At 33.1% G+C, this 288,358-nt stretch overlaps 2 protein-coding genes across 2 annotated transcripts; both read left to right on the top strand.

Moving 5' to 3' along the window:
- The first annotated feature begins 47,155 nt into the window (after positions 1-47,155).
- On the top strand, positions 47,156-47,970 carry LOC147071791 (transmembrane protein 208-like). Its single transcript, XM_085946739.1, has one exon. The coding sequence runs from the start codon at positions 47,425-47,427 to the stop codon at positions 47,932-47,934; it is 510 nt and encodes a 169-aa protein (XP_085802865.1). The 5' UTR covers positions 47,156-47,424; the 3' UTR covers positions 47,935-47,970.
- A 65,224-nt stretch (positions 47,971-113,194) lies between these two features.
- On the top strand, positions 113,195-227,524 carry LOC147071790 (uncharacterized). The gene is made up of 5 exons (XM_085946399.1): positions 113,195-113,304; positions 128,674-129,020; positions 193,410-193,641; positions 225,748-225,975; positions 227,296-227,524. The coding sequence occupies exons 1-5, from the start codon at positions 113,195-113,197 to the stop codon at positions 227,522-227,524; spliced, it is 1,146 nt and encodes a 381-aa protein (XP_085802525.1).
- The last annotated feature ends 60,834 nt before the right edge of the window (positions 227,525-288,358 follow it).

The following is a 288,358-nucleotide window of genomic DNA, read 5'->3' as shown; positions in this document are numbered from 1 at the left end:
TGCAAAGTTATGAAACGTATAATACTCTACTCACTAAGGCCACGACGGTAGCTAATGATCTTTAAGGACAAGATTTTAATAATCTAAATTGTAATGTGCAAAAAATTTAAAAATACTTATACAAATAAATTAATATTTATAATGCGAATAGATACCGGTGATTCAAAATTTTAGATGTAATAATTAAAGTACTGATTCAAATATCTATTTATTTTATAAATGGGTTTATAGGTTTACGAGAACAAATAATTTTATTTAGATTAGTAAGTTGCATAGAGTATTTATTACATTGTTTATAAAACATGATCAATCACATTTTACTATTCCTAATGTTCGCAAATTATTTTTTTGCCGATTTTCGCAAACTCTAAAACCTTTGAATACCACGCAACAGGTGTTTGCTACATCCTTAGTTAACTATGATGACCAAGCTTCGGGGTTCAGGTAATCCTAGAACTATTAATAATATTTCAAAGCAAAACAACAATAATCATAAAATAATGCCGACGATTTTTTTCTGATCTGAATATCGATCGGAAAGTCTTTCATGCGAACACATATTTAATAGTTTTATACTATGTTTTATATCACCGCGAATTTGGGGTCCTAAAAATTAATGATGCTATTTTTTGCAGTGGTTCATAACCAGAGCAGAATGAACCATTTGGGAGCAATGTCAATATACATTTAAACAATTTTTAACTATCATAAAATGGCTCGAAACCACGCATTTGTCTTAAATTTACATTATTAATTAAACTGTCGTTTACGTGGTAGAACTCCATTGAAATTGATTGTAAGTCTTTTACATTTTCTACGATAATTTTTTAGTTATTTATGTTACCAGTTATTTTGGGCTATGAACTTATATAATTATAGAACAACAATAAGATATGTAACTAATTTATAAACATAAACCTGAAATTATTAGATCCCAATACATGGCAGAAGTAGGTAAATTTTTACTCTTTATTCACTAGTAGAGTCTGCATTTATTTTAATTAATTTACTTTTAATACCATTTATTTTCCTAGAAAGATTTTATTTCACGGACTTATTTTGGGAGTTAAAACAATTTTAATATAGGAACGTCCATATATGAATGACCCAATTAATGGATGTTTCTCAATGATCGATTGTTGTGGTAATTCGACTACATTATTAATATAAATTAAAGAAAGGCAATATTATACTTTTCATACATTTTTGCGAAGAATTTGGTTGTTTTTGTTCAAGATATTTTTAATTTTAGGTGCCGTGCCAGCCCGAGGCCCTACACCTGCGCGCACCCAGACTGCTGATAAATCCGTCCCTGTTCATGACCAACCAATATCTACAAAACGCTTAAAAATATATAATATATTATGAAGAATTCACTCATTGTAGTCGTCACTGACGCCTTGGGTCACGGTTGTTGAATGTTGTTCTTCAATGTGTGTTTGATCGTGAGCAATGAGACATCATTTTTGTATCTATTTTTAAAAGATATTCAAAGACGCAGCATATTTTTGTGTCTCTGTCTAACCTAACGTAACCTAACCTAACCTTACATAGCTTGAAATTTCGTTAATCAATTATGAAATTTCGTAAGGCGAAACCGGTCATGGGTTTATATAAAATGTCGTAAAAGTTACTAAAATAAAACTATTTTGCAGACAATGTTAAATTTTGTAGTTATTTTAATTCAACCAAGAAATGGGTAACGATAAATAAAATGAATAATGGAAATGGTTCCCTATCACTGAGAACTATCAATAGGTTCTCCGACAATAATGCGACACCCGCAGTGCTTGGAATATACTCTTAACAGCCATTTGTATTATATTCAAATGGAAGAAAAGTATGTATACAAAAATTATATTATTTCAATCATTTTATTCGGTAGGCCTTTGTGATGAAAAAAGTTTCCTACTATTAATTAGATTAGGTATCACATTGGATAACATTTTTAAATGATATTTCTGATAATGTGTTTTTGGTAGGTAGGTGCTTAATTTAATACTTTTTCATATTTAACAACTACGAGGAAAATGATAGATTTATTTGAAGGTTTTAGTTTGCATTATGGATTGTTTACTGAGGTTTAGAGTGTGCGAAATGTGCATTATTGAGAGTGCAATGAGATTCTATTACCGCATCCCGCTCGCTGGACACAATTATGGGAGCGGTATAGTACCTACCCCGTCCCGTTTAGACGTGCATAGATTTACTGTGCACAGTAAGAAAATGTATGAGGATACATTGTGCTGATTTATAACGCGCAAGTAAGATTTGCGACTGCGCAGTAGAACGATAATGGCGAACCTGCCTGTAAGAAAACGAACTACTCATTTGAGGTTAACCAATTTTCAATACGTCCTGTCAAATAGTAGTATAAAATGACAACATCGCGTCTCGCTTACTCTTGAAGAATGAGATTGGAGAGACAGTCAGTACTTTTACGTGTAAACAGTAAAGTTATTGTCAAGATACTTTAAAATAAGCACTATTGCTGACAGTAATTCCATGCACGTGTACAGGCGCTAGTATGCTCGAATGCATGAACTGTTTTTAGATGAGTCAAAGCGTTGCCAACAAACGGTCATAATATCATGACATAAATTTAATAGAAACTTAGCCAAAACCATCAGACAAAATTAAATATGTAATACTTACTTCACATAATTCAATAATCATCAGCACCGGTTATGTTCACTTCAATGGGACATTGCCAACTGAGTCATTAAATCGGATGAAATTGGCCTTGATGATTGTATTTAATTATGTTGATTGCGTACCTACCTACTAGGTACATATTGGGTTTTATTTTAATTACAATAGTGAGTAGAACCTCGTTTAATCGGATTAATTAAGAATGAAAATAGTCAGGATAGCGATAATTTTATTCCAAATAATCGAAAAATTATAAAATTTCATTTTTACTCCCAGAATAAACTATTTTATTAGAAATTTGTAAAAAAAAACGGTTTTAATTCCATATTTTAAATTGTACGCTTTTCTCATAATTATATGAAAATAGTGAACAAAAAGAAATCCGGATAATCAAGGTCCGAATAACTGAGGTTCTACTGTAATACAATGCCTTTCCACAAAGAAATGACAATTATTAAAACCATTAAATTAGTTATATAACATTCAGGTGCATTGTGGATTACACAACTTTCCCTCTCTGTCCAGTAGGTCACATTCAACCTCTATGAGTCCCTCTTGACGTTATCCGCCCATCTCCTTCAAGGGCGGTCTAGGTGCCGAGTGGCATTTACGAGTATGTAGATCTCTATAATCTAGATCCATTACATCTAATAAAGTACCCGGCCCATCTGAGGCTTAGCCCCCTCGAGACATTGAATTAATTGGGCTTAAATTATACGCAGAGTTCCGCAACATTCGTACAGATGCGCCACCTTTGCTTTTCTTTAATGCAGCGTAAACACACATGGCGAATAATCACAGAACGAATAATGTTCACCGAGCCACTCAGAAAGAATTTTCCGGGGCGTGACTGTTCAAGTATTTTTGTTTTCGAATACTTGGATAGCCTTCTCTTGTTTCTCCGTTAGGCTCCAGGTTTCATACCCATACAGGGCGATTGGTTTCACGGTCATGTTGTATACCCGGAATTTCATATTTTGGTTAGTAGGTTGGATCTGAACCATGGCCCCGACATCCTAAAACGGGCACCCAGGCTAAAATCTTTGGTGGCCCCCTTACCTTTCGCTAATGTTAAAGGCAATGTGACACTATACAAGCATTTTCCAAATGGTGTTCGAGGTAAAATTATTTAACGATTTTCGTATTTTTTAAAACATCGAGGTACTATTTCCATACTAACTACTAGAATTATGGAGTTGTCGAGTATTGACACACAATAATCAAAAATTATATCGCGTAACCACATATTTTAAAATGTTAATACCATTGAAGTAAAATAGCGTAGCATGTGACTTTTTTTACTATTATAGCGAATTTTTAAAGTACGTTTATCTCACTTATCTGGTCGATCCATCACGCCGGGCCCCTCCTAAGCTCAGACCCCCAGGCCAGAGCCCTATCAGCCTCCCCTTGTGGGGGCCATCAACTGAATAGACTCTTCAGTCTGAATAACATCATTAAAGATACTATGCAAATAGCAGCGCTCGGAATGAAATAAATTATGAACCGGATTACTCGATAATTTTTCATAAATACTAAAACGTATTAGATTTTTTTAAAATATAGCTACAAAATGTAATAAACTTCTGACATGCATATCTACTGAAGATTATTGTAGGCAAAGTCTCTCAGTGCCTCAGGCAAAACATTATAATTTCAACGAAATATAGGTACTACCGAATTTTATTATATTTTCGTCCGTTATCTTACTACCATAAGCACTGCACGTCTATATATCCCTACGGGATGTCACTGTAGTATACATACTTATAAATAATGTATTATTTTCGATCACTTAAATAGTTAATTTAGCAATGACACACAAAACATATTTCCGCTGACTCTAAATTATCGAAAAGTAAAACACAATTCGTAATGCATCAGAACACATTATTTTATTTTCTATGAGACGGAGCGCTTGTCTTGAGAATTTTCCGGTACGCTCCGGTTCATTTCAAACGCTGGAAAATAATCAAAATGTATATCAAAAGGCAAATACTTAGAAATCACATGCAGGCACTTTAACTTAATTATTTTTAATATCGTGTTCTAGGTATCGTCACTATCCTCTTGCAATAAAAACTGTCATAATATACCAAGGATAATATTTTTTTTAAAACAATTAATTATAAATGAACGTGGTAAAATTACATTTAACTGTCGTTCGCAAATTGGGGTGTATTTTTCACACGGTAACGAGCAACCTATTTGGTACAGCGTTTATTTATTATCATCGTAACTACTCATTGCCCCAGGCAATTTTTTGTAACAGTTGGTAAACAGTGCAATTTTTAAATTATAATATCTTTACGTTATTTTAATTTTATGTAAATAACGGAACGAACGTGTACCTATTTAAACAAACCGCATGAATGTTGATATAAATTAGATGTGTATGTGTGTCACTTCTAAATTTAAATAATTTTTATAAAACATTAAGTGATTTATTTTCTTTATCTTCAAGTGAGGAGCCTGAGGCCTGATTTGGCTGTCTGACCACTGGCGGGTTTAGGTACTTGGAAGCCTGAGGCACTGACTGATGTTGGTCCCTCCACATTAAAAAATTAAATAAACACCATCAATCTCAATTACCAATGTATACTTATGGTATGACTCGATTGAACCGTTTTGAGGCCCCTTTTCAACTTCCGACGAATTGATTGCGTTATCTGCGTTAAAAAAATTACCACCGGCAGAAGATTGAAAAGATAAATGACATATTTAAATTTACTTTCAAACTTTGGCGAGCAATTAATATTATACATTACACGTCGATAGACAACGAGAGTATCATGCATTTAGGTACTGTGCATGTTTTTTATTGCCTAAGGACAATGACATTAATATGGACGAATCATCTGGAAAAGAAAATGACACTCACTTTATTGTCGGGTCTGCCGAATGGCATAATCTGTTCTAACGCCATTACAATAAAGGTGATATTGATATAAATTCCTGATGCTTTTTGTTGGGTCTGCCGAATGGTTCGGTTCGAACGGGTTCGCTCAAATGAACATTGACATTAGAAACACTGCTCTAACGCCATTACAATAAAGGTCATATTGCTATAAATTCCCGATGCGTGATATCGCATAATGGAAATTGCGTTTCGTCTACCTATACATGCGAATGCGCGAATTTACTTGCTAGCTACTGTATTGAGTGCGTCGTCCATTAATAATGTCATTGCCTAAGGATCAATCGTGTGAAGTCGGCTTAAGATAAAGGCACAACACTGAAAGCATTAAGTATCTAATATTGTTTGTAGTAAAGTATTTCCTCTGAATTTATATGACAAGCTTTTGAAATCTTTTTGACTTAGTCATCGATTATTATCATTGCACCATCGTTAGATAGATATTATTCTTTCGATGCATAGTGTGATAAGGTTTATTATGGTAATATTATAATGTTCATATCTTTACAATCATCAAAAATTCAAATGACACAAAAATTCATGCCCTACTGTTTTAACGACCTGTATCCGGTGTTGTCGTTTTTAAATGCAGCTTTCGTAGTAGGTAAATTGGTTGCGTGACTAAATGAGTGCGCGCGCAACCAAGCCGACCACTTCCTGCGCCATAGAAGTCCTGGACAGGAAACCACAAGGAAGGTCGCCGCGAGGATCAGCGCACTGCGCTGGTTGACATGATTGCGTTAGAATGGGCGGTATTTTGCATATGGCGATGTTGCATGGCAGTGGCGAAGGGTGCCTGTTGAAGGTAAGTAGGCTGTGGTAGATAACTAAAAAGTCCTAAGACAGCCATATTTACAAAAGGTACCTAGTTGAATTAGAATTTTAGAAAACAATTAGAAAATGTTAAGTATATTTTTTTATCTTTTTAATACATTGGACGCTAAAGACGGGCCCGGCGCGTAACGATTAAGGTGGCCATTCGATATAATTAGCATGATATTTAAATGTGGTATCTAATTAAAAAGTAATTATCTAGTCGGTAGTCAAAGTGTTAATATATATATTACACGATAAAACAACAAAAGGCGTTAAAATAGGTAATGAATAAAGATTTCGCGATTCGAACTCTGGTTTGTATATTATTGTGCTGTCACGGCAGTCGGGTGTTTAGACAGCGAGACAGTTTCGATATCAGTCCAGTGCGAGGAAATGAATATACCTATATATTTACAAAAAAATAAATCGGTGTATGGACCGGAGGCACCGTTAAGCTTAAATACTTACAGCCTCGGGTCACGTGATAATATGACACTGGTTTTGACATAGTGTGTTTTTTACAATACGCGTATTATCGTACGTATTTGTGAAATCTACCAAATTAGTTGAAGCATTTGTTGTGTTGGTGTAATAGCTGCATACGTTTCAGTGCCAATAGCTACATGTCCGGCAGTCCATAATTTCGGCTCACATGGTGCAGTGCGTAAGTGCACTGGCCTTCCATCCCGGTGTTCTGGGTTCGATTCCCAGTGAGGTCAAAATATATTTACATATTCTAATATGTAAATTCCTCAAGCCTGGGAGTTTTACCACTATTTTGGGTTTCACGGCTTGTTGTGGTGTTTAATAAAGAAACAAATAAAAAATAATAATTATAATACATACCTACAGACAGATGTCGTTGGAAAATGATATTATTTTTGTAGAATATAGAATAATCAAGTTATTAAATTCAAAATATTTTTATATCAATTTCGAAACATCTTTCTTAAGAAGGTAAGCTTTAAATGATCTCCTAGTATGGAGTCTTCGCCTCTGTTGCATGGATAGAACATGGTAGTTATAGGTAAATCATTCTACAGTGGTAGGACCACGAGTACTGTAAAAGCGATTTGAAATAAATTGTAGTGGTATTGTTTGATATCATTGTAGCAGACAATGTCGAAACACCTGCGAATCGCCTATGGTGACAATGTAGACTAATTTAATCTTACTTTGGGTGTGGCATTTTAGTCGTAGATGAGAAGGTATATTAAAAAAATAACATAGATAAACTTATATGTATAAATAAAACACAGTAAAATAGATGACATATAACAATAACAATAAAATACACATTACAGTCAGGTAAAATTAGAGAAAAAAAAGAAAAAGCATATAATAATATGAAAAACAAGTTGGATAGGTACGCAACAGAAAGAAAAAAACATTTATTGCAGTGTATGAATGCCTAAATGGATGTATTGAACATGCCGATAGAAGAATTATTAGGAGGAGAAGGGATCCTTATAATGAATAGATACGTTGGCACTAAAAAGGTCAAAAGTGGGGACACGAAACTGGATGACGCTCAATAGGTTCTTCTGTCTGTACAATAAATAGCTTTCCGATTCGCATGTTACCTTTATGACAAAATATTTTCTGCCCTCTCGTAGAATAATTGTTCTTAAAAGGGCTTTTTCTTTGATATTTGAGAACCTATGCATACTTTGGGAATCCTTTCGCTAAAGGTGGACCATTGTTTCAATCCCGGCCGGGCCCACTCGGTTTATTTTTATTTTCATTTTATTTCCAAACATTATTGCCTCATTGAATATTTTGACAAATTTTAAAACACGTTATACGGGCAACACACTATCTTTACGTCTAGACATTGCATCGTATGCAAAGGCGGTACGTGATTAAAACAAATCATTTACTTTCCTTATTATAAATTGAAGTCAATTTAGATACACAAACAACACTACATAATTTATCAGATGCAAACATGTTGCAAAATGAGAGCTTCCATAATGCTTGCAATGCTGGATAAAGGCCTCTCCTAGGTCCTTCCATTCTCCTCGGTAACTAGTTGTTTGCTACCACGTACATCTACTGACCTTTATGAGTTCGTCTATCCAACGAGTTTTAGGACGTATTTGGGGTAATTTAGTGTCACTTGGATATCATTGTATGACGGAATTTGTCCAGCTGATGTCCACTGTCCGAATGACATGTCCAGCCTGTTACCATTTAATCTGCTTTGTTATCTTTATCACATCGCCTACTCTTCTTTACTTTATTTATTGGTTTCTTTTGTGGTCTTTCTGCGTTTTGTCCAACAAGCACATTTACATGCTACGTTGCGCTGCTCGTGATCTTTTATTTATTTTACAAAGAGGGTCTGTTTCACATGAATACGTGAGCCCTGGCAGGTCTCATCGGCCGAACACTTTACGCTCAATACCTAACAGGCGCGCACACAGAAAAATGGTTTGGGGAGGGAAAGCAGATGCCACTGACTTCCACATTTACTACTACGTATAGCTTCTCGTCGCTTCAACCGCGAAATAACAAACTTTCCCAGACATTCCCCATATCCAGATACTCCGAACTTTGAGTTGTTTGAGATACCTGGCTTACAGGTATAGTTAAGCAAACATTGGATGCTCCAGATAGTTGCATCAATTATTTGTGTCGCTACATTTCAAAATCAGCCAAGTCCACCTTTAGATATTTTTGACTTTTTGTGAATTGCTGAAGAACTACTGAATCTGAACCAAAATGTGGAATTTATTAATTTTAAATATTCTTTACTCGAAATAATATAAACTCTCACCCTTGTGACTGTGTATTTGAGAAAACAAAAAGCTGTTTTTCTCCTATTAGACACATTTATGAGTGCCTCGGGTTTTCCAGTCAGCCAAATCATCCGAGTCATGATCCTCAGTCATGCGCTCAAGATGAAGAACGAGAAGAACGAATATTCTATTTATCGAATGACATTTTGGTTTTATATATTATATTATATTATAATTTTTATTTAGAAAAAAAGTTTTAATCGAGTTGGTGTATTCTAAAATAAGCGCGCCGCTGTTGCATACGGTTAAGATAAGAGCAACACCTCAGCTACAAGTTGTAGATAAATGGAAACGATTAATCAAGCAGGTATTGGCTATACCTGTCGCCCACGGCAGGTCCGCATCAGATATTGCTAATTGCCACATTACCCTCACCTAATAACGCCTCAGTTAGGCACTATCGATCCGGACAATCTTATTCTGTCATACTTTATATTGTTTGGCGGAGAAAGTTGAAGGGTCAATAAAGGATTGTTCATACTGAAGTATGGATTTTATCTCAATACTTCACCGTTTCCATGACAATATAACAAACTTTCATAGTAGATACCAATGCAGTGTTTTATGTAACATGTCTTTTATGAGTATTTAATAGATACAGCATTAAAGCTACTTATCCTTTGTTATTATAACAATTCCTGAAACTTATTTTTTAAACTTTAACAGAAATAAACATTAAAAAAACGATAATAATGTCGGCAAATCATTAATTCGTCAATTCAAAAACATTGGAAGTATCCACGTCTGCTAAGTATAACCATTGATTTATATTTTATAACCTGGATACAGCATAATATGAAAATTAATTGCGGCTTTATAAACTACCCCACTCATAAACATTACATGCTACAGCAGGGGAGGGCAAACTGCGGCCCGCGGGCCGCATGTGGCCCCCCGGGTATTTTTTTGCGGCCCCCGATCATTAATTGTACTTCTGATTACGAATACCTTTTTTATAATTCTTTAAAAAATATTGACAATAGATTAAAATTTGAAGAATTTGTTGTTTCGTAAATGTATTATCTCAGGACGTCTTCCTTGCGTCTTGTCTTACACTATGTAACCACTATTTTCTACGTTGAACATCGTGACACATTTAAATACTTTTAACTCCGCGTTGCAAGGAAAAAAAATATATGCCCATGATAAGGTAAAAAGTTTGAATGGATTTCAATTAAAACACAAGTTATTCCTTCGACAAATATCGAATTCTTCGAAACTTTCCAACTTTGAAGTTGCTGAATATACCAGAATATAAATTTGAAGAGTATGGTAAAATTATTAAAGCTCTGAATGACGATTTTTCACAAAGATTTGGTGACTTCCGAAACATTGAGACAAGTTTAGCAATAGTACGCGATTCATTCTCAATAGATATTGATAGTGTACCGACAGAGCTACAATTTGAGATTATTGATCTGCAGTGTGACACTGATTTAAGAGAATTGCATCGTCGTGAAAAAATCTCCAAATTTCACAATGCCCTTAATTCAGACAAATTCGACCAACTTAAAGATTATGCAAAAAAAAGTTCGTTATTTTTGGATCTACCTATATCTATATGTGAATAAAATTTTTCGATCATGAACCTCAACAAAATTCTTTATTCTCAAAATAGTGTATAAATCTAAAAATGGTATTTTACTTGCGGCCCGCCGCTCATTTCGAATTCTTGAATTTAGCCCTCCATCCAAAAAGTTTGCCCCCCCCCTGTGCTACAGGTACATTGATATATTTACAAATGAATTCTACCATTACTTTGCGTATATTACAATAAAGGTTGATATTGAAAATTCGCATTCCTATTATATTTACAGCATTGTTATCACAATGTGCGAATTCGACGTATTTGTGTAAATATTTCCAAATGCAATATTTGATATTGTATAATACCATTAAAATAGTAAATCTACTTATATTGCAATGAAAATATATATTTTCAATTCGCCAAATCGGCCACATAAATATTAAAAGTGTGTGTATTATATTACTATGTCCAAGTACCTAATTAGTGTATGACAATATAATATGAAACATCCACTTTTATCATTTTCTAAATCGTCATAATATTATTGCACCTTAATTTTCATTCAGTGCAATGGGTCTTTCCACTATCATCCTTTAGGGTGCTGCAGGCTGCACTGTTCTAATCCAGCTGGGTTACATTTCCGAAAACGACAGTTCCAACTTCCCGTTTTGCTGATGGAAGATCGTGAGGCTTTTTACATGTTTGTTGTCTCAAATTTAGCAAATATTTCTTCTTCTGACCATGTCTGATCCTAATAGGATCATATGGGCCTCCACAGAGTGGAGGTTTGCATTAACAGATTTTGTTTTCACGAGAAATGGATGTCAGCCACTTGCTCAACCTATTAGGTCCATACTCTGACTCACACACAACTTGAAAAAAAATGTGTGTACTTGCCAGACCCAGGATTCGAAACTGAGACCCACGGCACTATAAGCCGACTCTTAAGCCACGTGGCCAACAAGCAATTCTTTCATATTTTTGCTTGGTGGAAAATTCATTCGTTAGGTTTAGTTGTAAATTATTTTATTAATTGTATATATTGATTAAGGACATAGGTCTGACTGAAGGGATCTAGGTATATTATGTTACAGCTTAATTATTATATACCTATTTTTTCATTTATATACTTATATTTATTGCTAATAATTTATTACTTTGTAAGACTTTTGTCGAAGTATATCCTACAATCTACATACATACAATTCAATAAAATAAAACTAAATAATTCATAATCAGCATCATAGTATTCATTAGATAATACATTTAACTGTGGTTTGCTATTTGGTGTTCATATTTTGTAGGTCTAACTGTATTTTAAATGTTTGATGGATTACTTACAATTCGTTCCAAAAATTTCACTGACAGATAAATAATTTATTATTCATATTATTGTCACTAAGAATTAGCATTAATGTATTTATTTTGTAATAATTTATTATACAGTATATTTTTAATAGATAAATTAGAAAACAGAAGGATCTGTTGTATTAAGTAATCGATTATTTGATATTTTTATCGTTGTCGTCGATCAAGATTGACAAACACAAAAATTTAAATAAGAATAAACATTTTTTAAATCAACACACGTTTTTGACAATATGAATTTTATTATTGTCATTCAATAGCAGATATTTTATCATAACAACGCCATTTATAAAACTATGCTTATTAATTTAAAATATTTCGAACGTGGTGTTGTCATTGGAATAAAATAAGAATAAAATAAAATTAAAACAAAGGGTTATACCACAGCCCACGTGGTGTTTTGTATCAATTTTTTCGACTGGTCGCACTGATATGAGATGATTTGAAACGCCTGGGTAAAGAACCGCTGTTTTAACTTAAGATAAGTAGAAAATGTCATATTAATTGGCATGTACATATTTATACAATATCGTCACAACAGAAAATTATAACGGTCATAAAATTATTAATGTAGGTATTATTTCGATCCATAAACGTTTCGCAAATGGTAACACTGAATAATTTAATTGTGCATTTAACCGATAATATTTTTTCAATTGGCTCTACAATCTGGTATGGATATTCATTCTATGGATCCAAAACACACGTTGAAAAAGAAATGGGATTCAAACCCGCGACCTCCGTTTTAAGAAACGTACATCGAACTACTCGACTAAGCCAAGTGCGATAATAATAATAGAATAAAAAAAAGAATAATCAATAATCTATTAGTTAGATACTATTTCTGCGTGCCTACTGTTGGAAATGAGTGATCATTCGATCAAACTGTGAAAAGCTGGTCTAATAAAGATATTTTTTGAAGGTCATATCACTATAGTGGCATTTTATTCGACTTGGTCTACGAATACTATGCACCAGACCTTGTCAATCCTTGTTAATCTCCAGTTCTCCGGCATTTCCATTTAGTTCCAATATTCTCTAATGTAGTTGGGCCATTGTTGGGTTGTAAACTATCGCTGGGATACATAGTTTGTATTTCACTGAATTTTTTATCCAATAATGCTCCAGTATGTATTACCCAATCAGAAGTCTATTATAAATTTGAGCCCCTAAAAAAATACTTAAATAACACGTCATGTAAACAATTGTTTCTTACGTAAAGTTTGAAACTTATCACATGTAAAGAAAGCTGTCATAGCCTCTCCATTGGCTCGTAATATATCAATTAATTGAGTTAGCATTTACTTGGTAGAATTCCATTTTACAAGAAATGAAAATATAATTAATATTAAATTCTACAGGTTTCCTGTAGAAACCTGTAGAATTTAATATTAATTATATTTTCATTTCTTGTCCTAATATATCGTTGATGATACAGTTGGATATGACCATCATATCGTGTTTCGTTGATTTCTCTACGTGTGTCGAAATGTGGCTGTATTTGCAGTTTGTCTGTCTTACTTACTAGACCGTAAGTTGTACGTACAGTCAAGACACAATATACATGTACCAACTTACCTTTAAATAATACCTATATTTACTGACTTCATAGGGTTTGACTCTAGTTCTTTCATGACGTAAAAGTTGTCGCCACCTTTCGCCACAAAATTAATAGAATCGTTCAAGATGAACACAAAAAGTCAATTTGATACACAGGTCAGGACACGAAGACAGGAATGAAGAGACGCGGCCGGGGCAGGGGAGAGCGACACGCCTTTAATTGGGATCCTCCGCCAAGATAAGGTGAAATGAAGACCTTAAACTCGGTGACAGGGAGACAGCAATACGGTGATATATTTATTGATAATATAATTTATAATGAACTGGATTTGGATTAAATGTTTGTTGGTAATATTATTTTTTCAATGTGTATTTGACCCAGAACTGAAAATAAGAGCATAGGTATTAGGTTAAGTGAAAAGCTACTAAATAAAATCTGGTAATATAACCTCAATTATTGTTTTATATGTTCCATTAATTGGTTCTACAGTGATATGTGGTTCTGGGTCGCCTGACGAAGATTTTTCTTAATAACAGATTTTCGATTTACTAGAAACTTGCTCAACCTATTCAATATCCACACTCTGGTTCCAAACACTCGTTGAAAAACAACATGTAAATTTTTGCCCGGGACTCACCACATTACAAAGGTAGCCGCTCAGCCATCGTGAGTATATTATGCTCCAATTAATTGGTAGAGAATTTTGTAGTTGATTTGTCTTTTTTACGTTATATAGTATTATATTAAGTATAGCTTATAATTATGTCGCATATAAAAATACTTGAATGATGAATGGCGACTGCTGGAAAGGAGCGAAGTTCTGATGTCATGTTGTGTATTCAATGAATGGTTGGACCAAGAACATGGATTTGAAAGGTTGAAAGTATAGTTAACAATCCCTTTTGTAAAGCCTTTTAGGAAACCTCTTCCGGAGGCGGCTAATATCCTGACCGAACTGTGGCATCAATGGTGTAAATAAATACGTATTAATTAAATTAAAAGATACTGTATTCATTTTTAAATATTCACAGCCATTAAATATTATTATCGTTTGTAACACTGATGAAACGTGTGTTTACGTAAGCAAGTAGTCCATAGACTAGACATGTTCAATTTCTAAATATTACCTTTTGTTGCATGGTATAATTGATACCTATCAAAAAGGATAATATTGTAGAGGAGAAATTACATCAACCAAGAAAGTTTTGATAACACAATTATGACAATAATGGTTAGATCTTTAAAAATGTTAATCATTTATTAGAACTCAGTATTTAGAAAAAAATCTTTGGAGAGATTCTTGAATAACATAAAACTAATATTTATATTAAATGTCAATCATCTACTAAGTATCACAATGTCTCAACGATGAAACTATTATTTTATTATTAGAAGTTGAAATTGATCACGGATTCAGATCTGCAGTATATTAAATGTATTTAGAAATTAAATAAAGGTGATCTGATCTCCATAATATGTTTTTTGGAGAGTCCTGCAGGTAAAGGAAAGTCCTATTAGGGACGTGGGTAGACGTCACTTTAGAAAGGCTTAAGGCAGCAATATACTGTTATCACGTCATACAGTCGCGAGGGGTGGATGTAGGCTGTTAAGATCCGATATGAATAGTGCACACTAAACTTTGTCAGTCTTACTTATTTGTTTTCCTAGGACTAAGAATATAAATAATTGAAGATGGTACTGGTTAGTTTTTAAGAACTAGTAAAACTCTACATAAGCCAAATCATAATAGTTTAAGTATGCTATGGACGATCCAAAAAAAATAGTGCACGCTTTTTCAATCATACTTGTTTTCATTGAATTAAGAATACATATTATTACAGAATGGTGTCGGTTAGTTTTTTTTAAATTCATTAAGCCATGCTCAAACCAAACCATAATATCTTTTATTTTGTTAACTGTCTGTCTGTCTGTTTTGTTAAGTTGAAAATGTCCCGCTGAGGCGGAGGAAACCGGTCCTAATCTATTGATTAAAAGTGGAATAAGTACTACAAAAAAAATGCGTTTTATTAAATAAAAACAACAAACCATAATAGATAAAAAATATTCTAATATCTAAAAATAATTACAAGATAAAAAGAACTTTTTATATACCACGTTTTTAAATTTTCTATTGAATCATATAAATTTGACAATTCTATGTATTAATAATTTAGGGCAAATGAGGCAATTGTCAACAAATCATTTTTTTTTCTATTTTGCAACAAACAAACAAATATAGAATACCGAAATGTCATTTTGATTTCCATAGTAACGCACGTATATATTAATAATTTAGTTGCTAGGACCACCCCCTTAGCAACCAATAATAGTAGATTTGATTACGGATTTCTTCCGAAATAACTTTTCATACAAAACAGAATTAACTGAAAAGAATTCAATTTTACTTAAAGATGGCTAAAAATTAAAAATCGATTGCAAGATTTTTACTGGATAAACAACCACCAGACAAACAAGAATACGAGCTAAGAAAAACGTGGTAATAATATCTAAAATTACGTATGGCTTTAATGGCATACTTTTAGATATTTAATAGACAGATGAATATTTTTTGACTATTATCTATTATGGTTTGGTTGCGAAGGGCTTAATTCAATTTAAAAACTAACCCATAATATCTGCAATTTGTAGTCTTAGTTGAATGAAAACAAATACGTATGACTGGCAAAGTACTACCTCCACCTTTCGCCACTGACGTCATGTGAGCACACGTTCGTCCACGTATTATCGCGTGATGGGTAAAAACTATACAATGTCGTTGTAATTGGTTTCTAAATGTATCATAACTATACTAAACCCATCTCACGCGTTTCACGTCACACCACAAACCTCACGTGTGATAGAACGTTATTTTAGTTTTCTGTAAATTTACGTAGTTTTGACTCACGTAATTTTGTTTTTTAGTGTTTCGCTATTAGCTGTTTACGTTTGAAAATTTGTGAGACTTTAATTCCAAATCGGTAAATTAAAGTCAAGAATATCTTAATGGTGACCGACCTACGACAGGAAATAACACAGGAAAATGAACTCCAGAAAAAGCCATATGTGTATCACCAGGGAAAGATAATCAATTCAATATATTCATCTTTATTATTTAAGGCTTGATGACTTCAATTGTGTATCGATTGAATTGGAATTATGTACAAGTGGAGTGACTAGGTATTCATCCTACAAGTACGAGTGTTAGTAGATATCTATGGACAAGCGAAAACTCCGCGTCCGGTCATTCTGATAAGATAACAGACAATTTACATGGACGGGCGCGCGGCCGGACAGGGGGCTATGTGCGGGTCACTAGCTCATTTACCCACGTAAACTGTTTTTTCAATCAAGCCGTCCACGGAAATTAATAAAGAATTTCTGATTTTTTTTCTATATTCTGAATCTCGTTATAAATACTTTCTAAATAATTTTATTTCACGTCGATATTGAATGTTTATATATTGTTATTTAATTACAATACAAGTAAAATTTTCTGTTTGAACGAAGTAGTAGAAATATAACCATTAAAAAATTAGCATCGTCGTCATTATTTTATTCTTACAAAACAAACACAATTGTACAGTGACATATAGTGGAAACATTTAACCTTATCAAAGAGTTTATAAAACTGATCAGCGCTGTCAACTTATCTGATCATGCATTTTTGCGAAAGTTTTTTGGTCGATGCTCCATTATTATACGACGTATAAATGAGAACTCTGCCATTCTGGGCAGTGTTGACCTGTGTGTCCCTGATAACTATCTTAGAAATAGAGGACATCAGTTGTTTATTCTCCCAAGGTGCAGAACCAACCTGCCACTGGTAATGCCAATTGGGAGGGCGATAACTATGTTCAACGAAATTGCTTCGGGTGTTGATATATTTCACCTACGTGAGGATGAGTATAGGTGGACGTTGTTTTATAAATTCTTAAAATAGGGTCTGCTTAACTCATCCGGTGTACTTCCTTGTAGGTACCTATCTAATTAATATTTTTTTGTATGTACATATTTCTACTGTTTAATAACATACTATCTATCTCTATAATACTGATTTATCTCTTTTTTATGTAATACTGTTTTAAATTTCTTTGTTTCTAAATATCATGTTGTGAACGTCTTAAACTTATAATTTGTAATGTCCACAATATGTTAAAAATAAATAAATTGAAATTGAATTAAAATTACTCGACTTACTCTTAAAAGCTTAAAAGCTCAGATTTTTCACTTAAAGCTTAAAAAATATACTTACTTAACTTTTTCATTGATATTTTTTACAACAACAAACGATAATATGAATCATTGTTTTACTTTTCATAAAATCTTGCTTTCTTTCTGTCAAATATGTAGCTTATTTTCATATTACATAATATTTTCGTCAACGAGTGTTGGGAATATTGGAGCTCATGCTTGAGTGAGGTTGTCACTACTGTCCAACAAGAAGATTTAGACAATAGCAGGAAATTGCTGTCGTCGACTAAACAGAAGGAGCTTGTTAGTTCACAGTTTTAACACGTGGATAACTCGTCGCTATAATCGAAGTGCGGTTAAAAATGGGAGGAGCTTGTTAGTTCACAGTTTTAACACGTAGCCAAGAAGATCTTGACGTACAGTAGACGCTATCATCGTAGGAATAGGTACGAAAAATTAGGTATGTGTATTTTTTGAAATTAAAAAGATTTTTTTAAATTCAAAATCATATATAAATAGCATTGGCAATAAACACTACTAATAATATTATAGGTACACTTGAGCTTACGAAAATAATATATAAACTATTGTGTTAGGTAGGTAATATAAAGAATATATTATGATATGTGATGAATTTCAAAAAAAGTAATTTTTAAGAGGTTACGGGTTTCTTCTATAATATTAAAATACCAGAAAACCCATCTAAGGATGAACAAAATAATTTATAAACGTTTGTTAATTAATTTTGTGTTCTGGCATCTATAATTTAGGAATGTGCATAATGAAAAATAACAGAAAAAGATTGCTTAAAGTCTCCTAAAGCCAGCATCTGATAACATCATCATTTTTTAACCACTGACAAGGAAAATGTCTTGCGTATCTATACGCAAGTATTATTTCCATTATTAATTAATGTAGTCATCCAAACGGTCAGAATGTCATCTAAAATCATCCAATAAATGCTTTGCAAAAGTTCACATAATAATGACTATTTTTCATTGCATAGGTAACGTGACTGATAGCAACAGTATTTTAATATGTTTTGTCCATCTGGCATTTCATAATTTGAGTACAAATTTAAAACTGATAAGTCTTCTGAAAACCTGTGTGCATTTCGGGTTAGAAACTTTGACTATGTAAAGTATATATAAGATAAGATTATTGTTGGCCCAGGTGAGTGAGGTATAGACGAAATATAAAAGAACGGGTGGACGGACACGTTCCAGACCCAGTTTTGGTTCCTTCTTATCGCCAAGTCAATAGAGCAGTGCTTTTGACAGTTTTGTCAATAATTGGACCCAAAGATTTTCAATAAAAGAGATACAATATTATTTCACTACGCCATTACTTTTCAACACAATTTAACTTATAGTGCAGATTATTTTATTTGATAACTTTTCTGGCCTTATAAAATAGGTGGAACCGGACTGAATCATAATTTTGGGTCCATGGTGGTACGAGGTTGGTAATCATTTACAAAACCCCACATTTTAAAATTATGGGTCATGGTGGTATGTTTTGTTACTACAACTAGAATTCAGGATATACCTACTCCAGCAATAGGTGAATGATGAACTTCTTGAAGTTTTAATAATAGATGAAACAATGCGAAGAAAATATAGATGACATCAATAAAATTGGCTAATCTAAAAATAGCTTTGTATTGGAATTTCAATTTATAAAAAAAACTAGTTTTAAATAAAACAAGTCTAACTTTGTATGAAATCTAAAGTTCACGAATCATGCCAGACATTTTGGCACGTCGTTTTTGTAAAGCTTTCATTTCACGATGATGTCATTGTCACGCGTGCTCTTTATTTCTCAAACTTACGTTACCAATAAAATAAATATACAAGAAACAACGAAAATATTTGTGAACTTTAATACGAATATGTGCGGACATATTTTAGAACCACTGGTCACAGGAGAGTGGGTTTGTAATTTGACATTTTCATTCATAAGATTTAGAATGAATGAATTTAATGATTTTAGTGGGCACACAACGACCTGAACATTTAGATAATATAATCAATGATGACAATTTGAAACAGTCATCAAATGTATTATTACTTTAGTGTAGGAATCTAACGCCATGTTAGAGGGGAATATCTTTATACATACAAAAGGTTCAATACCTATAAGCTGTCCCCACTTGGTACAGACAGATAGGCATATTATGATACAGACCTAACTATTGAAAGTAACACAAGTTTTATATTTTTCACATTCGAGAATTATACCTTCTTACAGTCTCATCAAGAAGGTAATCCAATAATTCCTTTATTGTTATATTAACTGAGTAGTTAATATGCATTAACGCTTTCGCTGCTGAAGAGATAATGAGATTTTAATTGCCCCCTTTAAAATGCAGGTTAATTACATCGATCGGCCGCCTGGTCATTACGCACCGTGTGCGTCTTCCGCGTCCAAAGTATTAATTCGTTGTATTTATGCCTGGAAGATACACCTTATCGCCAAGAAAAAGAACAAACGAGAGTAATCTCTTTAACCAAGAACCAAGAATTATGCTGTTATTTCTTCTCGTTATGGCCGACATTCCCTCACAAGTGTTGCCAACTGTCATTCACAAAAATATGCCAGATAAGGAGAGAAAATATGCTAGATTTTCTCAAATTCAAAGTGCCTAGATTTCTAGAAACTAGAATTTAAAACACTATGTGATAATAATTATTAACATTGTGTTTACATGAACAAAGGTCGAAGAAGAATTTCGTATGATACAACATAAGACATAGAATTAAAAATGGGTAAGTACATAAATATTCAGTCATCATTTTATATGTAACATTAATTTAATTTTTGGATATTGTAGGATAACGTACCAAAATGTTGATTTGTAAACAAATCTGGTACTTATAATATTTTAGCTTGAAGCTTTTTGTGGTGTCGAAAAACGCTAGATTTAACTCCATATCCCAGATGGAAATTTTGCAAGCCAGATCTAGCAAGAATAATGCTAGGTTGGCAACGCTGTTCCTCACCTGGCGAAACCCTCACGACGAAAGACCGAGGGAAGTTGCTCGACCTTTATGCTTGTGCTATTCTCCGATACTGAAACATAAAGAGCAGAACCAATTAATTGTTAGTCAATTCTTTTAACAATCATGATGATTTTTCATAAAAAAATAATAACAGGAAATAAAATAATATAATATCAAGTTGTCTAATATCTTTTTACGAGCATATTTCCAAATTATGCATAGTCAATAAAGAATGCCACACTCTGGAATACTGTGAATTATTCATTGAATAAAAAAGCGTAATGTATACATATTGTTATTGATATTTAATCGGATACTACATCTAACTTTAAATAACAACTTCAATACGATATTAATTAAGTAGGTAACTCGTTTGACTTAATAATAATACGATTCATATAATATAGGCCGATGATATTAAAATATGATATGGAAATACATCACACCTTGCGCTATCTTTTATTAAAAAAAGTCCGTCGATTGGTCCGAATGAATGAAACCCGTCCGGCCGGCGTCAACAGAAAATCGTTACAATGATAATAATAAAAAAAGTTCTGAGACAAAATGACCAGGAGAGGACGGTTGGGTCCTTTTTAATGGGGTGTAATTGACCGCGGTGGGTTGGGTTAGGTTGGATCAGCTTGGCGCCAACAATCCATCTCGTCCAGCAATGACTTTAACACATTTCGGTTTATTGATACAGTGGTGAGAAACATCTACATATTATATAATTTTATCGAAATGTAATAAAACTGGTGTACTGGACATAGCTCACAGAAAATTAACTTATAATGTTAGATCCCTAATTTAGAAGGAATGGTTGATATACATTTGGTCCTGCATCGGTTGAAATGAATAGTGAATGACAATAGCTATTCTAAATCCGTCATAGTTTGGCTTAATTACGAACATAATTGTATGTATGTAAAGTTCCTATAACCAAATTAATAATATTATATAAATATATGTCAATGATAATAAAAATATATTATAAGTATTTAAAAACGTGTTTCATTGGGAATTTTTCTCCACACTAATGACAACATTTGACTATTTTTTACACCGACATCCAGTTTACGTCATTATATACGAGGGTGGGTCAATAATTCCTTAGAAAAAAGCATTAAAACAGTTTTTTTTTTGTATTTTTTTTTATTTCTCAACATAATCTCCTTGGAGCTCAATACACTTGGTTAGACGTTTCTCAATTTTTTTTAAACTGTCAGAAAAATAAGTTTTCGGAAGGTCCTCAAAATAAGCATTTGTCCGATCGATGACTTCTTCATTTGAAAAAAAAACGTTGTCCACTTAGCCATTTTTTTAAGTTTGGGAAAAGGAAAAAGTCACTGGGGGCTAAATCTGGCGAATACGGTGGGTGGTCGACCAATTCGAACTTCAATTCTTCAATGTTAGCCATTGATCGTAAACATGTGTGAACACGGGCATTGTCCTGATGAAAGAGGATTTTTTTCCTGTTTAAATAAGGCCGTTTTTCTTCAATTTTGTTTTTTAGCTGGTCCAATAAAGATGCATAATAATCCCCTGTTATTGTTTTTCCTTTTTCCAAATAGTCAACGAAAATAATTCCACGTGCATCCCAAAATACAGTAGCCATAACCTTACCAGCTGATTTGATTCGGCCATTCGGGATTTCGTCCGGCACCCAGTACCTAAGTAGTTTATCAATCAAACTACTGAAACATTTATACTTAGCAGATAACATACCTAATATTTTGATTGTAATTTCATACTATCTTAAAATACGCATTTATGCATAATAATATACATGTTTAAGCTTTATTATAATATTAAGTCGATAAAACGCTGAAATATAATGTAATTTTCATTCTAACATCTAACATTATTTTTAATATTTGTTGTAAATATAAATAAGTACCCATGTATACACAATAAATTAATTGATTATGCACATCTTTAAGTTTTAGCGAGGGAAGAATTGTTTTCTTTTAATAAACATCATAAGGCATAATAATCATTCTCAATCTATATTAAAAATGTGTCAAGCGCGAAATGTATAAGGTACAACTACTGAGAAGATAGAAGCATATTAAATTGACTTGCTTATTTACTCCAACAAATCGTAACGTACGTCTATTCCTTTGCGCATTTAATTCAACTGTGCGGCGCCCAATCCTCCCGGAGGCCAATTGGGTCGGCGTCGAATTGGGTCGGCGTCCAATTGGGCCGGCGTCCGATTGTACCGGCGGCCAATTACCGGAGGCCAATCGGCGGAGGCCAGTTGGCGGTGCCAAATCGTCCCATTCCCTCGCCTTTCGCAATCCACTGCTTTGACTGTTCTTTTGTCTCGGGAGTATAGTGGTGTATCCATGTTTCATCTACAGTCACAAAGCGACGAAAAAATTCATCCGGATTGCGTTGCATGAGCGACATCAGGGCTTTAGAGGCCACCACCCTATTGCGTTTATTGTCGACTGTGAGCAAACGCGGCACCCATCTTGCAGAAACTTTTTTCATGCCCAATTTGTCATGTAAAATAGAAATGACGCTACCTTTTGAGATCCCTGTAACCTCAATTATCTCACTCAACTTTAATCTTCGGTCACTTAACACCATATCGTGGATTTTATTGATCATTTCTGGTGTAGTCACCTCTACAGGACGTCCTGAGCGTGGTTCATCCTTTGTTGATGTACGACCACGCTTAAATTCATTTAACCAGTTATAAATAGTTGCAAGTGAAGGAGCAGATATGCCGTGAACTAAATCCAACTCATTTTTTATTTCCTTTGCTGTTAACCCTTTTATATTAAAATGTTTAATAACAGCTCTAAACTCAATTTTCTCCATTTTTGTAAACAAGCAATTTTTTTTTTAAATGTACGAAAATAAAAAACAACAACCCGACCAATCTGATTGAAACTTCGCAGCATACTGAATCGGTAGTGCCGCTGCATGAAAACAAACCGCTTACAGTACTAGTCGCGCCACCTGTCGGCTTTTCTAAGGACTTATTGACCCACCCTCGTACCTAGTAGTCGATTAATAGGTATCTGAATTTGTCAGTCGAGGAGTTCGAATCGAACCTGTGCTCTAAGCCATCTCGTACATTAAAACTCATCCGTCTGCAACGTGTCGAATACGTCGATGTGACGTCATCGTTATCCACAAAACACACGTTGCCAAATGGAGCTTCGCAGATTGGTCGAATGCAACTTTGTAGTTTGAAAAAAAAAAAATTGTGCTACTATCAACAAATCGCATGAATTTCGGGCTGCGAGTCGAAGACGCTAGAACGCATACGCACACATACGAATTCATTCCTATACCAGCTCGCTGGTCACCGCATCCAAATATATAAACGTTTCGAGAGGTTGCGTACGACTGTCGCTAGGTAGATGTGCGCGGTCTTCATATGAAATATCGGATCGACGTTCCTAGAAGGTTTGATTTATGGCTGTGTGGCAGACGAAGTGAGTTTAGATGTGAGAGCCAGCTTATTGTTAATTACTATATTGTTAATATTTATTTATATCTGCAAAACCCAGTTGTCTTGACGTCTATTATTTAATGATTATGTTTAATTTGTTATATTCGTCTTATTAAAAATACACGTTTAAGTAAATGAGGCGGTATCCCATAAACAATAGCTGCTAACACTGATTATGCTATTTTTCGCCAATAATAATAATAGGTATTACCTGAAATCAGAAATATGGCCAAAATGTTTTTAATTCTTGACATTATTATAATGTACCTACTTGGTGGACTTATTTGGCCGCTGATTAACATATTTTTATTGAACGCTTTCCTATGGTTGTCAACTACTGCGATGGAAGGTCGATCATTTTTATTTTATTTTTTAGCAAGACCACAATAATTGATGGTGTACGCTTTTAATAAAATGATCTTCTGATATCTTTCCTCTGCTACATGAGATGTGTTTAGAGTTTGGACAATCGGATCATTCTGATGTTACAGAGGCTGCAGTCTATGCTACAATGATGTTGTAGAATCGCTTTCTTCCACAGCCTATGTGGATACTACAGTGCATTATATAAGTGACAACCAATGAAATATATTATTAAAGCTAATGATTAAATTATCTTCACGGAATTTTATTTTGCAGATTTATTTACCGGAACCGCATTCAGATAGGTATACATAACATGCATGCCCCCCACAAGGGAGTCTAACAGGGCGCTAGCCTAGGGGCCCGGGCTCAGGGGGGCCAGCGAGGCAGGTCGACCAGATAGGTAAATGGGATAAACACACATCTTAAATTTTCTCTAAAAGTAAAAAAGTAACTTGTGGCGCTATTTTACTTAGGAGTTATGTATTACCTTTTTAAAATATTATAATATGGTTGTACGATGTAACTTTTGGTTGATGTGAGTTGATACACAACAACTCCATAATTCGATGTGTTAAAAAATCGCTAAAAAATACACTGAATTTTATTTGACCTCGAACACCATTTGGAAAAGGTCTCTGTAGAGAGAGCGTCAGACTGCCTTTAATCTTAGCGATAGGTAGGGGGCCCGGCAAAGATCCTGGCCTGGAGGCCCGCTTCAGGATATGGGGGACATGATGACATACATTAGTGTAACAAGTTTTATAAGTTTTGTTATATAATGGACCACCATTAATTAGATTTTTTAAATAGGTGCCTAGGTATACACAAATCACAATAGCAGTATGAAAGTAAAGTTCTATTCGAACACTAATTCAAACATTCTTACTCCTAAATCAATAAAATGTGGAATTCATACTTTATTAATTTAGGAATAACGGATTCCAAGACCTATATCCAGATAAAAACTGTCAAATCCAAATGTACCGTTTCTGAACGGGAACTTTGGCGACCGAACCTACTATATAGATTATAGGGCTATATAGAGGACAGTAATGATATCTTGGGTTACGGTGCCAGTGCGAGCCGCGCGTCAAGTTATAGTTGTCATATTACACGATGCTACTCAAAGGCAAGGAGGCGGACTTTTATATTATTACGTCGCCTCCCCGCCTAGATGGTGAACAACTATTCAAAATGAAGCAAACATTGCGCACGCGCAACGGGTGTTAAGTTTACTTGCAATTTAGATAACCGAATTATAGAATTATTCCAGAAGTTATCTTGGATCAAGAGAAATAATAAAAAGATGTTACGGAGTTAACTAATTGGAATAGCCCTGATGGTTGTGGATCTAACATACCTAGAATAATATACCTATTTAATATTTTATTTGGTTGCTACGTAACGAATGTATGATGTTTTGTATAAATAAGTATTGAAGCGACACCACACTATTAGAAAATAAAAGAAACATGGCAGAGACAAAGTGATCCTGATGGGAAGAAAGTGTATAGGTAAGAAATCTCATATCCGGATTCGAACAAGCTTACTAATTGACCCTTTTTAACAACCGCCATAACTTTTAGATTCGTTGTATAAGTTTTTTTTTGCTTTGTTTGCGTTTGTCTTCATTCAAGTCTTTGGATGTCATGTGCAAAGAACCAATGGTGAATGAGATATTTATATTCATTCAATCGTTGCTATGATGATAGCCTAGAGGTACCTACTATACTGCTTAATTATTAATTGTAACATTAATTAAGATTTATTTATAAAGAAATCGGTGTGTGTATTATGTATGCGCGTTAGAAGTTATACTTCTTTGGCGTAACAAAACTTGTGATAACCTAGATTCTTCGACTATTCTTATCTTGTTAAATTAGACACTCAAGAAAAAGGACCGCTTGTTGGAACGCCGTTGGTTTATTTCTATACACTTTAACTTATATTACTAAATTACTTATATGATTATTTATCGTTGTTTTTATTTTTAAAGTAACAACTGCCACTATGGCGTTTAATAGTTTGTTTACGTAAGGAATTGCAAATGAACGACAATAATAAATTCGCTGCCTAGGCAACGGAACAATTCTATACTTTAATATTATACTGTATAATCGTCACGATTGGAGTATCATACTGTGGCGTAATGTTAGTGCGTTCGGCTGATAACCGAACAATCGGTGTTTCGAAACCAATCGAGTGCGTTTATTTTTGTGTTAAAAAATAAATTATATGTTACATGTCACACGCCAAAAATACACTCTGATCTGATTTTCCAAACGCGCCTAAAGAAGTATAACTTCAAAAAACATAGCCATTACCAATATTTTATAGTATGCAAGAGAGCTATTAAGATAATTTCAATACATTGTAATACATTTGGTAATTTAAAAAAAAGTTAAACAAGATTACCTATCTACTAATTAATGCTTTTATTTATAGTAAACTAATTATGAACGTTTTTTTAATCTGTGAAAGTGGGAAAGATAAATAAATGACCAATATAGGAACGCTTGCATGCGTACAAGGGGGGACGTGCGCCGCGTAGGTCAAAATGAAGATTTTATGCTATTTTCAAAGCATGATCCTGGATATTTCTTAAGCGTTGTAGATAATTTATTTATATAATTTTGAAGCCTTATTATTCTTTATATTTATTATAATCATTTGATGACTGCATAAAGTATTTTTGTTACATAAAATTGTATTTTTTTAAACCTCTCGATCTAATATTTTAGAAAATAGTCATATTTCAGTACATTTCAGTACATACCGTTTAAAAAAAAAATAATCGGTTAGGTACATGTTCAAACACGCTCGTTAACATTATCTTGCTCCCTACTTTATTTATCGTTTGTCAATTTATGTGCGACGGCCGTATGTTGTAGCTTAACCACTGGGGAATGCCAATAGAAATGGCGTATTTGAAAAAAATACTACCTTATTCTTAGGTTAATAATTATTATAAAGCAAACATTATTCGTAGAATTTTTATCACATTTGAATGGTCAAAAACATAGCTTATAATCAGTATCTTTAAATGTGTAAATCTAATTCTTGTCAAATTTGGGATCACAGAGATTATCAATATATTTTTTTATCGTAAATATTTCACTATAATAATGTTGACATAAATTTTACTAATGGTTTTATAAATGCTTTTAAAAATTAATAAATATAAAAAATCTTAACACCACTGCACATGGATGTACTGAAATATGACTATACTCTTAAACATTAGAGCGAGAGGTTTAAAAGAATACTCTTTTATGTAATAAAAATACTTTATGCAGTCATCAACTGTTTAAAATAAATATAAAGGATAATAAGGCTTCAAAATTATATAAATAGATTATCTATAATGTTTAAGGAATGTCTAGGATCATGCTTTGAAAATAGCATAAAAGCTCCATTTTTACCTACGCTGAGCAATTGGGCCCTTAAGTTAGTGCTACAGACCCAATACCATTAATCAGGCCTTGGCACAAACTATGAATTTCAATCCTAGTGATAATTTTTGGTTATATACTTCTAATGCAATATGGTACCTACATTTTTTATAAAAATCGATGATTTTTTTAAATACGTTAATTAATACGAAGGATATATGCAATCGAAAGTCATTAAATTATATTGATTGGTATCAAATATCCAATAATAACATTTTCCATTATTATATTGGGTATTAGGTACGACTTGATACTTACGAGCACCTACTTGCTAACCTACTACCACAGAATTGGGTCTCCTTAGCAAACTCGGTGTACTTCTTTGAACTTATTATAGATGTATAATAATTGTATTTTCACTGCTTTTGTATGTTCACATTATGTTCTCTTTTTATATTTTTATTTTTATCGTTTTTATTACTTTTATTCTTTATAATAATGTTTCATGTCATGTTGTGAACGTCGTAAACTTATAATTTGTAATGTCCACAATATGTTAAAAAAATAAATTGAAATTTAATTGAAAAACATGTGATTTTTGCCTGTTTTTAGATTTGATCTCTTAAATTCACATTGTGTAAGTATCAGACGGTAAAAAAAAATGTTTGTGCAAAATTTCTCAATCCTATCCCAGGATTGAAAATATAGGTACAAATCCCGTAAAGTAATCCAAGTATTGAAAATTAGGGATTGAAATCCCCATAAGACGTCCGTAGATTAAATACTTAAGAATGAGAAAAAGGTTTTGTGGTTTTATTGTTTTCGATTTCTTATGAGGCTAATAAACGTCGTTAGAACAAAACAGTTATCTCGGTCGCGACAAATTTGTCGGTGCCTAATGGGTTGGCCGGCGTTAGAGGGTCAAAGGACGCTAATTGACAAGACAACACCTTCGGGACCGACCTCATCGCCTACATAAATTAATACAGCATCATTAAAATAAGCCGTTGACTTGGCTTTAGAATAATTAATTAATAGAAATCGATTAGGTACTTTGAATAAATTTAATGGTTGATTTATTACCTGAAAACTATTGACACCGATAAAATAAATATTTTTATTATTTATTTTTAAAATGTAAATACTTGTACATTTTTTTATGTGTTTTCAAATATCTTTTAGGTACGCGGTATAGGTACCTACACTATTATTTGAACTCTGCCATTCATATTATTATATGTTCATGTGTCTCAATAATATCGGGAGCTTTTTTATTGTCCCAATGTGCAGACCTAAGTTATTATTGGAAATGCCATTTTTCATGACAAGAACTGCTTTCAACCAAATCACTTCGAATATTAATAAAATCCACCTATTTACTTATCGTCGTGGTAAATGCAATAGGTCATATGTCAAAGATACCAAACTTTTCAGGAGAGACAAAAAACTATCCCATCTTAACTCCAATGCACCGATTTTTTTCACAAATTTATTTACTTAGTTGAATTTGTTCCCTGTTAAGACTGTTATCATCATTTTGATGTAAGATGAATAATAAGAAAGTTAGGTTGACATACAACTATTTGATCGTCAATGTTGGCCACTTTTGTTGACATAAGTCCAATTTTTATGTAAACATACCTAAATTGAAAACACTAAAATTAGGTATTTATAATGAAACAAAATATAATATTATATTAATATAGACATATTATTATACACTTGTACATAAACGTTTAAAAAGTAAGCTTAAACTAATGAAAAAGTTTTTTTTTTATTATAAATCTCTGTTTAATTAGGCACTTGTATAAAAACGATTTCAATGTTTAAAAGAAAAGATTAAAAGTTAATATTCAAAATAACACACAATAATTTTTAAAAAGATTTATTTAAAAATATCATAGTTTAATTATGTATTTGCATAAAACAGAGCAGGCAAATACCTACTTAAAAGAAAAAAGAACAGTTTTAAAAGAATACTTTTTTATTTAAACGGTAGGTAGTATTATTTTGTTTTCTTCCAAAAATTTGTGAATAGCAAGCTGCGTTGTTCATCACTGATTGTATCGCACTTAAAGGCTGTTTTTGGCCCACCCTTTTGAGCATGTCACTATGCCCACCACAACGTGGACCTATGGTCATAGATTCTTTTTTAGACGTCTGTCTATACTTGCCGCCCTTGCCGGACTCTTCATACTTCTCAAAACCCGCATAAGACTTGCCTAGCAATCGCAGTTGAGCTGATTGAGTTGAGTTGAGCAGTTGAGATGTATCTATAGTCTAAGCAGTTGAGAGTTTTTTTTTGCCTCTTCCACTGTTTACAATTATTGCTTTGCCCTTTTCGTTTTCTTTGATTGACTTGCTCAGTAGGTTCGTCACCATGGGTGTCAGACTGCATAGCAAACTCCTTTAAGTCTTCTGATGAGCTTGATTGATTTGATTCAGGTTGATACAGAGCTTCAGAGTCACTACTGATATCAGATAGTAAATGTTCAGGGCCACTTAGATGTTCAGTCATCGTCATATCACAATCTATATTTTATCTCAGGGCTGATTGTGTTGATACAATGTTCTCTGCTATCTTTATGTCCGAAAGTTGCCTCAGCAATGATTCTGCTTGTTCTAAAATTGGAGTTTCGATAGTCAAAGTATTATTAACTAACAGCGAAATTGAGTTCTATTTCTGAACAAATATTTTGAAAAGTGACTTCAAATGGATGCTCTAAGACTAAGAGTTCAAGTTCCGCTGCATTCCCAGGTTCAACTTTTAACGCCATATCGTCAGTGGTTCTTACGACTTCACAGGTTATTTGAGGTCCTGAAGAAAATAATCATTTTTAAATTTGATAATCGTTAATGCATCTCAGAAAAATATCATCTCCACTCCACATCCTATTGTTATGTGGCGACATAATCTTATTTATTCTTACCATTAGTATCCGGTGAAGTAATGTTGCTGACTGCTAAAGATACCAAATACCCCCCACAACTTCCATTAATCATTTTAATAGCTTTTTACTAAATAATTTTTAACTAAATAAACAGTGTCTTATTAAAACTGTCAATCGTGATTGGTGAACAAATAATTACTTTGGCAATAAATAAATGAGACAAAAAGTCATCATCATCATCAGGGGCACGACAACCCGGTGTGGGTCTTGGCCTCCTCCAACAGCTCCCTCCACCTGTCCCTATACAGTGTGGCCGCTTTCCAATTTGGTACCCCTAGAACACGGCAGTCATTGGCAGCTCCATCCAACCAGCGAATCTTTGGCCTGCCTCTTCTTCTACGCCCGATTGGATTGCCGGACATCATACGTACGTACATTCATACGGTGCACATGACCTAGCCATCGCAGTCCCCCAATCTTAATTGATTGAACTGCGCTGCAATCTTCCTATAGCCCGTAGAGCTCAGCAATATTTCTCCTCCAATTGGTGCCGTCCCTGATCGGTCCATATATACGGCGAAGAATTTTTCTTTAGTTTGAGACAAAAAGTAATGTTAGATTATCTGTAGAAAGAATCTTGAAAATTTTACTAAATCTGACAACAATAATGTAATTATAAAGTAGATTTTAAAAAACAGTGATTGGTAAATTACTTACATCGTATTATTTGACGAATTCTTTAGTATAAAGTCAAGAACGAGGAATAAAAACAAACAAAAACATTACTATCATTATGATGAGCTCTGACATACGACTGTTTGGCGTGACCAATATCAATGACGTGTCGGTTCGTCTTTTTGCAAGTGTTGGGATAGTCGACTTCTTATTGGTCTAACGACATAAGACCTATTGGAGACGGTGTAGATGACTGGGCTGGTCACTATGGTGCAATAAAACAAAATTGAAATTTTTTTGACATACGACCTATTGCATTTACCACGACGTTATGCTGTTTTTTGTTGAAATATTCTAATTGATTTAAGTTTTTTACAATTCCATTTAAGTCATTTTTGCGACCCGGGTCACGCCTATCGGCATCTTTAGTCAATCATTTAGAATTTAAATTCAAATTCCATTAAGTACCCCCTCGGTAGATAGTATTCATTTGTAATAGTGTTACTTATTTTTTTAATTCTTGCATGTCATTTTGTGAATGAATAATATGTTAAATACCTAAATAAATTCTTCACATTCTGTACCTACTTCTTGTAGGGTAGATATGTACATAGTAAATTGTCAATTGCTACTGGCGAGCAGTAGCGAAGAGTGGAGGTAGGCTGTTAAGATCTGCCATGAATAGTGCACATTAAACTTTATTAGCCATACGTATTTATTTTAATTGAACTAAGACTTCAGTTTAAAGATGCTGTTAGTTAGTTTTTAAAAATCAATTAAACCCTGCCTAACCCAAACCATAATAGTTTTGGTATATTCTTGGCGATACGACAAAGTTGTGCACACTTTTTCATACATACTTATCTGTTTTCGTTGAATTAAGAATACATATTACACAATATATTGTTGATTCATTTTTTTCCCTGCCTAAACCAAACTATAATAAATAAAAAAATATCATTCTATCTATAAAATATCTTAAATTATGTTTGATTTAATTGCATAATTTTAGATATTTTATATATAGACGAGTATTTTTTGACTATTATCCATTATGGCTTGGTTTCGCAGGGTTTAATTGAACTTTAAAAAACTCACCAACACCATATTCTGTAAATTGTAGTCTCATTTCAATGAAAACAAATACGTATGACTGACAAAGTGTAGTGTCCACTACTTATGGCAAACCTTAACAGCCTACCTCCACCCTTCGCCACTGCTGGCGAGTTGGCAACTGATGGTACCTAATAATGAATGTGAATTTTCAATAAAAAATGGATGAGAGTTTTATACTTTTTATTCCATATGAATAAGTCGACCCGGGATTGACATTTCATTATTTTTTTTCAGTAGTACCAATCCCCACTTATAATAAAATATAAGACGTGTACATTGATATTCATCCTTATGGTGAATTGGTAACAGTGTAGATGTCTTTAGAGCCACCTGAGTGTAGCAGACAATATATATATTTTTAACGTGTGTTTGATCCTGACCAAACCTTATAAACCTGAGCATTATGTTTTACTAGGAAGCATACAAAAGTATGTGATGTGATAGAGGTCGCTAAGCAGTTGATATGGCATCGCACTGACAACCGCTTGACAAATGCCGAAATAGAGTGGTACCTAAGGGGCAGTAAAATACTACAAGGATGCCTTAAAACCCGGTGGATAGATGAACTTGAGGCAGCGAAGAGCTAGGAGCTTAGAAGAGTGGAAGGAGCTAAGGGAGGCCTTCATCCAGCAGTAGATCGATCCCGGCTGATGATGATCAATCTCTACTTGAAAGGGGAATTCATCTGCTAAAAATCACATGAGAGGAAAATCATTGGAAACTATCATTAATCCTAAAAAATCTGTTATTTTTATCTTCAATCTGAGAAGGTTTATATACTACTGAGGTTAGCAGTAAAGCAGTTAATAATTACTTAGGTATTTTTATACAGATTATATTTTTATTTATATATTTTAAAAAATCGGTGTGTGTACTTATGTACGCGTGTTAGAAGTTATACTTCTTTGGCGTAACAAAACTTGTGATAAACTAGATTCTTCGACTAGCTCTTATTATCTTGTTAAATTACACACACAAGAAAAACGACCGCTTATTGGAACGTCGTTGGTTTATTTCTATACACTTTAACTTATATTAAGTACTAAATTATATAATTATTTATCGTTGTTTTTATTTTTAAAGTAACAACTGCCACTAGGACGTTTAATAGTTTGTTTACGTAAGGAATTGCAAATGGCCGACATTAATAAATTCGTTTCCTAGGCAACGGAACAATTCTTCGTACATATAATAATAAATTCGCTGCCTAGGTAACGGAACAATTCAAAACTAGAATATTATACTGTATAATCGTCACGATTACATTATCATACTGTGGCGTAAAGGCAGTGCATTCGACTGATAACCGAACAATCGTGGTTCGAATCCACTCGAGTGCGATTTTTTTCTTGTTAAAAAATAAATTATGTGTTACATGTCACACGCCAAAAATACACTCTGATATGATTTTCCAAATGCGCCTAAGAAGTATGACTTCGAAATAAATATTGTCATAAATGAGTGTTAATAATGTCTAATCAAAATAAATCAATATAATACTCTGAATGATAAATTGCTTTATTAAAATTTAATACCATGATGGTAGAGTTGTATGGATTTATCAAACTGATTGTCGATTTGATAAAGTGAATCTCACACCTTTTATAAAGAAAATCCAATAATATATGGATAATCAGATAAATAAATTCTTGTTGATTCGGTTAGATCCGCATTTTTCTTCATTGTCTTCTTGCCACACCTTTACAACCGGTGTCTTCGTGCTTCCTAGATCAGGGAAACTAAACTCGAACCTGCTGACAGAAAAGTCTTCAGAAATTTCGAAAGATGAGTTATTTATTACCTTTATATAATAATATATTAAGTAAATCAATGTTCTACAGTGTTTCCCAACTTTATTTGTGCCATGCCCCTACTTCAACGCTTCAAAATCTCCAGCCCCCTATCAAAATTTAATAGTTTACTAACAAAGTCTGTAAAAAATGAATTGCTGCAAATAAAAAATGCAAATAGGCTATACTATTTTTAATTTAACTTTCGTAAGTATGTACCTATGTATATTATTTATAGTAGTGCGATCTTTTTGCTTGCTGTGAGCTGCAAAGAATTGTTATGTGATGTAATAATTTTGACAATTTTAATCTTAAATCTCCACAGTTTGTGATATGAAAACGATTACCCTTTTTCAGTAACAAATCATTTACAGCGCTAAAGTGGCGAATTCAACTAAATATTACGATGGGAAGGCAACAGTAATTTTCTCGGAAAGTCATGGTTGCAATATCAAAGAAATTCTTTCGAAAATGCGTTTTTTAACAACAACAAAAATGTCCTAAATATTAATGATTTGCACATTGCCCCCCCCCCCAAAATTCTAACTACCGGTGTGGCGTTCGCACCACCTTGGGAAACACTGCTCTACACTCTACAGTCTACACTACACTCACTATTAGGGAATCCAATCCCGAGCCAAAATTCTGATCCCGGGATTTCGGGATTACAATTTGACAATCCCGGGATCCCGGGACTGGTCCCGGGATTGGCATTTTTTCCATTGTTAATATAAAATTTTTATATTTACAAATAACATTGATAAAATCGGTCAAAAATAAATCTAGTATAATTTATACTATTTAAAACATTTATTGTTAATATTGTATACGTTCAATCTAGGAAATACATAAGTTTAATGGAGTAAATAATATTGTAATATAAATAATAATGTGAATTTAATATGAGATTGCTGTTTCTGATAGTAAAGACATAATGAATGGATTAGCGAGATTTAAAATAGTAAAGCAAATAATCATGGCGTACTTATGGCCTTTCCGCTTCATAAATCTAATTAGTCAGCCAAATATGAAACTGCCGTAAAACGTATGATATCATGGTGGAATTACTTTGTTAAAAGTGCGAAGCATTGTTTTTTTCCAATCTTTCTCATTTTTAATAATTTATGTGAAAAAATAAAATGCATCGGCAACCTACACATGGGTATAAATCAAACTTCATTCAAACTCAGTTTATTTCTAATGTAGTTATTTTTTATTAAAAGTATTTTTTCTGTTATATTTTCGCTTTTATTTTATTTTCCATAAAAATTGATAAAAAAATCAATCCCGAAATCCCGGGATTATGTTTATCAATCCCGGGATTCATAGGTATTGAAAATAGCTCGGGATCCCGGGATCCCGGGATTCGGGATCCCGGGATTGGAATCCCTACTCACTATGTTGTTATGAGGGAGGTTTAATGGGAAGGATGGCAAAATCCTTATAATATAACGTAAGTGCTGTCCGACAACAAGAAATCGGCGATAACGGGAAGTCTCTGTTGTTGCACATAGAAAACTTCTCATTGACGTACCTGTCATGGCGGCGTGTTTAAATAATGTATCGGCTAACATTTACCATACGACTCATTTTTTTTACTAATAATAATTCTAACAGCATTCCTTATCGTTTTAGACCTGTTTTTTATTATAAAAACTTCAAACTACGTAAATTATTGATCCATACACCACGGGAGTGTAAAATAACATGATAAAATTGGGGGTGTTCCTCATTTGAAAACGGAAGTGCAATTGGATGCACTGGATGGGATTGTATCTATAAGAACGCCAGTCGCCATATACCTAGACATACCTATACTTTGTCGGAAGTTTTGGTTTATGACTTTAGAATTAATCGGGGACAAGCCATTAAACGCATTAAAATACAGTCTCTTGAATGTCCTATGTTTCCAAAATTGACTGCGCGTTCCGTTACGTGATAAAATTTAATGCATATAATGAAACGTATTTATTGAATATAATATATTATTTAATACGTGCTTAAATTAATCTGAATTTTCTTCACACTAGAGAAAAGCAATGCACTTCCGATTACTTTTGTGTTTCCTGATTGCCACATATTTAAATGTAGGTATACTATGTGTTCGCATCAAGGCCCACTATATTCAAATGCAGCATGAAACTGTGAAATTCCATCGTAGTGCTAGTCATTGCTTATACTTCGAATGATGACAATTTCATATTGTAAAGAAAATGTTAATTACCTACGTTTTATATGAATGAAAATAGGTACATATGTAATCGAAAATATTCATTTATTGCGAACACGTTACCGCTTTGCATTCGACTGACAATACCATTGAATATCGTTATTTAGTAGAATTGCCACTTCATAACTTTGCACTCCGACTTTAGGATGAAAATGATGTAATATATATTTATTTTTTTACATTTATATTACCTATCTATTTTTATTTATTTATTACCACATAATTGTAATAATAAAGTGAATATCATTTAATCTAATTTTATGCAAGGTAATCAGGCAAAGTGTAGTGTAGTAAAAAATGCATATTAATAAAGTATAAATTAATAATATACTCTACTGCTACTGTGGCCTGACATGCATATTAAACCTAAAGCTCGGTACAGACTTTCAAGGTATCGACATACTGCATATATCCATATTGTGTATTATTTATTGGCCGAATAGGAGGATATTTAAAAATAGAACACAATTTGAGATCTGCACATTAATTTACCGGATGAAAAACATACCATCAACAATAAAAAAAGTCTGCGGTATTTTGACCAAACAAACCTAATGTTTTTATACTATGAAGGTACCTATTATCCATTGATTTATATTTATTTTATTTTAATGTTTCCGGTAAATAAAATATATAATATACATAATTTATAGATATTATGTAAGTGATAAAAAAAATGTAATTTTAACCTCTGAGCGATTGCTTGACCACCTCCTACTCATAATAGATTTACGAAGACCCGGCCTGATCATCGCAGCACGACCTCGCCGTCTCTTTCTCTCTCTATTCCCTCTCTAGTACCTCTCGCGCCTCTCATCTCCCGCCATAACTCACGATCGATATCTTTACACGGAGAATCAATTATCGAAAGCCCGCCGCGGCCAAAATCGACATCTTTTCCCCACAATAATAATTTACGACGCTTTGTTTCGGTTATTTGCGTGTTTTGTTATCGCATGTAAATTACACTTTATGAGGATGATTCATGAGGAGGCTCCGGCGCATGGAATGTTTAGAGGACTTTGGCAATAATGTAGGTAAAGAAAAATTCTGAAATGCTTGTTGCCTACTTTTGTGACACATATTTTTATAGACAAAAATTTCATATCATATCATTCATCATTCATAACATAATTTTGATATCATATTATAATAATGTAGTTAATAATCAAAACTGGACATGTCCCATATAATATACTTAATAACAAAACATGAGTAGTTATTAAGGGGGATGCTTATACCACCAGAGGCACCTAGCGGAAAAATACGAAGCTTGGAATTTGTTACATATTTATGTCCACAGTTACGTTATTATTACATTATATTTTATGGTCATATTTATTATTCAAATTTAGTTTATCAAGTTTTCTATGTTTTGACATAGAGATTTTTGACCAATTCATAGTTTTAATATTTTTTATATTTATTTTAAAAAACATAGATTTTTATAAAAGTATAAATGTGTAGGTACAACTTGAAATCTTTTTTATTTATATCAAATCGAGCTTCAATTGCATACGTACAAGTTTCCGGACACGCATTTATTTGACATACAAAGTTTATTTCAAGTGAGTGATGTCTATATTAAATGTAAATATGCAGATAATTTGATATTAATTCGGTAAATATTTGATAATAATTTCGATAGGTAATAACGAGTATCCACCAATTTCCAGATCATTCATAATTCTTACTGTAGGTACCTACTTACATTTTCTTGTTCAAAATCATTTAAATAGCAGATAATTGATTTGTATACTTTATTAACATATTCTTATTTTTAAACACTACATTTATATGAAAACTTACAATTCACAACTGAAAATCTATTTATTGAACTTTCACTAGCTGCAAGATTAAAATTTTTGGCCCATTAATTTTTCACGATTCAGCGACAATTATTGACAATTTTGCAAAAGTAATGATATAGTTTAGTCATTACAGCGATTGGCCAATGCGCCATAATACATAATAAATACAAATTATAAAAATAGCTTAGTTACAAATAACAACCAATACTTATAACAAGAAACTATGTGTTTATGTAGATATTAAAGTAAAATGATGAATAAAATTATAAATTTAACCTATTTAACACGTCCAAAAACATGATATAGGTAGTAAAAAATTAATCAACCTCTATGGTGCCATACATAACATCATGAAACACCAGATCTGTCCTGCGACGGGGTATCACGAAGACCGTAGAATTACGTGCAATATTGGTGGGAGCATGAAAATTAATATTTGCCAGTATATTATACGGATTGTATATGAACCCACCAAGAAGTAAAAAGAAATGATGTCCTTTTAAGTGGGCGAATTTATTGAGTTAATGTTAGATATTTAGCATAATATTATGTTCACATTCCCAAATACGCTCCTGCGCATTGAATTAAATAATATGTAATATAATCGTTTAAATAAATAAGGCGATTCAAATCAAATTAAAACTGACTTGTATGAATGAAAACACAAAACTATTTAGAAGATTAATTCCGGACACTAAATAAATTATTAGAGATTTTAACTCAAAGTTTTTGCATAGAGAGCGTCACCACTTAAAATGTATTTTGTGTTTTTTAACAGGCTAAATGGTCGTCGGTCAGAGTTCAGATCCCACTCGAGGCTTACACGCCAAAAGAATTTTAAGAGATTGTTCTTAACACGTTAAAAAGATTTATCAAGTGAGAAACTTATTTTTTTAGAAATTCTCTATATAGGTAGATAGGTATATCTGAGTGGCATCATTTCATTTTTTTTCACCTAAAATTAATTATGTACTATATACCTACCAAGAAAATATTGTTATTTGACCAATTAGTTTCTTAAAGGTATTGCGGCACACCCTCGGTGGCCGAGTTGTTTGAGCGGTCATCCATAAAGCCGTAGGTCGTGGTTTCGATACAAAAAATGTTGGATTTTTAATGTGTGTTTACTCCAATGTAAGGCAGTAGGTTAAGGCGGCAAAGAAATAGGTATGGTTTAATAATAATAATAATTAAAGGCGGGCCCCCCTACCTATTGCTAAGGATAAAGGCTGTGTGACGGTCTACAGTGACGTTTTCCAATGGTGTACGCGGTAAAATTAATGTGTATATTTAGTGTTTTTTGTATATTTTAATACATCCATTTGAATTATGCAGTTGTCGAATATCGATACACAATTAGAAATTGTATTGTACAACCACATAATATTTAATAATAACATCATTAAATAGAGACTTTTTTGACTATTAGGGCAAATTTGTAATGTTTATTTATTTCACTTATCTGGTTGACTAGCCACGCCGGGCCCCCAGGTTAGAGCCCTGTCAGCCCCCCTTTGTGGGGGCCATGATGTCCAACGTCCAACCTCGTTGGGTCGTATAATACTGACATAAAATTCATGTCTAAATAAAACATGGTTCTTGTCGGTTTACAGGAAGCCAGCAGCAAACAAATTTTGAACATAGCCGATATACTGAATTATTTGTTAGGTTAGGGTTTCATTGTCGAATTCATGAATTTTCCAAAATCAGCTATGAAAATTGAATTAACCATATTGAATCTAATAAAATTGAAGACCGTATCTATACGGTCATTTCTTTCCGATAAGAAAGCTCACGGCGAACTGTGCCATGGTGAAATATTTAACGTACAATTTACATGTAACCCTGCGACACAGGTTGTTTGAAGACTTAGTTACTGATGCTGACGTTACATGCCATTCAGGTACCTACATGGCTGACTATGCAATCATCACCTTGGAATCTCTATCCCGAGGTCTTTCTCTTCAGTCGGTCACTCTGCCTCCCTCTTGACATCATCCACCTGCATTTCCTCCCGAACAGCCAAGGGAGCGGTCGGCTGTCTATGGACACCAGCCTTATGGTGAGTTCTAGATCGATTGCGTCTAAGAAAGTGAAGAGTCTCAAGCATTGTCAAGATATTATAACTGTATTAGGGTTAAATTGCTTGGAAACCTCAGAATTCGTACGGGTGGACCACATTTGCTTTTCTTTAACCGCCCCAAGTATTCTTGTAGACTGGCGGCATTGCTTGGAAAATTAGAAGAATTATTGTGCATTTTTGTACAAAATCATGGAATATGGCATGATGAATTTGCATATTCTAAAAATCATCTTAAAATATTAAGCCACTTCAAATTTAAATTTTCTATAACTGCAGTCTGATTTGATTGATTGCCAGCTTGGACATGTTGTGGTGTTGAATACTAATTAAAATTTAACGTTAACATTTTATAGTGTTGAATATTAATTCGAAGATAAACTTGATATTTTGTAATTAATTGTAAGCCTCTGTAAAATTTGAAGCGGCTCACGGCTCTTGCAATATTCCCAGTGGCATCCCGTGGGGGTAAGCAGTCTATGCGCTGCTTAGGGGTGATAAATTAAGGAGTGAATTATAACTTTTGAAAGCAGTGGAGGTTTTCCATTAGCTGGAAGATGCGGTCTTACCTTTCACGGGGGGCCTCCAAACTCGTCAGTGCATTAATACAAACCTAAAACCATCGCTGAATGACAGTAGGTTTCGTAGAAATGCTCCAATCTTCAGTAGATACCTACTAGGTATGTACCTACTTCGTTTTATTTTTTTATTTTGTTCCATTTGTCAGCTGTTTAAGATAGTACAATATGTTTGTATGCACTCTGGGGACATTCCTATTGATTCATTGTGCCAAATGGCATGAATTTTAAAAATACATTACACAATTATTATAATGAAAAATCTCTTGTTTCAACTTCAGGTTTCATAACCATACTTCGTTTCAGGATCATGTTTAGTATCGATAAGATTTGAAGATGCACAGTTAAAAGAATTGGAAAGCAGTGGCGTTGCTTCTTTCGGGATGGATTTTTTATGGGGAAGGTTATATAGAAAATGGTCACGATCAGGTGAAGAATAATAATTAGTATTTCGACAGGTAACCAAGGTGTTGAAGACGTCTCGCTAAACGTTTATAACGATCTGACAACGGTTTTAAAGCAGTAAAAATCACCTGGACATATCGCGTCACACTCTCACACACACATACACTTTACTTTACACTCCCCATAAATTAAATGTTTGCTGATAACGCGAACAAGTCTTCGAATTCAATTCTTTCACGCCGAACGAATATTTTGATAATGCTCATTAAAAGGTGCCCAGGTTCAATAATAATAAAATAATAAACAAATAGCTGATTAAAAGACAATAATATAGGACGTTATTTTTAGCCTTTGGGTTTTATCATAGGCTACAATATGTATTAGTATTCCTTTTTTAATACTTACGTCAGTGTTTAACCGGAGTCAGGCCCCGATTACGTCGTTGTAGAACCTTGATAAAGTGATAAACCGTCCCAGTAATATATTTTGTTAAGTTTTAAAAATATAATGTACTTATTATTATAATGGTATGGTAAATGTTGCCTTCAGAGTAATAATATAAAGATAGTGGCTATTGGTCGGCAAAATGAAGCCGTGTTTCTTGCGTATAACACACAGTAGAACCTCAATTTTATTAATATTAACTTAAATATGAAACGTTATACCATCATGTTGCTTCTCAGTACGTCTACCAAATTTATACACAACCATATTTTCTACTAAATTAACTAAAAATAATTACATAAGTACCATTATTTTTATATTTAACACAAAAACAATAAATTTCAGGAATACGTGCTGGCAGTTTTTAAATTTAAATTATTCAAAAATTCAAATCAATATCTACCGACGACGTTTACAAAAAATATTTAATTCAGCCGTAGAAATTGTATCTTACTCTAATGCATACTGTGGATATAAGCGTGCCAAATGCTTTCTCACTCGCACTTATGGTACGTTTCTGTTCAGATATTACCACGTTTTCATATTATAGTCCGCTTTCGATATAACTCACAATGAAGCAAACTTTTATAATATCATACCTATCACATATCTGTCTGATTCAAGGATTATTTATTTACATTATGCAATCGTTACAATTTATAAATTTGAGACATCCACATCATTAGATGGAAAACAAAGTAAATAAATAACATTATAGCAAGATTAAGACAGAAACGTTGTTTTCAATTCAAAGAAAAACATACAAAATCAAAAAAGTATAAAGAAGTACCTACACCAAGTGATTTTTTGCGATTACCCTCCCAATTGACATTACTAAATAAGTATTCTAAATCAGTGATGGCGAACCTATGGCACGCGAGATGATTTTGCATGGCGCTCGAATGATTTATGTTAAAGAGAAAAAAAGGTAAGTAGGTACATACAGATAACTAATATTTTTAAAATATTTTTATTTTACAAAAAAGTTTTAGAAATAAATAATAATTATATATTATACAATATTAAAAACAATGACGACAGCTATGCGTATTTTCTTCGGTTTTTAATAATATTATTTTTACCAATAATATTTACCGATCGCAAAAGGAAACGACGAAATTCAGATATTCAGATTCATAAAATGACAGATCGTATTGTATAAAAAATAGCGGGCAGAGACCCAAGATTCAAGAATAAGCATTACATTTTATTTAAATTACATAGATCGGTCCATAGGTTTTATGTATCACACATAATATTATCGCATTGACCTCAACAGGCGGCGAGAGAAGCCGCGCAGCGAACCTCTGATTTTGATCGATTTAAAATCATTAATTTACAATGCTTGAGATCGCTGTAGCGAGAGAATGCCATATCTGATCGGAGCGATTCTGGCGCCAATTTATGCATAAGGAACCAAACTAAATAATAGGTACAACTCAATTATATTTTTTGAACTTTTTTTAAATAAAAATTTCATAACAATTTTTTCCGTATGAGAAACATTTCGGCATGTCAGACAGCCAAAAAATAATATTTGGGAAATTTCAGCACGCGTACATAAAAAGGTTCGCCAGCTCTGCTCTAAATAGTACCTAAGTTAGTTATGCGTTAAACCTACACATTGGCAGAGCAAACGACTGATTCTACAATGACATTTCGGCGTATCAAAATATAATAAACTGTGAAGATTGGAGAGTTTTTAAAAAAATGACTAATATCTAAGTTCAAATAATTAGAAACATTTATTATTACCTATGTTTTGTATTGAAAATATTTATTTCAGAATATTTCATTAGAGTGATAAGTACTTCAAATTGTTAACTGAACTGAAAGTGTTAGAATATCAATAATTAATAAAATTTAAAATTTAGTAAACACATCAGCGTATAAGGCCGCGTGCACACGACAGGTACCTACTTGTGGGTGCAAGATGCAAAGTATCACAGGCCAGGTGTAAAGTTCATGGACTGGAGAAATACGGGGATCCCGGTGCGTAATCGACGAGGCGCGGGAATGCAATCGGTGGCGGACAAACTGCAGACGTGTTTTTGACGTGTGTAGACGACTTCATATTAGCTATAGTTGGAGTAACTGGTCGCGGTCCGTGCAATGAAACCTGGCCTGCAACATGTCGCACCACAGAAAATATTAATAAGATAGAAGTATAATAGCCATCACCATGGACCAATGTCCTTTATGGTGGTCAGGCCATAAAACCAAAATAAAAAAGCGCGCCGGCTGTACTCAAATTTTAAATGCGCGTTACATTTACGTGTCAAACTTTAATGCATATTTTTATGATACATACGTAACTATTGAAATCAACATATTATTTAATAGGTACGTGTTTAAGTTTATCGCATATTTTCCACACTCGTGATGCGTCCATCCAGTACCAATTAATAGTAAGCCAGTTGCCTTTGTCGCACCCACAAAAGATTATCGTGTGCGAGCGGCCTAAGCGGGACACACATTTTCAAAACAAATGTCAGGATAATGGCGATAAAATAACTCAATGTGGTATTTTTTTAATCTTTATTAAGATATTTACTTTCGACAAAAAACACTTATTGGTGTTGGTGTCGTAAAAATCTATCTTTATCGCAGCAAGTTTACAATAGAATTAAAGGTTATGTTGCAAATTGCCTTCTTATCAGACATATTAAATCACATAGCGATTAAAACGGCATTAATTTTATTTATTTATTTATTTTAATTTATAAATCAGGGCCGCTGTAGTAAAAAACATACTATAATAAAAAAAAACGTATTTTATTTATTCAGAAATACGCAGCTGTGTTGGCGGGCGGTGGTTTTATAATTTTATATGAAGCAAATGATGCAGTTGTCTCGTTAGTTTCAAAAAATTCCCGCATTTTTTACAGGTTGAGAAATAAGGAATCCATATGTGCAGAGTACAGACAACTATTTAAATGTGTTACATAATTTACTTTCAATGCATCAACATTCTACACAAAACCACGTTAAAATTTGGCATTTGTAATAAAACAAAATTTTGTTTAAGCCTATCCATACTTCCCCACACTTGATAATCGTAGGTACCTTCTTACAGTCACACCCAAAAGGTAACACTTTTCACATTATTTTTATGTTCTTTAGTTTTAAATGTTATTTATGATTAATATTATTACGATCATAGGCTAATATACATTTTATGGTATAGTGGTATAAACAAAAACTCACTCAAAATCACTTCGTTCAGTTGGCATCTTCAATAGTGTGAGAGTAAAAGAATTACGATTCAAATAAATTTCATAGCTTTATTAGTATGCGAAGAAATGATTGCGATGCAAATAAATGTGTGTAAATATATTTGTATAACATTTTTTGACGTTTATGGCGCGCATAATTTCAGCAAACGGGCGCGCGTTTTGCGAAATTTCACGTTCTAATTCGACGGATTTAAAAGAGCGGTACATTTTTCGCTTTTTGATAATATCCGAATTAAGTAGCCATTATGTTTAGCTTCAAATCGCTAATGATACAGATTCCCATATTCGTTTCCCGCGCGCAAGCCTCCAAAACCGTGAGGTCCGTGCAGTTATATAAAGCGCAGCTTATAGAAACCGTGAAACCTTTTGAAACACACAGAAAAGTAATATAATAGAGTGGTCAGTGGTGGTGCGATATTTTTATAATAACAACAGGGTGGTGAGTCACGGTAGCACAATCCTCCTTCAGCACCTATAGTCCGATTTCTATAAGCTGGCGTACACGTCATCACGGTTCTTTTATGAATTAGTGAAAATAAATTCCTAAATTCCCCCGCATCAGCATCTTAACACTGCACTACGTCCGCCCCCCCGCCAACTCCATCGTCAATGCGACGCTAGCGACGCGATGACGTGTACGCCAGCTTATAGAAATGGGAGTCTAGCTACCTACCTCAGTTATCATGCCAAAACTCATCCGTATATCCGACGGTTCACGGAAAATTGATTACCGGTAATAAACACTTTATAATACAGGGGTTTAAATCCATTTATGTTTACTTTTAATATATAAAAGGAATATATCATAATAATAGAGAAAATGAATAAAACACAGTAGAGTTGCAGATAATATATTCAAATAATCTCAAAACTCTTCAAAGTAATGTTGGGAGATATTGTAATATGTAAAATGACTGAAATGAGGAGCATGCATAGAACTTCAAATTCAGGGTTCGAAATGGACTGGAGCGCACCGGAGCGCCGTTCCGGGTCATGAAATCCCCAAAACAATCGCTCCGTTTCGTGGAAAAATTAATATGAATATCTAAGCTAGATAGGCCATATAAAAAGAATTCTAACACATATATTTTTATAAAATATACCTACATAAAATTAGATAACTACCCCAGTAAATTATTGAACGCTCCGGTTCGTAAAATTATCCATTTCGAGCGCTAATCAAATTACATTAAAAATACAATGACATTTTCTAAATCTGTTAATGTGCCATCACATAGTGTCATGGTGTCAGTATTATGAATTATGACCATTTTTAAAATATTGTTTCCGCTATATTAAATTTAAAAAAAATGTCAAGAATAAAATTGTGAAAGTGTCTGAACTGCAAAATATAAAACCAATAATTTTATTAAAAATGAATAGTTTTTAATAAATTTTAGTTTTAGCTTTTAATAAACTTTAAATATTATATTGATTACGTTATTCCACTGTTTTGGATATAATTGAATAGCGGATAAAGTATTCCGAGTAAAAAAATATTTATCATTCATGTGGCACTGGCAATACAGTTTTAGCATACCTCACCTTTAAATTCATTATTGTTTATGGGCGACGGAAAAACTGACAATCACTGACAATTATGAAAACAATGATATTCCTATGTATCCTAATCAACCTTTACACAACATTTTATTGAATCATCAGCGAATTATCCCCAGTGTCTTTGATGTGGTCATAATATTTATTGTCATTAAAAAAAGCAACAATAATACTATGTTAGCCGCTGCAGGTTATGAGTTTTGCTCTTTAAATTACATGAAAACATAATGATTTTTGACGGAGATTCCCGATTCCTGATTCCCGATCATAGCCGACGACGTGGCAGAGCCGTTATTTTTGACGTTTCAGTGAAATATTTCAGTGGGTGATCAATTGAAAATTAAACGGCAAAACTCTAATAAATCAAGATTTAAATATGATCTCTTATTTAATTTAACGACATTCTATCAGTGGCTACCGGATTAAATTCTAACCTTTAGTTGTATGTTCTTCCATAAACGAAAACTGTTTATGTATTTAAACCTAAGTTCTGTTGAGTTACCTAAACTAATTCAAGTGAAGTTGTGTTTTTATGAACTGTTAAAATGAAGAACTCATCTGAGAAGTCTCAAAAATTACCAACAAGAGGTGCACAGCAAATCGTTATTGAAAATGAATCGACCATTTACTTCTACAAAGTCTTAACTCATTCTGTATCAATCATGTATTTTATTCTATCAGTGTTTTTCTACAGAAGTCAGTCAAATATCGATATTTGTGTGTACATTTTGACGACATTGGTAAACAATGTCTTCTTATATTTCCTAGGCCGCATTGCTCGGCCAACGTATTCGAAGTATGGACAACTCGAAGATACTGGAATCGATCTCAACATGAATGGAAGTGTCGTGGAGCATTTCAAAGACTTTATAATCCTAGCGTCGATCACTCAAGCTCTCGCCATGGTCCACAGCTATTTCTGGTGGCTATTGTTAATGGTGCCCGTCCAAGGAATGTATTTGTTGTGGCGATATGACGCTTCTAGCCCGCCGATGGAACTAAAAGAAAGAAAGAAGCGAAAACTTATAAAACATAGAAATGTGCATATTCGATAGTAAGATAACTTACTACACTATGAAACATTTGTCAAACATCAGTGGGTCTATTCTATACTTATCGAACACTAAATTGATAAATAGTATCAAACTTAGGGTAGGTTTGTATCAAAATATTAGCACTTATTGTAACAATTACACGAAGCTGGTTTTTATTGTTGCAATAAGTGCGATATTTTAACAGCAGCAAGATATGTGCTGTTAAAATATAGCACTTATTGCAACAATAAAAACCAACTTCGTGTAATTGTTACAATAAGTGCTAATATTTTGATACAAACCTACCCTAAGTTTGATAATATTTATCACTTTATCACTTTAGCGGTCGATAAGCATAGAATAGACCCACAGCAAACTAATTTAGAGTTAATATGAACCCAATGTAATCTCATATTTGATTTAGCCAGTAGCTATCAAATGAATAGTGATGACTGATGACATTGCCGAATTTTGTTTAAAAAAAAACACTGCGCAGCATAATACCCCGTTTACATTTTACTGACAGCAAGCAGTACGTATTGTCGCGACTGTAACGATAAAATGCTAAAATATGTAAACATGTATTATCGTACAAGTTGTAAGACTGCATGCATGGATCAACGGCTTCATAATTTTCACGCGATAGTTGCGACCTATGATGATTTAAAAAATCTATTATTTCTTTATCTTTTTTTTATAATACTTGCCTATAATGCGGCATTCAAAAATTGTTTGTTTACATTTAATTTGAATAAAAATAGTGCATAACTTCACGCGTTTTAAAACCTAACTACTTACAGACCCTATTCCCATATTCTTAGCTTTTGGTAGTGGCTTCTTAAAAACACATTGAAAATAATATATACCTACAGTCCATCAAACAGTGTTAGAAATATATGAATACGAAGATATCTAGATAAATTACATTTTTATAAAACTGAAACAGTTTCATTCTACTTAACATGATAATTTTATTCTGGCGCCTCTTGCTCTGTATAGTTTGATATTGCCTGGAATGCAAGAAAATTAATATTTTACCCATGTTGCAGGTAAACAATTGTATGAAACACTGATTAACAGTACATAATGACATTCGCTGTTATTAAAGCCGTGGCGATTAAACACAAGTAATTTCTATGGAAAATTATCAAAATGGGCACAAAACGGCGTAACCAACACGACGCGTTTTAATCGAATTCACGAGATTGTGTCAAAAACATTTAAAACTAATCAAAGCAATATGTTTCACTACAATACAAATTATAATATGGTAGAATATCCATTCGTAAGTATCAATGATTCTATTCGTCGTCATTATGAATGGGATTTTATTAATTTTAATTGAACTTGCTACACCTACGTAACAAAAATGTGTAAATTAATTGATCTATTTTATTTATCCATTTGAGTTCAAAATAGTTACTCGATATATACATATTATGTTTTTGTACTGTTATTGAAAAATACTATATTTTTATGAAAATATTATGAAATTCGTTTCGGATGATTTTTTTTTAAATTAATACCTATTGTATCGAATCACATTACTATAATATTATTCACTGTTGGAACTTCCAACAGACTTTTATTGCTTGATAAAATGGCATGAAATGAATATTGAATATTTAAATGACTCATATTTAAGAAATTCTATAGGTATACGAAGACATTCATTAACGTACATAATACCTGTACATTCACTGTACGGTGTACGGGGATAAATGACGACAATTTAGATATCCGGATACTTGAATATACGCTATCAATTACCTACCAGAATGATCAGAATTTATTAAATTAAAAATCACAAAAAGTGTGGCACTCTTAAGCCGCGTTGACACGGTCCAAGTACGATCCAAGTAGACTTGGATAGGAATAATTAGTATGAAGATGTCTTATCGAAGTGACAGCTTCATACTATTTATTCCTATCCAAGTTAACTTGGATGAGTAGGACGCGGTCCAAGTAGCTTGGATAGGAATAATTAGTATGAAGATGTCACATACGAGTGCACTTGGATAGGAATAAATAGTATGAAGCTGTCACTTCGATAAGACATCTTCATACTAATTATTCCTATCCAAGTCTACTTGGATCGTACTTGGACCGTGTCAACGCGGCTTTAGAAGAGTTAATTTTTTTCATAATTTGGTCTTTCAAGGGTGAAAAATTTATTTTACAGTATTTCACATGTCCACTATTTTATTCACGGTCTGACAACGCTTAAGAGTAAAACAAATACGAAAATATTGATCAATTTGAATCGACATGTATTTCCACTTGAATAAACTTGAATCCATAGACTAATAATAATATTTAATATATTAACAATTAACGTACATTGCAAATAAGATGTATCTATAGTCTATGATGTTGAATCTTTTCCCAGATTGAGTCCTCTGCGATATTCTTGTAAAAACTGCTGTAGGCAATTTCAGCTTGATGTTGATCTACCCGTAGGTACACCAGCATTATTACTGTCGGTACTATAAAAATAAATATTGAAAGTAATACTATTGATCGTGTGATGGGTGCAATGATATACTGATGGAATAAACTGACGAATAGAATATTTTCGAACCGTCACTACCATAGATAATATAGATGAATTGAGATCATGGGTAATAAATAAATCGAGATGAGTATAATTTTCTCATTTCATAGCCAATTTTTCATCCATGTTAGATGGTTAACTAATTTATTTGGAATCGGTTAGGTTACGGTTTATAAAATTTTACATTTCGCGCGCTGGACAAATTAATATAGTCCAATACAACCAACACATTAGTTAGTTAACATACAATATTTATATGTTTATTCCCAAAATGCCATATTTTAAATATTTTTATGATAATATTTATTTATTAGATTCGTTCTAAATGGCCAGGTGCTTATCACGTCACCTCTTTAAAGCTCGCAATAAAATGCAAATACTGTTTTGTGATTTCTTGTTAGAAATTCAATTAACTTTTATTGTTTTATGAAAAAATATGTAAGTACACGTTCAGAAATCATTGTTCTCGCAATAATTACATTCACTTGGAGGCGTTTAGTCCCAGAAATTACTTAAAACAAGCTTACCGGGAGAATTTTAGTGTTTTTTTTGTAGGGCGACCATGGAGTAAAATATTTCTTTACAACTCTACCACTTTTTATTATATTCTTAATCTTGCCATATAAAAAGGTCAACCAATATACCATAAGTATTGGTAATCATAACCGGAAAGATTAATCGTAAGTATTATATTTTTCTTAATAATGCGGCAATCATAAAAAAATATTATTGTCCTTCCCATTATTTTGTTTTGTGCATTAGGCGAAATTTCCACCCATTATCTAACATCTACCACTATCTGGGAATACTGCACCGATTTTTGGTAAGAAATTTGGTATCTTGGAGAATGCTGAATCTAAGGAATGAAAGGGATTTGGTCATTATTAGCTACGCACCAGTCTTCTTCCTCTGCTCTTGATATAAATTTCACTAAGCACGAAGACCTGACATACATATTTCTTTTATTAAATAAATGCAAATTTAAAAACATGGTAAGGTACCTACTGTTTTATTTAAATATGGTGATTTCGAAAAATGTAATTAGTAGATTTTTTTAAAGTAGGTATTCAAATATTTTGCGGCTTCCTAAAAAACCTCACACCCACGATGGCCGCGCGGTTTAAGCGCTGGCCTATAGTGTCGTGGATCGAATCCTGGGTCTGACAAATACAAATATTGTTTTTTAATTTGTGTTTGAGTCAGAATATGGACCTACTAGGTTGAGCAAGTGGCTCACATCCATTTCTCGTATCAGTTAATACAAACCTATGTGGAGGCCCATATGATCCTATTACGATTGGACATGGTTTAAAGAAGAAGAAAAAACCTATAGAAAATATAAAAATATAAAAAACCTTAAGAAAACAAAAATATTACTAGTATCAAAAATAGCGACACTAGACACTAACACAAATTTTGTCATTAACAGCGAACCAATCGAACGTGTGACCCATTTAAAATATTTAGGTACATGGGTCAATGAGAAATGGGACCAGTCTCAGGAAATAAAAACTAAAATTGAGATCGCAAGGAGTGCCTTTCTCAAAATGAGACGCCTCCTTAGCAATCGAGACCTTAACCTAGGTCTGAGACTGCATATGGTACGTTGTTATGTTCTCTCAATTCTTTTCTATGGTATGGAAGTATGGACGCTAAACCAAGAGATGTCACGGAGACTTTCGAGATGTGGGAGTATAGACGCATCCTCAAAATTCCTTGGACTGACCGGGTGACAAATGTTGAAGGACCGAGCTACGTAGTATAAAAACCAGGAAACTACAGTCCTCGGCCACATTATGAGAGGACAAAAGTACAGCATTCCCCAACTTGTCATTCAAGGAAAGATCAGGGCTCGAAATGGACCGGAACGCACCGGAGCGCCGTTCCTGTTCGTGAAATCGGTAAAATTATCGCTCCGTCTCGTGGAATAAATAATTTGACCGTCTGAGCCGGATAGGCCATATAATAGAAAATCTAACACATTTATTTTTATGAAAAAAAAACACATATCTATACTTTGATAACTTTACTATGTAAAAATCTTAAAACTGTCGAGCGCTCCGGTTCGTAAATTTTTCCATTTCGAGCGCTGGGAAAGATCAATGGTAAGCGTAGCAGAGGACGGCGCCGCATTTCGTGGCTTAAGAGCCTCTGTGATTGGTACGAGTGCAGATCTACTGAACTGTTCCTGGTAGCAGACGACAAAGTTAAAGCGACCTCTACTAGAGGATGACACAACAAGAAGAAGAAAAAACCTTTGCAAAAAAAAATGTGGACTGCGATCACTAGTTTGAAAAGCAAACTTAATGCGTATAATGACACTTTTTATTAATGTCACATTTTATTGCTTTAATAGTTTACTCGTTGGCCTTAAATGTATGGATTTTTACTTGATCGAAGTATGAAGTGAGTGATGACAAATAAGGATTTACCTATGATGACTACTGCGAAGTGTCGACCGATAGCTGACTATTGTGCCATTCTGTGACTCAGTAACGATGGTAGATCAGTGGTTCTGAATAAAAAACTATTACTAGCTCTCAAAATTCAAAAATTGATAGTCTATTTTTTGCACGTTCAAAAAAACTCCATTTCTGTGTCCGGGTTGAATTAATTAAGAGTTTCATAACATAATACGTATTTAATCAAGCAGTCGTTCTCTTAAAGATATCAATCATATACAGGTCCTTAATAAGAGTCTCAGTAAATAAAAGCAGTGATGTCCCTAAACAAAGTGCCGCCCTTAAATTCCGCCCCCTCCCGTTTTTTTTACACTTATTTTAGCAAACCAACGGTGATTAATCTTTCAATACAATCTCACCAAGATATTTTGAGTCTTTATCATGTTGTGTCATAGTAGTAATGTACATATTGTTTTATTATTAAGTATGTCATTCAACGGAGTATTTGCGTTTGATAAAATGACTTGTTATTGATTTTGATCTAAATATATTCTGCATTATCTATGGTCTATGCGGCGCATACTTGCCCTCACGGGACGTCACTGTATAAAGGTTAGGTAGACAAAAATATATTAACTTAATTTGGTGTGTGTTTTTATTTATTTACAGTAAGAATGGTCACTTAATTCCTAAAGCCATTATGATATGAAATATTATGCATAAAAGGGAGTTTCAAATTTGACTTGCTTGTTACATTGTCTACAAAGCGATGTCAATATTATGTCACAATAACATTGTATCTGTCCACTTGTCTACAAGTTAAATAAGAAATCTCAAATAATAAAAGTAGGGCTATAATTTTTTTAAATATGTAGGTACCTACTTGTAATTAAGCAGTACAAACTTCATTTATATAATAGGTATGAAGGGAAAGCGGTAGAGTCTATTATGACTTGTGATTGCATTAGTTGCGAATCGTTCCGTACAGAACAATATTTTCTATTGCTACTAATTCATAGTAAAATGTTTAGGAATTGCCACCAAGTATAAGTAGTCTGGCATTTTTCCATGAAGGAATCGTTTTGACAGAATGCAACAAAATCTGAATAAATACGAATATTTTTGAAATGCTGATAATTCTACAACTAGTCCAAAGAACAAAAAAAGGTAACATAACTACAAATGTTGATGAAGTTTAATACGTAATCAATGACGATTTTGTAGTTGTTTACTCATTTAAGGGGTTACTATTTTGTAGATTTTGTTATTTTAATTTGGTATTGTTTTTTATGGTTGTTTTATTGTATGCACTTGTACATTGTATTACATTTTGACGATGTACCTACAAATTTAGATAATATATTAATTTAGTTGTATAATGGGAATTTAGTATTTAATAGTTTTACGTCATTCTCAGACAAACACAGTATACGTGGAACGACTATTTAATTGAGAGATAATATTTTGTGAACTGCTTGATTGAAAGGTTTGATATTGACTAATACAATGTAATATAACAAGTTCAAGTGGCGGGTACTTACTTGTTATCGTCAAAGATTTATGTTGATAGATATTACTATATTTTATAACGTTGGAGAGTAATTGCGTAGGGGGCTACAAATTTGTCAGCGTCTCTAGCCTTCGCATCATTAAAACGGGTCTAAGACGATTTGGCACCGGGACAACCGGACGCAACGGAATTCAAAAATGAATAGACGTTATGTACTTATACGTACGTTAAAAAAATATTTAATATTATTATTTATATTTAAATGATTATATTATGATTTAATAGTTGGTGAGAATGTAAATATGCAGACGTAAATAATGATTTAATCGTTTATATGTTTAAGTTCCAAAGAAAAAAGAGTTTTTTTATTTTATATAAAGCCTTAGGCATGGTAATTCTTAATCCGCAATAAAGAATACATTATGTTAAGAGTAAAATGAATTGAAAGAACTAAGTAGTAGATAGAAACTGATTAAAATACCTCGTCTACGTTCTGTATACGTGTCGACGACAGTGCGGCGTTCAATTGTCCGGAGTCCAGTCATCCCATTCCCCTTAAAACCGCCATGGCTTTTAAATCCAGTTACTATTTTATAAACTATCACCAAACTATTTTGGACTTACGCATGCGCATAAAAATTACATACCGGCTCAAATTGATTATGATTTATACTGGGAATAAACCATATCAATTTGAAAAATAAAATCCAAGTAGAATATCTACTGATAAAGATGTTATGGTGTACATTTTGAACCACCCGTGAATTAATGCTCAAATTAAAAGTATTACGTATAAATATATTTTTGAATACACAGGTAGATGAGGTAGACAGGTATATCTTTCCGGTCGGCGCGTAAAACGTTGCTTTAAAACCAAATGAAATTAACATAAAATGGAGGCGAGCGATTATCAACCTTTAATTAACGCTTACAACATTTACCGACTCCGTGGGACAGCAGTTAAAGAATAACAATTAAATATTATAAATACTCCAATAATTTAATTGGCAATAATATTTAATTTACTCTAATTTAATATTATTCACTTATTGATTTAAGTGGCTAAGATTCTATGTCGGAAGTTGGAATTGAAACTACAAAAAATCAACGACTATTAGAGATGTCTGTCAGTTGGATGTTTTAATTTGATCATTTTTTAGAAAAATTTAGGTACTGTTCGGTTATACCGGAGGCAGCGGAAAACGCATTTTGAAAATAGTCGATAAACTGGATTATTTGTTAGTTTGGGTTAGTTTAGGTTCGGTTAGGTTGGGTTAGGTTAGGTTAGGTTAGGTTAGGTTAGGTTTGGTTAGGTTAACCTAACAAATAATCCAGTTTATCGGCTATTTTCAAAATGCGTTTTCCGCTGCCTCCGGTATAACCGAACAGTACCAAAATTTATTAGTAATTCATTCTAAAAAAATAGGGAGATAATATTGTTACAATCGAAGTAAATATTGACTGAAAAGGAATTTAATGATGTTAATATTATATACTATTGTGAGTGTAGATTTAAAGTCGACAAATAAATCATTTTATTATATAAATGGCATGACAATATACCTACCTAATTGTGTCTATTATATAAGTTGGAAGAACGAGAAACAAAATATAATATGAAGAAGTGGGGATACTCCGATGATTCTTCAAGCTGCGAATGTGGCGCCAACATGTGATGGTCAGTCTGCTCGTTGCAACAAGCTGCACCATAGATGACAGTATGTTTCAAGCCAATGACGTGGCTGTTACGGTGGCCAAGGCATGGTTGGAAAGAGCTTAGATGCATCTCTCACTGACACAACAGAAGACGAAGCATGCTGGAGTCATAACATGCATAGCTCACTTTCTCCAAAAATCGGGTTTTGATAAAACCTTGAAGTATTTGACATTACAAAAAAGTAATGTATAATACGAGTACCTAGTCTTATAAATATTATTGGGTGACATTTTGGAAAATATATTAAAATTTAATACTCATTATGTTTACTTCCTAAGATGTGAAATACGCCACGATAGTGTGAGAAATACGGATTCTCAATCGGTTAGACAGGCATTAGTCCAGATCAGAATTCACCCAATTTTTGGAAACGATTTTCACATGATTTAAAGTTCCAAACTATTTTTCTTTGTATAGATTGTTGAATTTAGAAGCACTTGGCAGCATTAACTCTAAGCTGTCAAAATTAAGACATTATGAGTTATGACTCTAGACAGTCTAGACAACTCATGTATATTAAGTATAATAGGTACCAACATGAGGAGCTTAGAAACAGAAACGGCAGTTTCCATTTTCGTACAATATTGGCGAGTAATTAAAAAAATGACTGATATCTTTCTTATAGATAGAATGGTTTTTGAAAAATAGTATTTTTAAAAATTTTGTTTTAAACTATACATACAATCAGGTACATAGGTATCTACATAATATTTTATAATAGTTTTTTTAGATAGCATAACATAACGAAATAAGAAATTTTTAATGACTTCAAATCAAAATCAAAAAAATGTTAATCAAACATGCAAAGTGCCATTTTTGTTTCTAGAGTCCTCATATACCTATATTTATATATGTAGGTAGGTACATATTAAGTTTAGTGCTTTCTCTTTTCTTATACACAATATATTGTGTCATGTTAAGGTATAATAGCAGTGCACCTGTTTCTAAGTGCGACATCACTGTAAATTTGTCAATATGTTAGCAAATAAGCAGTATGTTTATGGCTTTGTTTTCATCCATATTCTAGGTGTTATTTGCTTTGAATAAGCTAGTGAATTTATCTGCACATGAACTTTTTGTGTTGCATATGAAGTCAAACGTCATAGTTTGCAAATACCTATTCAAAATTATAATACCTATCAATGTTCATGTTTTTAGATAATGCATAATAATGTTATAGGTACTTAGGTAAACGTATGATGTTTTCAGTTATGGTGTACTTGTACAATATTGTAAAATTTGTAAAAATATTCAGGTTATAAAATGGTGTGATGATCCAAAAACCGTGTTCCGTAGAGTGTGTCGCCAAGGAGTTAACCTAACAAAAAGAGTTGGTTTCTTATCGTCGCGAGCATCTTCAGGCGAGCAGAGTGATCAAAAACGCGCGCACCATTTAGGAGAACGCCGCACTTTGCCTTAATTATACTAAATAGTTTGTAACAGAAATACTTTTGATTGATGACGAGTAAATATAGAAAGTTGTACACAATTGACGAAGGTTTATCCTTTTTACTTATCTAAGAAGTATAAGTTGGAACTTACTTATAAACATGTAGGTACCTATACCTAAGTATGAATGATGCAAGCTTTATTAGTACATATCAAGACATTTTGACACTGGCCATTGGATTTACGTTTTTTCTCCCAAAAATTAGTTGGTAAATCTATTTTGGAGTTGCACCAAAGAATCTCAAAATAAATTGTATTCTGTTTTTGCACGTCACCATATTATCTTCATCTCCATAATTATTTAGTTATGGAAAGAGGTAAGTACCGTTCATCCACATTTTTTCTCCTTCTTCAAGGAGTGCCGGCGAGGATATGTATTACTACATAACGAAGAAAAGCTGTTTTAGTATAATACAATACAAAAGGTTGTCAACATTTTCCGTCGGCGATGATTTCGAATTGTATCTCTCTCTGCAAGTCTCAAGAGCCAAGATGATATTCTTATTTTTGGGCTTCGCGTACCGGATATCTTCCTTTAAGCTTTAGGGATACCACATGATTTAGCCAAAATATTTCAAATTTCCCGTTATTATTTATCTAATTAATTCTTTAATTTTTATCATCTTTGACATCACCTAGACATTCCTAACATTGTCTTTTCCAGCTGATATAGAGCATGCATCGGCTTAACTTTTATCTGAGCGTTGTTTCTGTCCATACGTCTACTCCATATTTAAGGAGACAGGAGTTGTTGGTCGGAATAGACATAGCATCTTCAATTCTCATAATAAATCCCAGGTTTAGGTGGTGGCAACATAGCAGTGACAAGTGGTGGAGGTAGGCTTTTAAGATTCGACATATATAGTACACACAAAACTTTATCAGTCATACTTATTTGTTTTCATTTAACTTTTCCAGATTGTGTTTATTTAGTTAGTTTTTTTTAAAATTCAATTAAACCCTGCCTAAATCAAACCATTAGGTGTGTTTTAGGTATTCTATGGACAATCCGATAATAATAGTGCACACGTTTTTAGTCGTAGGTACCTACTTATTTGTGTTTATTGAATTAAGAATAGGTACATATTACAGATGGTGTTGGTTAGTTTTTTTTAAATTCATTAAGCCCTACCTAAACCAAACCATAATCGATAAAAAATATTCTTCTATCTATAAACTAAAATTATGTATAGTTTTATAGAATAATTTCAGACATTTTATAGATAAACAAATATATTTTACCACGTTTTTATTAGCTCGTATTCTTGTTTGTACAGTACACATTTTTTCGTGTGTGTCCAGTCCTAACAACTAAATTATTAATATATGCGTGCATTACTATGGAAATCAATGTGAAATGTCAAAATGACATTTCAGTATTCTATATTTATTCAGTATTTATATCAAGTACACAAATTAATAAATAGAATTATCAAGTTTTTATGATTTAACAGTAAATTTAAAAACGTGGTATATAAAAAGTTCTTTTTATCTTGTTGGCAGGGTTTAATTAAATTTTAAAAAACTAACAAACACAGTCTGCAATTTTGTATTCTTAGTTAAATGAAAATAAACACATTTGACTGACAAAGTTTAGTGTGTAATGTTTATGTCGGATCTTAACAGCCAACTCCCACCCTTCGCCACTGCAACATTGTATTATTCTCAGTCATGTAAAAGCAGTGCTCTGGCCTTTTCGACTCGAAGGTTCTCGTGAGGACTAGTTATTAATTTAATATAATTATTATTCACGTGATGTGTAATAGTGGATATAGGTATAACAGTTTATGTTTTTGTGGTAATAAGAAGTTTGTGAAGAAAATTGGAAAATTGGCCGTTGAAAGTTGGAAAGTGCTAAAAAGTTTGTGGCCGTCGGATCCGTACGACCCAGTTCTCAATTATAATGTCATTTATTAATATTCATTTTCATGTAGATTCAGCAAGTACTTATCGAATTACTGCAAACTTAATGAAATAACTGACCTAAATTATAATATTATTTCAACGACAGTCAGCGAAATGTCCAATTAGTATCGAACACTCAATAAAATAACTTATCCGAAATTTATTGAATAGTCATTTCAACATATTATTATTTAATAGTGCGTTCGTAAATGTTGACCTGTGTGTCCCTGATAACTATCTTAGAAATAGCTCCCAACGTGCAGAACCAACCTGCCACTGGTAATACCAATTGGGAGGGCGATAACTATGTTCAACGAAATTGCTTCGGGTGTTGATATATTCCATCTACGTGAGGATGAGTATATGTGGACGTTGTTTTATAAATTCTTAAAATAGGGTCTGCTTAACTCATCCGGTGTACTTTCTTGTACATATCTAATTTATATTTTTTGTATTTACACATTTTTACTGTTTAATAACATACTATCTATCTCTATTACTGATCTATCTCTTTTTATGTAATACTGTTTTATATTTCTTTGTTTTTAAATGTCATGTTGTGAACGTCTTAAACTTATAATTTGTAATGTCTACAATATGTTAAAAATAAATAAATTGAATCGAAATTGAGTAGGATCATAATTAATTGGAAAGGACACTCTATCATAACTTCCCGGACAGAGCATGTCTGATTGTATCAGTCAGCTCTCAATATCAGTATGGTACGCACAGTATCTCATCCACCGAGCCTCAGACCTCGGAATAGTATCATAACCCTTGTCCCGACTGTTTACGCTGCAATAAAAACTCGCTCCTCCATTTATCGGAACAACCACCAAAATCTGACTTCTCATCGCAACTCCCTGGTCACCCTCCTACAAACAGTGGTCTCATCCCTTTATAACGAGACCCTTAAAAGTTTGCTTGAAACAATGATACAACAGAAATCTAACTAAAGGAATATTACAGTAAAGCAAGATGCCACTATTTGATATCAAAATATTACTAATAATAATAATTATATTATTGCTATCTAGTTCGAGTCTTAAAAAGGGTAATGGCGTCATAGCCTGGCTACGTAGCCATTATCAACAATGTCCGACTCATTTCAAAAGAGTTAAACTCTACAAAACTAAACTGTTGAATAATTCATTTGCTTTTCAAATTGACGCTGGAATAAAGATTAAGCATTATTATTTGTTAGCGTAGTTTGAGCTTACAAACCGTGAAAAAAGTGAAAATTCTTTATGGTACTAAAGCCATTCTGATCATATATCATACGATGAAGACTTACGATTATTTTTTTAACACATTTGGGGAATTACGTAGCCTTTACGACCTCCAATGTAAATTTTAAAATATTTTCTAAACATTTTAATCAATTTATTCTTCTTCGTTATAAAAGAGGTAGAATAATAATTATTTAATAATAAACAGATTTTATTTTTGTTTTTTATTTGTAGGCAAAAACATAATATTTAATCCGTCCTGTATGAAGGTCGGAAATGAATAACTTCGGTTGTATTTGCGAGCTTAGCCTGGATAATTTGTAGATTTTGTAGGAAAAACGTATATATCTAAGGCCTGAACCAAAATGAACCAAAAGTGCGAGTGAGTAAGCATTCGGCACGCTTATATCTCCGCTCTATGCATTAGAGCAGCGATACTCAACCTGCGGCCCTTAAAGCTTTTATGTGCGACCCGAAACACATTTATTATCAGAAACATGATTTTTAATTTTGAAATAAACGCTTGGATACACATTACTTTTGTTGATAATTTTTAAAATCTCAAAAATGTTTTGTAAAAAAGGAGGGATGGGGGGGTTCATGATTTTTTTCGTCACACTAGTAATGATGCGGCCCGCGTTACTTTACAAATATATGTATTTGGCCCGAAGAAAAAAAAGGTTGAGTATCATTGCAATAGAGTAAGTTAGATTTTCTACGGCTGAATTTGAAAAAATTGAAAATGTCGCCGGAAAAAATTGATTTGGCTGATTGCATTTTAAGATTGGGAGTACGTGTTGCTGAAATTTATTATTTTTGTGTTAATTATAAAGCTAGTGGTAATTATTTTTAGTTATTTTAATAGAACATAATGGTTAACTATGTTGTGTTTAAATTTGGTAGTCGTACTGAGAAGCAACACGATGGTATAACGTTTGATAGTTAATAAGTTGATAACAATAAAATCGTTCTACTGTGCGTTATACGCTAGAAATACGGCTTCATTTTGCCGAAAAATAGGCCCTCTCTATATATCATTACTCTTAGTATATGTCATTGCGATATCTTGATTTTTCTCATCTTACAAATTTCCATTTAATCAGAACATTTAATACCACAAATGCAGGGTTTGAAGTGGACCGGAGCGCCGTTCCAGTTCATGAAATTCCCAAAATTATCGCTCCGTCCCATAGAAAGATTAATTTGACCAAATGATAGTTCATACAACAAAAAAATATATTAAATTTATTTTTATAAAATTATAAGTAAGAATGTTAATATTTTTGGAATATATATTGAGCGTTACAGCTCATTTCGAGAGCTGCACAAAAGAATATTGTTATAAATGTCGTCGTGTTAAAATTGAGAATAAAGTCATTTGGTAAGTACATCAGATAGATTGAACACATTATATCTTCAATTTTCATAAAATTTACCAGATTATGGTCAATTCTCGAGAAAAAATATTCCTTAATTCTAGAACTCCTAAATCTCGAGAAACGAAAAAGTAAAGATATCAAAAGTTCTAGTTCACATTAATGTCACTCGTTACTTTGCGATCTTCAAGATATGCCATCGGGTGCGGTATTTCATGAGGATATCCATCGTGCGGGTAATTTACCAATTACTTGATAGCACCATTAGGATCGATCTATTTTACCACGTTTTTATTAGCTCGTTTTCTTGTTTGTCCAGTACAAATCTTGCAATCGATTTTTATGTATCTGAACACGATGACAATGCATTCTTTTAATACTTTTAGCCATCTGTAAGCAGGATTCAATTCATTTCCAGTTAATTCTGTTTTGTATGGAAAGTTAGTTCGGAAAAAATCCGCATGGTGGCGCTTCGATCGAATTCAATGCTTGCACTTTTGCGTAACGGCGTTCGACGATTTTGGAAAAAGAATTAACTCGCTTTTTTGTTTTTTGTTTGTTGGTTTGTTTTTTATTTCATATCAAGTACAAGTTTTAAAAATCTCATATATGTTATTCAATTAATAAATGTTTGAAAATTTCTTATAATTGCTCTCTTTATTACGCATTTGATCATTTTCTTTCAAGTTGATGGGATAATTCATCAAAAATTTAAAAAAAAAAGTATTTATTGATACATAGAATTGTCAAGTTTATATGATTCAACAGAATTTAAAAACGTGGTAAGTATATAAAAAGTTCTTTTTATCTTGTAATTCTTTTGAGTTTAATTTAATCTATGTAGTGTAGATGTATTGAATAGGTTAAAGTTAATTCTATACTTTGATTGAAGTATAGTGGTTAATTATATTATATTAATCGATTATTTAAGCCTATTTTTCTCTCTTTAATTACTTGTTGGTGGACATTTATTATTATGTTTTATATTAATGGTTAATTACCAACATAGTTTGTGTTTTTACACGCAGTATGTTTGTATGGCGCATTGACCCAAAATAGTAATGTCAAGATATATATTTTTTACGGAATAAATAAACATTTTATAAACAAAAAAACATCTATGTTGTGTATTGAATAAATCTGTATTGTCTTATTTTCGCCGATAGATTATCAAACAAATGTAAAATATTATTATTATTTCAGCCAAGTCGGTGTTTCAAACGTTTTATTTTCAAAGTCATTCCAATTGATTCCTCTGTGCTTAGTCACTTCAGTGGAGTGAATTTTTTTCTTAATAATTAGTTTTGTTCGCAACTTAGTGTGGTTTAAAAATATGCATGTTAGTTATTCAAGTTACCTGTGCGTTTAAGTTCCCCCTTTAGTGACTTTAGTAGGCATTTACCTGTTATATAATCGCCGTCATATCAGCGGCTGCATCTTTTTACTAAAAATGCAAGTGCCACAGAATACATTTGGACGCAGGGTCGAATTCAGTATATATGAGAAACTAACGAAATGTTGACAAGATTTTCAGCGTGTATTTGATGACAATTTACAGATAGTTGTATATGAACCCCAGCAGAACCAACGGAAGACAAGGAAGTGAGTATACTCCGATGATACTGCGAATGTGGCACAGAGCCAACCGAGGAATACGTGATTGTTTTTCTAGCTGTATAATAAAATTAGATGGTCATAACAGTATTTAAGGAATGAACCGGAATAATTTAAACACATGGACATGATAGAAGAAGAAAAGCATGCTTATCACTAACGCAGAGAAATAATTATCATAATTTATATGACCATAAATTATTTTAATCGACATTTTATGAGGTTGCCAGGAACCTGTTGCCAATCTGCGATGTCATAACTTTACGAAATAATATTACTTATTTCATAATAATTTCAACATACTATTTCATAGTGTAAATACCTATGTATAAATAGCGGGTCAGAATGGCTTAGACATCTCACTCGATTACAAGTTTCCCACCGAATTACCGTTATATGTATTATATTGCATCGACTGTACCCTTGTAGTTATTTGAAACAGTAAATAAATTCTTGCCTTCTCCATCATCAAGAACAAGTACCTACTACCGTCTTTCATCTGCAATACATATCCTCCGCCGAACCAAAGGATACTACAAATATATTAATACCATAAAAGGGTATTATTGTAAACGTATTAATACATATTATATTATATTTTTTGATCATGTCCGATCCTAATAAGATGGTATCGGCCTCCACAGAGTAGACGTTTGTATTAACAGACTTTTGTTTTTACGAGAAATAGATGTTAGCCGTGCTCAACCCATGAGGTCCATACTCTAACTCAAACACAAATTGAAAAAACAATATGAGTATTTACTAGTCCCAGGATTCAAACCTAGCACCCACGACGTTATAGGCCGACGCATCCATCCAGCCATCGTGGGCGTATATGCTAATTAAATTTAATTTTATGACGAGAAAGGATAGTATAGTATAATGACGAATTCATTTTTTTCTTTTGTATAAAGTTGACAGATCGTTCAGACTTGACGCCTCAAGATATCCGAAACTTTTCATTTGTCGATTGTTATACATTTGGATCTTTAATATAAACATGAATGCTATACCAAAGTCAAAAATATACATCATCGATTCATTCATTTTACGGTAAGTAGGTACAACAAAATTATTGTAGGTACTTACTATTCGTTCTCCTCACCATACTTCAAAAAAGCGAAGGGCTTTGAACAGAAAAAATAGTTATTGTTTTAATGGGAGTAAAATGTGGCCAATGTATCCTGACAGCAGCACTGTTTGAAAGTGCTCAGTGGTGCAATTAACGCTGCACTCGTGTGTGAAGTTGCCCACAAATGGCCGCTCAACGATCGTTGGGAATTGTACAAATTAATAATAATATAATGCAGTGAATGAGGTTTTTATGCATTCTCAGTCAGCCGCTGTGTGGATTTTTTTAAACACTCCTGAAAGCTTTCAAACGATTTTTAATTGCGCACATAAACCTGACTCGACATCCAAGCATATTATACAATTTTCATCATTATCATCTATCTCCATGCTTTTCGTTATAGGACTTTCTTTCAAGTGCACGCTTAGATAATGGCGTTTATATATCATAATATTTTACTATTCCATGCACAATCAAAGATGTTTGAAAACATGCAACACAGAGTTTGCAACTTATCGCTAAGCTGGACTCAGCCTTACTACAGCAACATTGGACAAATTCCATGCCGACGAATATTCTCATCGAAATGTTGTGGTAAACTGCCCGGGTAAAGTGCAATGCCTAATTAATATTAAGTAAGCTGTTTATAGCTTTGCCCGTTACGACGGCTAGCCGCTGCCACACGACGCAACGTCTGGTGGGTGAACATAAACATAACCACACTCAGTCCGCGTAGATTGTATTCTGTGTGGGTATGAAGAGAAGCGAGTTAAAGCGGTGGGGGTACCGCTGCGGAAGTACAAATGTGAGACTAGATGTGAACGTGGTCACTCGGGGGCAACGGTGGATCGCTGTGCAATGAAAACGTCTGGTTGTTATCCTACCCACCATCCGTTGCGTTGTGTTGCAGTGGGTGGCTTTCATAATGGGATAATTAAGTAAATCAAATAATAAATAGATTGACAAAAATTTCAATATTACTGCCATATTATACTCGATATTTATAATAACATATACGGTTGCAGTTTTTATTTCTCTTAGATTTCGTCGCAAACTTTTGATATTTCGTTTGGCTGTATAAAATTTATAGTAAAAGTTTTATTCTTCTCAATTTGCACAGTCTAGTGCACGTCATTTACAACAAGGATTTTATGAAGACGCTCCTAACCAGGTGCACACATTTCAAAATAGTATGGATGGGTTGATTTCGAAAAAATATCCATAATGATTTATTATTGATTTTTTTAAGGCGACACTACTAACAGGGCGAATGACTTCCGCATTTACCCCGCGTGTAACGTATAGTTTCTCGTCGCTTCGCTTCAACCACGGAACTTCCTCTTTCGCACTTTTGCGTGTACATTCTCTATACCCAGACACTCCGAACATTGAGTATTGCTATATACACTACTTGGGCTACAGCTTTAACTACGGATGCTCACCTACGTGTTATTGTGATCTATCGTATTCACAAGTGATTATCGATTATGCGTGGCCTAACGCTTATAATTATTAGAATCGTTCTCGTTATCTTCTCTTTTTGACATTGGTTGTACCAATTCATGATTTCCACAGGTTTTCCACTGACACAGGCCGTGCATGTCATAGAATGCCGAGATGAGTTGGGCCAACCCGTTTAAGATGGCTACCCGACAGTCAAATAATCCGGGTCGCAATCCACAGTTATGAGGTTCTGACGGAGAAGAATAATAAATAATACGTCATCATCATCATCAGCCGGGGTCAATCCAATGCTGGATGAAGGCCTCCCCAAGCTTCTTCCAACTCTCTCGGTCCTGTGTCGTTCGCTGCCACGTATTTCCGCCGAACTTTACCAGTTCGTCAATCCAGCGGCTTTTAGGGCGACCCTGTGGCCGTTTCGTGTCCCTTGGGTACCACTGGATGACGGAATTCGTCCAGCGGCCGTCCTTTCGGCAAGTAATGTGCCCCGCCCATCTCCATTTCAGCTGTTTGGCAACGTCTATTACATCGCGTACTCCTGTCTACTTCCTAACCCATTCGTTTCTCTTACGGTCCTTTCGCGTGATGCCCAACATACACCTCTCCATGCCAAATACATAAGTACTCCAATTCACTGAAATATTTTGATTTTTTTTGTTTCTGGGGGAATCCGGAAGTTTAACCACCACCCCCTGCATTCGCGTCTCTTCCCGGCACAGGGGCGCTTATCATTCGTTACGATTGTAAACGTCCGAAAGCACGCGGAATGAAAGTATACGGCGCAAAATTTGCTTAATATGTACACGACACATAAAGTAGATGAATTATGTATATCGACTGATGTTTCCAATGTCATAATTATAAATACTGTCACAGTAATTTAGTATTCACAATAATTGAGCGTCTATACATGTTTTTTAATTCACGCGATCCATAAAAGAGAGCCAAAGTGTTGCGGTTTGCCGCGTTAATTAAGAATTCCCCGCTTTTGATTCGTTTAAGCGCGACCATCTGTCGGTGTTTTGTTAAACTACGTTTTTGTTGTGCTTTTATCATTTTTATGTAGCACCCACACAGGGTGTGTACAAACTGAGTACGGCTAATTCAATTAGTGATCCTACGCTTTAAATAAATATCACATAATATTATGAAGTTACCCAGTATCTCATTGTTTTTAGTAATATAGTGATTAGTATATACCTAAGTACTAACATACTAGTGGCGTGCGGTGACTTTTGGGATCGGGCATACTATTTATTATAAGCGGTTTTATCTATCCAAACCGTCATTTTAGTTATCTATTCAATACTATATCTACATATTGTAATTTTTGCCAATTTTTTACCAATTACCCGGGACCCTTGAATTACCAAGCGGATATGTTACCACTGTCTTGGCACGGGCAAAGTAGGTATTAGCCTTAATAATAAATTAAATAGGTACGCATATTTTACGTATCTAAAACATTTATTAGTATGCAATTATAATATTTTTTCAATTATTTTCACAGGATACACCTTTCCATGCACGGAATAGAAAATGGTTACTATTACCAAAAAGGTGATAAGTGATAAGTATAGCATACATCTGACAAAAATCAATCTTATTATACTTAATGTTGTCAGAGTTCATTTTTAAGTAACATACATTTGTCTTTATGACCATTCTTTAATTAGTTATTTTGTTTTATTGAAATTAAATTAACGTAAACAAATTAATGCAGTTTGGAAACTGATCCTTAATACAATGCAGAAATAATTCCGTCACTTTCATTGTAATTTATATGTTTATTAGAAAAGAATAAAAAAATATATGGCACAATTCTGCCATACAAGGTAGAATAAAAATTTGAACATACCTCAAAGATTGAATTAGAAACAAGAAGCATGTATGTATGAAAACAACAAACGCCACTAAAATAAATCATAGAAACATAATAAAGATTAGTAAAATTCTGTATACAAATAATACTTCAGAGAAGTTAACCATCAAGCTTTTACAAGAATGAATTTGTTACCCATTACTGTGCTGGCTCTAAGACGATTCGGTGCCGGGACAACTATGTAAATCAGTTTAATATTATTATTAAATACTTTTTAAATATGCACACGTAAATAATGATTCAATTGAGCATTCAGAAGAGAGTTCTTCTATTTTTATATAAAGCCTCAGGCATAATATTCATAATAATCCTCAATCCGCAATAAACACATTGTATTATGAGCAAAATGAATTAAAACTACTAAGTAGTAGATAAATTCCTCGTCTACTCTCTGTATAAAATCGTAACGAACGTATATTTCTTTAAGAGCGTACTTCAGTGAAACGGAAAATAATTTTCAACAGTAGGTGCGACGAAATTTCTCACTAGTCGCCAATCGGAGCGAGGTGTCCACACGTCGATTTATTTTGTCATGGCGTCGGATGAAAATATTCTTCAATCGTGTAAAGATGACTAAAAAATTTACGTAAGTAAAACATTTCAATGAATATACTATTATCATTAGTAATACGAGGGTGGGTCAATAAGTCCTTAGAAAAGCCGACAGGTGGCGCGACTAGTACTGCAAGCGGTTTGTTTTCATGCAGCGGCACTACCGATTCAGTATGCTGCGAAGTTTCAATCAGATTGGTCGGGTTGTTGTGTGTTTCTCGTACATTTAAAAAAAAAATTGCTTGTGGAAAATGGAGAAAATTGAGTTTAGAGTTGTTATTAAACATTTTAATATAAAAGGGTTAACAGCAAAGGAAATAAAAAATGAGTTGGATTTAGTTCACGGCATATCTGCTCCTTCACTTGCAACTATTTATAACTGGTTAAATGAATTTAAACGTGGTCGTACATCAACAAATGATGAACCACGCTCAGGACGTCCTGTAGAGGTGACTACACCAGAAATGATCAATAAAATCCACGATATGGTGTTAAGTGACCGAAGATTAAAGTTGAGTGAGATAATTGAGGTTACAGGGATCTCAAAAGGTAGCGTCATTTCTATTTTACATGACAAATTGGGCATGAAAAATATTTCTGCAAGATGGGTGCCGCGTTTGCTCACAGTCGACAATAAACGCAGTAGGGTGGTGGCCTCTAAAGCCCTGTTGTCGCTCATGCAACGCAATCCGGATGAATTTTTTCGTCGCTTTGTGACTGTAGATGAAACATGGATACACCACTATACTCCCGAGACGAAAGAACAGTCAAGGCAGTGGATTGCGAAGGCAAACCATGTCCAAAGAAGGCGAAAACCGTAAAATCAGCTGGTAAGGTTATGGCTACTGTATTTTGGGATGCACGTGAAATTATTTTCGTTGACTATTTGGAAAAAGGAAAAACAATAACAGGGGATTATTATGCATCTTTATTGGACCAGCTAAAAAACAAAATTGAAGAAAAACGGCCTCATTTAAACAGGAAAAAAATCCTCTTTCATCAGGACAATGCCCGTGTTCACACATGTTTACGATCAATGGCTAAAATTGAAGAATTGAAGTTCGAATTGGTCGACCACCCACCGTATTCGCCAGATTTAGCCCCCAGTGACTTTTTCCTTTTCCCAAACTTAAAAAAATGGCTAAGTGGACAACGTTTTTTTTCAAATGAAGAAGTCATCGATCGGACAAATGCTTATTTTGAGGACCTTCCGAAAACTTATTTTTCTGACGGTTTAAAAAAAATTGAGAAACGTCTAACCAAGTGTATTGGGCTCCAAGGAAATTATGTTGAGAAATAAAAAAAAATACAAAAATAAAACCTGTTTTAATGCTTTTTTCTAAGGAATTATTGACCCACCCTCGTATAACAATAAACATAACATTAAATGGACGCATGTTGGATTTTTATGACAAATTATATTTCGTTCGGCACGCGTCATTTGCACAATCCGCGCATCGCCTAGCCACGATCTTTTTAGACCATGCCTCAACTGAAGTATAGCCTTAATTCGACAGTACGGCGCCAAATTGTCCTAGCGCCCAGTTGTCCCAGTCCCTACTGTGCTACCATTATGTAGAATTGATATATTGACTGCTGCAACAATTTGTTATTATTCATTTGGTTTTCTCATCTTCACCTTAGTGGATGGTTTCCGAAGGTCCACCCTTCGAAGACATAAGATATTTTTCATATATGTTACCTCATATATTACAACGCCGGGACCGGGACGAGTAAATGACAGGTGGAAGCTCAAGAGTGATAGACGAACTTCTCATGGATAACGGATTAGGTTAATGTTATCACTAATTAGGTACATACATTTTCAGAACACTCGGTATTTTATTATTATTTTAGTTTTTTAATTGGTGCTTGCGTGTTACCTGGACAGGTCATTTCACAATCGCTGGTTCTCCGCTCGGAAGTGTGGAACTATAATGCATTCAACATTAAATGACACATAAAATAACAACAGAATAAAATTCATTTCACTCTACATAAGTACCGGAATCACACATTTTTACGATCTTTCTTATATCAGATTACATCGTGTTTGATCAGTATGTTTCTCTTACGCAGATGACGCAATAGACTTGTCAGAAGATTTAAAAGGGAGCCTCGAAATAGTTCAAACCAGTCATACATACAAATTATTAAATTAAAGAGAAATCCTAAAAATACACGTATTTATCATAAAATGCGTATAAAATATAACCCAAAGCATCGAAAAATCCCTGCAACTAACTTAAAAGAGGCTTATAACATAACCACTCAAACAGAAACGTAATTGTACAAAAAAAAAACACTTATATTTTATATGTCGTGACCACAGAACAGATTAATAAATAAAATTCCGATAGTCTATATCCCAATAATTTTGACACTGGTTTATGAATGAGTGAGTGTCCTACAAAAATGAACCACACATTATAGACATGCAATAATGTGTGTTGCAATTTTCAATACACCAATATTAAATCAGCGTTAGTGCAGAAAACGAGAGCAGTTGTCAGTTTTCGACTTATGACGTATTCTTGACACGTGTTTAAGTTTATTCCGTATTCTTCCACACTCGAGATCGATTTGCCTACTTATCCACACCCGTTAGTTCAGTTCTCATTATTTCTGAGTTCCCTTTTTCAATAATAAGTTTAGTTCGGTGTATGTGTTGTGTATGTGATTATAGGAAATACATACATACATTGATATACTTAGTAGGTAAGATGGTAGAGTATATGCTTCATAACTTTGCACTTCGGCTCTAGGATGAAAATGCAGAAATATATTCTAAAAATATTATTTTACATATATTACCTATGTATTAATTTATTTATTACTAGGTATATTAACACAAGTGACTATCATTTGATCTAATTGTATGCGAGGTAATCAGGCAAAGGGGCATATCAGTGTAGTAAAAAGTGCACAAAAAGTGCAAAGTTATAATACGTATAATCTAAGTAGTTGGAAATTATGGTTTTGATTGATTTTATTTTTTATCATGGGCAGGGGAGCACAAGTGCCTCTTGCCTCCGTGTCCCTAAGCCCGCTACTGACTAAGCATGAGATGCCATTTTTTACTTATAACAAGCAATACAATCAATCTCACGTTCTACAAATTTGAGGTAACCTCAGATATTTTTTTCTAACTAAAATCAAAAACGACTAGTTTTTTAGCTGTTCGCCAAAGTAAATTTTCCTGTTCGAAACTGAAGACGACCCGTTTTCTTTTAGTGGATATATTTGAATATTCTGCAGCGCACACTTTGGTAACCCCTGGAATATAAACTCGAATTATTTTTAAATCTAAAGGCGGCAATTGAATCCGTATTATCATCACACATTATTATTTGTGGTGAATGCTATTTTGGAGGTAATCCTTCCTAGTTTTTTTTTTTTTTTAAATACATTAGTAAATCTGTCTGTGTACTAGTGAAATTTTCTGCAACCCTCAATTGTCCAAGGAAGTGTTTGTGTAGATAAATTATACAGGTTCAGATGTTGGGTTAGGGAGTTATTTGTTTTCTACTGTTACACGTAAATTATTATTGTGCGTTACGTGTAATTCTATGTTATTTTGCCGCATCACAGTTCACCGTGAGCTGTCTTATCGGTAAGAAATGGCTGTATAGCATTGAGATACAAAAAATTACGCCTTCTTCGTGGATCATTGCAGACATTAATGTAGTAATGTTCCAATTTTATTATATTCAATAAGTAATAATGATGATACTGCTGTCATTATTTTCAGATAATATTTGATAGTTACGATTTGACATTTACGAGCACCCAACGGAATGTAATATAAATTATACGGTATGACTGTATTTCTAATTTACTTGTCTATCTATTTTCTTCTGCCTTCCCTTGTATTCCGGTGGTTTTATTACGTATGTTTTAAGTGTTTTACTTCGACATGAATTTGATCTGAATGCTATACAGCCATCGGTTTCCGAGACAACATCTCACGGTGATCTGTGATATGGTCAAGTACACATGTATACAAAAAACTCGTTTTATATAAGCACCTACTTATTTATAATTTTACAATACGACTCACCATTTTTTTCAGATTATAACGTTTTCAACATTTCAACACACATTTTATAATAATATAGGTGCTTATTGGTAATGTTCTTTTAACAAGGAAAAACTATTAAATTTTTTATATATTTATTTAAAGACAAAACATTGTGTAGGTACATAACTAATCAGAATTTATGACGTTCACAACATGACATTTAAATTAATAAAAAACTGTTTTTAATTTCTAATCAATCGAGATAAATAAATTTAAAATGACAACCTCAGAAGAGAGAAAAAAATGTTAAACAATAAAATAAAAATTAAAAAATAAAATACACCGTACGTAACTGAAATAGTCATTGTTTCTGTTGGGGAGCGTATTGATTAGTCTCGAAGTCCTCGTTAAAGGTTACTGATAAGCCTGACACGAGAAAACAGTAAATTTCTAACCCAGAAGAGGTTATGGCTGCTGACGGGTGCATATAACATTAAGTTCTTCAGGACGTCAGGATTGGATGCATCCCTCATGAGAGTAGGACAAAATGTCTTAAGACACAGAAGTAGTGAAGGGAGTGAAAAACGGGCGTGCCGTAAAAAATGGTGTCAAAAATAAATTATGTAAATTATGAACTGTAGATTGTACTTTAATACAATTATTAGGTACTTAATCGTAGGTCTAATTACCTATATAATATTTCATCTCTTTACTAATTAATTGAATATATGAGTATGTAAAGGGTTTACCCAACTCTACAATAGACACGTCTATGTTTTAAACAAGAGCATAGACAATAACATGTCGGAAATGACAGTAAGTTGTCTGGAGACCTTCAATATAATATGTAGAGATTACAAGAGCACTCAGTGTCTTCCAAATTATCAAGTTAAAAGGATCATGATAAACCTTTACACGTACAATATACTTTAATATAACTTCATGCTATCTGCCGTGTACCTAATACCACTAGTGTATTAATTTGTGCCATATAAATAAAAGACAAAACGATATAAATATCAACGCGTGTTTTTCTTCAATACTGTCCATACAATATCACATCTCACATACAAAAGCAACCGTCAGAATATAAAATAATAACGGGGGTAGTTGACCAAACAAATAACAACAACTACCGTATAAGTACATACCTAATCTTATATAATATAAAAGTCAATAAAAAAAAATCGGTTAGGTACATGTTCAAACACGCGCGTTAACATCATTTTACTCCCTACTTCAATTATAGTTTGTCAATTTATGGCTATGGCCGTATGTTGTGGCTGACCCACTGGGGAATGCCAGGAGAAAGGGCGTATTTCAAAAAAACACTACCTTATTCTTAGGTCAATAATTATTATAAAGCAATCATTATTCGTAGGATGTTTATCACACTTGAATGGTCAAAGACATAGCTTATAATGAGTATCTTTAGAATTATCTTCAAATGTGTTAATCTTGCCCATTTTTTGAATAATAAAATGCCTAATTCTTGTCAAATTTAGGATCACAGAGATTATCAATATAATTTTTTATCGTAAATATTTCACTATAATAATGTCGATATAAATTATACTGATAGTTTTATAAACACGTTTAAAAATTAATAAATGTAAGAAATCTTAACACCACAGTTATGTACTGAAATATGACTATATTCTAAAACATTAGAGCGAGAGGTTTAAAAGAATACTATTTTATGTAATAAAAATACTTTATGCAGTCATCAAATGTTTAAAATAAATATAAAGGATAATAAGGCTTCAAAAATATATAAATAGATTATCTGCAACGTTTAAGGTATGTCCAGGATCATGCTTTGAAAATAGAAAAAAAGCTCCATTTTGACCTACGCTGGCATGTCCCCCCTTGGGCAGTTGACCAAACAAATAACAACTACTACTGTATAAGTACCTACCTAATCTTATGTATAAAAGTCATGTATCTCTTAATTACCACATATTATTATGAAAATAAACTTGAAAATTGTCAGAAATCGATGAACAAAAAACTTGATATGCCAATAACGTTGAGATGAGTCAAGATTTTGTAAATACGGTATTTTGTAAAAATTGTAAGAGATGCAAAATATTTTTTTCTGTATGTAAGTATGATAGTTTATAAGTCAACTTTCAGAATAAAACACTTATGTACCCTGTCTGCATATATATTTATTGCTTCCTTGCAGCATACTTTGCAATATGTTATTTATTATAACATATTATTATTTTGTAAAAAACGTAATTAAGAAATTTCAAAATAAGATATGCTATTCTATTCGAATATAATCATATGCCACGACCATTTTGCATCACTATACTTTAATTGAAAGCATTCATAAAAGCGGTTTCCTATATTATGGAGTGTGATTTGTAAATTTTAACGTGTTATTTTTATAAAAAAGAAACATAAAATTTACATGGTCAAACAAGAGATTGTTTAGCTTAATAGCTCCCCACTTCCGGTTCTTTCATGTGCACACACACACATACGTACTCGATAAAATAACCCTTGAATGCGTTAATTATTATATTTTTAAGTAAAAAGTAGCTCGACGTAAATATTTACACGACAATGTTCAATTTCTGACGAAAATTATAAGTTTTTTGAGATTTATATTATGTTCATTGATGTACTGAATAAAATATTTACATAACTATGTAAAGGTTTAATGGTTTCTGTTTAGCATTAGGTATATGTAGTAATATTACTACAATAATTATTATTAATTACATATTGACCTTAGAAAAGAAAAAGGGCGTGACCCTCATTTTTTCAAAATAGATTTTATTGGATAATAACGTTGTACATGACTAAACACACGTTGTTTCCAAAGGATGTAAGCCACAGAGCAGATATTATTTCTGATTTTCCTGATGTAAGCTCTAAACGCCGATTTATTATCCAAATTTAGGTGGTAATTGAAATAAAAGAAGGAAGTGAAGTGGGAAAAACGACTTAACCATCATATTTGTTGGTTTCTCTATAAATAACTCAATAATTAATATCAGATTGGGGCCATAAAAACCAAATAATTAATTATCATGTACTGGTAATGTTAATTTTGTATTTTAATTTTTACCCAAAACCATAAAAAAACGTTTTTGTGCCTCCTGTACAATGTAATACGTGTGGATTACGCCCCTTTTCTTATCGCCAGTTCGATACCAAAAATTTCAACGTATTATTCTACACCATACAGGAATCTGAGTCATGGTCTCCCGGCGCTTCGTCGTCCTTAAAACGTTGCAGTTCATCTGCTACTGACTTCGTCACCCAAAAAACCATTGGTTTATAATAATTAGCCTGTCTACACAAAACCAGTCACCAGACAAAGCGTTTGGAAAGCGGTCGGCGGTCGGAACGCTTCAGGAGGCGTCAGCGAGCAGTTTTCTTACTACATCGGTTACAATATCGTGCACTTGCGTCGTGCATGATCAGTCACTGCGTTTGTGTTAAATACGCTCTGGTTAGCCGCCATTCCCAGCGTGTCTCGCCTAACGGATTTATTTATTTTTTTATAATCTTCACGATATTCAGATTAGCACAATCATCACAGACATTCTTAGCTTCTGACAATTGGCAATCTACACTTCTACCTGCAAACTGCACTGTCCCACTGCAAAATTTAATTTATCATACCTATATTTTATCATATAAAGATAAACATAAATAATTAATTCATATTTGTCACTAACAATATTCTAGTCAAAATTTAATAAAGATGCATATCTAGACAAGACATTTAAAAATGTGTTCGTCTAACACTCTAACTGAATATTTTCGTAGTGGTTTTCAACTTATTAATAAAATACGCAATAGGTGCCTACACCTTATTAGGCACATACAACGAAAATTATTAAATATCAACACGAAGTCTCAAACGTATGTACCGATTATTAAAATCCATGTCCAGCGTCAATATAGGTACTTATAATAATAACTAACAAGAACAACATTTGGCTAATGGGTACAATTACTATTCTGCAGCGAAATTGACACTATTTTGTGTTATAAAACTCTGCTTCAATTATTATTGGTAGCAGAGAGGGTTAAAACACACACACATACTTAAAATGTGCAGTCTAAGTTACACATCACAGTATTTAACAGACAAAAGCGATTTACTAAATTAAAATCACTTAAAATTTCCGTTGCGTTCTCATTAAATATTATAGCGGTGATTTTTACCATTTCACCATAACAAAATTAAATTATTTATGATTCACTGAATAAAGCCTCATTAGCAAACATAATGAAATAGCCTACTATCAGTTGCTCCTGATTTTAAATCTCTGATTAATGGATGACTTGGAAAGACTTTATTAGCTTTTGGACACAATCTACCAATCGAATAGGTAGGAATCATCCTACCATTTAAAATGCATATTATGCATTATGCTTTGTTCATAGTATACGTATTTTTATCTTCCAAGATTTATTTATGGACAAACGTTTCAAAAAGTACTCGATTTTTCGAGTTGGAGAAATATATTTCATTTTAAAATACATACGGAGACATCCGTGTCCGCCAGGGCGCCAAACATTTCAATATTTTTTAACGGACAATTAAGACCAAATAATGTTAGAAATCAGAAATGCCAGACCCAGGTTCGAATCCTGGGTCTGGCAAGTACACATATTGTTTTTCAATTTATGTCTGTCAGGGTATGGACCTAATAGGTTGAGCAAGTGGCTGACATTCATTTTTCGTAAAAAACTAAATCTGTTAATACAAACGTCTACTCTGTGGAGGCCCATATGATCCTATTAGGATCGGACATGGTCGAAAAAAAAGGTTAGAAAATGAGGTCTACGTAAAATATAATAAAGTTGATCATTACGTATTTTCATCATTCGCAGATTTTTGTGCACTTCATAATATCATCATAAGGTTTTTGATGAGCATGACTTTGACTTTGTCAGATTTATCAAAATCAGTAACCAGGCTCTAAAGGAAAAACAGTTTGCTCTCCCAAAGGTCTACAACTAATCTGCCATTGGTAATGCCAATTGGGAGGGCAATAAATCTGTTCAACCAAATCGCTTCAGATGTTGACATAATCCACATACGTGAGGATGAGTATAGGTGGGCATTGTTATATAAATTCATAAAAGAGGGTCTACTTAGGTCTTTCGGTCTACTTCCTTGTATCTAATTTATAATTGTTGTATTTATTATTTACACTATGTAATAACTTGATAGGTCCTACTGCATCTATTTATTACCACGTTTTTATTAGCTCTTATTCTTGTTTGTCCGGTACAGATTTTTTCTTGTGTGTCCAGTACATTTTTTTTCCTTGTTTGTTCAAGATTTGTATTGGACGATTGAAGATTTTTAACTAACTTCCCGACTAGCTAGACATTAGACGCTTTTAGAATATATCAGAACACGACGACAATGCATTCTTTTAATACTTTTAGCCATTCTTAAGCAGAATTGAATTCATTTTCAGTCAATTATGTTTTGTATTGTCGTTATTATTGTCGGTTGCTAAGGGGGTCCTAGCAACTAAATTATTAATATATACCTACGTGCGTTACTATGGAAATCAATATGAAATGTCAAAATGACATTTCAATATTCTATAATATTTATTCAGTATTTCTATAACAAGTACAATAAAAAGTTTATATTAATACATAGAAATGTCAAGTATATATGATTCAACAGATAATTTAAAAACGTGGTTCTTTTTATCTTGTAATTATTTTATATATATACTGTTTTAGCAGTATTTCTTTGTTTTTAATTATAATGTTGTGAACGTCTTAAATTCGTAATTTATAAAGTTCACTGTGCGTATTTGATTTGATTATGTCCTGTGATGTTATCGTCCTTGTACAGTCAATGTATATATTACATTATTATACAATGTCTGATTTCACTTCAGGATGCAAGCCACATCCTCTGGGAATGTCCGAGAATGTGCTCTGGAAGGGAAGAGCTGCTCAAGTCGGTGCAACCAGCTGTTGGGCCCAGTGAGCCGTCTGACGTGGTCATGGCCCCCACATCCTGAAGCGGGCTAGGATGTTTGGCGGGCCTCCCTACCTATCGCTAAGGGTAAATGCAGTGCAGCGCTGCAGTAGCGTTTTCCAAAATGGTGTACGCGGTAAAATTAAGTTGTATTTTTAGCATTTTTTTGTATTTTTTAATATGTACTTACATCCATTTGAATTGTGGAATTGTCGAGTATCGGCACAGATTAAAATAACCAATATCGAAGTGAAATAGCGCCGCAGGCAATTTTTTTTACTATTAGAGCAAAGTTGTGATCTATGTTTATCTCATTTATCTGGTCGACTCGCCACACCGGGCCCTCAGGCTAGAGCCCTGTCAGCCTCCCCCCTTTGTGGGGGCCATGGACCTGGTCACCACAAAGGCCAATTTTATAGTATAATGCGGCACCTTATTGCAGACTAGAAGATTTCTTCACATAGTTTTTTTATGTTCGTATTGTTTTAGCTTTATTTGTTTGTTTGTTTGTTTGTATTATATTATTATATACAGTAGGTATACACCATTAAATTCATTTATTATATATTAATTATAATTAGTCATAACTAATTAATCCGTACATTTCTCTCCCATGGCAATTTTTAATAAATTATGTAATCGGTAAACTCAGTTAAAGCTCACTTAAAAGCGTGGTGGTCCTAAGATACTCCTAGGCGTAAAAAACTACCGATTCCTCACATCCAAACGTAGGGCCTCATGATTAAAACCGAGTGTGTTGCGGGGCGGGTTGGTTTGGATGGGTGATAGGTCTATGTTTGTGTTGCACCTAAAACATGCTGGAAAACAATAAGTATGTGAAATTTCCAGACCCACGACTTTATAAACGGTCATGTTACCACTCATCCACCATGGACGCACGAAGCTAATTTATATACCTATAATACATTTTGTAGTTTAACCGACGTTATACATATTACCTACTTTGTAGGCTATAAAAGACTATACAATCGTTTGAATCTCGAGGCTGGTAAAATCACATGTTGTTTTCTTTAATGTGTACGACCAAAACCATGGCCCTACTAGGTTGAACAAGTGGCTAACATCCATTTCTCGTAAAACAAAAATCCGTTACGAAACCTCTTCAAGATCCACATCAGATTACAGAGATTATTTAAATTAGTAAATTAAACCGTAGGATAATTTTTAAGACTTTCACAGGTAACAACCCAACAATCTATTAGGTAAGGATTATATTAAGGTACCTATAGGCCGAATGAAAATTCAGAACACTTGGCGTGGAATAATTCAAATTTCTTCGATATCACAAATTTGATTTTTTGTAAATAAATTGAGTGTTCCAAATTTAAATTCGTAGTTTAATTTTCTGCCGAAGAAATTTAGAAATTATCGTTTTTTTCAATTAGAATTCCAATTTTAATAAATTAGTAATACCTACACAAATTTAATAATATATAGGTACCTATCAAGAATTATCGTAAATACGTACCTACATATTTCAAAATCACTTTTTAAAAAAAAAAATAAGTATTGCCATAATCATCAGCCATCCACCAGGAAGTAAATTTCAAATAAATACACTTACACGTAAATAAATTTAACTATTATGCTTTATGGTTAGGTAGGTAGGTATTATAACAGTGGTGACCGTTAAACTACCGGGAGATGTTAATCAGCTTAGATAATTCCCACCGATTCGCGGCCTTTTTGTTTTTAATGTTTCTGTGTTTTGTTTCACCTACGTAAGTATGCAGTCACCTACCTGTAATGACAGGTGGTACCTACTTGTAAATACCTACCTGCCTATCGCACACCCTCTGATTACTACGGAATGAAATTAACGGTCTGATAAGATTGTTAGCGCGGTGTTTTAACGTCGGGGGCAGAATTTTTGAAACTGTCAAATTTAATTTATTATGACGTCACTGCATTTAGCTAAACAAAATTTAATAATCTCTATCAGTTTGTCTTAATTTTAATAAAATCCCATATGTGGTCATTTTTCATTTTTCTAATCAGGATGATAATAATTATAAAATAAAATTCTACACGTGAATTATCATTTAAATAATATATCTCATCTTAATATCACATTGCACAACCATATAATATGTTCAAATATTAATACGTAGGTATGTGTGAAGTAAAATAGCACCATAGGCGACTTTTTTTGGCGATGTGTTTATCTCACTTAGATAGTCAAACTGCCACGCCAGACACCCCTAAGTCCGGGCCCCTACATTAGGGTTTTGTCAGTCCTCCCCCTCGTCTGTGGGGGCCATGGGGATTAATCAACCAGTGGCACACCCAGGGGGGGAGCCAAGGGGCCCTGGCACCCCCCAAAAATGAAAATTATCAGAATGATTTTAAACATTGAAATTGAAAGCCAATAAACTATACCTTTGGGCTTAGACAAATAAAAACACGGCAAAAAAATGATTTGTAATAATTCTCCAGCACCCTTTTTAGAAAAAATTCTTAGATTTTAATTTCTAACACAAAAATTTCGAAACACTAATGTCAAGTTTTTTTATAAACCCAATCCCTAATGGAACTGTCAAAAAATTCTCGGTGTCCACCCGAATACCGGAGTGGTGTAGGTCATGGCTGGGGAGGGCTGACAGGGCTCTAGCCTGAGGGCCCGGGCTGTGGGGGGCCCGGCGTGTCGGGTTGACCAGATAAGTGAGATAAACACACATCATAAATTAGCTTTAATAGTAAAAAAAAAGTCGCCTGCGGCGCTATTATACTTCATGGCTATGAACATTTTCAATTATTTATATAATTGTGCAATATATTTTTTGATTATTATGTGTCGATACTCAACAGCTCCATTATTAAAGTAGATGTATTAAAAATCGCCAATAATTCACTGTATAAGTACCTACCCTTAATTTGAACTAAAACACAATATGAAAAACGTTAATGTAGTGTTGCAAACTGCCTCTAATCTTAGCGGTAGGTAGGGGGGCCCGAAATATCCTAGCCTGAGGGCCCGTTTCAGGATGTGGGGACCATGGTGTAGGTACACCGAGTGCAATAGACAAAAGACCGATAAACGAGAAATTAGGCTGTGAAGAAGAAAAAGAGCCTATAGGACTAATTTACATTCTCTTCCTTGGCCCCCCCCAATATTAAATCCTGGGTGCGCCACTGTAATCAACAATATTATTATCCTTTTAAAATACCAAATACATACCTACCTACAAACATATAATAAATTTAGTATTTAGTAAGTAGAGTATACGTTTCATAACTTTGCACTCCGACTCTAGGATGAAAATGATGTAATATATATAAAACTATTTTTCACATATTATACTATCTACTAATTTATTTTTTATTAGGTAAATAATACATATATTCATGGCCCCCACATCCTGAAGCGGGCCCCCAGGCTAGGATCTTTGACGGTCCCCCTACCTATCGATACAGATAAAGGCAGTGTGACGCTCTACAGTAGCGTTTTCCAAATGGTGTACGCGATAAAATTAATGTGTACCTATATTTAGTGTTTTTTGTATATTTGAAATCATCTATTTGAATTATGGAGTTGTCGAGTATCGATACACAATTAAAAATTGTATCGTACAACCGCATAATTTTAAATAATAATAATACTGATGATAAATAGCGCCTTTTTTTACTATTCGAGAGAATTAATCAAATCACTTATCTGGTCGATTCGGCACTCCGGGCCCTTCCTGAGCCCGGCCCTTCAGGCTAGAGCCCCGTCAGCCCCCCCCCCCCCTTTGTGGGGGCATGCATATATTAATACAAGTGAATATTATTTGATCTAATTTTATGCGAGGTAATCAGGCTAAGAGGCATATCAGTGTAATAAAAAGTGCAAAAACAGTGCAAAGTTATAAAACGTACCTATGTCGTATATCTACTTACTGTAAGTTTAGGTATTACTAAATGTATATTTTTTATTGATAATTTAATATCTACCTACTACGACTAAAATCTGTGATTTTAACGTTTTCGACCCGGGATCACAAATCCTTGTAGTGGAGTGAAAGCATGAAATATTGTATCAATATCACGTATCAATGTTTTTATGGGTAAATGCGAACGTAACGAGAGGCAAATCATTACCGCGAAAAAAAGTCAGCTGCAAACAAGTGCCACATTTGCGTCAAAATAATACATTATAAAATTCGATCGCATTCAACCTGTGAACGCAATTAGGCGAATAAAAAACGTGTTGCCGCTCCTGACGACACCTGCCCTTTTTAAGGACATGCGCTGTATTAACGCTATTAATATGCATTGTTTTTTAATTTAATGCATGTAGCTTATTTGAATGTTGAGCGCGAATTTGAATACAGTTACCATTTTCAACCCGGAAGTGTTCTAATATCGTTAGTCTAATAACTCATAGTATCTCAAGGCTTAAACAAAAACTAACCATAAGTGCGAGTGAGAAAGCATTTTTCACGCGTATAATCTGCGCGATATGCGTTAGAGTAAGATGGAAGGCATATAAATAAACGAATTAGTGAAACTAAAAGTGAAGCCGTTAAATATTGGTTTGACTTATGTGCTTAGGGCAAAACCGGGAGTACTCGTACATACATATTGCCAAAGTATTTAGTTTTTTATATATATTATTTAATAGGTACATATAGTTTAGTACTGGTAAATATGTTTGTATTGTGTTAAATTTGAGAACCGACTGTGCGTCATACGCAAAGAAAACGGTTTCATATAGCCGGGCAATACCATATATCTTTTAGCAGGGCTCTAGCCTGAGGGCCCGGCGTGGCAAGTCGACCAAATAAGTGAGATAAACAAACATCACAAATTTGATCTAATAGTAAAAAAGTCGCCTGCTGCGCTATTTTCCGTCAATAATGTCATTATTTAAAATTATGTGGTTGAATCATGGAATTTTTAATTGTGAAAAACACTAATATATTATTTTACCGCGTAGGTACAACATTTGGAAAACGCTACTGTAGAGTATTACACTGCCTTTATCCTTAGCAATAGGTCCACCAAAGATCCTGGCCTGGGGGCCCGCTTCAGGATGTGGGCGCCTTGCTTTTTAGTATTATTATTCTGATGCAGTACCTACCTATCCAATTTTTAATAGTAGGGAACTCCTCGGCCAATCAAAGCGTAGATTAATTGAAATGTTAGGTTATGTCTAGTCCAAACCAAGATATGTCTGATCGTAAGCAAACACACATTGTAAAAAAATATTCAAACGTTGTATAAGAACAATTACAATATGTTTAATCAAATGATTGTGTTTTTTTTAAATAACGTGTAGGTAGTTACCAACAATAGCACAAGTGTATAGATAAGTTATAGGTATTTGGAAGATTTTTTTAAAGTAGTAACGCGCAGTCTTGTGGAATGTGATATTGATAAAATCGCGGAGATTTGTACGATGTGGACTGTCAAAACATTGAACTTGGTAGCAATGTTTGCAGATATGGATATGCATTGAGCTCAAAACGAATATTTATTGTACGCATGTGTTTTTTCAGCGGCAAACTATTGTATGATTAAATTTGTATGCGGGGACACAATATAATATTTAGATATATGATTTTCTCAAAACCTGGTTGTTATTAATTGTATTTAATTGCTTCACTTATATTACTAACTACACTTCTTAATGTAGGAAATACTTATATCTTACGTTGGTCTGTACTATTTTATTTTACATATTTACATCATTTTGTTTTACCCTAAGAGGATTAGGTATATGGTTATCCACATAGTGAAGATTCTTGTTTTTACAAGAAATAGACGTTATATACTTGCTCAACCTATCAGGTATGACTCTGACACCTAACACACATCGAAAAATAGCATGTCATTTTGCCAGACCATTACAACATTAGGTATAAGGTAATAAGTTACCGCACGGCCATTATGGGTCCAATCGATTCATCAGAAGATTTCGAAATAGTTTTTGAAGTCAGTCATTAAAATTAAACGTTAATTTAACAAAGGAATTGTTAAAATTTTCATAATTTGTAAAAAAAAAATATACAAATACAAATAGTTTTTTTGTCATGAGAGAATTGAAAATTAATCAATGCATTAGGCCTCTAAGTACCTAAAACCACCACTATTTATGACCTAGATCCCTACTCTATCATTCAATTTCAAACATATTAATATTATCTATATATTATAGAATTAGATCCATGATCGCTTGAGAGTGCGTCGATTGCGTTCGTAGATAGAGGTACTACAATATATTATATTTACGAAAAGATAAGAATGAAAAGCTTTTAACTTTGCAAAAAAAGCTCGATTGAATTCCACAGCGCGGTTCAATAGAATCTAGACACTTGAAACTGAGATTGTTATTAAACAGCCCGGGCCGACGAAAAGTATTATCGCTGCACCAGTGAGGTTAAATTCTTACCTAATAATTATTAAATGTTTACTTTGGAAGATACGTTCGAGTGTCGGCCGCTGACAAAAATAGAAGAATCCGAGACAAGATGACGTCTGGACCAATCGCGAGTGAGAGGACGCGGGTTCGCATCCCGCGGGGGCGTGGTGAAGGTGCTTGGATCAATTCCAAGAGGAAAAGAGAGAGGAGTTGATTATAATGATGATGGAACGATTTCGGATTCCTCTCAGCTCGTACAAAGCTGATACCTACGTTTTTTTACGTACATTTACACATACATTTATTTATCAATACTATCTCTCTACGTTGGAAGCCGAAGTCTATGGAGACTTTATTTATAAAAATCTAAAGTACCCAATTACCAGCCTATTATTATGTAGATTATCACATTAAATTATCTTATGTACATTAATTCATAAAAATCAATTAAATAGATAGGTATGAGTGTTTTCTAAATATCCTAAAGCACACGGCATAATACAGTACATATTATACAGCGTGACAAATGTGTAACCACAGCTTAAAACTATTCATATTTTCTAGATAAATCGATGTTTTCAAATTTATGAATATTAATAAACATATCACATTTTAGAATTAAACGTCCAAGTTTGTCTAGAGCTTTTCTAATAAGCTCTATCAGTCAAAAAAAAATCCACCCCATTTTCATTTTCTGATGATCAGAAATTTTATGTGCAACAAAGTAAATAGAGAAATTTCACCACTTTCCATCACACTTTAAGCTGTTGGAGGCATCAAAAAACATATGCGTTTTTTGCAAACTAGATATACCTATGCGAAAAATGCTAGATCTGGCAAGAAAAAGTTTGCAAAGTTGTCAGCAATTAGTGCAAAGACGTCATAACTTAAATTTTAGATTACTCCTGTCATCAGCAATAAACCATGTTAATAATATAATTTACCTTGATTTAAATTACAAAATTGGTTGGTATGTAACAATTATTCGAGAGAAAAAACAGTTGGATTGGTAAAGTATTATTGAAGATATTGTGTCACTAGTGGGCTTATTCTATTCTATGCTTATCGACCGCTAAATTGATAACGTGATAAATATTATCAAACTTAGGGTAGGTTTGTATCAAAGTATTGGCACTTATTGTAACAATCACAATAAGTTGGTTGTAATTGTTGCAAGAGAGGTGCGGTTAAGATATAGCACTTATTGCAACAATTACAACCACCTTATAGTAATTGTTACAATAAGTGCTAATACTTTGATACAAACCCACCCTAAGTTTGATAATATTTATCACTTTACCACTTTAGCGGTCGATAAGTATAGAATAGACCCACAGGAAAGTGAAAGTTGTGAATTCAAATCCTAATTGGTTCTAATCTTTAATAGAATTTTATACTTAACTACCTACCGAAGGCTACAGAGGTATTTTTAAAATATATATATATATATATTGAGTATTTCGGTGAGTACATATTTTAATACAACTAGTCATAATGATAATATACCTAAATAATATGATAATTATTATTGATTATAAATAAACATGACTTATTTACCTAATTCATTTTGTAAGGGTGCAAACAATACATTTGAAAACATGCTTGTATGAAAATTTCTAGCTATATAGGTACTTACCTATAACAGTGGTGAAAGGTGGAGGTAGTCTATTAAATTACAAAGTAAATAGTGCACTCTAAACTTTGTCAGTCAAACGTATTTATTATTATTGAACTAATACAAATTGCTGATAGTTTGATTAGTTTCTACCATTCAATTAAACCAAGCCATATAATATTCGTTTATCTATAAAACATTTAAAATTATGCCATTAAAGTATACAAATTTTTTATATCTTTTATAGATAGAAGCATATATTTTTTATTGATTATGGTTTAGTTTAAGCAGGGCTTAATGATTTTAATAAACTCACCAACACCATCTGTAATATTACTTATGTATTCTTAATTTAAGGAAATCAAATAAGTATGACTGAAAAACTGAGCATAATTTTTGTCGGATCGCCCATACCTAAAATAGCTTTAGGCAGGGTTTAATTGAATATTAAAAACTAACCAGCACCATCTGCAAATTTTATTCTTAGTTAAATGAAAATAGATAGGTATGACTGAAAAAGTTTAGTGTGCACTATTTATGTCAAATCTTAACAGCCTACTTTCACCCCTCGCCACTAACCTATAGAGTATAATATGAAATAGGCAATATAAACCAGTAATTTTCACACATCCGCGTCACTATTAATGGCCTTGCAAGTTCTGTAAGTAGAATAAAATACGATGATAACTAAAATTAAGTTGGCAGAGTGCAAGGCACCTCCGATCCGAGGGGTCATTTGGTCGATTCCTAATTGTGAAATATTATTTGCAGATGTGAATTATAAGTATTAATATAATAACGGCGGAGTCAATTATCGGATATTGCGAATAACAAAATGCCGATATAAAATTACCGCTCACCGTATAAGATATTTCGTGAAATCGTTAGGAATTATTTATTATATGTCAGAGGCGTTCAAGATAGATTTTGTTAAAGTTGTTCGGAGGGTGCATGCTATTGGAGTGAAATTCTAAGTCGAGACCAGGGAGATTAACTTATATTCGACTAAGGAATACACTATGTGGTTGATTGAGCGGTGATTGTATTTGACGCTGACGGCGCAACAGATGCGTCGGAAGATTTCAAAGGGGGCCTTGAAACAGTTCAAACTGGTCATAAATTTATAAAATTATTCAAAAAATCTTAAAAATACGCGTAGGTAGGTGTGTCTCTCAAATTGAGTAGGTATACATTATTACATAAAACCAGGGCTTTTTTTTGAAAAATAAAACTGCCGGAACTCACTTATTGCCAAACTTCTTACCTACTAAAGAAAATTATGTTCAAATATCATTTCAAGTAACTTTTCCTGTGCCACGAAGCGCACGAAAAATTATGCAAACATACAAATATAAATATAAAAATATAAAAATACAAATAAACAACTAAAGTTGTAAAAAATAAAATTGTAAAAACATATATTTGAATAAAAGTATATAGTGATTTCCATGGCCCCCACATCCTGGAACGGTCCTCCAGTCCGGGATCTTTGGTGGGCCCCCTACCTATCACTAAGGTTAAAGGTAGTGTGATGCTATATACTAGCGTTTTTCAAATGGTGTTCGAAGAAAAATTAAGGGTATTCAGTGTATTAAACAATCATTAACCAAAAAATGCAATTACACAACCACATATTTCAAAATGTTAATACGCCTGAAGTAAAGTAGTGCCGCAGGCGGTTTTTTTACGATTAGAGCAAATTTGTGTTGTGCGTTTGTGAAAAGTGTCAATGGTGGTCCGACGAGTTTGATGAACAAAAGTACCGAAACTATTTTGGTCTTCAACGAAGCTCTTAATGCGGTAATAATAATTAGATTCATTCGCGAAAATTTGCGTTCACATTCACTTGAAGCAATGGTAATAGAATTCAATGCACATATCAAACGAAATAGTTTTTCAGGATATGTTTTTTCATATGAGATGATTCAGGAAAATTATTTTGTACTATGTAAGCGCGAACATCGTCTATTCGTCTAATTGCTTTTGAAATATTAAAAATACCGTGGAAAAAAGGTGCCGGAACGCCGTTCCACCGCGTTACATTACAAAAAAGCCCTACAAATGACATCAATATATCCAGTCAAAACGATGCGTACTTATACACGAAAAATAAACCGCTAATATGATTATGTGTGATCAACGTCATCTTTAAAAATTATCATGTTTAGTTACAGGTTGTGATTCTAGAAAAGAGATACCTGCATTGTTATTTTTATTAAGTGCGTTTGTAGTTGGAATTTATGGTTAGAATTTTGTTATCATGGGGTGCCTCAAAATCAGCCAGTGTTTCGGGCCTCCAAGTACCTAAACCAGCCGCTGGTGACTAATAGCTAGGAATCAGAACGAACATGATAAGATGCAACGTATGTACCCGTCAATTACATGTGTGGTCGCAGCCATGACCTATTTTGGGTGAAAGCTGTTTCCTCGTGTTATGCTCACCAGACACCAATGACGAGGGCTGTGCGGCTGGTCAATGCACTCCCTAGAGATGTAGACATTTTTAGCGATGCATTATGTATTCTGTTTTTAAAATTCTATTCTATTGTTTAATTTGTATTTTTTTTTTTGAATTATTGTTTTTTTTAATTTTATTTCTTTTCTATAAAATTATTTTTTGCTTTGTTTTTTCACTACCTATCCTGTTTTTGTAGTTGATTTACTTGTACTTTTTATTCTAAATGTCATGTTGTGAACGTCGTGAATTAATAATGTGTTACGTGCTCAACGTGTCTTTTTTAAATAAATAGGTATGTTATGTCATAAGGTGCTGAGTGGAGGCGTGAACAGTCACAATGCTATAATAGTTCTCTTTAAACGGTTCAAGGTATACTAATTGTAAATAACAGATCAAGTCCTGAAATTCTGAATATTGTTTCTCTGATCAGAGCCAAAAGGCTTGATGACTGTTTTATCTATGTCAAGGAAAATTCTTCGAATGAAAAATTCTTCGCAGCATAGGTATATTGAAAAATATGTTTTCTTTTTTATAGATTGTTTTACATTTATCTGAGCTGTCTAAAACACACTCATGGCGCCCACAAAGAGGGTGGGAGCTGACATGGCTCTAGCTCGAGGGTCCTGCGTGATGCGTCTACCTTATAAGTGAGATAAACACACATCACAATTTTATGTTAATTATAATTTACTCTAATGGTAAAAAGTCGCATGCGGCGCTATATTACTTCGTGAGTATTACAATACCCTTAATTTTACCTGGAACACCATTTGGAAAACGCTTTTGAAGAGGGTCACACTGCTTTTTAACCTGTGATAGGTAGGGGGGGCCGCCAAAGATTCTGCTCTGGGAGCCCGCTTCAGGATGTGGGGGCCATGAACACACTATTTATGTAACAAAATTTAACATCATTAAAAATTAGCGGAAATGTAGACAGAACAAGTCTGATAAAATGAAATAAATCCGTAAAATACCACAAACTAAAACAGTCACATTTTTACAGAGTTGTGGGCGAGGAATGTTCCTGACACAGAATAAAAACAAAAAAATATCAAACATAAAATTAGACGTTATTATTTATACTCAGTGTTCCCTAACATTGAATACCGCTGATCACTGAACTTAGGTATTTATTTATTGTTATTTTTTATTCGTTTCGAAACGGGCATAAGTAAGAATAATAAAATGATAGGAAGATATGAAATGGAATTAATTTGTATCCCAATAAGCATTCGTTCGACCGCTGTACGAGTTTTCCCCTTGATCGATGATAAATAAATAATAACCACTCGGACGTACCTACCTGATACAGATATTGGGAACCATTGTTATAAAATAGAATATATCGATTGTGTGAGACGGCTCTCGTGGTGCAGTGGGTAAAGCGCTGACCTTCCATGGGTTCGATCCCAGTGAAGACACAATATATGTATATGATTTTCTCAAAGCCTGGGTGTTTGTGATTGTTTAAAATTACTAACAACCACCTTGTACGAAAAAGCAAGGATATGGTTATTATTAATTGTATATAAAAAAAATATAACGATTGTAATAAGTAATGAATTACTTCCGCTTTATATTATGATTTTTAATTAAATATTTCTTTTATTCAACGAATAATTCACAAGATTTAAGAATGTACCATTCTAATTATTGAACATACATAATTTTGAGAAACACTTAATATATTATAGCCAATAGATTTTAATAGTATTTTTTGAATCGAACCTGCATCTCTTGGATTTACGCCCTGCCCCGTCCGCGCATTTTCCACTATGCTACTAGGTGACATACTAATTATGACAAATTTTAACTATTGGCCCTTTATAATACCTGCTCATCAGCGCTCTTCCAACTCAAGCAGCATAGTGGACAATGCGCGGATGGGGCGTATACCCAAGAGATGCAGGTTCGATTCAAAAAATACTTTTTTAAAAAAGATTTTTTCTATTGGTTATAATATATTTTCTCAGAAGTGTTTTTCAAAATTCTGTATATTCAATAATTCTAAGTCTACCCAAAGGCAGCACTTTGATTACGGACGTTACTATCTATTTATCGTTAAATATGTTACTTATAAAATAGCCTACGTAAATAAAATTATTGTCTCAATAAATGAAGTGATATTAATAAAAATGTTGACGATTTGTTATAAATAATAATAATAACAAGAACAATAAATGTATTTGGTATGGTTTTACGTGGCGATGTTGTGTAGGATGCACGTCTTGAACCCGACGATCCTACGATCGATAAAGAAAATGATAACCTGTACCCACATAGGGAAGAAGCACACTAATCAAAAAAACATTTTTTTTTATCTCGTCCCATTTTATTTAACTACTGTTATGCCTGGGGTATGGCGAGTGCAGTAAACATGAATTAAAGTGTGGAGAACGGTTTCTATTATACAGAAGACAATTACAGTCAGCGTACAGTTTAAAGTAAAGTAAACTAGGACTCCTTGTATCTGCGACTTCAGGTGGTCAGCAAATGCTGATATCTCATCGTTATCCCCACTTGTATATCGATAGCCTTTTCCTTTAACTGAAACCGTTGTGCCTGAAGTGCCACGTGTTCTTGGAAGAATATTTTGTCTCAGTCAGTACCTAGTCTGTTATATTTTACAATTCTTAAAGATAATGAAATATATTATATAGAAACATAAAATATAACACTGTTAGCTAAATTGCAACCAACTCCTGGTTATAAGACCGTCAGAAGTCAGTCCCGGACTAATCTCCGAAGTGGGGTGAATTTAGCAGTCGTTACTACTTGTCACATAAAAAAAATCTTTTTATTATTTTGTCGCAGTGGCCGACTTATTCTACAGGAGTGATCTACGTGAAGTGGGGCTTATGTGAACACGGGACATTATAAGACCACGGTGTACGCCACAGAATGCATAGTAATATTGTTATTAAAGTGAATTTGTTAGAACCGGGATTCGAGCCCGAAACCTACGACAATATAATATAAGACAATATATACCCGTGATGAGTAATGAATGAATTGAAGAATGTATTAACATTTAAAATTTTCAACGCTACTTTTATACTTGCTATTCACTATATTTTATTATATTAATTATTTATATCTATAAACGAGAATTAACTGTATTCTGTGTCAGTATGTATTAAATAGATATTGATGCGTGATAGTGCCTGAAGATGCCGAAAGTTGAATCCTGGATCGCAAAAGATGACTCAAATGAAATAGCACTAAAGTTTAAATCAATTATAATTTAATTAGAATTTTATCAAGTACCCTCAGTCGACAGTGTTCAGTGACGTCCCTAGATAAAACGCCGCCCCTAGATAGCTTCAAAATGCCGCCTTATTTTTTTTATACATTATTTTTATCCAGTGACGTCCCGTGGGGGTAGGCAGATTGAGCGTCGCTTGGGGGCGGCAGTTGCTCGAAGGTCGGAAAATCGAGGATAATCATTAGGTATATGTATATAGACATGGGTACCTAAACTTAGTAATAACGGGAATATCTTTTCATAAAAAAAATGAGCTCACTGGTTGGAAACAAAATGTATTAATTAACATGAAAGGTTTAACATGTAATTTTTTCGTTCGCGATGTCTAGTTTACTTCCGTTGTTCTTGGACGTCACGTCATTGATGACAAGCAATGACATGTGCAGATTTGCGAATTATGTTTTAATTATAGGTAGGTACATACTAACCTAATAAATGTATCCATATATTTTTGCCAGTCACTCAGTTTTCAAAGTTGTATCCATACAAAAGGTGAAGTATCCATACAACACATTTCTTAAATATTGGAGACATGAGAGGATGATAAAAATACTGTATAAAAAATGGGGCGGCATATTGGCGCTGCTTAGGGGCGGCATTTTGTCTACGGACGTCACTGTTTTTATCATCATTTAATGAGTCCAATATCTAAGAAATGTGTTGTATGGGTACATTACAAATAAAATATCAGACTAATTATTCGCAAATTTGCACGTGTCGTTTCTGGTCACCAAGGACGTCGAATGACACTGGAAGTAAACTAGATATCGCGAACCCGAGAAAAACAGTGAGCTGAATTCTTTAATGTAAAGATATTTTCGTTATTACTAAGTTTACGTAGCTATTTCTATATATTCCAAATGATTTTCCTCGATTCGCCGCCCTTCGAGTAACTGCTGCCCCCAAGCGACGCTCAATCTGCCTACCTCCACGGGACGTCACTGACAGTGTTATTAAAAAAAAAATACATTATTGTATTGTTATTTAAATGTTAAATATATTATGACTTTGCCCATTCTTCCCCGAGCCGTCACAGTCCGACAATCGAAGAGTAACATAATAAATAAATAAATAGATAAATGGGAACATTAAGTGTGGAACTATGGGCAGATAAGCGCATCATTACTAGTACAACTTACAGATACTCAGGTTCGATTTGAACTCAAAAAGTCTCCGATCACGATAGACCGGTGATCTTTACGCGCCGCCTCGAAGCAATGATATTATATCTTTACTCTTTTGTAAGACGATTTTGATGTTTGAACGGGCCCCATAATGACATAATTATTATTGCGCAAACTGGCACAAGTATTTCTATCACTCTTCGGATACGAACTGACAATTTTTTCGTACTTTCACATTTAGTGATTCGATGTGAGTTGGAAAGACCTCTAAGAAAGGTACTAATCGAATTATATAATAGGTAACCATGTTTGCTCATAGGCGGAGCATATGAGTCTCCAAAGACTGGAGGTAGTATTAACAGATTTTTATTTAAACGAGATGTGAATGTTAGCCATTTGTTAAACCGATTAAGTCAATGCTCTGGGTCCAAACACATTGAAAAAACAACGGACTAATAATAATTATTCAAGTATTATGAACAGCATTTATTTGTTAGAATTCTATTTTTCAGCAGTACCTATAATGTAATAATTTATATTATTATAGAAACAGTGTAGGTATCCACTGCCACATTTTCGCAGATTACGCTATCGATTTGTCAGAATATTTCAAAGGGGCTCTTAAACAGTTCAAACTAATCATGTAATTATTATTAAATTATAACAATTTCTTACAAATTCTCGTAAATTGAATATTCAATATTGGTTGTCATGTAAATTCCACGTACCTATTATATTATCACCGTGAGCTATCTTACCGAAGAGAGACGGCCGTATAGCATTGAGATTAAAAAATACGCGCTATTTGTGGAGCTTTTCAGGCATTATTGTTCCAATTTTATTAGATTCAATAAGTACATTAATTTGATATTGATTGGTATCAAATATCCGATAAAACGCTGCCATTATTATCAGATATTTGATAGATATGGCTTGATTTAATGTTTTATCACATTTGGATGGTCAATGACATAGCTTATAATCAGTATCTTTAGAATTATCTACAAATGTGTTAATCGTGCCCATTTTTTGAATAATAAAATGCCTAATTCTTGTCAAATTTGGGATCACAGAGATTATAAATATAATTTTTTATCGTAAATATTTCACTATAATAATGTCAACATAAATTTTACTAATGGTTTTATAAATGCGTTTAAAATTAATAAATCTAAAAAATCTTTACACCACTGCACATGGGTGTACTGAAATATAACTATATTCTAAAACATTAGATCGAGAGGTTTAAAAGAATACTATTTTATGTGATAAAATACTTTATGCAGTCATCAAATGTTTAAAAAATATATAAAGGAGAATAAGGCTTCAAAATTAATAGATTATCTACAACGTTTCAGGAATGTCCAGGCTTATGCTCTGAAAATACCATAAAAGCTTCATTTTGACCTACGTTGGGCATTATAAATTAATTAGTAAGAAAGTTATTTTATTTAATTAATTATACCGCTTTTTCGGCCTCCCATATAGATAATATTACATCACAATCTCTTTAAAGGAAAATTCGTAAGATTACATTATAACCCTCATTGGGATATGCAGATAAATATAATATGATATATTAGGTATATATATTCGGTACACGTGTGTTTGATTACAATAATTTCAATATTTTGCGTGGTTCATTTTACCCCCTGTTCCAGGGCGTTGCGGTGCAGATGAGCGCAGGTTCGATAATGACAGTCGCTCAATTTAATAAAATAATTTAATGTCCGAAGAGCCGATACGAAATTTAATAATGCCAATTTAATGACGACTCACAATGAGGGACTAATGAAAAGGTTTGGCTACGTGATTCTGTCTAGGGTCACGTTTCTACATCATACATACACATGCGACAGGGGACAAAAATTATGGCCCGCAGTCTTGATCACGGTGGTTTTATTTACTTGTTTACTCCAAACTGGCACACTAAAGCATCGGAGAATAGGTCAAGCAAAATATCTAAGACATTTCTTTCGGTCCAGCGCCAAGCCATGTCAGATCTATAGTGCGTAGATCGCTCATATAGTATAGCTCAGTGGTTCTCATGTGCGGCCACCAGAGGATTTTCTGCGGCCACCGACATCAATTTCAGTATTTAATTTAATTGCCTGGGCTAACGTTAAATATGCATCATTGGAAATGAGTCATGTCATGACCAAGTACTTAATAACCATTTATAATAATACATACCACGGTTGAAAAATTTTGGTCGAAGTTATACGTTGACCGATAATCAAGTCAATTCAAATAATTGGCATTAATTGCTTTATCAATTATTCCTACTACTGTATACTGTGAAAGATCATTCAGTGGAATGGACTTCATAAAAAAGACAAATACTCACACCAAAAATTAAACTTGGTGCGGCCACCAGACGTTTCCATAGAACTGTCAATGTCAATTGTGCGACCACCGTTAAATTTCACGTGAGAACCACTATACCTTCAGGGTAAGAGTGAGTCTCAATATTAACACATCATGATGACGTGTAGCCTGTATTTTAAACTATCGACTCTGCTATTCGTGACAATGGCATTGTTCTTTTTATAATTCAACATGCACACTATACATTTAATTTAATGCGTAGGTATTAGTATATTTGGTAAAACTTTCTATTGTCGTTTGCAATTGAGAAATATTTGTTTTAGAAAAAATGCATATTTTGCGATATTATCTTTGTCAATGTATGATAATTGCAGAACTACGTGTTATTTATTTGCGACCCTTTTCGCGTTAATTTTTTTGAAAGTCAATACCAGGGATTCATTCTATTTCGAATAATTCTTCAATTATTGACATATTGTTTAATACTTCCGATCAGGCACTGACGACTGTAGCACTGTATTAATTCTGGTGACTACCCAATCAACTTGATTTCATAATTTGATATGATGATTTAAAGTATTATACTTATTCTTTTTTATTTAAAATTGTAGCGAAGTGCTCTATTTTACTGTTGTATTTTATATATTTTCTTTCATATTATGTGCATGCTTCATTTATAAATAAATAAATATAAATTCGTTTAATTTAAATATACTTATGTTTAATTTTATTTTATTAGAGTACTTTCGGCTTACAAAAACCGATAAAAGAAACTACAATGTATAAATGTATGAAACTAGCCATAATATATATATATCATTATTTCAATAGTTTCAATTGATCAAACGAAATAAAATTTAATAAAGGTATACCTTTATCCAAATTAGCAATTTACCAAAGACCACAAAATATATTTCCTATATAAAATTTCATACACATTTCGATCATATTTGATTCTGTTTTCAAATTGTTTCAACAACTCTGAAACAAGTCGTCAGATGCCGTTTTTATTTTACTGTGTTATTAAAATATATGTGTATAAGTACTGAAAATTGTAAGTATGACTGTGTAGACCTACCTGTATATTAAAATTAATGGCAGATAAACCAATCGATTTAAATTTGGTAATGTTTTAGGAAACGAATAATAATATGGCTAGCAGTTTTTTATTGGCCATTATATTTGTTAGTTACATCATCAAATAATAGCTAATAATATGTAGATACAAATCTATCTAAATATCTATTGGCTGAGACGCAAGACGATATTGTTATTATTAAATGGTATTTAAAATTATATTTTGTGATAATCAAACGTGAAATTGATGAAAAATACACATTTTAATTACGCATCGAAACACCTACGATTGGATATCGCGTAAGGCTTTCCCTCAAATAATAAAATCCACGAAATTTACCTCTCTCCTGAACATTTTTAGACGTTTGCCAGTTGCTACGTTTCGTTCTGACATGTATTCAGGAACAGGTTCTTCATTTCCGGGATGATCCCGGTTAAATATGGCGGGAAACCCTATCTCCGATACACAAATCATCCATATATTGCAGTGTTTCACAAAGTCAGTGATATCGTCACCATGGGGACGCTGGAGTTAATAGCATTGTAAGCAATGGTGGTGTTAAATAGGGAAGTAGGTAAATAGGAAGTAAACAAATTGTTGTGTTGCTTAATATACATACAGTTGAATTTGTAGTGATTTATATTTGACAAATAAATATACAAAAAAGATTATTAACTATAGGAAAAGTTTAACTAACAAAGAAACTGACTGCAAATAGATAAATAAATAATCGCGGTGTTTTAAGAATGCTGCTGACAAATAAAGGAGCCGAACATGTCGTAGCAACGTTGTTCACCCTTCTCGTTCGGATTATTCTAATGTTGTTTTTATTTTAATTATGTTTTATTATCCTAATTTTGTATGATAAATGCGAATGTTACAATGGTTGATTTTAATATATTATTTTTAATAATTTAGTATAAGTATCAAGGCATCTTATATACAACAACATTTTTCTTTATTAGGTATGTTCCATAATAATTAAAAAAACGCTAATTTGTCACTGCATGAAGTAGATTTCCGGAGGGTGTTGAATATTGTTTTTCTGAAAATGGGGCAGTGGGTCAAATAAGTTTAAGAATCTCTGTTATATCGCATTTATTATTTAACTATCCAACTTTATAGCTGTTGTAGGAACCAGGACATAACTAAAAATTGGTTTGACAAATGATTTCAGTAATTTACCCATACCTCATTAATTCCATTGACTCGATTTCGTTTCTCGAACCTCGTATAAAATCTAGTATCTTTTTGAGCTATGAAGATGGTATATACTTGAACTTTGTTTAGCGATGTTTTTACACCTATTTATGAATTAATAGAAGCAGACATGAGTATTAGTAATTTTCAATTTTCAACCTACGGCTACGCCATGGGTGTATGTATGTAGTGGTGTAAACGAAATCAATGATCTTCCGGCAGTTAATGGGTTAAAGAGCAAGCAATAAAAATTTCCCAACCGTTAGCAGCAATTAAAAATACTAACTCGCTATTATGGAGGAACACAACGCGCGAGAGAGATGGGAGATGTAATTGAGAAGACTTCATTGTGAGAGGGAGGGAGACGCGAGGTATATTCTTGCAAACAGTTTGTAAGGTGTTTACCCGAATGCGGTGATTTTATGCTAAGATATAAAAATAATAATATTAGCTTGTATAATGGGAGACATAGCGCGTGACGTGTTAATTTTTTAGTTATCTTAATAAATTTTCTTATTCGTCATCTTCTTCACCATTCCCTGACGATATCCATCACTATCGTGTAGGTATCTCCATTTAATACTATGCTTGTACTCACCTATCAATAATTCGACTGATTTCCTTATAGATATATTCCTAATATATAATACCAATTGACAGTGACGTCTCGTAGGCAGGTGTTGCACAGGGGCAGCGAATTAAGGAAATCTAAGATGTAGATACCTATACCTATTTTCCACGATACAGACGATGACTCTTCATTAGAAAGTATCGAAATCTTAAAATTTAAATAATAATTCAAGCATGAAAAATCCTGACAATATACCTAACCATTATTGTACTGTACCTATTATGATACATTGTAATAGCGGTTTATCGCTTAGGCAACATTTTAATAAGGGTGGGTCTAACTCAAGCGCCACAGACCTATACGTAGACTCAGTACAAATTTATAAGACGGTTTTGTGCAGCTTTTTGTGCTCAAAAATAATAGTTTAAACTAAAAGATTATATACAATAAAATTTAATTAAAATAACTGATAATCATCATCATCATCATCAGCCAGAATCTATCCACTGCTGGATGAAGGCCTCTTCAAGCTGCTTCCACTTATCTCGGTCCTATGCATTGCGTTGCCACGTAGTTCCGCAGAGCTTTATCATTTCATCGATCCAGCGGCCTCTAGGTCTACCTTGCGGATGTTTTGTACTTCTTGGATAGCACTGGATGACTAGATTTGTCAAACGATTGTCTTTTCTTCGAGCTATGTGTCCAGCCCATCTCCATTTAAGGCTTTTAATAAACTCTATTACATCGCAAACCCTTGTCTGCTTTCTTATCCACTCATTCCTCTGTTTGTCCTTTCGCGTTATGCCCAGCACGCACCTCTCCATACCACGTTGTGCTACTCTATGTTTCTGGATCTCTCTTTTACTAGGGCAACTGATAATACTGATTATTTATATCGGCCAATTGGTAACCATATAAAGCAAATTCTATCAGATAACAAATATAATGTTGGTGTTATTGACCGTCTTATATATTAAATTCACCTCTACCTACCTAATACCACCACTTTTTGAGAGTAGGGCTTGTGAAAAAGCTCTAATTCTTAGCAGATGGTGTGTAGGGTCAATTTTTAAGATTTTTTGTTTATTTGTCTGTTTAAGGTAGGTAGATGAAAATACATAATAAAATATTTATGCCGTAAGTATTGACCTAACGACTTTGTAAACAATTTGAAATTTGAAACTAAAAATAAAACGGTATTCTAAGTCTTTTTAAAGGTGGGATTTTGCCTAGGGATGTCACTGTACATGGCAAGATAAAGGTTGGGAACGTGCGGTCATACCTATATGCCACTAATTGGGGCATTTTGAATGAAGCATGAAATAATGGCATTTTTTAAGCTAGTACGAAGTACTTAAGTAGTTGAATTTTTACTAAATATTGTATACCTATTTTGAAGAGCATATTATAATTGAGTTTCATGAATGCGGTTTTCTATCATGAAAAAGTTTCCTACCTTTTACGTAGGACCATGGCCCCACAAAGGGGGGGCTGACAGTGCTCTAGCCTGGGGGCCCGGCGTGGCGAGTCAACCAGATAAGTGATATAAATACACATCACAAATTCCCTCTAATAGTAAAAAAGTCGCCTGCGGCGCTATTGTTCTTCAATATTATTATTATTTAAAATTATGTGATTGTACGAATTAATTTTTAATTGTATATCGATGCTCGACAACTCCATAATTCTAATGGATGTATTTAAATATACAAAAAACACTAAATATACACATTAATTTTATCGCGTACACCATTTGGTACACCTGCTGTGGAGCGTCACACCGCCAAAGATCCTAGCCTGGGGGCCCGCTTCAGGATGTGGGGGTCATGCGTAGGACATTCACAAAGAGTCACGATTCTTAACAATGAAGAAACTAAAAACTTACAATAGGCCATTTATTTTCAAAACGAGAATTAAGAGATTGAAACTTTGAAAGCTCTGTTATCACCACCCAGTATAAAAATATAAATTATATATCTGTGAATCGATGTAGATAGATACGCTCCAAATCTGTGTACGTGGGCGTTATTTATGATCCCATATATTAAACATATAATCAGTGAAAGATATGTCCGTATATACATAAATATAGGTAATTGTGTTAAATGTTATTTTTTGTCCTATATGGCCTATATGAATCTTCAGGAGTTCACAGTTTTCCGACGTCACGACTAGTCGCGTCAGTCGAGGATGAAAAAAGTAAATCGTTCCCTCGGTAAGTGGTGTTCATTTGTTTCCCGTAAAGAGAGAGAGATATCTTCAAGTTTTTAATTATCATCAAAGTGTACACGGCTTTTTGTTTTATTGTGAGAATTTTGCGAACGCGCGCATTATATTATTAATACTATACACACTGAAACTACAGGGCCGCACCAATACTTAAGGTGACCCCATCTACATCCGCCATCTATATAATAAATAGAAAAATCGTCTAGAGTTACCTCTTTCAATGCTATTGCTGTAAAATCATTGATAAATTCACAACTTATAAATCAATTCATACGGAAGAAGCCAAGAGTACACGATGTGATGGACGTCGCTAAGCTGATGACATGGCAGTGGTCTGGATATGTCACTCGGCGAGTGGACAACCGCTGGCCAGTTTCCGTCGTATACTGGTAACTGAATGCCATTAAACAAATAAAGGATCCTCTAAAGCCTAATCGCGTTAGTTTAATGAAAAAAAAATGATATACATATATACATGACAGCGAAGAATTATGGACCGAGTAGAGTGGAAGGAGCTATAGAGATATTAGTTAATTATATCGAATGGCCAACGACTCCAAACGCGCCAGTCGCGGTGTTAGCACTACATGAGTTATTAATCTAGCAGTCGATCGACCTTAACCAATGATGATGATTTTGATAACGAAATTGACTATCCAGAATTTAACCTTAATATACGCGGGTATTTATAATCATAATTGACCCGGGTCGTTTAACTGCAATGTTTTGTTGTTACGATAAGTACCTATAAAGTATATAGAATAACTCTTGCGTTCGGCCCTGGAAAAGCCATCTTCATCAGACAATAGTACAATATGTACAGAATAGAATAAAACTGAGTTCGTGGGAGAACAATCTGATGTGAATCAATTATGGCAAATTAACCAGTTGTCTTCTTTTGGACTAACTAAGAAAGACGTTTGCTAATGGAGATTTTCTACAAATGTAATTAATAGCTGGCCTATCTGCCGTTGCGGATCTGCTTTTTGAGATTTCCGTTGGTTTATGTTTATATTTATAGGAATGTAATTAGAAAACTTAGCCAGCGCTTCAGTGCTAAGATCATTCGTTTACCGTTTATGGGAGTCTAGGTTTAATTGATTCTTGTCTGTGTAAGATGCATTTTATAGGGCATGGTGTTTTCCTCATCGATTATATTATGATAATAAGTTTAGTAAGTATAGCTATCGAATGGCGAGCCAAGCGGGGGTGTTGAGGGTGTGAAATACGGGGGCGGCGATAGTCCGAAAAAATACATTTTAAATGATTTTTTAAAAATATATTTTATTCAATTAGGTACATGAGATATATTATGTACGACGCTTATCACAGGGCGGCAAATCGAAGAGTTAACGTGAAATATATAAACATTAGGTACCTACCTACGTACTTATGTATTATCTTATTTTTGTGCTAAAAATCTCCGATCTGGAACTAATTCATCACGTCATCACCGAAAAGCATTATTTAAAAGTCTCAATAGGATGGGCCAGTTTGGTATCATAGTCATTATGCTTTTCTGCAAACATTATTTCATTAATTTGTTAGTATGATAGGGCATCAGAAAATTAATTGAGCCACAAAAGTAATATGTTTGAATAAAAACAATTTGTCTCATAAGTTTGTTTCTTCTTTTTCTTCTTCTTCTTTGGCCATATCCGCCCTTTAACTGGAGCATATGGACACCACGTGGCGCCTCCAAGAATCCCTGTCGCTCGCCAGTCTTCTTGCTTCATTCCAGGTCAAACCAGCATCCTGTATCCGCCGTATACACTCTGTAGATTGTATTTAGCGGACGCCGGAATCCGGTCGGCTTGAAGAACAGGCAAGCCAGGTAGAAGTTCTCTTCTGGCATCCGCAGCACGTGGCTGAGCCCGGTCCAACGTCGCCTCATCACTTTCAGTGTGCTGAGAGGCTGCTTGGTGCGTTCTCTTATCTCCTCGTTGCTCCTAAAGTCATACCACCGCACACCCAGTATTTGCCGCAAACATCTGTTTTCGAACCTCAGTATACGGTTGCTCTGAGCCTTCGTAAGGTGCCATGATTCGCTACCATAAAGCAGCACCGTCAGAATGCAAGCGTCGAATAGGCGGCATTTGGTTTTGACCGAGTAAAATCGTGAGTCCCAGACATTCCGCATCGAATTGAATGTTGCTCCAGCCATTCCCATTCGGATAGCGAGCTCTTTCTGGAAAATGCCATCTCCCGTGAGTGTAACCCCAGGTACTTGAAGCTGTCGACGCTCTCGATGTTTTGTCCGTCGCTAATCAGAGGGAAATCTGGATCAGGACAGGTGCTATAAGAGTTTGTTTCACAGATGGTAAAAAAAGTTTACAACGTCGTGGGTCCCAGGTTTGAATCCTGGGTCTAGCGAGTACACAAACTACTTTTCAATTTGCGAGTTACAGTTAGAAGTTAGAGTATGAACCTGATAGGTTGAGCAAGTGGCTAACATTCATTTCTCGTAAAAACAAAATCTTTTAATACAAATCTCCATTCTGTAGAGGCCCCCATATGAACTTATCAGAATCGGACATGGTCAAAAAAAAAGAAGTTAGGTACTTGCGGCGCACTCATGGTTTCTTTATTTAGCTATTCAGCTAAAAATGAATTATGCTCGATTTAGTTATTTTAAATAACTACTTAGATCTTCTTATAATTCAGAATGTTTAATATATAAGTACCAAGTAGGTACCTCTCTACTATTAATTTATATTTGAGTATTGCATGTGTGAAAATAATAAAGTTACATCCATCAAGCTATCAATACCAGGTATTAATTAAATTACTGACTATAGTTAGTTATCTTATATCAGTAGTTATTTGCTGTTATGCTGATGTATCTACCTACATAATAAGCCGGGAATACTTACGAAAGAAAAACGCACAAGATCCACTTTTCAAAAAAGAATTGTAAAGCTACTGCGACAATGTTAAAAGTTTATAATATATTCAAAACCATTGGGCTGGCAACTGATAACATGTATCTAGAATCTAGATCAAATAGCGGGACTTAAACCCTAAACTATGTGCCTCCTATCTAATTTCAAAGAATTTGACTAGCAGATTTTACGTTTTTGAAGTGGTTCATAAATTGCGTTAATTTTGGCAGCCGGCTTATGTATTTTAAATCAATGTATCAATTGCCTTACTGTCAACTAATTGCATAATTGTACCTAACACCCTAATTGCGGATGTCAATGTAATTAATGATGTCAAGTTCTCTCCTAATTTTAGTAAGTAATAAGGTATAACATAATTGCACCTATTAATAGTTTAATAAACTATTTATTCGTTGAAAAAAAATAGTTTCTTATACTCGTACGTACCTATGTCTTTATGTACTCTTTCCTTATTATTATCTTTTTATTTTTTTCTGTTCTCTTTTACATTGCACATACCTATACCTAATGTTTAAATTTCAATATACCTACTTAATACAAATATTACCCCTTCGTTTATAATTATTCAATATTTTTTTCTAGTTTTCTTCTCTGATTTTTTTATATTTTATTATTATTGCTAGGCTTTAATATATTGTTATAATTTATAATAAGTAGGTATATGGAAGCTTTGTTGGTTGCAACATTCTATTTTTATACCTACACATTTATAATCAATGTAATTGTTTATTTTCCTTAATAAAGTAATATAAAAAATACCCTGCCGAATTGCTGCGCACTAGAAGAAATCACGTCTGCGCAAGTTCAATGTTTAATTATTTTTTTACTACAGTACACATCCACATATCTGCCTGCAAAGAAATACCAACTATTAGATTATTAAAACAATATATAAACATTTTAAATGTTTTTATAACCGTATTGTGTTCTTTTGTATTATGCGTGGATAAAAAGCATATTATAAAAATGGTCTCATGAACAAGCAAGGTAGTCGTGTTTGCGGATTTTTTTTTATTCTTTCATCAGAAGTAGCGACGTGTTGTCTCGTGAAATGATGTGTTGATTAAACTGGGCAATTTTTTACGGTATGAACTGTCCAGACTGCACTTAGAGTAGGTATACGTTTTATAACTTTTGTACTTTTTACTACACTGATACGCCTCTTTGCCTGATTATCTCGCATACAATTAGATCAAACGATATTCACTTGTATTAATAATATACCTATGTAGTAATAATTGAATAAATAGATAATATATTAAAAAAGTATTTGTAGAATACATTGCAACATTTTCATCCTAGAGCCGGAATGCAAAGTTATGAAGCATATATCTACTCTACTTTTAAAAAAATATTAAAAAAAAAATGTTAACACTTATTTTATGTCATGTCGTGAACGCTTTGAATTTGTAATTTGTTATGTTCATTAAATAAATTTGATTTGATTTGATCTATACTCTACCATGCAATGAGTTTCGGCTAGTAGATAGGTCATGGCCCCCACAAGGGGGGTTGGGGCTGATAGGGCTCTAGCCTGGAGGGCCGGACTCATGGGGGGCCCGGCGTGGCTAGTCGATCAGATAAGTGAGATAAACACACATCATAAATTTGCTCTAATAGTAAAAAAAAGTCGCCTTCAATGCTGCTTTCTTCAATATTAGTTATTATTTAAAATATATGATTGTGTTACTTATGCAATTTTCAATTATGTGTCGTTACTCGATAACTCCATAATTTAAGTGGACGTAAGTATTAAAAATACACTAAATACCCTTAATTTTACCGTGAACACCATTTGGAAAACGCTACTGTAAAACGTCACATTTATTTTAACCTTAGCGATAGGTAGGGGGGTGTCAGAGATCATAGCCTTGAGGCCCGCTTCAGGATATGGGGGTCATGAGGTAGGTACACGTGCTTTTGTGTTTTTTCACCAAATTTGACAAATAATAATTATACATTTTTTGTAGGAAAGTGTACTTACGTCATTCTGTAATGTCGTATCGTTCTTACGTCTTTATTGTTGGAAATATCATCTACGCATACCAAATCAAATACAAGGTTTCATATTGCAATTATTGTAGAGCATGATATTTTTTCATCACCCAGTAACATAGCTATTTGAATAGATATTTTTTAATGACTATGTATTTAACATACGTACTTTGTTTCCTATGCATACGTCAGTTAGCTCATACACGTTGTCAGTCGATCGTTCCTGCCCAGCAAGGGGGAAAAATCTTCAACTTTCACGCTTCTTGACTGTCGTGGCGTGTCTGCCCACTCGAGGACTCCAAACACTAACTATTAGATGCCTTCGCTTTAAAACGGCATCACAAGCAAGGGATACGATTTACTATCAGTTCAATCTAAATAAAATTAAATACCTATGCAAGAAATTGGTAACTATCGCGGATATTGTAATAATTTGAAACATAATATTATTATATAATATATCATAAATAACATATATCATGATATATATCATGAATATCATAATCATGAACAATATATCATGAATATCATAAATAACAGTTGTAACAACCTATGTTACAACTGTTATTTATGATATTCCGATGCGTTATTGCGGTCAGAATAATTATTGTTTGACATACGTCCTAAACAGGTCAAGTTTAATTTTATTTATTTCAAAATTCCCGCGCTTTCAACATCATATTACTACCTTTATTCATGTTTTATTACGTACGTCGTACACAAAGTAGAAAAATATTATGGCAACATCCTGCAGTGTTGGCGATGGGTTTGTTTGACGTATAGATGGAATTTGCTACGTGCCATATCTACCGATTAGGGAATCCAATCCCGAGCCAAAATTTCGATCCCGGGCGGGATTTCGAGATTACAATTTGACAATCCCGGGATTGGCATTTTTTTCCATAGCTAATATAAAAAATTTATATATACAAATAACATTGATAAAATCGGTCAAAAATAATCTAGTATAATTTGTAGTAGGTTATGACATGTATTATTAAATATTGTGTACGTTCAATCTTGAAAATGCATAGGTTTAAAAGAGTAAATAATATTGTAATATAAAAAATAATGTGAATGTAAAACAGTTTTATTTATTTATGAAAAGATAACAAATAAAATACAATTTCAATTAAAATAAAAAATAACATATTGTGTTGAAAAAAATTTACAGATTCAAGTAATTAAAACATTATTCTGAATAATATGCCCAAAGTAATCTCCAGAATAGCATTTTCTGGTAGTGTGCAATGGTTAACTTTCTATAAAAAGAAGACAGCTTAGATGTAAATGGCTGAAACGTCTAAATAAATGTTTCTTGATTTATTTATTCTATTTCTCAAATTCATTTTACGGATGTTACCTGCATCGTACATATTATCTGGAATTTTAATGTGTGTTAAACTATTTACAAATCTATACGATTTACTGTAATTACTGTGTTAAAAGTGCGAAGCATTGTTTTTTCCAATCTTTATCATTTTTATTAAATTTATGTGAAAAAATAAAATGAATTGGCAACTTACACATGGCTAATAAATCAAACTTCATTCAAACTCAGTTTATTTCTAATGTTATTGTAAATTTGTTATTAAAGGTATTTTTTCTGTTATATTTTCGTTTTTATTTTATTGTCCATAAAAATTGATAAAAAAAATCAATCCTGAAAGTTTCGGGATTATGTTTACCAATCCCGGGATTCATAGGTATCGAAAATAGTTCGGGGTCCCGGGATTGGAATCCCTACTGCCGATGATTTAGTGCAGCTGTCCCAATAGCATGCGCCGCGAAATATTACAATATTTTATCTGAAATCCTCATCAAATACTTTCTATCAATTCGAATCTCCTTAATTCGATTGTCCATACCAAAAATACAAAACCGGATAAATATAGTCTATGTATTATTATTTTGGTTGCCAACTTTCTATATATATCGTATAGTTATATTTAGATTCAATATTGAATCACGATTTTCTCAAAACTTATAAATCGCACTTTACGATGAAATATAACTGGAGTGACTATAGTATAGGTATTTGTTTGCATTTCTCAAGGCAGTCACAACTCATACCTAGTATAAACTGCCCAATGTCAATGACTTTAATTGTTTGTGAATATAGAGCATACTAGGTAATATAATTTCTTTCTGTGTATATCCAAGTAAAGTATGGTTTTTTAAAAATCAATATTTCCCATTCGAATAAAGTTCCCGAATCACTGTCTATTAATTTAGAGGGTGCTTTTAATAAAGTCCTTGCACCATAAAAATACGTATGTCAATTAATTTGTATTTAAGGTATGGAATACTTAAACTAACTGGTAAGTAGCGTGTCCAACAGACAGGGAGAGACATAGCGGGGCGAGTGAGACGGACGCGCACATGTGACGAGTATTCACGTACTCTACCTAAAATAAAAAAAATGACAACTTACTGTTCGGTGAGAGTTTGTGATGGAACTCACCAGAACAACCTGAAGACCATAAAATGTACATATAAAATGAGTTTTGTTATTATTAGATACGACGAGTTCCTTTCTTACTTAGGTATAATGTGTCAGTGGTTTCACGGAAAATATGCCATCAAAACAAACAGTAATTACTTAAGAGTACCAGGGCACTACCAGGGATTCAGTTTGTTCTACTGTAATAAATGATGAGTATGTAGGGACATAAATAGAACTAGGTAGGTATCTATAATATGAATTTATTAAAAACTATTTCACATGCGAATTTGGTTTTGAAGTAGCATAATAAATTTAGTAAGATACATTATATGCCATAAAAAATATTCGAAAAAAATACTTATCTTATTTTTTTACCAAAATATCAGTATTATTTGATTAATTATTTGTTTAATTAAATAAAACACTATTTTATAGTAGATACATTCCACTTTATTAATTAATAAGTACTATAAAATTGTGTTTTATTTAATTAAATAATACAATGCAGTTCCACCATGAATTGACAGTTAACACTATAAAAGAAATCAAAATATCAGTAGAAATACTGAACTTTTAGCAACCCGTTTTTTTACGTCGCATTATATTCGGAATTCTTCAGTTCTCAACACATCGGCAGTCCCGCTTGCTGGAAACGTATAGGTAAATCAGTATAGAGTGGCACCATTGGTACGATAAAAGCAGCTTGCAATAATTGTAGTGGTATGGTTTTCTAACATTGAAACAGGCATTGCAGCAAATAATTCCAATATAGCCGCGAATTGCCTACGATGTCACTGTATAGTGATTTACCTATAAAGGTATTAACGTTTGGAATTTATATTTTTTTTGCTAGGTGATGTCGTATATTTTAGATGGAAATTGAATTCAATTACTGCCCGATAATTTTATACATTCGAATAAAACAACTTGTTTGATTATCTTTAACATTATATTATATACGCCAAAACGCTAAATAATTATTTGGTAACTAGTATTTGATACTGATATATATTATATATATACTTATATTTACGTAAATATTTACAAAATTGATAGTTGGAATTTTTATGGTACCTAGGTAATCTAATTGGGTCTGAAAATATTTTTCACATTACAAAATAAAATTTTATAATTGTCGTGGACTCGTTGGTACTTAATTACCTACCACACCTTTTTAAAACTTATAGCTGAGTTTGATTAAAATCATATGTGTAAATACATGTAGTGAACGGAATATTTAAGCTCAGGTAGATAAGTAGGAACATAAATGAGAAGTGGACGATTCCGTCAGGTGAGGCGGGAAGTGGATAATTAGCTACAATTGCCTATACACACGATTCTCCAACTATACGTTATTAATTTATTATTGAATCCGCTTTATTATCATTCTTAAAATGCCTTGTAAATACATTGGGGCGTCAAAGACGTATCTATAGATACCTACCTACTTTCATTCTTTCGCGATACTGATTTTGCAATTTTTTTCAGAAATAAATCCCTGGCGGACCAGCGCATTTATTCTATAGGTACACAAGACTGCTATCGACAGCTATCGAGGGTAGTTTGTATCGAAGTATTATAATTGTTACAATAAGTTAGCTAAATGGTCAAAACTGTCTATCTCGCTCTAAAATTTAGCACACCCAAGATAGGTACTGTTAAAACATGGCACGTATTGTAACAATTACAACAAACGTATTATAATTTATACAATAAGTGCTAATACTTCGATATAAAAGTACACTCGATTGCTGCCGATAGCGGCCGATAGCCGCCTTGTGTAAAGAATAGAAATAATTATTAGTATTCCATGCATTCGAATAGATGCGCAGCATCATTTTATACAGACGCTTGTGAGTATCAATAAATACTTTTTGATCGATACTCCGATACATGGGAATCGAAACTTTTAATAAAAAGTAATATCAGCTACCTACTTCCTCTTCACGCGCGCTAAATCTAAAATAAATAGGTGTTAAATTAATAAAACACAAAGTTTGAGAACAGGCCATCAATTCACGAGGGGGATTGAACAGCGACAGTTGCGCAACCACAGAATTGGTTTTACAAATACTTCATTGTACTTATTTCACGATGTTAACTTTTTTAACAGCGCTGTTTTTTAATTTTAATTTTTACGAACTATTTTTCGTATCATCAAACGAAATGCGGCATTTTGTATATTTTCATGCATCACAAATGGTGGGATATGCCACTACTATGGTAGACGAGTGCCTAAAAGGTTATTACGAGATTAAGTAGGTATTGAGAATTATTGAAGATATTTTTTTTGTACCTAATTGCAGTCTATAAAAGTCGAGCAGCCGAATTTCTTCTTTCAACATAAAATATCAAATGCTATTTAGAGAAATCAAGTAATTTTTGATAGAAACGAGTTTTACTCGACATATTTGTAATTTTACGATTTTCAAAAATTTGCTAAGCACCTACCTAAATTACTATACTATACATTATCTATAAATAATATTTGTTCACATTTACATTGTTAGTTAGTTACAAGTAGGATGTAGGCACCTATACCGACTTAGGTTCCTATATTTAATATTCTATATGTGTATCTATACGTAGGTACCTATGACGTGATAAAAAAATCTTCGAATTCTTGAGAATCTCATTAAAAAATTCTCGAGAAACGTGAACGAGAATTCTTGATCACAACCTCCACGTGCCTACTAATTAGGGTTACCAGAAGGCAGAGTAGATGTTAGACAGAGATACGCATCTCATAATATACCTACCTACCTACCAGTGATGAAACTATATTACGCAAGATCCTGCAGCAGGTGCGCACACAAGGGGGAGGGTTTCGAGTCGGGGTGTCTGGGTATGGGGAATGTATCCGGAAACGTTCGGGGTCCACCGTTGACGCAATTAGAAGCTATAAGTAATAGATTGAGTAATTTCAGTGGTGCAGGCTTTTTTTTTTAGAATTATTAATAACCATGTCCTTGCTTTTTCGTACAAGGTGATTGTTAGTAATTTTGGACAATCACAAACACCCAGGCTTTGAGAAAATCACATACATATTGTGGCCTCACCGGGAATCTAACCCAGAACTCTCGGGTGATAGGCCAGCGCCTTACGCACTGCACCTTAAATTTTGTCCCCTCCCTTTCCGCTGCCTTAGAAAATCAAGAATAAATCATTAACGATTTTTTTTTCTAATTGGACCCCAATTAGATAATTTGGAACTTACCTACTTTTAATTTTTACGATATGTACCTATGTAGGTATTTGAAGTTCCGCTACAGTAATATACTAACTTGAATACTAACATGATAATTAAAGTCTATGTTTAGTTATCTAAACATATAGTTATGCTGTTATATATTTTCATGGAGGCATAATACCGCCGCCATCTTAATATGTCGCCTGAGCCAGTCATAATGTGGAAAGGAAATCCCAAAAGACTTGTGCGCCGATTGAGTTGCCAATCAGTGATTATTATCAAAATATCTTAAATAAGGGGTGGTACCTATTCGTGTAGTAAGTCAGGAGGCAGCATGAAAAAATAAAAGGTTCCTCGTAAAGGATTTTCCGATTGCAGAGTCAAATTTAATTATTTCGTAATGAGATAAATACAGGTGAATAATTTATTCTACAAAGCGTGTCCAATTCAATATCGAGATTATGTATGTGAGAGTCTCCTTGTGAGTGGAGTGATTCTATTTAATATTAGGTAAGCACTTTGAGAACTGAATAATTATTAACTGATGTAGGTACATATTAATATGGTCGAGCGATTGTTTTTGACTGAAAATGACCAATTTAATTTTAAATTTTCTTAATAGATCGGGTCTAATGCAAGCATATTATTGCCAATAGGTCGATTATACGGAGGACGAATCATTATCATTTATGAATATCAATATCATTTGCAGATAATACCATATTGTCGCACCTCCAGACCTACACTGACGTAAGTCAAAATCAGCCATTTTCCAGGAGAGCCGAAACAAACTTTTTGAACCATGTTTATGGTACCTACTTAATTTAGTGTCTAATGCCTTTACAATGTCCATTTTTTTTTTTGTAGAATTGGAAAAAAATATATCTTTCTAGTGGCATTCATTTAAGAGTATCGGAGTTACTGGGGTGTTCTTCTCGATATTTGACTCAATTTATTTAAAATAACACTGGAGTTAGGGGTATATCTCGTTAAATAACCTTTTTAGAGATACGCCAGTGTTTTACTGAGATAGAGAAAAATAAATGTAGTTGAACTGCATTCATAACTCAAAATAGCAAAATTTTGACTTACGTCAGTGTAGGTCTGGGGGTGCGTTGTCTTGATTCCGGAATAACAATTTCATCGTGTTTATGTATGGAAACACTTCACCTGTTTATTTAACTTACCTAGCCTGATATGATTGTATTTTTTTTTAACATTGATGCAGGAGTCATCTCGAAAGCGTAATGTTTAGTATTTTACGCTTGGTTGGAATTTTCCCGAAGAAACTTAACAAGGCACAGACACCACTTTGCATATTAAGGAGTCTGCATCGCTTGTTAATAACTTTTGCCTGTGTGTATTTGATATTATTACTATAATAGTATAGTAAGTAATATAGGATAGGAATAGATATCTGCTTAATAATAAAATTAACTCCAATATAAGTAGGTACATACCTATATATTTTTTTTTCGATCATGTCCGATCCAAATAGGATCATATGGGCCTCCACAGAGTAGAGGTTTGTATTAACAGATTTTTGTTTTTACGAGAAATGGATGTCAGCCACTTGCTCAACCTATTAGGTGCATACCCTGACTCACAAATTGAAAAACAATATTTTGTGTACTTGCCAGACCCACGATTCGAACCTGAGATCCACGGCGTTATAGTCCAACGCTTAAGCCGCGAGGCCACCTATATAGGTTTTGAAAATAAAAGCGATATGAAAACTACAATTCAAATATACACAACTTTAATTAGATCCGTACTGACCTACGCATCGGAATGGTGGACCTTGTCAAAAAATATGAGAGGAAGATGGACATCTTCGAAAGAAATATATTGAGAATCTTCATGAATGAGTGTGATGCTGGTAGTCGTGATGAGGAAGGACAGTAGGTATCTACACACAACCAGAGCTATTAGAAACCCTATTTGTAAAGGTTCTGTTCCAAGCTTCCAAGTTCGATTCTAGTAGAAAAATCAAATGAGATTTAGTTCCATCATATAAAAACAGGGAGCTATTCTAAATAGTTAACAAAGTAACACATTTCTGTTATTTTTATTGCTTCAAAATAACACAGATATAACTCGGAGCAATTCCATAAATACGGCGGTTATCTACAATAATAAATTGTAGCACTATTAACACGCCTTATTTGATTCTAATACGGTGCATTTGAATCAAGTAAGACGTGTCAACTGTGTTACTCAGCGAAATTTGACAGCTCGCAGTCAACCGTGGGTGACCGTGTTAAAAAAAACACCGGGATAATTAACTTCCTGAATACGACATATAATCATATTTATCACTTTTTTATTGATTGTGGAGTTAAGCGATATTATTTTAGAATATGTCTGCTGGATACGATTCCGCGGTTCCGTATACATACCTAAATACCTAGATACTGTACCTGCCGTCCTAGTTATATTATGTATACTATGGATCATGGCCCCCACAAGGGGGTGCTGATAAGGCTCTAGGCCGGGGGCCCGCGCTCAGGAGGGGCTCGGCGTGGCGAGTCGACCAGATAAGTGAGATAAACACACATCACAAATTTGCTTTAATAGCAAAAAAAGTCGCCTGCGCGCATTTTTTTTTTTTGATGTTGTTATTATTTAAAATGATGTGGTTGTATGATATACATTTAACTGTGTATCGATACAACTTCATATTTCAAATGGATGTATTAAAATATACAAAAAACACTAAATATAGGTACACATTAATTTCACCGCGTACACCATTAGTAAAACACTACTGTAGAGCATCACACTGCCTTTATCCTTAGCGATAGGTAGGGGGCCCCGCAAAAGATCCTAGCCTGGGGGCCCACTTCAGGATGTGGGGCTCATGCTATAAATACTTTATTTAAATTTTAAAACTAACCCAGTAGGTGCATAAAATACTATTCTTACCAGGTGGAGATAGACACTAGTAAAAAACTCTTATAGTTAGGGTATATTATTATTTTGGAATATCTGTCACCAGGATCAGTTAATTGTACACCAAAAATTAGAAAAATAAATGTAACCGCCGTAACACCGACATCTCTAGGGGTTCCGAATTCAGCTCGAGGCTCTCAAGATTTGGAATTAAGGGTTTTCTGGTTCCAATATACCTAACTTAAAGAGTTCTTAGTGTTTCTGTGTTTGTTTCCGAGTATATTTCCAGATCTGATCACTGAGATCAATCTGTTGCAGAAATAAGTTGACTCTGGGCAGCCTAAGTACCAAAGATAGAAAACACCGAACATTGTTATTTTATGGGCACACCCAGCGGCCAAACAAGTGGTGGGCGAGAGGAGCAGCTACCCCGGGCTCTGAATTCGATTGTATAACAAACTGTAGTTTCAGTGAGTGTCCAAAATAGCAACAGGAACTCAGTATAAACTATATTGCTTTTACCTAAGTTGGCGCTGCAGTCTATTCAGATCCATCGCTAACTGCATAAAGGTTCTCCGGAATTCTCTTTATCTTTATTACATACCTACTGATATCGTCAAACAAAACCGCATTACAAACATTCACATTTATACAATGCCTTCAACTTCATACATCACTTACTAAATTGTGAAGCTATATTTGGTATGGAGTTGAGTTTTATGGCCAATTAATTTTATGGTATCAGCGTCTCAGAAGTGAGCAGTGCTCACAAGCAATAATTCTAATAAATAACTTTATGTAGGACTTGTGCTGTGGCTGAAGGATGTTCCGTTTCAACTTTTATAAAAAAATGTCTCTTTAGATATCCACAAAGTTTAAAATAATTATGTAGGAAGGTAGGTACATGATGATTTAGTGATAAAACATATGTTACCTACTGAGTAAGATAATATGTAAACTAATGTGTTATCACAATGTTCTCTTTAAATTCGGTAGCTATCTATTAAGTAGCTTCTTATTGTTGAACTTTAGTTTAGGATACAAATATTCCTATAATAAAAAGGTTACCCGGCGATACCTATCACTAATTTAATTAAAAAAGGAACCCAGAGCTTAACAGTATCTTAGTCGGCACTTGCTATTACCGGCACTGGGACGACTGGACGCCGCACTGTCGAATGAAATAACGTTCATTAACGAAACAAATAGACGTTCGTTACGATATGATATAGAAAGTAGACGAAGAAGTTTAATAAGTTATATCTACTACTTAGTAGTTTCAATTGATTTAGCTGTTAACATAATGTTTTTGATTGAAGATTGAGAATTATTATGTCTGACGCTAAATATAAAAATAAAAGAACTCTCTTTTTGTTGTTACTTAAACATAGGTAGGTACTATGCACAATTAAATCATTATTTACGTGTATTTACATATTTACATTCTTACCAAGTTTAGTAGTGAAATATACCTAATATAATAATATATAAGTAGATATTAAGTACTTATACATTTTTAATTTACCTATAATTCACGAACGTCGATCGAATTTCATTCGATTGCGTAGCGCCCAGTTGTCCCGGCGCCGAGTCGTCCTAGACTCCTATTACCTACCTACCTATTTGTATATCATTGGTGCCCATAAGGATAATTTTTCTTGAAACTATTCCTTTCCTTAGAGCAATGTTTCGCAATTGTTTTTAGTAACCTTTTCATATTTTATACAATATTTATTTTGGTAACCTCTTATTTAATTTCAATTTTAAAATAGCACATAAAAGATTTGCTGCAGACGATTTTTTTCTTGCCCCTGAAAATTTCTTCTTCAAATTCATGTTGTGTTGGAAAATAGTCTGGCACTTTTCCACAACTTATGCCACTTACGAGTCAGTGAAAATATTTAATTTTTCGCATTAAAAATGTTTAAAGTTTTTCCTTGAAAGGATAAATATCTATAGGTACTTAATGAATTTTGTTAATATGTCAGCATGATAATTTTTTACCTTTTAAAATTGAGATAACCAGAAAGAAATGTTTGATTTACATCTATGATCCAGAAAATAATATGCCCACCAACTCATGCTGCAGTTCAAACATTCTAATGTGAATTTTACCTCGTGATGACACCGGACATCTGAATGCAAATAACACGGCGGCCGATTAACACATATTATATTGGAATAGGTACCTACCTACGTATATTTTTTAGGATTAGCGCGACTGAACCTTAATCAAAACTAACATACCTAATCTTAACCAAACAAATTAATAGTCTGGACTGTTTCGTCCGACATAGTTTTGAGTACGATTAAAATATTTTTATGGTCTTATCCAATTTTTTTGATAAAACAATATCTTCCAAAAATTGGCAACCCTCGCGGAACCCCATTTAGGAAACTCGGTGTTTCTTTTCTTATTTATTATATGTTGGTAGAATATCAATTATTATATTCCCTTTGTGTAGGATACCAATTATTATGTATTATTATAAATAATTGCAAGATAAAAAGAACTTTTTATATAAAACGTTTTTAAATTTTCTGTTGAATCATATAAACTTGATTTGACTAGCTTAAACGATCAAAAAAAATTGTACTTGATAGAAATAATATCTACTGAAATGTCACTTTGACATTCATATTGATTTCCACAGTAACGCACGTATATATTAATAATTTAGTTGCTAGGACCAATGACATTATTAATGGACGACGCACTCAATACAGTAGCTAGCAAGTAAATTCGCATGTAGGTATAGGTAGACGTCACGCAATTTCCATTATGCGATATCACGCATCAGGAATTTATAGCAATATGACCTTTATTGTAATGGCGTTAGAGCAGTGTTTCTAATGTCAATGTTCATTTGAGCGAACCCGTTCGGCAGACCCAACAAAAAGCATCAGGAATTTATAGCAATATCACCTTTATTGTAATGGCGTTAGAAGAGATTATGCCATTCGGCAGACCCGACAATAAAGTGAGTGTCATTTTTTTTCCAGATGATTCGTCCATATTAATGTCATTGGCTAGGACCATCCGCTTAGCAACCAATAATGGTGTCGAAATAACTTTTCATACAAAACAGAATTAACTGAAAATGAATTCAATTCTACTTAAAGATGGCTAAAAGTATTTAAAAAATGCATTGGCATCGTGTTCTGATATATTCTAAAAGATTCAAATGTCTAGTTAGTCGGGAAGTTAGTTAAAAATCGATTGCAAGATTTGTACCGCACAAATAAGAATCCGAGCTAAGAAAAACGTTGCAAAAATGAAATTGGTTTCTCCACCCTGTTCTACCAGAAAATATTCTTTCATTAGAAATTGCGATTGAACATACATAACGTGAGTTGCAATTGTGTATTTAGAGTGTTTAGACATACATTTTGATTGTTGATGTGATTGTCTTTAAATGGCCAATTAAAATAGATTTTAATTAGTGCAACGCTCAACAACTTATGGTCGACTCTAACGAACGGATGTCCTATCCACTATGTTCTATCATAACTACAATAATTAATGTGGGTTCCTAATTAAACGTCATATTCAATTATTAATTAGCTAGCTGTGCAATTTTTTTGAAAATAAAACCGTATAGGTAGAGTACCTATACGCTTCATAACTTTGCACTCCGGCTCTAGGATGGCAATGATGTAATACTTACGCTGAAATATTTTTTTTTATATATTATTATTTATTTATTACTACATATAGGTACCTACATCATGGCCCCACATCCTGAAGTGGGCCTCCAGGCCGCGATATTTGACAGGCTAAGGTTAAGGGCAGTTTAATGTTCTATATTAGTGTTTCCCAAATGATACTCCGCGGAACTCTGTGTATTTTTAATGTGAAAATGAAAATATATGGTATTCCGTGTATTTTTTAGCAATTTTTGGTATTTTAAATAAATTATCTGGAATTGTCGGCACTCAGCGTCATATTAGGAAGCGCTGATCGCGACCCTCTTTTCTGATAGCCAAGTTACATGTGATCCTTCGCCATGTTGGGATAAATAGTCGTTTTTATTAGTCAGGAAACACATCATCATCATCAGGGGCGCGTCAACCTTGTGTGGGTCCTGACCTTCTCCGACAGTTCCCTCCACCTGTTCCTATCCAGTGTGGCCGCTTTCCAATTCGGTACCCCCAGAATACGGTAGTCACTGGCAGCTCCATCCAACCAGCGAATCTTTGGCCTGCCTATTCTTCTACGCCCTATTGGATTGCTGGACATCACTCTCTTTGCCGGTTCATTGTCATTCATACGGTGCACATGACCTAGCCATCGCAGTCTAACTATCTTGATTGATTGAACTGCGCTGCAATCTTCGTACAGCCCGTAGAGCTCAGCATTATATCTTCTCCTCCAATTGGTGCTGTCCCTGATCGGTCCATATATACGGCGGAGAATTTTTCTTTTAAAGATGTTCAGGGCTCGTTCATTTCGCAGAGTTAATTTCCAGGTTTCCGATGCGTAGGTGAGCACTGGCTTTACAAGTGTATTATAAAGAGTGCTTTTAGTTCGGCGAGATAGTATGCCGGACTTAAAATGTCTTAAAAGTCAGGAAACACACTAAGAGTAATTATAATATTTTAAAAAATTCGCCTTATAGTCTTTTTTACTATTAGAGCTTATAAATGTACGGTGTTTCTATCTCACTTAACTGGTTGACCTGCCACGCCGGGCCCCTTTTAAGTCCGGGCCCCCAGGTTACAGCCCTGTCAGCCCCTCCCTCCTTTGTAGGGACCATGATCTACATACATTAAGGTCATTCATCAGTGAAACGGCAAATAATTTTCAACCATAGGCGCGACGAAATTTTGCACTCGCTCCCATTCGGAGAGAGAATGTAGAGCTGGGAACACGTCATTTTGCTTCGTGATGGGGACGGCCGTAATAATTCTTAAATCGTGTAAAGATGACTTAAAACGTTACCCATTTACTTTAAAAAGAAAACGTGTCAATGAATATATTATTATTGTTACTGATAAAACAATAAACAGAACATTAAATGGACACATGTTGGATTTATAAGACAAATTATATTTGGTTTGACATGCCTCATTTGCACCGACGATCTTTTTAGACCGTGTCTCAACTGAGGTATGGCCTTAATACAAGTGAATATCATTTGATCTAATTTTATGCGAGGTTATCAGGCAAAGAGGCGTATTATAAGTGTAAAGTTATTAGGCGTACCTACGAGTACCTACCTATACTCTATGTCTAACTGGTAAATTAATAATAATAATTCATTCATCACTATCAATTTCATTACTAGGTACCTACCTACTACACTACTATCACTGGGTCCACATAACCGATTAATAAGATATAAATGGACGTAGGTAGGTACTTATTTCTGCAAAAAAGATTAATTTGAAATTATGTGGGATTATTTAATTTTATAAGTATCTTATCAGATGTTTTAATTAAAATAATTAAATAATCACACATATTTCTGAAAATAATCGTCTCTCAAATATTGAATTTTCTCAGATTGTCACACGTGTGGGTTGGACTTTTTTGTAGAAATACATCCAAATGTGAAAGCCAGTTTCCATGGACTAAGGTTTTGTAGCTAATAATACCTAAAGATGGCCTATATATTTATTATTTTATGTCAGTTAGGGCATAAAGTCCAAATAACACAAAGCGTGTCGACTATCTTCGAATGTTGAATGCGCATTTCGTTTACACGACACACTATAATGCGTGTTATGATGGAGGCGTAATTATTATTTAACACGTGCTTAGGTTTATCTCATATTTCTCCTCACTCGAGATCCGTAGCCTTATACTACACCCGGTAGGGTAGGTCTGTTCCCATTAATTATTTTTTGACTGGGCTTTACCTCATTAGGTACATGTCGTAGGACCATGGCCTCCAAAAGGGGGGGCTGACAGGGCTCTAGCCTAGGGGCCCGGGCTCAGGGGGGGCACGGCGTGGCGGGTCAATCACATACGTAAGATAAACACGCTATTTCACGAGGGAGAATTTTACATTAAAAAAATGAGGTCGTTAGAAGCATTTTCATTGTTTTGTGTTGATACTTGAGAACTACAAAACTCAAGTAGATGTAGTAAAACTACAAAAATCACGAAAAATAAACCAAAGGCCCTTCCTTTTACCTCTAACACAATTATGAAAACGCTTCTGTTGTGCGTCACACATTAAACTTAGCGATATGTAGGGGGGCCCGCCAAAGATTCTGGTCGGGGGGGGGGGCGTTTTAGGATGTAGAAATACATCCAAATGTGAAAGCCAGTTTCCATGGACTAAGGTTTTGTAGCTAATAATACCTAAAGATAGCCTATATATTTATTATTTTATGTCAGTTAGGGCACAAAGTCCAAATAACACAAAGCGTGTCGACTATCTTCGAATGTTGAATGTGCATTTCGTTTATACGACACACTATAATGCGTATAATGTGTATTATGCGTTTAGATTTATCGCATATTTCTCTTCACTCGAGATCCGTAGCCTTATAGATACTACACGCGGTAGGGTAGGCCGTTCCCATTATTTTTTTTTTTGACACAATTATGAAAACGCTTCTGTTGTGCGTCACACATTAAACTTAGCGATATGTACGGGGGCCGCCAAAAATCCTGGTCGGGGGGCCCGTTTTAGGATGTGGGGGCCATGTGTAGGACTGTAGGTAGTGTTTAATATAGAAAACAGCAAATTAGGTAGATGGTTTTGCAAATCTTGTTTCATTCCAATCGGATTTAGTGATTCATAATATGATTTTTTTGAGCATGTCCGATCCTAATAAGATCATAACCGGGCCTCCACAGAATTTGTAAGATTTTTTTACGAGGAATTGACGTTGGCCACTTGCTCAACCTATTAGGTCCATACTCTGACTTCAAACGCAAATTGAAAAACAATATGACTTGTATTTGCCAGAACCAGGATTTGTACTTTATTTTATTTCTTATAACCTACTTATAATAATGTACCAAATACATTTACCCACAACAAAAATAAAGTTTACGAAAGTCTTCAATGTTGATTTTACTTTAGGTCACTACCTATCACATTTGAGTAAAATTAATAGAATGATAGTTTAAATAAAAAAAAATCATAAAATATTTAAAGTATGTGTCGAATTGTAACAATTGACTTAGGTATATAAGTATTGAGTATAATAATTGGAACATATGGAAGTGAATAAATTATTTTCATATAACACCTTTACATACCTACCTATAAAGAAAATGTAAATGTAGCATGTAAGTAGGTAGGTATACCTAACCTGAATATGAATGAATTGTAGGTATAATAAAGGAACCTGTGGAAACTACCTGCTTTTTATTCCATAAGTCGGTATAGGTACCTACCTACCGATATATTAAAATACGTAGGTATAGGTAGGTAGGTATAACTCTAATAGGTGCCTACCTATGACTCATTTTTTAATGTTATATGCAAGTACCTAGGTAGCAATAGCGAAGGGTGGAGGTAGGCTGTTAAGATCCGCCATAAATAGTGATAAGTTTTTCATTTATTATACATAATATTTGTTTTAGATAGGTACTTATTACATATATTATCGGTTCATTTTTTTAAATTCATTAAACCCTGCCTTACCCAAACTATAATAGATAAAATATATTAGATATTATATTTATAAAATATCCAAAGTTATGTATGATTTAATTGCACAATTTTTTATATTTTATAGCATAGACTAGTATTTTTTGACTAATTATCAATTATGGCTTGACTTTCGCAAGGTTTAAGTATTTTTTAAAACTTATCAACACCGTCTGTAAATAAATTGTATGTAGTCTTATTTTAATGAAAACAAATACGTATGACTGACAAGTTTAGTGTGCACTAATTATGGCGGATCTTAACAGCCTACCTCCACCCTTCGCCACTGGTATGTAGGTCCTACATACCTGTTATAATTTTAGATACCTACATATTGACAATAAATTTGTGTGAATAAATAAAAACATAAATTAATAAAAATCCATAGCCATGCAATCATAGCGAACGCGATTTCCAATAACGGGGATGAACGTACAATCGTCCCCAGAGGAACTGTTACATACTTTTATCTCTATCCTGCAGTGAACGGAAAGACAATTTAATAATATGGGCACATTGCGACGTGCTTTCGCAAAATTATTTAAATAATATGTAGGTACCTAGGTAGGTAGGTACCTGCATATATATATATTTTAATTATAATTAAAGTTTATAATTAAAGCATCATACGTCGATCTCCTTCCTTAATTCCGAACCCAGTTCCCCTACTGACCGAAATTTAAAATATGAACAATTTTGTTCCAAAGATAAACCCCGCGGCACAAAGTTTCAAAATAATATAATAAACATCAATCTATAATAGAATCAGGATATAAGATAGATAATATTTACCATAAACTTTTCATTAATCTGTCAAAGATTTAGGTAGAAAGGCATTAGGCAATTATGTGAGTGTATGAGTGTATGGGCATGGGATAAAAACTAACTTTTAAAAAACCATATTCGATCATAAGAAGTGGCGATTTTATTCGACGCAGATGATGCAATAAATTCGTCAGAAGATTCAAAAGGGGGCCTCGAAACAGTTTAATAAGTCATACAATTATTACGTAAATTATCCAAAAACTCTACATGTTATTTTATTGTGATTATTGTCACTGATCCGATCCTATGAAGATCATAATATGGGTCTCCATAGAGTGGAGGTTGTATTAACGGCCCACATGCTCGTCATAGGTCAAAATTGAGTTTTTATTGTATTTTCAAACCATGATCCTGGACACTCCTTAAACGTTGTAGATAATCTTTTTTTTATCTTTATTTTTAAGCCTTGTTATCCTTTATATTTATTTTAAACATTTTATGACTGCAAAAAGTATTTTTATTACGTAAATAGTGTTCTTTTAAACCTCTCGCTCTAATGTTTTAGAATATAGTCATATTTCAGTACATGAATGTGCAGCGGTATTAAGACTTTTTACATTTATTAATTTTTAAACGCATTTATAAAACCATAAGTATAATTTATAACGAGATAATTTTAGTAAAATATTTACGATAAAAAATATATTGATAATCTCTGTGATCCCAAATTTGACAAGAATTAGGCATTTTATTATTCAAAGAATAGGCAAGATTAACACATTTGAAGATAATTCTAAAGATATTAATTATAAGTAATGTCTTTGACCATTCAAGTGTGATAAACATCTTACGAATAATGATTGCTTTATAATAATTATTGACCTAAGAAAAAGGTAGTATTTTTTTGAAATACGACATTTCTATTGGCATTTCCCATTGGTTTAAGCTACATCTACAACATACGGCCGTAGCCATAAATTGACAATCATATTAGCGCGCGTATTCGAAAATGTACCAAACCGAAAAAAAATCGTTTTTTATATGAAATATATATTTCACAGGTAATAGAACGTAATCCAATTAACGCCATTCCTTTTGTCATTCCCCAGTGGTTAAGCTACAACATACGGCCGTAGCCATAAATTGACAAACTATAATTAAAGTAGGGAATAAAATGATATTGACGCGCGTGTTTGAACATGTACCGTTTAAAAAAAAATAAAAAAAAAATCGGTTAGGTACATGTTCAAACACGCACGTTAACATAATTTTACTCCCTACTTTAATTATAGTTTGTCAATTTATGGCTACGGCCGTATGTTGTAGCTTAACCACTGGGGAATGCCAAAAGAAATGGCGTATTTAAAAAAAACACTACCTTATTCTTAGGTCAATAATTATTATAAAGCAATCATTATTCGTAAGATGTTTATCACACTTGAATGGTCAAAGACATAGCTTATAATGAGTATCTTTAGAATCATCTTCAAATGTGTTAATCTTGCCGATTTTTTTAATAATAAAATGCCTAATTCTTGTCAAATTTGGGATCACAGAGATTATCAATATAATTTTTTATCGTAAATATTTTACTAAAATTATCTCGTCATTAATATAACCTAATTATATTAAATTGAACTAATCTAAAATATATCTTAAAATGCGTGCATCGATATCAAACCTATCTCCCAGCACGAAATTAAAACGGAAAATATCAAAAAGACAAAAAAACAATTTTGATCAAAAAAAAAAAAACAGAAGAAATCATAGTAGTGTGAATGAACACCAGTTTGCCAGCGGCGTGCGATTCGCTGTCGACGGGACACAGCCGACGTTTTCAACAAACTCCGCCCAAGTTGTTACAAACTCGCACGCCCCACCGATCGAGATACGGCCTTCTGATTGGCGTAAATCTAAAATGGTCGCGCTGTGATTGGCGAGGAGGAAAGGAGGCTTTGGCGGGCCGCTGGAAAGGCTCTGGTGGGGGTGCGGGCTTGGGGCTTAAGCGGTTTAGTTGCGAAGGAATGTTCGTGCGGGGATGTGCGCAGTCCGTGGCGTTGTCGAACGGTTTTTGATTATTTCGTGCGCAGACAAATTAAATAATAACACATCCTACATACAGCTTCCGAAAACAAGTGTGTTTTGACAAGTTTTAATTTGAACCGGTTAACCAAAGAAAAGTGACAATCTGCGTGATTTAAAAAAAAAATATTCGATTATTTTTTTGCTCAAGAAAACAAACAAATAAAAACAACTTTTAAAAACTGTGTTCCTGCTATAGTGTGTGATTCAATATATCAAGATGTTCTAGGTGCCTAATAATTTATTTTTCTCAGTTATAGGTTGTGTTTAATAGGTAGGTGCATGTAGGGCAAAACTAATGTTAGCTACCCACCCTATTTTTTAGAATTTATTTTTGACATTAGTACCTACTTATGTGTACCTTTTACCTACGCCCCATATATGTAGGCAAGTAGGTGCTACATATTATATTTATAGATTCATCCATGTTTACAATAAATTCTGGATACCTAGATACCCATAATTATTTATAATAGATTTTTTTAAATTAATAAAATATCATTAATTTTTAACTGAAAATTTCAATTGCCCAATAAGATACATACCAACCTACGTATTAATTTGGTAGGTTTTCAAATTAAGCAGGTGGTAAAATATGCATATTAGGTATTGAATAATGTAGTTAGCTATTATTACCTATAGGTAGGTAGGTACATATCAACCCTTATTCTATCAACTTCCTATTACTTATAGCTCATAGCGATTAAACTCCATTTTGGTACATAGAAAACAAATATTGTCTAAGCCCTAAATAAAAATTACCTGCCTAGGTAATAGTATTATAAATTATATTATAAAAAATACATAACCAATAACAATGATTGAGATAGTTTTAGGTAAGTTTTTCGTAATGTTGCAATTGCACACGTAGATACCTAGGTACCTATTCAAAAGAAGAAATAAACATGAAGCTAATTTATTATCAATAACTTGTAAGTAGGTACCTATAGGTAGGTTACCAATACCTATTAACCTACTCATAGATAGACTTTTATTATAGTATGTTCCCACTTTTACATAAAAAGTACAGACAGTTTATATAAAAATTTGGTGATTTGAAAATAATCTGAAGATTCAATTCGAAGAGATCAAAACTATTTTTCCTAGTTCGCACATCTATAGGTACCTTGTGACAGTTTTATTTACGCGGATGTCAGAGTCACTAACAGGTTTGGAGGTCCCCTTGCAAAAAACAAATGAATGTGCGATAAATAGGATTAGGTAGTCCATTAGGTAGTTAAGTAAATGTTACTTATAAACATTTTCAGGATGTTTTCTGATTTGATTTACTGTCAGATTCAGAATAATTAAAATAAAGAATTTTTCTACTTCCTGACGAAGCGACTGCTTCATCTGCCAAAACTGCCACTGTTTTATAGATGATGGTAGGCAAATGAATAAAAGTTAGGTACACAAGTAAAATTGTAAGAAATACAAGCGAGCAGAAGTTGTAGCCACCCTTTTATGAATAAAATAATTATTTAATAGCTACAATTATAATCAGTGACGTAACAGCATGACTGAACGTATCAAAATAGTTGGCCGTTATTATAATGTGACACGCAACGTGGAAACCGAACGTTTTGTATGAAAAGTGAGTGGATTCTTCGCAGGCAGACACCGTAACCATTGGGCCACGGACCGTGCAGCGCGGATGCAAGAGAGTGAATGTGGGATGTTGATTTTGTTACTCGCATTAGTAAACTGACGATCGCTCTTAATTCATCACGGATATAGAAAATCAAATATTAATTTTATTCTATATTTTTATTTTGTCACTATTTTCGTTTGCCGCCGCTGAAGTTTTTGCTAATCGTGACAAATTAATTAAAATTATTGTTTTATTATTTATTTTGTTAACCCCCGCCACTGAAGTTTTGAAACATCGCACAACACTATTGAATTTGTAAATTTAAATTAAATTAATAAAATAAATAAAAATTAATTTGCAAATTAAATGAATATAATGTGTCTGTAGTATTATGATGTAGGTAGGTATCTAAGGATATTAATACAGAGGCGTAGGTAGGTTTACCTAGATAGTGCATAGTTTAATAAGAAACGATATGAGTCTATCATTTTATAAATTCAATTCATGAAATGTTATATATATGTAATATACCTATCTATAAGTACATTATGTTAGGTAGATATATAGGTGCAGTGTGCAGTAAATAAAAATTAAATTACCATGATACTTAGATACTAAACGGAACATAATACCTATAGGGTGTTTCACAGCGGAGGTCGTATTAACAGTTTTTCGTTTTACGAGAAAAACCGCCAAACGCACATTGAAAAACGACATGCGTATTTTCCACGACTCGGGATTCGAACCCAACTACTTTATAAGCCGACACGTTACTGCTCGACCATCGTGGATATGGGTGCTCACTTAGGAAATTAAAAATACTCTTAACATTAGATTTATCGTTAGATAATCATTAGATTAGATTATTCTGTACCTACATAAATAATATTAAATATACTTTGTAGTATGAATGTAAGTAGGCAGGTATTTAGCTATAATAGGTACCTACTCACGTACCTATAGCCCACTAATAGTCTGAGAATAACTCACCTATGGTAGTTATTTAAAAGGCCTGCTTAATTACCTACTTATCTACCCATCTCTGAAATCAAGGGCCTATTCCGTGGCTGGTCAAAAGTGCTTGCTGTGTTTTTCAATATTTTTTTATTCAGTGGAATATCTTAATGGGTCAGGAAAGTGGCTAACAACTATTCCTTGTGAATAAAGGTCTGCTTTAAATAATGTAGGTATTTCCATATAGCAACTGAGCTTACGTGCAAACATGATTTTTAAAAGTATCTAAATAGGTGGGTACCTGCCTACTTCATACAAATTCTTAATACCTACCTGTTTACAATAATTATTTTATATCTACCTTTGTTACATATGTATAATAATTATCATAGATACATGTTAAATAGGCCAAAATTAAGCTGATATAATCTTAATGAAATTCGCGTAATTAGCAATAAAATACAACGAGGTACCTAATTGGATTAAATTCATAATAAAAATTATCGTTTTTTTTCATTTGCAGAAAACTCAAAATGCGTGACAGAAACGAACGTAAAATGCTGAAATCATTTCGAAGAAATAACCAAACAAATGGATATTACGCTTCTTCAATATAAATGAAGATTTTTTATATATAAAAAAACAACTTTTGTGATATTAATTTTTAGTTAGTAAATAATATATTTTAATTTATCAACAATACGTGACGTTTTTAATAATACATCCTTAAATAAAACGAACTCAATAACCATAAACAATAACTACTTAGATATTTACCTAAAAAAAGTGACAAGTTTTGAAAGAAACAATTTAATCTTTATAACAAAAATGATTGTTGACAACATTCAGGAATTTTCACATAAACATAATTAATTTCCAGTGTCAAAATAACAGAATTAAAGAAAAAATATATCTATGGTTTCTGTGTAATGGTATGAACACTTTTTAAGAATAATATCAAACCTAATTTTGATATAATTTTATAGAAGAGAAAAAATCTTATTCAAAACCAAAATATCCAGAAGTCAAACGACTGGGAAGCATTTTATTATGCCTATTGTTACATACGGTTTGAAATCAATGATATGATATCTTTATAACCTAATTTTTGAATACACAGAATCAATAAAAATTGGAACCTCAACCAATTTAGGAATCAAGAAGTAATTATTTATTTATTACTGTATTATTCAATTTATACTTGATTAATTACTTACTATCTCTATAATTTCTGGACGGTCTCCTTAAGCAAAAATTTAGAACGTATTTAAATGCAGTAAGATAAATTTTCCTGAATTGATAAATGACTACATAGTATAAAAGTGTTTGGGAGAATTAAAGACTGTCTCCAAGCTGCCATCATTTCTTGCAAGTTCTGTGTCGAATAGTCCAGAAGTGGCTCTCGCAGTGGCCACGGGTGGCAGCGGAATCCCCGCGCCCCATCCGATGACAGTTCAGGCCATGCCTCACCACAGCATACCAACGCCGGCGCGCTCCCGCTTCATGATCACCGACATCCTGAGCGAGGGCGGGGGAGGAGGCGCCGCGGGGGTCACCCAAGCGCGGCAGGGGCACCAGGGCCTGAACTTGGGGCTGCATCACCATGGGCACCATCATCTCAACCAGCAGCAGTTGCAGCAGCATCACAATCGGCTGGCTGCGGGGGATGAGAGCGAGTCGGATGAGAGTCATCATGACAATTCAAGTGTTTGTTCGAACGGTGAGTGACTTTATTTTTTTTAATGTAAGTACCTTAATTAACTATTTAAAATTGTTTGTCTATGTAGGTATATTTGTAAAATATAATACCACGACGTATTAGTAGAATCGTATGGTACTCATAAGTAAGAATGACTTGGTAGGTAGGTAGATTGATACATCCGTCAATGTTATCTACCTAAATACTCCGTTCAGTAAGACACTTGTTTAGTTATCTAAAATTAAAAAGAAATGATTATTAAGTAGGTAGCATTGGCGAAGAGTGCATGTTGGAAAAAAGAAAACGATAGGTAGGTACCTAACAGAAAAATTGCCCACCTGAACGGCAGCGCTCGAAATGGAAGATGTTACAAACCGGAGCGCTCGGCAATTATTTTCCGAAAATATTTACATATTTAAGTATGTAGCTATTATATAGAAATGTCAAGCTCAGACCGTCAAACTGAGTAACTGTCTTTAAACTTGTGGCATGCAGCATAATATTGTCGGTGACGCTGACGAAAATCGAGACTTAGGTACCTACGTCACGTTATATTTATATTATATATTTTTTTCTATAGCTTCATTTTACTAAGTTTCGTATTTTAGTATCTACTTGTAATGATCCACAAACCATAATGCAATATTTGACTACTCCACGAGACGGAGCGATAATCTCCAGGATTTTACGAGCAGAACCTGCGCTCCGGTGCGTTCCAGTCCATTTCGAGCGCTGCTGAACAGTCATGCTGACGGGGCTTAATTGAATTGTTTTTGTACATCATTTTAATGATTACGAATAATATATTATGATTGGTTTAGTTTTATTTTTATTCATACAAAATGAATGATTTTTATAAGCATTAATTATTACATTAACAGATAAACCTATAGGTAGGTACTTATCTATTTAATTCGTGATCAAATATTTGAATCTCAAATCAACAGTAGGTATCCACCATACAAATAAAACCGCCATTGGAATCCGTTATCCGTAATCATATATAGGTACCTACATACTGTTATTTCCATACACATAACACATTACAAACATACAATTTTATTTTTCTGGTAGGTACCTATCTGATACTTTTACTGTAAGCTGGGTGCTAATAATTATTAGTTTGATTTGGTTTGATTTCACCCATATTTTTTTAAATATTGTAAATAATATCATCCATAGTTTTTTGTATATTTAACCGCGTCTAGCAGGCTTGAATAGATATTGGAGAAATTTAATTCAATGAAAAAATTGAATGTCAATATGTAATTTAAATAACCACACAATTATTAACCACCTAAATTTCAGTTTTTCTACCAATAATAATAATATTTTAGTGCTAATATATTCTCAAATTGCCGATGATGATTTAGGTATTTACAGATCAAGATTAAATGTTAATTAATAACCGTTTGTTATCGAGTAGTCGCTATTGGTATTTTAAGGTACCTAACTGCTTAATAATCGCTTAGTAAGAAGATTTACTATGGCACTGATGTTAGCAGCTTAGTGTGGTTATCTTTTTGCCGATGATTTAAAAAAAAATCACGCTCTCCGTCTAGATCAGGGGAGGGCAAACTGCGGCCCGCCGGGTATTTTTTCGCGGCCCGCCATCGATAATTGTACTTGTGATTACGAATAACTTTTTTATAATTTAAAAAAAAATATTGATAATAGATCATAATTTGAAGAATTTGTTGTTTCGTAAATGTAATATCTCAGTACGTATTACTTGCGTCTCGTCTCACAAAATGTAACCACGATTTTCTACGTTGAACATCGATTTCAATAGATATTGATAGAGTACCGACAGAACTACAACTCGAGATTATTAATCTGCAGTGTGACACTGATTTCAGAGAATCGCATCGTCGTGAAGAAATCTCCAAATTTTACAATGCCCTTAATTCAGACAAATTCGGCCAACTTAAAGAGTAGGTATGCAAGAAAAATGTTCGTTATTTTTGGATCAACCTATATATGTGAACAAACATTTTCGATCATGAACCTCAATAAAAATTCTTTACGATCAAATATCTCCGATGCCTATTTACTAGCAGTTTTGAGAATATCAACTACAAAATTCACCTAAATTAAAAAAAATGTTCAAAAATGTACAACAGTTTCATTCTTCTCATTATTTTTTTTGTAATGTTTATTTTTCGTGATAATAGTGATCTAAAGATGGCATTTTACTTGCGGCCCGCCGCTCATTTTGAATTCTTGAATTTGGCCCTCCATCCAAAAAGTTTGCCCGCCCCTGGTCTAGATATTACGGTGTATTCTACCGATGCCGGGAGATTGAATAATCTTTGGTGTCATTTGCAGTGACGTCCCGAGACAAAATGCCGCCCATAGGCAGCGCCAAAATGCCGCTACATTTTTTTTTATTAAGTTTTTTTTATCATCCTTTTATGACTCCAATATCTAAGAAATTTGTTGTATGGATACATTACTAGCACGATATATAGCACTACATATAATTTAAATGCCGTCTCTGCTTCAATAGACAATATTGTGAGTCCACGGTTTCAGATACATTAAAAAAAAACAACTGACAACTTCCAAAACTGGCGAGTGTTTTGGCGAACTTTTTAGACAAAATTAAATATTACCTACCTATAATTCAAATATAATTCGCAAATCTGCACGTGTCATTGCTGTTCACCAAGGACGTGACGTCCAAGGACAACGGAAGTAAACTAGACATCGCGAACCCGACAAAAAATTTAGTCCTATTAAAATTTTTATAGTAATTACTTAATACATTTTGTTTCCAACCAGTGAGTTGATTTTTTTAATGGAAAGTTTCCGTTATTACTAAGTAGTAAGTATAGGTACCTAGTTACTTCTATATGCCCTATGATTCTCCTCGATTTGCCACCCTTTGTGTAACTGCCGCCCCAAGCGATGCTCAATCTGCCTACCCCCATGGGACGTCACTGGTGGGGTCAGGAGAGATGGGATCGACAAAATAATATTAGGGATGGGTGGACCAAATCCACCATACTTAATAAAAAAAATTTACTATTTATACACCGACAAAATATAAAATTAATTTGAGTAGGTTATGTGATTTACTAGTTGATACGTATAAGTCGAATAGTTAGTTAGAAGAAACCACTGATTTTAATGAAAGAATATCTATATTTTTTTTTTTTCGTCGTGTTCATTCGATTGTTACCGGGTACTATCCTCTTGAGCCAATGAATAAGGTAGACTGTAGAGCCATCACTGCTTACAGACTTTTATTGAGTTGTAAATAGTCCTCTTGGTGGATTACTAACATATATTTTTTATTACATAAATATAGTATTTTCTATATGTAACTCATACAGTGGATTAAATCTACCGATAACGTAATGGTGGAATATTTGTCATTTATCATAATAAAAACAAAACTTTGTTTAATACTTTTGTTCATGTGATCGACGAATAATTTTCCTGATACCTACTACAAATTCTTCTTCTACATACACACGGCAGACTACTGGTTTTCAGGATTGAAATAATAATAAATTGTAGCGCACCTTTCGAAAAAACCTGCATATCATTGCTCCGGGCAATAGACAAACCAACATCGAACCGACTCGATGAAAAAAATCGTTTTAACTGAATGCCTGATGTAGAGTAAGTATTAATTCGAAAATGGGTACAAAATTACGAGGATCAAAAGCAGTTAGGCGGAATTGTGAGTAGTACTTAAACGTTTGTCGATGTGAAGCTTCTGTTTTGGAATATAAACTATTAATAATGTGCTATACTTATTCAAATCGTTTTAAATAATAAATTGGTATTCTATACTAGCCTTCTGGGCATAGATAAATAAAAAAAACACTTCAGCTTAATTGCAACTATGTATCTTTCTACCTACTGTAGATACAAATAGGTAACTAGCTGCGTAGACGTACATAAATATCAACTTCAAAATATAAATGCTTAGGTGCCTTAAATTATTATATACGCAAGAAAAAGGGATCGGGTTTCACATATTCAAAATTGGTCAGAAGAAAGAAAAATGTAAAATAATGTCGCAATGATAAGATTAATGTATTTCGCTCGCAATCTCTATTTTTACTTTATATCATGTTAAAAATAAAACTAAACATTCATGTTGTGAACTAGTGGCGGGTTTAGGGACTTTGTGGTTCGATACACCATGGCCCCCACAAAGGGGGGGCTGACAGGGCTATAGCCTGGGGGCCCGGGATCAGGAAGGGCCCGGCGTGGTGAGTCGATCAGATAATTGATATAAACACACATCACAAAGTCAAATGGATGTATTAAAATATACAACAAATTAATACTAAATAAACACATCAATTTTACCGCGTATACCATTTGGAAAACGCAACTGTAGAGCATCATACTGCCTTTATCTTGAACGATCCCCTACCTTTTTTGGCGGACCCCCCGTCCGCCAAAAATCCTAGTCTGGGGGCCCGCTTTAGGATGTGGGGGCCATGCGATTCACTGACTGATTTTGAGGCCCCGCAACGATAACAAACAAACAATAAAATATAAACCATACATTCCAACTACCAACCTAAAATAACAATGATTCTCATCACTATTCAATTATTATTGAATATTTATGACAGTGATGAGTGATGATATATAATAATATTAGTGGTTTATTTTTTATACGTATCCGTTCGGGTGGTTATGATATAAGCCCTTTTGATGTTAGTTGCAGAGATTTGGTTATGCTTTGGGTAAAATCATATTTTCAATTTGTGAGAATTACGCATATTTTGAAGATGTTGGTAAGTACTATAACTTAACAAGCGTTTGACTGATTTGAACGATTTCGAGGTCCTTTTAAATATTCCGAGACGAATTGATTGCGTCATTTGCGTCAAAGAAAATCGCCATATTGAATTAGTAATTTGTACTAGGTATTTATAACGTGTTAAAATAAATACTACTTTTTCTCACACCTCACAAAGATCTGTATAATATATCCTTATTGCAATGTACGTAGTGTTCAGTTTTAAGTAGGTACATAGGTACTATACGTATTTTTATTACAATTCTTTTTAAAAATTACAGATACAATTTAATTATTTTCGTTTGTTTTAAATTAAAGTAATAATAAAATTGGCATCTTACAAATGAACGCATTTTGGAAATTGACTATTTAATATGTAAGAAAAACGTGGTAAAATAGGAATTCCGGCAGATAAATTTTTTGTAGTATTTTTTTTTCACACATTTCATCTGTATAATATGTAATACCTACGACAATGCACAGTAATGTAATTTAGTCTCGTAGTATATTGTAGTCTTTAAAAAAAATAAAGAATTAAAGAAAAAAGAGTATGCAAATAGGTACTCGATATCATAGTTACATACACCCTCCAGTAAAATAGAACTGTAAAGATATAGGGTGAAGGTATCATTTATTATTGAGAAAGGGTTAAAATCAATTTGAATAAATACCCCTTATACGAGACTAAGCTTAAAATACTTACCTTTAAGGTACGTATACTAATTAATAGTTAGTTTGATAGAGCGGGTATAATAATACATTAATGCAACATAGTTCGTATTATCTTGCTTGCCAACAATAAATAGAATATTACTTTAGTTACTTAAACGTTTGAAAAATACTTTACGGCTTGATCTAGAAAACCACTTTGCCAGACGTAGCAATTTGGTTCGAAATGTACTCGGCTGATATCCCAGCAGCAGTATGTATTTATTCAAATGAAGTTGATATCCTTCGTTACGTAAAGCGGTTAGCTTAGCGACTTTGAGCTATTACTTATGTAACATTGTATAGGCATAATTACGTACGCGTTTATTGTTCTTCACAGACCGGTCGAATGAAATGATCTTTTTATGTTCTTCCTTTGACAGTCATCATTATTGAACAGTGGTGAAGAGCGCCTGTTAGCGATAGTGCCCATAGAACGCGTCGAGCGGGCGAAGTCGGCGTATGAAGCGTTTATTCATAACCATAATCACACGTCTCTTGCCGCGCATTACCCTTCACCTATGTAATAAGCGGCCCAAGCAACACAAAATAATTATTATTACTGCGTCTCTCATAACAAAGCAATAAAAATATTATATTATTTCGGGGCTTGTAATTAATATTTACGACGACATTATTCAACCAGCGAAATATAGGACATGCAATAAAATTAAACAATGAGATCTCTGTTATTAAATAATGACTTCTCGCCCGTCGATTGACGACGCCGTCCAGAGCGTGATTTTGCTCGCTGTGTTCAATGAATGGACTCCATTGTATTTTCTTTCATTCGTATCGCCGAGAAGCGGTGATTCGCGAAAAAACGATGGTTCATGCGGCGGGCGCGTATAATGCGTCGTCAAATCCAGTGGGCGCTGGCGTATTTGATTACGTTGTATTTTCGTTGATTTACGCGCCACTTGTGAAATTTTGCGCGAGAGCCACACTTGCTGCGTTAAGTGGGTTTTACGCCTTAGAGGAAGGCATGCGATGGGTAACCGAAAAATAGAATTATCGACAATGACAGTATTAATAGACAACGCACTCAGCACAGTAGCTAGCAAGTAAATTCGCGCATAGCGACATTCGCACATGTATAGGTAGACGTCACGTGACAAAATTTCGCAATTTCCATTATGCGATATCACGCATCGGGAATTTATGGCAATATCACCTTTATTGTTATAACAGTGTTTTTAGTGTCAATGTTCATTTGAGCGAGTGATATTGATATTAAAATATGAATTATGCCATTCGACAGACCCGATAAAAATATCGGAAATTTATAGCAATATGACCTTTATTGTAATGGCGTTAGAACAGATTATGCCATTCGGCAGACCCGACAAAAAAGTGAGTGTCATTTATTTTTCCAGATGCTTCGTCCATATTAATGTCATTGATTATCGATGACAGATTAAATTAAATTAATGCAGCGGTAGTGTCATTAGTTTCTTATAAAATTTATAAGTTGACAAGGGCTATATTAAAATAATCGGTAATTATTTGCACAGCAAGATAACTAACACATATCAGTACCAGGTAGTTAGCTATTAGTTATGTAATTGATTTTATTTATTGGTTTTGTGTATACTTCAACATCATATCGTCTCTGTTCTGGCAGAACACACTAACTGGGGAATACTAGTTTTGAGTAATTTGACTTTGAAGTTGTTAAAATGTTTGAAATGTTTGAAATGGTCTATCATGTGAGTTTATTAAGTAATCGTAAAAAGAATGACTTTAAAATAAAGACTGTTTATTTATTAAGAAGGTTTTCAGACGGTAAAGTTTGAAATAAGAAACATTTTGGTATAACTAACTCAATATGTAATTTTTTCGAATTAGTGTCTTCTGCCAGAACAGTGACGATATACTTACATATTTTGGAATAAACAAGGGATGCGCCGCATCCATAGAATCTATGGTCCGCACGCCACTGGTAGATAGATATTGAACAGCAGTGGCGAAGGGTGACTTTTTGAAATAGGTATGCTGTGGCGATCAGAGATAAAGAGCACACTTGTCAGGTATACTTACGGGAAATAAGAAGATGATACGATATTACTACTAATTAATAATAGGTAGGTACACACTAATGACAACGACACACTAAATCGATGACATTTCAATAGCTCACTGACGATATAAAATTGAGCGATGAGTTTAAATTATGTATTTTTCAAAACATTTATAACTAGCCATTAGAAATCATTAGATAACTTTAATTTTTATTTTTAAAAACAATCTATATTTATGTGATTGGATGCCATAGATTTTTTTTTAATTATCTTATTTAGAACAAAAGTACTTACCTACAGCATTTCCAAACTTGTCATCCAAGGAAAGATGAAGAATAAATGTAACATAGGACGAAGTCGCATTTTGTGGCTTATGATCCTCCGTGATGAGTATCCAATATTCGATCGGATACGTCACAACTGATACAACACACTATTTTACTCTAATAGGAAGTACACACGCACGTGCTTGATCGATGGTTTTACGCTCATTCCAACATGTCTCAACGTGTGTACCACCTAACTCGATGGTTTTTTGTTCGACATCGAACAAATTGCGTTATCCGAAAAGATTGAAGGTCCGCAATTCTTGCTCGATGCAGTTTGAGTGAGGGAGTGAAGACGCACCGGCAAGGCTCGTGTGTCCTCGCTATCACTCGTGGTCGTGGCGGTGCGACGGTGGTCTCACAGCGTCTTGTGTCGAGTTGCTCGACTGTGTGGATGCAACGACGAGCATGCTTCCAAGTCAACATGCTCGATCGAGCAAGAACGTGCGTGGGTACTAGACTTAACCAACGTTTGCTCTCGGTTAATCGGATCCCTTTTGACATAAGTACTTAGAGTGGCGTTTGCATTAATACACCTACAGTACACTCTTCATCAACATATTATCACTTGAAAACGGCTTCTGCAACAAACCCGAAAAGTCGAGGAAGGAAGGAAGAAGAACACGGGGTTAAAGCCCAACAATCTATTATAATAATGTAAATCGATAACACTATTGAAAAATTATGTTTACCTGCACAAAATTGATAGATATAATTTGACCGTGATCATATTTTCAAACTACACAAAAGTTCAGAAATGTTATGACGTGTTGGATAATTTTTCAATATATTATTTAAATGACAGATGGTGCTTTTAAAATATTAATCGTTCGAATTTTGCATCTGTATGACATTGAAATACAATAATAATTACATTTCATTTTTAAGCGAATGGTTTCAAATATCAGATTACACGACAGATAAATGACATTGATATGTACATATCTATTATAATAGGTATCTAGATCGAGTATGTAGGATGAATATACCTATATTGTGTAGTTACATACGGAGACACAATGTACGAATGGCATTTATCCACCACAACGATTTAATTATTTAATATAAAATAATATGTAGAATTTAACAATATTAATTAGTCACATCATCTATTTTCCGTCTTACAAAGTGTTGTCTGCTGTACAGCATACACTCATTTCTTGTAGGTACCATGAGTTCATGAATTCGGATTTTATGGGAATCCACGTGTGCGCTGTCCACATAGGCGAAAATCATTCGATCCGAATGTAGGTGACAGATTTGGACGCCTCCTTGCAAATAAAGTCCATGCGATACTTTCGGGGTTCAAAGATATACCTGACAACAGTTAAATTTAGATATTTTTATTATTCTTCTTTGATTGTTTTTTTTACATTCTTCTTTGATTGTGAAGGACTAGCCTGACTTTGACAGCTGATGAATAACAGGAATGTATATTATTTATAAATAACACGGATAGTTCACATATTTGATTTGAGAATTTTTTATAATTTAATTTGAAACAAGAAAGGGCGAATCAATATGTCAAGCAATCTGGGATCTGATTTTCACGGCTGAAAAGTGGACCACTCGTTGCTTGTGCTAAAAGTTATGCTCAGGCTTTATTAATCTAAAGATGGCGGTGATTCAACGCATCTAAGGGTGAAACCAGATAGCATAAAAATAATTATTAGTATTTCTTTGTCTGTGTGTGCAATATATATGAAAGTATGTATAGTGTAAGTCTACGTTATAATAATTCTTAATACGTCAGCATGTCCCCCCTGGGGATTATAGATAAGGCTGTAGGTATAATTTACTTCGATTGATAACATCTGTATTATCGACAATTGACGCCTTTTTTCAAAAGTCAGCTTGATTTTATTTCACATAGGTATGTATTGTAAAGACATCGTACTTCCAATCGATTGTTGTATTTGTCTCGGTGGTATATAATAGATATAATAAATTTATTATAGAGTCAATTGGAAACTACTGATTGCCGTCGAAAAGTAAGTAAATTAATATTTATTTATTTATGCCATGGAAAACCTTAACTCTTAATATATAAATAATAATATAATAAATAAGGACTATCTAATTTTCTTCAAATATGTAGATAAACACGTATCTACTTATACCTAATATAAGTAGGTGCCTATGTTATCTGTCTAATAATAGTTGATAATTGATGATTTATGGCATAAGAAAAGGAATCCAACGACATAGGTAAACAAATTTATTTTAACGGCCCACGTGCCCAACGTAGGTAAAAATGGAGATTTTATGGTATTTTTAAAGCATTAGCCTGAACATTCCTTAAACATTTTAGATAATCTATTTATGTAATTTTGAAGCCTTATTATAATTTATATTTATTTTAAACATTTGATGACTGCATAAAGTACCTATTTGTTGTAACCATTAGTAAAAATTATGTCGACATTATTATAGTGAAATATTAATGCGAAAAAATTTTATTATACAAAAATGGGCACGATTAACACATTTGAAGATAATTCTAAAGATACTGATTATAATTATACTATGTCTTTGACCATTCAAATGTGATAAACGTCTTATGAATTGAGTTTTATAATAATTATTGACCTAAGAAAAAGGTAGTTTTTTTTTTGAAATACGACATTTCTATTGGCATTTCCCATTGGTTTAAGCTACATCTACAACATACGGCCGTAGCAATAAATTGACAATCATGTTAGCGCGCGTATTTGAAAATGTACCAAACATATATTTAGATAGAAATATATATTTCACAAGTAATAGAACGTAATCCAATTTTAGAAAAAACAAAATGCTAAGGCAATTATAACTACTTGTATTTTCATGGAAAGCAGTGACACGATCGAATCCTTTTGCTCGTCTAAATGTGGTTATAACGATTTAACATGTTTTTTTCAAATTAAATAAAATATCGTATGTATATAATTATATACCCACCTATTACCTGGTTCGCGCGAACCGGTGGATGATAGCGTGAGAGCACACCACGAATAATTGTATATGTGACTGTCTAATAAGTAGATTTATGTTATGTAAATATATATATTTATATTATAGTTAATGATGATGACTGCAAATAAAATGGTTTTTTAAAGCTTATCAGACAAATGGGATTTAGGTCTCATTTGGTGGGATTAATTGTTTTAATCTGTAGCAATCTGTGATTGTCATCATACCGAAATAATTATTTTATGGTAAGTAAATGCATGTTTCGGTTATTTCCTGCTGATGGCTCGGATATGAAAATTTCAATAAAATGTTGCTAAATCACGCGCATGTGATTACGGCGGCAATCACGGTAAATAAATGATTTTATTAAACTTCCGGTCACTGTGGATTCACTAAAACGATGTTAAAAAAGGTAAATCGATGTTAAATAATGTTTTATTTCGCCGAACGGTGATTCTCAACGAAGGTGCTGCCAATTTTACCACGTTTTTCTTAGCTCGTATTCTTGTTTGTCCAGTGGTTGTTTATCCAGTACAAATCTTGCAATCGATTTTTAACTAACTTCCCGACTGGATAGACATTTGAAACTTTTATAATATATCAGAACACGATGCCAATGCATTATTTTAATACTTTCAGCCATCTTTAAGTAGAATTGTATTCATTGTCAGTTAATTCTGTTTTGTATGAAAAGTTATTTAGGAAGAAATCCGTAATCTAATCCACTATTATTGGTTGCTAAGGGGGTGGTCCTAGCAACTAAATTATTAATATATATGTGCGTTACTATGGAAATCAAAATGACATTTCAGTATTCTATATTTGTTTGTTTGTTGCAAAATAGCAAAAAAATGATTTGTTGACATTTGCCTTATTTGTCCTAAATTATTAATACATAGAATTGTCAAGTTTATATGATTCATCAGAAAATTTAAAAACGTGGTATATAAAAAGTTTCTTTTATCTTTTAATTAGTTAAATATATCGTCGTGGCGCTTTTGAAACACTTCTTGAATATTATACTCATACTGCGTCTTTATTCCATTGCATCCACCGCGAGTGAAAAACATCGCGATGGGATAATTAAGCTGTTATTGCCTTGGTTACCTGGTCGATGCAATCGCGTAGAGTGACCTAACAATTTTGAATTCGATTTTAATTCGGTGTTCTTTTGTTTGAGTTTTACTGGTCAAAATTATTTTTAATTTGGCATATTGCATGCTTAGATAAAATGTAAAGCAAAAAAAAACCGTATGATCTACTAATTTTTTTACAAACTATAAAAAGTTAGAGATAAGATGCAATTATGACAAGAGTTCAAAATGAACGCACTTCGTGAGAAAATTAAGAATTGCGTTCCGGTTCATAAATTATTGATAAGATGTTTTTACTTTTTTTCCCCACCATATCCGAGTCTAATAAGATCATTTGGGCCTCAACAGAGTGGAGGTTTGTATTAACAGATTTTGTTTTTACGAGAAATGGATGTCAGCCACTTGCTCAACCTATTAGGCTCATACTCTGACTTATACACAAATTGAAAAACAATATGTGTACTTACCAGAACCAGGATTTGAACCTGGGACCCACGGCGTTATAAGCCGACGCTTAAGCCCCGCGGCTATCGTGAATTTACATTAAAATGTCTTCAGGGACTAAGGAATAAGTATTTTATTATCGTACATTCTACATGTTATTATTTCAAAAATAAGTAGACAGTTAAATAATTGTAAATACTACATTATTTATTAGAACAAAGTAGTAACGTCCCATGGAGCTATGTAGATATAGATGGGCGGAATATAAAGAAAGAAAAGAGAGTAGCCATAGTATATTTTTATAAGAAAAAGTATTTTTTTTATTCTAGAAAGAAAGGGAGTAGCTTGGAAAATTAGCTATAATAAATACATGTACAAAAATATCTGCAATGCAAACATGGGTATTGAACTGGTGCGGATCAGACAGGCGGTACATACATGTTCATTAAAAGTTTGAACAACACTGCTGTAGGTATATACTTAATTAAACATATTTGATTTTAATTTTTTATATTCAAGGCCTATTTGTGGAAAAGTCTAATAGTCAAATCATCATCATCAGCGTTCATAAATCGACCCCCTCCCCAGACTTACTGTTTTTTTTTTATTTTTCAATTCATTGTCTAGCGCTGCCATGTTGGATTTGTCGCACGTGTCGGTATGTAAATAATAGGTATTACCTATGATTTTTTGATTGGTTTGGTAAATATATTGAGTGGCTATATAATCAGAAATAAGTATGATTATTAAAATTATCAAAAGCAGAATAGTAAATTGATTGTATATTTTGTTTGTATAATATATGTTAATATTACCTACCAATATACATACTTATTTACCTATATACCTACTCATAGTTCTATCGGGATATAATGCATTTTTTTCAATTTTCAATGGTTAGAATTCAGACTTGACGACGTATACACTGACTAAGGGCTTTGATTGATGACAAAAGAATGTCATAAGAATGTATGCCATTTACGTTCGCTTTTATTGTATTAATATTTTTTGGATATCTATAAGATATTATATTTTCTATATCATCTTTTTTCACATAAATATACAAACAAGTAAGTACATTAAAAACATTTTTAAAACTAATAAATTTTAAACAAAGCGTGGTATGACAATAAAAATTTATATTCACTATAAAAATACAATACACCACAAACGTTTACTATTCAGTAACGTCCCGTGGGGGCAGGCAGGTCATGCGTTGCATTACGACGGAAAACATTATAAAAGGGCGGTCGCGTCATTAAAAAGTATCGAGATCTTAGTTTAAAAAATAATCGAAGCATACAAAATCCTGACCATATAACTATTATTGTATAGTAATAGGTACATAAATTATTGTAATGGCAGTTTATTGCACAGGTAACATTTACGCAAGGATACCTCCATACCACGTCAGCACCACAGCTTCCATATACCTATACATTCCATAAAACTACTACTGTTTGAGAGTGCCTACATGTCGTGAAAATGCTTTTGTGGTAGGTGGTGTATATATAGTCAATTTAAAGATTTTTGGTGTATTTGTCTATTTCAAACAGCCAAAAATAATTAAGTAGTTACTTAACGAATTTGCAAACAATTTTAAACTAAAAATGAAAGGGGACAATATAATATGTTGTATCAGTTTAACGGTGGTACCTTGCCTAGGGACGCCACTGTTTACTCATAATAATTTATTTCTCAAGTTGTTTATTTCCTAGGAAGACTTTTAGTTTCATTAGATTTATTAAAATATCTTAAGTTTTATGGCATTTTAACGTGAAAAGAATGTTATTTAGTGACAATAAACAAAATAAATTACATATTATTATTAACTTGATTAGTTATTATTTTTAATACACAAATAAACATAGTGCGATGCGATGCCAGATCATGTTGCAGGTCAGGTGTATTATAGCCTTCTCCATGTGGGGTTGCCATATTTTATAATTCCAGAGACAATCTGCATGGTGTTGGAAATTAATTTACATTAGTTTACCTAAACACTCTTAACCCTACAAAAAAATATAACGTTTATAGGAACCTAATACTTATTTTCACATCTTCCCTGAAACTGTGACCCTTCGTTAAAGTTGTTTGTCACGTGGATAGATAGATACTTAGTAAATTATATTATTTAAAAAAAAACTGTTCAAATCAAAATTTGATTATTTTCACAAATATAATAGCAATCAGCGGTAATGTGCAGAAAATTGTTACCAAAGAAAATGGAAAAAAAAACAATCTTTAAACGACAGGACCGAAGTAAAGGTTCTGACGTTCGGGTTAAGTAATTATGGTAATTATTTAAATGTAACATACTAAAATTAGTATTAAAGTATAGTAAACTAGTAGAGCCTACAGTAGAAAATACCTCGTGGAAGGTGTCGTAGAGGGTGTGCTTTCCCTAAGCAGAAAGCTCCCTAAAAATAAATGTCTACGCTACGGCGAAGGGCGACCAACCTAAGTGGTTGAGTGTTTTACAAATTGCTTGATAAGAATGACAATAATTCTCCACTTGCAATACAATTGTTTTTTATATGAAATTTGATATGCTTTAAAATGAATTTGAAAGGTAGATACGATTTTGAATTATTCGAGTTCCCCGGGGGAGGGTAATATTTAGCCCCTAATAAGTGGATGCAGTATTCCCCTATTGTTACGGGAAATAGTATTTATAAATTGCCTTATATAAAATTAGGTATGTACTTGTTTCCGTATTTTCTATGATTAGTAAATTAACATAGAAAAAAACCAAAATAAATAGATTCATCTCATGGAATACAATAGCACCTACTGAGTGAGGCTGTAACTAGATTTAAATCTCGAGTATGGATAACACATGTTAAAGAATGTGTTATTTTAAATAGTTACATCTTTATCATAATATGCATTGAAGTTTAGACGTAAATGTTAATGAAAGTGCATACAATATTGGTAATATTTGACACGCACTCTGTGTTCCTTACGTTTTATAACGTGGCCATCATAAAATAATAAACCGAATCAGACTGCATTGATATTTGGCCACTGGCCTGCACATTTCTATTTCATTAATCGATATATCGATCTATATCGATATTGCGAGTTTTATGCGTAAGTAAGTACCTATATTCATTAGTTACGTATTTTTAATTGTACATTAGCTTGAAAAGGATGTGAAACAAATATGTAGAAATTAAATGTACTTACATAATTGTTTTCAAATATATATCAATACATATGGTTTGTTTGTGTAGAAATCATTTGTATATACCTATTAAAGGTACAAATTTTGATGATTTTTAAACTTTTGGCGTTCTAAGGCATGCCCAATTAGTTAATCGATATTTGTACTTAAAAATCAATTATTACGATAGGCAACACGTCTCTGTTAGAAGCTACTCACTGTGTTAATGTTACAGTGAAAGTGGCATGTTGGAGATACCTCGTTTTGCTTTTTGCTTTTTGCTTTTTGCTTTTCGCACCAGGAAGCGACTAATTATTACTCACAATTGTTAATTATAATTGGACGCTAAGGCAACTGACTCTGACACGATAGCAAGACAACAAACATGAACGAATGCACTGTGCTGTATCAAACAATTTTATCGCGATGTTTTGATTTTGCGCTGATTATACATTTGTGGTAGATATTAAAACTTGTATCTAAGTCATTTACATTGTGATCATGTATTTCCCTAGAACAGTGGTCGGCAAACCGCGGCTCGCGAGCCACATGCGGCTCTATGGCCCCTTGAATGTGGCTCTGCCACAAATGACCACGTACGGGCAAAAACAGTGAACGATAGAGCAATCAAAATGTATTCGAATATAACCAACCGGCAAGTCGAAGATCTTAAATTGGTTTCAGCTTTATCAATAGCAGTTGACGAGTCTTGTTACATAAATGATACAGCACAAGTTTCACGTTTTGTACGATTTATTTCGTCTACAGGTCCTAAAGAATAACTTGTAGGATTATTGCTACTCAAATGTCAAACACGTGGAGAGGATATTGCAAATACTGTAATTGAGTGTATGGAAAAACATCATAATCCACTCAATAAAATTGTGTCAATTTCAACAGACGGGGTACAAGTACAACCGGCATAAGAAAAGAGGTTGTTGCTATTTTGAAAGAGAGAAAAAATCACGAGATCGTCAAGAAGAGCTTTGTGTGCCGACATTTCCAGAAGAAATTTGCAAAGTTATGGAATTGGTGATTAAAATTATCAACTCCATTATAGATAAAGAATTATGGAGCTCTAAACTTGAAAGTCTCTGTGCTGATATGGACATATTGGAGAAAAACAAATGTGAACATGGTTCACAGCACAAGTTTAGTAGTCTGCTATGAAAGACCTGGACTAGTATTCCTGATTCATATGATCACAAGAAATCTCAATCGTTGTACTGTTAATATTTGGCTCTGTTGACTAATGAGTTTGCCGACCACTGCCCTAGAACAATATTCATTAAGGTGAGCGTAGCTGCGGCGAAGACTTCAACTAGGCGTAATACCTTCTTGAATTGCATATTAACATATTTAAATAATAACTTGATTATTTTATATTCTACAAAAATAATTTAATTTGCCAACGACATTTCTCGTACATATAGAAATGTATTATAAATATATAGAGAACCATCTATCAAAGGTTAAAAAAATGTTACAGCGTCATCTCTCTTCAACTATTGTATATATCGGATTATTATGCGATGAATTTAATTTTTTTTGTATGAACTTTACCTCACGTGATATCAGTATCGTCTACCGTAATAACAACCTTGAAAAGAGAAGCCTAAAACCCTTGCGCATGATATTATTGTGTATGGTTGTAGCTTTGTCCAAAATAATTAATAATAAGATAATTTAATCTTTGACCGTAGACGATATATTTAAGTTCCGGAGGTTTTATACAATTTTCGTGATTACTTTGCGGTTGCTGCAGTATTTAGTAAGTGTCACAAATTTAATAGGTTGTAATTCGAATAATCAAAAAACCTACCTCGAGAATATAAGAATGAGAAAAATCGAAAAATCATAACTTCTATGTATCTTTGCACATTTTTACAAGTCAGTGGCGGTACGTAGAGATATTATACGTCTACTTATTTCATATCCCGTGATAGATATTATTTAATCAACTAAATTATTTAAGTAGTTTATTTTTATTTATTTTTTATTGCAGTAAATTAATTTGCGCAAACTTATGACGCGAGTATACGTATACATATAAGTATGTATAATGTATTTTTTTGTGACTGGTTCGGAGACCTCCTATGAAATTTATATTGTTCGATAAGCCACCAATGAGTACCTATTAAATATACAGTGATAGAATTATTGTGATGCACGGATTTTTTTACATTTAATTGCTGTCTAGTTATGATTTTGATTTGATTTGATTCTCTTGTGAAAATATGAAAATATCTTAGAAACCGAAAATGATTATTGAATTATCAAGGGCGAACTAATTTTTAAAACGTTCTCTTCTTTTCAATATAAGTATATAACATGTAAGTGTTGAGTGTTCAACAATGATTTCAATTAATGAATGCCATATTACGTTACCTGTTATTTTTACATATATATTTTTTTCAATATTGATAATTACAATGCACAGTGAAATAACAAGCCGTATATTGCAATTATGTATGAAATGACAAAAAGAATTGAACAAGTTACCCGGAATCTAAATCGAAACATGTTTTTACACACACGCTAGTTGGTTTACTGTAATAAGTATCTCACTTGCCTACAAAGTACATATTACACATTCGATTAAATGAATCGTTCAGTATTATTTAAAACGGAGTGATAACTGATAGTCCGACGTGAAAAGTGAGATTATGCTACTGTGGATTATAGCGTAATATTTTCGCTTCCTGATGCCGATTTGCATAAATTTATTAAATATGTTTATCGAACATTGATGCTAATGTACAGAAATGCTAACTACTTATGTGCTTATATTTTATAGAATTCCAAACGATTATTGCAACACTGTAAACCAAAGTTGCTAGTTAATAAAAAAATGTTAACAAAACGAGAAAGAAAACCTCTACAAAACGAAGCCTAAATATTATATTAACACTCCCGTTACTGTGATGCACTCACAGTCGATCGAAGTCCTTAAATCACATATATCCTACTTATTATGATGAATATAAACGTTTACTTTTACTTATTTGTAGATAAAATAAGTAGTAGTTGAATTTAATGTTTTCTATGTCAAATTAATCACAATTTGAAAGTCCGATCGATATTTTGATACAATGTTTTTCCGAATATTAAAATAAAATTTATGGTTTACGTTTTAAATAAATGTAAGTTGTTTGTGTATATTGCGCTTTAATTTTTACCCGTTACCTATGACAAGCATTATTACCTACATTCTTCAGTTTATCTGTAAAAAACAGCAAGCATTTCAGCACAGTCATTAAGAAGATTGCCTCCTGATTGGTTGAATTTGAAGTAAGTACCTTAGTTTAAAGTAAATATAAGAAATAATTCGCATGAATCATAGACGAATAGATAGCTTAGAGGCCAAAGCACTTATCCTGAAACCGAAAGATGTGAGTTCGAGTCCAACTCAGTTTTTTCTTCTGACGTTTTACAATATTCTATTTTTCTAAAGTAGAATTAAGCCCATTAAAATGGCGTATCTATCGCAATGCGAGATGTAGACAATACACTCATTTGATTTTTTATGTCACCGCCGACTTGATTGCGGGTTTATGTCACGTATATTAATTTATTTATTTATTGGAAACGTCCACAATATTAAAGTGTGTCTGTGTATGAGCTTTTAAAATTAATCTTGTAAAAACACAGTGATTTTCTGGTAGAATGTATATTAATATTATTATCTTAGTAGGGCTAAATTGTCTACATCTACAACGACAAACCATAAGCAACAAAATTGTTTTGGTGGTGAAAATAATATAATAAACATACTTAATATTATGCAATCAAGCACTTTCAATTATGTACACTAAAAAATAATTTTGAGGTTTTATAAATATTTTCAATATTAATTTAAATAACACTATAAAAAATCAGATATCTTATGTTGAAATATCCTAGACAAAATTTACTAGTAGTTCTTTCACATGATATTGAAATATCAAAAATGATATCAAGCAAGATGATATCCCATCAAATGCTATTATGGCAATTTTTCGGCCGAGTAGTTTCCAAAAGGATTTAAAATGACTTCGTCCTGAGAGGGTCCTTTGGATTTCTTTTGAAATCGAAGGATTTGTGGTAACTTTAAATATCACAATGTTATGTGAATTATATTATTGTAAGCTGGTATTGTATGCAGCCTTGAAATAGTAACAATATTTTGATTGTAGTTATTATAAATGGTAGGTAGGTAAGTATGTATTTATCTGAGCAGGTTTAAGTAGGCACGACGAAATACCTACAGTTAATTGAAAAGTTTATTACGTAAGTGTGACAATATACGGACCAAAAAGATTGAACCAATAACAGCCAACAGATGAAGCAGTGTGATTTTTTTGTACTATAAAATCCAGAACGTCTTTATTGCCTATATGTACCTGAATTCGCGAGTAGGTATACAAAGTTGGTCGCATTGCACGCTTTTATCAATAGGTATGTAGTTATCTCAAAATTTAACAGGTAACTATACCTACATACCAGTAGCGAAGGGTGGAGATAGGCTGTTAAGATACGCCATAAATAGTGCACATTACACTTGTTAGTCATACGTATTGGTTTGTATTGAACTATTACTACAATTTACAGGTGGTGTTGGTTAGTTTTTAAAAATCAATTAAACCCTGCCTAATCCAAACCATAATAGTTTTTGGTATATTTTGGGCGATACGACAAAATTGTGCATACCTTTTCATTCATACTTATATGTTTTCGTTGGATTAAAAATACATATTACACATATTGTTGGTTCGCATTGCATTGCATAATCTTAGATATTTTATAGATACATGAATATTTTTTAATTATTATCTATTATGCCTTGGTTTTCGCAGGGTTTAAGTGAATTTTAAAAACAAATCAACACCATCAGGTAAACTGTAGTTTTATTTCAATGAAAACAAATACGTATGACCAATGACATTAATATGGACGAATCATCTGGAAAAGAAAATGACACTCACTTTATTGTCGGGTCTGCCGAATGGCATGATCTGTTTTAACGCCATTACAATAAAGGTGATATTGCTATAAATTCCTGATGCTTTTTGTTGGGTCTGCCGAATGGTTCGGTTCGAACGGGTTCGCTCTAATGAACATTGACATTAGAAACACTGCTCTAACGCCATTACAATAAAGGTCATATTGCTATAAATTCCCGATGCGTGATATCGCATAATGGAAATTGCGTGACGTCTACCTATACATGCGAATTTACTTGCTAGCTACTGTATTGAGTGCGTCGCCCATTAATAATGTCATTGCGTATGACTGATAAAGTTCAATGTGCACTAGTTATGGCAGATCTTAACGGCCTACCTCCACCTTTCGCCTTTTATTTTGCAAATTTCCTTGATTTTTTATCTAAATATTGATGATTCGTTCCATAAATAAACATAGGTACATAAGAAATATTTATAACCACTAGAAAAATTATTTTTGAAAGCTTGATTCGAACGTGCACCCCTTGGGATTCGCGCTCATGTGTTTTGACCGGTAAGCTATACGTGTTCTATCTAATTTCGATAAAGTTAATTAGTGGTTTTTACAATACTTTCTGAAGCGCTTTCTAAATTGCGACTTTTGGCAATCGACTTTTGTATTTAAAATGTATTAATATTACCTCAATTATTAACCGGTGATGGGATGTCTCCAAATTTTAGTTAGTATAATGTACTTGCTAATAAGTTGAACAAAAAAAAATAGTGTATAAAAACGATTTTAGGCTTTTACACTAATTCGAAGCGCTCATACTTGAATCTTATTTAACCTCTTCTGTACGAAATAACTTGCAAATAATTCAATCGATACCTTAGTATGTCAGTTTTTACCGCACTAAAGTTAACACATAAAATCGCAAAATACAATCATATTATAAGAAAGTAAGCAAAGTAAAACGTAAAAACAGGAAACTGTTAAAAAATATAATATAATTATGCAATACCTGCATCTCATTAGAAAATATTATTTTATAAAATTACCTAAATGTTTACCAATTCAACATTAGGTAGGTACTAAATCATCCTGGAACTGCAATCGAGTGCATTACAAAATTTTCATATGTCTAGGTACCTCTAGGTAAGAAATAGTATTAACAAGTTGCAATATATATTATGACATATATTCTAGATTTAACGTATAGATACTAACTGCCTATTAATATTTTTGAAGGGTGCCAAATTTTATAATTGAAATATAAACGGAAAATATAACAATGCTTATACCTACATACGTACAAAATAATATAACACTCTTCAGATATTTCAACTGTCAAAATATTCATCACCTTTTATATAATGCAGTGGTGTAGGCATGATTTTTTCAGCAATAATACATTGTCGTCGGTAAATTTTCAAGATTGTTTTTTTTAGTAAATACCCACTTCTGTTAAAGCTACTATGAAAATATTGATTATATAATAATTATAAACTGTTATTGAAAACAAACTTAGCTTAAAAAATATTAAATTATAGGATTAATAATTTGATTTAAAAATATATGTGTCCATCATAGATTAAGTGTCCATTTAACATATAATATACTTCTTCTATTCCCTATGCCATCCTTTATCCGACGTCACCTTTTCAGAGCTTTTCCTATCTAAATTGTATTTTCTTGAAAATATTGTCGGTAGGTACTTTAATTACTCAGTTCATATTCTGGTGACTGGTTCTTTAGACCTTTGCTGCCCGTTAAATAATATCTTTCGGGTGTTTTGCACTCCTAATATCCCCCAATTTGGCTTACTACTGTGTGGTTTCTTATTATACCATGAAGAAATTGATCTTTTCTTGAATAACGAGCTAATAAATGCTATATTTGTGTTCTCTTATAATGTTGGCGAGGTTTTTAAGTTTTCTGGTTTTGATTCTATACAGACCTTTTCGATCCTTAACCATTCGATTTAGCCTATTATTACAATGACCACAATACAAATAACTTTAGTTGGTAGAATTTAATTTAATTGAATTTAAATTTATATCACGGCACTGCACTGGTTACGAAAAAAATTAGGAAAATCTTTATAAATAGTTTAAAGGATTAATCTCTTCTTTGATCTATCTCACAGAAGGTTTGGCGGGAGAGGGGTCTCACAAAATATCTTGTAAAAATTCGATTAAGTATAGGTACACGCATAGTATGCTTTCTTACATAATTTTATTTGACCATAAAGCTCCCAAACTTTAAAGCCGTAATAATCAAACACAATTAAAAATATTTTTCAATTGAACATTTTATTATAGAAACTTTTTTAATAAACTATTTGAAAAATGACATTTTAATAAAAAGAAAAAAACTTTTTTTTTTTGGTTTTGTTGAATCATTTGTTGAAACGTACCCACAATCTACAATATTTAATTTAGTAACTATCTAAGAGTTTTTATTGATAGTAATAGAGCGAAAAGTAGTTACAAAAGAATGTATAAGTTTAGTACAAAATTATATACTTGATTTATGTGTCCTCAATATGCATTACTAACCTGTCATTTGTGATGTCGATTGGAATGTGCTCAATCTTATTGGCTCGGTTATCGATATATCCCACTTGCAAGAGGTTCGTGTTTAGGTGGATGATGTTTTATAAAATCTAAAAATAAGGAATATGTAGGTACGTAACTATGTGGATTTCGTTATAATTTTATATCGCACTGTAGTTAAAAAAATTATCGTATTTTCATGCCATATTGTAAGCATTTTTAACTTGTAATTAAACATATTCACGGAGATTATAGTTTAAATTCCCTTGATATTGTATTGAATTCACAGTCAAGTATTCCTACAAGCATTGTCTTTATCTTATGGTCTTATGGTATATTTTTTATATAATAAGAAAACATATAAGTATGTACCTACAACTTGAAAGTTTGTGTGCATTTTATAGAATGAAAATATCCACAATATAAATATTAAAAAAATAATACAAATACACAACCAATGATAAAATTATGTTGTGAATGAATTTATCACTACATGGCGTGCAATGTTAAGTAGGCATGTATGTTGAAATTTATGTAATCAAATCAAATTTATTTATTTTACATATAATGAACATAACAAATTATAAATTCAAAGCGTTCACGACATGACATAAACTAAGTGTTAACAATTTTTAAAAATAAAAATACAGATAAATGTGAGTTAATAATACAGTAAGTAATAAAATAAGAAATAAAATAAGAAAAGAAATAAAATAAAAGTAGATGGAAGCACACAGAGTGAACTTTGATAGAGCCTATCTTAAAAACTTATGAAACAACGTCCACCTAAATTCACCTCACGTAAGTTGAATATATCAATTATGAGTATTATTCAGCCACTGTTAATTTCTTCCTCGCGGTTTGAGAATACCTGCATCAAATAATACACACGTAAAATACAATACAAATACAAGGAAGTCAGTTGATGTAAAATTAATACATGTGTAGAGGATTTTGAGGATTAAAAAATCAAAATCGGGACGCGAAGTGAACGTCGGGCCTAATCCTGACATGTCACACGGCCTGACGTCAACATCATTGGACCCTCGTGTGTTTGTCATTGTGACGAAGCCAAGAATGACCTTTTATAAAGGTAAAGTACAGAGTGCATATGAAGTATATTTTGTTTTGTTAAAATAATAACATATTACATGTATTTACGACAAAAGGTAACAAATTCAATATGACAAGACCAATGTATGTTCTACGGCTTGCCTATAATAAGAATAATTAAATCGTTTCTATAACAGATTTATGGACATTTCCAATAATATTTTGTGTTTCGTTTTAATTCTGAGTGATTAGATTGGTGATAAATTAAATAACCTATTAATACAAAAAGAAAATAAGGCAGGCTCCAAATGATGCATTGATTCATATCATGAATATTCAAAGAGAGGGGGCTCGATAAAGAAGAGTTGAATATCTTCTGCATTAAAAAAACGGTGCAATCGGCTACATCTATATAGGTACCTAATTAGAACGTCTGATTCGTATAATTTCTAGGCTTAAAATGTGTACTTATTTCTATGTAAACTTATGATATACCTAGTACTATTCTTTCGTCTCATATTAAACGGATATCTTTAAGGATTTAAAATTATGATATGGGTACACATACTCACATCAAATGATATTTAAATCCATCATTATTTCATTAAAGCTGTTGCCGGAAAAGCACATTAGCTACAGCGCTCAAAATGGAGAAAATTACGAATCGGAGCGCTTGATAATTTTACTAAAATATTAACATAAGTTGTTATTTAATTTTATATGTATTTTATAAAAATAGGTGTGTTCATTTTTTATTTTATGGCATATGTAACTCAGACGGTTAAATAAATTTTTCCATGAGACGGAATGATAGTTTTGGGTATTTTATGAACCGGAACGGTGCTCCGGTCCATTTCGAGCCCTGCATTTGCACGAAAACTACTTTCAAATACCTAATATTTACATGCATTATGCATATGAAACGAATTATCAGTTCATGTTACTATGTAGATAAATAAATGCCATAATGCCTACATTATGGCATTTAGGTATAAAGTATAAACAACAGTGTTGTTAATTGTCAATAGATTTACGAAATTAAAGAGTAACTGTCATACAACTATAATTTATGTATAATAATTGGAAAGTGTAGTCGAAATCGACTTTTAATAAATAATAGAAATAGTTTTAAAAATGTTTTGATCACCGTGTAGGACAAAACGTAACATTTTAATCTAATTCAACATTTCAGTCAAATATTTAAACTCATATCTCCTTACAAAGAGATTAAAATACTCCATCCTTCTCTACACATAATACAGATACCATACATGAGAGCAAGATAGCGAGCAGGTATGTATAAAAAAATATTTCCTACTGTTCAACACTTATTAAAAAGGTGACATTTTATAAGTACAAAAAAAGGAATAAAACCGAGAGATTATTTCGAATCGAAAATTTTTGACAAATAAGTGCTTTGTACAGAGACTCAGCACGTTATACTACGTAGATATTTCTATTAGTATTATCTTTACATTTATAAATAGCTACCATTAAAAATAACCTGATTTTTTATTTTATGAATCCTATACCTACCTAGCATGAAGCGACGATCGTCAGTCACGAGGTAACGATAGAAAAGAGAAAAAAGGAGGTTCTAGTCTTTACTAAAAGGCATTGTTTAAAATTATTCTAAAGATACAGCGTAAATTTACGCCAATTTGTCTTTATAATGCAATTATTCGTAATGTTTTCCGACACTCATAATATTTAAACACACGAGATGTAAAATGTAGATAATTAATAATATATTTTTATAAATAATTGTATTTTTTATAGGTAGGTTAAAATAACACTTAATAACACAGAACAGATTAATAAATATAATTCCGATAGGCTATACTTACCCCAATAGACTACATTTTGAAGCAGAGTTTTTAATGTGTGAGCGTCCTACAAAAATGAAACACATGTTATTGTGGGTGTTGGAACCTTCAAATACACCAATATTTTTTTTTCTTTTATTTTGTTAACTGTCAATTCATGGTGGAACTGCATTGTATTGTTGCTTAATTTAATAAAATGCATTTTTTTGTAGTACTTATTCCACGTTTAATCAATAAATTAGGACCGATTTCGTCCGCCTCAGAGGGACATTTTCAACTGAAAATGAAAATGTCCCTCTGAGGCAGACGAACCCGGACGGCGGGCGAAACCATGGTGACTTTAAGTAGATATGCATTTTATTTTATATTTTCAAGATACTTTAAGTGGTTTTGATGTATTGATAATCAGTCTTACAATGGGGTTAATCAATGTTATTTCGTAGAAAAGGGTACATTTTAGATTTATCGACGCATGGATTACGATAAAATTAAAGCGCTTATCATCGATGCGCAAAACCAGTGTGGAGAAAATTTATAAATAGCATGATGTAGGAAATCGATTAATCATATCTATTGATATAAATAATCACAATACAACTCAGAGTCTTATCTATGAAAATCACTTCCGGAAGCAACTGTTTAAAATACACGAACGCGGTTTTGTCTATTGGCGGGAAACGCATAGGAAACTGTGCTGATTTTTTTCCGCGCCTATTTATTTACGCCACACATCAATTAGATTACTTAACTGCAGTTCAATTTATTTAACAATTTATATACACATTACACATATTTAAAAGTAGGTATAAGTCATTACAATTATTTACAATTTATTATTTATAAAAAAAAATGTAAATTAACAGAAAAGCATGTAATATTATAAACCTCCGTAGTGTGTAAACTACAATGCAAGGAAAATATTAAAATATACCTGCAATCATTGGCAAATTTACCCTTAGACCACCAGACCATGAGATAAAACAATCAATATATACATATATAATATACATTTTCACTATGACTACTTGATGAAAAGGCATTGTGTTAAAAATATAAAATACTTAGGTATATCTTAGGTATAGTATTGTTTTTTCTATACTTCTGTAGACAAAGTTATATTTGAAATTGGAAATATTTGGTTCGCCTTGATCTACTGGGGATTTCCGCTTTCTAACTACGTATATTGAAGGGTCGAAGAATAATTGTCTGGTAGGTGGTATCATATTGAATCCAATTATTGCCCAATAATTTTAATCGATTTTTGTAGATTTTAGAAATTTTATAATACATATTTTAGAAACATAATTATCTGTCTGTCTGTATAAAGTATGAGAGAAAACAAATGTACATTTGTAGGAGAGAGCGAGATAGAGAAAAGACGTATTAAGCACACAGATAAACGCAAATTCAATTTTTTTTTTTAAATAAACTGACACGTAAATAACGGAATCGTTTATTTTAATTGGGTTGCGAAAGAAAATAAATACTTTGCTGGATACATACAGTGTTGTGGGTATTAGCATATAGAGACAAACTACATTATTTAGAATTAATTTGTGACAGATTGACGGAAAGTTAAGAAAGGTAATGAAGTATGGTGTCGAGTAAGATTGAAAATGATATATCTTTGAAAATATCAATTTCTTTAAAAATATGCTCGATTCAAATTAAATAGATTTCGGGAGTGGATAAATCGAAATGATTGTGGTATACAATACACATTAAAAGAAACCGCACTGCCACTTGGTATATTTTTTAATTGGTTAATAACGAAACTTCTACAATGGATACCTTATTTACTGAGTACCTATTACTTAACATTGACTGGTACTGGATCCTATAGTTTGCTTTCCTGAATAAAGGTAGGTAGATATCTGCTATGACATATGCATTGTATGATTATAATTGATCGGACGCATTCCAGCGCAGGTAAATGCAATATTTTGCATCCGCGATGAAAAAGAAATGGCAAGCAACAAGTTACTCGCAGAAGTTACACGGCTTATATAAAGAGGAGGAAGACGGCTATTAAGATCAATTATCATCGCGATGATGATCGCGAATGTGGAACACGAGAAGCGCACAATGATCACTCTTGTGGAACACATATCACTTCCTTTTATCGGGTGGTCTTGTGTTGCCTTATATTCCTAAATGACTTACACTACATCAACATGTTAGATCCTAAAAAAATCATAATTATGAGCCTCTACAGAGTGGATGTTGTATCAAGGTCCGACCGTGATACGAAACTGTAAACTTCGATGCAAGTGATAGTTATTGGAATGCTTCGAATGCAATATGGTAAACTGTCTGTAGAAAATGATGATTGTTTCATATATGAAAGTCGTAACGATTGACGTAGAAACCACTGAGCCGATGAGATAGCTTAATTCTGCGGAAATATGTATAATCCTAATGAATTTCTAAGGGAATCAGCTTAGAAAGACATTCGTATAGTGTATTGACCCAGAACATGTAACACAAACATAGTGTAAATCGGGTTGCCTTTTGGGTGAGTTTATATCTCGAGCGTGGAGAAGTATAAATGTGAGCAAATAATGACTTGTTATTTTGAATGGTATAATATAGATAATATATAGGCATAACAGATATATGGTCACTGGTCTAAAAAATAATTTATGAATGACAATATATTTTTAAAAGTAGGTATTATCGACAATTTAATGTACCTACTTACAAGTATTCAGAATTACCTACAGATTCGATAATATCAGTCCAAAGAGGTGTTATTTTATAAAGATGTATTCTCTTAAAGGTGTTTATTATAACATTTAGTTGACAGTCTTAGACATGTACTGGGTGTAATTAAAAAAATTCAGCAATTTAATTTCGAGAATTCTCATTTCTCGAGAAATCATGTAGGTACGAGATTCTCGTGACATTGATTGTCACATTCTGACCGCAAAAGCCTTGACTTTGATTCGAAGCGTAACTTCTTAGATTTCCTAATTTTTTTTAAATTCTTCTTTATTATTTTTCCTCGAGAATTTTAAGAATTCTCGGGCAATCCAAAATCAATCTCGAATTTTCAAGAAAATAAATATTCTTGATTTAGAGAATTCTGGAATCTCAAGAAATGAAAAAGTCGAGAACTCACAAGATAAGCCATAATATGTAGGTACTTACTACAGACATATTAATGTTTTAATAACATCGAGCTCTTTCTTTATTATATGCTTGAAATTATGACATTTAGTCGACATAAAAGCGGCATTGGCGTGCGTGCAAATAATAATTTGAGCATCAAAACACAATCTGCCCTTGGTCGATCGCGTGGGCTGCTTATGCATCTTGTATGAGACAATACGACCCTCTCAGTTTCAATAACTCACTGGCCACTGCGGTGATACCTTTCCGTTTATGGTCACAACATAATATTATGAAAATCAAACATTTTTTAGTCGTACCTACATGTAAGTAAACTATTTTCATTTAAAAATGTTGCATATTAAACTAGTGTATTATATTTACATTTACCTCCATATTATTATATAGTCGTTGTTATAGCGCTTGTCTCTGAAACCATAGGTGCTGATTTGATCTCGTTTTTGACATATTATGGGGTATTTTTAAATAATATGTATTTGATGCAGAATTGGACCAAATGGTTGGGAAAATGTATAATAAGTATTGCACAATTAAAAAAAATGGTTATTATAACATTTACTTTGTTGATATACATGTGTTCCGCCTATGTGCGAAAATAGTTATAATATATTATATAATCGTATAAAAATGTTTTGGAATAGTTTGCTGTAGTAGGTATGTATTAGGGCTGCAAATAGAATATTTTATTTTTAAAAACAATTAGAGAGAGCGAATAACGAATTAAAACGATTTAAATTAATAAAAAAAATATCTAAAGTTAGTCGAAGAGTAGATATAAAAATGGCGGCTGATGAATTTAAACGACTTTTCAATCAACCTCCAGTTTAATTTTATTGTACTTACGAACGGAGCTGGATTTGAAATTTGATGAATATACATAGGTAGGTACATTTGAAAAATATTTACAGAATCAGAATGACATTGTTTGACTCCAAACACACATTGAAAAACAATATATGTTTTTGCCAGACCCAGGATTCGAGTCTAGGACACATGGCATTAGGTTTAATCCGATGCATTAAATGCTCGGCCACCGTGGGAGGTTAGCGACTTTGAAATAAATAGCCTCATTATGGAATTTACAATGAATCTGACATTGTGTTGCCATTTAATTGAAATGCTTGCTGTTTTCAATAGGTAGGGTGAAATAGTAATGTGTGCTACAGGTGTATCCACAATACGAAATAAATTAGGTAGATAATTAAAAATAGGATTATAGTTAATTAAAGTAGTAGATCTTATATATAAGTTTCATGTTAATATATTATAATATAGACTTCATCTAGTAGACTAGTAGAGAATGCTTTCCTCAACGTCCATAGATTACTTAATATCAATTTAAGTGTTAACTATGTAACACAAACAATATTAAAGTGTTTATTTTCATATGTTTTTTGTTCAGCGCATTTTCTCAATACGTAGTTTGATCGCGTTTTGTGTCAATTGACATCAAAAGGCACCCTTCATACGTTTTAAAAGTTATTTGGAGCGTGTCTAAAAACATCGATACATTTTTTATGTTTCAATCAAAACCTTTTCATTGTAATGATTACTTAATACGCGCTTTAAGCTTGCCTCATTCTGCTGTTGTTACTTGTGAATCATCTCATTTAATATTAGAACTAGAGTAGACAGTGGTTTCACTAGCTTCCTTAGAACTTCCAATTTTTTTAACATAGGTATGCGTATTATTGGATACGGTTTAAAGTGTAAAATATCTTATCTAGTCTATATATAGGTACCTACCTATAGTATTTTACAGTGGCGAATGCCAACGAAATCTTTCTATGTCTATAGGATATAGATATGTAATACATACCTGCATACTTAATACATACTTGGATAACCAGACCGACACATAATATATAGCACTAATACGTTACCGCCTATAGCACTCATAGACTGATACAATCAAAAAAGGGTCCAAGTAATGTACAAACATTGTACGCATACAACACATACATTCGATTACACCCGTATTGTAAAATACATATATATAATATCAAAACCATTGTCATGCTATCACGTAATCTGAGGCTGTATGTATTGGAGCCTAACGGGCCTTTCCGTGCTTACAGAGGTGTAATTGTTGAAAATATATAGGTGCACAATTTTTTTTTTTATAAAAGACGTTTCACTAAATAAGACAACATGCATTAAAATAATATATTTTTTATAAAAAGTGATGCCAAACCGGGTCGAACTTGCTCTAAAAAAACATGACTTCATTAGTTGAACTTATTATGCGAAGGCCGGAGGTAGCCTGCCATGCGTAAAATTATATAGGTACTCAATGCGCTAATGTCGATAAGCTTTTTTACAAACCCATTACCCGTTTCATATAGTAAAGTAGACAGTAAGTTATCAGTTCTCAAGGACAAACACCATCAAAGTTTGTACAACAAAACTTTGAATTACACCAAGCCTTTGTTTGCATGTGTTGGTAAAAAGATTTGATACACTTCGATAGGTATAGTATGTGTATATTATAATCTTACTAGAGTAGGGATGGCTCTGCTGCTTAGAGAATAATTAATAATATAATATCACTGTTGATATTTTTTACCTATTAATGTATTTAGGTTTTTTAAATTTATATATCTTAAAAAGTTAGGATTTAAATGTTTGCTTAGTTCTTCGCCACTGCTATTTTCTTACAATGAATTTATATTTTTTTCTAAAAAACCGCTTCAAAATCATTATGTGTGCTTTTTTCTTCTTCTTTTTTGAACTTTAGACGTATAATACGTAAGTACTATTTGTAATGGCTAAGTTTAACTACGATAACTCTTATCACATATGTCTTTATTGATTTTTAAACTACTAAAAAAATATGGATGAGTATTGATATACAATCTAATGAATTTACGTTATAGGTATTTATTTAACTATATATAAGACTTATATAAATACTCTACTTATATTTCAGTTTCTCAATACTCACATAATTAGCTCAGTAACGTTTCTACAACACCTGTTTTTTCGTCTAAAATTAGGGGTGAATTATTTAACAAGAAAGATGTCAAAATGTCGAATTACTTACATTTTTTTTGTTCAATTTGAAAACGTCTGTTACGTCATAGTATATAATTAGACAGAATACTGTCATATTACTTTCCCATTAAGTCACTGTAACTACAACGTATCACGTATGAAATTAATGTCAGACAGGTACATAGTAACCTGAGTAGGTATTTGTATTTTTTAAATGCCATTAATTGAATATCTATTATACGTATTATTGAAAAAATAACAGTCTTTTAATTTGAACATATGGCTAGGTACGCGATATGACTCAATGTTTTGAATAAAAAGCCCATTTTCGTATTATACATGTCTTATTTGGTTATTTGGGAGGATATTCATAGATTTTTCTGAAGAGATCGATAGGGTTAGGTGCAGTGGCGGCTCGACGACTTTCTAGGTGGTGGGGTTTAGCCATTGATTATTAAATATACATACCTACCTACATTATTTGTACCAAGCTAAAGATTTTATTGATGAGGAAATGAGTAATTTTTCAGAATAAATAATATTATTGTCTGAGTCGTTACTTAATCACATCTAAAAAGCGTGCTTAATAATATTAACAATTAATTCTACTTATTATTATAGACTTACCATTATCAGTTTTGAACAACGACATACAGCGAGCGTTTTTACTCGCCATGGGGATATTTGATTCACTCCCCAATATGCGTATACTAACGCTAAATGCATTCACATACTATGTAGAACAAGATTGGTACTGAGGCGATGGGATGGGACTTGAGTGTCCCCGGTCGGCGAAAAATAGACACAATAGCTTTTTTAATTATATATAGATAGGTGTCACTCATAGATGTTATAAATATGTGTCACTGCATAGGTATAGATAGGGCGTATTTATTTTAATTAATTAGGTACCTACTTTAATATCGAGTAATCATTATTATATTATTACATAATTTACAATCATTGCTTTATTTATTTGTATAAGAAATAATAATAAATATTTCTATAAAATTGCGACGGGTTTAGATGGATACAATAAATTAAATACATAGTTCATTTAATCATATAATTAAGTACCTAGTATCGGACGTATATTTTTGATATTATAACGATGTGGGGATGGTCCCTACGAACCCTTAAGGTAGAGCCGCCCCTGGTTAGGTGTGTAACTTGAAATATCTGCAAATACTATTTAACTGTTGGTATATTATGCCAAGTTCCCACATGTCAATTTTGTTGCTCAACTTTATGTTGAATGGTGAAAAAGAAATAGGTATACATGTATACAAGTTGAACCGATAGACGTTTCTACTATTTTCCTATCGATAATTTGTCAAACGATTATTTTCCGACTGCTTTTCTACAAGTCAAGCTCGCTTTCCACTCTCTTGACTACCGTAGGTCACTTCTGCTCTTGAGACATTTTTTCCTGTTATTACGTGGGATGGTTTCCAATCGTGGCGTCTTAAAGAATTTTAGTGTTTATGAATCTGTAAATTTCCTACCATTACCTATTCTGGGTCAGAACTGTTTCCTCGCCAGAAGCTTATCGGACACCAACCAGGGGGGCAAGACTGGTCAATGCGCTCCCCAAAGACAGACATGTTCAATGATGAGCTGTGTATTTTATTTTTGAAATTTTATTTTATTGTCTAACATTGTTTATGTTTTTTAAATTGTTTTTCTATTCTCTTGTGAGGATAATATTTGCTATACAGGTAGGTATGTATTTTTATTTAACTTTGTTTGATTAGGTTAGTTTTTTTTTTCAATTTAAATACAATATTGTGAACATTCTGAATTTTGTTTTGCTACGTCCACAATGTTTTTAAATAAATAAATAATTACAAGATAAAAAGAACTTTTTATATACTTACAACGTTTTTAAATCTTCTGTTGAGTCATATAAACTTGACTTGACTAGCTTAAATGATCAAAAAAATTTGTACTTGATAGAAATAATACTGAAATGTCATTTTGACATGTCATATTGATTTCCATAGTAACGCACGTATATATTAATAATTTAGTTGCTAGGACCCCAGACCCCTAGCAACCAATAATGGTGTCGAAACAACTTTTCATACAAAACAGAATTAACTGAAAATGAATGAAATTCTACTTAAAGATGGCTAAAAGTATTAAAAAAATGCATTGTTATCGTGTTCTGATATATTCTAAAAGTTTCAAATGTCTAGCTAGTCGGGAAGTTAGTTAAAATCAATTGAAAGATTTGCACCGGACAAAGAACCACCGGACAAATAAGAATACGAGCTAAGAAAAACGTTGTAAAAATGTTGTAATAAAAATAGCATCAAGTGAATTAATCATTTCGACCACGTCAAAACTGATTTTGAAAGAAGACGTTATACTTAATTTAGAAACTAAAACAGAGACAATCTTGTGACACATTGCAGTCAACTAAAAACATTTTAATCAAAATAAATTATTTCCATGCGCCCGATGCATTGTCGACTCAAATGATGATTCACAGTTGAATCAACTGAAAGTAAAAAGTGCATAAATTTCATTCAATTCAACTTACAAGTTGATCAACTTTGTAGAAGTGTGGTCCCTAATTATCAATATAGTTTCAATTGTCATTCAACAGAAAATTGACAGGTGGACGCATGTACATTATTTATTTATTTAAGAATACAAAACATTGTGGACATAACAAATCTAAATTCAAGACGTAGACAACAATATAAGTCAAACATTACCCTCACAAGAGAAAAGAAGAGAATATAGAAAATATAATAACAATAATAATAATAATAACAAAAAAAAATCAAATTAATACAATTTAATACAGAAAAATATAATTTTTGAAAACAAAAAACATACAATTTAATACAGAAAAATACAGTTTCAAAAACAAAATGCAAAGTACATCATTGAAAATGTCTGTTTTTAGGGAGCGCATTTACTAATCTTGCACCCCGCGCTAATGGTGCCTGATAGGCTTGACACGAGGAAACGGTTCCAATCCAGAATAAATTATGGTTGCGACCGCGTAGGTAATTGACAGGCGCATGTAAATTCAAATTCATTAGGACACCAGGATTGGAAACCATCCCTCATATATCCCATTATATACCTACGTAGTAAACCCATGGAAGGCGATCAAGACTTTTTAGGATTACGGTAGGTACATTTGAAAATCGTTTTATTTAATCAATTTCTACCGGTTCCCTGATTTTGAAAGAAACTATACGCTTTTATTGAGATCTTAACAATAATTGTAAATTTCAAATATTAATAATATCAAATAAAATATAATGTGTAAACATAACATGTTTACCATAGTGAACGTACATACCATGTATTAGGCAAACAATATGTATCAAGATTATAAGTATCTGCATTCACAGGCAAAAAAGCTTTTGAGCAGCTTTAAAAAACAAAAGCTCTCTAAAACGAATCTTCATTTGTAACTATTTCCATTCGAATAATAATAATAATATTCGGTAGTCGAAAAAAATTTGAATACTAACCGTATCCAATATCAGAACTGGCTCATTTGAATCCAAATTGGGCTAAAACAACTTCAGCGTGGCTTTATTGTTTCCTGGGAGGGACTGGGGCTGAATATTATTTCTACTGCCCCTAACTATGCATAGTTAATCGGCGTTATATTAACTCTGCAGCGGCTAAACTAGCCATCACAAAAACACACCGAATCTATAGACATTTTTATTAGTGTAATAAATAGATTTTTTGTTGTTTTGTTTATGTAAATATACATGTCTGTCAAAACTGAAATATCGTTATTGGATTGAAGAACGTAGTCAAATTTATATCTCTGATTACAAAATAAAGAATATAAAATGCATGATTAAACCTTTTTGCATAGGTATCTATATATTGGATTTCTTTTTTATACAATTTGCTAGTGTTATTATCATATTTAGTGGAAATGTTTTTATTGGACATAATACATTCAAAATATTCTTTTCAATATACATGTAGAAACTAGAATGAATACAATTTCGTAAAAAGAAACATTATATAAACCATCATAAGCGGCTCTCGTAGTTCAGTGCATAGGACGCTGGTCTTCCATCCAGGTACTCCAGGTTCGACCCGATGAGGACACAGTATATTTATATGATTTTCTCAAAGCCTGGATGTTTGTAATCGTTTCAATTCTATTACTAAAATTCACTACTATCATTTGGCATCTAGGTATGTTATAGTGGTAAAAAGAATATAATAGTATATGAATATAATCCTTTTTGAAATAACATTACTACAATGCTACACTTTTAAATGTTATTTATTATTTATTGAATTTAAAAAAAATGTATAAAACTTGTTAATTTTTTAAACGTATTCATTATATATTATGTACCTATGTAGAAATAAAATTTAGCAAAGGGACAGATTTGTCGACACCTGATTTATCTACTCCAGAGGCTCTAAACCAGAGTTATGTGTACTTTTGGTTTTTAATTTACAAAGACCCTAGGTAGGATGCACAATAGCACAATTATAATTAGATATCATTTTTATTTGGATTATGCGGTGGATATACGCATTTGCCTATTATAAATATAAATTTGTGCAATATACATTAGGTATACATATTATAAATGAAAGCATTTCAGCATAATATGTATACAAGACATATTTTGGTGACGATACTGAAAATTTTTAATTTGGTTTTTGATAGTAGGTACGCATTTATGAAAATGTTGTGAACCGATAAACATTCTATTATATCATAATAGATACAGAAGTTCGATAAAAATAGTCGTTTGAAATATTATTTCATAAATTCAGAACGACTTTATTTTCGAGCGTATATTTTATAATGTTGGATAAAATGGAGATTCTTTATAAAATTGAAGATAAATGTTACTAATTTCTGTAATATTATTATGGAGAATGTTAATATCATTGAAAATGCATATTAAAATCATAATTGAATAGTGAAGTATGTAGATATATAATATATGTTAATATTATAATGAGATTTCTCGAAACATATTACAGTCGAACTTGGTTATTACGAGGAAGATGGGACCGACTGAATTTGCTTGTCATAAGCATTACTCGTTATATCAAAGAATAGGGATTTTTAAATGAGCGGTCACATAACACAGAAAGTCGCAATTGAAACAAAAATACACAATTAGAATTTTTCCCCGAAACAAGCATGGCATTCATAAACTACAAAAGAAGTTGTTTATTGTAATGAATGCTGGTAGTACCAAAGTGACTTCACAAACCTTGGATTTTTTACATGCAATTTCAACCATATGCGTAAATACTTTTTCAATATTGTCGCCGAAAACACCAATTAGGTAGGTACTTAAACATTTAACTAGTGTCATAAACGTAATCCGATTCCGGCGGCATCCTGTCCGGTCGTATTTTATTGTTTAGGGTTGAAATGTTTTTAAACGATTGACATATTAACAGTTTTAAGAAAATTTTTGACCATATTTTAGCTCGGTATAACCGATAAGCAGCTTGTCATAAAAGTGAATGAATATGGAGGAAATCATAAATTAAAATGTCAACGAATGTTTCTTCATTAGATCAGAGATCTCGCTATATCCGTGATCATAATAACCGAGTGCGACTGTAGTTTTAAATTATGTCTATCATTGATAATACATACCTACGAAAGCTTTCGGGGTGCTATTAGCTTTTGAGCTTTTCTTTTGCGTGCATGTATTGCGCTTTGTTTATGTATGCTGTTAGAAGTGTGTGTGCAAGTTGTTAAGGCTTTATCGTCTAATTTGAATCACCAGATTGTGAATGGAGATTGGGAGCATTTTACAAAACGTTCCAAAATGCCGGCGTGTTAAGTTTTTCCAGTCGTGAGTCACGGAACGACACAACTAACCGCACGGGCATCGTACTGGAAGCTCCTGAAATATCGTTCGGAGCTTTTCACAGTAAATTCAATTGTTCATATTCCAGCGGAAGCTTTTGTAAAAAATCTAATTGCAGAGAATTGTGCAACTATAAAAATATGTCATATTGTATGAAAAGCTATCAGCTGTATCATATATGAAAAAATCTCTAAAAAAAAAATAGATATACGTACACCCTCAGTAATACGCCGCTCGATTATCCGACAACCACTACAATCCGCCGTTATTTTTACTAGTTAAAGGAACAAAATCAAATTCTATAATTCGCCGGTATTCGATTGTCAAATTCAGTAGTCCGCAGCGTACAAGTACATATTACGTGTATACAATGCAGATGAGACGGGTTTATTTTGGAATCTTTTCCTTCGTAAAAAGTACGTTCATCGCGAAGAAATTAATGTACCAGGAAGGAAAGTGCCCAAGGACGCCGTAGGACGTAGGACGCAGATTCAACAGAAAATTTAAAAACGTGGTATATAAAAAGTTTTTTATCTTGTAATTATTTCAAGATTTTTATGTATTCTAAGATGTTTTCAAATTATGTATGTTCAATTCTTGAATCTTGTAAATTATTCGTTAACAAATAAAGAAGTTTATTATCTTAAAAATATTTAAGCCTGTTGTATCTATATCGGACATTTTTAAAATCTCAGTTAAGTTTTTTGGCTTATAAAATATCTCACGCTCGCTGTACGCGGGCGTTGGGCGTGTGGTTCGTGGTGGGAGAATGGTGTAACGGGGGTGGTTTTGAGGTGGCCGCAATCGCCACCATTAACGGTGGCAAATTAGAAAAATGACCGTAGAAAATGAACATTATTGTTATTTTGTGCGTGTCTGAATGATCGTACAGCGAACGCCACGCTGAAACATCTACTGGTCGCTCCATTCTTTTTTAAACTGACGATTTTATCGGACAATAGGGAAAACTTAGGGGCATCCACCCATGTAGGTATTTACTAGACCAAATTATTTGATTATTTGATTATGAATGGAATTTTCTCGAAGGAAAACTTCTTTGAAAATTCAAAATTCATCACGAAATGTCATATAGATTCAGCGGGTCTATTCTATAGACAAAGCGACTATCGATCGCTAAAGTGATAAAGTGATAGTATTTATTAGATATTTGTACTGAGGTATTATTCATGGCCCCACAAGGAGGGGGGGGGTGAAAAGGCCCCTAGACTGAGGGCCCGGGCTCAGAAGGGGTCCGGCGAGGCGAGTCGACCAGATAAGTGAGATAAACACTCATCACAAATTTGCTTAATTAGTAATAAAAAAAACTCGCATGCGGCGCTATTTTCCTTCAATAATATTATTATTTAAAATTATGTAGTTTTACGATACAATTTTTAATTGGGTATCAATACTCGACTACTCTATAATTTAAATGGATGTATTAAAATATACAGAAACACACTAAATATACACATTAATTTTATCGCATACACCATTTGGAAAACGTTACTGTAGAGCGTCACACTGCCTTTATCCTTATTGATAGGTAGGGGGGGGGGCTGCCAAAAAATCTTATCCTGGGGCCCGCTTCAGGATATGAGGCCATGGTTATAATTGTTACAGTAAGTTAGCCGTCTAAACAGTCTATCTCGCTCTAAATTTTAACACAGCCAAGAGAGGTGCTGTTAAAATATAGCGCTTATTGCAACAATTACAACCAACTTATTTTAATTGTTACAATAACACTTTGATACAAACCTTCCTTAGTTAGCCGTCGTATTTATCACGTTATGACTTTAGCGGTCGATAAGTAGGTATAGAATAGGAATAGACCCACTTGGCAACATCATGTTATGTGGTAATGTACTCAATCTGAAGTAAACGAATGTGACAAAATAAAAACAATTTTTAAATAAGTATTCGAAACAAGTTAAATGATTTTTTTTCTATTAGATTAGATCAGTGGTCTTCAAACTTTGTCGACTCACGGAACCCTTAGAATTTTTTTCCGGGAACCCCATCCCATCATTAGAAAAATATATCTTAAAATGATTACATTTTTTTACACAATTTGTTGAAGTCAGGTCTATTTGCTGAAATTTTTTTTGACTCACGAATTTTTATTTTCACTCGCGGAACCCCCAGAGAGGTGCTGCAGAACACCGGGGTTCCGCGGAACACAGTTTGAAGACCACTGGATTAGATCAACAAATTGATACATACATACTTATATTAATTTGATTTGTAAACCTTTCTATGTTGTCAGATGAAGACAATCTTAAAAACTCCAAAATATTTTTTCTACAGTTTTCTGTTTTATTGGTAGGTACTTTTAGTTTAGCTTGTAACTGTATTCCTATTTAAAAATATTTCAAATGGATAACTTGTGATGTAATTAATATTCTATAATTAGTATTCAGTTTTGCTTGTGCCACACATGAAGGCTATCTATAAAATTAAAGATGCTGTGTACTCATTCATGTCTGTGATCTTTGGTCAAATTATGGTAAGCGAAATACTGTTCATTATATAATGATTTTGAACCTTTATTTTTTTTGCTATATAAATGGTAAAAACAATAATATGTTTATTTTCATTATATCCTCAGTGTGTATTTGATTGAAAGTAACGACACAATTGACAAATAGGTAACAACCAATTCTCGTTAAAAGTTTATTAATGATATAATCTCTACTTTGTGTAGACCCATATCCTCCACTTAGTTGCAAACATTGACACACTATTGCACGTCTATAAGGTGTGTTTAATTTTTGTAGTTCTTTCATACATTCAAAACCCTGGTTCAAAATGTAGTGTATTGGAGTAGGTATATATAGCTGAATTTTATTTATTAATCTGTTCTGCTTACTTAGTTAATTGATGAGAGAATGATGTAAAGTATATTAAATATGAGAGGCTTTAGTCCCTTTTAGAATAGTCACATAGAATATAATAGTATCGGTATGTGAATCAAAAAGCAAGATAACAAGGTGAATCAATCGTTATATACTATTTATACACAGGTATAAAAGACAGACGATTCTCGGTGTTACTTCTTTCACATTACGTTGACGCAAACTTGTTTGAGATGAGTTAAATTAAATGACCACTGAAGATTGGATAAACGAACAATAAAGTATACAAATAAATACGTTATATGAACACAACTATTTCAATCTTTCGAAAGAATTATATTATGTTGTTTTATTTATAAGATGCTTGTTATGAAAACAAGTGCCTCGGAACATCGTTTTTCCTCGTGTAGTCTCCTATTAAACATACTTTTATCTGTATGTAAATGGCTAGTTAATAATATTATTTCGAGTTTCAGTATTTGTCGCGGGAAAGGCGTAATAATCGCTTTAGATATGAGTTGAGTGGTCGCTTTCAGTTAAACACAGCCGTTGACACATACCAGCCCTCCCCAATCCTCCCTGAACCACCCTCCCCACTCCCCAGCGGGTTATCCGCTATAGTACAGTTGTTATTAAGCGCTTAAGTGCTTTATTGGGGTGAAGGGTTGTTTTTTTATCGTACAGTGTTCGCCGTATCTATAATGGCATCGCACATTCGGGAAGGGTGACAGTATGATTTTAAAGTACGAGAAGCTTGCGGAAAATATTGGTATTTATAAGCATCGATACTAGTTACACGACAATTCATTTGGAATTATTAGCTATTCTTAATTCATTTTTTTATATACGTTTCTGTATCTTTCTTATTTATCTGGATTACGCATTAATTTAATTTGACGCAAAAAGCAGTTTTCGTAATCAACCTGTTCATAACAAATAAAGAAAGAAAAAAAAACCTGTTCATAGACATCTTGGTCTCCTAATACAAATGTCATTCTTTCACTGATGTCCCTAGGCAAAGTCCCGCCCTTATGCGGGCTTAGAATGCCGCCCCCTCGCGTATTAAGTTTCAAATTGGCTGCAAATTTATTAGGTTAAGTTACGTTAGGTTATATAGTAACCTGTTTTATTTTTTAATTTTGGCTGTCTTAAACATACAAATGCTTCAATAATCTTTAAATTGACATCTACACTATATACTGAGAATTAACCCCACGAAACCTATACTCAAACAATGGTGAGATACCTGGAGGTCAGTGGCACTGACAGGTTTGGAGGCATCCTTATTAATCATGGCAGAATAGGAACGGTCTGGCTCAAGAATATCATACTGGTTTGATGTCAGTACTCCATCCTTGTTTAGAACATCGACAAAAATAAGTAAAAGATACATAAATTATAGATATAAATTTATCACCGAGTCCGATAGTGGATATAATTAAGGCATAGAAAAAAGAAAATATAAATTATGCTTTTATTTTCTTCAGTTTGTGGTGCATGATTATAATATACGCTGTTAAAATTCCGCCCCGTTATGATAGAAAAACTCGTGGGCACCCGAATACACAGTTCCCGATTTGATTCCATGTTTATTGTTGGATTAACTGAGCTATGCCGTGAAGCAGTGTGGCGATCACAGCTGCGATTAGAGCGGCGATTAGTGCGGCGATTAGTGCTGCGATATAGAGCTGATAACCCCAGACAAAGAGGCAATTACAAATTAAATGATTAATAAGGACAGATAACACATTTGTGCTATATACAACACATCAATTTCGTGGCTAGTGGATGGCATGGCAAATCAACAACACAACTGATACGTATTTTACTATTATAGGTATTCATTCGTGCTTTTTTAGCATGGACATTTATTAAACTACTGTTTTAATTTGTCAGTATTTTATTTGATGATAATTGCCTATTCTAACAAAATGTTACTTAAAAACCAGTGGCGAAGTGTGGAGGTTGGCAGTTAAGATCCGCCATAATCTAAACTTCAGTCATACGAATTTGTTTTAATTGAAATAAGACAACACTTTAGAGAAGGTGGTTAGGCTAGTTTTTAAAATTCAAATAAACCCTGCGAAAACCATGGCATAATAGATAATAGTCAAAAAATACTCGTCTGTTTATAAAATATCTAAAATTATGCAATTAAATCATACGTAACTTTAGATATTTTATAGATAGAATAATATATTTTTAAGTACATACCTAATACCTATTTACTAGTTTGGTTTACATAGGGTTTAATAAATAAAAATATAAATGAACCAACAATATGTGTAATATGTATTCTTAATCCAACGAAAACAAATAAGTATACATGTAAAAGTGTGCACACACCAACACTATTATGGATGGTATAGGTAGGATTTTAGTTGATTTTTATGAACAAACCAACACCATCTGTAAATTGTACTCGTAGTTCAATAAAAACAATTACTCCACCCTTCGCTACTGTTAAAAACGTTGGGTTTTAGATGTCTCAGAGTATTTTATATTTCATGCCCACTGGTGCTGAGTGTAACATTATTATTATATTGTATGATATTACAAAAATCCATCCTGCTATCACACCACATGCCCATATGAATTGAGTCATGTAAAATATAAAAAGTGTGTACATTGGGATGTAATTTAATATTATAATTTAATCAACTTATATATGGCTAAGACCGTGTCCGGCAATTTGTACGTATGCAGCTCGCCGTATCACACATCATCCTGAAATGTTGCAAGCTTCATATTTCTGTGCTAGGTGCCTCTGGTAGAAAGGCTGAGTAAAGACATCACCTTAATGATTAGTCGATAGCAAACCTTTCAATCAAGCAGTTCACAAGCAATCTCGCAATTGAATAATCGTTCCTCGCATACTGTGTTTGTCCGAGAATGACGTAAAACTATTAAAATATAAGTTCATAAACCAAACTAAATTAATATTATCTAAATATAATATACATCCATAAAATGTAATACACTGTACCTACAAGTGTTTACAATAAAACAACTAGAAAACAGTTCTCTGTTTATTTATCAAATATGTATTCATATAAAATTAAATTTAGTAGTTGGACAAATGAAAATACTAAACAACTACACATCTATGTTTCCTATAAAAGCCCACCGTGTTCGATGGGCAAAATATCAAATTCGTGTCATATTTTTTTTTTAATGGAAGAACATGACACAGAACGGCTGATAATAGTTTTAAGAAACTTCTTCACGAAGATGCCATGATCCACTCCGGATTGTAGAGTGACTGAAAGAGGGATGTCTTTACGTTCCTAGTTAACTGGGCATTTACTAGAACGCATTTAAAAATAATTAATTCACACTCAAATCTATTGTTTTCATAATTTAAACGGCATTAAAAAGATTTAATACCGTTTCATAAGTGTTGTAAGTTGAAACAATATAATAATAATAATATGTCGACATTTTGAATACTAGCAATTATTATTATACCGGCTATTTTAGTTTTTGATATTATAATTGGACATTTATCAGGATGTGGAAATCTCTTTCAAATCAGGTCTTGTCTAATAGTCAAAATGAGAAACACGGAATTGTTTTGTACGCAGCTATTTTATTTGTTGTGTTCAGGCGTTCTAGCCTCAAAAATAATGCGCCTGAATTATTGCAAGGATCGTACTTAGGGAAAAAATCGCCCACTGAATTTTATGTGCACTGAAAATTTATAATTTATTGCATTGAATTAAATTTGATAAATTCTTACTATTTTTAACATACTTATAATATTCGTTACTCGGGATCAAACACACATTGAAAAATAATTGGGAAGTTCAGAGACACACGGCCCTCGAAAACATCACCAGTACAGATACAAGTAATTGTTATAGGTTACCGTATAATTTTTAAAATGCCACCTTAAATATAATAATGTGGAGTTAGCTGACTACTTTCCAATAAAGTGGGCAATTTAAAAAAAAATCTTTATAATTTTTGACCACCTACTTATTTGAATAGATGGATAAACTTTAGATTAGTTAATCTATTTCCATTCGAAATAATTAAACCAACTTTCAAATACAATACAAAATACGGATTAACTCTAAATGAACGTATCTATGTACCATTACTTATAAAAATAAATATATATTGAGGGTTCCAAAAAAAAAAAATCTTAGGGATATTCAACGTTTTTCTTTGTAGGTGATTCACAAAACAATATTATCTACCTAATTAATAATTAATTAATAAACAGCCTCAAGGGTTCCATCGCCGTGGCCGGCCCTCCCTCACCCTGCAGCGGTGCTACAAAAGCGACCTACGTGCTGCAGGTCTGCCATGGCGGGAGGCGCAGGAGTTGGCGATGGACCGAGAGAAATGGCGCCAACTTGTGCTTGCCCTATGCCCCAATGTTGGGGCGTGACAGGGTGGAAGAAGAATTGAAAAAAATTAATCATTATGACATTACAGACAAGAATTACGATTTGGGTTCACCAAAAATTACGTTGAATAATGCGGAGTACCTACAGTTTATTGAATGCGTTATATTATTATAGATTATTTTTCATTTTATTACTTCATGAATAATTCAGTAATCATAAATTAACATTGAAATTACATATTATATAAAAACTTGGATTTAAAATATATTTTTTAGTCTGTGATAACGTTTTCGTAGCGGCTAATTACCACGTTTTTATTAGCTCGTATTCTTGTTTGTCCAGCACAATTTTTTTCTTGTGTGTCCAGTACAATTTTTTTCTTGTTTGTCCAAAATTTGTATTGGACAATTGAAGATTTTTAACTAACTTCCCGACTAGCTAGACATTTGAAACTTTTAGAATATATCATAACATGACCACAACGCATTGTTTTAATACTTTTAGCCATTTTTAAGCAGAATTGAATTCATTTTCAGTTAATTCTGTTTTGTATGGAAAGTTATTATTGTTGGTTGCTAAGGGGGTTCTAGCAACTAAATTATTAATATACACGTGCGTTACTATGGAAATCAATATGAAATGTCAAAATGATATTTCAGTATTCTCTATTTATTCAGTATTTCTATCAAGTACAATAAAAAGTTTTTATTAATACATAGAATTGTCAAGTTAATATGATTCAACAGAAAATTTAAAAACGTGGTATATAAAAAGTTCTTTTTATCTTGTAATTATTTACTACTAAATTAGATTCGGCTCTGGCAAATATAACCCCAACTGAAGCAACGCAATATCCCCATTTTTGAAAGGCGGTTGAACACAGGAAGAGCGTGATTTTACACAAAACGAGTGTAGTCCATAATATTATATACCTACACAGATATTATTTGGATAGCTGTTCTTGTTATGCATGCATATTCTATTTTTTCGTCGATTTTAATCATAGCGAAATCACATAAAAAATAGTGCGGCCCTGATGAATAATTTTAGACCATTGAATGAGTGGAATTTACTAAAGATTAATTTGCAATATGAAATATCTTGCGGCTAGTTTATTCGTTAGCATTATTTTAATTTATAAAAGTAGGTATAATATAAAGGAAATAGTTTTTTTCGACATCTTCAACAAAAAAATACTAACGTTTTCATACATAATATTCGCAATATTATGAAAATAAACTTGAGATTTAACACCACATGTAGGGTTCAAAATGATTGGAGCGCAGTTCCAGTTCGTGAAATTTTCGAGATTATCGTTCCATCCTAAATAAATAAACACCTGTTATAAACCAATACAATTTAATTACTTTTATAATAAATTAATTATTTATGCAATCTATATACCACAGCGGCGAAGGGTGGAGGTGGGCTGATAAGATCCGCCGTAAATAGTCACCTTAAGCTTAGTCAGTCAAACGTGTATGTTTTTATTGAAATAAGACTACAATTTACAGATGGCATTGGTTAGTTTTTAAAAATAAATTAAACCCTGCCTAAACCAAACCATAATAGTATTTATATATTTTAGGCGATACGACAAAATTGTGCACACTTTTTCATTCATACTTATTTGTTTTCGTTGGATTAAGAATACATATTACACATATTGTTGGATCATTTTTTTTAATTCATTAAGCCCTGCCTACGCCAAACTATAATAGATAAGAATTATTATTTTATCTATAAAATATCCAAAGTTATGTATGATTTAATTGCATAATTTTAGATATTTTTAGAGAGTATTTTTTGACTATTATCTATTATGGCTGGTTTCGCAGGGTTTAATTGAATTTTGAAAACTAACCAATACCATCTGTAAATTGTAGTCTTATTTCAATAAAAATATATACGTTTGACTGACAAAGTTTAGTGTGCACTATTTATGGCGGATTTTAACAGCCTACCTCCACCCTTCGCCACTGATATACCAAATGAAATGAACATATTGACAGGTATTTTATAAAAATTATTGAGCGCCCAAATGTAAATTTTTCCATTTCCAGCATAAATACTACATCTGACATAAAAAACGCAAGTTTTCAACGCTGCATAGGTACGTACATGACATTTTAGTGTTTTAGAATAACAATTAACCCTTTAATTACACATTTAGTAGATTAACGTGTGATTGAACGGTTGGGCGAAATAATTTGCGTGATTCGAAATAAAACATATATTTAATATCAGCGGCGATAAGGATGGAAATAATTAATTTGGAATAGAAGGCGCGTGCGGGAGTCGAACCCGACGCATGATAGTTTCCCATCTAGCCGTAATTACACTTAATTGTCCGAATCCACGGACATCGCGTGCCGAATAAATTAGAAAAAAATATTATACTTTAATTTTGTTCGTTTGTGAATAAGTGCCATGGTAAATGCTCTGTGCGATGTACCCGTAACTCTATAACTGCGAGTGTTTATCCGCTCCTACATTTATTATGTATGCCTAATAACTGAAATAATTAAATACATATTTAGTGGGTATCTAATACTAACTATACATTGGTAATTAAGTTACAGCATGCCCAATTTATTTTTATGAATAGTAAACTTATTTCTCTTAAAAAAAATAATATTAATGTTACACAACATGCTTAATAATGACGTGGTATTTGGTAATTTCCAAGTGCTTTAAATGTTTGTGGTCTTTATTCAAGTACAAAATAGGTACCGATAAACCCAAACCATTGAAATAATGATAGTAGGTATTTATTAAATAAATTTACCATTGCAGTTCATTTATTTATATGTTGGAAATATTAGGTTTTCCCTTATCAAATAATCATAACACACCTCAGAGAAATAATATAAAGAGAGTGGGTATTGTTTGGCTAAATGAAGCTATGTTTCTTGCGTATAACGCACAGTAGAACCTCAATTATTGTATTATTATTAACTTAACTCAAGAACCTCAGACACTGGTTTGAGTTTCACCCTATTTAGAGCAGCAATAGACAGGGAGAGAATGGCCGAACTTATCGCCGATGTTTGATAACGGATATGGCACGAAAAGAAGAAGAAAATGCTTTTTACTTCGCAACAGTATTTTAATATCGATGCCTCATACAACTGGGTAGAGTAAAATAATGTATTATTTAGTTATACCAATAGACTGAGGAATACTGGGTATAAAAATAATGGAATGACATTTCAAAAAATCTATTGGTTATAATATAATATACATTCTCAGTTTTCAAAATTATGTATGTTCAATAATTAAAATGTTACATTCTTAAATATTGTGAATTATTCGTTGAATAAAAAATATATTTAATTAAAAATTATTAGCAAGTTCAAGAAAGTTACAACAAAAAAAAATCGGTATGTGTACTTATGTATGCGCGTTAGAAGTCATACTTCTTTGGCGTAACAAAACAAAAACAAAACTTGTGATAAACTAGATTATTTGACTAGTTCTTAATTATTATCTGGTTAAATTACACACTCAAGAAAAAGGACCGCTTATTGGAACGCCGTTGGTTTATTTCTATATATTTTAACTTATATTACTAAATTATATAATGGTTTCTCGTTGTTTTTATTTTTAAAGTACCAACTGTCACTCTGACGTTTAATCGTTTGTTTACGTAAAGAATTGCAAATGGTCGACAATAATAAATTTGCTGCCTAGGCAACGGAACAATTCTAAACTATAATATTATACTGTATAATCGTCACGATTGCAGTACCATACTGTGGCGTAAAGGTAGTGGGTTCGGCTGATAACCGAACAATCGGTGGTTCGAATCCAATCGAGTGCGTTTTATGTATATATTATTATACATGTCACACGCCAAAAATACACTCTGATCTGATTTCCCAAACGCGCCAAAAGAAGTATAACTTCAAAAATCTTGGAGTGATCCGTGACGTCGGTTAGTAATATAATTAGTTATTATAGTTATATAGCTATCATTAGGTTAGTAATAAATAGTAAGTAATACCTACTTTGATTTAAAATACAAAAGCCGATCGCCAATGTAGCTCAATTTAGAAAGTGAGTCAGTGCGTCACAATGCTTACGGGCCCTTTTAATTAATTTTGTAATTAACGTGTTAATTTGCATTTGAAAAGTAATTAGCAAAAACACAATTTTGTGCGGCCCGTAAGCATTGGGCTAACAGCCATTACTTAATTAAAATTTGTCGTAATTAAGTATGACTCCTTTAGCATTGTGGTCAATGTGCGTGGGCGCGATACCTACCCGAGAGATTCGGGTTCGATTCCTGCGGTCTTACTTTTTTCAAAAATATTTCTTCTATTGGTTATAATATATTTTCTCAGAAGTGTTTTCAAAATTATGTATGATCAATAATTAGAATGTTACATCTTGTAAATTATTCGTTGAATTAAAAAAATAGTTAATTAATTAGGAATGACATTCATTAAAATACGATAAGTCTAGTGATTATAGGTATTGTATTATACCTACATAATATTATGATAATATGTTCTTACATATTAAATAATTATAATATTATAATACTTATTTATTTCATATTATGCTTTAGATAACTGTTTTTATATCATGATACGTAAGTTTTTTTAAAAATTTAATTATCTAACCATAGCGCAACGATCGTCAAACGCCACTTTCAGCCTTTAACCGCGTTTAACGCCACTCTCAATAGAAGTGCCCACTCGAAGGTTAGTAGGAGAATGGTCTTCGCGACTGTGAAATCAGGGCGTAATAGGGATCCGAGCACGCGAACTCTGTATTAGCAAACAAAATTATAACCCACTCGACTATCGACCGCTCACAAGTTTAGTATTTACGACCGGCCTCTTGAAAGGAATATTACGGCCGAGGAAATGGTTTTCTTTTTAATTCGATGTACTTTTGTATATTTTTAAATTGCGGAAAATATGACGTTAATCGAGGCAGTGAGATCGCAATTTTTTGCTTGGATTATGCTCCTTGGAAAGGCGCAGTCTGCCAAGAAAAACTGTAACATTGCGTACACCCATTTAAAATGAGTAAACAAAAATGTGAAATAAATTTCCAGAAAATCATTAATTACATACCTGTAATGATTGAAATTTAATAATGTCCACAACTTCAAATAAACCTTTTTTCTAAGCCATCGCCATTGGCCATCACGAATGAAGTAGGCAGGCAGTAGTGTTTTTAGGTGTAGAGGCCATAGAACTATCGAATTTGAGCTTGAAGAAATCGAGTTTTAATAACATAATATAATATGGACTTATTTATATTGTCATTATTTGAATTGCGTCAGCTTTATTATACCCAATTAATTTGTATAAACAATTCGATGTACGTACCAACGTATCCTTGCCACTATTGGTTTGGAGACTCTTTACGAAATTGTGCTGGTGCAATAAGCCATAAAGTGAGGGTTAAAAATATGGTACATAATGACATTGTGCTACGATGAATAGGGGTAGTCATGTGCATAGCTTCCACATCCTGAAGCAGGCCCCCATACCTATCACTAATGTTAAGGGCAATGCGATGCTATCTATATACGTAAGTGTTCCCTAAACGGTATCCCCAATGTAACCTCAGTGTTCCGCAAAGTAAATTTAAGGGCGTTCTGTGTATTTTTAGCGATTTTTCGTATTTTTATATAAATCCACTCGAATTATTGAGTTATCAGCACTCGGCATTCAATTATGAAGCACTGATCGCGACCCCCTTTTGTGGTAGTCAAGTAAATTGCGACCATTTAAATAATTAAAATAAATTTATAAGTACATGTGAATTATAATTTAATTGTATCAATCTTTATTATTTGTAAATGTTAATATTCTTTAAGTAAAATAGCGCCTCAGGCGACTTTTTTTTTACTATCAGAGCAAATTTGTAGTGTGTGTTTATCTCACTTAACTGGTCGATCTTCCACGCCGGGCCCCAGGCTAGAGCTTTGGCAGCCCCCCCTTGTGGAGGTCATGGTCATGTATGTGTTACAAAAAATGGGTCCCCATATAACGCTTTTACAAAGTCAAATTCCGAATAGTACCTATCTATCTTTAAAGACGGTCTGTATCACTAGATGCTTATTTTATAAATTCATATAATATAAGTAGGTAGATAGGTTGATATGCATGTGTAAAATATACATTTTATAGGTATTACATAGTTAATAGAAAATTATTTAAATGCCTACTAATAATAAGCTAATAATGAGCTACCATAAAGTCAATGCCGAATCTATTGAAAAGATTTAAAACAAAATTTGAGCTGCACAACAAAAAGACGTTTCTACAGCTACTTGACATTCTTACGATATATGGGAAACCTTAAAAGACGCGCCTCGCGGGTTAATCAGGCGGAAAAGTAAGAAACGGGGATTAACCGCTTGGATACTATGCTATTTTGTAACAATTTATATAATTTAATCTTATTTAGATAAGCCTCCAGTATGCAGATGGAAAACGAAATATTTCCACACGTTTTGTTTTTTTTAACAAAACCTAGTCCAATATTATTGATAATTTTAAATTCAATTAACGTAAAGTATTTGTGGGTGGTTACGTATTTTACCTAAGTTACTTAGTTAGTAATAAGTACCTATTAAAAGTGTTTTTGGTTTATACAACTTACACAAAGGGCTGCACTTTATTGCAATTCGTGGCAATCATAGATTCATAGAACAGCATAAATTACTACATGACTGTATTTTCATTATGAGTCTAATTTGTGAAGTCAATAACTATTAAATCAGAAATGTTTTTATTTTTCGGATGTTTTGTTTATTTCAGTTATAATATTCCATGTCAATGAGAGCGCAACAAAATGTATTTATTTTACAAGATTTTCTCACCTGTGCTGTTGATTTATTTCTCTCAACGTACGGTGATTTCATACATATTAATAATCAAGCATATTTTACAACGTTTTTCTTAGCTCGTATTCTTATTTTTCCGGTGGTTCTTTGTACGGTACAAATCTTGCAATCGATTTTTAACTAACTTCCCGACTAGCTAGACATTTGAAACTTTTAGAATATATCAGAACACGATGCCAATGCATTTTTTAATACGTTTAGCCACCTTTAGAGTAGAATTGAATTCATTTTCAGTTAATTCTGTTTTGTATGAAAAGTTATTTCGACACCATTATTGGTTGCTAGGGGTCTGGGGTCCTAGCAACTAAATTATTAATATATACGTGCGTTACTATGGAAATCAATATGACATGTCGAGTACAATTTTTTTTGATCGTTTAAGCTAGTCAAGTCAAGTTTATATGATTCAACAGAAAATTTAAAAACGTTGTATGTAAAAAGTTCTTTTTATCTTGTAATTATTTATATATCAAAAGTATTTTGTAATTAATTGAATAAAATAACCAATGACAACGATATGACCAACATACGTATCATCATGGCCCCCACAAGGGGGGTTGACACTTCTGACAGGGCTCTAGCCTGGGGGCCCGGGCTTAGGAGGGACCTGGCGTGGCCAGTTGTGAGAAATACATACACCACAAATTTGCTTTATTAATAAAAAGTAGCCTGCGGCGCTAATATATGTAAAGACAATTTACATGATGTGCAATGCAATTTGATGTGATATGATAATTATTCATATGTATAATTTAGTGTTTCCTGACTATATACATGGCTATTTATCCAATACGTCGAAGAGTCGCATTTTACTTGATGCTGTTACCGACAACAGCTCAATAAATCAACTGGATTTATTTAAAAATACAAAAATCACTAAGAATATACGAAACACCCTTAATTTTACCTCAAAGAATCCTGAGATTTCGCAGAATACTATTTGGGGAATGCTAATGTAAAAAAATCACACTGCTCATCACCTTAGGGATAGGTAGGGGGCTCACCAAATATCCTGGTCTGGGGGCCCGCTTCCGGATGTAGAGACCATGCCTATCACTATAACTTACTCTTCTTAAGGACGTCATTTTGCCGTTAGATGTTACTATTTATAGTTTCATACATAATATATTGTTTAACTAAAAATATTCTTTAAAAAGGATATAAGGTAAAATATTCCAAATCTCTCACTTATTTCACACTTTCATACTCCAGTATCAAAATATAGAACATACACAAGAGCTTTAAAATAATCATCATCACTGCCTCTTGTTATATTACCCATGCAGCGCGTAGGTATATCGTTATTATTATTGATTCCAAATGTGTATTTAGTTTTTTTACCGTACCCAATGAGTTAAGTTGAAAGATTATTAAAATCATAATAAGTATTCACTTTCAAACTCTTGAAGCGTGTTTGTGGTAAATGTTCCAATACCACAACTTCCTCCCGGGAGTAGACTGAGGGTTGAAAAGTACATAGTTTGAGTATTTTAAGGTGCACAGTTCAAAATAATATTATTATAGTTGTCGATTTGTTTTGAATATACCTTATTCATTTCAATATAAACTGATTTTGCTACATGTATATAATTATTAGAAACATTTGTTAAAAAAAACAAGCCTAATTTGCATTTTCCTTCTGCACTGCTGGGGATAGTCAACTGGGAAGAGAGAGCGCTGGACAGAGATGCCTGGAGAAACGTTGTGCAGTCGGCCATGGACCTGAATGGCCCCTAGCGCCAGTTTAATAATAATAATAACTCATTTTCATATTCGTTTAGTGGACTTATCTATGTATACCGCGGCATAACGAATATCCTTCAACGTTGTGCTAGGAATGTCTTAGGAGATTGGAAGGTACCTGATTAGACTGTGCATGATTTCTATTCTTATTAAATCTATTTTGGATATCTCAAGTCATGATGAGAATACCTCAAACTGAAAAATTGTCTCTCATAGAAATATTGACAATAATAATTAACTTATCCAATCGAGAGTCAGACCTAACTGATAAGCTTTTACCTTTCAACTGATATATCGAGACACTTCCGGAGGATAAGAGCAATTTTAACGTTTTCAAATAAGATATAACTTAAGTAAAAAAAATTGAATTGAATTGAATTATGATATTCACCACATAAACACGTAAATGGTGCTACTAAGCCAAGTTTGCAAAGCTTGTACACAACGAAATGAAAATGACAGATATTTGGTTATTTGAACTCTGTAAGAAAGTTTTATTTTCCATTACCCACGTAATATAACTTCCTAGGTATTAGATGTAAAAACTCCGTTAAAAAGAACACCTACTTCAAAATTTTACCAAATAATTGAATTTCATTCAATTTGTGTACGATTCGGCACGGTCATCTGTATTTATTTTTTGTGATAAATATAGGTTCGTTCTAAGTAGATAAGTGCTTATCTAAATGAATACCTACATCAAAGGTCCCTGCCCGCAGTGAAGTAGTGACGGAATGACCGCTTAGAAAGCTGTGGGTCACCGGTTCGTTCGAATCCTGTGACTGGATCAAAGTCACGTGCTGTTTTTTTTCAATGTATCTTTGAATCTAGAGTGATTGGTTTTAAACTCACCACAAATCTTTTCCAGATAGCTTAAACTGACAATACAATGCTTACATAATATAGGTATTTAACTTCATTTACGAGAATTAAAACAAGATATTATTGTCTACTATTGAGTGATATAATCATACGATCTAAAGACATTAATTGATCATTATCACTGATATTCCGTGGGGTAGTTCGGCACGTTGGCGAAAGGATAATAATGGAAGATATGCAAATATTACAACTTTCGGGAGTAGGTATATAGCTTTCATGGAGATTTTTTTTCACCTGCAGTGTCAATAGACCACTTCTATTTCCGGTGTAAATAAACATCAGTGGTTGCATAAGCTATTTATTATGTTTAAGATAGTCGAGAAGGAAGAATAACATGTAGTTACTATCTAAACCATTATTATTATTATATAAAATAATATGTAGTTGGCTGTCATAATAATCATCAAATCGACAAGCAAAAATCAATTGCTACATGAAGGCCTCTCCAATTTGATTTCAACTTTAGAACGTTGTAAACGAGCGTTACCACGTAATTTCATCAATGTGGTTTATAAATTGAATACGTGTATTAAATAAGGCTCTAAGTACCAAAAAGTAGTATTGCCTGTAGTTACAAAATACCGAGTCATTGCAGTAAAATTTCATGAAGCAGACCTTTTGAAAAATATAGTTTTACAGTGTGAAGCAATCGCGGCAGCTTCTATAATTTTAGGTATTAAGAACTCGCAAGTGTCAACACACCATCGTCAGCTATTTTATATTGAATGCCGTTGACCACTGCAGTGCTACTTACACCATTATAAATAAAACACGCCAACGGACTTACAACGTCGACAGGTTTAATTATTTTGCTGTATTTTTTTGACTTGCTTGAGGCACTTAGACTATAGTTGAAGTTATTGGCGTTGGTATGTAGAACATTTTTCTATAAAAATGTCAGTTTTTATGTTTTTGGTACTTAGAGCCTTAATTAATACATGTATTCAATTTATCTTTAGGACGTATTTTACCACCTGGGTACCACTATATGATTTGCTAAATAATGTTAGCTGGTCAAATCGCAAGAAGGAAAGCTACATATATATGAGGTCATGTTATTTTACGCGGTGGAATCGCTAGTAGGTCCCATTCGAATTCGGCCAATAGCCGGGGTCAACCGAATGTTATTTTTTAAGTGTAAATATACTTGAATATGGTAAGATGTTATGCGTTACAATAAACAAATATTGTTCTTCGCAACAAGTTGTTGATTCTACTGCATTATCAATATGTACCTAGCGTATGATTGAATATTATCGGGTTCTTTGTTTAAAACAAATCCTCGTACAATTTAAACAAAACAATAGTAAACAAACATTAATGCTATCACGCCTGCAGCGACCGATCTCTTCGTAATTTTCTTTTTGAGGTGATTTCACGCATTTAACGCATATTGTTGTTTAAAATGGCCGAAGATAGGACGGGCGCGGTGTACGCACGGCAGCTAAACTTTTTTTTATCATTTTTATCCAGCAATCACAGTGTGACCTGAAATAAAATGCTATATTTTATACAGTATTTTTATTTTTCAAAAGTAAATTTAATAATGTTGTTTGCATAGCTAGGTAGGTATATGATTTAAAACATATTATGTGCTTACCTTTAATAAATTATATTTTATAGATATTGCATTCAAATCATTTTGTCATAATAACCAAAAATTTGCAAAAACGCTTTAGGTAACCTAACGTAACTTAACATACATACATAAGTATAGATCTTATACTTCACGAATGTGTGTCCACACTACACCGACTATGATTCGTTTTCCGTTTGAATTTTGGTACTGTGCATTTTGCTGAGTTGAATGGAGTTGTGCTTTCTATTTATGATGTACTCAGGCGCTACAATCCATTTAATCCACTAAATCTTGATCGACCGTTATGTCGTGTTCACACTGGCAACAAGTTGCAAGTAACCTCATTCAATTTCACGATAATCATCAAAATTTGTTTGACCAAAAATTATTTTAATCGAAATTTAATGAGGTTGCCAGCAACTTGTTACCAATGTGGACGGTCTCTTCAACCATCTTTCATGTATTTCTACCCTAAGGTCTCTCTTTCTCTCTCTTTCCAGTATGTATTGATTATGATTCCAGTAGCCCCTTTGCAAAGTTGTTCACAAAATAACATAATTTTGTGTTCCTCGTTATTCACCCATTTCTTCCGGGTCGGAACAGAGTCCGAGCCGCCACTGGGGTACTTTCATAAATATATTTTGTATCTTACTGTGTGACTTTCCCATCCGAGTCTTCTTGCCATCCAGGGCTCATTAGAGCGCCGTTCTGGTTCGTGAAATCGGTAAAATTATCACTCTGTCTCGTGGAAAAAAATATTTGACCATCTGAGCTCGATAGGCTATATTACCGAAAATCTGACAGACTTATTTTTAAAATACACATAAAATTTAATAGCTATGTTAATATCTTCAGAAAATTTTCGAGCGCTCCGGTTCGTAAACTTTCCCGTTTCGAGCACTGGTCGTTAAGATATTTACTATGTCTGGCTTAAATTCTTCATATATCTTTGGATAGATTAGCAATATTCGGATGCGTCATATTTGTTGTTCTTTAACCAGTCCGATTAAATAAGTGGAGATATTAATAATTCCGTATGTTCCATGGAACTGTTATACCTACACCAATCGTTTATGCGCTTCCATACTGACTCTTGATATGTATAGGAATTGATTTTATCGAAAAATCAACTATAATTAATGATCCCAATGTTATACGTAACATTCATTTCGTCGTCGTGTGATCTGCAAAAATAATTAAAAAGTTTATTGTTTTCTGAATTTATATAATGGTCGCATATACCTAGATTGTGGAAACACAATTTATGAATCACACTGTTGATCGATAGTCTCAGATACGCACGAATTTAAAATCTTTCAACAAATATTGGTACTGTAAAAACGGTCCACAACAATCAACACAGAACGTATTACGAGACTCACCTTAATAAATCCCTTCTATGTGTGTCCATCATACTATTACGCATGAAAATAAATCAAAAATAAAAACTAGCCATACTATTAACAGTATGGTGACCGAACATAGTAGGACAGTAGAAAATAAACAAAATTCAGTGCATTTTACCACGTTTTTATCAGCTCGTATTCTTGCTTGTCCAGTACAAATTGTTTCTTGTTTGTCCAAGATTTGTATTGGACGATTGAAGATTTTTAACTAATTTCTCGACTAGCTAGACATTTGTGTGTTCCTCATGTTTCAAGATTATGACTATTTTGAAATGTCATAGTTATAGATATTGAAATGTCCGTACCGTCATTGATTTGGTCACACCGTCGGATAGGCGACATCTTTCTTTTAAGTCGAACGTCAACGATTCCACTGACTGCAGAACTCTCTTGAAACTTAATAAAAGCCGGTATGTCAATAATAATTATTTTTTGAAGTTATACTTCTTTTGGCGCGTTTGGAAAATCAGATGAGAGTGTATTTTTGGCGTGTGACATGTATAATAATATTTACATAAAACGCACTCGATTGGATTCGAACCACCGATTGTTCGGTTATCAGCCGAACGCACTACCTTTACGCTGCAGTATAATACTGCAATCGTGACGATTATACAGTATAATATTATAGTTTAGAATTGTTCCGTTGCCTAGGCAGCGAATTTATTATTGTCGGTCATTTGCAATTCCTTACGTAAACAAACGATTAAACGTCAGAGTGACAGTTGGTACTTTAAAAATAAAAACAACGAGAAATCATTATAAATTTTAGTAATATAAGTTAAAGTGTGTAGAAATAAACCAACGGCGTTCCAATAAGCTGTCCTTTTTCTTGAGTGTGTAATTTAACAAGATAATTAAGAGCTAGTTAAGGAATCTAGTTTATCACAAGTTTTATTTTTGTTTTGTTACGCCAAAGAAGTACCTATAACTTCTGACGTACACACACCGAGTTTTTGAATTATTCCTTTTCTTTTATATTATGTATATTACGTATTAACGTATTATTACAAAGTAAATATGAATAATTTGTTTTTAGAGTCCCGCCTCCCTCCTTAAATCTTTACATTATACAGTTTTGTGTAGAGGCATCCATTTTATGCTAAATGCGCAATCTTTAATCTGACGGCCATTTTGTGTTCATAATCCCTCCATTTCAAAACCTGTCTTCCTCATTTCCCCCACTTGCTCTTTTAACTGCCAACGAGTCCGTGTTAATTTAATTTCTTCTCTTTCAACGTACGCACCCCAAGAATGGTTCCTTACGCTTATAAATAAATATATTTATAATTTTATTGTAGGTATTCATGTTCAGAGAAACGACAATCTAGTTAAACCGGTTGCTAGCTGTGATAATGTACCTATTGAAAAACAGAAATGGCCAACCAGCCACCTTCTACACGCATTCAGAATAATATATGCCCCACCAACTATCGAGATTCTTAAATATCTATTGTCCTACGTTCAAAGTTATTAGTGATCGTGAAATATAATAAAATATATTATATTATTTTTTGCCCATATAAATAAATTGAAATGAAGACAAGAATAGTTTCAGCCATTTTCGATTCATTGACGTCCGTCTAAGCTCTAAGCAGAAGACATCGGTTCTGGTGTGTGTGTGTTTTTAATAATCGTGTAAAAATCCTGTATCGTTATTTTTTGTTTTATAGTTTAACATCAAATATTTGTTTAAGTTTCCTTTACTGAAAAATAATTTTTATCGTCTTCGAATGTCATTGAATTGTCTATTTTGTGGTCATAGAATTTTAATACGAGCCATGGCTTCCTCTCACCATATCAGCGTAGATAATCCACGCCTCTGCAAGCTGATTATATGAATCTAAGTCACAAATTGCATTGCTAAACACACCTTTTAATTAAACTAAATACATCACATCTACATCGTCGATCCAAAGCTCTCTAGGTCTACCTATCGGACAATTTATACTGAAATGAGTATATTTGTCAAGTAATTATCTCTTCTTCGACCGATATAGCATCCTGGCAGGTTCTATTTAAGGTTTTTGACAAACTCTCCTGCCTTTATTTATTTCCACCATCAGCATGAATTGTTCCACACCACAATTTTCTACTCTTTCTAGAAGAAGTACACTCCAGTTGAACATTATGTTAGACACTAAAAAAAGGACTACAACTCAGGATTGGTCTGCGAACAATTTTACCAAACATACATCCATCTAGATTACGTGTTGTCCCATATAGTTGCAATTATTCTTCAACTGATCGAGTTGACTCATTTAAATACACAAAAATAATGTTTACAACACCTGTGTAAGGATATAATTATTTGCATTTCATTTTAAATACGACTTGCTCAATTTAATGGGTTGGGAAAACGTATTTTTTATTTAAATACAAATTAGCTGTGGTCGAAGATCAAATCTATAGTAATTATTATAATAAACGTGTATCTATTTTTAAATTTGAAATAAATTTTATATTATGTTATAGGTACACTTGAGTTGAAATATTTCTCACGTTTTAAATAAATATACATATTATCAACTAGTAATAGGCTGTGTAGCTTTTTTTAAACTTAAATTTAGCATTAGTGTATATATTTTATAAACTAAACATTTACTCCTTTCAATTTACCATTACATTATCTAATAAGCACACAATAGTATCATACTATAATATTCTTTAAACGTACTTAATAAAAATTAATAATACTTGAAATTGTAGTTAATTAAATACGATATCTATATACTGAAATTAACGTTTGGCTAGCTACTAATTAAGTTAGTATATATTGTGATTAAATATATCTCATGTATAATATAAAATGTTCACCTCCACTAAACGAGCAATATTTGCCTAAACAATTGCTTCGACGACAAAAGGACAGAGTCAACGGGGAACCAATCGCAGCTCTTCAGTGTAGTGAAAAATATTCGCTTTGTATTTGTCCACGATCAATTCATGAAAAAATATACATACACACTAGATAGAGATATAAACTTATCATTTTAAACTGGCTTTGATTCGATCATGTAAAATAGTTGTATAGGCCACGTGACTGTAAGTTGTTTGACGTCTGAGTTCATTCGCACTGCAGATATTGTAACCAAGAATAGGTATACTTTTGAAATTAATCGCCATTTTCTGATTGAAAATTGTGATTCTTTAAATTAGGTGTAAGTCCTCAAGTAAGCTCGAAAATCTCAGAGATTGATTTGAACACAGAAATCCATCCCTGTGTAGAGCAACGACCGACAGGATAAATATAATATATATCATCGCCGATGTCTGATAACGGATCATTTATCGCACTGAAACCCTTGGCAGGCCTTTCCCTACTTCAAAAACATCCTCCATGGTGGACGATCCGGTACTCTCTAGTTGCTTTTACCGAACAATCTTAAATCTTCTGTGGCGCAGTTCAGCCATCTCAATTTCGGCCGTACAGGTCTTTCCTTTTCCTCGGGGTTTGCGTATATAGCCCGCATTGGTGATATATCCACCGGCATTATACGCGCGTGGCTGATCCAGCGCAGTCTGTATACGTTTACATGCCACGCGATCTTTTCGCCCCAATAAAGTGTGTACAGCTTCTTAAAGTAGAGGTATAAAATATTTCACACATACATAATTGTATCGACTGGGACACGGCCATAAATCAAAACCGATTTTGCATCTCTCTTCCGCGCACATAGGCGAGACCATACCGGGACAGTGACGTCTTGCACGCGGCTAGCCGAAACGAATGAATGAGCAGGATCTGTACATGGGGTGATTCAACATTTTTCTATTCTACCTGCTAACCATATCGCGTGAAATTTGTTTCTGGCAAAAATGTTGCACGTGCGCTATGTGCGATAGTAGGTATATTAAGTTACATGTGCTTTGTGAATTACAACATCATCACATCGACAAATTGGACGTGTTGTAGTCGAGACTCGAGACGATATTGTATGTGCGACAGGGCTAAGTATGTGCCTCCAACTTATATGAGTATAAATAATAATAGGGATGAAGTATTATGTGAATTCACTGCAGAAGGGTCGGGTAAGCAACAGCCCATCAGAATATTATTTACCTTAATATTATATTGTACCTATTAAATTTACAAACTTTGCAATACATCAACTATTTTTTATGTTATGTTACACTCAGTATTGTTTTATTTGAATAATCGAAACCATATTGTTGCATAGTAGAATTTTTCTCCATTTCATAATCCGTCCACGCCATAAAACGTGATATAAGTACAAAAAAATAGGGAATGGGACGACTGGACTCCGGACAATTGGACGCCGCACTGTTGTAGACACGTATACAGAACGTAGACGAGGTATTTTAATCAGTTTACATCTACTACTTAGTAGTTTTAATTCATTTTACTCTTAACATAATGTATTCTTTATAGCAGATTGAGAATTACCATGCCTAAGGCTTTATATAAAATAAAAAACTCTTTTTTCGTTGGAACTTAAACATATGCACGATTAAATCATTATTTACGTCTGCATATTTACATTCTTACCAACTATTAAATCATACCATAATCATTTAAATATAAATAATAATATTAAATATTTTTTTTTAAAGTACCTATAAGTACCTAACGTCTATTTATTTTCGAATTCCGTGGCGTCCAGTTGTCCCGGTGCCAAATCGTCCTAGATCCAAAAAACAACAGAATCGTATTGTTTATCCATTAGAGATTTTTGGGACGCAAAGACCTCAAAACTGATGGGCTGATAAACTGATAAATCAATAATATTTGATTTTTTGGTGACCATTAGAATATTGCTTTTGCCATTATCTCAAAACTAGTTATTTGGAGATGTCTGACTAATGAACTGGACAATCGATATAGGTACTATTAAAAATATAGTGATAACAATGATTACACTGAGTCAGTTACACTTTTCATCAGATTTCACCTCATGAAAAAATAGGAATTCTTTTAAGATGTTGGTATACCTACTCTCTGACGAAGCGACCACCGCATCAGCTCCTCTATGTTGGTTCACTATAAATAGTTAACAATAATCATGTACAGTAAAGTTGATATTATAAATACCTTACAAGACAAATATACCTACAAGCACCTGCCTAAATTATATTGACTAAAGTGTCAAGTATGTAAATGATATTAAGTTTCCCAATATTTGTCAGTAATTCCCGATTATTTACATAATCTATTCCCTCAATTACATCCCTCTATGATTTGAGTTCACCCTTATTTATTTAGTTATTGGAAAATAATGAATGACATGTCAACCTGTCAATCTGTCAGCAATATCACTAAATATTAGTTTACGAGACGCTTTATGTCGTAGCTGATGTTTATTTTTAATATTCTATTTTCTTTTATAATATGTAGGAACTATTTTTTAATGTAGTAAAATTATATTATATAGCATGAAGATTTTTTATAAATTGCCTCTACAATCTGATGTGGACCTTGGCCACTTCACGAAAAGGTTTTTGTTTTACGAATACTATTTTTTCCTATTTAAATTTACAATTGAAAAAGCTGCCGAGTTTTTAAGAGACATCGGATGTACATTATTGCAAATTTGAATGTGGAATATACTCCAAACCAGGATAGGCAACATAGGCAACATTTTTCTAGACAATTGGTCGAAAAATGAAATTACACACATGTGTTGGTGAATCAATCTGAATATAGAACGACTCGGAGAACGGTAAAAATATAATAACTAAAACACGACAAGGCGTCCATATGATATTATTCAACAGTTTCAAATTTATGTGGGATCATATTTGTAATGAAAATATTAGGCAAAGATATGCTAGGGACTCATCGGCTTATTGGGATTTTTCCCGATATCCCGGTAAAACATTTCTCTCCTGATAAACACTGAATACTGTGACATAAGTACATCAATTTAAAAACAAAAGCACGGGCATGGTTATTGATAATTCTAAAAAAAATAGAAGATGAAAGCTTTGAACTCTTAAAGTCTTTTATTATACCTAGTAATTTCCCCTTCCATTATCTATAGATATAACTACGGCTATGACAGTTTTCTTTCTGAGTAGTGTATATTCCCGTGTCAATATTGTACGACATGGAAACTTCTTGTCGAGGAAAATATTTTATTCAGCAATGTTGCCCTAAAAATCAACGGTGGGGTGAATTTGATTCTTTCAATACACAACACTTCGTTAAATAGAATAAAACTTAAAATGACACCATACGAATATTCTTATCTATTAATCTATTTTTTTATTTAATGACATATTATACACCATACATACATATTAGAAACATTTATTTTCCGTATTTTACTGCATCGAAATATACTGGCTAGTGGTTATCTTGACGTTTCGTTAGTATGTACGTATGGCATACCTGCGAAAGTATCGTGAATTTTCATCTAAATGAACAAAATGATCAGTTATTTAGCTGTATATCCATGTACATTAATTAGTGCAATATATCCCTTCACATGCAAGTTTCGTACTCGATATGGTCAATGTATCTTTGTAGCAAAAGAAACAGTAATAACCATTCATTTAAGTTTTAAAGATTCTGTTGACAATATAGACATATTAAATATTTTTTGTACTTTTCTAGTGAATCTTAAATAATGACTAGTGTTGAAAGGCGATTTTTAGTTGTGAGAGCAAACAAATCTGCAATACAAAATACATTAGAGCGCATATAACCATTAGTCTTAGTTTCAAGTTCACTTTAAAATATTTAGTTTTCATCCATGTAGAGGTTTCCTTCAACTACGTTGAGCAACACAGCTGATTTTGTGTGTTTTAACGGTCTATGTTTTAATTATTTTCAAAGGTTTCAGTTCTAAATACTGACTTTTGGGACCTAAATAATTTGACTTTGGATAAATTATTCTGTCACCAATATACGAATTAATTATATCTTTTCTTGTGTTCTTTATCAGGTGGCAAGGACCAAGACTCCGATGACCACGGGTCAGCAGGCAAAGGCTCGGCCGGAGGATCCCTTAGCAAAAAGCAGCGAAAAGCCCGAACAGCCTTCACGGACCACCAGCTACAGACCTTGGAAAAATCTTTCGAAAGACAGAAGTACCTCAGTGTGCAGGACAGAATGGAACTGGCAGCTAAGCTGGGGCTTACGGATACGCAAGTCAAGACCTGGTACCAGAATAGAAGGTCAGTAAACTGTCATTTAAGGCATCATATTACGTGTTTAATTCTTTTAAAATTTAGTACGAGGCAGTTTAAAAAATTGGAGAGACCATTTTCTAAAAATATATAAACAGCAGTACGTATAGGTATAGAATTGAACCTATTTGGTATGTCACTATATTTTTGACTATTGTGACATATTATTTTAATATAAAAATTTTCTATTTGTGAATGTGGCGTGACTGTAAATAATAATATGTTATTTTTTATGTGATCGTGAAATTTTTATTTCAAATGTGAGAAAAGATGAAGAATTAAAATGACATAAGTATACATCTTTCCTACAAAGTAACATGTTTTCAGGCTTAAGCTCGTAAAGATATACCAAACTCTTAATTTTTACTTTTACACTGCACCTGGGCCCTTAAGCAGAATGCAAGATTGCGCATAGTATAATTACATATATATAACGATAATTTTGCTTACAATATATATAATTAGTATTTCAATCGCATCACTTTTAATCGTCGTCATAATGGCCGACTTATGACGACTAAAATGTTTGAACAGCTTCCGTTTCGCTTGGCTGGCATTGAATGAGCCAGAGAACAAAAAACAAAACAAATGAAACTAACAATTTCGATTTGGAGACCTCAACGCGCACACTCATCCTTAAAACAAACCTGGCGCCGCGGCTAACTGAGAAAGCTGAGTCATCTTGGCGTAGAGGTTCGTAGAGCCGTACACTCTGTGGCGTAGCAGTGGGGATAGTTGTGTCAATGCGACAAATGAATAAATATTACAAAACACCTATTTATATTCATTCAAAACATACGAGGCCATCCGAATGGTCCAAATTGGTTGGGTTAACGTAATATCATGTTATTAATATTTTTTGGCTGCGTACTTTTTCCGACTTATATGTAGTGTAAATGAAAACTATACCTACTATTATCGGTAGTGTATAGTTTAGAAATCGAGGTTATCAGTTTACTAAATAAGTAATGAAAATTGTGCAGGCAATAACTATATTCAACCAAATCACTTCGGATATTGATATATTCCACTTGCGTGCGGTAAGATAGGGTAGATTCAGTATATTCGGTGTAATTCCACGTATTATTTTATAATTGTTATATTTACTCTATATATCCTTTTATTTATGTACCTAGGTACTGTTTTTCTGAGACTGCTTCTATCTCTTCATTTTAAGGACATCTTACATTTTAAATTTGAATAATTCTTTTGGGTGATGCGGGTTGCCGCGCCATCCATCGGTTATTCAAAAGCTGTAATACTCGCATTGGTTCCTTCATTTGCCACCTTTTAGAACGTGCAACCCTTAAGTGCAACCTACCAGTGAGAGAGAATGTCTCTTCTCGCCTACTTTCAACCAAAATAACATTAGGAATATTCAAACTAGAAGCCCTGAATACTGTAATGTACTACATTCACTACCAGTTCAGCATAAATTTGATAACTTTATTTCTCGTTTGTTACACTATTTTATATGCCAGAAAGTGTGTGGTATCAAATAGTAGAGAAAAACCATGCAGTCCGTTTGTTTTTCCACTTCTAAGTTGGTTGCTATTTTTTTTTCAAATAAATAACTTTTGAATACTCATAGTTTTTGTGTTTTGAGTCTGGCTTATTTATCCCCACTAAAATCGAAAATGAAAATATTGATTAAAAATTATACAATTAACTTTTTAAGTACCACATACCTACATATTTTTTAGATATTATAAAACAAAGTACCAACCTATAAACGTTTCTAACAGTACTTCAATGAACCATGAAGTAAAAATATTACATGTAATTACATAACGAAACTATCATTAAAATACGCGAAGGTCTCATACATAACTGAGACTTGTTTTAATTATATAGGTGAAAATTTGACAGATTAATCAATCGAGGCCCAAGGCCCGGATATGGTCCGGTATCTTTAAGCAGACAGTTGCGCTGACAGTAATCTAATTAGAAATACCGGCGTGGTCTCTAACCGATTATTATATTTTGTTACCAGGGATTTTGTTTTTATTTCATTACACAGAAGGACCGAATAATATTTAATATAAAAAAACCACTGAGTGCACTAAGTATTAAAATACAGGAAAACGTTTTTTGTTGACTGTAACCAGAAGTACTCAACCAGTACCAGCATGATTTAAAAGAAATTTTCTTTTCAGCTATAGGAAAAACAATTCACATTTTGATACAGGTAAAGATATGTATATGTTTATAGCTAAATTATATAATAGGTACTATGTTTTTTCAAATATAGAATATTCAAAAAAATACAAAGTTTAAGGATATAACGAAACCGGTCGCTCTACCTTGGCGAATATGGTAATACCTCAGCGAAGCTATTCTGTACACAAAGCGGCTATCGACGGTAGTTTATCATAGTTGTGTATTGTGGCGGTTAATTGTTACAATAATTTAATTGTATAAACACTCTAAACTGTCAAAAAGCGCTACGTTTAAACAGCCTCTCTCTTAGCTGTGTTAACTTTTAGAGGCAGTTTGACAGTTAAGACGGTTAACTTATTGTAACAATTGACCACCTCAATAAATAAACATGATAAAGTGATATATTTATCAATTTAATCGTCAATAGCCGCCTTGTGTATAGAATAGACTGGATTAGACCCACAGAGCACGTATATCGTGATCAGGTCGACAGTTAAGTGATAGAGCAGTCACCAATACAGTGAAAAAATATCAGATCCGTTTCAAATTATGTATTTACATTATACTAGTTTTCACTATTCGTAAAATCTCGTTAACAATCAAAAAAATCGTTATTTATAAATGACCGCTACACACAACGATTAAGTTATTATTATTACTTTACAGGAGTGATTTTCTTTTCAATTATTGTAAAAACAACTGAGAGGTAGATACCAGCCTACTTCACTTCTATAGCTATATAAATATACTCATACTCATTATAATATTATAATATGCACAGGGCTCGAAATGGAACGGAACGCACCGGAGCGCCGTTCCGGCTCGTGATATTTGTAAAATTATCGCTCCGTCCCGTGGAAAAAAAATATGTTGACCGTCTGAGCTAGATAGGCCATAGAATAGAAAATCTGACACACTTATTTTTATAAAATACACATACGATTTGATAATTATGTAAATATCTACAGAAAATTTGTCGAGCGCTCCGGTTCGTAAACTTTTCCATTTCGAGCGCTGAATATGCATTAAAGTTTGTGACGTAAACGAAACGTGCATTAAATATTAATAATATTTGAGGATACTCGGCGCGTCTTGTGTTTCTTGTGGCGAGTCCGGCTTTAAAACCTGTTCAGTCGTCGTCAAAAATCGCTAATTATAAATAACTATTATATTATTATACAACAGTTTAGTTACCAATAAAATCATCCCACTTGTTGTGATAAGCATGAAGATTGTATTTTTAGTTTTGTTTAATGTAACCACGTAGAATTTTTAATAGAGAACAAAAGAAAACACTCACCGTTCTGTATTTCTTTCGGTCGAGGCGTCTGGTTCCCGACTCTGACTCAGTATTTCCTGGAAGTGCTGATCCACATGGAACAGTTTCTCAGCTGAAATTATTAGGGTCTACTATCTTACATTGCACAATCACGATAAGTATTGCCGCCATATTTACAAACTTACTTCTATTAGCATGGATACATGCTTTAGTTTTGACCTCCCGGACGAATTCGTTACGAAAAATTGCACTGGCGTAACGAAAAATATAGTCACTAAAGTAGCGCGGCCGCGACAGACTCTAGTCCAGTGTTGCCATGTCTACTGAAATTTCAGTAGATCTACTGATATTTTTGGCAATATACTAAGTCTACTGATATTTTATGAAAACTACTGATATTTCTTCATTCCACAAAATTCCCACCATCCGGGAAAAAAACGAGCCGACTATGAAAAATCGGGAACCTGCGGCCCGCGGCGAAACATTTTTCCTAAAACAGAAATCTACTGATATTTTGTCGTATCTACTGAAATTTTTTTACACATTCTACTGAAATTTCAAATTTTGACTTGGCAACACTGCTCCAGTCGGCCGGGAACGGCGCTTCGGGAATGACGTGTAGACCCGCGCCCAGCAATTTATTTTATTTTATTTCGAATTTGAACAACCAGCATTCAGAGAATCAGTAGGCAAAGCATGTTCCATGTTTATTAATTTTAGCCGTCAGGGCTTAATTTTTTTAATAATTAATATTGACGTATTTAGAAATTAAAACTTAGACCATATTTTAGAATAAGGATGTGATTCTTTCTCACAGTCACTATGTCGCCGATTTCGAAGTGTTGCAAGACCACTTACGAATGACTATGCATTTCGCCCTTAGGGCTTAAACACGTATCAATGATTTTTTGATAGAACTTTATATTTTGAGGTAGAGACAGTTTCACTCAGCATTTCTTTATTTTCAGCGGTTATATCTAACAAATATTGTTATAGTTTCATTTATGATTCTACTGATATAATCGACTCGAGGATGAGTCATATTGAAGGTTGAATACCGCTGTGCTAGAAACTTAGCGTCGCTTTAGTGTATCAGCATTCGGTAGGCGTCACCGCGGGTATCTTTTGGCGGCGGACGCGGCGTCGCTCGAACCTTCTGCCGAGCGCCGCCCATTCATTATCTCGACAACTCTGCTAAGTAATCTCTCCGCGCCATGAATGGAACGCGGGGCTGAAAGTTTTATTAATAGACAACGATTTCCGTAATAAGGATGGATTTATGGAATTGTAATTGCTTGTGGTTTGACTTTTATAGAATAGAAGACTGAGAATTTTGAACAGACATTAATTGTAAATCTTTTCGTAATGGTCAGCGGAATTTAATTACATCGATCGCAGGTAATGAAATATAACTTAGACACTTACAATTATTAATAATTGTAAATATTACTAAAATTAACTTTGAAGTTATCTAAAATACATGCGACATTATTTAAAAAAAATGTATTTATATATTAATTAGCGAATTAAGACTGATACCTTGACTAAATATATTACATTTAAGGCTGCTTAAATACCATATACGACAGGTCGTAGATGAGGTAACCATTGATCGGAGTGTCTATACTCGAGCAATGGATGCGGGAATTTCGCCGCCGAAATAACGTGGTACAATAACCTAATATGCAGGGAACAGTTACAGATGGTGTAATTGAAAAACAATATAGGAATTTGAACCTGAGACCCTCAATTACAAATTTGTCCATCGCGGCCATAATTTTATTGTTTTTTTTTTAAGTAGATTGTTAATGAAACCAAATTATCTTTTCAAGAATTAAGGCATGTAGGCTTTACTTTTTCGCAATTTTCCGTTTAAGAGGACCTCCAAAGCCGTCTTAAAATATATATTTCTAGTAATAAGATTTTTCGTCACGTGTCCTGTGTCAGTATATTGCATTGATGAGTGCGCATAGTGCCTGAAGATGTCAAAAGACGAATCCCGAATAAAATTACTAAAATAGAATGGTACAAAACTTAAATTAACTAGAATTTAAATTCGAATTCTATCAACGACCCTCACTCGACAGTATTAATAATAATTTGTGAAACACTCGTGAGAAAAGTTAAGACTTCCACGCCACTAAACTTGCCATATTTGATACTTCAGTATTTATTTTTAAATTCAACAATAAATTGATGTAAGCTTGCTAACTACCTTTTAAAACAAATTTAAACTGTCATTTTTTGATAGCAATTGGTAATTAATTATAAAATTAATATAATTTTAATCCAGCCATAACTGTTTCTTTTGAATTTGCCTATTGGCAATTGAGTAAGTACTCTATCGCTATTTATACTAGTATACTCAAACAGTAGTTAAAACAGTTGACGGATAACTTGTACGATTTATCCTATCTTTTATAATGATGGCTTACATTTTTTTGCTACCCCAGCATCATGGCGGTCGGTAAAAAAGAGCAATACGGTGTATAAATAAATAATGAGCAATCGCAAAAGCTTTTCTCAAATTAATCGCTCCACTATTATAATTATTATAGTCCATGGCATCGACTTGAACGATTTTTTTCGTGATACGTTTTTTGTCTTACTCTGAGGGCTTCTCGCAGTGACGTAGAGGTGCTAAACATATTTATTGTTACAAAAATGAGTATATGTCTCGAGCACAGGTGACAGAAAAACTTTTTGTTTTTCTCTCCAGTTTCTTAATCTTCAACATCGTCATTATCACTCTTATTTATTCCACTTCAATTCCATAAATGTTCTTTGTATAGGTACTAATTTTGTTACATAGTTTTATTATGTAGTTAATTTATAATAAAAGACAATAATTACAAGATAAAAAGAACTTTTTATATACAACGTTTTTAAATTTTCTGTTGAATCATATAAACTTGACTTGAATAGCTTAAACGATTAAAAAAAATTGTACTTGATAGAAATAATACTGAAATGTCATTTTGACATGTCATATTATTTTCCATAGTAACGCACTTTTATATTAATAATTTAGTTGCTAGGACCTCAGACCCCTAGCAATCAATAATGGTGTCGAAATAACTTTTCATACAAAACAGAATTAACTGAAAATGAATTCAATTCTACGTAAAGATGGCTAAAATGGGTATTAAAAAAATGCATTGGCATCGTGTTCTGATATATTCTAAAAGTTTCAAACGTCCAACTAGTTGGGAAGTTAGTTAAAAATCGATTGCAAGATTTGTACCGGACAAAGAACTACCGGACAAATAAGAATACGAGCTAAGAAAAACGTTTTAAAATAGCCAAGTACCTATGTAGTAAGTATTACATAATATTACTTATATTATTATTGTGGCTCATTAATGAATGCTTCGAATGCAAAATTTAAGTGTCAACCGGTGATTTCCGTTTTCTTATTATTGAACTTTTTTTCGAGCGTCGAGATATTTACGCGGTAGGCCGGCTAATTTGATTTTAAAACAATCCACGTTATCCACCTCGTTGACGTCAGTGGAAGTTTTTTATGAAGCAGAAACTTCCTCAAAGTTTACTAACATTTTAAATATATGCCTGTTTTTCACAATCCAAGGTTTAAAAAATCCGGACAACATATATTTTCACACTTAATGGTAGTTGATCACACAGTTGCAAGGGGGTCTCCAATGCTTGCCTAAAACCACCACTGGTGAACCTTATCCACCTTCTTGCGTAGTTATGTGTTGACGCGTGGTCTGTTGGAACGCCGATAAAATAAGCCAATATTGTTAGATGAAGTCACTTTTTTTTTAAATTCTGTAAATTTTATATAGCTCTAGGAGTATTAAATATGAGTAGGTATATAGAATATTTATTATAAATAAGTCAAAGAAATTACAAAACTTTTATAGACCAAATTTAAATTATGTTGCCCGCTTATAATACTTACACACGTGTTTGCGATCTCTGATCTAAAAAATAATGATGATAAGTAAGCTTTTGATGATTGTATCACTACATAATGCAAAACGCTTTTTTCTCAGTGCGGTCCTAGGAAATAAATCTCAGTGCATACGTACAAATGAATCTGCACTGCTAATGTTTACCTTAAATTATCCTTAGTAACTTTTTGCAGGTTCCCGACCATGTCCGATCCTAATAAGATCATATGAGCCTCCACAGGGTGAAGGTTTCTATTAACAGACTTTTGTTTTTACAAGAAATGGATCTCACCAGCTGCTCAACCTATTAGGTCCATACTTTGACTCATAAACAAATTGAAAAACAATACGTGTACTTGCCAGACACAGGATTCGAACCTGGGACCCACGACACTATGGACCGATGCTTAGTCCGCGTGGCCATCATGGGTATTTTTGCCAGGTTCACATTTACGTTAAATCTTTATAGATGAAAGTTTACTGTAACATTTTTACTACTATGTATTCTAAGTTCAAATTATTTAATAAAAACGTAGAAAAACGGCACCATAAAATTTAAATAACAGTGAGCCACTGGCAATAATGCGGAAAGGCAGCGGTGAATTGATTGTTAAAAAAGCTTCTGTATTATAAAACGATCGAGTTGACCATAGACAAAGGATATCGCCTTCGGAGTGGGCTAAAAAAATATCGGGAAAAAAATTGGAAAGTAAATAAATAGACGCTTTTTAGTGCCTTGTATCGATATAAAGATGAACGACTAGAACAAAAGCATGATAACTTGAAAGCATACCCAGACAATACATTTAAGACATTAATAATAAAGAAATATGGTTTTTTACGTTCTTCTTTTAGATAACCACAGACCGGTGCATTTAACCCTCCACTCGCCTGTCGACTCTTGGGCCATATCAAATGTACAAGACAGTCGTTGCGGTATAACTGCGCGGGGTATAGAAAGGACATAAATCATACATAAAAACTCAACCACAGACGGCGTTAATGTCACGCTGATTGAATATTTTTCTAGAAGTAAGGAGCGTATTTGCGTCTCTCTTCCTCTACCCGGTGTAGCAGACCTGTGAGTTCTCTTTCATCAATAGTAATTTGCGTGGTATCGTTTGTGAATCTCAACTTGTTTATTATGAAGGAAGCAATTTTTAAATAATTACATAAAACAACTTGGAGTTTCTTCAAACAAAATCAGACATGGCTGCTTTCTGCAGAATGAAGATCATAGAATTTTCACATTTTGTAGAAAGCATCCAGCCATTTAAATACAAATATATCTTAAATAATTCATTTTATATCATTGAAAGTTCTATACAATCATAGGTATATATTATATTATATATCATTCAAAAACAAAAAATAGTGCATCTACGCTGTGTAGAATTATAACCACATGTAACACAATAGTGCTTATATCTCAGTTTGTGTGGACTGTCTGCTTTCTGCATAACTACGCTCAATTGTTGTTTCGAGTAAGGACAAAAACCCTTACTGGTTAAATTTTTCCCAGCTCACCATTTATAATTTATTGTAATATGCATAGATATTTCATATTCGATGTAATTAAAAATAAATGACAATCTTAACAAACAGTTAACAATGGTCATTTCAATGAATGAGCTAGTCGTGATGGTTATTAAAGTTTAAAATTAAAAACACCATAATTATTAATAGTGTTTTATTTTTAATTTAATTAATTTCTCTTCTTTAAGAAATGACTGTAAAAAAAGTGAACACCATTAATCTAATATACTATGATCTAGTTTCGCTTATGTTAGGTTAGATTGATTGTTCCCCGCTACAAAAATTCGAAATCTCTATCTTCTTATATAGGAGATGGTTACATGTAAATTGTACGTATTAGATTTCACCATTTCACGTTTCGCCGTGAGCTTTCTTATCGGAAAGAGATAACCGTATACTATACGGTCATCTCTATAGCACCGAAATGAAACAATTACGTCAATTACGAGTTGTTCATGGAGCATTGCAGACAAAAATGTTCCAATTTTATTACATCCTAACCTAACCTAACCTAACAAATAATCCAGTATATCGGCTATTTTCAAAATTTGTTTGCAGCTGGCTTCCTGTAAACCGACAATAACCGTGTTTGTATAGACATGAATTTTATCTCAGTACGATACGACCCAAAGAGGTTGGATGGTCTTTAATATACGACCATATATTTCCGATAGAACATTTCACGGTGAAGTATGATACGGCGAACTGCGTAACAAGTTTCCGGACACGCAAATTAATATCCTCATTTTTGGAATTTATAATGAATCTAAAATTGTGTTTACATTTAATTGAAATGCTTGTTGTTTTTAATAGATAGGGTGAAAATAGTAATGTTTACTACAGGTGTATCCACAATGCGAACTAAATTAGGTAGGTAATTAAAAATAGGATTATAGTTAGTAATTAAAGTTGTAGACAAAGAGATCCTATTTATAAGTTTCATGTTAATATATTAATAAGTAAGTACAATGCACAAACAATATTAAAGTGTTTATTTTCAGATGTATGTTGTTCAGCGCATTTTCTCAATACGAAGTTTGATCGCGTTTTGTGTCAATTTACATCAAAAAGCACCTACGCACCTACTTATGTACAAATAATATGTCTGTAAAAAATAAAATGTAGGGACGGTTTACTGAGAACCTTAAATCTTTATTCGGTTGAATAATGTCGCTTGAACACCGTTATTAAAAGTAAAGTTCAATCGTTTCATCCCGACGATCGATTCTCCGGGCAGGCGCCACTAGATGGTGACTCGGCAAAATCGAAGCCTCGGAGATATTATTTCCTAACAGGTTCTGCCGCCGCGGCAACCGGCCACGCCCTCCGTCGCACTCCTGGCTATCATCAGCGACGTCATTCATCACCATGGTGCCTTTCGACTACCGCATTTGAGGATGCGAAGATCACGTGGCAGCGAAGCAATCAATGCTGACTGGATTGTTATCGATGTTGCCACCGGGGCCGTTTAATGTTTCGATTCAGCGCGAGTTAGTGTAACCGAATATTATAAATAATTTATTACAATAAAAATAGTTATCTACGATATCGATTTTGTTTGTTTTATTATTACTAATCATTAAAAAATATATACGTTTTATTGACACATCTATGTGCATTCCTATCAGTCACAGGAATAAACATATACTCGGATGGTGTTTTTTGTTCTTTTTCCTTCGTCTTTCGAACTCGTTACAGATGCTATTCTGAAGAAGAAATGTATTATAATAATTTATCCTAAAATACTTATATTATTATGTAGGTGTAGTGTGAGACATCAGGGCCTAGCGGCCTTTTATCCTCGTCATCTTTAAGCCTCGCAATTGTATATATATTCCCTTCGTCGCGAGGAGTGACGGTTTTTCAAGAAGCCGCTAAGGCGTTCGATTCGTCAGAACGTACCATTTGTAAAAATACCGAATCATAAAAAAAAAACGTATAAACTAAACTATTTGTATATTTCTAAAGGGGACCTACAAACCTCAGCGCCTTGAGGTTTCGCATCCCAAAAAACAGACACTGGTTGTATAGAGAATAAAAAAATAAATAATTTCGGAAAAAGTATCATAAAAATATACATGCTGTTAGTGGAACAATCCATTAGAATAATTCACAAACGTGAAAAAACCCATGATGGCCGAGTGGTTATCGCGTCGGCTTATAATGTCGAGGGTCCCGGGTTCGAATCTCGGGTTTGGAAAAATTCACATGTTATTTTTCAATGTGTGTTTGAACCCAAAGTATGGAGCTAATAGGTTAAAGAAGTGGCTAACATCCATTTTTCATTAAAATAACTATAATGGACATGGTGATATATTATATATTGTAATATATTTCGTGACGTATTCAACTTTTTCTCTGTGTGTGTACACGGCTTTATAAAATTCGACACGACGAAGAGAATTAAAAATAATGCGGAGGCTTTTTTTGTTGATGATATCCACAAAAAATGTAATGTGAGAAAAAATAATTCGAATGGCTTTAAGGATAAGTTTGAATTGTTAAAATAAAACATGTTTTAATGATTGCTAATATTGACTTACGGCATCTTAAAGTCATTTAAACGCGCATTTGCAGAGTCATTAAAATCATCAACTTGGAAACAAACTGTGTAGTCATATCCTATGCAGAGCTTCCCAAAACGTTTCGTCGCGGACAAGCGTCAAAATATAATTTCAATCGTGTTTCCCTATCTCTGTATTTCGCCGTATTTACTATAATATGACTTATTACTACGTTATTAATTGTACATTTTAATAAATAAAAAATTTATATTGGGTTAAAAGAATTCATTATACTTCTAGAAATGGTCTAAATATTTGTTTATCATTTTACTTTACATTGATTTCTTTCTCAAGTAGTCTGAAGTAATTGCTCTCCATGCTCAAAATAGGTAAACTTCACTTTTATATAAAAAAAATCTTGATTCGGATTTAGTAGTACTTTGCCACCGTATGTATATTCATAAAATATCAAATCCTAACCTATTTTTTTGTTAAACAGAATTAAACCAAATGTTGACTGGTAAGTCGTTCATATTGATCAGACGATTTTTATTATATTCTACTACATACTAACTTTTAAGTATGTTTTGTTTATTTTAATGACATTTTTTTTGCTATTTGCTTTTATTATTTAATTACTAATTATTTTGCAAAAAACGTATATTTATGATTTGCGATAATTACGAAATGTCGGAATATGGTGGATACTGACTTTAAATCTAACAGCCTCAATTATAATATTATTTATATTTATACTAATCTAACTACATAATATATAAAATTCAACAGCTTGATTTGTAATTCGATAGATATTTCAGTTTTTATGACATTTTCCAATCTCACAGTCTGGAACGAGATCTCATTCCTTATTCAATTCAGCAATAATAATTATTACAGAAATATTACCTTAATGATTTGCATTTTAGTATTTTTTTCTAATCATAGTAAGCTAAGTCTCTGTTATAGTTAAGCAGAGACAAATCTTTTATATATGCAGTTTCGATAATGATTAAACATTTACTCAATAAATGCATTACCTAATAATAATCTAATTTATTCTTACCAGAAAACAAAATATATAATAGGTATGTATTCAAAGAATCATTAGCCGAATGTTAATGACTGCTATGTATGTAACATTAAATACAATGAGGTTAAATCATATCTTGCGATTAGTATCTGAGATTTTTTTGAATGAATTTTCAGCCTAACTATTTTTATTCGCGGAACGATTGCTTAAAAATTATATACCTAAATAATTATTATATTTCAAAAATAAACTTTGACAATGTGTGACCATTCACAAGTCACTTAGATAGTATGTAATATTTATTTGTACAAAAAAATAACACATCAAAGGTGCTCCGAGAAATAATTAGATGACTAAATGGTTTGATATATGTACGTATATATCAAATATTTAATATGCATGTGTAAGATATAGATGTATTATAATGTGTGTGTATTTTGTTCCTTTAATGCCGGTATTTTTTTTTAGATATCATTGAGATTTATTCAAGTCCGTAACTAATTTGCGACAACATACTTTTATACTGATGACGGCATTGTCTTTATCTCGTTGCTAGATTTATTGAACACATAAATAGTTATACGAATGACTTTTTGGCTTATCTTACACGAAGAAACGTCAATTCAATTACTGATAAAATAATTCATTCTCGAGGTAACGCTTTCACTGTCATATATTTATTACATTTTTGTCATAATTGACTTTTCACTCTGTACCTACTCTAAAATTATTTCTTACTCTAATTATGTAGGTACCTATAACCATGTACCCCCTCATCTTGAAGCGCCCCCCCAGGCTAGGATTTTAACACAGAATTAATGGGAACTGAAATACCTAACGGATGTGGAGAAACAGGCAACCGATCCGAATGTGGAAGAATATGGGATAAACTTAAGCACGTGTCAAGAATACGTCATTATAAGCGTGTCCTTCGTTCTGACAACTGCTCTCGGCTTATGCACTAAAGCTATCATCCGATGAGGTTCACCCATCTCATTGAAAAAAATGTGTTTTTATGTTTTAAAACAAAAGTTATAATTTCAATAAATACTAAGTACTTTAAATATCAAAATGTTTTATTTATATTTTATTTTTACATGACCATTTACCATTCAAGACATGAAAATTAATTTTATATATTTCACTTGAGGGTTCATGGTCAGGTTTTTGCTTTAAGAAGGGGTCCATGGGCATAGTAAGTTTCGGATGCTCATATAATTATGACCTTCGTATGATCGAACATATGTTAAAATATATTATATATCTAAGTATTACTATTTTTCCTGCGTGGTTTACTAACTACGTTCATTGTTTGCGATTTTCAATGAACGGTTCCATCATATCGTACGAACGAACATCATTTTCATGGTTTCAAATGTTATTGTCAAGTACCTACTTAGCATATTTTATTTATTTGTCGACCAAGACTCATTCGCGCAAAAAAATACTGATAAATTCATCCCTATCCCGATGCGTTGAAATAGCGTTTAATGCGTGTCCAGCCCGACGGGTCTAGGACGATTTGGCGCCGGAACAACTGGACGCCACGCAATTCGAAATTAAATAGACGTTATGTACTTATAGGTACTTTTAATATTATTATTTATAATTAAATTATTATAATATGATTTAATAGTTGGTGAGAATTTAAATATGCACATATTGCACAATGCACAAATAATGATTTAATTGTGCATATGTTTAAGTTCCAACGAAAAAAGAGTTTTTTTATTTTATATAAAGCCTTAGGCATGGTAATTCCGAATCCGCAATAAAAAAACATTATGTTAAGAGTAAAGTGAATTGAAACTACCAAGTAGTAGATAGAAACTGATTAAAATTCTTCGTCTACGTTCTGTATACGTGTCTACGACAGTGCGGCGTCCAATTGTCCTGACGTCCAGTTGTCACATTCCCAGCCCGACAACCTAAAGGGGTTTAACAAAGCTTTATGTACTGTATTTTATATTTAAGGCAGTTTCACTTCTCGGCTCTTACAAGCTCAACAAAGTTTTTACGTCGTTTTGCAAAGAGCGTAATTATTAATCATTATATAACATCTACCCACCGCCATTTGGCATAACGTTTTTCTTCAGCTAATGCCCCGAACACACAGCGCAGTGTAAATAAACAATAATTGACGTATAATGAGGTTTTAATAGGCAGCAGGCGATTAGCCTTATTTTATTGCAGTGACGGCCGGCCGCCATTTTACCTACTTTTAATAATAATCGTCCCACTAACAGAATTATTACATAATTGTTATTTTGTGACGCGAACGACGGATAAATTACAAATTGCGCCATTTTTATAAATTATCATTACACGTACAAAGTGAATTGTATTAAATAACGTAATTATTGTGTATTGTAGTCGACTATTTCTCAAATAACACGTCGTAAATTAATTATAAATTATAAGTATGGCTATACCGATTTCATTTTGTTTCCACTAATCATTTTCACAAATGACTCGTGATAATCACGATATAATATAAGTACAGCAATTTGGGTGCAAAGGACATTGGTCACTTATATTAATTACTTACCTCTTTATTTATCATTCTTTCACCACACACACACATACCTACTTATAACAATTTTGTTATAGATAGATAGGTAATATTAAAATAATTATATACCTACCTAAATGTTAAGAAACAATAGAGCATAATATTATATTAACAAGTTATACTTGAGCACTTTATTATAAGAAGGCAACCTTTATTTTGAATTTCATGCACGGCAACATTTTATTCGATATTTAAATTTTAAATCCATTACCTACCTTATAATAATTTCAAAGCAGGCGCACATTTATTTATAGTTCTAACATTTGTGAGATTAATTTTGAGTTAATATCAATACAACTGATTGAATAATGCACCCCCTCATATTGTTATATTAATTCTAACTACCTACATACTTACACGTAGGTATAAGTTATCGACCTTGTTATAGCATTTAAAACAATTAAAACACACAAAGTTTTCCTTTCTATTTTTTTAAACAACTCTCAATCACTCACAGTTACCTATATTATTTTTACCGATTATTTACAATTAAATACTCAATTATTGCTAACTATAATAATTATCATATAAATAGCAACAGCGATATTTGTTTTCAGGGGATATGATGATTATTAATTTAAGTAAATATTTAACAAAATGAGTAATTTATTATATAGCTATGCAAGTAATAAATAGTTTGTAGTATGTAGAGAAATCTTATATAGGTGTATTATAAAATATAGATGCAGTTTTCACTTTGGTATTTGGTATTTATCAGACACAAAATAATGGACGGTTATAAAATAGATGTCAAGTGTATGTATAATTTAAAGTATTTTGCATCGATATATTATGTATACCTACTTATTAGCTATCAAAGGAGAGCAATACAATTTACTTACAAACACCGGTGTATCATTATGAAAACTAGAAATTATTTTAATAATTATACCTACCATAGATACTATTATAATATTGTATCTCAATGAATCTATATCCGTTAGGTGTAAGTACAAAGAATGTTTATATTTACCTGCATAAAAAATGCAATGTTAATATAAATTACACCGTCGATTACCTAGTCCTAAGGCAACCAGGGCCGCGTTACGTTAATTAAACCCCTCGTGCAAATGTAAGAATTCGTCCTCTTGTTTAATAAATACTTATATCTAGCAATGGTGAATGTAGGCTGTTAATATCCGCCATGAAAATAGTGTACACTAAACTTTGTTAATCAAAATTTGTTTTCATTGAAATAAGACTACGATTAACAGATGATGTTGGTTAGTTTTTAAAATTCAATTAAACCCTACGAAACTCAAGCCATAATAGATAATAGTAAAAAAAACTCGTCTATCTATAAAATATCTAATATTATTCAATCAAATGAAACATGACCTTGGATATTTTATGGATAGAATAATATTTTTGTTCTATTATAGTTTGGTTTAGGCAGGGCTTAATGAATTTAAAAACCAACAGTGTGTGTAATATGTATTCTTAATCCAACGAAAACAAATAAGTATGAATAAAAAAGTGTGCACAATTTTATCGTATCGCCCAAAATGTAACAAAACTATTATGGTTTAGTTTAGGCAGGGTTTATTTGATTTTAAAAATTAACCAATACCACCTGTAAATTGTAGTCTTATTTCAATAAAAACAAATACGTATGACTAACTAAGTTTAGTGTTCACTGTTCATGGCGGATCTTAACAGTCTACCTCCACCCTTCGCCGCTGATATCTAGTTATGGATTATTATCATAGTTATATTATAATGTTCAGTGACAATGACAGCGATCTAGGTACTATAATATTGTCTCATATGTATTAAGTATAATAATATTTTACGGTCTTCAATAGATTTGTGGCCCCGTATATATCTCTAAATCAGCCGCGTGTTAGAATCAAATTTGTTCAATGCGTTTGATTCGGGCCATAATATACTAACAAAATATAGTTGACCATACTTATACCATGAATCGTTAACATAAGAAAAACATATTTGGTAATAATGAGAGAAAAATGGCATTTAAATTTTGTTAATAAATTCAATATACCTGCTTCATTGACAGGAAGTAGTTACAATTTTATTATTCTTTGTGAGGTTTGTTGTGGTGCAAATATTTTTAAAACACCATTATAGATACAAATCTCCTCATAAATATTTCTATTGGCCAAATTAAATCAGCCTTCTAACTTTTTCGGCTCCATTATTAAGTCAACTGTCAAACTTAATTTATTACCTTTCAGGAGAAATTTTCGAAATAGTTATTCACAGCGAAGAGAAAATAAAAGTGTGTATCATTATAAGTCTGTTATCGCTGGAGGGTCACAAATTGACAGTTGACATTTGGATTTGTCATTTGACATCTGTCACTGGTATACGAATTATTGTTTCTAACGTGTAATTTTGTCAGGATAGTTAGTTAAACCCATTCAATGCTGGTCGCTATTAAAAACGCAAGGTGGATTCTGACTTGTTATACTTATGTGTTTAATTTCAGTGAATTATACCTACCCATATATCAATTTTATATTATTATGACTACTTTATATAGTCATGTAATTTGCTCATTTAATGCCATCTTGCCTTTACTGCATATAAGTTTAGTAAAAATAGTATGTTAAAAAGAACATAATGCTTGATAAATGTTCGTTTTTGCAATGGAGGTTTTATTTTTTTTATATACCTACTCAGATTGTGAAAACTACTATGAATTGATAGCGCATTACCTACGTAATATACTATGCTTACCTAAAAACACGTGGATGAAAAATTACTTAGGTACTTATTTTTATTCACAGTTTGATATAAATAGGTACCTACCTAAATATTTAGTGCATTCTGAAATAAGTTTCCATGTCGCTTTATCACCGATTTTTTGAAGTTATACTTCTTTTGGGGCGAGAGTGAAATTGAGAGCTGCGCGCGCACACCGTTACGACAGTATGAACATACCTGCAAATCAGTCAGCTGTATACAAACGCAAGTTTGATAGTAGAATTGTTCCGTTGCTAGGCAACTAATTTATTATTATCGGCCATTTGCAATTCCTTACGTAAACAAACGAGTGACAGTTGTTACTTTAAAAATTAAAAAAAAACAACGAGAAAATAAATAACAAGATAATTAAGAGATAGTCGAAGAATCTAGGTTATCACAAGTTTTGTTTTTGTTTTGTTACACTAAAGAAGTATAACTTCTAATGCGGGTACATAAGTACATGCACAATTTTTTTTTAAATATTTGTAACTATAAAAATATTATTATTTTAATAATACTACATTATTTTGTTATAATAGGTACACAGTCATTTAAATAAATTACTAATTAAGCACATAATTTACCCAAGATACATTCTGAATCTTTAATTTGTTATGAATGAAAGTAAAACTACACGAAAACAATGCAAAAGCCTCAACACTAGATTTTTTTCCAGGTCGCGCTGCATTGAACCAGTTTTTAAGTAAAAAAGTATTATTACTTAAATTATTTAGATATAGATTATGAAAAATAGTATATCACGTCATGTAGGTACACTATAATAAAATTTCAAAATTATATCATACATGTTCAATGCGCCAACATACAAAAAATCGTTTTTTATTTAAAAATTTCAAAAGACTTTCACTAGTTATTCTCGAAATCTTTATTTGTTATAATGTTATATTATTTGACTTCTTACGATAATGTTAATAAAAACCATAATATAAAATCAGAATGCTCTGTGTGCCATGTGTACCTACATGATCATATGTCTTGCTACATAAATAAGTACTACTTACTTATTTAGCTATAAAACTCTCTCAATTATATTTTTCAATAAATATTTATTATTCCAACGCAATATTAAAACACTTTTAAAATTAAAATAAACTATATTTGAATATCAAATTTCACAAAAAATTAACCCCTTCACATATGTATTTAAATTTGTATCCACGCGGTAATCAATAACCTTCACTAATGACCGGTCACTCACACAAATAACCGCCCATAATAATTTTATTTCACCCCAAAGTACTCTATTTTAACAGCCGTACGCTTCAATTTCCCAATCAATTCAATTGATTGTGAATGGGGGTGTTTCGTTTGGTTTACTGATAATTGATATTTTCAACGGTTGGAAGGTACACGAAACACACCAAAACAACCCTTAAACTCAACTAAATTACTTTTAATATAGATACATATTTTTTTATTTCGTTTATATATTTAACATAAATTTTAACATGGTAGTGCAGTTTTATAAATCACGTGAATACTTAGTTATCTAAATCAGACATGCATGGGCAGCCTTTTTTTCGTCCGCGGACGAGAATTAGGTAGCACAGAAAAATATCCGCGGGCCACCAAAGTATGGTGAAACTATAGCATTAATAACAATACCATTTTTATAGATATTTTTTTTCTTTTGTTTTATGAAATTTAGTACTATTTGAACTGGGAAACGTAAAGACACCCCATGAGATAGATATGTAGGGAATCCAATCCCGAGCCGAAATTCTGATCCCGGGATTTCGTGATTACAATTTGACAATCCCAGGATCCCGGGACTGGTCCTAGGATTGGCATTTTTTTTCCATTGTTAATATAAAAATTTTATATTTACTAATAATATTGATAAAATCGGTCAGAAATAAATCTAGTATAATTTATACTATTTAAGACATTTATTGTTAATATTGTATACGTTCAATCTCTACATAAGTTTAATGGAGTAAATAATATTGTAATATAAATAATAATGTGAATTTAATATGAGATTGCGCTTTTTTTGTAAATAAAGACAAAATGAATGGGTTAGCGAGATTTTAAATAGTAAAGCAAATCATGGTATATCTACTTATGGCCTTTCCGCTTCATAAATCTAATTAGTCAGACAAATATAAAACTGCCGTAAAACGCATGAGATTATGGTGGAATTACTTTATTAATAGTGCGCAGCATTGTTTTTTCCAATCTTTCTCATTTTTATTAATTTATGTGAAACAATAAAATGAATCGGCAACTTACACATGGGTATAAATCAAACTTCATTCAAACTCAGTTTATTTCTAATGTAGTTATTTGTTATTAAAAGTATTTTTTCTGTTATATTTTCGTTTTTATTTTATTTTCCATAAAAATTGATAAAAAAAATCAATCCCAAAAGTTTCTGGATCATGTTTATCAATCCCGGGATTCATATGTATCGAAAATAGCTCGGGATCCCTAGATATGAGCCCTTGAGCCACTGGCTACCCTTCATTGATTTAAATCAACATTGGCATTTGGTTTTAAAATTATTATTCTATATAACTAGTGTTTTGTCTCCAAAATTGGTTTAAAGTGACGTACTTATAGAATTCTACATAATACAAATCACCGTTTAGTTACTATTTGAGGACGAAAGCAAATCTGTAGGTACTCGAAACAAAAAACAACTCTCATTCCCATTCATTCTCAAATGTTATTACGTAGGTAATGATTACGATATGTTAATAATTTGTACCCGAGATATCGCCCATCCAGTATATAACAACCATAACTGCAAATTCATATTTTGAGAAAATCACATTTGAAGTTTTTCATCCATTTAAAATACTCTTTTCAGATCAAATATCTCAGGTATGAAGATATTTTTTTTGTTTCCACAGTAAAATAGTGTGCCTCAAACTACATTCAGAAAAAAATCTGAAAATATTATAGTGTATCATATATCCAGGAAAATACAATTTAATATTTTTCAGCCGCTTGATATCTATGGACTTTTGGTTTTTAAAACAATAGGTCAGAAAAGTTAAATAGGGTCTAAAAGATGGTATGATACTTTTGATGTAAAATCTATAGGTGAGTTCTACCTACATAGCACATTTTCAGAAAAAATGTACGTTATACAGCATAATCACACATAAAATATTTCATTCATTTGATTTCACGTCATTATTTCAGTTTGACTAAAAATGGCCCAATATATTTTTAACAGCCTAACAAATTATCTAAAAATATCAAGACATGACGTATACCTACCTATCATAAATTATCAACTGAGGCTTCTTTCTACTTATTCTTAGTTCTTGTAGGTATTAATACCTTATGAGACTCAAATAAGGTCACTGGATTCACGAAAACATGCATAAAGTCACTTTTCAGAGTCGCAACGAATTAGGCGAAGATTAAAATAATGCTAACCAACATCTATTTTTTAAATTACATAAATCAGCTCTATTATTTCACAAATGCACAATTTAGCTATAGTAAGTAAAAGTATTTCAATAAGTATATGAGATGCACACACTTAACCAGTAAGTAAGAAAATATCAGTATGGCGTCCCCGGAAACAGGCTTTTCCTGGTGTTTCCGCCGCTCGGGTGGATGCGGCGCTGATAGCGTACAACTTCCGTTACTGCAGCCGCCTGAAAGCGATACTACCGCTGCATTGTTTTCCGGATGCACTATCTGCATCGAATCGTGTAATGTTATCAATCGATGATCTTTTCGGCGTTTAAAACAATCATATTATATATTAAAATTGTAAGGAGTATTTTCCGGTATATGTTTATATTATTTAACCAACCATTCCAATTTCAAAACGCAGTATTCTGATAGCCGCTCATTTTATGCAAGATTAAATAGACATCCCATATACTGTCACATGCATACAAACTACATTTAGGTACATGATATTTTTTCTCTAATGTCAGAAAGTATCATTTTTAAATGTATTTTTATTTATTAATTGCTACAAATTTAAAAACATATCGGCATACTTTCTTGTGACCTGGGCATTTTTTTCCGTGCTTATATCTACGAATTATTGATTATCTAACCAAACTGCATGTGGAGTGGGCAAGCTAATCAGGCTGCTTCAAAGAAATTAAAATTCACTACAACAGCATAATATCCTACAAAATAGAAGTGATTGAACCGACCTGCAGCCATGTGTTGGTATTATTGGTTTATTAGTTCAGTTGAATATCTTGAATGCCTCAGAATCTTTGAAATGGATTTTTTCAGCATAGATTAGCATTTGGTCAGCATAGAATAACAATTACCATCTAATTTGCGCGTGTAGTGAGCAAGTTAAACATTATTAACATGAAAACATTTACAAATGATTTTTTAACATATACATATAATCTCACTTTTATGTTATATAAAAGCCAAAATGATCTGTTTCTCGAATGTTATTTATATAATAATTATTATTGCTATAAGACATTTATGTTTCAAAGAATTACTGTCTTATTTCAATGTACTAAGTGCAGCAATTTTTTCTTCCAATGATCTATGAAATTTCACATATTATAATATTAATATTTTTCAATATGTTTTTTCGTTGGTTCGACATATTGTTGATAGAACATTATGTGTTTTGTTTCAGTCTTTTTAAATGAATAAAAAAAATACAATTGATTGTATGGCAACCCGCTATTTACTGCAATGTACGGTTAATTTTATTAAAGAATGTCTTATTTGAAATTGTCGAATTTATTTCCCTCCCTTTGGCCACGGGCCGGGGTTTTTTATAATTGAAACAATGCATTTCGTCCATTCCATGCATCGGTCTGCCATCACGCCGCGGTGCTCCCACAAAGTGTTTTGCTGCGATCACGGAATCCGTTTAAGAGCGTTTAAACCGCGCAATTTGCAAACCGGAAGGTGCATATTTTAGCGGGAAAAGAAAATAGCCGTCCGCATTGCATGCCGAAGGCCACTTAGGGAAATTTCCCGACTGCATTTTCCCGTGAATTGACCTGACATTCTAAACACCGCCGCCACTTTCTTGAAGGTCCCTACAAGAAGCCGTACCGACAAAATAACATATCCCTTATAAATCACCTTTTCCACAGACACGTAGGTATCTCATTTTTTGTAGATTTTGATTTACTTTACCTATTCGTAATATATATATACGATATAAAATATTATTAATGGGCAAATTATTGAGTGTTGGTTAAACAAAAAGTAGATACTTTAAAAATATAAAAAAATAGGATATTGAAGTTAAAGGCCCCACCAAACCACACCGCACCACACCCCGTATTAATCGTACGTATGACGGAACCCTTCATTTGGATGTGAAGCATCATTTTTATATTTTTATGACTGGGAATGTCTCAGGAGCAGTTACCCAAGACTAAGGTCGCCATGCACTCAAATGTACTTTGCCTGAATTTACATGACTTTTGGGTACCCATGGGATAAATGAGCACGTAGAGGCAATATTCAAAATCGTAGTAAGTAACAAATTAAAGCTAATACAAAACTGCCGAACATTCTAAGTGAAGAGATCTTCACGTTGGCAGTATTACCCCGCAAATTTTCTAAATGCAATAAAATTGGCCTTTGTGTCAACCAGGTCAGACGGTCCGTTTGACCCAATAGCTGGTTGAACCGATTTGAGCAGCTTTTCTCTTTCCGTATACATTTTAGGACATTTCCATTTTTCCGCCATATGGACATGTTGAATGGGTAATAAGACCAATTTCAAACAGCCTGCCAGCGAAGCCACCATGTCCAGTCAAGAATTGACTGGTGTAATGATCTGTAGTCAAAGCGGTTATATCCATGTCAAAGCGATAGTAATGAAGCGATAAGTCATAATATGTAAAAGTTTCTGTGTAAAACACATAAAATTCCTGGTTACGAAAAATAAACACCAAGCCGCGTTGCGACCGAATTCGTTACTTATTAAAAACAACTTAATCCCATGTAATCAATAAGACTGCTAGTGCTTATAATTGTAGTTACAAAACAATTAATATAAAACAGTGAAATATAAAGTTTCTATACCTACGTATAATGGAATGATAATATTTTGCGAGTTCATTCAAATAAATATGACGATTGATGGACACAATAATTGAATAATGGATGCATATTGTACCTACTCGTGTAATTACCATAGATTTTTTTGCAGTTATTTTATCATAATAGGATGTCATTGCCATAATCCACTGAGCAAAAATTGGATTATTAGCATTATGCTAATACGGGGGAGGGTTGTAATGTAGAGTTAGGTTAGGTTGGATTGGCAATGATGTCGTCCAAACCCCAATTGAGGACGCTCCAGCGCACTAGCACACTGGGCCGAGACAAATTTCACATAATTTGATAAATGCTTTTAAATTCTCGGCTACAAGGGAGGGGCGCAGAATTACATTCATTTATATTATTATTTAATTTATATCTGGGACCCTTTGGGCTATGGGAATTCAGGGCAAATCAAATTAAACAAGCACTTTTGTTGGCATATTATACGATGCCTACCTATATGAAAGAAACTTAGTTAATTCACTATCTCTTATGCTACGACATATTATTATATATATATATATATATATATATATATTATTTATACATATTTAAACGGTGAATAATTTTCAACAATAGGTGGGACAAAATTTCGCATTAGTCGCCAATCGCCGAGTGGCATTCGAGGTGGGAGCACGTCGATTTTTGTTGTGATGGCGTCGTAAGAATATATTCATATATCGTGTAAAGATGACTAAAAAACGTTATCCTGTACTCGAAAAAGAAAACATTTCAATGAACATATTATTATTATTACTAATACAACAATAAACATAACACTACATAGACGCATGTTGAATTTTTTATGACATTATTTTTGACAAATTATGTTCCGTTCGGCACGCGTCATTAGCACAGTCCGCGCGTCGAATAGTTACGATCTTTTTAGACCATGTCTCAGCTGAGGTATAGCCTTAATAATCCTTCGTCATTTTATTTTCTTTTCCTCAATCCTATTCAACTCTGCTACGCCAAATAAATATGCATCCACTGTTATAGCATTCAACTATCGCCACTAGTGTCTCCCGATACTCCTCGTGTCAGTTGGGCTACTCGGACCGAATCCATTGACTGGACACACAGAGCATATTACTAAGATAGAAATGTGATAGCCAGTCACCATAGATCAAGGTTTTGATGGTCACGCCATCAAACCAAAGAAACACAGAGAGCGCCGAGTGTCCTCAAATATTACTAATATTGAATACTCGTTTCATTTACGTCACAAACTTTATTGTATATTATGATACATATGTACGTGACTATTGAAAATAATATATTATTTATCATACGTTTATCTCATATTTCTTCACAGTCGAAATTTAAACCTTGTTACAACCCAGTGGCAAGGGTGGAGGTAGGCCGTTAACTCATTTAGTGCTAACACCGCGACTGGCGCGTTTGGAGTAGTTGGCCATTAGATATAATTATCATTTTATTTAAATGTGGTAATTAAAAGTTAATTAAAAGGTCAGCAGTTTTAATATTCGATATAAATAGTGCACCCTAAACTTTGTCAGTCATCATCGTATTTGTTTTCATTGAACCAAGAATACAATTTGCAGATGGTGCTAGTTAGTTTTTAAAATTCAATTTAAACCCTGTCTAAAACAAACGATAATAATTTAGGTATGCTATGGGCGATCCTATAAAAATAGTGCACACTTTTTCAGTCATACTTATTTGTTTTCGTTGAATTACAAATGCATATTACAGATGGTATTGGTTAGTTTTTTTTTAATTCATTTAGCCATGCCCAACCAAACCATAATCGGTCAAAAATATTCTTCTATCCATAACATATCTAAAATTATGTATCATTAATTTCAGACAAAATTTCAGATATTTTATAGATGAACGAATATGCTTCGATGGCTGCGTGGCTTAAGCGCTGGTCTATAGTGTCGAGGGTCCCAGGTTCGAATCCTGGGTCTGGCAAGTACACATGTTGTTTTTCAATTTGTGTATGAGTTAGAGTATGGACCTAATAGGTTGAGCAAGTGGCTGACATCCATTTCTCGTAAAAATAAAATCTGTTAATACAAACCTCCACTCCTTGGAGGCCCATATGATCCTATTAGGATCGGACATGGTCGAAAGAATAATAGTCTACTACATATGACTTGGTTTACGTAAGGTTTAATTGAATTTTAAAAACTATCAACACTCTATGAATTGTAGTCTTATTTCAATGAAATGTCGAAGTTTAATGCGCACTATTTATGCCGGTTCTTAAGAGCCTACGTCCACTCTTTCCCACTGTTACAACCTCACCTAGAAGACAATCCACTTTTTAAAATTATACATATATATTTTCGTATTTATTGATATATTATTTACAAGATTTATTAAAAAATAATCAATACTAATATTTTAGATAATATTATCTTCTAATAATATTATATAACACAAATGATTATTAAATAATAAGTATTATAATAAATACCGATAGTATAAAAAAGAAATGTTGAAATAATGCTAAAAATAATAATTTATGATTATAAGTTTTATCATACCGGCTTATAATGTATTGTGTTTTAATTGTGCTAATTAAGTTCTTGAAATTGTATTTCATATTTATATACATTGTAAAATCCATTATAATAGTAAGAAACAAAATAATTATGTTAAGCACTCTTAAGTTTACGATAATTATGTACTAGAAATGATGACAGCTCTTGTGAGCTACAATCTACAAAACCATTAGCAGAACAGTCCAAATTTATAATTTTGCAATTATTAAATTAGCATATTTTTTACGTACCACGATTTCATTGCGATTTGAATACCTATCTAATATTTATAACACGAATATTGTAATTAATTTTAATAAATTTAAATATGTCTGCAGATTAATGCCGTAAGTATATTATTTAAAAGTCACAAAGTAGTATAAAAAATCTAAGAATTGAATCTTTTAAATTGAAACCCCCCATTAAAATCCCAGTGAGGGTTGTACGATTATTGTGTTGTTAACACGAAGCTGAATGGAGTACTAACCGAAATCACGTGTTTTATTGATGACGAAAGAATAAAATAATAAATATATATATATTAAATGTGAAAAAAACATAACATAAATAAAATTACAGACATCGCTTTTACTAAAGACGGTCCTAAATACTTACAACCCCTTTTAACCGTTGTGACAAAATATTAAACACTTCTGAAAATGTCCGGACTATCTATTTTTTATTTAGCTACGAAGTCGCAGCTGAGGCATATTATTAGCTGTCAAGTTATACACTGTTACATTTTACAAGATTAAGAATTATTATTAAAACAATAAAAAAAATATTCATAATGAGTAGGTATGTAATAATATCAGATGTTAGCTTCAATAATATTGTAGTATTATAATTTATACTTGCAGGTGATATTCTCTAAGAAACAGTTTGATACACTAAAACACTTTGATGTTTGGCTGAGCTATAAACATTGCAAAATTAGGTAGCAATTGATAATTGAATTAGCTACCTATTTAAAAATAGCTATCAAATAATAAAACTAAATTTTGTAATAATTAAATATACCTACTTATAATCTTTTGATTAAAATTCATTTCTGGCTCTCGTATTAGTGTATTATACTAAGTATTTTTTATATATATATTATCTAATATTGAAGACAATGAAAAATACTTTGGTCGGACGTATATTTTTTAATTGTACTTGAAAAGAATCATATTAATTTAGTGATTTTTATACTTAATTAAAATCCTCAGATTATAAAATTACGCATATAATATGTTTTTAAGATTTAGATTATTCTGACCAAACGAGCGTATTATTAATTTATTAAACTTCATATTAATGTCCATTCCTGTCATAAAGATGTCTATTATCAGTTACCTATTTGTCATAATACCTATACCAGTTACATATCGTAAATTACAGTTATATTAGTCATTTTATTTACGCATAATATTGTAAACAATATTTTCTGACAAAGTGGACATGGTACATTACGATTGTGACCGCGAATCATACCCGAGCCACGGATAACCACTCGAGTCCCCCGATTAAACAAACTTATATATTATTTAACGTGATTTATTTGCGTAATTGAAATTGAAATGATAATGTACCAAATAAAACGAATCGTCTCCCCTCTTTCTGTCGAGCATTTCGGCACAGTACTATCTCCACACAGTACAAAAAAATGATAATAAAAAAACCACTTCGGTAGTATTATTGTAATGATGATGAATTGGATAGGGGAATTGGTGAAGCAAATGGATCCACTTGAAAGTTGAATTAACCCGAAACGTATGTGCACTGGGTGATCCAAAAATCTGAAACCTGTTTGTGATTTGAGCTTAATTAGTTGATAACTAGGTGTACCTAAATATATTGATCCTTAAACAATATAATCTCAGAAAATCGTTATTGTTTTGCTACATTTCATTTATAATGTTTTTTTTTTTAATCAGTAGGTAGTAAAATGACGCTGTAAATACAATATGTAGTTATAAAGAAGCATGGCCTCCACATCCTGAAGCGGACCCCTAGCCAGGATTTTTGCCGGGCCCCCTTACCTATCGCTAGGGTTACAAGTGTGTAATGGTATTCCACGTAAAATTAAGGGTATTTTTTAGCGATTTTTTCTTTTTTTCAATAAATTCACTTGAGTTATGAAGTTTTTGAATATCAAAACGCAATAATCAAAATTTGCATCATACAATCACATATTTAAAAATGTTGATATTCCTAAAGTAAAATAGCGCCGCAGGCGACTTTTTACCATTTGAGCAAATCTGTGATGTGTGTTTATCTCACTTATAAGGTAGACATGCTATGCGGGGCCCCCAGACTAGAGCCCTGTCAGCCCCCCTTGTGGGGACCATATAAAGAATACACATAGGCGATTATTTCTGCATTTGAGATTAAAATACCAAAATTACAAATTCACATACGGTATTCTAGTTGGTAAAGCGCCTGTCTCTGAAGTCGTGGGAGGGTCATTTTGAACACGTCATTGGTGAAAAATTCGTGTTATTTTTGCAATATATGTTTGATTTAGTGCACGGATCCAATGGATACGATACATTTTAAATCAAGTCTGTTAAAATCCTCATTCAAATTATCATTGGCATTACAGTGACACGTGATAATATTCCATGGAAACCAATACAAAAATATATTTCATTGTAGATTTTCCGAGTGTACAAATACATACTTTTATTAGGTTTTCATGTTCATTATTTAAAATATCTTATATCTTTCTGAATTTGTATCACGAGAGAAGAAAATTTCTATCCAATGAAACAGTTACTATAAATTGTCTACACCATAAAATATTATCCAGTTTGATTTGGACTGGTTGGACAATATCGACAATCGACGTCACATCATCCTTTGAGCTTTCACTCTATACAAACTCCAAGTGATTCAATTTGCATCTGAACATTTTTCGGAAATTGTCCAACCAGAAAATGCTTCATATACCACCGCACCCACACGACACTATTCTTCATGTGCATTAATAATGTGCATATAATCACCATTTTTATGATGTGTCATAAACTTTTAACATATAAATACTAAAAGATTTTTTAATAACACTGTACTTGCTTTACAAAAATCGTTGCGAATGTATTATTGGGCTAAGTACAGCAATAAAGACAACTCAGTTGAAGAAAAAAATATTTTTAATTTATCAAAAAAGAGATGTGACATTTTCGGGCCGCGGTGACTTTTATTGCGATTCGCTTGTCATTTCAATCGACATCTTCCGATTTTAGCAAGATTCATTGAATAGTCGGATTAGACATGGTAAAATATAATTAAGTATAGCAGATATTCGTAAATAATATATGTAAGTACTTACCCAATATTTGTTATTGAAAGATTTTTATTTGTATTAGTCTAAACTCTAAATCGTGGCCTTCCCAACTTTTTCGCGACCACCTTTTATAATTACAAAGTAACCTTTTGCATCATACTTAATATGTTTTATTTTCCGTGCTTTAGGAACCTTGTCTTGTTATTTTCAGTTTTTTATTTAAATCTCATAAAAAATATTAACTTTAGTCTACAACATAATATGGCAATTAATTAAAAAGTGACAGGCCATAAAAGCCCTAAAATTTATATATCGGGAAGTGGTTGGTACCTAAATAATTAATTTTATTATTAATACGAGGGTGGGTCAATAATTCCTTAGAAAAAAGCATTAAAACAGTTTTTATTTTTGTATTTTTTTTTTATTTCTCAACATAATCTCCTTGGAGCTCAATACACTTGGTTAGACGTTTCTCAATTCTTTTTAAACCGTCAGAAAAATAAGTTTTCGGAAGGTCCTCAAAATAAGCATTTGTCCGATCGATGACTTCTTCATTTGAAAAAAAACGTTGTCCACTTAGCCATTTTTTTAAGTTTGGGAAAAGGAAAAAGTCACTGGGGGCTAAATCTGGCGAATACGGTGGGTGGTCGACCAATTCGAACTTCAATTCTTCAATTTTAGCCATTGATCGTAAACATGTGTGAACACGGGCATTGTCCTGATGAAAGAGGATTTTTTTCCTGTTTAAATGAGGCCGTTTTTCTTCAATTTTGTTTTTTAGCTGGTCCAATAAAGATGCATAATAATCCCCTGTTATTGTTTTTCCTTTTTCCAAATAGTCAACGAAAATAATTCCACGTGCATCCCAAAATACAGTAGCCATAACCTTACCAGCTGATTTTACGGTTTTCGCCTTCTTTGCACATGGTTCGCCTTTTGCAATCCACTGCTTTGACTGTTCTTTCGTCTCGGGAGTATAGTGGTGTATCCATGTTTCATCTACAGTCACAAAGCGACGAAAAATTCATCCGGATTGCGTTGCATGAGCGACAACAGGGCTTTAGAGGCCACCACCCTATTGCGTTTATTGTCGACTGTGAGCAAACGCGGCACCCATCTTGCAGAAATTTTTTTTATGCCCAATTTGTCATGTAAAATAGAAATGACGCTACCTTTTGAGATCCCTGTAACCTCAATTATCTCACTCAACTTTAATCTTCGGTCACTTAACACCATATCGTGGATTTTATTGATCATTTCTGGTGTAGTCACCTCTACAGGACGTCCTGAGCGTGGTTCATCCTTTGTTGATGTACGACCACGTTTAAATTCATTTAACCAGTTATAAATAGTTGCAAGTGAAGGAGCAGATATGCCGTGAACTAAATCCAACTCATTTTTTATTTCCTTTGCTGTTAACCCTTTTATATTAAAATGTTTAATAACAGCTCTAAACTCAATTTTCTCCATTTTTGTAAACAAGCAAATTTTTTTTTTAAATGTACGAGAAACACACAACAACCCGACCAATCTGATTGAAACTTCGCAGCATACTGAATCGGTAGTGCCGCTGCATGAAAACAAACCGCTTACAGTACTAGTCGCGCCACCTGTCGGCTTTTTTAAGGACTTATTGACCCACCCTCGTAATAAGTAATCCAAGTTATCAAACAAAACTATCTGTTCTTACTTGTGGAATGGGTCGTGGGACTTAGGTTTTCTATGAAATTTACCCCAACTTTTCTGCCCTTCGAACACGTCATGTGAAGTATTTATTATCTCTACAGCAGATTAGTGGTAGATCGTCTGCCTCTGAAGCGGTGGGTGCGCATTCAAATTACTTACACATGTTTTTTTTCCAATATGTGAAGTTTGATCCAACACCAGTATCAAATGAATTAGGTGTTAGATTTGTACTATTTATAAAAAAATGACTGGCACTCCACTTATTTACGTAAGGTTATTGCCAAAAGTTGGTACCTAAGTCTCGATTTATGGAGTAATTGCAATATTTTGAAGTTTGACATTCCATCTAAAATCTAGGCATAATGCTAATAATTTCTTTGTGCTCTATGTGCATGTTATATATATCGAATAACCCTGGTTTTTTTTGCTAGCATGCATATTTATATACAGATACAATATAATCTGTTGTTAACTCTAAATACCTAAATTATCGACTTACTAACTTTTGGCAGCAACCCACGATATTATGTTTGTGTGAACATTGCTTTACTTTTCTACTTAAGAATTATTAAAAACAATACAGAGTTATAAAATTTATTTTGATAATAAGGTAATTCACCATATGATTCAATAAATACGAAATATATACCTACATGCTATAAAATAGCTATAATATTTTCTAACCAGTGAGCTTTTTTGTATACAATACGCTTACGTATATTAGTTAATTTCAATTTGTAATTTATATTTTATGTAAGTATCTAACGATGATTTTTTTCAGAAAGATTCGTTGTTACCTGTTCGATTCAACTCTTATCAAGAGTAATACAATAATACTTATACAAATTATCATACCTAATTAAAAATATTTTTTTCTGCAGGACGAAGTGGAAACGTCAAACGGCCGTGGGCTTGGAGCTTTTAGCAGAGGCAGGCAACTACGCGGCCTTCCAGCGGCTCTACGGAGGGGCTCCTTATGCCTGTTGGGGCTACGGTGGGGGTGGAGGAGGACAGGGCGGTGGTGGAGCTCCTTCAGCTGCTGATTTGTACTACAGACAGGCAGCCGCGGCTGCAGCGGCGGTCACGCTTCAGAAACCATTACCTTATAGGTTAGTAAAAAAAAATGTCTCATTTGTAATATTATTATAATAACACATGATAAGTGGTATATACATTGAGTCTGAACATCAGTGTGCAGGGAGAACCATAATATGCTAGAACCAAGGATATTAAAAAAATGAGACTAAGATTACACAATAATGTGGTGCTGAGACAACCACGGAACACGTGACGGTGTGTCCATTTGCTGCGCTCAGCTATAGGCGAAGGGTGCCTGTTGAAGATAGATAACTGAAAAGAAGTCCTAAGACAGCCATATTTACAGTAAGTAGGTGGGTACATGGATCTGAATTTTGTTCGTCTTTAATTCAACAAAAAATATGTAGTGTTATCTTTTTATAATAGATATTATATGCAGAAAAAGACAACAGGCACTAAGAAAATAATGTCCGCCGCCTCAGCCGCAATTCGAACTCGATCTATAAAATTGTGTTATCACAAGAGTTGGATGATCAGTCCTCGGGACCACGGGACGAATTCAGCGATTACATATACAAAAAAGGCCTATTAGGCTAAATAACAAAAAGCCTCAAGTCATATGATAAAATGACATTGGTTTTGACATTGTGTGTATGTGTTTTTTATAATACTTCATAATACGTATACAAGAAACAAGTCATATAGGTATAGTCATATATATTTATATATATAAAAATAAGACTAAGATACACCCGTATCTTTCACACGATTCTAATAATTTTAAGTCGATGAAAGATGAACAAAACAAACGAAAATAGGGTTGCTGTCATTTGTATTACGCACTGAAATTATATTTCAATTTCATCACACGTTCGTATATTGTGCTGGTTGATTAAAGTAATTTTACTAATCATGAAAAAGATTCATTGAAAGGTTTTAGAAAGATATTTCGGTTATTTTGAAGACTTCGTTAATTTATTATTAGTTATGGAAATAATACTTTTACATAAGTACGTAAGAGAATTTGCATAATAGATGTAGAGATGGGATTAGGTACTAAACTATCAACTTTATATGGAGATTTTAGTCAATCTGTTTCTTTTTCCTAAATTATAGATGCCAATATAAATTATCTAATAATTAACAAGAATTTAGATAGTTTTTCATACATTCTTGTATGGAATTTCCACCTAGTTATTAATAGTATATTAGTAAAATTTGACTAACGAGAATAAAATAAAAAAGGTTAATTGCACCAAGATACTCATCCTTTCAATAGGTACCTAAATATCAATGTGGTTTACTACGTCATGCTATCACCAATTATATTGATAAAAATCTATATTTAGATCTTTCAAATTTTTAATTTATCAATTTATTTTTATTTCCAGATTATATCCACCTTCAATGGGAGGTCTCGGTGGCATGCCACCCCTTGGCTTAGGCCTCGCCGGACCTTCAGCACCCCTCAGCGCCCTAGGACCCTTAGGACTCTACGGAGGATCACCCGCCAGGGCCGCTAGGTCCCCAAGTCCCGACTTGGACCCTGGGTCCCCTCCGGCACCACCGTCACGGCCGCAAACCGCCTCAGATAACGAAGACGAACCTATACAAGTTTGAGAAACTAGAGTTAAATGACACATGGACCTTTATTAAATGTTATTATTATGAACTATTGTGTTGTGTAAAACAATATTATATTTAAACAATATAATAATTATACGCTGTCCCAATTAATTGTAATCCTGTATAGCTTTACGGAATGCCTGAATACGTAACTTATTTCTAAAATCAACACGGATAATAATAATATAAAATACTTATTTTTATAGCTTGTCCTATTCAGTCGTCAGCTTTTTGATTCTAAGCAAGTATTTTCTGGAAGTACTCCCTGTTGCGAGCTATTAAACGTGAACTAACTTCAGTTCACTGTCTTGTGTTGCGTAGTTAGGATAAGCATTTCCTCAATTTCATCACTGTCTCACAATGTTCCATTACATGATAGTTTGAAGGAATTTATACTTTGGACTGTACATGGAATGTCTGAAGTAGTCAATCTTTTTGTTATTACTAGTTATAAAGCGTCATTCAGTATTTCAATAATATATTCCCATTAGATTCATTAAACCATATATTCATGACTATTGCAATACTCCTATTAAATAAACTGAGGTGATACTATTTAAAATTAAACTAATGATTTCGAATAATCAATTACATTTTTTAAAAATTGGATAAGTACAGAATAATAATTAGAACAATATTTACAAATAATCAAGCCTGAATGCAAGCTCAATACTGTTCATATTACATATGAGTTGCTATACTTATATAAAGCAATGTTATCGCAAAAATAATGTTTAATTCCTTGTGTGAGAGCTACATCATTTCAAACGATCTTCAATCAAAAGGCTAAGGAGTTATTCTCATTTTATTCATTGTTGAGAATCATGACTCCATCCAAAACCTCCGCGATATGCTAATAGCAATACGTGCATTCCGCAAAGCTAAAGGGAAGAAATATAGTAATATATTAATTAATCGGGAAAGCATTAAATTATATTGTTTAAATTATGTGAAATATTTCATGAACAATAAAAAATATTAGCAGGTTTTAAAAGTGAATTAAGTGTACCTATTTGAATACTTATTATAATAATTGAAAATAAGAAATATTTGCATTGATGCTTTTTCAAAAGATTGCAAACTTTCGTTTCTGTGCTCGATAATTTTAGTGATTTTAAATAGCTCGATTTAAAATATGAATGTATGAAATTTGTATATAATAATATAATGTAGAACTGCTAATAAGGGCTACGATAAGTTAATTTTGACAATTTAAGTAGACAATGTACATATTTTTTGAATTTAAGGAAGTTACATTTTAAATATAATAATATATCTTCAGTGATTTAATTATAGACATGATTTTATTGTAAACATATTATTGATTATACAGTTAAATATTTTTTGCAGTTTTGATAGAAGAATATATCATTTATTTATCAGTAACAATTTTCATTAAAAAAAAAACATAATCTATATTCTATAATGCAGCATTGTTCTAATTGCGTTGTTCCAATTTCAAATTATGTGCACCTGTTTTTTCAGAGTGTTAATTTTGGAACATGAAATTCAATAACTTAAAATTAAAAATGATTTTAAACCACAAACTATAGATAATTCGGCCAGTGCTCCATAGCATAACATTATGTAAATCATTTAATTGCATACAAAACGTTATTGTACGATAGCTTTAATACGATTAGTTTATATTGACTTGGATACTCGAAAAAAAATACTTTTGAGTTGATAATAATAATTATTGTAAATTATAATTCATTGATTGTGAAAGGAAACTGTGATGTATATAGATAGTATTTAAAACATCGGTTTATTATTTTTTCTACCTACCATGGAATTATTGAGGTCCAATTTTTATTTCATAAAAAAAAACTAGTGAACCACATTTAAACATACTTTACTATTGATTGTTTAAGAGCGTACTTCAGTGAAACGGCAAATAATTTTCAACAGCAGGTGCGAAGAAATTTCGCACTGGTCGCCAATCGGAAACAGACAGTCGAGGTGTGCGCACGTTGATTTGTTTTGTCATGGCGTCGGATGAAAATATTCTTATATCGTATAATAAGATGACTAAAAAACTTTGTACTTAAAAAAGAAAACATGTCAATGAATATACTATTATTATTAGTAATATAACAATAAAAATAACATTAAATGGACGCATATTGAATTTTTATGACAAATTATATTTCGTTCAGCTCGCGTCATTTGCACAATCCGCGCATCGCCTATTCACGATCTTTTTAGACCATGCCAATAATTTGGTCACTTCGTAAGAAAGAATATAAATCTTCAACCGATACATATATTTCACAAACTGAGAGAAAAAAGCGATTACATAATAAAACAATCAATCAAAGTTTGATAACTATTGCTGTATGTGAAACGTTAATTTTTGGTTTATCTAAAATTGGCATTTTTTTAAAAGGGGCCTTCCATACCTGTACGCCTCTAACAGGAAGGGTTCTGCGAATCTGTGTTTGACGTTTTGCAGTAATTTGAGAAAGCTTTAGGTAAATTACATTTGATATTTCGACAATTATTTAAGAATTTGATATGTGGTAAAGAATGTTGATTGAGATCTTGTGCAATGATATCGTTGCAAATATATATCGCAGTTTTGCCGAATATATTTTATTGTTTTTATAATGGATTCGCGTTGAGATAAAATAGTAATTTAAAAAAATGCAATTAATAACCACAGATACGTAAAACGAATAATGGTACTATCCTAAATTTAAAACAAAAAGATGTTTATCAAAATACAATTTTATAGTACGAATCATATATTATTATGATCATTGTAATTTTGTAAAATTCATACGACGACAAAAAAATATGACACCATAATAAAACTTAAATATATTTTATACAAATATTACTGATTGATCATGCTTAAATATTATTATCTCAATTCTTTTTTTTCGACTTAATTAAAGCACCTAGCCCCTTAAACAATAAATTAGAATTGGACCTCAATTTCATAAGGTATGTAAAAATGTACTAATAACTACGTACTTAATAAAAACAATATTTTAGCTGGTTTTATAAAAGTGTGATAGAGTTAATTGTTTTGGCAGTCCAATTTAAAATACTCGGTCTTTGTATTGTACTTATTTATAATACTATTTTGTCCTTTATAACTTATATTAACGAGTCGGGTAATAAATTATATTTCAAATTTTAAAAGTGGTTTAACATAAAATGACTGAAAAGAAGTAATCTGTCTTCTCAAACTATACGTACTGTCTTACATTCACATTGCCCACAATTCAAAATATTTATATTCCTATAAGAATATATTATTGTATTCAGCTATTTTTGTTTTACTTGCATATTTATTTCTGATATTTTTTTTTATTAATTCATTACTAGTATTCTTTTTATTTTATTTAACTTCTCAATATCTGTACAAATCTTTACATTGTCGATTATATTAGGTACCTTACCCTTTTTGCAATATAATTTTGTACAAAATTACTAATAAACTGTATTTATATGTAACAAGCCGTAACATAAATGACATGTTTAAAATGCTTATGTGAAATACTCGTGTACTTAAATTAAATGTCGAATTTATAAATAAAATAAAAATGTGTTGAATTTAATTTTAAGCTTTGATGTAAATAAAATATACATTTGTAGTGCCGGCATATACATAAATATATTATAAATATATTACAAACAAAATAAATTAATTGTAAGTGACAGACAAAATAAACAAATGATATGTAATTTAAATGTGTGTTTTAATTTAGTAAACGACAATCTATGCTCATAAACCTACGTAGCGTATGAGCCTACCTACGTATCCACAAAATATTCCCTTTTTATTATATACAGATTCAATAAACAAATTCGATTTTTCCGGATGCGGGATTTGAATCCGTACCCACAGTTTACAATAATTAAAAGACGGATGCCGCTTTACCGTGGTACCTACTCAATTATTAAGTATAGTTTCTACTTACCCATAGATTCAATCCATTGTACCCTATATTTTATCATAGTATATTATCGTTTGTTTAACGCGTGCGTGCTACCTGTGCTCCTGTATGGCTATGAGACATGGCATCTTACTAAGCTTCAAGAGTCTCGGCTTTTGAGCTTTGAGAATCGATGTCTCCGCCGAATCTTAGGGGTACATTGGTACGACCGCTTTACGAACATCCGAGTTCGTGAGCAGACACAGCAGCCTTCGGTGATTGAGGTTATCACGAAGAAACGCTTTACGCGGCTGGGACACGTATTCCGGATGCCGCCAAAGAGTGCGACACTTCGTACCCTTGTGGCACAGCCTCAAGGGTTCCGTCGCCGTGGCCGGCCCTCCCTCACTCTGCAGCGGTGCTACAGGAGCGACCTACGTGCTTCAGGTCTGACATGGCAGGAAGGGCAAGAGTTGGCGATGGACCGAGGGAAGTGGCGCGAACTCGTGTTTGCCCTATGCCCCAATATTGAGTCGTGACAGGGTGGAAGAAGAATATTATATTCTATAATATTCTAGATTAACTGTGAGAGATATGCTTATGAAGAATTTGATGCTAGAAATTAGGAGAAGTAGTGCAGCGTGGAGTGTAAAGTTGCACGTTGGATATAGCGCGTAAGTACAAGAACAATAAAGCAATATATAAGGGAACTTATAATCGTAAGTGATAAAGTTAACACTATTAAGCCGGGAATTCCATTCAAATGTGAGATAATTGCTAATCGATTAAATAATTAATAGAAATAGGTTACAAGATAATATGCCCTTGTTGATGAGCTGAGAAGAAGAGGAAAACTTGCGAGAGATCAGTAAATCAGTAGTAAATGGACGATGGCTTATACTGAAGATGAAGATATACCTAAATATTTTATAATGATAGAATTACAAAAAGTGTGTCTAAACATATTATGACGCTTTATTGCAAGAAAGAGAAACACATCCACGAGTACTTAGTACGCATTCTATATTATTACTGGCTACATTGTCTACAATCGTAGCTCCCGTATAAGTATGAAGCTAAGCATCCCCTCAAATCCACCCCAATGCTTTGTAATTTGATTTACGCGACCCCTCTCTTACAACTTTCGAGAGTGTGTTCGTAAATGAAATTATTTGTAAGACAAGAACGGATGCAGGAAAAGCGTAAGAACGACTAGAGATAGAAAAACTGGGCGTGGCCGCGTACATCTACGAACAAAGGAGTGGATGAATGTCATTTTATTTGTCTATCGTGAGTTTAGGGTTAATTTTATATTACCCGCTTAATACTGTCGTATTTTTTTGGTAAATGTATTGTCAGATTAATTCACTTTAGTGCTCGTAATAGAACATTTTAATAGACGCATAAAATAACAGTTTTTTTGGCAATGGTATTATTGAAAACAAATAATCAGTAGGTTACCTTTTTGTATAATATTCTTTTCAAACTGAAAGAAGAGCATTAAAAGTCTCTAGGTACATATAAAAAAAAGTATAAGACCTGGGTTTCTAAAACAAATTATTATTTTCTGACAATAATGTTTTAATTAAACCAAACTGCGAAAAGGGAAATGCGGGGATAGAAAGGAACGATCATTTTGTCAGATAATAATTATTTATTCACGATTACAATAATATCATTGAGACTACTTTTAAATAATAAGTTTCCTCACTATCAAAACAATAATATTCTGTAAGTCTAGGTGAAAAGCACATCCAAGAATGAACGAAAATGTTAATTCTTATTAATTTATAGGACGTTTGAGACTTTCACAGTTGTTTGTTATCGTAAAAGATTTATGGCTTTTCATTGCGTGTTCTTCCTTCTTCTTTGATCGACATTTCGGACTCGTTGCAGAAGTCATACTCAACTCCCTCTCATTCTCTCTTGGTTTATTTTTTGGATATAAGTCTTTGAATGGTTATATTATGGGCAATGTTTTATACCGACTTTTAAGATTTTGCATAAAATGGTGGCCGCGCGGCTTAAGCGTTGGACTATAACGTCATGAGTCCCAGGTTCGAATCCTGAGTGTAGCAAGTACACATATTATTTTTCAATTTTGTGTCTGTCAGGGTATGGACATAATAGGTTGAGCAAGTGGCTGACATCCATTTCTCGTAAAAAACAAAATCTGTTAATACAAACCTCTACTCTGTGGAGGCCCATATGATCCTATTAGGATCGGACATGGTCGGAAGAAGAAAAGAAGAATAATTAATTGATACTTGAATGACTTGATTTGAACTGTTTCGAGGCCCCCTTTTAAATCATCTGACGAATCGAAAATATCTGTATCTCAAATAATTGACGACACATAATAATATTAGTGGTTTATTTTTTGCGTTTTTGCGACCTACGCGTCATTAAATGGTGAAGTATGTTATGGGCAATGTATTATACCTACTCAATTTGTGAAAAATCCGCATTTTGTATTTTTTTGTGTGACTGATTTTGTTTGAATTGTTTCGAGGCCTCCCTTTAAATCTTCTGACGAATCGATCGAGTCATCTGAGTCAAACAAATTCGCCGCTGATAACTCAAGTAGGTACATAACTTTTATTTGATTCTTCCTTTTCTTGGTCGTACACTCATGGCTGAGGATCGTGACCACTTTTTAATTTTGCCATCCTTTGAGCGACCAAGACTTTCCATGCTTCTCGATCTTCCGCTTCTCTCAGGGCAGAATGAATGGTGCCCCCAGTCAGCTCTTTCACTTGGTCGCTCCAGCGCGCAGACGCTCTTCCTCTGATTCGTCTTCCCTGGAAACCAACCAAAACTACCAGTCTCTCGAGGTTGTCCGGTCCGCGCCGGACAATATGTCCAAAAAACTGCAGAATTCGTCTCAGACATATTAGTAAACTTAATAAATTAAATAAATAAAATTTATAGACACGCAGATAATACAATTACATATGAAACGATTATTTGCTTTGAAAATTTAAGTTGTAATGCAATCATAGAACCTTACCGCGACCTCAAAGGATGTTGATCTCATCAACCCCCTCGCTAAGGATTGCGGCTAGGCTAATACAATATGCCAGCCACATTATCAATTAATTATGATATTATCGTTATTATTGCACGGGGCGGCGCAAGGGATGAGAATCCATTAATAGTCGACGCTTCGATGGGTTTTGACGAACACAACTTCTACGAAAGTTTCAGGGAATAGTTTTGTGTTACATACTGCCATACTATTAAGAGTCAGTTAGATTATTACTTGAATTTAATACCTACGTTTTATTAACATTTTTCATTTTAAATAATCAATACATTTTTTTATTTAAAAAAAAAATTCTAAACTGTGTATTTTATAAATATTTTATCATATTATACATGTAGTTCGCTAACTTCTTTAGAAGGTAAAAAAACGATTTTTCAAAAACTCATAGTTTTAACGTATCTTGTTTCTAATTAAAAAAAAAAACAAAGAATTTTCTCTTTGGTATTATGACCGAATAAAAACTCTATTCTATATAAATATAAAATAGATCAAGTTACCTATGTATGCATTTTTTTAATATAAAATTCGATAGTTTTTAAATTAAAATAAGAATAAGACGTTAAAACTTTGAAATTTTCCAAAATCGTTTTGTGGTATTTCAAAAAAATTTTCAAACTAAATGATAAAAATATTCATAAAATTCGATGAACTAATAAAAACCTTTCTTACAAAAAAACGAACCTTTTACATACAGTTTTTTGTTTTTTGTTATTTGTAAAAAAAAATAACCAAAAAATTAAATATAAGAGATATTTTAATTCTCTAAGATGCGAATAATTCATCATTTAAATTAATAAAAGTAATCAGTAAGATATATCTATTAAATTACTAATTTGTTTCAAAATTCAAATACATGTATAGAATTACAAATTAAATATATATATTTCGTGTCGCGTTTAGTGTCAAATTATACCAAACTCGGTAAGGAGATGACCGCAATAATAAAGTCATAGCCACTCGTGTATGTCCATTCACGCAAATGCCATTTAGCCGCTGACTCGATCAATATAATTATTTACTAAATTATAATATTTAGATATTATTTTGATTGTATAAATACCGAATAATAATTCATCGAAATGGTCTCTCGAATATAAGTTCCCGGCCTGTTAGAATCTCACTCTCTATATCGCTACCGAGATTCGGATCTCGGAACCGTATCATAAGTTATCAACACAATTGAAAATCGACCACCTTCTGTAACTCACTTAAAGGAAACACATATGTAACATAACTACTGTAACATACTCGTGTACCGACAACACCGATAAACACTGCAAATAAAACTCGCTCCTCCATCCATCGGAGCAACCACCAAATCTCGACTTCTCATCTCTCCTTCTGACGACTTCCTCATTCACTACACCATCACTCCCACAGTGATGGCTCCCACATATCGAAGATTCTATTAATCTCTCGGTTTCGGAAGGATTATTGTAAACAATATTAATATCAAACAGTAAAGTTGTTATGGAAACCAAAATTAATATTGACAATGCTAATAATTAGTATAACGCCCACGGTGGCTGCGCGGTTTAAGCATTTGACTATAACGCCGTGGGTCCAGGGTTCAAATCCTGGGTCTGGCAAGTACACATATTGTTTTTTAATTTGTGTGTGTCAGGGTATGGACCTAATAGGTTGAGCAAGTGGCTGACATCCATTTCTCATAAAAAACAAAATCTGTCAATACAAACCTCTACTCTGTGGAGACCCATATGATCCTATTAGGATCGGACATGGTCAAAAGAATAATTAGTATTGGTGTATACTGTAGGTATATAATGATGGTGTCTGTGGTTTTGATTTTCTATTGTATTCTGCACCCTGCCGCCACACGAGAAAAAGAAGAAGTAACATAATATCCATTTATTAGTATTGTCTGTAATAAATTATTAAAAAGGGATTCTGTTAATGCGTAGTAAGGTAGCAAGAAACCACAAAGAGTGAATTGAACGCTATTTTAAAATGGTAATCCAATTTGAGATTGACAGCGACAGAAATTGCAATAAGTAATAAAATCTGCAAAACTTGAGAGACATCATTTATGAGTGGTAACATAAAACACACGGAGGTAATGACGCTTAAGTGGGTGGGTATTTTGAGTAGCAGATAATCACACAGGTGGAGGAAGGATATCGAACTGCGTACCCTGACAATATTATTAAAAAAGTAATAATATAATAGGTACCTACCCGCTCACTGTGGCATTAAAGTCAATTAATAATCACTACGATATTAATTATAACAAGGTAATTGTGTACTGAACACTTTATTTCAACACAAATTTCGTTAAATAATACAGATTGGAGGGCCTTAAGAATTTTAAATAATTATAGTTGATTGTTTTTTTTATACTTTTCTGAATAATACAGCAAACATAAAGTAACCAAGTTTGAAAAATCTTTAATTAAAATATAACTTTTGTAATTATTCTAAAAAGTAAAATTTGTAGTTTTGATTAACTAGTCTTAATTAATTAATGTACCTAGTCTAATATTCGTTGAACTCACAGAAAGAATGTTAAGGCAATCATCAAAAATAATTTGTCGGGTACCGAATGAATACTTTTTCAAAGTAATGTAAAATAATAAAAATAATGCAAAACTTAAGTTTTATTATCTCGAACAGTAGATCGACGTTACATATGTTTTTTTTTTGTATTCATATCTGGAAGCATTCACACGAAATGTATTGATGAAGGATTCGGCTCGATATCGTCAATTATTACAAAAAAAATGTTTTTTTTAATAACGTCATATAGAGAGAGACCCAATTGCCAATTATTGTAATATAACATAATATTTTCACCGCATTATTACGTGTGTATCTACTGAATTTCAAGTGTCTGAGTATACCTACGGCAAATATATTAACAGCCACGGTGGCCGCGCGGCTTAAGCGTTGGTCCCAGGTTCGAATCCTGGGTCTGGCATGTACACATATTGTTTTTAAATTTGTGTGTGTCATGGTATGGACCTAATAGGTTGAGCAAATGGCTGACATCCATTTCTCGTGAAAAAAAAAATCTGTTAATACAAACCTCTACTCTGTGGAGGCCCATATGATCCTATTAGGATCGGACATGATCGAAAAAAAAATATTTAAGTTCGTTTTGAGCGGAGCAGAGAAACGCTTATTTTATTATATTATTATAGTGTAGATTTCCTTAAAACTCTATGAAGCTTTCGAGATGTCACTCTATCAAACGATGAGGTTTTATTGGGCTGATTACGTTACCATTGAGTAAGTTTATTATGGAAAAAAATCCAAAGTAGGTATTACCATTAAACGTAGAAAAGAAATATGTACAATGATTTACATTCACTCATGATGCAGGGAAAGCTAAATAGCAGCAGGTACGTAAATAGAAAGAATTTATTCTGACTATGCATCCTCCGTAAGGAGTTCATGATCTGGTACGATTGGCACGAACAAAATATTTTCTCATTTAACCAATATCAACAATTCCGATTTCAGAATTAGTTTAGTCCAATATAAATGTAAAGTGTCAACAAACATGTGTCCATGAATCATTTCTCCTATATTACATAACACAAAGAACAAACTGCAGTAGGTAGGTACTTAGTCCACATAATTTAATAATGATCAGGACGGGCTTCGTCCGCTTCATTGGCATATTCTCAATTATCTCACTCTAGTCAAATTGAAAAGGATAAACTGGTCTTGATCAATATTAAATTACGTGGAATAAGTACTTACTACCTATACACTGTGTTTTATTTAATGAATACAATGTTTGTCGACCAAAATTGACAATTAACAACTTTGAAGTGTTTTCACCCTTCTTAAATAATGTGTATACCTACAATCGCTTCATTAACGGGAAAGGGACGATTCGGCAGCGGCGCCGCCGACTGGACGCCACCACAACTGAATGAAGGGACATATGGACGACGCACTGATGAATTAGATCATGGTCCCACATCCTGAAGCGCCCCCCCCCCCCTGGCCAGGATCTTTGGCGGACCTCCTACCTATCGCTTAGTTTAATAGCATGTGTGATGCACAACATAAGCATTTTCAAAATTGTGTTAGAGGTATAAGTAAGGGCCTTCAGTTTATTTTTAGCGATTTTTCTAGTTTTGATACATCTAGGTACTTGAATTATGGAGTTGTCGAGTATCAAAACAAATCGATCAAAAATTGCATTTTACAACTTCATTTTTTAAATGTTATTAAGCCCTTTGTGAAATAGCGCCGCAGTCGAATTTTTGTTACTATTAAGAGAAAATTTATGATGTGTGTTTATCTCACATATCTGATTGACCCGCCACTCCGCCCCCCCCCCCCCCTGGGTCCGAGCCTCTAGGCTAGAGCTCTTTCAGACCACCCCCTGTGGGGGCCATGATTAGATACACAAAAAAATACACCGGTAGGTATTTTACGACTTGAACCACCGTAGTATCGATAATTTCACACTATGGATAGGTACAAAAAGAGTGGGGAAAATAAATAACTACATAATTTAATCTTAAATTTGCGCCAATGAGTGAAATTCTGTTCAATTAGATTGCAGAGAATTTATTTACTCCAATCTATACGGTCTTTGTTGAACACGCTTATTTTATATTCCGTAAAGCGTCGACTCGAGTTTGAATGTCTGTTCGCAATTTGCCATCAAAATGGCGGTCGCAATTTAGCGGCAAAACGGCGGGAACTGGCAGAGCACAAAACAATATCGAATCTCAGGCAGGAGTAGCAAAACAAAATAAATAATCACAACAAATAATACATCAAACAATAATTTATGCCGCCGATTGGGATCGCATTATGGGTTCTGTACGGAGATAGATCGGCAACCTTTTTGATTTCAATCTGAAGATCGATACTTTTAAATTTTGCAGCTCCTACTTTTCTATATTACCAAAGTAGCAACAATTGTTTATACCTATTTAAAATGTTTGAATTATTCAGGTGCGCATACAACGGTGGTGGGGTTTCGGGACCGGAGCACCTCCCCCAGAAACGGTAGAAATACAAATTAGGTATGAAATAATATTACTTATTGTTATTGTACAACAGCATCTTCTTGGCTACGTGAAGGAAGGCGCTGTTGTCGACTAAAACGAAACGGAAGTGCGGTTAAAAATGGGAGGAGCATGTTAGTTTCATGTCAGTTTTAACACGTAGTCAAGAAGATGTTGTCAAAGAATAGTCTTCGTCAGGACCTTTTGATTGTGAAACTAGACTTAGATTATTTGGCTGTCAAACAGCCTTGTCAACGGATTGGCCACATTTCTCTCGAAAGTCTACGACACGCAAGGCCTGTGGCTACTGGAAGACCAGTAGCACTCATAAATTGGTAGGTATAACTATCTAGGTGCATCCAATGTTTGCTTTAATATTCCGATACGGTATGTCTAAAATACAAGACAGCGTGGATGACACAAAGAACATTGACAATCCTAATAATTTATTATGACCGTTAAGCCACGCGCATTCGATAACCACGTGTGGATGCAACAGCTCGCAATAACTCGCAGGTGAACCTGCAACCCAGGTATTTCTCGCTAGACTTAAAGTGTGGAGTGTCTAATTATGTCGAATGTACCTGGAAAAGTGTGGTATTTTGCGGTTGGTGTGATTAGAAGCTGCACGTAGTAGGTAAGGTAAATTTTGAAGTCAGTGACATATGCTAGATTCTGCATAGCTGACGGTATTGGCAGACCTGTAGCGTTCTTCACTTGGCCGTAGGTACCCTTCTTCCGCGTTGAACCTTGATATACCGGGCGAACTTTAGTGCATTTTTATATGGCCTATAACTAATAACTCTTGTGACGTTTACTCACTACAACACATAATGCTGATTCAGCAACGTCTTTAGTGTGGTTGAATTGGTAGTCATTGGCAGTTAATTAATATTTTGTACGTTGACGTACTTTGAAGCATGGCTACGTTAACTAGTGCGGCAGCCTTACCAAATGTTTTGTGATTAATCATCAAAATATTATATATTATAATGATTCGGTGTATATTATTATCTATGCACAATATCTACGTATTTTGGTTTCGGTTCAAGTCGACCATGTTACGAGTTATATATTCATCTTGCCAATAAATGTCGTGTTGCGAAAGCTTTTAAATATTTTTTTTTATGTTCTGTACTATAATAAATACTTTAATAAATTTAATAAATATTGATATTATCGACCGAAGGTACTTGATGGAATTTGAATTTAAATTCTAATGGATTTAAATAATTAAATATTTGCATAATTATTGAATTATGGACTTAATTGATCGAATGAGTGAATCAAAAATTATATTGAAATTCTTAAGGTTTTTGACATATTATGCGGCCAATAATAGTATCAATTTTGCGACAAATCAAATGAATTTTAACCATTATCTTTAACCATCTCACTTTCACACATTTTTCCGTATATACTGAGGTTTTCTTCGACGTTTTACTCTAATATTTTCAATTAAATTTAGATATATTGATCAAGTCATTTTGAAACGGGTTGAAATAATGTTTAAAAAATTCTTGTGTTTGAAAACTTTTATTCCTTATATTTTTTATCAGCGTTATATGAACATGTATAATATATTATATACCTATATACGTATAAAAACTATACCTAAGTAGTTATAACAATATTAGTACTTACATTATACAAAACACAAGTAGATGTACCTACCATGCCAGTTTTACATTTAACTGCCACCGGTTTAATAAACACGACCCATGCGAGAATAGAAACAAAGACTTTAGAAATACTGGCAAGATTAATGATAGATAATTACTTTAGTTATTACACCTATCTTCAATTATTGTCGAATAATTCCAATGAAAATATTTGAATGATAAATACATAGATAAAATAATAATCTAAAAAAGTACCGCTATAAAAAGTATGTTAGAATGGTACGGATTAATGAATAGGTGAGTATACTATATTTCTACATTACAATTTAATTATTTTTATCGATCCCTGAATGCAATTCGTACAGATTCTGCATACACTCTTTCTCTCTCACACTTGAGACATAACCGTTACAAAATCAAATATCTCCGTCGCGCTCAGATATGGTATCTAAAAGTAATCGAACGGTGGCGACCGGTAGCTCGTATTTGAAAAAGGAATTCCAATTTCCAATTTGGAATAATCAGAAATAATTCGCGGGCGTTTATTTCAATTTCGAAGAGTTGTGTTGTGTATAGACTATAGACAGACTCAGCGTAGCGCCCGCCGAGCTTGTTAAAGGAACATTGTGAAAACTTTGCGCTATATGCTTTGACAAAACTGCGTAAACATAAAAATATTTTTTCAATATTTATTATATTTACGTATCTATACCGATCATAACATTATAATAAACCTTTCATGAGTTATGTTTATCGCATAAAATATCCGCCAATTCGGTATGTCGCTCGAAACTTTGTGAATTTATGGTAATGTTTTCTAAATTTATTTTTGTTTGTTAAACGTACCTATTATTTTTCGTATTAGAAAGTACTTAAATCTTTTTGGCGTAAGGAGTTTTTACCTAAATCCAAAAACAACTGTATGGGAGTCCACTTCTGTGGTGGATAAGTGTTTTTTTTTTTTTTTTTTGAATTATCAATAACCATGTCTTGTTTTTTCGTACAAGGTGGTTGTTAGTAATTTTGAACAATCACAAACACCCAGGCTTTGAGAAAAACACATTAATATTGTGTGTCCTGACCGGGAATCGAACCCAGGAACTCTCGGATGGAAGACAAGCGCCTTACGCACTGCACCACGAGAGCCACCGGTGGATAAGTGTTGCAGAAGAAAAACGGTAGTAGTTATTCGTGATGATGCAGTAGCGAGAGTTTATTTATTGTTTAAATAATTACAAGGGTACAATATAATAAATACAATGACAATGCGATGCGATGTGTTTTTACCGGGAAGTGATAAACGAATGGCACTCCCAATCAAAAATGTGTTCCTCTATTTATCGATGTACTCACAATCAAAATTATATCTTGAAAAGAATATTTAATAAATAACTATTATAATTGAGTCAGCTATTTTATATTGAGTCTGCAACAATTGGATGTGGCTGACGGAAGGCTTATGGAAGAACGGATATTACGGAAATTATAATTGAGTCGCCAAGAGTCATAACTCACATTTTGCAATTTTGTAGTTGTATAGGTAATAAAGTATATAAAGAAAAAGAGTTGGTTTCCAAAAGTCACTTTAAACCATGTGAAAATCGTTGACAAAGTTGACTGTTGGTGTCACAATTCACATTTTTCATTGAATAATGTGAGTTCTGTCATCAAGGCATGTCTAACTAATCAGGGAGCTCTATTTCTCATAGTATGCTGTGTGTCTACAGTCTTAAGAGTATTATTTATAATATATATATATATTTTAAACAATGTAAATCGACTCAGTCATTAATATTCAAGGTAGTTCAATACTTTTCTTATAATTACAAAAAGTAGTGCTCTGGTGGTTTTTTGCGGTTATCTCAAAACTATTTTTTTGGAATAGTTATAATTCTAAGCAACTCAATTATAGTCAGCTATTTAATAACGCCGATGATCAATATGCTGGTACGGCTTGAGTTGTTTATCCCCATAGCTGTAATTGTAAAAAAAATCTTAAAGGGTTACTATTTAAAAAAAAAAAAAAGTACTAGTCGGTTATACGGAATACAGCAAAAAAGGCATTTTGAAAATAGCCGATAAACTGGATTATTTGTTAGTTTGGGTTAGTTTAGGTTAGGTTAGGTTATGTTAGGTTAGGTTATGTTAGGTTAGGTTTGGTAAGGCTAACCTAACAAATAATCCAGTTTATCGGCTATTTTCAAAATGCGTTTTCCGCTGTATTCCGTATAACCGAACAGTACCAAAAAAAAAAAAAAGAATGTGACTAATAAGTATCAGTTTATTTTATAATGGTTAATAAACACACGTTATCGTCAAGACAGACACTGTATGGTTTATGATACTACTTTTTACAACATCAATCGTCGAGAGCGGAAAATTGACCTTCTTGGAAATTGGCCGCACATGACATATTTTAATTCCTTGGTATTTTGTATTATTAATTTAATTACCGTATGTCAGCTGCATTATTTGGGAATAATCTAATTATTTATATAGCTCGGCTGTAATCTCGAATTACTTACAATTATAAAGAAGATACTGCAAACGTTATTTGTGATGATCAAAGTATTTAATGTGTTTTTTCAATAAAATTATGAATCTATCCGTATGTATAATAATTGTCAGCATGGCAAATTATCCAAATACGGTCATATATATAACAGAAACAAAAATACTAACAATGTCTCAGAAATCATAACAGTTTAATTTATAATATGCAATTTAGTGAAAGCCATTTTATAATGATTGCTATGTTTTTATTGTCGACCGTGAGCGACGCTACAATAAAGCACTGCACGTCAAGTTAGCTTTAAAAATATTAGAATGAAGTTTGTTCGACTGAAATGAAAATCGCATTTGTATGGAATTTGCAAATTGACTGCCTATCGACTAGAAATTATTATAGATGATGCCAGGCAATGTCTAACGTCAGGCCCACCCTACCATGTCGGAGAGTTAAAAATCTGGAGAGCAAAGAGACTTGCAAACTTTAGGGGGGTGCAAAACAAGTTATTTATTTTAGTTACCTAAATAATTTTATTTTTTCCAAAAATTTAAGCTCAAAGTACGTACCGTACCTGACTCTTCTGCGCAGTTCCTATCAAAAAATATTTTTGTCAGAAAACTCCATGACAGGTGAAAATAGCGTTGAACTATTATTAATTAAATTATATGTGCTTATCATTATATTGTGGCGGTTACTTAAAATAATAGGGAACTGTTTGTAAACTATGGATATGAATTATTGAAAGGTGTAAGAAGACATTTGTGAAAATAATACGTTTAGGTACATACGCAATACGGTAGTGGTAAAAAAAGTGATATGGTATATCATATATATAGTAAATGGGTAGGTACCAATTTTATACGGCGCTTTTAAGTAATATTTTTCTGTAGTTTTATATGACGCCAGTGACATCCTGTATGCGTTAGTTGGTTATGTACTACATAGGGGTGGAAAAATATGGAGGAAAATGCAAGTATTTTTTTTTTGTTATGTTATATTATGTACAATTTCTAAAATACAGTACATATTTTAATCTAAATTTGATTGCAGGTTATTATAGTTACACTGTAATAAATGATAAATAAATAACACATCGTAATATGAAGGTTATGAACAAAAACCAGATAATAAATAGAAAACCGATAGGCTATATTCAATACGCCGCATCTTGATGCAGGGTTTTGAATGTACGAGTGTCCTATGAAAATGAAGCACGCATTATGCATTCCAAAAGTGTGTGTAAAACACCAACATCAAATGAGCGTAAATGCATAAACCGAGAGCAGTTTTCAGTATTCGACGTAAAACGTATTCTTGACACGTGTGTAAGTGTTTAACCCGGATTCTTCCTTATTCGAGTCGGTTACCTGCTATCGCCTTACACGTTATGTATTTCAGTTCCCATTATTTCTGAGTTCCCTGAATATGCCATTCTAAAGTCAGACTTTGTTTGGCTTTGAATAATGTGGCATTTATAATCGCAGTTCCCTGGTAATGAATTTATGTTATAGGTTTAGGTCATTAAAAATGGTCGGAGCGCTGTTTTCACTTTAGGCAGCACTTTGTCATGTCACACTTACCTACATGCTAAATTATATATGCCACCATAAACCTACTAATTATGCATATTCGATGAAGAATGTCACAATCTTAAATATTGCGTATTATTCAAGATCGATGAAAAGGTAGTCTAATTATTAATACTTCCGTCGTAACCGGTTATTTTACTATCATATCATTTTTTTAGACTCAAGCGTGGTCAGACGTATTCCTTCAACCGGACCTGTGTAGAAAAAATCCCTGCTAATTTAACATCAGTTCAAATACATTTCACCAACATCCAAGTCATGCAGAAAGATGTAAATCTAATGAGATAGTTTATAATTCTGAATGCACTCCCTGATAGTTATTGGTAATTCACTTAATCGTAATTTATGATAGCTACCACAGAATAGGAAATTTCAAGCCGAGTACAAATATTTTCCATAAAAATATATTATCGAATAAAATCATGGTTTGCATAATAAGTATGTCTCACGTTTTATTCTTTCGATAACTCTCTACGTCTTATGTATGTGTAATTGTAATCGATGATTGCCAATGTTGACTATCTTCTCAAGCCTTCTCAAATTGTCAACATTGTCACCCTACTGAAACCCTATTTTATATAAATAAATTATTTAATGTTATTTTTTATGAATTAAAATAAAACACAATATGATCTGATCCTAACAAATACGAAGCCCCTATATTATACTATTTTCCTCTACAAAAACAGGCGAGGAAGGTTGATTATCTGTGTAAATATTTTGGTTCTTGTGAGTTTACAGGATGCCAGAAGCAAAAAAAATTTGAAAATAACCGATATACTGGATTATTTATTAGATTAGATTACGTTAGGTTGGGTTTTTATTCTTGAATTTATGAATTTTGTCAACATCGGTTATGGAAATTGGCGCGGTTCCCGCCTGGCTTCCTGTAAACCGTCTTGTACCAATAATTTTCCTAGTTAAAAAACTTCATGTGTATATATTTATATATATTATATTATATACCTATATATTCAAAATTGAAGCTCCCATCTCCTTCAATTTGTTAATATATAAAATTAATGGAATACAATAGGTACAATAGTAGCTGTTTTTATTCGTATAAAAATTCTGTTTTGTACATCTTCCATGATGCCAAATGTGTTTATTTTGAATGTGTTATTCAATTATTATATTTCTGAATTTATTAGGAACATTCGATTTTCTAACATTTTACTGTATCAGAGTCCCGCGTTTTAAATATTTTACAATTACCAACTTTAAATTAAAAACCAACTTTAATCGTTTAATTATATTATTTGTCTTTGTTTTTTATTAGGACTGAGGGTGCGAAGCCCTCCAAAGTCCAATCGCCCTAAAACTGAGCCTGCGTATATAATACTTATTCTTTAAATAATCTTTGTTTTCTAAAAAATTGGCCATAAATTTGTATTTTCTACAAAAGTTTATCTTTGAATTTAAGCAATACTTTAATAATTGTTGTTTTATATCCATTTTGTCTAATTCTACAATTTTTAGTAAATTATATTAAATTATCGTAATTACATCACCGTACCTATATCCCTAGTGGCTTATACATCGTAATAAGATTAATTATTCTGTATGCGAAAATTAAAAGGAGAGAGTCTTTAAAAATAAAATTATAATATTATACTAAATTCCATACTTATATGCATTTAGACGAAAAAAATCAACGCCGCTGAATTAGTACCTAATGCCAGATGCATACTAACAGTAGTTGTCTAAAATTCAGTCTTCTTTTAGCTCTTTTGAAACATATCTCATTTTTCTAATCAAACACAGTAATATTATTATATGTACCTACTTCAATACTAAACTTAAACGTTGTGGAGTCACTGCCCAACCACGTCCATTAATTTAATATTCTTCGTATCAGTATTCCCGGAGAATAATGACGTCCAATTACTTATATGGTCACTTAGTCGCAAGGCAACAGTAGCCAGATGGATTTTGGAGCTCGTTTGACACCTTTCTTATCACGTCAACAGGGTACAAAGTGTCACTTTGATACAGTCATTAACTTCAGAGGACTGATAAATTGAGCCGAGCCTGGCGAAGCTGTGGCCTTAAAATTTTATATTTATTGCTTACAAATATTTGTATCAAAACGAAGATTCAAATATTATTAACTTAAAGACGTACCTTATTACGATTGTTAATTTTTAAGGCAAAGTTAACATCGCAGTCTACATAACGCATTTAGCTATTCTAACAATATAACGCGATAGGAAAGCTATAGCCGAATCTTACGTGGCATCATGTGTACCAGGGCTCGAAATGGACAGGAGTGCATTGGAGCGCCGTTCTAGTTCGTGAAATCGGTAAAATTATCACTCTGTCTCGTGGAAAAAAATATGTTGACCATCTAAGCTAGATAGGCCATTTATAATAGAAAATCTAACACACTTATTTTTATACAGTACACATAAAATTTAATAATTATGTAAATATCTTCAGAAAATATGTCGAGCGCTCCGGTTCGTAAACTTTTCCATTTCGAGCGCTGAGCGTACAATATCAATAATTACGTAATGTTCTATTTAAGAAACGATTTTCGTATATCGAATCTAATAGTCACAACAAACCACATCCGCCGCGAATGAGAAACGTCCTTAATCGCGCGTATCACGAGACCATACATTTAATATTAAGCATCAGTAAATTTTTCAGCGATTTTCGAACAATTACAAAACCTAATAAATATGTCAAAATATTGTATTTTTTAAAGAAAGAAAAACAATATTATGATATAACAGCGAATGGCCAAACACACATGAAAATCTTAGTAAAAATAAATATGAAACAGTATACGTACTTATTAGATTTGTTAATTCTATTTTAAAGCTCAACAAATAAAAATACTTATAAACTTAACCCATGTCATTCATCAACAAAAATTAAACATTTAAGAAACATATATCAACCTCTAATAATGCTGTTAAATATGTTAACCGTACGATGTACAGCATCATGAAATGCCAAATTCACCCTGCGATGGGGTAGCATGAATAATGCCGAGTTAGAAGTGATATTGATGGGAATATGAAAAATAATTGTAAAAAATAATAATAATTGACAACATACCATAAATAAGTATTATATTGTTCACTATAATCATAGTACACACTATATACCGGCGAAAAGATCACATGGCATATGGAAATGCTGAGATTGCGCTGGATCGGCCACGTACACAGAATACAGGAAGATATTATACTAGCAAGACGGCCAATTTACGGCAATAGAAAACCGGCCGAAATTAAGATCGCTGGACTGCGCTATATAATATTTAAGAATGCTCGGTCAAAGCAACTGGAGAGTGCCAAATGTTCATGGTGGAGTTTTTGAAGGAGGCCAAGACCCCCCAAGGGCTATAGTGCCATAAATGATGATATCGTATGTTAAAAAAAAAACAGGTGGATACTCACCGATTTCATTTCTTAGAACTATTATAGTCCCAAATCTTACCAAGGTGATATTAGTCATTTTGTAAAACTTCCGTTATTTCAAGAACAATCTAAAAGTAGGACAATATATAGCTCAAATGGGGAATCTATCAAACTTTCAAATATCCAATAATATTCATTCTGCTTGTGTTGGCGTCTTTATATTAGGAGTGTACTTATTTAATCCTTAAAAAATAACGACACATGGAGCACGGCTGGTAAAAATCGGCAATTATTTTACATTTGCTTCAAGATCAATGTCATTTTTCAATATATTTTTATTGAATATTGAAAATCGACGTAATTACTTTTGTGTGCTATAAACTGCAGTGTTCCAAAAGTAAATCTTTGAATCAAAATACAGCTAAATATCAAATAAGTTCAGACAATTCCAAAAAAATGATTTAGTTCTTATACCCATCGCTTCTGTTCACATTATCTGGTAAGTCAGAGGCAATCAAATGTTGTCTTGTATGATTAATATTCTTTTAGATTAAGTATATTTCAAATAGCTGACGATTAGATTTGGGGATCAAACCCCAAAACAAAGTAGATGAAAATAAATCTAAATACTGGAATACCTTTAAGTTACATTAAAATACCACCATTAATCGCCATTTTAATATATAGGGTCGTTCGCTAGTTTCAACAATAGTATTAAATATTTTTTATCATTTTGAATATGCTTTTATAAACTTACTCATTACAATAATTCAGAAATTTTCACATATTTTTATCATATTGCAAAGAGAGTGCGAAATTAAAACAAAAATAAGTCTTTATTTCAATATAACGTTTGAATATGGAACTGAAATTTACTTTCATCGAATTATAAATACTTCACACCACATTGACATAATGATATTGTCATCAATATACAATGAGCTGTGAGATAATTCTCTACTTTATTAAAAATGAACGGACATAGATAACTTGATATAATGAACATACATAATTTGAAAACACCATAGATATATACACACCAGAAAAAAGCGCATTTTGAAAAAAAATATGATGCTCGACGGGATTTGAACCCGTATAACTATTGGTATCGCGCCAATATGCTTTAACCAATTAAGCTACGAGCCTCAAAACTAATTGCGATAATTTAAACTAGTATCTCCTAAGTATATGAAATGCTTATCAGATTTCGTTATTATTGATGGTTTTTGTGTTTTAAATCAAGGAATATTAATAATTATTACCTTAATTACTAACCGACGTCCGGCTCTCGCCAAATATTTAGTTATAACGTCTACTTGAACTTGTTTTGAATAATTTTTGATATTTTTTTTTTCAAAATCTTATTTTTTCTAGTGGGTGTTCTGGGGTGTTTTCAAGTTATGTATGTTCAATATAGGGAATGTTACATTCTCAAATTTTGTGAATTTTTCGTTGAATAAAAGAAATGGTTTATGAACCTGATATGAGATAAAATAAAGTAACAACTGCCACTATGACGTTAATCTTTAATAGTTTGTTTACGTAAGGAATTGCAAATGACCAACAATAATAAATTCACTGCCTAGGCAACGGAACAATTATTATTATAAACTATAATATTGTACTGTATAATCGTCATGATTGCAGTATCATACTGTGGCGTAAAGGTAGTGCGTTCGGCTGATAACCGAACAATCGGTGGTTCGAATCCAATCGAGTGCGTTTTTTTTCGTGTGAAAAAAAAATTATGTGTATACATGTCACACGGCAAAAATACACTCTGAGCTGATTTTCCAAACGCGCCTAAAGAAGTTTAACTTCAAAAATCTGAGTGAGAAACATCCGATATTAGACTTCAAATAGAAGTACTGATGATCTGTACAATATAGTGTATGACGGAAACAAACGTCGATTGGACACTATATGACAGTTGAAAAAAAGATAGTGGCTATTAAACATTCGCTCAACCTATTGGGTCCCTATTCCTTGCTATGAATCAAACACATATTAAAAAATGACTCTGGGATCGAACCCTATAACCGTAGCATGCAGATGCACTGGTCCATCTTTCCTTTCCATCGCGGTCTATGTAATAATATTATTAACCGTTTCTTTATTAAGATAACTCAATAGATACCTACATTTTGATATATTGATAACCAATTAATAATTGACAGACTTACACGCTATTTTTTTTTTAATTTATCATTAGAAATCAAAGATACGACAATTATTTCTCAATAGAGTAGAAGATCATTCATGATAATTTATAAATAATATAATCTTCTGACTACCCTCTCTCGTTTGATTCTCGTCGATCGGACGATGAATGGCGTCTTTGTAACGAAGCCGGTCGCCTTTTATTTGTAACAAATTATTTTTTTTATTAACAGCAAAGCCGCGATCAAATGTAATTTATCAAAAGCAGAGTCGTCAATCGTCCCATCTTGTAATTTGGTGCGCCATAATTTTTATCTCTCAAATTCAACTCAGGGCTGCATCAAGGAAATAACCTAAAAAAATATTTCATCATCCTTATTAAGGCTATACTTCAGCTGAGGCATGGTCTGACTAAAACGATCGTGACTAAGCGACGCCAAGATTGTGCAAACGACGCGTGCAGAACAAAACATAATTTGTAATAAAAAATCAACATGCGTCCATTTAATGTTATGTTTATTGTTCTATTAGTAACAATAATATATTCATTGACATGTTTTCTTTTTCAAGTAAATGGGTAACGTTTTTTAGTCATCTTTACACGATTTAAGAATTAATTCCTCCGACCCCATCACAAAACAAATTGACGTGTTCACAGCTCGCTATCGCTCTCCGATTGGCAGCGAGTCCGAAATTTCGTCGCACCTATAGTTGAAAATTATTTGCCGTTTCCATGAAGTATGCTCTTGTGTGAACGCATATAATATAGTTTCACTCGAATAATTACAGTTATATATTGGAGACCATAGTGACTGATTAAGCAACCATCGCATCTAATCTATACAAAGGGCTGCTATCGACCGCTATCGACGGTTATCGAGGGTACTTTATCAAATGTATGTATTGAGGTATTATAATTATATTTACAATAAGTGCCATGTTTTAACAGCACCTCTTTTAGTTGTGTTAACTTTTAGAGCGAGATAGATAGTTTTGACTTGATGATTAATGATCGTTAACCCATTCGCTCAATGCTTCAAGCCCATGCTCTGGATCAATGACATTGAATTGTTTGAGTAGTGGTAAAGCGTGTGCTTCTAAAGTTGTGGGTGAAAATCCCTTATCCGGAAAATTTACATTATACTGCTATCATCAGTACAGAATTTACCTCTCTTGGCTGTGCTAACTTTTAGAGCAAGATAGACAATTTTGACAGTTTAGACAACTAACTTATCGTAAAAATTATAATACTTCAATACATAAATACGATAAAATATCCTCTATAGCGACCGATAGCAGCCTTGTGTATAGAATAGATGCGCTGGAGTAAGTCCTGGCTTCCTATTCACTGATCTTTATAGTGGATATGTAAAGCCACGCTCAACTGTTCGGTACCCCATGCATACGGCAATCATCGATGGCTAACTGGAAAATTTTGGATATACATATTCTCATACGGCATAGGAGTACATAATATGTACTCATGATATTATCATGATCTTGAACCCTATGCGTTAGTGTCGTGTTCTTCTCTCTGATTTTTACAACGTTTTTCTTAGCTCGTATTCTTATTTTTCCGGTGGTTGTTTGTCCGGTACAAATCTTGCAATCGATTTTTAACTAATTTCCCAACTAACTCGACATTTGAAACTTTTAGAATATCAGAACACGATGCCAATGCATTTTTTAAATACTTTTAGCCATCTTTAAGTAGAAATTTTTTCAGTTAATTCTGTTTTGTATGAAAAGTTATTTCGACACCATTATTGGTTGTTAGGGGTCTGGAGTCCTTCCAACTAAATTATTAATATATACTTGCGTTACTATGGAAATCAATATGTCGTGTCAAGTACTTTTTTTGATCGTTTAAGCTAGTCAAGTCAAGTTTATATGATTCAACAGAAAATTTAAAAACGTTGTATATAAAAAGTTCTTTTTATCTTGTAATTATTTCCAATTCTGATCGACCCATGGACTTATTTAGAATATATTTAATTTAGAGTTTGTTAATTTCATAGCGTTAATATTCATATTTCAAAGGCATAATTATATTATAATCACCAGTTGTTTCATATCAAGATCTTATTCCTTCTATAAAAAAATATTTTCTCTGCTGGAGAAATCAGGACTATGGGGTAGAGAGAGATTTAAAAATAGAACGACCAACTTTCTTCTTCTGTTATTATTAAAGGTACTGACAATCTGCAGTTTATAGTAGGTGGTATTCTATTATTTTTTTAAATATGAATACAATTAATTTAATGTGTATATTATTATAAAATCTATAAAGTATCTAAGAATATTACAGACAAATATACATTTAAAGTTTTAAAAAAAACATACAATGCATATAAAATATGAATTTGTTAAATAGTATCATCTTAGCACTTGTAACATATTATTTTATGGTTATGTTTATGATGATAGTTTATTAAAACCTGATCCATGCCATGGACGAATTAACTCGCCAAAGCATGTATGTCGCGTCAGGACGAATATATTCGCGTGCTTGTAAACGTCATAACTTCTGAATAAACATTCTGTATATTTTTTCTAAAAAATATTTATCATTTTAGTGTGAAAATATTCACGATAAACTTGATAAACATGTTTTGTTGGTAAGTTTTCACAAATATTTATCATTCGGTTCCTATTTCATATTTTTTAAAGGATTTATTTTATTCCGAAAATAGCTGGCCTACAAGTGTCCACCTAGTAAAAATTGGCTGGCAGTGATAAGGTTAAGTTGTCTCTAAATATTTTTGAATAATTTATTGTTTTAATGTACCTACTTTCTAAAACAAATAATTAGTGTGTAAAAATAAAAATTTCCTCCAGGTGCCTCTAGCAGGCAAAGCATTTGCCTAAGTAACGTCATTTACAGTATGTATTGAGAATAAAAAGAAAAAATCCATGTTCCGTGTTAGAATACGTCTCTGGAGATAATAATTTCACTCAAACTAATTCATATCCTTTCACAAACGCCGTGTCGTTTCATTAATAATATTTTTTCAAACAACTGCCACTGGAAGTGTCTGTACCCTTTCTTTCCATGCCATGAATACACCTGTGAATCTTTTTTAGAAACTAACTTAATTAATATCTAGTTATTTTAATTAATACCCATAGTTTTTGTTAATATTTTCTTTCAGTATAATGCAAAAAAGTATGGTTTTTATAGTTCGTAACGATAGTTTTGTCGGTGACTGATTTTGAGACCCCTAAGATAGAAAATGAAATCAAACCATAAATTCAAAATTCCGACGTACCTAATACGTATTATTCACAAACAATTTGAAACTGAAACGTCCATCGTAATTCAGGTGCTATTGTTAATAATTATCATCAGCTGGTGTTGATCCTTTCCTGGATGAATGCCTCTCCTAGTTCCTTCTACTCTTTTCGGTTCTTAGATCTTCATTACTTCCGCCGCGCACATCCGCCAAACTGGGCGAGTTTGTCTTTCCGGTGATTTATAAGGCAATCCACTGGTCGCCTAGTGACCCTCGTGAACCTACTACTCTATTTCTTCATTTTAACCAGCGTTTTCCAGTCACCAAACAATATGTTTTTCATTCATATCATCATCTCAGTAACTTCTATTACAACATGAACTCCTGTCTACCTCCTTGTCCATTGGTTTATTTTATGATATGTTTCCGTTGTACCATAGAGCTTTAGAACTGGGCCCCTCAGATGATGGTTACTTAAATCCTGACGGCTAAAATTATTAAACAAGGAACATGCTTTGCGAAATGATTCTCTGAATGGTTGTCCAAATTCGAAAGAAAATTTATTTGTCAAAGTAACCGAATCCAAAGGATTCAAACAATTTTACTTTTCTGAAAATTATGTAAGTAATTACTATAATAAAACTAAAGAAATAATAATAACAGACAAACAATACATCACACAGAATATAGGCTACTGAACGTAAAATGAAAATAATCGACGCGCGTAAGAAATCGGAGCGGCGGGGCGCGGGCTGCGGGCGGGCTGCGCGTCTATAGTTATTCTACGTCTATTTTTCGTAATGCTTTTTCGTTGGATATCATGAGTAAAACATTTTCCATGTTAAAAAATAGTCAATGTTGTGGAATTTTCAATAATACCCCATAATTGCTTGGAAAATTCTGCAGGAAGAGTATTTGAGCCGGTAGTTTGATGGATAAAGCTTATCGCCCTAATAATGATGGGATCGTGTTCCATTCGGTCCAAACATTTTTATATATAATTTTTAATTTATGCTTCTTATCGGTAAATAAAAAATTATCAGTATTTAAAAAAAAAATTTAAATAAACATATCAGCTAAAATATATATTATTTGAAAATGATTACCTACTTGTTTGAACATATTATCGTGAGTTAGTAAATGCTCATATTAAAATATTTGCGTTAGCACACATACACACACACACACACACACATACGGTAAAACGTTTGCATGCACGGTAAATATTCACGGTAAACTTATTCGTATTTTAATTAACGTTAACAGGTGACAAATTTAACCGAAACTGCCGTGTTTAATTTGACAATACGTTTCTCCGCAGAATTAATACTGCGACCATACTGTTATGTCCAGAATGGTTCAATTAATGTGGCCTGTCCTATCAATTTTATTTGTATAGTATATTATTTTGCTAATATCATATAAATTTATTAATTTATAACTATACTCATAGATATCTAAAATGTATCCAAATTGATGTACGATGTATCTACACTACATCTATCTACATACCAAAATCATATCTTCTTCTCTTAGTACCATCTTCTAACGAAGATCAAATTACGCTATATCATCTTATCCTGATCTGATCACCAACGCATTGGACATTATTAAACCACTTAAAGGAGGTTGCATAGCCAAGAGAATATCCCTTTACCCACTCTCTCTCTATATAGCCGAAGTATAATATTACCCTTAGTATATAGCAGTGGCAAAGGGTGGAGGTAGGCTATTAAGATCCGATATAAATAGTGCACATTAAGCTTTGTCAGTCAAACCTATTTGTTGTCATTAAGTGATTAAGTGATTAAGTTAGATAGTATTTGTTTATTTTTAAAATAATTCCATTAAGCCCTGCCCAATCCAGGCTATAGGTAGATTGTAGATAATAGTGAAAAAATATTCGTTTATCTATAAAATATCTAAAATTATACCATTAAACCATACATAATTTTAGATATTTTATGGATAGAAGAATATTTTTTATCGATTACGGCTTGGTATAGGCATGTCCAAACGAATTTTAAAAAACTAACCAACACCACCTGTAATATGTATTCATAATACAACTAAAACAAATAAGCATGACTAAAAAAGTGTGCACTTGTTTTGTCGGATCGCCCATAGCATACCTTAACTATTACGGTTTGGTTTAGGCAGGGTTTAATTGAATTTAAAAACTAACTAGCACCATCTGCAAATTGTGTTCGTTCAATTAAAACACGAAAAAGTTTAGTGTGCACTATTCATGTCGAATCTTACCAGCCTACCTCCACCCATCGCCACCTTGTTCTTGACGGTAGCTAATTTTAGATAGTATATAATATATATTAACACTAAGTAAATTTAAAATTATAATTCTTATGTAAAAACAATAAAATAGCCACGTAAAACATGTCATTAAAAGATTTACCTATCAATTAAATTAAAGATATGTGATCTATAACTATAATTTAAGTACGTACGTACCTATTTAATGACTAGGCTATAATTTTAAATAATAATACAATCAAATACGCATGATGATCATTGTAACAGTATGTGAAAACACTGAAAACAGACTACTTCCGCCGGAACCGGTTGTTGCGCCACGCACCCCTCTCCCCGCAGCTCGCTTCCGCGCCACCTTTGAAAGCGCGGGAATTAATTATTATTTCAATGGGAATTTAATTGTCGCTTATATATAAATAAATTGGTGATGCCGATATAAACAGGGCCGTTAGCGAGAAAAAATGCGTTTTATTGCAGATAGTAGGTAATTAAATGTGGATTATTCTTGTTGTGAGTATATCAGGTGCTTTCATTAAGGTGATGCGTTGTCGGCCATTTTTATCTATACAAACATAACTCAATAAATAGAAAATATTGTATTGTATAATTTTTCTTTCTTTCTTTTCTTTCTTTCGACCATGTCCGATCCTAATAGCATCATATGGGCCTCCACAGAGTAGAGGTTTGTATTGACAGATTTTGTTTTTACGAGAAATGGATGTCAGCCACTTGCTCAACCTATTAGGTCCATACCCTAACACACACAAATTGAAAAACAATATGTGTACTTGCCAGACTCAGGATTCGAACCTGGGACCCACGGCGTTATAGTTCATTAAATGTGGGCATTAAATTTTTCTTTACAATATGAATAAGTACCATCTTCGTAGTGGTGTTAAATGTTAATTCTCAGTGGAAACCTACCAGGGTCCAGGGACATTGAAACTACAGAACACATTAATAAGATAAAAATGTGAAAGGTTTGAAGTATCTTTCTTATTTTATGATGGTAAGCCCATTACACTCACGAAACACAAAGCGGTGTAGAAACACATATTGAATACGCGTTTCGCTTATATGACAAATTTCTTTTTCTGACCATGTCCGATCCTAATAAGATCATATGGGCCTCCATAGAGTAGAGGTTTCTATTAAGAGATTTTTTGTTTTTACGAGAAATCGATGCCACCCACTTGCTCAACCTAGGGCCATACTCTGACTAGTACACAAATTGACAAACAATATGCGTACTTGCCAGACCCAGGGTTCGAACCTGAGACCCACGAATCCGTAGGCCGACGCTTAAGCCGCGCGGCCATCGTGACAAATTTCAATACATATTATTATATATACTTACTACAGATGTAACTATTGAAAATCGCGATGTACCTAACAATTAAAAGTCGAGATTTGAACCTTGTTACAGCTTCGCCGAGATGGCAACCCACTTCCTATTATGTATGTGTTCTGTGATGGAAATGATCAGAAAGATATTTTATAAGAGAAATAAACTATTCATTGTCACTGTTAGAAGTTATACGACACATATCACCATTTTGAAAGAAATACACAGAAAATTAAGCACTTTTAATAACATAATACCTAGAAAAACTCATCGTTAATAGAAACGTCAAACCATGCAAAGGACGCTACGAGGCTTTTAATACCTTCAGCTATACTGACGGCTGAATGTAGGGATCAAGAGGCATAAAGGGGACATTAAAAAGTATCTTAAGTAAAGAGCAGTACCTAATGGTTACGAAAATAAAACCACTATCAAGTGGATTAAATATGTTGTCAGATATATACAATATCTCTATGAAATAATTTACCTGCGAATTAAAAGGGGGAATTCCACAGAAAATATTAATTTTGTCTTCCCTGGGGATTTCATATTTTAGAATTTGATATAATAATTTTAAAAACCCATAAAAAGCCATTTATCATACAGAAAATAGCTGCCAAGGAAATGGTACTCCAACTCAATAAAGAAAAAACAAAATACGTGCTATCAAACTAGCAGTCTAATGCCCGGTCCACACCGAAAACAAGTCGCGCGACAACTCGTTAAATTTTACGATAAGCATGATAATTATCGTAAAATTTCTTAAGCAATCATGATAATTATCATAAAATTTAACGAGTTGTCGCCCGACTTGTTGCCGGTGTGGACCAGGCATAAGGCTTTGAATGTGCGACAGCCGACGAATTCATATAATTGGATCACACATCATCAAAACGACATTACAATCTACATTATTATTTTTTTAATATTATTATAAAACAAAACGACTCCCCATAAGCCATGCACCCCACCCCTATTCTCACATGTATGTAGTTCTGCTACTGATTTCAACCCCTTTAATGTAAACTGTGAGTTTTTGATATAAATACATTTACCTGTATGTAATAAAATTGTAATATTATTGTATGAAATTGACATAAATTTAACTACTTCCCTAATTACGTATCTGTTCGTTGAATTAGGAGGTGACAATTAAATTCGTATGGTAGCATCGCTTTGCAATACAAATACACGGTAGATTAACGCTTAAATTGACAGGTTTTGGTCCAGCAGTTCGCGCATTATAGCTACCTGTCCACTGTGGACGGTCATTGGTAACAATTTCACGACTCGAATATACTAACAATAGATTAAACAAGTGATAGTGTGAGCAATATTTAATACATTCTAGGTAACTCATTCTTATACAGTATGCTAAAATAAACTAAAATAATATTAGGTATAGGCATTATAGATTACCGGCGGTGCTAGTGTGTCACTACCTAAAGAACCTAAAACATTGTAAAAAATAATAATATCATAGTTTTAGAAGCGGACGGACGTTTACTCTCCCACTACTTGACCGTAAGTAGAGTTGGGTTTCGGGAATTTCCCGACGGGAATTCTCGAGAAATTTTCGAAATTTTCCATCCCGAATTTCGAGAATTAAATTTTTTAACATTTCGGGAAATCCCGGATCTCGAGAATCTTTTCTCGGGATTTCTTTAATATCAAATATGTATTAATTGAAAAACATTTTTTTTTAATTAAAATAAATTACTTAACAAAATTTGAATTCGAATGTGTGCGGGTGTGCGATCGTGTGATTTTCTTCTTCATCTTCTTCTTTCGCCCTGTCACGTCCCAACGTTAGGGCATAGGGCAAGCACAAGTTGGCGCCACTTCCCTCGGTCCATCGCCAACTCCTGCGCCTCCCGCCATGTCAGACCTGCAGCACGTAGGTCGCTTTTGTAGCATCGCTGCAGGATGAGGGAAGGCCGGCCACGGCGACGGAACCCTTGAGGCTGTGCCACAAGGGTACGAAGTACCGCACTCTTTGGCGGCATCCGGAATACATGTCCCAGCCACGTAAATCTTCTCATCGTGATAACTTCAATCACCGATGACTGTTGTGTCTGCTCACGAACTCGGGTGTTTGTAACGCGGTCGTACCAATGTACCCCTAAGATTCGGCGGAGACATCGATTCTCAAAGCTCAAAAGCCGATACTCTTGAAGCTTAGTAAGATGGCATGTCTCACAGCCATACAGGAGCACAGGTAGCACGCACGCGTTAAACAAACGACATTTGGTCCTCACAGAATACAGCTTTGACCTCCATGCGACTCCAAGTTGGTTGAACGCAGAGCCCGCCACCCCCATGCGGATTCCAAGCTCACTAGAAATACCACCATCATCGGCAACCGTGGCACCCAAGTATTTAAATCTGGACACCAGCTCGACGGGCAGACCATAAACCCGAAGAGGAGTTTCGGCGTCGATGCATGCAGCACTGCACATGGATTTGGTCTTAGCGGCATGCAGATGAAGACCCACACGCATCGAGTTCGCGGCTAGTCTGTTCATGGTTACCTCCAACCTTTCGATCGTCGAGTCAAACATATGATTACTTCTTTCCTTATAAGAAGATATTAAGGATAATATATGGCGAAACAACTTGAAAAATATGTCCAGCAATGCTCAAAACCAAACGCAAACATTACACAACATGCGACAAACGAACTTTTTTCGTCGTTTAAAAACGAAATAAACGTATGTGAAAAATGTGGACAGAAAACACAAAACGTAGACTCAAAATCGATTGTCAGACGCAGCCATTGACAGTCTGCGTTTTTTCTCCAAAAGAAAGATCTCCAAATCACCAAAGAGTTTGGACAGGGAGAAAGAGGGAAGAAGTGAACACAGCCTAACTGTTAACTGCGATTTATTAGTTTGAATTAGTCCAAACAATTATAATATGTATGCGATGCTGGAAAAATAGAAATATAGGTATCTACCCAAAACCTAAACCGATTGATAAAATTTATAGGTACCTACTGCAAAAATATCAAAACTGCACAACTTTGTGAGGACTGGTGGCAAAGTCATTTTTCCTTTATAAGTAGTGAGAATCGGCATGAAGTAATGGCAACATGCTACACCTATCTTACTGGAAAATTTATTATACTGGGACATGGTCATAAATCAAAATCGCCGGTAATTTTGCAACTCTTTTCATGTGCATAGGTGGAACATCGGCGTCACGCGGCTTGCCGAAACGAATGAAAAACGTCATCTGCACATACGCCGATGCAACATTTTGTTATTACGAATGAAATTTGTGTTAAAATGTTGCACCGACGTTATGTGCGGTAGTAAATACTAAATATTAATAGAGTTAGCATTTACTCGATAGAATTCCATATTACAAGAAATGAAATTATAAATAATTTTAAATTCTACAGGTTTTTTAAAAAAGGTTTTGTCGATAGCTATTTCGGTTGTAACACAACAGTTAGTCTTCATAATGGTGTTACAACCGAAATAGCTGTCGACAAAACCTTTTTTAAAAAACCTAAAGAATTTAATATTATTTATAATTTCATTTCTTGTACATACTAAATATATCAAGTATCATGATATGTTTTGTGAATGACAACAAAATCAAATCGAGCAGTCGAGATGAATTTCTATGTGCGACCGGGCTTAGGTCTTGAGAAAATATTATACATATCGAGATTAGCACTATAGATAGCTATTCAGTATTTTTTGGGTAGACTTTCCGCCTTTCTTCAACCCGACCTGCCTACATTAAAGATATTTCACCCATCTATCGAGTTATGCTGGAGTTCTACAAAGTTTGGGCGGGCGTGTTGATAATCAGAAGTAATTCTATTACCCGCCCACGTTTGTGGAGACGGTTCGCTGATCAAAAGCGCCAGCCGAATTGCTGGGAGGCGGGGGGGCAGCTCTGAATTAATACTTCGCAAAGTGGTAACTGCTTGCTTCGATTGAGGCTTTCAGTGGCGTGCCAATTGAAATTATTACCCACCCCTTAGCAAGCTTACACAGCATTTAAAATTGGCATATGTCTTAGTTAAATGAAATAATATATGATCCAAAACATTACCTAACCGTAATAATTTGAGACCTTATGCGATCAAATGATTGCTACTTATATAATAACATCATTTCATACAAATCAGTTATCGCTTCCAACCACAGAGCATATTATTAATATAGAAATGTGAAAACCAGACGATATACACCAAGATTTTGAATCCCGGAATCAGTTTGTTACTTTATGACGGTCAGGCCATAAGACACAATAAACACAAAATGCATCGAGTGTTTTCAAATATTACCAATATGGAATGCGCGTTTCGTTTACGTGTCGAAATGTAATGTCAACAATGACAATATACGTAAATATTGATTAAGTTTATCCCATACTCGACTATTTAAACCGAATTACATCTTCAGCCGGAAGGCAACTCACTTCCAATTTTTGTTATGTTCCTTACTCATAGTGTATGCAGAGGTACTATCTTGCCATGGTTTCTACATCCTGAAGCGGGTCCACAGGCCAGGACCTGTGGCGCCCCCCCCACTATCTATCGCTAAGGTTAAGGGAAGAAGTGTGATGCTCTACAATAGCGTTTCCCAAATTCTAAACATGTATCTTTATTTAATTGTATCAATCATTAGGTATACCACAAATTGCATAGCACAATCACATATTTTAAAATATTATATTCTTGAAGTAAAAAAGCACCGCAGAGCAAATTTGTGATGTGTGTTTATCCCACTTAGCTGGTCGACCCGACACGTCGTGGTTCCCCTATGCCCGATCCCCAAGGCTAGAACGATATCAGCCATGATCTTGGCCTTGCTCGCTAACATTTAGTTTTTTTTTATAATTCATTTATTTTTTCACTAATCTTGGAACCAAATAGTTTCATTCGAGCCATCAAACACCGAAATAGATTCAGTGCTTTTTGCATAATTTAAAGTACAATACGGAACTATGATTATAATATACCTATAATAACTGATTGTATTCAATAATTATGGGTACCCACCTACTCAAATATATGTATCAAAATATAATATTTAATAAAATGACATTTCTTTTACTTGATTCAACGTACTGTACGCGTGTACCTTAACGAGATGACAGTACGTGATCAAATCCAATCGTAATTAATCTAATTATAAATTCTTACAGCTAATTTCATTAAGACCACAGCATTCTAGATTTCGCAGACCGCTAACGAGCTGGGATATAGCAGGCTGTGAACGGGGACAGTCGATTGAAAACAATCCTTCGTGAAGTTTCAACGGAAACGGATATCGACTTGAACTCGCTCGGAAAGTTTGACAAAGTTATCCAGACTAAAAGAATTGCACAGTTTTCGTCCAACATCTAACGGCACAAGAAACATTATAATTGTTTAAATAGATATATATCAAATATATTTAGAAACGTAAGGTAATATAACTAATTACCTAGCCAAGAGTATCTTTTTCTAATTACGCTGATGCTGTCCTCTTCACTTCCATTTACTATCATACTTCTCATTTTAGAAAATATGGCAGAAATATATAGATTTTCTGCGCATGACAGTGAGTAGCTATAACTTATATTGGCTTATTTACTCATCTTAATACCTTCTCATTTGTCATGTATTAACAACAAATAGAACATAAATATTATATAAAACAAACAAAAAATTATTTTGAGCCAATAGTACGCGGTGTTTAATAAGATGTCTTAAATTGAGTAAGTATTTTCTTATATGCGAGTAAAAATCGAGCGCGAGAAAAACTGATGGATATTATGGAATTAAAAATAGTAGGAAAAAAATCATTACATATATGTAGATACTATTGTATATTTAAAAATTTTATTTGGAGTTAGTGAATGGCAGCATTGCCAATAAAGCGTTTTTTATGCCAAATCTAATGTTTTTAAATACCTATCTAGTTTTAAAAAAACGCATCTAGCCATAAGTCGTTTATTCCTTTTTTTATACCTGCAACAGCTATTTTTTACGTAAAAAGAAAATCTTGCAATTTTCCAGCCTTTACATTATTTTTCAAATTCCATTTTTCATATTATTTTAGTTAGTAGAGTATCCGTTGGGTAGCCTCCAGGGAAGGCAAAGCAGAGGAAGAGCGTCTGCGCGATGGAGCGACCAAGTGAAAGAGCTGACTGGGGGCACCATCCATTCTGCCCTGAGAGAAGCGGAAGATCGAGAAGGATGGAAAGTCTTGGTCGCTCAAAGGATGGCGAAATTTAAATGTGGTCACGATCCTCAGCCATGAGTGCACGACCAAGAAGAAGAATATGCCTCTTTGCCTGATTACCTCGCATAAAATTAAATCAAATGATATTCACTTGTATTAATATAATTATTATAATATTATGTAGTAATAAATAAATAAATAGATAATATACCTATGTCAATGTCAATTTCATCCTAGAGCCGGAGTGTAAAGTTATGAAGCATATACTCTGGTGATTGGGTGTTCAGTTGATTCTGGGACTATTGAAAGTAACATTTTTTCTTAAATATTTAAGTTTATCCCGTATTTCGTCATACTCAATAACTTAAAAAAAAAATACAGCCTCATCAAGAAAGCTTCCCTTTACCTTCAACTTGTAAGTTTTCCCTGGTTATTGCATTTAAAAATATTTTTAGTTTTTCAGAAAACTATCGAGCGCTCCGGTTCGTAAAATTTTCTATTTCATGCGCTTACATAATCGGTCATGTTTTCTCAGCATCCAAAGCATTAAATTTGAAATTAAACAGCAAAGGTTTATCGTACTAAATCCCTTGTACTTACATTTTCTTTGAGAGTTGAGTGTTTGAGTTGTTGTTGGGAATTGCACCCGCGTCCCGCCACGCGGCTAGTCATTATCGGAGCGTGTCGACACTTTGGCGGTAGACCAAATCCACTCTAGATCGATTATCATTGTGGTTTGTAAATCCTTGTATAATATTTTATAGTAAAGCGTGAATGCCGATGTTTAATCAGCGACAGTGTATCAAATGTTTTGCATAGGGAATAATAGTTTTTTATAAGTCAACCTATTTATATAATATCAAGACTACTTTATATTATTGTATTGTAGCATACATTTATGTTCTAATTGACTCTATTTCAGAGTGTCTCAGTAATGTTTATTTGCCATTCGCTCAAACCATCGGTGATCTTCTTTGTCGCAAATGACGCAATCGATTTCCAAGAAAATGTACAGTAAACCAATGAAAAAAATATTAAATTACAAAAAAATCTAAAAAAATATGGGTGTTTCAGACACAAATCGAATGGAAAGTATTATACTGACGCATGTATGTATTGCAATTGAATTCATTGCGATTCAACCGTGTTTGTATAATTTATACGAAATAACATTACTATTGTATATACTTTATAGTTCGAATGCATGGATTTATTAAGAAAAATAATATTCGATTACATTTTTTTTATCGTAGGGGGCCGCAAAATAAATTAATCCGTGCGTCATTCAACTCGCCACTGTGCTCAACCCTTAGACTATAGATACATCGCTCAACCCATTCTTTGGCTACAAACAAACGTTGAAAATACAACATGTAACTTTGATCCAGCCATGAGATTCCTGTTATACTCAAAAGTTACCAACTGTCTTTCAAGATCTAGCGTTTTTTAATATACATCAGCTAGCTTGCATAATACCCATCTGGCGTATGGCGTTATTTATAGCGTTTTTCGACACCGCAAACAGCTTAAAATTTTTAACAAAAAACCTAGAATATTATATCGATGTTCTTGAAAATCAACATGATGCCCTCTTGTTTTTTTATTTTTTTTTGTGATTTTACCGAGGCTTTGACTGCGACTCGCTGTCATATCGCCTCTTCTCTTCTAGAAGGGGATCCGTCGATCAGGTCCTCACTCCTATTCTGTTAAATAACTTTACAATTTTGCCTAGCTCTTCCGTCTTACCCACCGCCAGGACACCCTTCAATTCGTCGACATTCTCATAGATATCTGCGATTCGCAGCTGTACTCTCTTATAAAATCTTATCAAATGTTGTACCTGATTATTCTTAGTTCTCGTAAAACAATGTTTAAAATTATGACTTATATTTTTGAATGAACTATGTTTTTAAATATAAGAAATTTTAGTATTTTTGTCTGTCAACTAACTTATCTTCTTACCCTATCTGGCATTTTTTATCTATGTCAGTTGGCAGCACTGGTACTAAAAGTTATGTGGTACCTAAACTAAATTAGACATTGATACCATATCTAAAAAAACAATTGGGTAGCGAATAGAGTGTAGTTTCTCTTGTTATTTATGTAGTTTAAAAAAAACATAATAAGTATATTAAATTTATTTCACCACTATTATCAGCAACTACCCTCTAACCGGTTTTCAAAGACAGCATCAGGGATAAAAAAAAATGAAAGGGAGGGTTGTGTTATGAGCACGGGCAGCTACTTGTGTTTCAAGTGTAAACATGTATTCATTGTGTCATTCTAAAATAAATTTAGAATGCAAATAATAATCTTCTCGTCGAATAAATTCGTAGGGAGGGGCTGGATTTGATATGCGGCCGCAGTGATAGATATTATACAGTGATCCGGCCGACAATATTTTATTTTTCATATATTATTCAATATTTTTTCGTAAAAAAAATTGTGGTGTCTACTTTTTTTGTTTACTTATACATTTTATAGTTTTTTATAGGTCCACAAAGTGTGCTTAACAGTTTTATTCAAGAGGTTCATAACCACCATTCATTGAACCCGTTGTGTCAATGTTCTAGTTCAGAGCTCGGCAACGCTGTTGTCAGAAAGGGTGAAAACATTTTTATAAAATCGTCACAATCAAATAATATAATAGGCACTTACTGTCACTAGATAGGTGTAATAGTTCGCCCATTTTTAGTATGCAGTGTTGAGATAACTACAAACAGATGTATCTAATAACATGATTTAATGTAAAAAAAAGTATATAAAGCCATGAAACTTCGTCGTTTTTTTTTAAACTTTTGACATAATAAACCATCCTTATCTCTTCGGATACCTAGGGCATATTGTTTTGAACTAAGTTTAGTTTTTTTCTTCTAGAAACCACTCGTATATAACTCGTATCTCGATCGAAATAATATAATTATGATGTCCAGCTGGAGTAACAATTAAACTATTTTCTGAAAATTTTAATGTATTGTCTTCATGAATATGTGACTTATAAGAATTAGTGTCAATATACGTGGGTTGAGCTTTTATCCATCTAAGTTAAATTCAATAATAATATTATGTACGTCCTGTCTTTCTCACGTACCTGTCATATGCCTTCTTTGAATAGTACGATAGAGGTGATGTAAAATAAAATAGGATATGTTTTGACTGTTATAAAATACAAAAGTAAATCTCACCATCATTATAAAATTGCTAATTGAAGTCGGTTCAAGTCTCAGTCGGGTCTTTATTTGCAGATTTTCTTTTAATGTTTGTTAATGTAGATGTTACAGGAGAAAGGCATCGATGCAATAAATATTCAACTGATAGCTAACTTATATAACAGCGAATATTAAGGTTGAAAACGAAATCAGTGGAGAGGTAAAAATTTGTCGCGGTATAAGACAGGGGTGTATATTGTCACCTCTGCTATTTAACATGTACTCAGAAGCTATTTTCAAGGAAGCCTTACAAGGTGGATCGGTGGATATTAAGGTTAATGGCTCAAAATTAGACGCCTTCTTAGCAATCAAGATCTTAACCTAGGTCTGAGACTGCGTATGGTACGTTGTTATGTGCTCTCAATTCTTTTCTATGGTATGGAAGTATGGACGCTAAACCAAGAGATGTCACGGAGACTTGAAGCTTTCGAGATGTGGCTGTATTAACGCATCCTCAAAATTCCTTGGACTGACCGGGTGACAAATGTTGAACTTCTCAATCGAATGGGGAAGGACCGAGAAGTTCTAAGTAGTATCAAAACCAGGAAACTACAGTACCTCGGCCACATTATGAGAGGACAAAAATACACTATTCCCCAACTTGTCATTCAAGGTAAGATCAACGGGAAGCATAGCAGAGGACGGCGCCGCATTTCGTGGCTTAAGAACCTCGGTGATTGGTACGAGTGCAGCTCCACTGAACTGTTCCGGGTAGCAGACGATAAGGATAAGATCTCCTTGATGGTGGCCGACCTCCGCTAGGGGATGGCACAATAAGAAGAAGAATGTAGATGTTCCCAATTATATACGTTCAATAAAGAATGTTGCATTCTTAAATCTTAATAAAGTCTATTGAATAAAAAGTAAAATCAATTATGAATATGTATATTAGCTAGTTAAACTATCTTAAAACGTACTGATCCAGTTTACAAAACAAAGTTAGTGTTCTTAACTTTGATTTAAAATTCCTTTAAAAGACTTTCGCCAATATTAATGGAATTTAAAATAATACCTCAGAATCATACTGAATGTACCACAATCTTTTACGGATCGTTTCTATTTATTTAATCATCGTTGTGTACGTCACTGCTTCACCCCCAATTTTTGCATAGTTCGTCGAATATTATTCATCATGAGTAGATATTATACTTTAGTAAAGTATAGACGTCGAATTTCCTCTGTTAATCATTTAGCGACAAAGGATAAAGTGACGTAGCACGTGACGTCACGGAATCTCAAATTAACTTACTGTCGCTAAGTTAATCGAATATTAAAAGTCCTCACGAATAATATTGAATTCTTATGTTCATCGTTTAAAAATACTTACATAGCGATACAATATTTCTTTTAAAAACAAAGTACATTGAATAGTATTAAAAATGTGTACGTCTCTAAGAAGTGCATTAGACTAGCCGCGCAGCCCTCGCTATTGGTGCCTGATGAGTCAGACACTAAGTGGCGGAGCACACTGCAAGAAGTCGTACGATGTCGTAAGTGGCGTAAAAAGCACTTGCTTTTCAGTGTGCTTTGTTGCTAAGAAATAGTTTTGGTCCAGAAGAGATCGTGGTCACGATCACGCATGTAATTGACGGATGTTTACAATTGGAATCCATACCATGTGAGAGCAGGAGCTAGAGCAGAAGTGACATACGACAAAAATATTCGGAAGATACTCGTTTTAGAAATAAAATTATCGAAAAGAAAATTGTTATGTAGGTGCGTTCAAATAAAGATGTCGCAGATATTTCTTCAGGACGTGAACTAAACAAATCTATACAAACAGATCTAGAACGCCTCATAAGGACTCCAGCGCATCTATTCTATACACAATACTGCTTTCTGCCACTACGGCAGCTAAATAGGGTATGTTTATATAGAATTATTAGTACTTATTATAACAATTACAATAAGTTAGCCATCTAAATAGTCAAAACTGTCTATCTCGCTCTAAAATTTACCACAGCCAAAAAAGGTGCTGTTAAAACATAGCACTTATTGTAACAATTACAACTAACTTATTTTAATTGTTACAATAAGTGCTAATAATTCAATATAAACCTACCAGGTGCCGTAGCGGTGGAAAGCAGTTTTATGTATAGAATAGATGCGCAGATATCTAATGGACGAAACGTCGAGCATACGTAAGACAATATAATATATAGTGTATCAAAGAGATTATCTTGATGAAAGAAATGCATTAATTAATTCTCAAATAGATGGACTCTTATTATATGGAAACATACGGAACATCTAAATTAATTAATATATTGGTGACTAATATTAGAAATCCAAATCCAAATGAATAATCGTTAGCAAGCACAGAAAAACATCTAAAAACTTAAAATGCCGAATTTCTCTTTGTTGGTATTTGCACACAAATCTATCGAATGGAAAACATACCCCATCCTATACTCCACCCCACCCCCTTTACCCACAAAACCGTCCCTAAAAGACCATTTTCCTTTTCGGAAAATGCAGTTACACCATTCATAGAGACATCGACTACGTGAAAAACTTCCGTACAGTGCAATGACACGTAAAATACACTTTGTTTAAAAATTAGAAACAGAGTTATTTTTAGCAATATACCATTTTTGCATATTCCATGTGCTGTATAAATCAATAAGATACTACTGTCAGTTTAATGCTTTGCATCGATTTTTTAGTGTGAATTCTTTAGACTAAACTTATTTGTTCACAATTTAAAATGCATTGAATATTATATTTCTGACTTACTATTCAATCATTGCTTCACTACTCTGGAGTTCCATCAGCTCTGCAAAATGAAATATTGACATCGTGTTGCATTCTTCATTAAGTATCTAAGTCCATCATGTGAGTGCTCTTCCTTATCACATAATCAGTCTATTCAAGCTATCGAATCTTGCGCGTACATACAAATGATTGGTTTTTAAGCTTTTTTGTATGTAGTTTGATGCTATTTGTCCTTGAGATCCCAGAACTATCTGCTTCATTATATGTCTTCAATGACGATGCCTACCTACCTTTGCGCATATTGTGTCATGGCTATGTTTTTTTTACACACGGTGATCACAGTTATGGCAGTCTATGAATACGAGGTCCAACTAATAAAGTAGTAGATTTTTTAGGGAAAGTTCAATTCCCGGTTGGGCATCATTTTTTTGTAAAATATTTATTTTAACGCAGTTTTAGTAAACAAATTCAGTTACCTACCACATTTATATTACAGGCACCCTCCATCAGTGTCTTCTATAGTTAATAATATATTTGAATTATTCTGAAAATATACTATACCTGCTGGTAATTGAACACACATCCGTTGTTTTCCCGGTGAGTGATCTACCCATTAAGCTACCGATTCAGTACAGGTTTTGTCTAATACATGTGATCTGAGTGTGTTTCAAATTTTAATAAAAATTTTGAAATCGATTTTGTTACATTATTTACTTTGATGTTATATAAGGCGTCATATTATCTATTATATTCCTTGTATATTTTTCTCTTAGGTTGTTTTTGTATAATGAATGGTGAAAACTAAGATAGAGGTGAGTTTTTTATGGTTTGTCTGTTGTATACAGTAGTAAACCTTTCCGTATATGCGAACAATGGCCAAATGGAAATTGCCAACTATATAGTTTGCAGAATCCAGAAAACTCTGAATAGATTTAAAATCAGAAAATATCAATTTAAGGATCGGGATGCCTTTATCTTTACCATATCTTTCAAGGCGAAATATGTAAACCGAGAATGTAGACATTTAACAGACCCTGGCTTGCAACTAAAATATTATATTAAATTTTAATTGATTTAAGTTTCGTATTTTTAAATTTCAAAGTCACTGCTCGCCTATAAGATTTAAAGATAAGTATTGATAGAATGCCGAGAGAAGTAAAGCCAACCCTTTGAGAAGGGTTTTCGATAGACAATTATGTCTAAATAAAACGCTTTAAAAATACGATGATAAAAATCACCGGTATATTACGGAATGACAATAAAATATGTAGGTACCTAAGTAAGTCAATTAGAAATACAATCATGTTGTATATATTTATACAGAATTCTGATTGATTCATAAGTAGCAAGTAGGTCATACCAATCAAACATCTGATAAAAAATATGACAACGTTGTTGGTAGATATTTGATACCAACTGTGTAACTGTGTAAACTGTGTAACTGTTTCTAATTATACTGATAGACAATGGCGGTTTTCCATAAAGTAAATTAGGTGGTCGCTTTGTCAGAGAGTACCAAAATATTTAGTCATAATAATAATTATAAGTTTAATTAATGAGTGTTGATTTTTTTCGCTGTGCTCATGGAGACGCCCTTACGACCGAAAATCGTACCGTCAGTCTGGGCAACCTTGCATCAAAACAATATGAAAATCTTATTGGCTAAAAATCACTCCATACTAATCAGTCGATACCTCGTTGGCTGCATATGAATTAATACCAATAAGTCGATCAATGAATGGCTCCCAATAATTTATGAACTTTCAGAATTTTAGTATGCATAACATATTGTAAATCAATAAAATGATAATGAAAATCATGACAACGTAACTGTTGATATATTTTTAACACTCACTTATTGCACAGGTAACATTTTTCTAAAGCGGCTCTCCAAACCTGTCGGCACCTCAGGCCTAACCAAAACCGTCCCTGTTGACATAGCTACCAGTGGCAAGGGATGGAGGTAGGCTGTTAAGATCCGACACAAATATGCACACTAAACTTTGTCAGTCGTGCTTATTTGTTTACTAAGAATACAAATTTCAGATGGTGGTGGTAAGTTTTTTTAAAAGCAATTAAACCCTGACTCAACCAAACTATAATAGTTTAGGTATGCTAATCCGACAAAAATAATGCACACTTTTTCAATCATAATTATTTGTTTTCGTTGAATTAGGAATTTGTAGATGGCAATAGACTGACAAATTTTAGTATGTCGTATCTTAACGGCCTGCCTCCGCCCTTCGCTACTGATAGCTACAGATAGCAGTAGAGTCAAGCATGGGTTGACTAAAGTTGAAAAGCTCTGCAAGCGTTGTTGATAGTGGATGCTCTGAGTTGGTGTGCAGTGAAAACGGCAAAAATAAAAATGTAAACTTTGCCATCTACATTACCGCAATAGCAAGTCGACTGCGGTGCATTAGTCGGTAGAGGGGGAGTCGAGGGCAATAAATATAAAAATAAACTGCACACAGCCGAATTGAATTTCGCGAGGGGTAACTTCGTTTTAAATGCCATAATAATCGAATATTTCCTGGATGTCATATCCAAATCAACAACATAAAGTTGTCTTGTCTTATCTATTATTCTGTAATAATCCATGATGGGTGACAACATTACGGTCTGCACAAATTAACTAATAATGGTTGTCTATAATTTTACGTTTTTTACTGTTCTAATTTTTGATTCCAACTTTCAAATTTAGCTCTCCCTAAATATATTGAATAAAACTATGTTATATAGCAGGGTTGGCGAACCTTTTTACGTACGCGTGCCAAAATTTCCCAAATATAATTTTTGACTGTCTGACGTGCCGAGCAGCTTTTCGACTAGTGCGATCAGGAAAAAATGAAAAAATAATTATAAGAATTCTTTTAAAAAAGTTATTTTTTTTAAATAAGTAATTGAGTTCTTGAGTATTACTATAATACCTACTTAGTTTGGTTCTCTACGCACAAATTGTTGCCAAAATTGCTCGGATCAGATGACACATCCTCTCCGCGACGCGGCTTCCCCACCGCCTGATGAGGTCAGTGCTATAATATTATTAAGTATGTGTGACGCATAAAACCTAAGAACCGATCTATGCAATTTAAATTAATTATAATGCTTATTCTTGAAGAGTATCTGCCTGTTATTTTTTATACAATGCGATCTGTCATTTATGCATGAATTTCGTCGTTTCCGTTTGCGAATCGATTGATCAATATTATTGGTAAAAATATTATTAAATAACAAAAAAAATACGCATTTTTAATATTATATAATATATATATTTAGGTATTTGTAAAACTTTGTGTATTTGTTTTTTAAATTATATATATTTTCTTCTCTTCAACATAATACATTTGCGTGCCATGCAAAATCATCTCGCGTGCCACAGGTTCGCCATCCCTGTTATATAGAAACCATGTAAAGATTTACAATGCTTCTAATCATTAAATTTGCATTTTTATTTTATATAAATATCTATGTTTCTTATTATAAACAAAATCAGTGACGTCCCATCAGGGTAGGCAGATTGAGCGTCGTTTGGAGGCAGCTACTCGAAGGGCAGCAAACCGAGAAGAATCATTAGGTATATATAGAAATAGGTACCTAAACTTAGTAATCACGGCAATATCTCTCCATTAAAAAAATCAGCTCATTGGTTGGAAACATGATGTATTAGGTAGATACCTAATTAACAAGAATGTTTAACAGGACTGTATTTTTTTGTCGGGCTAGCGATGTATAGTTTACTTCCGTTGTCCTTGGACGTCACATCCTTGATGACCAGCAATGACACTTGTAGATTTGAGAATTATATTTGAATTATAGGTAGGTACATAGTTACCTAATTAATTTGTCCAGATATTGTTGCCAGTCACTCGCGAGTTTTGGAAGTTGTCAGGTGTATATTTAAATGTATCCGAAAACCGTGGACTCGCAATATTATCTATTGAAGTAGAGGTGGCATTTCAATTAGATTTAGTGGTATATATTTTGTAAGTAATGTATCCATACAGCACATTTTTAGATATTGGAGTCATGGAAGGATGATAAAAAATACTGTAAGTATAAAAAAATGGGGCGGCATTTTGTCTAGGGACGTCACTAAAAAAATGGATGGTTATTTTATTATGATGAACACAGAAATAATAATCTCTTCCGTGGTTATAATGTGCGTATGACACTATGGCATGCTGCAATTTACAATTATTGTCTATCTAAATACTCTTAATATTGATAGTGTATTGTAATAAAAAAATACTACAAGCCCATATATATGTCAATATAATACCCACAATACAAATAACCCTGAAACATAAATCTCTAATTTTAACTTGTAAACTTAGCTACAAATGAATATTAAAAATAAATATTTAAAGTATTTTTGTTATTTTCAATAACATGTCATTTATTTGTTATTATGTCAAATATTTAATAACAGTACTCAGGTTTAATTTCATAATGTACGCTATTTTCTGATAACAGAATAAGGTTTTCTACGACATCTTTTATATTATAATAACCAGATCTTTTATAGAATGCATACCACACTCAACATAAAAATCAACATTCTGAATGAATATGCTGTTATATAAAGCATACATATATACATCCAACAACCTAGATACCATCATCCATTATATTGAGGGTAGGGAATCCAATCCCGAGCCAAAATTCTGATCCCGGGATTTCGGGATTACAATTTGACAATCCCGGGATCCCGGGACTGGTCCCGGGATTTGCATTTTTTCCATTGTTAATATAAAATTTTTATATTTACAAATAACATTGATAAAATCGGTCAAAAATAAATCTAGTATAATTTATATTATTTAAGTCATTTATTGTTAATATTGTTTATCTACGTTCAATCTTGGAAATACATAAGTTTAATGGAGTAAATAATATTGTAATATAAATAATATTGTGAATTTAATATGAGATTGCTGTTTCTGATAGTAAAGACTTAATGAATGGATTAGCGAGATTTAAAATAGTAAAGCAAATAATCATGGCGTACTTATGGCATAAATCTAATTAGTCATCCAAATATGAAACTGCCGTAAAACGTATGAGATCATGGTGGAACTACTTTGTTAAAAGTGCGAAGCATGTTATATTTTCGCTTTTATTTTATTTTCCATAAAAAATGATAAAAAAATCAATCCCGAAATCCCGGGATTATGTTTATCAATCCCGGGATTCATAGGTATCGAGAATAGCTCGGGATCCCGGGATCCCGGGATTCGGGATCCCGGGATTGGAATCCCTAATTGAGGGTCCTTGCCCTAATCACAAAGTAATGAAGGGATTTGATTTTTATCAAAATCAGATAATGGAGTGTGAAATGCATCCATTACACTATTATAGCATTTGGTCTGTATTCGGTTTACAATAGTCCATAATATGACACCATTATCCTACTATCAGTAAATACTTAACTACTTGATTTATAATGTAATTAAGTGCATGCTGGACCTAAATTAACTACGTGACATACTTACGAAAGTTACGAATTATAACCTTAAACTCTATGTATCATTTATACTTTTGAATAAAAAAAAAAATAGTTAATTATCAGCTAGTAATAAATTAATAATTTGGAAAGATCTTGATGCCATCTAGGAATAAAGGCTAAAAACTTGATTTAATATTAAAAAAAATCGTTGCCAATTTTAACAGAATTTAAAATAATACCTCAGTTGCATATTGCTAAAAATTTTCACCGTATTTAATTAATACATTGATAGTTCAGATAGTACACCACGTTGCAAGAAATGCGATTAAGCAAGATTAATTTAAAGTCGAATAAATTTTAAAAAGGCTAAGTATATGAATTCCAGGGTTGATAGTCGCATATTCTATTCCGTGGTTAGAAAAAAATGCATGTTGTTTTTTCAATGTGTTTTTGATCCAATCCAAAGGTCCAATGAATTAGGCAAATGGATAACATGTAGGTAGAGTATATGCTTCATAACTTTGCACTTCGGCTCTAGAATAATAATGATTTAATATACTTATTCTAAAAATATTTTTTTAACATATTATATTATCTGTCTTTATTACTACATATTATAATAATGCAAGCAGTCTGTGAATACAAGTAAATATCATTTGATCTAATTTTATTCGAAGTAATCAGGCAAAGAGGCGTATCAGTATAGTAAACAGTGCAAAAAAGTGCAAAGTTATTAAACGTATACTATACACCTAGTAAAAAAAATCTATTAATAGAATGTCCACTCTGTGGAGGCCCATAACTTCCGATTAAAATCGAACATGATAAATGGCTTTAACTTAGATATATACCCTTAATATAATATTTACCTTTTTCGAGCTAGTGTGTATAATTAATGGTAAAATTAAAATTAACTAGAAACAATATGCGTCAGTGAGAACTTGTATGGCCTTACACAGAGCATTTTTTATATTTTAAAAAGTTATAAGTAATAAGAAATAAGTTTTTAATTAAAAAGTTTAAAACACCAATGGCTTAAAACCTACAATTTTCAATGATTTTCAACTTAAAAGTAATAACGATTTCAGCTTTTTGCGCGATGGACAATACTACAGATCTACGCCCGAGCTATACCCGAAAACACTGGCTCTCTCACCAATACCTTGTTCCACCCCTGTCTGTTTTTGAGAGATCAATAAGATATACATATGCCATAAAAATACACTTTCCCTTACGACAATATAGAAATTGCGTGACGATTATTCGTTCTACTGCCATAATGCCCACAACAATAAAGTGTATCGTCGGAAGCCAACAGCGGTGGAGTGAGGTTGTACAACTTCGCTTGCGTATTCGGGACGCTTTTCGCCTGGTTACTCGCGAACGGTTATAAATACGGGATACAACAAAAATAATATTGTTTGTAAATGAATTTGACAATAAACTCAACATGTGTGGTCCCATGTGATTTTGACAATCAGTGCCAGTGCTTGAGAAAAAGTGAAAAATATTTATTGTTGCACGGATAGTGCACTTTGTGCGGGGAGTGCGTCAAACGCTGTGAAGCGAGGGGTTGTCCACACTGTTTTTTGTTCACACTGTTGCGCGAATTCCAAGACCGCGTGAACGGCAAAAGCAATAAAATGGAAAACACCACGATGGAAGTGAATGAAACCAAAAAAACGAAGAAGAAAAGAAACGATGATGAAGAGGAAGTGGTTGGAGAAAAAGAAGAAGAATGGCAGACGGTGACCTCTGGAAAAAAACCCAGAAGAGACTCTGGGGTCACTCCAAAGGGAAACCAAAACATCGTCATGATAGCGACGGGAAGTAAAATTCCATTAAAATTGAAAATAGCGCAGATGCTGCATAAGGCAGGAGTAAAAGTACAGAAAATTTACAATAAAAATTTAAAGACGTACATCCAAGTAGAAGACGAAAAAGAAGCAGATAAAGTGAAACAAGCTGGAGAACTCAAAGATCTCGGTTTTGTGACCAAAGAGAATGACTCCTGCTCTTATGGAGTAATAAGAAAAGTCGATATTGATATGGACCTCCAAGAACTGCAAATGGAAATCAAAAGTGATGCAAAAGTAATCAACCTTAAGAGGTTGACAAGAAAAGGTGATACAGGAGAGCTGACAAAGACCTCGTCAGTCAGTATTAAATTTGGGGAGAAAATATTGCCGAGAACAATTTACATATATGGAGTCTCTTTTGCTGTAGAACCGTATGTATTCAGGGTTATGCAATGCTACAAATGCTGGCGATATGGGCATATCGCGAACAATTGCGGACGTACAGTAGAAACGTGCCCTAAGTGTGGTGAAAACCACAAAACCTGCGAAAAAAATGAGGAAATTACGTGCATCAATTGCAAAGGTGACCACGCGGCAAACAGCCAAAAATGCCCAAAGTGGCAAGAGGAAAAGAATTGCAAAGAAGCAATGAAAAAAATGAACATACCTTTCAAGGAAGCAAAAAAAAATATGTTAAATAATAGCTATGCTGACATAGTAAAACAAAAAAAAATCGTAGAAAGAGATGAAAGCGAAACAATTCAAAAAACTAAGGAAAACAAAAAGAAAGAAGAAGCGGTGGTAGAAGCTTCAGGCTCAACAATAATATCTACAGGTAGTAGCGTAAAGCCTACAAAAAATAAGAAAAATTCAAAGGGGAAGACAGAGGTTAACGCGATGGGAGAAATTATGAAAGTCTTGCTGAAAGGGGGAGACTGGCAGCAGATCATTAAACAACTAATAATTAAAGCAGTGGACTGGGTATGCAAACAATTCAAAGAAGGACACTTAAAGGAAATTCTAGGGGAGGTTCTGGAGCAAAATGGATAATAAAAAACAAATTAGGATTTTACAATGGAATGCCAGAAGTATGAAGCAAAAAAAGGATGATATAGAACTCTACTTAATAAGACAAAAAATTTCATAGCATTAATCTCAGAGACTTGGCTGAGGTCTGAATTAGACTATCTGAAATTCAATGATTACACGATGTATCGAAAATACAGAAGGGATGGATACGGAGGAGAGCGATTCTGGTGCATTAAACACTGGCGTCTAAAGAAGAAAGAAAGAAAGACGGAAGAGCTAGACAAAATAATTATAAAGCCATTTAACAGAATAGGAGTGAGGACCTGACCGAAGGATCCCCTTCTAGAAGAGAAGAGGCGATATGACAGCGAGTCGCAGTCAAAGCCTCGGTAAAATCACAAAAAAAAAAAAAAAAAAAAAAAAAATAAAGTGTATAAAATCAGCTGAATAAAAGGCGTTAATCCGCTTATGGTAGATATGTAAAGATAGTGGCGCACGATATGAATCTTTTTGTAGGAGAAAATATATACAGCCACAATGTAGATAATGATTTTTGTATGCACCATTATACATAGATGTAAGTAGTTAATTATCGGAATATATATAGGCCATAGGGAATATAAATATTACAATACCATTGGTATATTAATAGGTAGGTACCTAAGCTTTTATTTTCATATAATATAATATGTTTTATATGAAACCATGAATACAGAGATATTACAGTTATAATAATAATTATATAAGAGCAAATGTGACAATTTGTAATTCTACAAGAGAGAAATTTGATATAGGTACCTAAGAATTGGTTTCATCATAGGTATTAGGTATACTATGTTTGTACAGGGATCGAAATGGACCGGAACGCACCTGAGCGCCGTTCCGGGTCGTAAAATCGGCAATATTGTCGTTCCGTCTCATAGAAAAAATAATTTTACCATTTGAGCTAGAATGGCCATAATATAACATAAAATCACACACTTATTTTTTATAAAACACATAAAATTAGATAACTATGTTAATATTTTCATAAAATTACCGAGCGCTCCGGTTCGTAAAATTCTTCATTTCGAGTGCTGTGTTTGTACTAATTACCTTAAAAGAATGGTTGTAACTTGTTACCGAATAATTCTTACTGAAACAATTTTAAATTGTCCTTAAAGGTGATAGTCTAAATCAGTGATTTCCAAACTGGGAGGTGTGCCTGGTGTAAAATTATGCGCGATCAAGATGATGAATTTGGATTAACTACTATTGAAAAGAAAAAAATATAAAATTATCATGCGATACTTCATTGAATAGAGTTAAACTCTAGTTCAATTTTAGTTGATTCGAAGTGAAGAATATAATACATTCTCAAACAAAGCGATGCAAGTAATGATGCCATTCGTAACATTGATCAACATCTCATTAAAAATCAATTGATTGAAAAATTAATATATATTATATATATATATAGTAAAACCTTGTTATAATTCTGTCAATTACGTGACGTCTAAGGATAATGGAAGTAAACTAGACATCGCGAACCCGACAAAAAAATGAAGTCCTGTTGAAAATTGTATAGTACTTATCTAACTAATAGATATATTTTGTTTCGAACCAGTGAGCTGATTTTTTTAATGGAAAGATATTTCCGTTATTACTAAGTTTAGGTAGTTTTCTATATATACCTAATGATTCTCTTCGATTTGCCGCCTTTTGAGTAAGTGCCGCCCCCAAGCGACGCTCAATCTGCCTAACCATACTGGACATCACTGTGAATCTCTTTCTTAAACAAAATAGTAGTTAATAATAATACAGGTATAACAGGAGTTGTCTGTATATGTTACACCGAATGTGCGAAATTGACTATTATATGAAATGGCCAAAATTTTGGCTAATTCATGTAACAGTCAAGCCTGTTGCCTTATTCATGAATTAGGTAAATTTTCTGCTGGGTACATGAATTCGCCAGGGTATGGAATTCTTGAACTGTCAACATGACAGAAGGAAAAGTAAATTTAATACGGATGGTTTTATTAGTTATAATTGGACATAATATAATATTATTATTATTAGGTTAGGTTAGGTTAGGTTTGGTTTTGTAATTCTGAATTAAAATATTCAACTGAAAGTCCATTTTGAGGTTAGCTATCAAGTGCCAACAAACTATCACAAACATTCAATCGACCAAGCACGAATCAAATCACGAACATACTTCATATTATTATAGTTCTTGATTTTTTTTGCGCATAGTAAATAGATATGAACGTCATTACAGTTATTGATTGGTAGGTATATTTTTATATTATAATCAATGACATTTAACACATTTGTTTAGTTTGATTAGTTGCAAAAAATACCACCGGAGCGCGATCATCTATTTTGACCATAGATAATATATGTGCATTTTGACCAATGCAAGAGCATTTTGATTCATTTAGTTTAGTTGCAAAAAATACCACCGTAGCGCTACTATCTAATTTGTCCAAGCCATGAACTAGACAGAAAAATTACTGCCGAATTCACGCACTCTCCAGATATTTTGTCTAGTTCATGAATAAGGTAACGGGCTTGCATTTTTCATGATTTAGGCAAAATTTTGCCCATTTCATGTAATATTCAATTTCGCACATTCGGCGTAACATATATAAGGTACAGATATATTATTACAGGTACGTACTAGTTAATATAATATGAAAGTTTAAATTAAATATAATTAAATAAAGTCTTGTCTGCCGTTTACAACTTAAATGCAGCTGTTTGATTGCGCATATCAAAATGTTAATGCAGTTAGCATTAATCAAGAATTTGCATAAACATTGCTATTATAAATCTTCATTTAAATGCCTTTAATATCGAAGTAAAGTAAACGATGGCAGAACGTCCACTTCTGAACCCGTCCGTCACGTGTTCGAATCTTATAAAACCATTAATATTATTGACAATCAGAGTCCCGAACCCGGGAGCAAAAAGAAAATACAATTTATTTAGGTGAACGGAATATTACTTTCAATTTTTAATAGAATATATTTTCACAGTATTATGATAATATTATGTGTAATGAATTTGCATTATCTTGGTACACAAAAAATCGGCGAAAATTCTTTTTGCGCGAACAAAAAAAACTTTATTTTATAATAATATGCGATGTTTGATTTCACAGTCTTCATTGTACCCTATTACTTAGTATTACAACGTTTTCCTTAGCTCGTATTCTTATTTGTCCGGTGGTTCTTTGTCCGGTACAAATCTTGCAATCGATTTTTAACTAACTTCCCGACTAGCTAAACATTTGAAACTTTTGGAATATATCAGAACACGATGCCAATGCATTTTTTAATACGTTTAGCCACCTTTAAGTAGACTTGAATTCATTTTCAGTTAATTCTGTTTTGTATGAAAAGTTATTTCGACACCATTATCGGTTGCTAGGGGGTCTGGGGTCCTAGCAACTAAATTATTAACATATACGTGCGTTACTATGGAAATCAATATGACATGTCAAGTACAAATTTTTTTGATCGTTTAAGCTAGTCAAGTCAAGTTTATATGGTTCAACAGTATTTAAAAACGTTGTAAGTATATAAAAAGTTCTTTTTATCTTGTAATTTTATTTCTTCGTCAGGTCCTCTTGAATAATGATCGTCACCCGGATTATTTGGCTGATGGGTTGGCCACTCCTTTCTCGGCATTCTACGACACGCAAGGTGTGTGTAAACCCGTGGCATGTTGATGTGCACAATACTACAGTTCTTTAATGCTCAAGTGATTTAACAATACAATTAATATAAATGCATTGCTGTGACTTAATTCTGTGACTTTTGCTAGTTGGAGTGTGTTGTTGAAAAACTACTTATATAATTGCTATTTGCTGGCCACATATTTTGGGTTTAGTAACTAATTGACTCTTGAAGTAGTATATCGTATTGTGTTGAAGCTTGGTAGCTCAGGTACATTATTAAAATATTAATTAATATTGATAATAATATGGAACATATAGAAATGTAGCTGCAGAATAATATGCGATCAAATATCTATTATATCAAATTACTCTGCAGTAATAATTCATTTCCAGCAAACAATCTTAGCTAAATCAGCAAGTTGTTTGGCGACATTAAATACGGTATATTATTACATATCACAGCACATTATACCATAACGGTGTATTAGCCAAATAATCATTTTTCATAGTATTATATTTTCGTACAACTGTAATAACAAATAATATTTCATTTCGCTACTCAATTTAAAACGCTGACTCTATATTTAGTTCAATATGATTATGTAACAGAATTTAATGTTAATGTATTACTTTTTAGTGTATAAATAACGAAGAATAATTTATCTCAATGTCACTCGAATCCAAGTACCTAGCTCGTAACTATCATGTATAATTGTATAATATACTATTGTACCGATACGCTGCTAATAAATCTCACCCTGCTACATCGTAGACTTCATTACCATCATCCTCTACCTACACATCGAACACCACACTAGTGACCCAACAGAAATAAGATTGCATAATATACAGTCTACACATACATTTTTTTAAATATGACTCCCAGTGTAACTCGAACCAGTATCCACTGGATTCATGCGAATGTACTTTACCAATTGGGCTAAGTGCATCATATCTAATTACGATGAAATTAACTACCATTTTTTACATTTTTGAAGCGCTTCATAAAATGATTAAGTAGTTTTTGGCAATCGTCATTTTTGTGTTTTTAAACCAAAGTATCAATTACCTTAATTATTATTAACCGATGTCAGTATCTCTCCAAATTTTAATTATAGCGTATTTGCACTTGCTAATAATTGAATAAACTATTTTTTATTCAACGAATAATTCACAAGATTTGATAATGTAATATTCTTATATTGAATCACTATAATAAATGTGAAATATTCGTGGAACAAGAAAAAAATAGTTTTTTCTTTAAACAAACCAATTTTCTGCGTTCGTGTTTGGTTAGTTCATGGCATTTTTTGAAATCTCTTATTATTCATTTAATTTGTTTTCTCAGTCGTATCAGTTATTTTTTATTGTGGCCAATTCGGTACGAGAAGAACTAACAACACAATTCATTTGCTTGCAGTTCGTCATTGAATAATAAAAATGCCACAACTCTCATAAGTGGAATGCAATTTAATGTAGGTACAACCTGAGGCTGCCATTCTTCGGGTAATGCTGAACTTGCATTGAAATATGTTAATGCTCTTTCAACATTGCATACGTATTACCTCCAGGTACACACATTATTATAAAAATAATATATGGATTGGGGGGTTCTTTCTAAGAAAAATATCTGTAATTAGGTATAATAATAATTACCTAAGTATTGATTTTTTACGGAGAAATGTAGTGGAGAATATAATATCGTCAGAATAGAGTCAGTTGTGCCTTTTTGAGTAATTTGACTGAAGTGCATGGATATGAATATATTATGTTAGAAATCGACCAAATTTTATTATGCCAAAGACCAGAAGTGCTACTGGTTTTAGAAATGGACGAAATAGTGACCTTAGTTTTCATAACAATGCGTAAATACTGAATTAAAATTAACCCAAAGCGCTGATGTGGCACATTCGTAACTATAAAACGACGTTACCTTCTTGTAGACAATAGGCAATAGACGACAAGGTCCCGAATAAGAAATGTCAATACCTACATCATGGCCCCCACAAAGGGGGGGGGGCTGACAGGGCTCTATCCTGGAGGCCCGGGCTCAAGAAGGGCCCGGCGTAGTGAGTCGACCAGATAAGTGATATAAACACACATCACAAATTCTCTCTAAGAGTAAAAACAGTCTCCTTCTTCAATAATGTTATTATTTAAAATTATGTGGTTATACGATACAATTTTTAATTGTAATTGCTGATACTCGACAACCCATAATTCAAATGGATGTATTAAAATATGCAAAAAAAAAAAACACTAAATATACACATTAATTGAACCGCGTACACCATTTGAAAAACGCTACGCTTAGCGATAGGTAGGCCCCCCCTTATATCCCAGCCTGGTGGCCCGCTTCAGGATGGGGGGGGCATGACCTTCAAATCAAAATTTTAAGGCTAAAATCGATTCGTAGCTGAACATACAGTCTTATTGCTGAAATCACACCACGAAATATGTTGAGTAACGTACACGGAAAGGTGCGGATGCTCATCATGAAAGCGACGAGGTGCTGAACAGTGAGCACCACAGAGTATTTTAATCAGTCACAATTCTACGTACGTTTGGAAGACCCTTGCAATTTTTTGTCTATACAATTAACAGGGAACACAAAAATAATGGGAAATGCGTTAGGTACCCTCTAAGTGTCGTTGTAAGAAGTTACGATTCTAGAGTGTGGCTAAATATAAAAGAAACTTAAACACAATAATGTGAATATATTATTTTTATGTATCATAATATGCATTCAAGTTTGTCACGTAAACGCAATCTGCATTATTTTTTTTGTAATATTTGAGAAAACTCAGGGTCCCTTATAAAAGCTGTTAAAGCTTAGTCTAAGGTGACTGTCTTTGACTTTTCAATGTTATTAATTTGTTTTTTGATAATAAATCACCATTTTATTGTATTAAAAAAACTGTAATTGTTTTGTTTGCCATTTTACACTTTGTTGTAGGTACTATATTTTTACACATTCTGATTGTGTAACATATGAATCTTTTTAAGATTTTCTTGCTTTCTTTTGTGTAGTCAAAAAAAATTCAAACTCATTGCAATTCAAATATTGCTTCACTTCATTGGTCAGATTTTCATAAGATATTTTGTACAGACCTACAAACTTATCTGAAGAACAGTATGGGGGAGCCACTGTCGAAAACTACCCAATCAAGACTCGTAACCAAATCTGACATTCGAATGACATTTTCAAAATGGCGTCCTATGGTAGTTCGTAGTTTCATTTTTGGCCATTCTTTAGATAAGTTTGTAGGTATGTACCTATCATCTATCATGTGTCAATAAATTTTAATTAGCGGCTAAACCCCCGCTGCCCAGGAGCATTGACAAAATAGTCTTACAGCAATATGCTGCTAATTAAAGTGCTGAATTCGTACCGGATATTATTATACCTACTGATAATGGATAGGTAATTTGTATTGAACAAAACAGAAGCCACATTAGATAATAGTTAATAAGAAGTAAAAGACCGGCAAAGCGATCGCCCGACAAAAGAAATTCAAAACACGATTTGTATCGAGACTCCAGTCTATTATGTTGGGATACACAGTAACAGCAGGGTAATCTATGAAACAACAGAAAAATATATACTAATTTTTAATTAAATAATATTATTAAAATGTTCTATATAATTACGTAATATTCGATTAATGGTTAGTAAAATCATGTTTGAATTTATAAAGCATCGTAAATTGACATAATTATTATCTCTATATATATAAAAATCTCGTGTCACGATGTTTGTGGTCGAACTCCTCCGAAATGGCTAGACCGATTTTTATGAATTTTTTTATGTATATTTGTTAGATATGAGAATAGGTCAACAAGTATATTTCATACCGCCAGGTGATTAGGGTATCTCTATCCAGAAAAATTTTCTTTTATTTTTTTGACAATTTTTTTTTTGTATTTTTTTTATTATTTGGCATAAAAAATACATATAATCCCAAATTTTTACTTTCCTATTCCCACCCTCCCATTTTTTAATCACGATTTTATTATTTTTGTATGAACAAATTTAACCGTCGTTCGTATTTCAAACAGAACGAAATTATTTATGTTGTTGAATGACAGATGGCGCTACGTCCGAGAAGAATTCAAGAGAAGCGTCGCGTTATTTTGACATTTCATTCGGCATATCACAACGCAGTGCGTGCAAAATTTTGTACGATTTATTTTAATTTATCTATTTTTATGTGCGTGTATTACAGTGCACAATGCCAGCAAGACGCAAGGGGGGGCATTTGGGCCGTCGAACGAATAAAGCAACAAACATGCGAAATAGTAGAGCAGAAAGAACAGACGAACAAATCCTACAAGATAACAAAAACGTGCGTGTAAGCATGTCACAATTGCGTGCATCCCAATCACAAAAGGCACGAGCTGAACGAAATCAACAACGACAATTGGAACGGAGCCAAGCGCGCCGGTTCGTAGTTAACACACGCAGAGCAAATGACCGACAACGCCAACAAGTACATCGAACATTTACATCCACTTCGTTCCTTCGTCTCGCATTCGAGTACGAGCCAGATATTGAATATTCCGCTCATCCGAAAATGCTGATTGGTGCTATAGACAAAAAATGTCCCCATTGTCATGCGCTCAAATTCAAACATGACTCAGCCGGGATGTGTTGCGCATCAGGAAAAGTGCAACTATCAGAAATTGAGATACCACCAGAACCATTGAACGGCTTGCTCATCGGCACGGTTCCAGATTCAAACCTGTTCCTGAAGTCCATTCGCACATTCAATACATGCTTCCAAATGACTTCGTTCGGAGCAACAGAAATAGTTCACAATACTGCGGCAAATGGACAACAATTCCATTCTACGTTCAAAATCAAAGGCCAAGTATACCACAAAGTAGGCTCATTGCTGCCAATGCCAAACGAACCACATAAATTTTTACAAATCTACTTCATGGGCGGTGAGGACTACAATAGCCTCAATTCGCCTAATGCCAGGCGCATCGTCGGCGAACTGGACGCCCTGTTGAATGAGCACAATGAATTATTGAAATTCTTCAAAGCACACATGCACGAATTGCAAAGTGACAATCACGCTATTGTCATCAATCCTGATAAAACACCAGCTGGAGAGCACGTGCGTCGATTCAATGCGCCTGTTGTTGACGACATTGCTGGAATCATGGTAGGCGACCGCACATCGATGCGAGAAATCGTGATTCGAAGAAGAAACAATAATCTGGAGTTCATTGCTGACACACACCGTTCATACGACGCTCTCCAATATCCGCTAATTTTCTGGAAGGGACAAGACGGATATTACATAAACATTAAACAACGAGATCCTGTCACAGGTAATTCATTCATTATGAACATCATTACTCATTTTGAATTGAGAAAATGAATGGTTAATGTTTTTTTGTTTTTATCGGCGGTCATCGTCTACAGCACTCTATTTCTCTTTCTGTCATAGATCCCATCCCCACACTTACGATACATTCGTTATTTTTTTTTTAACAACCAAAATATTCACTAGAAATAATTTATATGGCAGAACAACGTTTGTCGGGTCAGCTAGTATTTTATATTATTATTCATTACATTAACAGCGAACCAATCGAACGTGTGACCCATTAAATATTTAGGTACATGGGTCAATGAGAAATGGGACCAGTCTCAGGAAATAAAAACTAGAATTGAGATCGCAAGGAGCGCCTTTCTCAAAATGAGACGCCTCCTTAGCAATCGAGATCTTAATTTAGGTCTGAGACTGCGTATGGTACGTTGTTATGTTCTCTCAATTCTTTTCTATGGTATGGAAGTATAGACGCTAAACCAAGAGATGTCACGGAGACTTGAAGCTTTCGAGATATGGCTGTATAGACGCATCCTCAAAATTCCTTGGACTGACCGGGTAACAAATGTTGAAGTTCTCAATCGAATGGGGGAAGGACCGAGAAGTTCTACGTAGTATCAAAACCAGGAAACTACAGTACCTCGGCCACATTATGAGAGGACAAAAATACGGCATTCCCCAACTTGTCATTCAAGGAAAGATCAATGGGAAGCGTAGCAGAGGACGGCGCCGCATTTTGTGGCTTAAGAACCTCCGTGATTGGTACGAGTGCAGCTCCACTGAACTGTTCCGGGTAGCAGACGACAAAGATAAGATCGCCTTGATGGTGGTTGACCTCCGCTAGGGGATGGCACAATAATAAGAAGATTATTACTTAATACCGAATAGGTACACACAATATTTAAGAATGTTAGATAACTAATAATAATATAAAGTACAGTCTTATTAATATTTAAAATGAAAATTGGTTCAAAAAAAAAAATCAAAAAATTTGGTGCCAAGCGTATCGAATTCTGGCTAACGTGATTTGAATGTTTATTAAAGAATGTTACGAACATTCGTATATCTTATGAATTTATAATAGTTTATAAAAGATTTGTTTATTAGTATAGATAACTAAATACTATTGATAATTATTAACATAATAAAAACAATAAAAAGAGTTAAACAAAATGTGTAATAATATACAATTAATACAATATTATATGTATACAATAATATTTATAAAACTCTAAATATCCTAAGCGTCCCTTAGGATATAAAATATCGGTACTACATGTCGGTTTACGGGAAGCCAGGCGGAAACCGCGCTAATTTGCATAGCCGATTTAGACAAAATTCATGAATTCAAGAATGAACACCTAACCTAACCTAACCTAACAAATAATCCAGTAACCTATAGGCTG

Source organism: Rhyacophila brunnea, unplaced genomic scaffold (assembly GCF_057557595.1).
Source record: "Rhyacophila brunnea isolate RB1 unplaced genomic scaffold, BYU_Rbru_1.0 scaffold_2, whole genome shotgun sequence".
NCBI classification, from domain to species: domain Eukaryota; kingdom Metazoa; phylum Arthropoda; class Insecta; order Trichoptera; family Rhyacophilidae; genus Rhyacophila; species Rhyacophila brunnea.
This window is presented reverse-complemented; position numbering and strand designations above follow the sequence as displayed.

What these genes read in the sequence shown, in the direction of transcription:
- LOC147071791 (XM_085946739.1), top strand. Translation starts at nt 47,425, where the DNA reads ATGAAGAACTCATCTGAGAAGTCTCAAAAATTACCAACAAGAGGTGCA.
- LOC147071790 (XM_085946399.1), top strand. Translation starts at nt 113,195, where the DNA reads ATGGTGGACCTTGTCAAAAAATATGAGAGGAAGATGGACATCTTCGAA. An exon ending in TTCAAGTGTTTGTTCGAACG is followed by an intron (nt 129,021 to 193,409) that starts GTGAGTGACTTT and finishes GTTCTTTATCAG; the next exon opens with GTGGCAAGGACCAAGACTCC. An exon ending in ACCTGGTACCAGAATAGAAG is followed by an intron (nt 193,642 to 225,747) that starts GTCAGTAAACTG and finishes TTTTTTCTGCAG; the next exon opens with GACGAAGTGGAAACGTCAAA.